Source organism: Neopsephotus bourkii, unplaced genomic scaffold, assembly GCF_033783945.1.
Source record: "Neopsephotus bourkii isolate Nb327-2 ecotype Australia unplaced genomic scaffold, CSIRO-AGI_Nbou_v1 NB_107, whole genome shotgun sequence".
Lineage (NCBI taxonomy): Eukaryota > Metazoa > Chordata > Aves > Psittaciformes > Psittacidae > Neopsephotus > Neopsephotus bourkii.
The window spans coordinates 8,205,294-8,411,523 of record NW_026900624.1 but is presented as its reverse complement, the minus strand read 5'-3'; the positions used below and the strand labels follow the sequence as shown (position 1 = coordinate 8,411,523).

The 206,230-nt window shown below is 43.7% G+C and overlaps 6 protein-coding genes across 26 annotated transcripts; 3 read left to right on the top strand and 3 right to left on the bottom strand.

Moving 5' to 3' along the window:
* The first annotated feature begins 21,616 nt into the window (after positions 1-21,616).
* Positions 21,617-134,728, top strand: PPFIBP1 (PPFIA binding protein 1). 19 transcript variants are annotated; one of them, XM_061359546.1, is made up of 33 exons: positions 28,360-28,406; positions 30,194-30,369; positions 54,098-54,173; positions 83,054-83,215; positions 85,200-85,405; positions 95,933-96,019; positions 96,852-96,965; positions 97,522-97,653; positions 103,672-103,764; positions 104,267-104,359; positions 106,126-106,240; positions 107,500-107,532; positions 108,850-108,911; positions 109,628-109,712; positions 111,383-111,540; positions 112,490-112,620; positions 114,263-114,316; positions 115,459-115,519; positions 116,568-116,597; positions 117,694-117,865; positions 119,309-119,341; positions 121,585-121,726; positions 121,983-122,111; positions 122,922-123,072; positions 124,251-124,362; positions 124,477-124,565; positions 127,071-127,193; positions 128,015-128,140; positions 129,003-129,191; positions 129,746-129,925; positions 130,283-130,348; positions 131,088-133,471; positions 134,452-134,728. In XM_061359546.1, exons 4-32 carry the CDS (start codon positions 83,152-83,154, stop codon positions 131,172-131,174), a joined length of 3,117 nt encoding a protein of 1,038 aa, XP_061215530.1. In that variant the 5' UTR covers positions 28,360-28,406; positions 30,194-30,369; positions 54,098-54,173; positions 83,054-83,151; the 3' UTR covers positions 131,175-133,471; positions 134,452-134,728. The 19 variants fall into 19 exon arrangements, with proteins under 19 accessions (XP_061215553.1, XP_061215560.1, XP_061215510.1 ...); XM_061359569.1 differs by lacking the exons at positions 28,360-28,406; positions 30,194-30,369 and adding an exon at positions 21,617-21,682 and having other exon boundaries at positions 109,628-109,703; XM_061359576.1 differs by lacking the exons at positions 28,360-28,406; positions 30,194-30,369 and adding an exon at positions 21,617-21,682 and having other exon boundaries at positions 115,459-115,507.
* A 242-nt stretch (positions 134,729-134,970) lies between these two features.
* On the top strand, positions 134,971-137,029 carry REP15 (RAB15 effector protein). The gene is given in 5 exon segments (XM_061364760.1): positions 134,971-134,975; positions 136,165-136,272; positions 136,274-136,321; positions 136,323-136,547; positions 136,549-137,029. Coding segments are annotated over 5 exon segments (867 nt in total).
* A 4,990-nt stretch (positions 137,030-142,019) lies between these two features.
* LOC133215614 (NADH-cytochrome b5 reductase 3) lies at positions 142,020-160,476 on the bottom strand. Its single transcript, XM_061359715.1, has 9 exons — positions 160,385-160,476; positions 155,014-155,145; positions 152,358-152,430; positions 149,756-149,862; positions 148,336-148,465; positions 146,592-146,675; positions 146,377-146,462; positions 144,105-144,204; positions 142,020-142,506 (listed from the first exon to the last, which is right to left on the bottom strand). The coding sequence occupies exons 1-9, from the start codon at positions 160,403-160,405 to the stop codon at positions 142,334-142,336; spliced, it is 906 nt and encodes a 301-aa protein (XP_061215699.1). The 5' UTR covers positions 160,406-160,476; the 3' UTR covers positions 142,020-142,333.
* A 6,793-nt stretch (positions 160,477-167,269) lies between these two features.
* On the top strand, positions 167,270-177,765 carry LOC133215462 (poly(U)-specific endoribonuclease-like). 2 transcript variants are annotated; one of them, XM_061359513.1, is made up of 7 exons: positions 167,270-168,435; positions 173,911-174,010; positions 174,504-174,600; positions 175,780-175,901; positions 175,988-176,100; positions 176,707-176,860; positions 177,279-177,764. In XM_061359513.1, exons 1-7 carry the CDS (start codon positions 168,425-168,427, stop codon positions 177,534-177,536), a joined length of 855 nt encoding a protein of 284 aa, XP_061215497.1. In that variant the 5' UTR covers positions 167,270-168,424; the 3' UTR covers positions 177,537-177,764. The 2 variants fall into 2 exon arrangements, with proteins under 2 accessions (XP_061215497.1, XP_061215488.1); XM_061359504.1 differs by lacking the exon at positions 167,270-168,435 and adding an exon at positions 171,343-173,073 and having other exon boundaries at positions 173,795-174,010; positions 177,279-177,765.
* Positions 177,766-178,554: 789 nt separating this feature from the next.
* On the bottom strand, positions 178,555-205,909 carry LOC133215448 (lactosylceramide 4-alpha-galactosyltransferase-like). 2 transcript variants are annotated; one of them, XM_061359492.1, is made up of 2 exons: positions 205,504-205,909; positions 178,555-180,302 (listed from the first exon to the last, which is right to left on the bottom strand). In XM_061359492.1, the coding sequence occupies exon 2, from the start codon at positions 180,249-180,251 to the stop codon at positions 179,196-179,198; it is 1,056 nt and encodes a 351-aa protein (XP_061215476.1). In that variant the 5' UTR covers positions 180,252-180,302; positions 205,504-205,909; the 3' UTR covers positions 178,555-179,195. The 2 variants fall into 2 exon arrangements, with proteins under 2 accessions (XP_061215476.1, XP_061215467.1); XM_061359483.1 differs by lacking the exon at positions 205,504-205,909 and adding an exon at positions 182,582-183,595.
* On the bottom strand, positions 190,998-194,121 carry A4GALT (alpha 1,4-galactosyltransferase (P1PK blood group)). Its single transcript, XM_061359471.1, is given in 1 exon segment — positions 190,998-194,121. A coding segment is annotated over 1 exon segment (1,080 nt). The 5' UTR covers positions 193,973-194,121; the 3' UTR covers positions 190,998-192,892.
* Positions 205,910-206,230: the final 321 nt, after the last annotated feature.

The window sequence follows — 206,230 nt, the reverse complement described above, 5'->3', positions numbered from 1 at the left end:
CTGGTGTTGCAGCTTCACTGGAACACATTTGGAAATGAGTGCCTGTAGGCTCTGCCTGAAAGATGCTGTTTAAACAGAATGCATGCATTCTTCCAGAGTCTTGTTTTGGGTAGGAATGCTAAGTGATAAAGCAGGTGTCAATAGGCTCTTAAAAGCCTTATTAGTTATCAGTGTTGTACCTGGAGATGGGTCAACTAATTTGTTACTGAGGGCACATACAGAATTAAAGATAAGAAAATCTTGATGGGAGAGGAGTTCAAATGTAAGCATCAGCTTATTTGGGAAACTAGTTCCTGTGTTGACAGGAAAACATGAGAGAATTCTTCTCAGAATTAGGAGCTGGGAGTGAGAATGTGGTAGAGACAAATACCATCTGGGTATCGTTGGAATGAGCAAGGGGTCTGGCTGGGCAGAGGGTAATAGTTGGCTGTCAGCAGCCTGAGTTGGATCAGAGGCAGACTGCAGAAAGGCCTGGACTGCCATGTGGCACACAGGATTAAAAGGGCTTTGGAATAACTTATGTCTTACAGTGATGAATCTCATTAAACCTTAATTTTTTGCATTTCCTGTAACAGTATTTGACAGTTGGTGGTGTGGGGGCAGAGGGATCCTTTCTGAGCTCTCCTGGATGCAGCTCCTTTCTGGGATTTCCTTGTAGTATTTAGCCAAGTGCTGTGCTCTTGAACAGTTTAAAGCAGAGCTTCAGTCCATGTTTCTTTTCTGTGGTGTGTTGTAGTTCTGGACTTTTCTGTGGATCTTTGTGGATCTTCTGTGGCTTTTTTAAGAGTATTGGAAAATTTGGTTTACTCATAAGCACAGAAGGCTAAAGTTAGTTATTTTAGTGGTTGCTCACAGCAGTGTGTTCTTGTTCATGATCCAAACTGAAATGAAGCATTTATTCTTGCATAAGTGATGTTGATTCCCTCCAGACCCTGACTTCTGGCCTTTCCCACTTAGTCTTTTACTTCTGTTCTGTGGGCTGTCATCAATCATGTAAATTCATAAAATGTCTTGGAATTCCAGGAAGTAATTATCAGCTGGAAAGCTTTGTGCCACTTAGGACTTCTCTGAAGATGGTAATTTTATTGCCTATCCCTGATGAGAATGATTTTTGTTCTGTGCAAATGCAGAGGTCAAGAAGATGCTTGTGGTGATAGGTTCCTGCAGCTTAAAAGATACAGAACCACGTTTCAGAGCAGCAGAATTAAAGGATGCATGAAAAAAGGCAGGTGGAGGGTGAATGAGCTGATGAACTGTGGCTGCAGCACATTCTGGGTGCACCTCATTTCTAGAAGGTTGATCCGGATAGCTCTCTTTCACTGTGACAGATGGCTGTCATAACCAAATTTACTGGCTTGTTCCTGGCTTAATTGTTCTCAGAAGCTTCTTACCTTCCTGGTGAGGAAAAGGCAGACTTCCTGAGGCATGTCAAAAGTTTTCCTGGTAACTTTTTCCTCTTTGTTTGTTTTCATGTCAGATTCTCCAGAAATAAAGACACAATCCTTGGAATTCATAAACAGTTTTGTGGGAAAGGTCTTCCTTGGTTGCTGCTCTCACAGTGCTGCCCCTGTCTGGGTGGTAAGTTTTCTTCCCTGGTATTTGCAGGACTCAAAGATTCATGACTTGACATCAGTGATCTGTCAAAAACTCAGGAATCTTTGGGACGACTAGAGAAAGGAACACAATTAGTGGTCTCTTTTGTAACAATGAAGTGTATCAGTGTGTTCCTAGAGGAGAGTGGAAAGCGAGCAGCAGAACTTGGAACTATGCAGTATCTTGCGTAATATGCGACACTTTTAAACAACAAATCTGACTTCAAAGATTACTTCTTTCATAGTCTTATAGATAGGTCTGTATCACAGAGAAGACAATCCTACTGGGGCTGTAGTGTTTAGACAGTCATTTAAGATGAGTTGATAAAAATTATTTGACAGGAGCGGTTCCCTCCTTAGTCTTCATCTTGTCAAAATAGGTTAAGCAAGTTGGTTTCTTAATCCCTCATACTTTATATACATCCAATTTGCCAGGTCTTTAAGAACACTTCTTTTCCCCTGCAGATATAGTTGCAGTATCAGATAATGTTTTTGTTATCACTGAAGAGATGATAAATCTCTTTAAAAAGATCAACCAAAACCAAACAACCAAACCAGACTAAAAAAAACCCAACAGGCAGATGAATTTAGTGTTGTATCAGCAAGATAAAATCAGCTGCTAAAGACTTGTTTTGCAGCACTCTAGGCTGGTTTCACTTCACTCTGCATGGAACAGAAGAGCAGCCATGGTGTTTAAGACTATCCATCCTGCTGTGGGCAGCAATGGACTGAAGCTGACTCCTAAAAGAAGAGTTAAGAATAGAATAAGCACAGCAGCTGCTTCGGCTGCTTTCAGCTCCGGGGATTTCCTGAACTCAATTTGGTTTGCCCATTTGGTAAGTCCTTAAGGATGTTGATTCCAAGCTTTTCTGTTTGACCACCCGTCCACTGAGCCCATGGAAACTACTTGTATCTGCAGATTCTAACGGGAAGTGCCACAGGTCTCCTCCCTGTGGCAGGAAGAGCCACTTCCCTCTGGTCTGACTCTGCTAGCTTTGTTGCAGCTACTGCTTCATTTGTGGATGGCTGCTTCTAGTACTGGAAGAGACAGCAACAGTTGGTTCTTACCTTTCTGTCTCTATGGTACTCATGACTAGTCAGGTTTTTATGACAGTCCCCCTTTATGGACCCCCAGCTCTAAAGCTTTTAAAATCCTCCAGAGCTGTCTTGCTTGTGGTTTATTACAGTAACTTACAGTCTGCCTCTAGATTGTCTTAGGAAAAAAGAAAAGAATATACCAAACACCCGTGTATTTCGCTTCCTGTGGTATTTTGTAACTCTTGGGGGCATTTTGTGTCCAAGTTTTGTAAGGAACTTGGACTTTCCAGGCTAAAAACATGTGTTGTGTATCTCAGAAATCAGAGGTCATTATTCCAGCATCCTTACAGTTCCTTTGGTAGAAAGCCATGGGAAGTGCTCCAGTGTTGTGGGAGTTTGCAGATAAACAGAAAGATCAAATGGAATGAAACTCCAGATACACTTGTGGGAAAAATACACATGTTTTTTCATCACACCCGCCCTCCCTTCCACCCCAAGAAAACCAAAACAGTCAGGATAGCTACTTATAAAAATAATCTAAAATGCAATTCTAGACCATGCTGCAAGCACGATGCTTGTATGTGTGGGGCTGAGGCAGGGTGCTCCATCCATTCCTTTGTGATAAAGGGGGCTGGATTGTTTGTTCTTCTCTATCTCCATCTTTGTTGTGTTTAAACCCGGTATTTACTGATTTTGGTCAGCTTTCTTATCACAGCCACTTCAGTGGTTTCAGGTTTGGTGATAAGCATAAGGGTCAGTAACTTTAGAAATGGGGAAGAGGATTATCGAGAGCAGCCTGTGGGGAAAATGTTTTCAAGTGGATTATTTTCCTGCTTAGGCTAGTATGCAACTGCTCCCTTTCCAGGCAGTCACTGAATAATCCAACCCATTCCAAAACTGTTGAGGTTGGGTTTCTATGGATTATCTAAAGAAAATTTGAAACTTCACCTTCTCAGTCTGGAAGGGTTTGGGTACAGTGCTGAGTGGAACTTGCACTGCTGAAACTACTTGTTTGCTTTAGTAAACACGATCCCTTTTAGGAGGACTGCAAGTTACCATTTCTAACTCCTCATCTTGCTGCTGTCAGCCTAGGGAATAAGGATTTCAAAATTCAAAGTTGTGCTCTTGAGGACTCAGATAGAGAGTCAAAGCTGCTCAGGTATTTTTTGGAACAAGGAATTTGGGGCATGTAATTTAGAGCCCAGTAATTTACATTTTTATGTTATGTTGGGAAGCTTTTCACAGGGCAGAACTTCTGTCCTGTGGTTTCGGTAGTCCTAATTCAGTTCATTGTATGTCAATGTTACTGATGTGGGAATTAAGCATATAACGTATGGGATGATCAGATTGTGTTTTCCTTCAAAGTGATCAGACTTTCGTAGGTATTTTCATTTGGTCACTGATGTGCAAGGAAATTTACAAGCACTTCCCTTTGTAATTCAGTCAAATGCCCAGCGTAATCTTGTGTATGCCAATGGATGACTGAGCCCTTCCTTGCCATTAAGTGGCTTGGGAAAGAAACTTCTTCCAAGCCTTCAAATAGCTGTAATAGAGAATGAGCTTTTAGCTCTTTGCAATTTTGGCTCTTTTGGAAGTTGAGTTTTACTGAGAATGCAGACCAGAGTTTACAGGATTTTTAATAAGTCACAAGTGGACTTTAACTTTGTAATTGATTTATACTACAAAAACTGAGTGCAAACTTGACTCCATAACAATCGGTAGAACTCTGCCTCTGACTTCATTGTGGCCAAGATCAATATTTAGAATTATTGCAAGGTGACTGTTGAAACTGAAGTGCAAAGTAGTAAGATGGGCTGGGTATAAATCCTCTCTCCAGACAGCCTGTATTTTTCCTGTTTTTTTTCCCTGAAGTTAACACTGGGTAGACATATGGGCATTTAGATAGATAAATCAATATCAAATTCACAGAGGCTGCTGATGAGATCATTATAGCAGAACTTGTCACTTGCAGATATAGTAATGCATCTTTTAGTAAGACTAAGCTTTGTAAAGCTTTTCAGGAAATGATAAATTTAAGTAATGTACAGCTGGTAATAGCTAAGGAGCAAAAGAAAAAGAAAGCAATACTCACATACTGCACTCAAGGTTAGTGCCACAGTTAATCATATGGAAAACAAGTTATACTCAAAACAGCATTTTGTCAAGATGTTTGTGTCAAAGCAATAACCTTAGTTCACATTTCACATGATTTATTTCATAGAAAAAAAAAATAGCAGCAAAAAGGTTCTCCAGTGTTCCTACTAAGGATGCAGTGTGTTTCTGTGATCTCGGGGAGCTATGCCTTTGAATAGCTTTTAAATTGCCTTTCAGCATCTTGATCATGTTGTGGTTTAACCCCAGCCAGACACCTTGTGCACTCACTCCCAGTGAGTGGTGCTGGGCTGGAAGGCCCACGTCCGTCCCCCCACCAGGGGCTCCCCCCCTTCCCCGCTCCTGGAGGGATGGGGAGGAGAATCAAATGAATGCAACTCCCACGGGTTGAGATAAGAACAGTCCAGCAACCAATGTACAACACAAATCACCACCGCTACCACCAACGACAACAATGATAAGAGATAATAGCAAGCGAAAAGAGTACAATACCACCCGCCGAACAACGAGTCCGAACCAGCAGCCCCCCTGTCCTTCCGGGTAGCTCCCAGTTACCTCCTGGGCATGACGTGCTGTGGTATGGAATACCTCTTTGGTCAGTTTGGGTCAGGTGTCCTGTCTCTGCTTCCTCCCGGCTTCCCCTCCTCCCCGGCAGAGCATGAGACTCACAAAGTCCTTGGCCAAACCAAAACATCATTGGTATCAGCTCTGTTCCCAGCCTGAAAGTCAAAACACAGCCCTGCACCAGCTACCAAGAAAAGATGAAAAATGACTGCTACTGCTGAACCCAGGACAGATGGAAATACAAGTTGTATTCTAGCTAAGATATGCCACATTTTAAAATTAATAGAAAAGGTTTTGCAAAGGCATAAATTGTTGTAGGCTCTTCATGATATTTGTTATTGTTACTCCCTTTCCTGATGGCTAAATTTAATCACCAGTTAAAAACCTGCAGCCCTTGGTAGCTTTCAGGAGGAATTCTAGATCAGATGTTCATTTTATGAACTTCAGTTTTGAAATGGTGGCCTAATATTGATTGTATATGTGATTTTGAGCTGGAGATAGTATAACCAATAATAGGTGTTAAACAAGTGCTTTAAAGATATCTGCTGCATATGAAAGGACACTGTTGGGCTTTTTAAATGATGTAGCATTCTCTGCAGAAGGATCCCTGTTTTAGTGATACTACTAATGATGTGATAACACTGTGCAGTACTGCCTTGAGAAAGTCCAGGGTTAGTTGAGAGCAGGCTGCTTTGTATATGGCACAGTACAGCACCATTAGCACACCAGTGAAATCCTAGAAAGAATCCAATTATGATAGCAAAGCTTCTAGGCCTAACCTGATTGCCTTGTCTTCCACCAGCTTGGGTATCTCTACACAGCACTACTCAGGATGGTGTAAACATAGCCTAAAAACTTAATCTCCCAGATGTATGAATGTAAGTAGCTTTATTCACTTGACTAGCTCTGTTTAGAATTAGCTACATGTTTAAATAAATATTTGCACTTGGGGTGTACGAGGCAAAATTAAACTCCACAGTTAAATTGCTTCTTTGGTTGGTGGTGAAGTGAGAGCTCGTGGCAGCACAGTAATTCTGCACTGGAAGGAAAAAAGAGAAAACCAGGAAAACAGGTGGAGCCACAGGCAAAAAAGAAAAAATCACTTTATAGTAAAGGTTGCCAGCATCAAAATTATATTGAGATAGCTCCAAAATTGCAGTTAAATATTAAATAGGTGATCTGCACCTCAGCTTTAAACCTTGACTTGATCTCTAGCGTAATAATTTCAGTCAAAATGTTTCTCAAAGGATCATTAGCATTAGCAAAGGTATTAATAGGATTTTCTTCAGAATATAGTTCAATAAACACTAACAAATCACTGACTTCTTTCTGCATCAGACACACAAGTTCAAGGGCCTTTTGCTGACAAATGCTAACGATGAGCTGAGCTTCCACAGTGGAAATAGGAAACTTGGCAGAAGAGCAAAACCAGGATAAATATGTGAATTCAGCCATGGGTTGGCTTAAGCAAATCCACACATACAGAAATAGCTACACATTTTAGTAAGCAGATGTGACTTCCCTTTTGTAAGCTTGGGATAGCACTTCCAGATTTTTAACTTTGCCTATCGGTCCCCACTGTTATATAGCTGATATATATATATATAGTTACATATCTAGCTCTTCTTACAATTGCTGTGTATTCTTAGCAATTAACTTACTTTCCTAAAGCATATAAACTGTTTTCCAGTCCTTCCTGTTGAAGGTTATGCCACTGTACAGGAGTAAGGGAAAGATTCATGGGGCCAGAAGGAGACTGAGGAAGGGAACACACTTTGCTCACAAGAATGAATAAGTCTGTCCTGAAATGATCACTTTACTTGTACTCCAGCTCAAGACGAAAACTGGTCATTCACTGCTGAAGTCATGGGTTTCTTTCCAAATAGGTAAGATCTCCACACAGACCTGAATTGTAAGGAAAATTCAGACTAATTGGTGGTTGGGATTTGAGTCTCCCAGCTGGCTTCACTATGCACACTCCTCTCCTTAAGCCTTTCCGTGGAAGAGTGAGTTTAGTACTCTCATTTGGCTTGTATTTTCGCAGTGTGTAATGGAGCGAGGGATTGTCTCTGGCTGCACTTCCATGAGAAGTGAAGGCCTAACTCATGCTCCTTCAAAAATACCCACTGCTCACCAGTCTCCTGCACCTACCCGTGTTTTTCCATTTATAGAAAGTCTTGCTGTAAAGACAAGTGCAAATTAAAACAGAGACATACTCAACAGACTGACACATCCATGTGAGCAGTATGCGCTACCCCAACCTCACTGTATGTTGTAACTTGGAGCTGTGTCTCACCTCATCTGCCTTCTGAAGAAGGATTCAAATAGGTTTTTACCTCCTCTTCATAATGAGAAACCTGGAGTGAGACTAACTTAATCTACAAAATCTCATTATCGGGGGTTTCATTTGGGATTATTTGTCAATACTGTGGCAGAATTACATCACTTAAATGAGTTTAATGTTGATAAGAGGAATTAGACAATCAGATCTGAAGCGCTGCTAGGGGATCATGGGTGTTACTGCTGTTTGAAGCTCACCAAATCCTAATGTTGTGGGTCTTTTAACTGTAGTTTTGGAAGGTGAGGTCTTTTTTTCTTCATCTTTTACTAATGCTAAAATAACATGGATTAATAATGTCACCAATGAAGCTTCTCTACTTCAAGGACTGGTACAATGTAGACTAAAAATAATACTCAGCATAAGTATTTTTAGGTATATAGGTTTGTGTATGTTTAGAAATGGTGCGGCTTCAGTCGTTACCCCCTGAACCTACATGTTAGTCCTTCTGCAAAAGTAGAAACTTGGATACAGACATCAAATGCCTTTGTCCCAAGGCTGTGATAAAACATCCTATCTGTGGATTTTTTCATATGGACGATCTCTTGACACACCTCAACTTGGATGCAGAGATACTTCCTCAGCTTAAGAGGATACATCATATTCACCTTCAGTTTCTTTGGCTGCTTTGCCAAAATTGCAAACCCAGGTTATGGCGCAGCATGCGTTGTGGTTGTATTTGTTTTGTAGTATGCAAGTGCTTATGCCTCAGATACTGGGGTTTCCCTACTCACAGGCTCTGATTCTCATTAATTTAATAGGTTTGCAATCAAAGGATGGTATGTGAGTGACAGATGTTTGTAATTCCTGGTTCCTGGAGCCTCCAGGCAAAGGGTGATCCCTGCAACTGGGGCATATGAGAGCAGGCATGAAAAAGAAAATGCTGAGCTGAGACAAGCGAGCTAGGAAGGCTCTTGAGACCATGACTCCTCAGGTTTTTATTTCAAAATCAGTCAGGATCCTAGAGCCAAAGCAAAACAACTTACTTGCTATTTTCGTTGGCGTGATAAGGCTGAGACCATCATCCATACAAAACTCGCTCATAAAATCTCATGCATTTGGGTAAAGGGCACAAGTGAACCATCATGACTGCAGTAGCTTTGCCTCCTGGCAGTGGCTGGGCAGATGATGGCTTTAACATCAGTGCCTACAACTTCATTTGCCTTCAAGATGGCTACTGAGGGCTTTTCCTCAACCTCAATAGGAGCTCAGGCAGGCGCTTTAGATGCACTTTGTATTCAAAGATGTGTGTTGGTGCAGACATTTTTGTAAATACATAAAAGAGAAGGAAAATAGGAGGGGGGGCTCTTCCACTGCTATTTGTATTCTACCTTACATCACATACACAGGACTACTGCATTCAGCAATTGTGCATTTTAAACGACTAGCCTGATGCTTGGGATATCTGTGGCTATTTACTGCTTTGCTGCAGGCAACCTGTGTGACCTTTGGACTTCACTGAATACCATTGTCTCTGTTTCCCACCTGTGAAAACAAGGCTCAAAGTATTCCACACTTCAAAGGCCTTTTTATTTTTTGTATTTTTGTTGAGAATAATTGCTTTATTGTTACAATAAGAACAATCATAAAGTGCACAAGACAGAGGCACACCAGGCGTCAGTGATATTCTCCTACCTGAGAAGGCAGCACATATGGAGAGTTAATAATTGCCAAATGTAGTTACTGTCAAGCTAAGGCTGCTTTTCTGAACAATGGATAGAGTAGATAACTAATGCCATAGCAATATAAGGAAATCAGTGTTGTAGCTTGCGCTGTAGCTCAGGTATGGGATGGAAAGTTCTTTCCAATTTGTTAATGAATTAGTGTAGCATTATGTTAAAACCAAGAAAAGGAATATCAGAGAACACCGGAACGCCCAGGCTTCAAAACCTTGAGAAGTCTGTTGTCTGCTGCTGCTGTTGTCTTTGCCCGATAAGGAACGCTGCTGCATCCTTAAAGTCCTGATTTTGTTGGTAGCTCTTCTTGAAAAGCAGCACAAGCATAATGCAGCAAACTTAAGTTGTGTATGACAAGTTGTGCTTGCAAGCAGTGACACCATCCTTCAGCTTGATTAATTAGAATTTAATCAATAGCTGGGACACAGCTGTCAACTGGCAAACCAGCATATGGAGCTGATCTGTGATGGAAGAAAATAAGAACTGGTGTGCACATTAGCCCTATGCTTTTGTTACAGAAATCACTGTTTATGTTTGGAACTCACCAGATTGACAGTAAGTCTGAGTTCTTCCTGTGACTTCACTTTCTAAGGTTTTGGAGAAAATGGCATATGAAGATGAACTTTGTGCTAAAAGTAAACCCAGTGCTGTGCTGCTATCTATAGTATTTCCTGTCTCACAATAGCCCACCCAGCTGTCTTCTCTATAGCTGAATATTCAACCCTAAGTAATGATGCACTGAAGATGTAATTCTGCAATGCAGCACAGTGCCAGTGGCAGCTGTAGATTTGCTATCGCCATGTATTAATACAAACTGTGGAAGCTTTAGTGTCTCCTAAAAACCTATGTGGCCAAAACATGCTGCTTGGGAATTACCGATTTACCTGGGAGATTTCTGGGACTGTACTTGCAATTGTTCCCTTAGGAGATTTTAGCACTTGTTCCCTGAAGTATGCGGAGTGTAAAATTATGTTATTCCTTAAGACTGCGAGAAGTTTGAACTCTCTAAGAGAAGGCTGTGTGTAGAAGTACCTGAATCTACACACTTCTCTCTATGAGATGCAGCTAACCTCTATTGTACACCTGACCTTGATAAGTCATTCTTCATCATCAGATACTACAGCCAAGGCAGCTACTTTGACATATAGCTAGGTTAAGGAATTCTGTGAAAAAAATCCCACCTTTAGTTTAGTCACTGAGTCACCCAGAATATTCCCATCGGATGGGACAGCACTCATATTAGGCCAGAGAAAGCATTTAGATGTCTCTGAAATAGTGCAAGGTGATGGTCCTGATTACTAGAATGCAGATGGTGAAGGTTCACCATTTTGTGTGCACAGCAGAGGCCGGGAACGTGCAAGGAGCTCCAATGGCTTGAGGTGGCGGAATCCTCCTGGGTACCACGCCTGCTCCCCAGCTTGCACACCCACACAGAACCATGGCAGTAGCACTGTCTTTCTCAGCATCTGGCCTAATATGTCACCATGGGGAATCTCTGATTCAACTAACGGATACCGACAGCCACAGAGCCAGGCAAGTCCCCAGTGAGTGCACTGGTGCACGTGCAGCAGAGCCTTATTCCAAACAAAGTTTGTGTTAGCTTGGGCTCAGAAACTTCCCCTCCAGATCTGCCTGCCCTGGCAGGTAGTGCTTTGCTTTAAATATCATTCTATGCTGTTTTGACGTTTCCTCCCTCCTATAAGTTACAGAGCTTATCTAAAAAGCTGGAAGGGCTTTTTTTCATGAAGTGGAAGCATTGAAGCAGATTGGCAGATCTGCTGCAGGCACCAACAAATAAATGATATCAACCCTTGCTGAACATAGCGCAGATGTAAGTTTCAGCTGTCAAAGAGATGCATTTGCTCCTCCTGTGCCATCAGGGTATACACCTTATAAAGATGAAGGCACAGCTCGGCGGTGTCCTGCAGTTATATTATAGGTTCTTGCCTCCAGAAACTGCTTACGTAGTTTCAAACAGAAGCATCTACAACAGTTTACAGCAAGGGATGGAGGAGAAAAACAAGGGTAAGACGACTGGAGATTGCCATTGTGTCTCTTGGCAATCTCTTCTTGCAGAGATTCATTTCTGGTTCGTGTTCAGCATTACACAGTCCTTCCCTTGGTGTTTCCTCTTTAAACTTGCATGCTGTGAGGGACAGTGGGGCACACAGGCAAACTTCTCCCATGGTGTTAGAGTCACTATAAACAGTGCATGTTCATCTGAGGTGCATGTGAGCACATCTCTCATTTTGGAAGTGCGGTACACTTGTTCTCCCCATTCATTTCCTCCCAAGCTACCTCCTCTCATTCTCATCCTCCCCATAGCATTAGGCTGTGGAGTCTCATTCAGCCATCTTCACAATAATGCTTTATTTATGCTGGAAGTTCAAATTGTTATTTAAAGAGATTATTTTCCCCTTTGAAACTCCAGGAGCTACTGGCAGGCCTGAGCAACGCTTGAGATAGCTGCTTCCCCACCAAGAGCAGGCTCATATTTATTTTCATATATATCATTCTCCCTTAGACAAAGGCACTGTTACTAACACATGTATGAGCCCTGAGACTAAAAACAATCATGGGCTGTAGAAACCAAAGAGAAGCCAGCCTGCCCAGAGCAGCACACAGCAAATCGAGCTAAGCCTGGGCCAAAGGAGGCAAGGAAATTATGTACCCATCTCATGTAAGAATGAGCAAATGGAGGATTTACGTGGCAGGGGCCACTGTTTTACCCTGCAGTGACCACGTGCAGTGGTGAAAGCCCTCTGCTTCTAAGCAGCCTGGGTGGGTGCCTACACGTTCAGTGTCTGTTTCAGTTCTTGGCTCAGTTCTCAGCACACATGTGTTGTTCCAAAACCCCCTCTCCTTGGTGTCCATGTTTTTAGCTAAGCACACAGACTGTTACAAGCATGCTGTCTGCAGAAAGAACTATACAAGCCCTGGCATGGTATATTTTTCATTAAAACAGGATTTAGAAGGATAGTTTGCAGCTCGTGAGTCAAACCGCTTGCTGCTGATCAGTGTCCCTCCAAAGGTAAGCACGATGCTTTTGTTCCTCACTTTTATTCACAGCTTAGCGAGGAACACATGCTTTTTGATGTGTACTTCCCAGTTCGTTTCCCGGCTTTGAACTTATTGCTATTTCTGTTTCATATTATTCAACTTGCTCAGCTCCAATATTCTTTCTGCACATGCAGAAAAACCACTTTTATCAAAAGTTGGTTCAGTTCAGCCAATTCTTGTTCCAGATGTTCAGATGGTAATTCCATCAGTTCAGTGATTTTATGCTCCTTAAAACTTTAACAGCAAACGTTTACAGTTTACACCTTAAACTTATTTCATTCATTTTCAAAAAGTCTATTAAAACTGTGTTTTGATACACAGTATAAGGATTTAATGCTCTATTTTAAATAGGCTTATGTCTCAAGTCCACTATCGAATTATTAATGAATCCAGCTTAAGAGTTTACTTATGTGTCAGTGTATGCATACACTTTCAAAGAAAACAAGATTTTTAAATATCATGCAGTCTAAAGTCCTGATTTCCCAAGATTAAAGGGGAGACTGATGTTTGCAAAACACTTGCTGAAAGATAGTGGTTAATCCTGACTCCTGATTTATCTTAAATATGAAAATGTCATTCCTTGGATGCCTAAGAGGGATTGAAAACTTCTTTTCAATGTTCCTTGCATGTGTTTTGTATATGAATTAAAGGCCTCATGTCTGAACTTCCTGACATTTTTGTTTGAATTTTAAGGTGGTTTATGTGCAAATATAGGAGCTCTGTTGTAGTTATACAAGAAGCCATCTGAGTAACGGGAGCTGGAGAGTCAGTTACTTGGAAACGATGAAATAGTTCTTTGCAGAACCCAGGATTAGAAGAAATATCCACAGATGTTAAGAAGAAATGACATAACTTTGATCACTCACATTTGAAACTGCCTTTAAGAACCTTTTAAAGATAAAATGTTTATTTTAGGAAGAAAAAACATGTTTATAGAAGATGGACATAGCTGCTCTCACTGAAACAGATCTTCAGCTCTTGGAGGTCTTCATGAAACCTGCAGTGCATGGCCCACTGTTACTCGAATTAAAGGAGATCTGTCTCTTTAACGACGTTCTCAGAAGTTTTTGGCACAAAGACAAAACTGCCACAACAGGACTGCTGATGCAGGATCCCAGCCCTCATGCCTCTGCATTAGCAAATTGCTCGTTAATGAGCTGATAGGGCTAGTAAAACCGTTTTGCACAGTGGCATTTAGCCAACGAGATATGACAGCTGAAGGTATTTTCCTGAAGCCAAGCTGCCAGGGGAGGTGTGCCTTCCATCTTCAGCAAGATTAGACTCAAGAGTATAATTAATCTCATCTGAGATGCACATTCACTCATCCCCCCTCACATTGTTTTGTTAGGCTCATCTGCTTTCTATGCCTTGCTTTTTCTTTTGCATGTTTAACCTTTCATCTTTCACAAGCCCTCTCACTTCTGCGACCTGTGTTGCATCCAGCCTGTCTGTCTTGTCCCTGTGAAGGAGCTGCCGTGGCAGCAGGATACCTAAAATGAACACAGAAGGTACAGATCAACAAGACAGTGACCCCACAGCCTGGCAGTACTGTGTGCTATGTGGTTTTGCCACTGTACATCCATCCCAGCCTTCTGCTCGCTTGGTCAGCACTGTTTTGACAGGCTAAATGGTGAACAAACATTAGTGCATTCCTATGAAATATCTATATTCTTATTTTCATATTAGTTTGCTTATTGTGGAATATTTAATTTCATGAAAATCCTAAATATTAATCTCTTCATCCCAAACACACTGCTGTTTCTCTCAAAATGTCAAAATCAAGACTTTGGGATGGAAGTTAAAACATTTAACCAGCTTTAACAGACACATTGTTGAATAAACGCAACCTGGAAAAGCATTTTGATATCTAGTTTTAAACTGTGTAATAACTTCAGTAATATATTCAGAAACTTTTGCAATGGGAAGAGGCAACTATTTCTCCTGTTAACCAGCAGATAACTGAAATTCAGTTCATCCTGCACACTTCCCGACAAGGATGCAGAAATGTGATTTGAATTTTTTCTCCATTGTTTGTCTCAGGAATGGTCCTCAAATTATTTGGTAAATAGGTAAATAATGTAAATGTTTTTAATTCTATAGGCTTAGTGCAGTTCCATTTATAAACTGTTCATATCAGCCATACTGACTCAGACTTGACTTACTGCTCACTTAAACAAAATCCCCTTGTCTTCTCTTATCTTTAACACAAGAAGACAGGGCTCACAAGTGATGTGAAGAATAAAGATCATTGTGATTTTTTTCTAACCTAAAAAATACCTATCTTCCATCAATGAAAGCTTTATTCTCCTCACTCCTAAGGTATAAAATCTCTCTCTAAAGAGAGAGATGGTGACCAAGCTTGATAGCAGACAAACTGATGGTCGCAATCTCCTTGTGCTTCTTTGAGCTGTTTTCCATGTTTCTCTCTTCTTCCTTTCAGAATAAAATAATCCCTGTTTTATGGTTTCCTGCCGCTTGACTTGGAGCACGGCAGCTACCACACTGACTGCTACAGTAAGACAGCTTGGCGACTGTCCTCCTCTGCCCCTAAGATTTTGCTTATCTCCTTCTGGGTCAGAGCAGAAGATTTTAGTAATTTCGAGTGATTACCATGGGTGGTGCTTGTCACCTGCAAGCAGCCCCTCCTACCCTGTGTGACTCAGCCCCGGAGCCTGGCCTTGTTTCCCACCTCAGTGAGTCACCAGCAAGAGGCATTCTCAGAGAAGTCGGTCCAGGAACAAACACGGTGCACATATTTCGGGCTCTTGGAAATGGGAAGCAAAACCAGCTCCTGCTCTAGTCTAGGCAGGATGCTGTCACCTTCCCCCACGGCCCTCCCGGTCCCAGCATTTAAGGAATGCCTGAACCCACATTGTATTCCTCTCCTGAGGACCAGTTCAAGCCTGAGCCTGAAGGCCAGCTGGCTGAGCTAGCTTTGACACTGACTCATTGTGTGATCTGGAGTAAGTCACTACAGTTATGTGTACAGTGTGCCGGGCAGAGATATCTGCTGTTCTGGAAGTGGGGCTGGCACTGTACCACGGCTGTGTTTGCCAGCTGTGCGGCAGGCAGCAGGACTGGACAGTGGGAATGCAGCTATTCAGCTACTCCATGCCATGCAGATGTGCTGCCTCGCTCAGGAGATTCTGTACAGTGTTACACCATGAACTGAGGTACGTCCCTCTTCACCCATTGCTTTCTTCACTGGCACTGTGGAGAGAGTAGTATCCTTGTGATAGGATGCAGTATTTGAGATTCTCTTAACAAAGGCACTTTATTCCAGCACTAGGGCTTTACGTGCTGGAGAGCCCTGCTGAAGGCTTTTGGGTGTGCCTATAAGCCTGGTTTTAGAACTGAAGAAAGGCTGCATTCTGTAGCACTGGCAGTTTTTCATTACAGTGCAATCTAGAAGCTGATGTCAAAATCAAATTGAACCAAGAGATACCTGAGAAACTGAGGAAAAATATTAAGGAAAAAAGAATCACACATTTCACCAGGGAATGGGAATGTGAAAGTCATTATGAAAGGAACAAAAAGGTGATAATGCTATGTCTGTATGCATGCAGTGCTAGGCAAACCAGAGCAATATGAGTTCAGAATTAGTGGGAAATAAAAAGTGGGAGTTATCCTAGTGATTGGGGCACAGATACTAGACGCTTAGGTATGACACTTGTCATCACCAGCCAGGCACAGATGAAGGGTCGTGGTGAGGTCAGATGTGATTGATAGTGTGAGGTGTAGAAGGAATGAATCTGGCTGCATCTAGGAGAAAGGTCTCCTTCAGATTAGGCAGATGCTACAAACTGTGTTTCTGGCAGGGCTGTTATGTCCTGCTGCATCCACCATGCCTGCTGTCCTCTGATAACATTGTACGGTACTTCACAGACATGGGTATTAGCCTTGCTGGCTGCAAGCCGTGTGTGTGTATTTCAGTGGAGATGTGCTTATTTGGTACATTCCACAGCAAGTCTACCAGTCAAAGTTAGTGCCAGTACCTGTACAAGAGTTACTGACTGCTCTGACACCACTAGGTTGTTGAACACTTTTTCCTGTGTCTGAAGGTAAACACTTTAATTACCCAAAGGGCTTCTCTAGCTCTTGATCAAGCAGTCATCTTTACTGACTATTCCAGAAAGCAGCTCATGAGTGCAAGTGTAAGAATTAACCAATCATACAGAAATCAAGAGAGTGCTGTGAAAATTTCATGTGCATGAATCTATTCCAGCCCAGTTAAGGTATACACATACTTGCAGCTAAACTAGTGAGTGGGAGACCTCCAGGCAGAGAAGAATGATGTTTCATAGGCCTGCAGATATTTAAAAACTTAAAACTTTTGAACTGTAATCTCTGCTTTCCTGCTTTTAACGACAGCAATCATTCAAAATAATGGGAAGACAAAGTCCATCTGAAACATCCACCCCTTTCAACAGCTATGCTACTGCCATTGAATGTGTACAGATTCCTCCAGCTGAGCCTGTTGCGATTCCTGCTCATGCCAGGATGTTTTCTCTCGCTGACATTTTACATAAGACATGCAGCATCTTCTCCTTAGTAATACTACCTCCTGTGATTTGCAGATACACACTGACACATCTCCGAGGTTCATCTCAGTGCTCAGGCTGGAAAAGTTCCTGCAGCTAATGACTTTTTCACCATCATGGGTGTGTGAAGTTTCATGGGAAACTTTCTTGCCCATTTGAGAAAGAACTTGAGTTTGCTTCTTCTTGGTTTTCAGAGGCTGATTGCACAAGGTTCCAGGCAAAATACACAAAACTGGTCATCTTAATAGGCTGGTGATGGCCACATCAAGCACCTTACCAAGGACAGTAAGGACAACACAAGTGTGAAATACCATCTTCTTTCCAGCATTTTCTGGGAGACTCGGTTTAATCCAGCCTTCTGGAAGGCTCTTCACAGGTGGATTTCACTACTAACCCCTAGATCACAGATTCACAAATAGAAAGGTGAAGTACTTTGCCTCCTCCTGCTGCAATGTCACCCCATACAGCAGCTGCAGGCTCTCAGGCCTGTAGGTAACCCCACCTCAGAGGATTAGGGACACCTAAAACAATCCCATGCATGTTGGTCTTTTCTTAAACAGTCTTCATTTTTCTGGAGGGTGTAAACTAGAATTTCTTCACTATTTCTTTCTAGAGAGAAACTTTCTTTGCTGTGAGAATGGTGAGGCAAGAGGCTGCCCAGAGAAGCTGTGGATGCTCCATCCCTGGCAGCATTCAAGGCCAGGTTGGATGTGGCTTTGAGCAACCTGGTCTGGTGGAAGGTGTCCCTGCCTGTGCCAGGGGGTTGGAACTGGATGAGCTTTAAGGTCCCTTCCAACCCAAACCATCCTGTGATTCTATGAAACTGCTCATTTGGAGAACTTCAGTCCTAAGCAGGTCTGTCCAGTCAATGCAGCACAGCCGAGGCAGCATCCCTCCTGTCAGTTCAGCAGTAGGTTCAGTCTGTGGGCCTTTTCTTACCATGTTTTCAAAAGATTGTACATGGGAAGACTCAGGGATAGGACAACCGAGGTCAGAAGTTGGATCATTCTGGGGGTACGATTTTGGGGGCATTTTGTACTTCAGCTGCTGTGGATTAAGGCGATCTTTCAGGCACTGAATTTCTCCTCTCCACCTCTCCTTTTTAGGAAGGGATTGGAGGGGAATTCAAACATAGGGAGGAAAGTTACATTATTGATTTGACAGCTAGGAATTGCTTGTGCAGTGCTTTGTTCCAGGACTGAACATAGCATCGTACCAAAGCTCAAGGTTTTGGCTAAAACAGCTCTATTGAGCATTTAACAGTTGGATACTTGAGGTAGGTGATAGCCAGAACACCTTTGACAGCATAGCTACAATAGATGGGCAGAAGAGCAACCATTTCCAAGGTATATGCAGCTTCTAACAGTAAAACTATGCTTTTGCTGAGAGAGTGAATTCCAGCTTCGCGAAGCAAAATAAGCTACCAGGACAAAACCATCATTTTCTCTGCTTATACCTCCAACTGCAAAAGGTGCTTTTGCTGGCACAGCTCTGCCTTCAAAGGATCTTATCTCATCACAGCTCTGGCTGACACAACTGTGCCAGGAGGCTCTGTAGCAGAGACCTGACATGAAAACACCCTGGCTTAGCTTGGGGGTCAACACCTGGCTGGGAATAAAGAGAACGACTCACAGAACCCACTTTTGGAGCTGTCCAGAAATGAAAGCTGTGCGCAGCCTGAGTGTGAAATCATTGACCTTTGGGAAGGAGAACCCTTGGATCTTTCAGCTGCTGGATTTTGGGGAGTAGGTTTGGTCTAAAGGAAAACTTTTGGGGCCCAACAAGGTGCTAAATCTAAAAAAAAAATATAACGAAAACTGGCTGCAATGTACATGGATATTTCTTTATTTCAAAGCCCTGCCTGTGAGCTAGCACTGATACTGAGTCAGGGGGCTAATGACCATCGTGCTGCTCAAACCAAGAGGACTTCCAGAGGAAGAAGAAATCTGGATCACAAGAAGTCATTAACACTCCCAATGAACTCGGGTGAGTCACTTAAACTGTATAAGAAGAGATAGTAATGCTGCTGAGAATATAGTAAGGATAACTGCATTAAAAACTGCTTTGTGTATCACTCAGCAATGAGGCATAGGCAAAACCCCAGAACAGATGCACAGCAGATTTAATAAGAGTGCTCTTCATTGTTGGTTTGCAAGGGGCTTTCTCTGAGAGTCACTGCCAGCGGAAGGCATGGTCCTGCTTGTGCTTCCACACTGGACACCCAATTCCTGCTAGTGATCCTGGAGGCTTGGAGTGCCTGCCTACCCCACAGATGCAGCTGAAAGCTAACTGCACTGCAACACCGCATCCCTAGTTGTACCATGCTGTGAATGTGCTGAAGACTCAAAGTGTCACCTAAGAAGATCATGTAAAAGAGTGTACACTGTGCCTTCAAAATGCCTGACAGCTCTTGAAATACCAGGCTTAATGCCATTTATTGATCTGTAACCACGGAGACAGGACGTGCTCCCATTGCAAAGTGAGGGGAAAGCTCTTTCCCTTTCCTCCTCAAGCAGTGAAGAATGTTGAAAATACACTTACTTGTCATCATAACCTCCTGCGGCCTTCACAGGAGAGACGAGTGAAATAATTGACTTCTCCAGGGCTCCTGCGTTTTCACAGAGGTGGAGAAAATCAACCTTTCCTTGCAAACCAGCCTGGAGCAAAAATGGCTAAGCTATTTTGGGAGATGAGAGATAAGCAAGCCAGAAAGCCTTATCAGAGACTTGTCTTAACTTGCAAAGGTATCTTCTTTGATGAAAGAATTCAAACAGTTGTTTGAAACACTCTGTCAGTTCAGATTTGTTTTCAGAGAGATCTCAGTCACATCACACGCCATCCTGACAAATGAAGTCCTCCTGCATTATGTTCTTTAATAAGAATCATCACTTAAAACCACAGAATGGTTTGGGTTGGAAAGGACCTTAAAGACCACCTAGTTCCAACCCCCTGCCATGGGCAGGGACACTTTCTATTAGACCAGGTTGCTCCAAGCCCCATTCAACCTGGCCAGAAACACTACCAGGGATGAGGCAGCCACAGCTCCTCTGGGCAGTCTGTACCAGCGCCTCAGCACTCTCATAGTGAAGAATTTCTTCCTAATGCCTAATCTAAATCTCCCTTCTGTCAGCTTAAAGCCACTCTCCCTTGTCCTATCACTACATGCCCTTGTAAAGAGTCCCTCTCCAGATTTCTTGTATCCTCCTTTAGGCACTAGGAGGCTGCTCTAAGACCTCCCTGGAGCCTTCTCCAGGCTGACCAAGTCCAACTCTCTCACTCTGTGTCCATAGGAGAGGTGCTCCAGCCCTCTGATCATCTTTGTGGCCTCCTCTGGACTCCCTCCAACAGCTCCATGTCTCTCATGTGCTGGGGGCTGGATGCAGTACTCCAGGTGAGGTCTCACAAGAGCAGAGTAGAAGGGGAGAATCCCTCAGCCTGGTCTTGCTCCTTTTGCTGCAGCCCAGGACATGGTTGTCTTTCTGGGCTGCAAGCGCACACTGTCAGGTCACGTTGAGTTGTGCCACGTTAATTTTTTGAATTAAAAATCGATTACAGTGTAAGTGAAGGAATCAATGGAACAGTCAATTCAGAATGCAAAGGCTGAGAAATACTGGACCTCAGTGGAGATCTGTATTTGTCCCCAGTCTTTGTTACTGGGCAAGTCCAACTGCAGCCATTCCAGGAGGGACACAGCACTGGGTGCGGGAGCCCTGGGATTCAGCCTGGTGCTAGCACTTGGACATTGGCTGACCACAAACTGGCAGCACACACTGGAGAATCTATGGAGATTTGAGGAAAATGGGCAAAAAGACCAACTGTAGGATCTGACGCTACCACATCAAAACCAGTTAGCCACTGAAGTTCTGAAGGAGAAGCACTAGTACCAGAAGACACTAAAGAAAACCAGGTCTTTTAATTGGACGGATGCATGCATTTCTTTTCTTGTAGTTTAAAACTTGGTCCCCGTTTAACTGCAACTGTGGCCAATGCAACAGGCCGGTAACTTGCTAGAAAAAAGGCAAATTTTGAATTGATTCGTCCCCTTTGCAAACTGCTTAAACAGCGAACGGTACCTTCCCTGTTCTGTTGAGATTCCAGAGTGTTTGCGTCCAACATGCTTTTGAATGGAAACTTCCACTTTTTTAGAAGCTATGGTCAGAAACGAACTACAACCAAATCATTTTTTCCACACGCAAAAACATTACATGACGAGTTTTGTCTAACTCAGCCTTTGGAGAGAGGATGGGAGGAAGAGCTCTGAAATACAAAAGTTTTGGGTCGACTTAAAACAAAATGAAGTTAGTCGCCTGGACCTGGCTGCCAAGCCGAGCCCCCAAGTCCGCTAGTTGTACGGCTCCGCTCCCGAATGCACCGGGCGAGGAGACGGGCAGCTCAGCCCCTGCGCCGAGCCCTCCCTCCGGCGGCGCCGAGTGACTGCTGTCGGCCCCAATCAGAGCTCCGGCCCGGCCCGGGGCTGCCGCCCGCCCCGTCGGGAAAGCCCGGCCCCGGGGCGGGGATCCAGGCTGGCGCCCAGAGCTGCCCGACCCGGCCCGGCCCCGGGTCCGCTGGGTCCCGGCCGGCGTGTGCGAGGCGGGGCTGCGGGCGGTCCGGGGCGGGGCGCGGACGGGCGGGCGGGACCGGCCGGGACGGGGCGGGCGGCGGAGTGGCGCGGCGCGGTGCGGCCGGCGGTGGGGGCTACAGGGAACCGGCAGAGGCGGAGGCGCTGGCGCCCCGGGAGGGCCCGCCGGAGTTCGGGCGCAGGTAAGGGGCGCGCCGAGGAGCTGCCGGGGCCGGCCCCGCGGTCCGAAATCGCACCGCTTGCAGCAGTTCTGTGTCCCGGCGGGCCGTGCCCCTCCCCGCGAGTGTCTTGCGCGCACCGACGGCTCCCGCCGCGCCGTCGGGGCCGCAGTGGGGCTGGCTTTTCCCCACCGCCATGGGCCTGGGCCGCTTGCCCCGCCGGGGGACAGCGGGTGTGCCCCGGAGAACGGGCACCCGGAGGGGCGCACGCCGCGTGTCCGCCGGAGCGGGCAGCTTTCGGGGTGCGGCGAGGGGCTTCGCCGCCAGCCTTCCTCCCCCTGCCCAAACCCTTGTCTTTCTTCAGGCTGCGGTTAGGTATTCCCGTGCTGCTTGTGCTGCATCCTGGCTGGAAGGGGGAAGGAGAGCGGTTTCAGAGGGAGGGTGGGTAATGGGCTCCTGAACTCCTGTAGTTTACGTACGTGCTTTAAGGAACTTTTGGGAAGCGGTGGGCTGCGGTTTAATCTTTTAAGGTTTTAGCGGGACACTTGAGCCGCAAGCACTTAGGAACTTCAGTTGAGTTTTATCTGGAACTACCAAACGTGTTTTGATTTAAGGCCTGGGGTTCTTACATCCTGTAATTATTTCTCCTAAGTCTGTTTCTTTTAGGTCTGTGACTTCTAAAAGCTGGAATAGCGCTGCTAGCTCACATGCTGGCTGTAGCAGTAAAACAGTGCTTTACACCTATGTAGTTACGTCTGCGGGGGGGAAACTAAGCTCCGGCATCGGTATTAAACGCTTGGCTGTGGTACAACGACGTGTATGCTCTCTCGTGGAAGTGCAGCACTACTGATTTCGTTCAAAAACACAGATGGAGTGTTTAGGACTTGGGCTTGGCTGTGTCTGAGCCTTCAGAGACAGTGCTGGCTCTTCATTTGGCCCGAGTGCAGATACTACCAACAGCACAGTGTATAGCTGTGGTACGTAGCGCAATGGCAGCGTGATTGAGCAATACGAGTGTCTCTACATTCCAAAAAGTAAACAGCAAAAATGGGTCACAGAGTGAGAATATTCTCCGTGCTTACACGATCGAATAACTGAGAGGAAGATGTTTCAGTGTGCCAACTCCAGATTTATTGCTTCTATTAAAGGTAGCAGCTATAGCTTGAGGATTTACATTTGTGAAGGATAAAAGGGACTCGTGATTATAATAAAACCACGAGTAAGGGTTTCAGTAAAACCAGGGTGCTCAGTGAAGCAGCATGGCACGTTGGTTTGAGAGGCATCAGGGAAACCAGGAAAACTGAAATCTGCTTAAACTCTGTTCCCAATGCAGCAAGGATGCTGGCTTTCTAACTTCTTCACATCAGTAAGGAATTAAGGTTGAAATGCTCTCTAGTTGGCTTAATACCTGTCCCATGGGAGTTTTGACAGTAGGATTCAGCACAGTTTCTTGAAAAGCTGTATCAAATAGATCAGCTCCTAGAAGCAGAGGGAAGTGTTTGGTTTGTGCGTGAGTATGGCTGTCGGTGGCGTGCAGTGCTGCTCGTAAATTAAGGGCAGTGTTTGTGCAAGGAGCATGAAGTTGATGTTTCTCTCCTCCCTGAAGGCAGTGAGAGCTTCACCTGTTTGCTGGGCTGTGGAATGGGGCCCTTAGCAGGGAGTTCTCTCTTCAGCAGCATTGCTCCTGCTTTGAGGCATGGCACCTTTCAGCAAGGTGCTGTTAGGTATTAAGCAGCCACTCTGACCCTCTTAAATGAGATAAGGGCAAGAGCCTGAGCCCATACATATGGGTCCAGATTCAAGTGCTTCCTTGGCTTCAGTGAGTTTTGCCCTGGATTTTCATCCATTTGCCAGGTCAGTTCTGCTGAGGAATGTTTAAGTTGATGTGTCCTGTGAACATGTGTCTGCAGCAGATCCACGCTCTGGAAAATCTGGTGAGTAACATGTCTGCTTCTCCCTGGAACACAGGGTGGAGTGCCCTGAAATCAGGGATGTCACATGGGGCAGAAAGCTGTGGTGAATCTCATCTTTTTTCGTCCCAATTTAGAATCAAGTCCAGTTTCCATTTTGGGTTGCACTGTGCAGGGTAAAACACACTGCAGGAGGGAATGGGGTCCTGATGTAAACGTTTGTGGCAGTATATGGAGAGACTTCAACTTGTAACCCGTGTCAACATAAGGATAATTGTTAACATTCCTGAAATTACAGCCATTCCCAAGGGACTGAGGTTCCCAGGTGGTGCTGCTGGCCTGTCTGGTCCCATTGCTCACTGGTGATGAGGAGGACAAAGTCTGGTCCCGGCTCACTGGTCAGGTCTGGATGGCCTGAGGACAGGCAGGCAGTGCTGCGTGGTATGAGGTGTGCAGTACGGTGTCCTTCAGGAAGGAGGTTTTGTGTCTCGTGAGTCCATCCAAATGGGGTTTCTGTGATGTTTCAGTCTTTCACTGCTTCAAGGAGCAGTTTCAATGGAGTGAAAATCCTTCCCCTGGAGAGGTTTAAAACCAAAGAAGGTTTAGTCACTTTCTTAACAGTGGTGTGATTGCATCAAAATACACCTTTGGCTTACACTCAGGACAAGATGGTGTTGCTGTAAACTCATTTGAATGACTAATTTCCTTTGTTGTGCTTTGCATTATGTGTTTTCTGTGAAGGTGGGGGGAGTGCAGAGAGGTGGCCAGATCACAAGTCTGGTTCAGGTAGTCCAAACATGCTTCCCTGACTCCCAGAGGAGTGCAAGCAATAAATGCCTGTGACTTGATAGTCCACTGGTTTGTGGAAAGTAAGAGCCCAAATACTAGGCAGGATTTAGGGACGTATTGGAGTATCCTGGAAATTCCTGTGGTGTTAAAGGGGGTCTGTAAAGCGCCCCCCCCTCCCCCCCCAGCTGAATTTGCATACTGGTAACCTGTGTCTCTGCTTGTAAATGGTGATGTGCAAGTTAGGTTGGTATACCTGGGACGGCTTCTTCTCATGCTGTTGTTATTTTCAGGCTTCAAAGCAGAACTCAAGTTATGTTGCTTCCTTAAAGCTCCACAATTATGATCTGATCTATTTCTGTCTGGCCAAGCCACATCTGTGAATTTATTAATGTAAGGAACAGATTTGTGGAAGGGTCAGGTGTATTTATTTTGTTGTGTTCACTCCTGTTTGTGTGGAGCTTGTGCATACAGCTGTGCATTAAGGATACATAAAAACACTTAATACCTTCATACATAAAACCACTGAGTGCTTTCCTGTATTTAGGCTGAATAATGCCTCCTCCCCCCATTTGTAATTGTGATGTCCCATTGGTCATCCCATTAGTGGCTTTTCCCTTGGATCCAGCTCAGGAGAGGTAAACTACATTGCCTTGCCTTCTGTTTACTGCTGGTGTTTATATCGAGCCATTTATTTAGCATTTATTTAGCATCTAGTATAAATTCCTTCCTTGTCTTGCCATACTGGATATGTTTGCGTGTCCAGAGCCTAACTAGTGTATTGCGGTGTCTCCTTAGCAGATGTGCTGTGCCCAGGTTTCTCCCTTTGTCAGTCTTTGCATTTGTACTGATTTCTTTTCAGTTTGAGTAGGAATAGGGCCTCAGCCTTCCCCATGTCTTGGCTGGAAAATCTTAGTGATGGAAAGTTGACTGCTAAATAGGTGATGTGTGAATGGAGAAAAGGTGGCCATTTAATGGCAGCTTTAGCAATCAGTAAAGTTTACTATTCAAGTAGCTCTTTGAAGATCACAGGTTTACAAGCATTAATCTTTGTGTGATTATTCCTAAGAGATTAGATCCCTTGTCCAACATTGGGAAAAGTCAGCATCCAATCCAGGGTTAAAGCTTGTTTCTTCTTTTGGAGGACAGTATTTGTCTCGCCATGGGGTTGTTACCATAGGATGGTTTGGGTTGGAAGGGACCTTAAAGATCCTCCAGTTCCAGCCCCCCTGACACGGGCAGGGACACCTTCCACTAGACCAGGTTGCTCAAAGCCCCATCCAACCTGGCCTTGAACACTGCCAGGGATGGGGCAGCCACAGCTTCTCTGGGCAGCCTGTGCCAGGGCCTCAGAACCCTCACAGGGAAGAATTTTTTCTTAATGTCCAATCTAAATCTCCCCTCTGTCAGCTTAAAGCCATTATCTGCAGTTGTTGCATGTTTCCAACTTCAGGTAACAGATGGTCATGCTAAGACACAGGTAATGTGTCTTGGTGGGTTTCTGGTGGGATCTTTGCTTTGGATTTCTCCTTGCTGGGAGCACCCTAGCAGGGCTGCTCAGCTGTGAACGCACCTTGAGATGCAGGAAATCATGCATCCATGTCCCCCTCCCCCCCTTTTTTCCCAAATTGACTCGTGTGTTGGGTCAGCTCAGGTTGAGGATAGTGGCCTTTTGTTATTTTTCAAGTAGTATTTGCTGGCAAGATGGTACTTCATTTCTGCTTCAAGGTTGGAATTTTCCGTTAATGATTAAGTCATCACACTGGATTTGCAGTTGCTTGCCCATGATGTGTATTGCTCTTGCTATGGGCATTTATGATTTCCTGATATCCTTTAGCTTCCAGAGCACTTTGTTCCTCTGTGGCTTCTGCTGTACGTGAGGGAAGTGTGGTGGGATGAAAGTCTGTCCTTTTTCCAATGGCTCTTCTCATGTTTCTCTCTATAGGCCAAGATAAACCAATTATGTAAAGAGTGGATTTCTTTCTTCAGTGGAAATATATTTAGATACAGGTCTTGCAGCCAGTTGCAGCTAAAGCCTTGCTTCTCCTCACCCCTGCTTGGGCCATCTTCTTCATTAATGGGGGGAGGCAGGTGGAGAACTTGGGAGGGATTTCGGTTGTACAGTGCGGTCTTGCAAACCTGACATACCCCTGGGTGAGGGTCCTGTGGTCTGTTTCTGTTGAGTGCTTGATCCCTCCAGGCTGACAGAGCTAATGCTTCGTCAGAGCGCTCTTCATGAGGTGCTGCCTGCGGGGAATGCTGTTAAATCTCGCCCTCATGCCTTGCGTCTTCTGTCTTCTGCATGTCATCTCAGGACTGTGAGGAATGGCTCCTGGTGAAGACCAGAATCGTTCTCCTTTCTTTTTGGAAGCATGGTGCAAGTCTGAATCTTGCTAAAACCACCAGAGAATGCAAAAGTCTGATTTCTCTGTATTCTCTGTCTGTGTTAAGGTAAGGATGTTCGCTTTCCTGTTTTCTATTCCATGTCATTAAGCAGTGCAGGTTGTGTCAGAGAATCAGGACCAGAGGCCTTTTAAGTAGTTTCTGGCTTGTGGTGTTTGAGGTAAGATAAAAATAGCAAAAAGTGTGACTTTAAGCAGCCATTTGCATACATCTTGATGGTAATCGCACTTCCAGTAGGCAGTGTTGTAACTCTTGGATGTAGCTCTTGCGTGAATAAGATTCCATCAAATGCCACCAGTGAACAAAAGGCTCCAAGATCAAGTACACTGATCCAAAAGTGGATTTGTATTTGCATCTTTCTTTGTAGGCTTTTTCCTAAATGTTACTGGAAAACTTAAGGCTGAGACTTGAGCCGGCTGTTGCAGCATCTGAACTCTAAACTGGAGAATCTTTGTGCTGTCAAAGACAGCTGTCTTAATTATGTCTTGGACCAGAAAAATCTGATAACCACTAGTGTGAATCAGCACGTTTTAAGTCAAAGAATTCTCATGGCTCCATATGTGGCCGATTTGGGAGAATAACTTTATTTTCTTGTTCTGTAACAGATATGTCAAAATAAAAGGAAATTATAATGGTTTGCTCTTGCATGCCTTTTCTCGGACTAATCAATTCTAAACAAAAATCAAGGGAAAAGGTACAGGGTATGTTTTATATATGAATGTAGGATATAACCCAAATAGTTCATGGACACTGCAGTGGTGGTGAAGGGAGATACAATGTAAGCAGTTTTTAGTTGGTAACAGAAAAATAGCTGTAATACCGCAAAAACACACTGCCAAACAAACAACGCCCCAACCTCCTCTTTTTCAGCTCTTTCCCCTGGAGTGATCTTTTATAAGTGATAGAAACAAGAACAAGCATGTGATTACCAAACCAGCACCAGGATCTGTTTTTGGGGATGAGGAAGGGTGGTACTGTTCACTGATGCTGTGGCAGCACAGCAATGTGCTCTGTCAGCAGGCAGGGTCATGGGAGACTGGTTCTCACCCAGCTTCGTGGTTGGGTGTTCACAGGCTGAGGGGTTCAGCCTAGCGCAGCATGAGTCCTGAGGATTTCACACTAAGTTCTAAAATTCAGAAGGAAGGTCACTAATAATGGCAATGGCATTCCTTGCTGTAAAAGTGAGTGACTTGGAGGCTGTTCTGTTGGCCTTTGCCATTTGACATAGAATTCGGCAGAAATGGTTTCTCTGTCTGAAGGGGTAAGGTGTGGTTAAGGTTTATGGTCACATTTGTGCTTAAAGGAGTGACCAAGGCATGTATTGCAGACTGTGTGCTGTTCCCATTAGTTTTTGTGGCCTGTGCCTTACTGCTGGTTACCTGCTGTCCCAGGCACCTTGCAGGTAGAGGGCATGAGGAGTGTGGTTGCCACATGCACAGGACTCCATTGGAAGTGCTTGCAGTACACTGGATGCTTTGAAGACGTGCTGTGTTTGCCAAGTGTGCTTGGACTGCCTGTGGTGTGCTGCTGAGTGTCTTTCCACAGCAGAGGTCTTAATCAGAGTGAAAGTTAATTTCTGATTACTTCCAGAGTTCGGGGACCTTGTAGTCCATTCAAAGGATGGAGAATAATTCAGAAAGTCTAGGTAGGTGTTTTGTTGAAGTCCTGACTTGGTATTTTCTCCATGAAGTATGTGTACTCACTGCCTGTAACAATGTACGAAGTTTAGACAGAAACACAGCCCTTGCGAAACCTTGGAAACCTGTAAGTGTTGTCGAAGGAAATTGGCTCTTTAAACTAGCCCAGGTCACAGGGAGTGTACGGGATGTAGAGAAGAGCACACCAGCCCTTTGGAGGTTGGGATGCATGTTTCTGGATGTCATGAGATTGGCATGTGAGGGTGTCTGTAGGATCAAATTAAGGTTCGGCAGAGTGTTATGCTGATAATTGAAGTCTGCCTTGAAGAGCAGGTGAGGAAAAATATCTTCAAAATGTGCTGTGTTTCTGAAAACAGCGGCTGTAGTACAGTGGTCTGGGTTCTGTGCAGCTCAGCAAGGACACAGCTGGTGTGGGTTTGTAAAAATCACTCTTGCCATATGGAAACTGCCAGAATCTGTTTTCTCTTAGGCTTGGATCAGGTAGTCTACTCATATGGAAGAAGTCCTGTGGAGATAAGATGCTGGCAAGGAGAGGGACTGTATAGCCTGTTGGGACCTCCTTCTCTTGAGTGCAGATGGGTATCCATAGATGTCAGCTGTGTGATTGTGTTGTTTTGACTTGACTTGGGAGCTTTTCTTGTGCAGTCTAAGTGTCTCCTTTAGCACCCTGGCTTAGGTTTATAAACCTGTGCTGAAATGTAGCACGGGTCCATCCTTGTTGATCCCACAGGGGCACTGGGAGCAAGCCAGGTGGGGAGTGTGCTGCTTCCAAAAGCCACTGTGTGCAGGATACAGGAGGAGGCGAAGGCTGGGGTGTGGATGAGTCTGCTCAAGCAGGGAGTGTTCCTGGTGCTGGGAACTGCATTGATTTCCCTATCCAAAACACATGTTACCGTGGGAGGTGGTGGTCTGATGGCTGCACTCCTTGTGCTGCTCAGCTGAGGGCTTTATGTTCTCTCTGCTGCACTGGCAGCATCTCTCACAGATAGCTCTGCACCACAGCTGACAAGTCCTTTATGTACCCTACCTTCTGGGGGCCTTTGTGCTGCAAGGCGGGGAACCTTCACATTGCAGCTGGAGGCTGAAGTAGCTATCCTTAGTGGTTTCTTTCAAGGTCCAAGTTCAAATGGCTGTTCTTCTGAAGCATAATGTGTATTACAGACAATTTCAGCAGGTTAGTGGCTTCTGCAGAGGGAGGAGTATAAGGACATGTTGGAGCAGCCAAGGCACACTTAAGTGTTCCCAGTTCCTGCCCACAGCTGTGCGCACAGAGAAGTTCTTCAAGAGGTGGTGGGTGTGTTGAGCGACTAATCTCCAGGAAAAGCATAGGGTAGCTAGATGTCTCCTGGTGGGTTCAGGTGCTAGCTGCTTTGTAGCTGTCTGGCTTCTAAAGCAGGATTAAGCAATAAAGACTATTTCTTTACTCTTCATTTAAGTCTCTGGGAAGTTGGTTTTGGATCAGAACAGACCTGAAACAGCTTGTCAGTTGGATCACAGAGCCATCAGCATTTTTTTTCCCTCCTTCCATTTAACTGAAGCTCTTAACTTGTGACAGCACTTCTGATTTGTTATATTTGTAAAGGAAGCATCAGGGCAAGGTTCAGAAATGCATGTTTATGTTTCTTGGCTTAGCTTAATTTACCTCTAAGAACTTGTTTTTCTTATTTCCCTGTAGAAGAATGTCTTGTCTTAGGCTGGGATTTTTTTCTGTATTTTGTGGGGTTGGTTTGTTTGGTTTTCTGTTTTGCTGATTTATTTCTTTCTCCTCCTCCAAAAAGAGCATAGAGTGGCTTACCTTGGTCTACACCTTCCCATGGATATGAAACATGTAATTACCAGATCCTAACCAGAAAACATCCTGTTGGAGATTACCTCACTTATCCTGAAACTGGTATTGGACCTCCTTGCAGTGCTGGGCAGGACCACCACAACTTCTGATGGTGCTGGACAGAAGGTACCCTTGGGAAGTGCAGCAGTACTAGGAATTTGGACACTGGGTGGGGGAGTGTGCATCTCTTCTTGATGCCCTTGTTTTGGAAGGCTGTTTTGGTGCAGGATTCCAGGGAGGTGTGTGCAGTGTGGCTCTGCTCTCTGAGCAAGCAGGAGCACTGATGGTGGGTTGCGGTGTGGATGGGTGCCGTTCCACTCTGGTACCCCAGGAAGGGTCATGTAGCCATCTGCTAGCAGTGGCTGAGGCTGGGCTGTACTCCATGGCATGGGGATGCCACAGTCTTGCAGCATGCCTCTGGCACCAGGTGGGGTGTGCAACCAGATTCATGTGTTGTGAAACTGGGATGCTGCTGATGGTGTTGGGGTGGTATCTGAGAGCAATTGGCTGTGGGATGGACGAGCCCTGGGCTAGCCCCATGGCTGGCTTGCTTCACTTCCTGTGCAGCACTGCACTGGTGGGCACCAGGGCTGGGTGGCCTCACTGGTTGCCAGTTAGTAGTGCCAGCTGCAGAAGTATGTGGCAAAGCTGTGACCAGGACATTGTGAGCATAGGCTGATCTGACTGTCACTGAGGGTGGTGAAAGTGTCTGTGCTGTCTAGACCAAGTGCTTCCACCCACAGCAGCTGGTGGCACCCATATGCCCCGAAGGCAATAATGACACTCCTCACACCTCTTTTTGCGAGCTTAAAGGATGATTAATCCTTCCCCCTTTTCAAGCCTTCACAGGAATTAACAAAGCAGTATTGATGATGTTGTTGCATAGAAGGAGGGTTATATGAAAGGAGCAATAACAGGTCTGTGGTAGGTGCAAATGCTCCAGCAGTATATTGCTTGCTTTCCCTTCATTTGCAGTGTTGCTTAAGTGCGTCATTTTGGTCTTGAGACTTTAATTGTAGCGTGGAGATGAGAAGATTGACGTTTGTTTTCAGGGTGGTGCTGGTAAACTTCCTGCAGCTTGGTGTTAGAGATAATTCTGCAGGTTCTGCCTCCATTGTTGTGACTGGGTCTAAGGTGAATTCAAGAAAAATGTTTTGGTTGAACAGGCCTTCCTTTGTGTTTTATCCAAAGGGAAAAATCTGTTAGGAGCCTGATCTGTTGTTCTCATTACTAAGGGAGTTTCTGAATGGGACCTAAATCCATAATTATTTGCAGTCCTTATCTGTGCAACACAGTGTTTTCCAGGTCGGTATCTCTGGTCTCAGACTTGCCTATTGCAATGTGCAGTCTTAAATCCTCATATGCCAAAATGTTTGATCATAAAAGTGTCAATATAGTGAAAGGCACTTCTCTCGGATCATTTTGGGCATCATGATGGAATCGGCTGCTAAGGACTAGCATTTGCTCAGCTTACAGCAAGCTTTTGAGCTGTTGTTGAAAGGAGGGTGAGGTGCAGGATTGTTCAAGCACTTGTCTATGGCAAGGCTGGGGAGGGTGGAGAGGAGGCACTGATTGCCTGCAAGGTCTGCTGGGGATGAGGCTTCCACATAAATTGCTTGGAGGGAGAGGGGAACATCTTGTAGCCCAGCATGGTGGTTGTGAGGATGGAGACCCACCATGTTTCTGGAGAGCTTTTGTGTTGGAGCAAAACCACAGCACGCCCTTGGACAGTGCCTCTTTTTGTGCAGGGTGATAACAGTGATAGCTAGAAATGCTTTTCCTTTTGGACCTATCTGGGAGGCTATCCTTCTGTTATCTGCACACTGTAGTGTATGCTTACCTCCTTGCTTGCAGAAGTACTGAAGCAGGACCTGGAGTTCAAGGCTACCTCCTGTAAGGAGCCTCTGTGCTGCTGTCTCCATCTGAAATCTGTTATCTTTTTCTTCAACTTCTTACTCTCAGACCTTGTGATACTTAAAACTCCCCCTTCCTTCCCCACTCTTCCAAGGAATTTTACAAAGAAATCAACAGCTGTCTAGTTATGACAGCAAAATGAAGAAGGCTGTAACGTCTCCATAGCTACCTAAAGCGTACTTGTAAAATGTCGGTGGAAGAGAGTGCCCTACAATTATCCCATACGTTCCTTGCATGCCGATTGAAAGTCGTTTGCATTAGCTAAGTAATTGCTGCACACTCGTCCAGTGAGAAATGTTTGGTTACGGCAATAAACTTTTGTTTCTTTAACCCTGTGAAGCTGAAAAAAATTAACTTGTTTTATGCACAGACTAACTGACCTGAACTCGCGGTAGATGAACTGATTGTAAACTTACCAGCTTAATCCAGCTTGGGTTTTTTCTTGTGCTTCATGTAGCAGCTGAAAAGAGACAGCTTGTGGCAAATTAGCGGGGGTGAGCCTACAAAAAGATTGAATTATTCCTGTTTGAACAGTTCCCAGCATGCGAGCACTTGCTGCTTGGCTTGTACATCATCTGTATCTTGAGTTAGCTTGCCAGAGCTGCTGTAATTGAGGCAAAAGTAAATAACCTCCAACTGGAAAACTTGCCTTTGATGTAGATACTAATTTATTCATTCATCAGTGAACATATCACTGGGATATGATGAACAAAAATTGTGGTTGCCGTGTGTTGGAGTTCCTTGCAACAAAGGTCTCTCCCTGTTGTGTTTCTGTAAAGAGAAGCTGTTCGACACGCTGTCCTGCAAAGTCACTTTGCTCCTAGTGAAACCCAGTGCTGGTATGAAAATGCAGTCGTCAAAACATATGTGAGGTTGTGCTTGGTGCTCATCTGGGCCTTACGCTGCTCAATTCACTTTGGGGCATGGCACAAAAATAACAGGCTGCAGAGTTCGGGCTGCTGCATTTATGCAAGGCTGAGCTTACTGTCAGGCATGTGTAAATGCAGAAGCAGTCGAAACAAGACAATGTTTTTGTAGGGACTTGCCCTGATGTACTGATGTATCTCAGTACCTCTTTCAGATGGGAGGGAGCAAAGGGGGTAGGGAAGGTATAGCACATGTGGCAATAGTTTAGGATCGGTGACCCAGCTGTTTAGGACAGTGTATCCAGCTGGACGGCTGATGCTAAATGGGAATTTGGCTGTGATATTGGAGTTAATTACTTTTCTTACTAAATGTGCTAGATCATTTTTCTATGGCTGCAGTAATTAGCGCTCGGCTTTACTGTTGCATGTGATGAGGAGCAACACTTTCCTTCCTTAGATTCAGCTGTGTTCATGTAGCTTCTGCAGAGCCTGCGTTTAGGAGCAAAATGGGGAGGCTGCCTGTGTTTCTGTGTTAAAAGGAAGAACTGAGACCCCCAGCCTTTCCTCTGAACCTCATTAGGTTTACTGTCTCTTTTCCCCCTAAGACATTGGCTGTTTGTGGGTAAGATATTACTTGCTGGAAGCAGCACAAGAAATAGCAGTGCATGAGTTATCTGCTAGAGGCAATGAAAATACTGCTTTCTGCTTCTAGTGAGATCTCAGTTTTGCATTGTCTGACTTGCCATGTTTTTCTGGAGAGAGGTTGATGGGCATGCAGACCCAGTCATGGCCCAAATGGATATCATTTACTGTTGTCCTTTTTGCCTGGGTGAGTTAGGGAGATGCTTTCTGAAGAGAGGAGGGCTTCCTGGTCTGCCCCCTTTGCATGGAGGGAGCAGTGGGTCTCTGCTGCTGAAGTCTTTGGGTGTGGAAGTGAAGGGCAAGGAAACCAGGCCCCCAGAGATTGCAGGGGGGACTGCGCTGGGCTGGTGGGCTAGAGGTGGGCTTGTTGGGTGGTGAGAGCAGCTCCAGAGCCAGGTGCTGCAGCTGGTGAACCTGCTGGCTTGAAGAGTTAGAAATCACAGGGTCAAGGATAAAGCACAGTGCAAAATACTGTCTCTTGATATAAAGATAACAAAAAAATCCCCTTCCAGGCTGTGACATTTTGGATGGGATGTGCACAGCTAGCTGGCCATCACTGGTGTAGCAGCTGGCTGTCTTGCAAGCTTACATCGCTTTGCTGCTGTCTGGATGGAGGCAGCATCCCCTGTCCTGTTGGCCCTTCCTGAGAGCTGTGGAGAGTGGCATTGGCAGCTAAAGTGTGTGCTCCTCAGATACCTCCGTGCGTCCTGTTGGAGGACATGCTCCCTACTTGCACTGCCATCTGCCGTGGTGTCTGTCTTCTAAGCCCATGTCCCTGCCCTTTGTACCTGCAGTCTCCCACAGGCACACAAGGAAATTCAGAGTGCTGGAATTTATGCAGTGTCCTTTCTTTTATCCTTCTTGTCTAGCTTGTGCTGCAAAGCTTTGAAGCAGACGTTTTGTCCCGTGTCTAGAGCCTCATGCCTGGATGTTTAGACAGAAGCGTAGGACAGCCAGAGGTTCTCCAGGGTCTGATAGAAGCCATACATGAAATTAATCAAATTAAACCGTTACTTGTTCTGTGGTAAACAGGAGGTTACAGCAAGGACTCAATATGCTGCATAGCTTTGAGACTATGAAGAATGGGAAGTGAATGCTCGTCTCAAAGTTGGCTGTGCCTGTATGAGGCTGAGTGAAGTTTGAAACAAGCCAGGACGCCAAGCCCACTGCGTAGGAGTTTGCGAGAAATGAGGCAGATTTATGGGAGAGGACCGTGGGTACAGGGAAGCAGAAGGCTGCTGGAGATGAAGTAAAGTAGCTAAACAAAACGTGGGCCTGCTCAGGGTGAATCTGTGGTTGAGGAGGCATGGAGAAAGGAGAGGTCAGGTTGCTTGCCCTGCTAACATGGGCAAACTGGAGCTGCTTTGCTTATGTGACAGGATTTCGCAGGCTGTTCTAGTATACCTGCTTCCTCCTTGTGCTTTGCAGTGATGGAGTGTGTGGCAGGCATGTGGAAAGCAGGGGAAACTAATCTAGTTGGAGCAGCCTTGGAGTGGATGTGCAACAGCCCTGTTCTTGCTGCAGAGCCTCTTGTGGGGGTCAGGCAGTGATGGAGGTTGGTTGGTGGCCCAACTGTCAATGGGGAGCTTGGCTCTTCCCACAGTAGTTGGAAAACCTTGTACCTCTTTCCCAGTGTATTCCCAGTACTAGAATAAGGGTGTGGTGGACTTCCCAGCAGTGATGGCATTAAGGAAGCTATAGAGGCTGAGCTGATTTTCTCTGGATGCAGTCAGAGTCATCTCTCAGAGGCGTGGGCTTTGCTGGGTTGTGTCTTTGGAATGGGCACAGTTCTCCCAGTGAGTTTTTTAGGCCTCACAAAGAGCAAAAAGCATACAAGAGCATGCATGCTCTGGGAAGTGTGCCGGTGTCAAAGAGCAGTGGAGGCATGAGATGGACTCCTGTAATTTTACATTCCAGTTTACTCTGGGCTTGAACAGTCAGAGCAGCCTGATGCTCTGGAGGGTTTGTAATGCCACTTGCTTCTCACAGGGCTGGAAGTGGGGAGGGGTGGATGCTCCCTAGGAGTTTCAAACTGTGGGTCTGCACAGGACTGCAGCAGTGGTTCTTCACAGGAAAGCAGCATCTACATGGTCTGGCTGCCTCTCCTGCCTGCACAGAGATCATGTTGGATCTGGTGTATGTAAATAAACTTGCAGCCTTTCTGCAGAGCTCTGATGGCCAAAGAGAGGCAGTTTCCAAACAAAATGCTGATTCTTAGCTGCAGTGCTGTGTGCTAATAGTGCCTGTATTGGAGAAAAGGAGCAATTCCGTATCACAGTGTTTGAATTGCACATTGATTTTTTTCAAGCATGCTGCTTGGGAGTAAAGGATGGGGGAAGGAACTTTCTGACTTCTGGGTCCCTCCTTCCCATGGGCTGTATGCTCAGCAGTGGGACCGTATTAACTACTTGTGTTTGGATTTCCAGAGAAGAGGTTTTCTCTTGAGGTTTCCTATTGTAATTCACATCTGTGAAGCTGGATGCAGATGCTGCCTGTCAGGCTGCAAAGATTCATGTCCAGCTGTGTATTAAAGAGGGGGAGAGATGTTATTTTGGCATCTGCAAAGACAACTTACTAAAAATAGGCTAAAGCTTATGAACCCAGGAGCAAAAGTATTTGTCCCAAAAGTCTTAATTGAGGCATCTTTCTTTTTCTTTTTACCTCTTAAAGAATATTTGTTTGGTATATGCTCTGTGTCTTGGCATTTGCAGCAAAAGCTGGTTGTGTTCATGCTGGAGCTGCTGTTGGGTGGATGGAGCCAGACTGAGCTCCGTTTGTAGCGCTGCCACTTGTTCCCTCTGGGGCCTCCTGTGTTTTCACTGTTTTCCTACTATCCTGCTTTTTAACTGTCTTCCTAGTTTGGGATCTCAAGCACCTCCAAGACAGGGCTGCCTGAGTGTGTGGCATGCAGAGCCCTTGTGGTGTGCAGAACAGACAGTGCGGCTGAGTGGGAGTGACACTTTTTAGGGAGGCATAGTGATCAAGTAGCATGTGGAGACTTTGCTACATTGAAGCAAGAGCTTTCTTGTGGTTTGGGCTGCTGCCTCTGGCTATGGTCTTATGTATTCAGTAGGGGCAACTGCTCACATACATGTACAGCCTTTGTCCTGGGGCTTCTTTGTACCTCGATGCTGTCTTTCTTTCTCTGCATTTCTTCTGCTCATCCCTCTCCTGTGCATCCTCTGAGGTGACCTGTACAGGAGACTCCCTGCCAAGACCCCGTGCAGGTTTTGGAACTGCCAAGCTCCGTCCTTTGGAAGGTCTGGGGCCTCTGGCAATGGAGAGCTGGCTTCGTTTTAGGACAGCAGAATAAAGCAGATTAGTATTAACTTGCCTTCATGGAGCTCATCCTGGCTGCAGCTCAGTTTGATTACGTTAGTGGGTAGCCAGAGACTTCCAAATTTTAAGACTGAAACAACTTTGCCTGCAAACAGTTGCTTGGCTGTGCTCTCATAATTGTTTTCTGTTCATTGACTGCATCACTGGAATAGTATGAGGTGGTGTTAAGTTTCTGGACAAGGCTTTGAACAAGATCTTCCATCAAAGCGCTGGATAAACCACCTACTGTAGTGCAGAATGCTGGCCTGTGTTTTTGCAAATTGAATTGTTGGAGAGTTCTTACAATTATTAAAGATGCTTTGTGTTAATTTCCTGTAAAAGACACAAGCCGGATGGTTCAAAGAAACAATGCAAACACTTAATCTAGGTAAAAGCAAAATTTCCATATCCATACATATGCAATACTTAAGGGTTTCCAGTTGCATTATGCACAAGGGGAAAGTATTAAAATATGCATTGGAAGAAACCAGTTTAAAATCTGTCATTTTTTAAGAAAGTGTTTAATTGGTGAAGAACCAAGTAATGAGAAACAGGCAAAGCAAGAATGGAGAAAAACATTGACTTAATGACTTATTGGGGTGATGGAAGGCAGGATTTTTTTCCCCGTTGTATTTTGGATGAGTTTAAAACTGTGTTCCAGACAGCTCGTCAACAGTCAAGGTTCAGTGGTGGTTTGTGAGCAGAAAGGCTATTATTTGGGCTTTCTGGCTGGGTTCCAACTCAGGGGATTCTGATCCAGGATGAAATGCCCCCTTGCTCTAGGGAAGCCTTATCTCCACCTTATATTTCATAGGGCCAGGAACTTCACCTCTTTCTTTTTCCTGCAGATGTCTGTCAGAACTGAGTGAAGCTCGTAGCTCACACGCGCTAGGCTGGCTCCTGCTAGTAATGCAGGGCTTGTGTGCCTGAAGTACTGAATGGTGCTTTTCCCACCCCTGTCCTGGTGAGTGGTGAAGAGAAGAGCTTGTGGGAGAGGTGATCCGAGCTATATATCCCATTGGAGCTGTGCCCTCTGGAATGAGTTGGGCATTCTTTGAAGGAAGGATAGCAGTAGTTGTGCTTGCAGGATGCCAAGGTGTCTGAATGCTTTGCTGTATTTATATATAGCACTGCACTTTTAAAATAAATATGTACCTCTATATTATATGTAAATATATATTAAAAAGTTATGCTGCCTTCTGAATTTGTCCACAGGGTATCGCGGTATTGTAGCTGTGTGCATGGCCGGGGGAAAATAGCGGGGAAAACTTGTAGGACTTAGGGATCCCTGAGTGTTGCCTGCCTGCACTGGTGCTTAGATATTGCTTAAATGTGCTTCATCAAACTCTTGCCTGTGTCTCCCACCAACTCAAGTTAAAATTGAACTAAAGGTGTAAAAGGGAGGTCAGGTTAGGATCAGTGCTTGCGTTAATTTTTTCAGTGTAGCCAAACTCTCTGCTAATTAGTCTGTTAATCGAAGTCCTGCAGCAGTTTAGCATTCTTGTTCAGTCATTTTCCTTCCCTGTACCCTACCGTCCTGCTTCAATGCTGTTCAAAGGCCATCTTGCCTCAGAAGTGGCTTCCTATCAATAATACATCAAGTGACGTTCCTTGGGCTGTGTGGTCATTATGAAATGTGTGTGTAGCTGCTTGCATCATTTCCAAATGCTTTTAATAGCAAGAGCCATGCTAATACAGCGCAGTTCATCATGAACTAAATTTACAACTTGGTAACATCTCTCTTCCACATACCCAGCCTGCCTGAAGCTGGGAGTGAGGATGGTGTGTGTGTGTTATCTAGCTGGAGTTCTCTTAACTGTGTTGTTAAAGGGCTTTTCTGTCTCCCACCACTGCTGCACGCTCTGCTCCAGTGGAGTCCAGAGAGAAGCCTGCTGCTGTGTGTGAGCTTGAGCGAGTGCCCTTTGCTGCACTGCTCCACAGGTCAGCAGTCCTCCTCTCCTGCGCTCGCAGTAGCTCTCTGCCCCACTGCATTTCTGAATTGAGTGCTCTATGTGTGCAGCGTGGGTGTACCGAGCTGTTCCGAGGCGGTGACCTTCCTTGTGTTCCCAAACTGAATGCTGCAGGTCACAGGAAGTACAACTGCATCACTTGGAGTCTAAATTCTTTAAAAGGATCTCCTGGGAATAAAGGCTCTCATTGCTCTTTTTCTTAGATTTTTTTCTTTTTTTCCCTTCTGTCTGCTAATAATCATGGGTTCTTGTCCACTGTTTTCTCCCCTTTTAAAAAGGCTAGGGAAATAACAGTTTCTTTCTTTTTTCTTTCTGAGCTGAGTTTGCTACAGTAGCTGTAGGGCAAGTAAATCTCCTTTTTGCTTCTTCCTGGCATAAGAACACCTTTTATTTGAGAGAAACTATGGATCTAAAATAACAAAAAATTATAGTTTGACCTTTATTAGTTAGGAAAATAGTGATGTAATTAAATAGCTGCTGGAAGGACCAGTGAGACAGATCATATAGGCCTATCATTTTCCTGGCTCTACTTTCCAGAAAGCCCTGAACTTTGCTAAAATTAGTTCCTAGCCTCATGAGGCTTTAAGTTTGTGTTGAGGTAGGTGCTCACCAGGATGAACAATGCCATGAAATTTAGACTGAGCAAAGCTGGAGGGATGACTGGTGAGGGGCTGAGCAGAGTTCCCTGCTGCCCCATCCAGCCCAGAGCAATCTCTCCCTGCTGGAGCCAGGAACTGCTGGCCAGATGTACCTGCATGCCATGCAGCCTTTCTCCCTCCCTGGCCTGGCCTGCTGGAGCAGGAGAGCGATGGGACAGCCATGCAGCAGGGAGAGCCTCTCCCTCCAGCCCAGGTTAGAGGCAACCTGCTCGGGGAGCAGTCTCAGGCGGCCACGTGGCCCCTCTCTCTTCCTTCAACCTTCCTCCTTTTCCCCACCACACCCTGCCCCTTCAGACCATGCCGGGGGTAATTGCAGCTGCTTGGGGGCAGCAAATGGCTCCAGCTCTTGAATCAGTGGATATATGTACGTCTGGATCGTTCTCCCTCGGGGTTCATGACTAGACTGCGTCTTCACAACGCTGACTATAAAGGATTTGTGACTGACATGAAAGGACTCGGAAAACATTCAAAATTGGTTTAGCCCTACCCTGGCACCTTCTTCATCTGCTTTCATGGTGTGCAAGTGTGAGAGTCAGAACTCAGCTTTCTGGGACTCATCCAGCCTTGACTCAAGGAAATGGATATTTAGGCGGTGCTGCATTAAGTCAGTGCCGTAACCCTGTAAGAAATGCCCTTTGAATCAAAACAGCTCCTTTCTGTTAGAGAAAATGCTCAGCGTTAGTCTTTGTTAGGAGACTCTGCTGTTGATCTTGTTCAGTGCTCTCTTACTTGACTTTACGGTGCTGTTGGGTCATGCCTCATTTCAGCTCTTGGGTTTGCACTGCTGCCAAAATGGAAATCCCAGCTGTAATCCTCAATCTGTTGCAAATCTGATGGAAAACGTTGTTGTAAAGCACTGTACTTAAGCAAGGAGTTGAGGAGACTTTTAGTGGCTCATTGACCCTTTGAAAAGACACTGAGGATGGGTTATGTGAAGTTCAGCCTTCAAAACCATTTCCTGAACTCCTGCGTATTTGGTTTTGTCTGTACTAACAAAGCTTATTTTTAACTCTGTATCAGCGTCCTTATATAAAGGCTCAAAGATTACCTTTGTATTTATTAGAGCTGACTTCACAGTGTTGGATTGACGTAGTCTTAACAATGTTACCTGGTATAATTTTAATTAAAAGAAGTAGAGCCCTTGGATAGGAAGTCAAAACCTTGACTGTTAATACAGTACAATTAAGTTTCTCAGTATCTCGTTAGTAATCACACAAAACTCATTGCAATATGAAAAGACTGGAAACAGAAGTGTGGAAGTATGTAGAAGGTTTTTACAAGTACTGCCTGTCTGAATTGTTCTACTCTTAATAATTTTCTCCCTTTTGTCTTAAACTGCACTATTTTTGCTGTACCTAGTTTGTAATAACAGCCTGTTCTTTGCTTGGGGTGAATGGTTTTAAACAGCTAAAGCAATGATGTTTTGTATGTCATGAGATGCTGCAAGACAGTGATTGACTTTTCCCTTCCCTGGTGAGCATTGACAGAAATTCTGAGGGCTCAGCCAAAAGCACTTGAATTACAGGGAAGATGGGAGACACATCTGTACTCCCTATTTTTGACTCACTTGTAGGGAGTGGTAGTACAGGACAGTGCGTATTTCAGCTGTGACCTTTCGGGCATCCGGCGTATTTGTTGTCCAACCAAATCCTGAAAAAGCTGTAGTGACATTGGCCTTTACGGTTTGGATTGTGTGCAGAGGACTGTAGTTTTAGCATAGAGTAACAGCTCTGAGTTTAAGCTGTCTTTTCTTGCTTTCCCTGAGGGAAGCCTGAAACAATATGGTAAAGAGATGTGCTGGAGCCCCCGTATGAGTTGGCAGCAGAGCCTTGAATGTGTAGCCAGAAGCCTGTGTCATGCCAGACCACACTGCAGTGTAATTACCAGATAGCATTGCTGCGACTCCAGTGGTGAAAGGAGCCAGGGTAGACGGAGATCTGCATCACCCTCCTGCTGCTTGTGGTACAGGCATCTCTAGTGGTGTTCTTCCAGTGCTTGTTTTACACGAAGGCGACTCTTTCTGAGCATTGGATAAACTCCATTTACCCTGCTCTGAGTGGAGAGTTGAATTCTGCAGTGTTGTCTGGGTTTGTGGGTTTTTTGAAAGAAGGAAGTTCATGGATTTCTTTTGGCAAGAAATGTGAAGTAAGCTCAAAGATGTAAAGCTTCCTAAATTACCCATCCTTTCCCCATGACAGTTGATGAAATACTGGGTTACTCTGAGACTTTTTCTAATGACCAAATGTATCTGGCTTCATACAGAACATCTGAAAGAAACTTTTGGGAAGGAGAGCCATGGAATAAGCAGCAAATGAAATCACTTTACAGCTCTGTCTCATTTGTATTACCAGGGGAGGAGGAGAGCGATTACTTCTTGGCAAATTAGGCTACATAAAAGAATTTTATATAAAGATTGTAAGTGCTCTAATGAGTAAGAATCGGTGATGTAAGCAGGAAGGGGAAATGCATTATCACCAGCTGCATTGCTGCCACGTGTGTGAGGGTTACTGTGGTTTAATGAGCCTGGCAGCATCTGTGGTAAGCTGGTTTAGTAATTTCATCTTGCAGCAGGTGATTTCTCGGCCCATAGGTCCTCAGCTTGCATAAAGGAAAGGGAAAAAGATCCTGAATTAAGAGAGTGTGGTGGTGTACATTGGCAGCCCTGTACTTGAGGCACGTTTCTCTGCAGAAGAGAGCTTGCTGACTTCTCTGTGCAGCAAGCTGTTCAGCACTGCACGCACGGCTCATACAGATCTTCCCAATCTGTCCTTCTCTGCAGTTCATTTCTCATGCTTTCTGGTTTATCTAGACCACCCTCTGTAGAGCATTTATGTTGTCCTGTCTGATACTTGACTTGTGTCCTCTTAAATTCAGGGTTCTCTAAGTTTGACATCGCTACACCTTGTCTTTGCTGGGGTCAGAGATGTGCTTTATGCCTGAGGAGTGTACAAGATAGTAAATGAGTAATGAATGGGAAGTGAAAGTTGTGTTGGAGCTGAGTAGCTGGGTTTTTTTGGTGGGAATCAAAGTAAAAGGGCCTTTGCCTCTTTTTGGGGTGGTGCTCCTGTTCGTAATGAAAATCTTAACTACTGACTGCCTTCAATCATAAAAGCATTTAAGGCAGCCACTGGAAAGTCCTGGGGTACAAATTCAGAACAACTTACATGTATGCTTATGTCTTCCTTTGTACCATACTCCATAAACCCCAGTGTTTTAGCAAGTGATGACTTGCCCTGTAGATAAAGCAGGAGCTGTATTTTACTGTTTGGTCAAGTATAGAAGGCTCTTTGTTCCTCTCCACAAATTTATAGGATTCTGTTGGCATATTTGAGGATAAAAGAAACTGAGGCAGAAACATGCTGTCACCTGAAAGCATTTTCTCTATATGACACCATCACTGAAGGAATCTTTCATATTGCCTGTGGAGGGGGCTCTAGCAAGAGTAAATCATCATGCCCAGAAACAGGGGTGGCTTGGGTTGCAGAAGGTGAGAGGTAAGGTGGTGACTTTCTCTGAGAAGACTATGTCTGTTTCTCCCACCTCCATTGCTTCCACCATCCCCTCCATGGGAGAACCACATGTAGGTGTGGTTCAAGGGGATGGGCTCTGCAGTCTTCCAGTGAAAGGTTTAGGTTTCACCCAGTACTTCTGCGCAGGTGATGAGGTCTCCTTCTGCTCCACCACCCTGGTCCTGAAGATGGTCCTTTCCCCAGTTTACATGATGGAAAATAACCTGTTTAAGTGAAGTTGAAGTCTTTTATGCTATCACCCAAACTTTACACAGCAGTTAAAAATCTGTTCTGCTAAATTACTGGATTCTAGGAACATCTTTGTGTGGGATGTTTAATAGAGACATCCTTATGTAGGATGTATCTGGCTTCTAATATTAACTGTCCCCTGTGGGAAAGATGGTTATTAGGTGATTTCTAAATGAAGATGCAATGCAACACATACTTCATAGTGCACTTGTTTGCCCTCAGCATCTTGTAAGTAATTCATTCACATCTGACTTTCATTTGGAGTCTAAACAGAGTTTGCCTCTTTCCTTGAAAAAAAACAAACAACCATCCTTCTGTAAAACAAACCGACCAACCACTTAAATATGAAATATTTATTCATATTTCATGTGAAATACAAAACTAGCTTTCACTGAACTGGTTTCTGCTTGGCTGCTATGGTGGTTAGGGCTGCTTGTTCTTCTGTAAGAGTGAAAACTGGGTGGGTGAAGTAAGAGAGTTTAATAGGACTAATTTGAGGGGAAAGCTTTTAGGTGAAGATCCTGCTTTCTGGGTCAGATGTCCCCACACAGTTCACCAGGCTCTGCTATGATGCATTTGTGAGAGGTAATTCATTGCAATTCAAGGCTTATTATTTTTGTTGGATACCTTTAATTTAATTCTCAGGCTCTATTTTGCTTCCAGCCCCAGTGTTTCAAAGCTCTATTCCATAAACCTCTTCATTTTGCTTTTGACATGCTGCAGCGCTTGGCTTGGAGCCCTGGGCTGTAGATGCCAGTGTCCTGCTATTAATAAGGAGAGCCAGACTATCTCAGCTGGAGAGAGATCATCTCATCACAGGACAAATTCAGATCTAACAGGACCGGTGTCTTCACACTGCTGTCAGGACACATGTTGTTCTTGACCTGGCACTTTTGCTGCAGCGACGGAACTGTTTAGGCAGCTGTGGCCATCCAGCCCTGCTTCATGTGGAGCCTGTGAGCTGTAGTCATACAAGGCTTCAGTCCAAGGGCTGGGTAAAGTGCCCTGTGACAAGTGGATTGCTATTGCAGACATGATTTGTGTACCAGGACTGTGGAGAGCATAGGGGGAAGCTGATGCTGATGACTTTTTAAATCGTTGTGTAATGGTGTCTGGACTTGAAGTGATGGTCTAGAAGGGAAAAATGATTTTGCATCTTGTTTATCCGATGAATCTTCTGCTCTGCCTGCATCTTTTCTGTTTTGTACTACGTTCTTGATATTTTTGCTGGAGAGAAAAAATGCTTTTTTTCTGTTATCACAAGAGACTAAAAGCTAGTGAAGGTTTTCCTCTAAGGATAATGCCCTCTAATTGTCAGCGAAAGGGTATTTAATGCTGGAAGCAGCATCCTTACTCCTTAAATAAAGTGCTGTAATAGATTGGTTATAAAGAAGATTGAATAAAATCAAACTAAACCAGAAAGGCTTGTGGAGGCATGGGGATGAGATGTTTGCATTCTGCTTTAATGGTGCAGAAGTGTTCGGTTCTAAGAACGCAAACAAATAAAATCTGTTGTCTATCCGCTAGCTGCTAAGGGCAGAGAGGGAGTGGGGTGAGCCTCAGTTGCCACTGGTGGCTCTGGGACTTGTCCTCAAGTTGCTCAGCCCTGGCTGGGGTGGATGTACATCCTGGCTCTGCAGTGTGCTCCCCTTGCCCGCCCTGGCTGCTTGGCACCTCTCAGGGTAGTCACTGCTTGTTTCTGGCCCTCAGCCCTCCTGTTTTTCTGAAGCGGGGATAATTTGATTGTCCTTCTTATCCCAGAATAGCTGAAGTTTTTGGTATTGATTGCTCCTAGGGCAAAACCACCCCACATAGATTGCAAGTAATCTCGATTCGGCTTGTAAGCTTTTGTTCCCTCTGTAGTCCTTACAAACAGTATTGTTTGGTCGTCTTTCAGTAGTGCCTCTGGGTTGCTTCCGTTCCCTAGCTCTGTGGGATGCAGTGTGCCTTTCTTCTTTCCTGGGATGAAAAGGAAGGTGGCTGCAGTTTGTAGGTGACAGCTGTGGAGAGGGATCTTGCTTTCTGTTGCAGCTGTGACAGAGGTTGATTGAGGTGGGTCTAGTCTGCCTCTGCTCTTTCCCAGGTGTGAGCTCATCTGCTTTTGCACTGCTCCTGTCCCATCTGCCAGCTTGAAGGCATGGGCCATTTGTGGATCCGGTAGCACCCAGCAGCATCCAGCATTATTGCAGCCTTTCCAGGAAGTGGAAGGAGGGCAGGGAAAGGACCTTTATTGTGCTTGTAGGTATGGAGATGGCAAAGAGCTGCCAACTACCCCTCAGATAGCAGAGCTGACACGTGTTTCCCTGTGTGTGTTGACCTTCCGTCTACCATGACCTGTGATTGTTCTCTTTGGACCTCTTCATTTTCACTCCCTTATTTCCTGATTATTTTCTCCCTCCTTTTTGGCTTGGTCTGTGGTTTCTCTCCAATGTCTCTTATGTTGGCCACATAGGAACTGATATGTGCTCTGAGTGCCCATGTGCAGATGCTGACAGAGCATCTCCAGGGCCAAAGCAAGCAGGGGATTGTTGAGTTTTTGCAGCAGTTCAGCTCTGTGTGAGGTTAATTTGCGTGCGTCTCCTCTACATACATAATAATTTCTCCCCAAGATACAAGAATGTGACACCTATTCAGATCTCTTCGCCCTCTGCCAGATGTAGTGAAAATTGACTAGCGAGTTGAAAATTTAATAGGGCGAGGATTGACGAACAGCACTATCACATAAGCTTCATTTCCTTTAGAATCCAGGCCAAAAATGTGTTGGTGAGGGTTTTTTTTCTGCAATCATGTGCTTTCAAACTGTGTGGAACAACGTGATTAGTAGAAATGGTATTTTTGGGATTATTTGCAGTGCATATGAAAACACGACAGCTGAATCCTGTTGTGTGCATGTATATTAGCATATAAGCAACTTAGAAGAGTTGAAACAACTGAAGTGTCTGCTTCGAGAAATAGCAAAATAAATGTATAAAACTTGTGAAGTTGACAAAGCATGTGGTTATGTTGATCCTAATTTCTAGGGTTTTAACTCAAATCTTTTGGCTGCCTCTTCTTAACAACAACAGCAAGATGTTATTTTGTTTCTTTTCCTGGTAGTTGCTTTCGGGTTTTGCTGTTTGCATAGCTTCCGCCTCACTTCTCAGCTCTGGAAACACAGAATGTAGATGATGTGCCTCGCTGACACGATTCTGTAAGTTTGTGGTGTTGGAGCTATTTAAGTTCCTTCTAGGAATGGCAGGGTATTGTTCTGACTGAACTTCAAAGTGAAGGATGCCCATTACAATTCAGGGTAATTGAAGAGCAGGCATTTTCCTGGAAAATATTATGGCAAACCTTATGTGTGAGCCGGATCCATTTTTGTTGAGGAATGTCTCATGGTTTTTACTAGTAGAGTTGGGAAGGAAGACAGAAACCAGTACGTGTCAACGCCGGCCAAATTAAGAAGATGAACAACAGAGCAGCACCTTTTGGCACTTGGTGGACCATGCCAGGGTTGAAGGTGTTCCATAAACCTCCAAGAGGCACAAGGAGACTTTTCTTGGCTCTTTTGCATATGTAAAAGAATAAGACTGAACTGGTGCCTGTCAGAGAGAAAACATTTTCATAATCTTTTCATGTTAGTTTAGTGATAGCAGTGTTACAGCCAATTGTGATTGTCTCACCCTAAAAAGCAGTCACCTCTAATGAAACTCTTGGCTTCCAGAAAGAGGGCTGCTTGAGGCACAAGCTGGTTGATTGGTATTTGCATAAGGACAGAAGTGGTGCCTGAAGATAGCTGTCAACACTACATACACCAGGTTGCTGTGTGATGACCAGGATCAATGGCTTGAGTCACCTTGGTGTCAGCAAACTTGACACATCTATGAAGGAGGCAGAATACTGACAGAAGGCAGTTTTTGGTGGTATGAAATTCATACCATGGAAAATGTCTTTCGGGAGGTTGAGTTCTCTCATATCTGATTACATCTTACCACACTGTTTTCATAAAATGGGCACTGCATGTGAGATCTGCAATTAAGTTCATAAAATAATCTTCTGTATCTTCCAGTCACTTGTACATCTTCTCTCAACTGTTGTCTGCATTTTCACAGATGACAAAACCACATAACCTGTTGCTTTGGCTTGTAGAGTTAAAACCAAGCACTAGCTGACAGGAATTGCATGGAGTGGTGCTCAGATTTAGAGATGGACTTGGAGATTAGTCTAAAATTAGTCATAGATTAGTCATAAATTTTTTCCTTGTATAAATCATGTCTAGTTTCACTTAAAATCTGATAAGTTGGTGGTTTGAAAGCTTTTGTTTAAACCTTGTGCAGTTTGTTCTTGCTGCTGGTCTTGCAAGTCCTGCGTTACGTGGCCTGTCTGGTGTTATTTTCTGACTCAGTAGATTATTTATAGTATTTTATTATACTTCCAGAAAGTGTTTCTTTGCTGTGGTGATTGGCTTTGTTGTTTGTAGCCTCCAATGCTAGTATTTTGATTCAGTGACATTTGTGCTTGCACGTTGTTCAAATGTACTGTTTTGTGTAGAAAATACTGTATGAGATAGCAGCAGCTTGGGTCACTGGAGTTAATTATGTGGTTAGTTTTGTTAAGGTCCCTTTAGTTTTCACTTTGGTTTCTCTGTGTGCCAGACCCTCTGGTTTTGGACTGAAACCTGTTTTTTTAAGATCAAGACTGGCACGTTCAAGATGGACAAGTACCGTTTCAGGTTTCAGCTATGGCTGTAGTAATATATAAAGCCAGACTGGTTTGTTCATGTGGATGCTGTGTGGTTTTTGTCTGTGTCAAGAGGTATGCAGCCTCCTAGAAAAATGAATTTAAAGTCTACAGCATCTGTGGTTTATGTGTTTATCTAGGTGCAGCTACCCTGTCCCATCGTAAATAAGAGATCTGTTAGGTGTTTTGCAGCAGCTGAAAAATATATCCAGGGACAGAGTGATTTAAATGTAAGTGAGATTGTGTGTTGGTGGGTGATACTTGGTGTGGACAGATGATGTATACAAACATGAGGAAATTACTCACGCTGCAGCCCTGATTACTTCTGTTGAGGTTCAAACCAGCTTTTGCCTAAAGGCCTTTACAAAACATTGTACCATATAGTGTACCAAAATAAGACATGTATTGATGACTTTTCTCCATGGAAAACCATTAGCTCCTCAAATCATTCAGTCTATGAGTGTTTCTTCATTGCTTTGCTTCTTAGTGTTAAATCCTCCACCCACCTTTCGAAGGCAGGTTAACTGGACATGATAAGCTTACATCAGTGAATTCCTCAGAAATGCACACGTTATTAATCTTCCCTCATAAATCTTGAGTCAGGTTCTATCTGATAGCTATTGATTCATTCGGGGGGGGGGGGATGAGGAAAAATGGCCTATTAACACAGACTAAAGGCAGAGCTCATAAGCATCAAATACGCCTCTCAAGCAAGAATCTTCTCAATGTAAGCTTGATGCAGGTGCTTTGTAGTGCATGGGATGAGCTAGGTGTTCACAGAATCAGAGATTGCCAGGTTGGAAGGGACTTCAAGAATCATCTGGTCCAACCTTTCTTGGCAAAGGATGACCTAAACTGAATGGCCCAGCACCCTTAAAAGTATCCAACATGGGGAAATTCATCAACTATTATATTAGTATTATTAATATTAGTATAGTGTTACTCCAGTATCTATTCCTATTGGAAAGGCTAAAAATTCTGCAAAATTTCTAATTTATACAGGTCTGGGGGAAGCTGAATAATAGGATTGCAGAAATGCCTGTGCATGTCTTGACACGAAGGAGCCGTGTCTGTGTGGGGGCACCTGTGGAAGCCTGTGTGAAACCACGGCTCGGCCAAGCTGCTGCAGGTGTGTCTGGGCTTTTGGGAAGAGGTGTTTCGGCTGCAGGCGGAGGGTGCCTGGAAGAAGCTGAGCACTTGCTCATGTTGTGCATGTGTCAGACAAAGGGTAAGCAGAGGCTTCTTGTCACCTTTTCTCCTGGCAGTCAAGCTGCAGAAAGGGGTGGCTGTCAAATGAGATCCAAGCAATACTACACTGAGAAAATGGAGACTTTTGGTTCCCCACTGTGAAGGGCTAGGAGGTCAGGATGTGTGCAGAGCTGCTGACCAGTGGGTAAGCACTAACTTGTCAGATGTTTCCTGGAGAGGCAGCTGTGCTGGTTTTGAGTGGTCAGTGTTACACGCAGTGTCTGTTTCCATTGCAGGGCAGAGTGGCTTGTCTTGACCTTCACTATGAATTTCAAGAAACATTCCCGGTCTGGGAAACTGTGGCCGCCACCTTCTATGCTCTTTCCTGTGGCTGGCTGAGCTTTGATTGCTTGCTGATGCTGTCCTCAGCAGCCACAGCCCTTCTGCCCAGGTCCCTTGTTCCTATGTGATTTCCTGGTGCTGAAAGTCCAAAATCCATTGCCAAACGACTTGTCCTCGTCATGTAAATGGTCTGATTATAAAACGTGGTAACCAAGCAGTCAATCAAGCAGTTGATTCAGACATATGCATGTGTAGGAGGCTTAGCTCCTGGAGTGCTTTGGGATCAGAGGGGGTGGTGGAAGATACTTAAATACAAACTTTTGTGAGTCCTGTTGCCTGTGGAATTTTCTTTAAAATATGTAGGAAGAATGTCATAGTAGCTTTTTAATTGAAACACAGACAGGCAGACATGAAGCAGGTGTGTGGGAAGGAGGAGGAATTTGAATGGTGCTCTGGGTCCCATGTTACAGAGTCATTTTTTAGCTTTTAATAGAGAGGAGGGGCTCTTGTAACGTGAAGCTCTTCTTTTCTTCATCAGATATGATTAGGCAAGGCAGAACTTTTCCATTCTTCCAAAAATGTTCCCGAAACAAAGGTTCCAGCAGGAACAAAGCAAAGAAATACAGAAAAGAAAGAAAACACAGTGCAACATGTGCATTTTTCAGGTCTTTAGGCGCAGGATTGTATCCTGTTTAAATTCATACACCATGTAATTGCATGCAAGCTGCTTCTTGAACTGGAAAAAGAAATGGGTGGCTATTGTAGAAAATCCTTGACTGGCAAGGTAAAGTATCATTGCTGAACGTACAAAGTTGCAGGATTAGGATTTGTGTTTTCATCCTGGTTAAGAGGTTATTGTCTGGAAGGAACACCAAAGTTTATGTTGTACACCTCTCCTTCTTTTGTCTGTCTTTATGTTTATCTTGAACTACCTTTTATTCTTTTTCCCTGGGGATACTTGAAAGGTTCCTCTGAGGTCAGCTATGCTTCGCAGTGCTCTCTGTATGAAGGCAGAAACCACAATTAACTTTTATCTCACCTGGTTTGCCTGGCCTCGCACTTTTTAAATGATCATTCCAAAAATTGGGCTCTGAATCACGAGTGTGGTTTTCTGGGAGGTTGTTTTTTTGTTACTGAAATTGAACTTGGATTGAACTCAGCTGGAGAAGTCCTGTCCCCCAGAGGCCTGGCTGCCGCCTGCCCTCTGCTCAGGCTCTGTGGCACGTTTATCGGGTGTGATGTAAGAGCAGCTATTGCCCCGGTTGCCATTCATGGGTGATAATTTACCTTTCCAGCTAAACCCGAAAACCTCCACCCTTTCCCAGAAGTGCCAACAAGTCCCAGTTTTCACCCAGTATCCCTAAGCCTCCAGACTTCCCTCAGGGGCTGTCAGCCTTCCTGGCATCCTAATGCAGCTGGCAGGGTAAAGCACTTGGATCTCTGTGTCCTGTTCAGACAGGAGAAATACTGGGGTGAACGTCACAGCCAGCCCTATAGAAATTACTTATGAAAAGAGTCTTTATAGGTGAGGGTGTGCAAGCGAATTTTCCTTATCTCTAGGGTTAGAGAGAGTCTGAGATTTCTGGGGAAGTGGTGTGGTTGCCCAGCCAACACAGCTGTTTGCTCACTCCCATCTGTGGGATGGGGAAGGGAGTCAGAAGGCTAAAAGCGAGAAAACCTGCGGATTGAGATAAAGGCAGTTTAATAGGTAAAGCAAAAGCTGCTCACGCCAGCAAAGCAAAACAAGGAATTCATTCATTACTTCCCATGGACAGGCAGGTGTTCAGCCATCTCCAGGAAAGCAGGGCTCCATCACACATAATGGTTACTTTGGAAGACAAAACACCATCACTCCAAACATCCTCACTTTTCCTCCTCCTTCCCCCAGCTTTATATGCTGAAGTATGATGCCATATGGTATGGAATGTCCCTTTGGTCAATTGGGATCAGCTGTCCCAGCTGTGTTCCCTCCCGTGTTCTTGTGCACCCCAGCCCACTCACTGATGTGGTGAGGTGAGAAAAGGCCTTGACAGTGTAAGCACTGCTCAGCGGTAATAAAACATCCCAATGTTATCAACACTGTTTCCAGCACAAACCCAAAACACAGCTCTATACAAGCTACTATGGGGAAAATTAACTCTGTCCCAGCCAAAAACAGCACAGGAAGTTCCTTAGTAAAAACTGAGTTTGAGGAAGGAAGGAAGCAGGGGGGCAGGAAACGTAGACCACTTCCCTAGCAGCCTTTGAAACAAACTGAATCCTTGTGATGACAGCTCACAAGGTAGGGTCAAAGGCAGTTAGTTCACTTTTGAGGAATGCAAGTGTTCCCTTCCTCATTAGATAGTGAGTGGCCATACAGCTGGCCTGCGGTGTGGGCTGTGCATGTGTAACTCTGACTCTGGTGAGAAGGAAATGACTAAACTGTCTGTCAAACCACAGTAACAAGAACATCTTTGATATACCAAAATAGTCAGGGTGGAGAGGCTTGGGAATAGCTGTGGTGCTGCCGACATGCCAAGCTGGCAAGAACAAATCAATTGGCGATCAGTGCTCGTGGGGAGCATGACTCTCCTGTGCTTAAAGACAATGTCAATGAAGGGAGACAGGCACAGCAGTGTGGGGCAGGAGCTTCATTCTGAAAAGCTGCCAGGACTTTCCTGCGCTGGAGAAGATGGATGAGGAAAGTGGGGCAGGATTGTTGACCACCACTGAAGTGGGTGTCAAGAGGGACAGAGCAGCGATGACAGCAAGCTGGCCCCACACAGCAGGGCGCCGCGTCAAAATCCTGCAGCTGCTGTGCTCCACATCTCCTTCCCCTCTGCCTGACTGCTGCCTGTGGGCACTCTGGGCAGTGTGAATCCCAAAGATCCTGTCAGTTCGTGAGCCTCGCCTGGTTCAGCTGGAGTCAAATATTTGTAATGAAGGGAAGAAGCTCTATCTAATTATAGGTTTTCCATTTCAGTGCTTGGTTTTACTTTAAGCAGACTAAAATAACACTGTTAACTAACTTCTTTTCCCCTAGCGTTGTAGTTTAATACGTGACATTCTGCAGTACCCTTTATAGAAACCTCAAATATTGTTTTTTCCCTGCCCTACCACATTTTGTCTCTTTTTCCATCTGACAGATGTTTTTTTCCTGTGCTGCACAGGAACATAATTGTTCTGTTGCAATAGCCTGAAGCCCCAGTCCTGTGACAAAGAGTCTGCTTGCACAGGCTCATATGTCCTGGTCATTTGTGTTTGGTGTAGGGTTTTTCCCCTGGTGTTTTTGTTCAGTCTAGTCTAAAAACTGCTCTGAGAAGCAATGAACACCCAGTCATTTATGTGCCCTGAGACCATCTATTACAGCTCTTTCATATCTAGACCTGAAAATGACCCCTTTTTGTCTGTGTGTGTGTGCTTGTCTCCATCATGCACAGGCTGAATTCTCTCTGTTCTAGTTTACACCTTCCGGATATTTGCAGTTGGTCTTTGTTGCTCAAAGTCAACTTAATCTGTGTCTCTTTAGACCAGCATGTTTTGGGTTTTTTTTTTTGAGCTGCTCTGCTTTCTGATCATGTTGCTTGCTTGTCCTGAGCTTATATCAGTTTGTCAGTGTCTGTTCCTGCTCTTGGCATGATTTTTGTTGAGAGCAGCATCTCCGCATGCTGATGCAGTGTCCCAGGTGGGTTATACTGAAGCATTCCTGGTTGTTTCAATCCTTCTGCCAGCTGTATTTCACCGAGTAGTCACATATGACTTACTCTTAAGTCCCTTCTAATGGAAGTTCATGTAATTGCCTAGGTTTGGAGGTATTTTTGGTATTGGCCTGGGCTTTATTCCCCAAACTTCCCTTTTTCAGATTCAGAGTTTACCCAGAACCTTCTCCCGGAACACTTTTGTCTAGCTTCCCACACCAAATAGCTCTTATTTTGACCACAATCTGTAGATGGGAGTATCATGACTAAAACTTTCTGTCAAACCACAGTAACAAAGAACATCTTTGATTTACTAAAATAGTAAAGAGACTCAGAAGTAGCTGTTGGGAATGAGTTATAGGGTTGATTCAGCACTATGGGCTGCTCTGACTTGACTTTAAGCTCTGATCTCTAGACCTGCAACAACATGGGGTACTACTGGGTTTTTTGGAAGTCACAGTAGTGAGAAGGAAGCCTTGCAAAAGGCATCATTCACCATCTCCATGTTGTGTTATACGGATGTGATCAGCTGGTCACGTGGAGGGTAGGCACAGGCCCACCCAATACCAAGAAATAATGTTGCTGGGAATTGTTTGGAATAAACAAGCTCATTTCCTCATTGTACATCAGTTGTCATCCTTGAATCTCTTGGTATTGGCTTTTTTAATGCTGTTACGTATGTCATCGACTGTGCTTCCTGTATCTGGTGTCACTTGACAATAAACTTCTGTGAGATATCACTCTTAAGTCACCTTGAACTTTTTAGTGATTAATTACATTTCTTAATTTCTTTCTCTTCAGTGTCAGAAGTTTATATGGATCAGTGTTACTTGCTGAAGAGTGGCAGTGGAGGTCAGGATTAAGTCTGCTCCTCTGGGTGAGTAATCTAACCCACCACATCACTGGTATCTAGTCATCTGCTGGTTTGTTCGTTTTTTTTCTTGATACCTTACATAACAGCTCCTTTAGGCTTTTATTTCAAATGTCATTAAAATTATGCTATATGTGACTTCCAGCAGGAGTTGTAGAAGAGTGTCATGCTGCTTCTGCTTGTATAGCCATCCATTTACTTGGTATCTTAAAGGATAGCCATCACTTAACACACCTGAGCTGCTGGTTAGATTCAGGGAGGCTTTCCACATTTTAAAGGTGGTGGATTTGAAGTCCACATATGGACTGTGGCAGAGTAATGAAGTATATTTTGATTATCCAAGAGATAAAACTGAAATAACCACTGGAGCTGTTCTGTGGCATTTGGTGGGCTCAGTGAGTACCAGTGCTCCAGCACAAGGCCCACTGGACTTATCATTCCTGTGTGATGCAGCTGTGCTGTGCATGTGCAGTTCATCTGATTCAGTAGGTCTGTGTCAACATGCAGAGAAACTGCAAAGAGCTTTCAGATTACCAGGGCAAGTTCATGTGAAAACGCATTCAGCAAGATAGACTTATCAGTTACATTAGCCCTTGGAAATGATCTGGTTTAGGTGACTTCAAGGAGCAGTATTTTGCATTCAGTCTAGACTGATTTGATCCAAGTAGCCTAGTGCATGTAAGAGCTGGCAGTCTTGTTTTGGGACTGGTTATCTCTCACCTACTTTGGTTTGGATATTGCAATATGATACAGTATGCTTTAGCATCCTAAATTCCAGCTGGAGAGCTGTGTCAAATTGCTTCATCTGCACTTCAGCCACGCACCCCCCCCAAAGCTGGGACGTGCTCACCCTGTAACACCACCACTGAGGTCCCAGCTCCTTGCTTGGTCCCTGCTGACTCATGCTGCTGCACTCTTTCATACTCAGTACAGCCACTTGCTGTCTACTAGCATGCTGCATCCTTTGGTTCTCCTGGCTTTGGTCATTGCTGCTCCCTAGTGCTGTTCTGCATCCCTAGCCTCACTGCTGGCCCACAGTGTGCAAGGACTGGTGTGTCATTTGGAATATTATTTCCCTTCTTTTACTCCCTTTCCCTCTCCATAGCCTTTGAGATGCCTCTTCTTGGATTTCTGGCCCTTCCCACACTAAACTGCTGTGTGTGAGTCCTCCCTGGGATTCACAGACTGTCCAAGGTCTCTCACTGGACTTGGAAAGAAGTGGATGCTGCTCTTTGTCATGAATCCTAAACTCCAGTGCCAAATGCTTCTATTCCCCAGGTATTTAATCAGAGGTCTGGTGGATCCAGAAGTGGTTATCATCTACTGTCTCCCATCCCGGTCACATTTCTTCAGTTTTATTGCTGCTTATCACAGTTGCAGGGATTGGACTCCAGCTGGCCCTGCACTCCAGCTTGAATTGAGTCAATCATGGCTGTAAAAGCATCGTTAGAAGTTTGATGTTGGCTGGCCTCCATGCTCTGCTGGATGTGTTTGGAGGCTTTTGATCTGCTGGCATCATTGTGTAAATGTCTTGCCTTTGCTCAAATTCTCTACCTCTTTGGTCTCCAGATGCTGTGCTGGATCCCCTCCTCAGGAGCAGACGTTTTAGGACCTAAATCTGCTTTGTCTTCCCTGTCCCTTGAGCTATTGCTTCAGGGAAGGGGATGTGTGTCCATGTCCATCCTAGGCTGCTAGGAGCAGGTGCTCAGTTCTTCTTTCTCCGTTCCCGTAGCTCCAGTGGCAGCATGTTTCTGGTATTTGGAGGTATGCTGTCTGAGTCAGGCCTGTTGCCCTCAGCAACTGGTCTGGAAGGCTGGAGCTGATTTCTCTGGCTGCTGCTTGCTTTCTCTGTTAAACAAATAAGTAAGAGCCTCTCCTAACAGGATAGCAAGAAATTCCCGTGCCTGACCCAGCACTGACAGGAGCAATGGGCTGTGTTTCAGGCTGCTGTCTGCTTCTCTCAGCCAGGAACATGGGCTTTCTCGTTGGGTTGCCTCAAGTTCAGCCCAGATGTCTGAGCTTCAATCTCACCACACAGAATACACCAGTGTGTTTCCAGTAGAGTTTTTGTGCCTTTGCCTGCTGCCTCTGTTTAGCTGTAGAAGCACGGTTTCCCATCCCATTGTTCCCTCCCTAGCAAGCACTGTGTTAAAAACACATGGTGCTGTCAGTCCAGCCATGGACCACAGTAAGGCAGCGTTTATGAATAACCCAGAAGAGCTAAATAAGACTTTTAAAACAAGCCTTAGCAGAGAGAGATGCTTTAGTGTGGTGTCATGAAGACACAGAAACCTAACTATGTCCGTGTAGCCAGATTCAGTCATAACTGCCTGTGGCTGCTGCTTTCCTAGCGGATTTTTGGGTACATGGTCACCTTCTCCACCAGTTCTTGGGACTGCCTTGAGTTAAAGTCTGTGTTTGGTGGCAGCAGGTTGTCTGAGTGTCCTAAACTGAGACAAGGGTGTGCCCATGCAGCACTGAAATAGCACGTGTCCAGTCCACCCTGTTACAGTGCCTGTGTGCAAATAGCAAAGATTAGTATTTGGTGATGTTTTTTTTTTTTCTCAATGCCATGTTGAATATGGGAAGGAAAGAAGTATAAGGCTATTTCTGTGTACTCTATTACCTTTATTAGCAGTAGCTGACTTGTCCTGCAGAGTCCAGCCCACACACAGCTTTTCTTGGGCTTTTAATAGTTGTGCTAAACTCAAAACAGTGACAATTTAAAACATTTCCCCAGAGCCTGTGACTGCTCTGCATGTTTATGGGAGGTGTAATGCTGCCTGTGGCTGGGGCACAAGGATTCCGCAGGCCATCCCCAGCCCTGTTCCTGCCTGCTTGCTGGAGCAGAGGGGCTGTACTGTGTGTGCAAGGGCAGGCATGGGGCAGAGGAGCACTGGGAGCAGAGCATGGCAGTGGGACAGGCATGAGGCACAGCACAGGCTACACTGCCACAACTTCAGGGTGCGTAGGGCAGGGGTATTGCCTTCATGCTGACTTGTTACCCAAGGCTGCTGCACAGCAAATTGTCCAGTGCAAAGTAAAATTACTTATTTGTAAGAAATGTGATGCCTTCCCCTTGCCCAGACCTCCCTCTGCCATAGCCCAGTGTGTTGTTGGAACGATAAGAGGGCATTAAATGATACGGGGATGCTGGTCAAAGGTCAGTTTTGATCTGATTTGCTGCTGGGTTTGGTAAGAGTTAAAGCCACTGATCTACTTTTTGATTTCCGAGTTAACATTTCTCTTGTGTGAATGACACCCCGTGTCCCATATAAGCCTGTCAGCTGAGCAGCGATCCTGGACTGGAGGGGATGGGGAAGGAGAGTGCCACCCTGGTGGAGGTGGAAGGAGGCAGGATTTTTCGGGTTGCTTTTTCGTTCCCTCCTTCTGAGAGGCAGTATTGCTGCTTGCAGAAAGCTGGATGTTATTACACTTGTTGCATTTTATGTAACGTGGTTTGGGTAATGTAACTGAAATTACACTCACCCACAGTACTGATGGTGTCTCTAATATATGCAAATCTCTGCAGAGAGAAAGGGAGTTGTATTTAGAGGTAAACAGTTAGCATACTGCCCTGTTTATCTAGCATGTGACCTCTGTTGCACACTTTATTTCCCTGCCTCCCTCCCATCCGGTCCTTTTTATTTAATTGACTTTCCCAGTCCTGACAGTTGTTTTAGATCCAGAAAACATAAATTCATCCCACACAGAGCTTTCAAATCTCATTTCATTTCTTCCATTACTTCTTTGAGAAATTCTTTTTGCTCTCTTCCAAGACTGAGAATGTTCTGTTTCCCCCTGTTTATTTAAACAAGCTTATTTTGTCTGCAGAAACCTCGTCAAATGATACGTTTCTTTTCTACATTTATAATCCTGTGAGGTTTATGTATTGGGAATTATCTTTGTGAGCTGGAAGAAGATTGTCCAATCTTTTTTAAGATGTCCCACTTTCTGAGTATTGCATCTCATTAGGAATATAGTTGGCTGTTTGCACGGCTTCCTTTTTCCTCTATATAGCTTGGGGGAGAAAATGTATCATTTCATCCTCTAGTAATAATGCTTGGCACTTTGTTTGCATCTTCAAAGAACTATATGGCTATGAATTGAGTAATTTCTATAACATTGTGTAGTAGTTTCTCTTTGTTATTTTACAGATGGGGAAAGTGAAAGAGAAATCAAGTGACCTTAAGCCATGAAAGGGGAAAGAAAATCAACTTGAGTTCCCAGCTTCTTGACTTTTACTATTCTGTGACAGCACCACACATTTTTCCTGTTTAAACTAAAGAAGAGGAAAAGAAAAAAAAAAGATTAAAAAGAATGAGGAAGAGGAGAGCTGTTTATCTTTAATCATCTTGCCTAACCTTATGAACTATTTAGTTATATGTATTTGTTGGTGGGGGGGATTTGGTGTTTGTTTTTCAGTGTGTCGTCTAACTTCACTGATGTGATTGTCACTTCTTAGTGTGTGGTTGGAGGTATGCAGGAACTGTCTGGAGTTCATAAAGGCAAAACAGTGTGTGAATTCGGTTAGGGTTGGGGAGGTGAGAGTGTCACTTCTGCTCCTTCCGTCCTCTTCCCTCTTGAACCAGAAGCAGGGGAAGCCTTTTCTGTAGTATGTGAAATATTTTTTCCCCATCTTGTTTTCCATCTGAGACTGAGATGGGAAAATTGAGCCATCCTAAGTGGGGACTGTGTTAACACATGGCATATATAGAAACGAATCCTTCTCGTCACATCTACCGCATGCCATGCTAGGATTTATTTTTTTCCCCTTCATGGGCTGCAGTGGAAGCTGTTGGCTCAGGGTGGTGTCTGGGATTACTTCATTTACAGGAATAATGTTATACAACTGCTGTAGGCTGTAGGACTTGATTTGCAACTGCTTAGTTAGCTGAGAAGACCCCCAAATGTGTTGCATGCCATGTAGAAAAAATGAGTGCTGTAAGTAGTAAACTGGGATTATGATTTCTGTTACAGAGGAGGTCATGGTAACACTTTTGTTGACTGCTTATTTAAAGCTTGTTAAAACTTTGTTTTTTTCAGGACTTCTGTCTTTTTACAGCGGCGCTTTGGAGCACTGGGGGGTATTAGAATGGTTCAGTCCTCTTGGGGAGGGCAGATAACCTTCTTGGTGTGGAGTGGCTTGGTGCAGAGGAGCACAGAAATCACACACAGAATTTCTTCATCTTTCTTTGCAAAATCCCATGGCTGCTTCTCCGCAGGTTCTCAGCGGTTCCCTGGCCACCTTCTGGCTGGCTTCAGGTGCCTTGTTTGGTAAACCTTCTGGCTAATGTCTACATGATTTAACACAGCTTTATTCTAGGTATGCTCTGCTGGTGAAAGCAGTGGAGAGAGCAACTGTCTTCAGCCATGCTCTCTATCTGGGGATGTGAAACTTTGCTGAGCCTTTTTTAGAGGGTCATGATTTGATTCCAAGATTATATTTAGTTTTCTGTTTCTGATGGTTGGGACAGATATCCTGAGGCCTTAGATGAGACCTTCAGTGATGGGCAGCAGCACCAAGGCATCACAGCCAGTATTTTTTCTTTATCTTCGAGTCCCTGTGTAGCTGATACTTCATTTGTGTGTGCTCCTTTCCAGTGTTGAGCAGATCTATCCTGAGCCACAGCATGCTCACAGTGCTCTGATTTCATCCAGTGTTTCTCATGATACCCAAATTGCTGATTACTTGTCAGCTGACTTTCTGAGGAGCTGAATGTGGCTTTTCATCGGTCTGGATGGTCTTTCGTTTCTGGGCTTGAGGAACCCGCAGGGCTGGATTGAGACCTGGGCTTTACAGCAGTAGGTGCAGAGCAGTTGGTATGCAGGCTTTCATGCTTTATTTGCAGGGAGCAAGCACTTGTGGTGGGGTCTTTGTGTCTCTGTCATCTGACAACTTTTCTCACTAGGCTTTGATTTCATCGACGTAGAAGAAACCTCAGCAGCTCAGCATGTGATGACCTGCATGTTTGCCTTGGGCTGTTGTGGTGTTGGGTTTTTTTGTTTTTAATTTGGGTTTTGTAATATTTTTGAGGTCTTGTATCCAAAACTGGTGAGAGCTTCCAAGAATGTGTTCAGGGCAAATTGCTCAGATCACACTGATACCCTTACCAAGGAATTTTTTTGAGTTACTTCAGTATCTCTGCGTGTTACTTTGGTATTGGAAATTAATGAGAGGGAGGGAATGACCTGTCTATGTACTTCTTCCTTCTCCTTTCCCCCCCAAATTCACCAAAATTCAGGTAATTTCTCAGCTGTGAGAAGAATTGTGTGCTCTTCTGCTCAGCAGAGCCTTGAGAGTTGGATGCTGCATCTGGCCCCATATGGCAGCAACTCTACAGGGCACCATCACCCCGAAGCCCAACAGAATAATTGTGGGGCTGGAGAGGGCTTCTCCTGCTGTTGCCTTGCTGCAGCTGTGCCAAGCACAAGAGCTGGGGACAAAGTTGTTTGGGATTTGGTTGGTGGGTTGTTTCTTTTTCATGCTTCCTCCTAGTTGTTTGCAAGTAGCAAAGATAAGGGAGAAGCTGTCATGTATTACAGATGGATCGCGAACATCATGGGCACTCAGGAGACTGGGAGAGTATCAGGAGAAGGAAGAGAGTGGTAGGAGAAGGGACATTGGCTTGAATGGAAAGAAAGAAATAGGAGATGGCAGCGGGAAGCTGATCACAGCCAGAGTGGGGGGCAGGTACTGTGTTGGATACCTGAGCCAATGCAGTTCCCCATAGTGAACTTGATTACTGCCCTCTGCAGTTATACTGGTTTAACTAAGAAACTATTCTGAAATAACATGAGGGAATACAGAGCATTTTTTGACTTTTAAGATCTTAAATTTGCAACCTCCACTTTAAACCTGCCTGCCCAACTGCCCATGCCCCACGCCCTCATGTAAACCTTGCATGACACCTGGACTTCTTCTTTCCCCCTTTTCTATAGTTTTGCTTAGCATAGTATGTTTATGACATACATGACTCTGGGATTCGGGGTGGATTTGGGAAAATGCTAGGATTAGCAAGACAGGTGATAACCTTTGATTGCAAAATGAAGCAGTACGAGTTGACATTTAAGGGAAGCAACTGATGGTTCAGGAGGAAAATGCGTTGTGCCATGGGGTGCATAGGATGCCAGCAGGCACATGCCTTCCCTTGGGACTGGCTGGGGTATTCCTGGGCTTCGAAGTGATGGCCCAGGTGTGTGGATGTCTCTTGCCCAAGGGGGCATGGAACAGGCATTCTTTTTTTGCCTGGGGCATCAAACTGCTGTCAGAAAGTGCTGGGAACTTTTAAGGTCTTGAACAGAAAACCATCTTTCTAGCTGTCTTTGCAACAAATTGGCCTGTTCTTTACTTCTCTTGTTTTAGAAGGTCTGAGTTGATGCTCAAAAGGTTTGACAAGTGATAACCAGGGAGCCTGGCTGTTTTCTCTTTTGTGATTGAAGCTATAAGCTGGCTCTCTGAAGTTAACAGAGCAGGATCTTCCAGGTAAAAAGCAAGGACCACTCTTGGCAGCAGGACTGCTCCAGAAACCTGCTGGGAGCAGGGAGTGTGAATGCAGTGGTACTCCCTTGGCAGCGAGGGCAGTACAAATGGTGCTGGTTACAGCCAGGGATGGGCTGAAGCAGGAGCTCTGTGTTCAATCTTCCTGAGCCTTTCAGTTTGTCTGAGGCTGAGATCCATACTGCATAAAATTGATGTTTCTCTCAGCCTGCTTATCTGCTGGCCAGCCTATACACTCACTTCCACATGTGCTCTTATCTTGAAACCGGAGATGCACCTGAAATTGTCCTTTCAGGATTTGGAAGCTTTTTTTGATAAAGCTGTCTGTCTGCAAGTGTTTTCAAGGACTCATCACACTTTGAAATCGTGGTATTAAAATAATTGCCTTTGAAATGAAGGGAGAATCATGTGCCCTACATCAGAAATTCCTCTTAGTGCTTATTAAGCTGGTATATAAATGTCATGGCTTACATCCACGCGGTGTTTATACTGAATTTTTAGCTGTATCAGTATCTTACTCTCCAGAATAAATGCCATATAATCCTGTTATGAGCAATATTCTTAATTTAGATACCAAAAATAGGACATAGACAAATCTGAGTTACTGTAAGAAAGTAGGAAAGGAAATAGTCCTGCCTTATGAGGAAAGATCAAATTCAATTGAATCATCTAGTGTGTAATGTAATGGTGAGACTAGAGAGTTCAGGCTGTTTCATTAGGATAGCGCAATGATTGCTGTATTTTCTCCTGTCTTTGTTGGTTTGTTTGTTTCCTGAAGGCCTGATTCTCCTCTGATGTACCTCTGCTGAGGTGTGCAATGAGGTGGTAGGTTAGCAAACACCCTTCTTTCATTTTCCTCCGCCCTGAGCAGATCAGTGCACAGTGATTTGAGTAAGCAAAGCAGCAGGGACTTAGCTTATCCCCCAGTACTAAACCCCTGATTTGAGAGAGATGAAGTAGTTCCTCAGAGACCTACAGTGAGTAGCACTGGTGAGGACAAGATGTACATTTTGGGAGCAGAATCATCCTTTCTGTGGCACGTAAGTGTCATCCAAGAGCTCAGATATCTGAAACATCTTCCTTGTTTAACCAAGCCAACATCCTGGTGCCTGGAGGTTCCTTTTCTCATGCCCTTAGCATCTGTTCTTAAATAACCACAATGAAACTAGCAATCATATAGGCATCAATAGCTAATCAGTACCTGGTAAACTAAGGAAACTAATATTGCCTGCTGTGTGCCCTGCAGGTTGACGACTGAGTAGCCAGCATTTTGCTCCTTGCCATGAGTTGCAAAGGCTGTTAACTTTTGGCAAAGTTGCTGTCTGTGTGCTGGGGAGGTTGGTCAGCTTTCTCCCAGGCACCCAGGCACTTCAGTGGAAGCTTTGCCTGACTCATTCCCTTCTGCAGGCACAGCCTGAACTCTCACCATGTGAGCTCTCTCATATGATAGAGCAGCCTTTGTTTGCCCTGATTCATTTTTTGTTTTGTTTTCCGTATGGAGTCAAGTCAATTGGTCACAGTGGTTCTGTGTAACCTGAAGAAAATATTACCTAGAAATATCTTCATCAAGAAGTTGCTTTTCTTTGTGATGGCACTTCACATCACTGAACCAGAGTGATCTAGAGCAAGATCTATATTGGAAGAGAATGTGCCTTTGTTGCAGATTTGTACCTTTAGTTTTTCCTTTGGACCCAAACACCCTCTCACCTCACCACCATAGCTGTGTTCCAGTAATGCCCCTAAGTGGAGAAGGAAAGAAGGTTGAAGCCACAATGATCAGGATGTGTGTGGAGACTTGCTCATGTTCGGTTTGTGGCAGAGGTCATGTCTGGCAGCTGATGGACTGAAGTCAGTCAAGGTGAGGAGAGCTGCTATTTTACTGTGAACTTTATTACCACAGACCTGATACTACTGAAAGCACCTACAAGTTACACAAAGCTGGCAGGATCTGTATTTTGAGGTGCTGTTTTGATCACTTATGAATCAGGAAGCCAGTGTTCTACCCGTTGACTTCAGTGGCATTAAGGATCATGCTTGTCAAATGTGGGCTTACACAACTTGCTGATCTCAGGCTGGGTGGGTCTTGCTGAAAAGATCCTGTGCTGACATAGAGACTGCCTCTATTTCAGGCTGTGGTTCAGCTAGATTATTGATCCAGTTTAAGGGGACCAGATTATAAACACTGTGAGATGCTGAGCTGCTGTGAAGACATTTTGCTGATAAGGAGCTGTTCAGAACATTTGGAAAGTTCAACTCTGCTGTGGGACTGGGCAACCAGTCCTGACTATACTCACAAGGCTCAGTGTCAGGGGTGGTTTGCCTGGTTGGCTTGATGCCCATCAGTCAAGACTTGATGTGCCCTGTATGTCATTCTGCCTAAGCCCCACCAGGCAGTAAAGCAGCTGTGGTGGCTCTGCCATCTGGGCAGTGAACAGCCAGCTCTGTCTGTGTACAGACAGAAAATGGGATTGTACATCTTATCAGGTGCTGGGAAAACCAATACTGAGCTCTGCTCCCATTTGTATCTGCTGCCAGCTCCCAGCATGAGTTGAAAATCCAATAGGTGGGGGCTGCCACTCTGCCACATCTTTGCTATCTGCAGGAGACCCTTGTTGGCTGTCAGTGTTTCAGCCCCAAAATAGTCTGGCAAGGGAGGAAATGCAGTCTGCAATTGCCAGCTTGCAAGTGCTCACAGGGCTTTGTGGGTTTGGTGGTTTTCCATCCAAGACCTTGGCCCCAGTTTCCATTATTACTGCCTTCCCCTTCCTTTCCCCTCTGTTTTTGGTTGCTTGCTGTTCATTGCTTCCCTTGCAGTTTTGGACACTGTTTGACACCTTTGCATCCTGTGAGTATCTAGAGTAGCTAGCCTTACCTTCACTTGTGTGTTCCTGCTCCTTTATAGCTTATCTCATTGTTTCATTTAGGGCCTTCTTTGCAGCTGTGCTCCTGTTCAGGTGACCTCTGTCGTCTGTGCTGGAGTGCTCTGGGCAGAGGAGGAGTGGTGTGCACAGACCAGCAGGAATAGGGTATCATGTGCTGTGGATAGTTGCTGCAATCTCTCATTTGGATCGGATGTGTGGTGCCAGGGGCTTTCTTGGTGCCTGGGTGTGGTATTTAAGACATGCTTCCATGTTCAGCGGGGTGTTGTCAGCCAGTGATGATCCCCGGTCACTAAAGGTAGGGGCAGCAGTGCTTTGAGCAACTGAAATAACTGCATGCTGGGAGGATGGGAAGGAGAAGTGCAGCTAGATTGCTACATCAGAAGAAACTATTAGTGTAGTCAGTTATTATGGCAAGAAACCATGTATAAACACAACAAATAGTAGTAGTAACTATGTCTGTCTCCTTTAATTCTTCTACTATCTGATTAGTTGTCAACATCTGTTAATTTCTGCTACTGAAAAAGATGTAGACAGTTCTGAGGTTTGCATTCTTAAGGGTGTGTGTTGTGTATAATTTACAGTGTATTATGACAGCTGTAGTGAAAGCTGTGACCCACACCATGGAGCACTGAGATACGGCTGCGTTTCTATCTCCTGTATTATCTAGAAGCTTGGAGCCTTGCTGGCATTACAACAGGAGAGGAAACGTGTTTAGTCATGTTACCCTCATTAGGCATTTGCATATGGCTCTTTAGAGCACAGTACAGCACAGGGTTGCTGGCCTACAGCCACTTCAGCTTCTTGGGATCTTGTCAGGTCTTGCAAGCAAAGGAGCAACAGGCTGGGTCACAGATCTTGGGCAAGAGAACCTCCAAGGAACCCGCTGCTGTTACAGAGATACTGGAGACATCCTTGTGATGCCATGTGTGTTTTGGCATGTGTACAATGCTGGGGGGGGGTGTCTATTGTTAATTACTTGATACATTCTTTCTTTGGAAGAGCACTGTATTATTTTCCAGTGTTAGTGGGAAATAACACTTGATTCACGTCTTCCCCATACTTTGCCCAGTTCTAAATGGTTTGAAGGTGAATTGCTTGGGATCTGCAGACAGGTATAGCATTGATTATGTCTCATTATCATGAGATAATGATTGCTCAGTCATGGATTGCATATCCATCCGCACTTAAGTGTGGCCTTAGAGCAGTGTGGAGCTGTGCTTGAGATTCCTGGATGCTGTTTCCACTTGAAGTGCTGTCTTTCTCCCTACTTTCCCATGAGTAAGAAGTCTCCACTGGTGAGAATTTTGCACAGGGAAATGAACATGGGCTCTACTCAGGCAGGCCGTACATGTTAAAAATAGCCATGAAGACGAGAGTAACAGGAGTCTCAGCTCAGGTGAGCAACTGGTAACCTAAGCTCTTCAGAGCAACTGGTTTAGCTAAGCAGTTTCTTTTGATTTAATGCCCAGTTTACTTCATCTTTATGTCTTTCTTCAGTCAGGTTAGCTCTCTTGAGAGTGGCAGCTGGAATTAGGAAGATAATGTATTTTTCACAGCATAGACCTACCCTTATTGTTGGCAGACTGCTGTGTAGATGTTCAAGTTGCTCTCCCCACCTCAGCTGGAAGTTTCCTGCCTTGGGCCACACTACTGTAGTACCAGGAGAGTCTTGTGCCTGCAGGCTGCTGCAGTGTGAGGTGGCTTGTGAGTACAGAGCAGGTGGTCTCAGCAACCAGAAGCACTGCCAAGTACATCCTGAGGAGTGCTTCTGGTGTGGGAACTCACCTGCAGCCAGAAATGTTTCCTCCGGCTGGAAGGAGTATTGTGGCTGTCTGGCTGTGGCTTCTCATCATTGGTTTCAGGCCTGAAGAAGTTCTCTGTCCCAGGATCTGTTGGTTTCCCTCCTTCCTCCTGCAAGCCCCCAGAGCAGCCCTTGTAGCTGGAGCACTGCTTTCTGGGCACAAGCCCCTTTGCTGGTCACTCACTGTGGGGTCAGTGCTGAATGTCTCCTCCCAAGGCTCCCAGGCACATGGTCTGATCAGGTTGGCTTTCCTACCTGTTTACTCAGTGGGCTGCTCTTGAAGCACATGGTGTCGGGGATGACCTTATGTACCTTACCTAGACCTGCCTCTTACCTGCCAAGTACACACTCGTGCTGAATCCCTTCCCTCCATGGAAGGTCAATCTCTTCAATATTGACCTTATCCTTCCACTGATGGGTCCCCTATTTCAGACACCTGAATGTCCTCTGGCTCTTTTCCTCCTGGTTCAATAGTTGGGCAGTGTAAGCTACATAAGCAGTCTAGTCCTGCCCAATTCTAAGCTGCAAGGGAGCACAGACAGTCAGTCTTCATGAAGAAACCCCACCTCGGCCCCCCAAAAGCTGGTAGTATCTTTCCCAGTGAGACCACTGCCACAGCCAGCACCTCCTGCAGCATCAGCACAAGAGGCAGGATTTGGCCTGGGTTGTGCTGAGTTGGAAGAGGGTGTCCAGAAGTGGGAATGATCTTCAGCACTGAGGACAGAGCTGGTATTGCAGTATAGCAACAGCAAGTTAAGGTATCTTCTACTTAAACAAAAATTTTTCTATAAATCATAAGCAAATTTTGCCTGAGTAACATTAAAGTAGTCTTGCTCAAGCTTTGAAACGGACACAATAATGTCAGAAGTGTGACTGAACATCATCAATCATTTCATTGAAAGCTGAGGCTTGGATTAGAAAAATGGGATGCCATTTAAGTAGTTGTCTTGTTCCTGTTATTTTCCTAAGTCACTCAGTTTTAGACACAATAATGCAACATGGGGAATTAAATCCATACTTTTTTGAAGGTTTTTAATTAGCTGGCAGTACTGATTCAGGTCTTGCAGTCTGTAAAATACAGCACATCACACTACTTCATCTTGGATAGTGCTCCACTTTCTTTTTAAAGACAATTTAAATGGATTATTAGGGGAGGTAGGAAAAAAAACCTGCCCGTAAAGCCCCGCCAACAAAACCAGAGCTCAGAAATGGCAATTTTGTATTCTTGACATTTCTCAGAAAGCTGCTTAAGATTATCTCCTTAAAATGGCAGATTTTGCCTGCAAGTCAAGTAGAGGAGCGGGAACTGGTATTTCATTAAAATACTGTGAGAAGCCTGAATGCATTTCTGATATTTGAGACATTTGCAGGGAAAAAAGAGCTTGCTATTTGGAACTGTCAGAAGTTTTAATGAAAGATAGAAAACAAATCCCGAAGGCCAGTTGTGTGTCTCGGATACCTCCACTGCCACGTATCTGCTTCTTACCACACAGAGATACCTGGTTCTGGCTGCTTCTTTTTTTTTTTTCTCTCTTCTTTTTCTGAATGTACATGTGAAACCTTTTATTTTAATCGTGTCAGGCTGTGAAAGCTGGGGCTGTTCAGCCTGGAGAAGAGAAGGCTGCATGGAGACCTCATAGCAGCCTTCCAGTATCTGAAGGGGGCCTATAGGGATGCTGGCGGAGGGACTCTTCATTAGGGACTGTAGTGATAGAACAAGGGGTAACGGGTTCAAACTTAAACAGGGGAAGTTTAGGTTGGATATAAGGAAGAAGTTCTTTACTGTTAGGGTGCTGAGGCACTGGCACAGGTTGGCCAGAGAAACTGTGGCTGCCCCATCCCTGGCAGTGTTCAAGGCCAGGTTGGACAGGGCTTTGAGCAACCTGGTCTAGTGGAAGGTGTCCCTGCCCATGGCAGGGGGTTGGTTCTGGATGAGCTTAAGATCTTTTTCAACCCAAACCATTCTATAATTCTAATGTTGGATGTTCAATCAGGATTTAGATAAACTGGAGTGATGATTGCTCTTAAACATTATAAAATGTATAAGATGGACTTTCTTCTAAAACTTTATTAAGAAAAATGAGGAGACAGTGACTTTCTCAGGGATCTGCCATGTGGACAATGCTTTTTAAATTTTTGGGGTGTTGTTTGTTTTTGTTTATTTGTTCATTTTTGTTTGAGTTGTTTTGTTTTTCATAGAAATGAGGTTTATTCTGAGTGTTCTGCTCTACTCTCACCTCACAAGATTAAGGAGCTGGGCTTCTGTCAAAGATTTTTTTACTTCAGCTTGAAAAACAGAGTTGGAAAAGTTGGGAGATCAAAACATAAACTGCAGAATAAGGCCTCTAACAGCAGGAGGTGTGTAGGGAATGTTATTTTGGAAAGCACTACTTCAGCATTTCTCATAAACTCGTATTAAAGGCAACAAGTTTAATATTATTTTCCACTCAGATTGTATTGCAATATACCTTAAACTCAGAAAATAAGTAAATTTCTTTCCTTCAGTCACTTTTGAAGCTAAGGCATTTTCCAGTTGGGAAGATCATTGTTAATGAAATACAGTGTATTGGCAACATACTGTTGTAAGGCTTTAACAGCACTAATCTTGCCCCTAGTTTCATGCTCTGTGTACTTATTTCCACAAGTTTCCACAGGGCTTCCTGTTGGACTTACAGCTTATTTGCACACAGCATTTATCTTCAGTGATCAAGTAAGGCTGTTTCCCTGGGTAAAGTAGTTGAAGCGTGTAATGAATTGCAGGAGCACCCAACTTAGCAAACTTTAGGCATAGTTGCAGTGGCTGGTTCTGAAAGTTTGTCCTAGAGAAGTCCCTGTGTTATAGCATGTAAGCAGTTAGAGCTTTCTTGTAGTCTTGCTTTTTGGACTAGAAAACCCTTTAATAGCAGTGTTACTTCAGTAACACAGTATTTGCAAAGTATTTCAGCACTTGCAAAATTTCAATATATGGAGAGGGATCACGCTCATGTTGACTGCATAGAACAGTGTTACTTGGTGTAGATGAATCCATTGATGCAAGTGGCAGAGTTCCATGCTGTAAGGAGGGTGATTACTGTAGTGCTACTGGGCGGGGGGGACTTGGTGCACAGTGGACCTTTCTGTGAGCATTCAGCACGCTTGTGATCTAGAGCTGCTCCTGTTTCTGTCCAGTGACTGACAAGCTGCTTAAATGACTCTGCTGCAGGCTGTTACTGCCAGTAGTAAATTATAATCTGTTCCTGAGAGAAAGCATACTGTGATGGGACTCCAGCATGAAGGTGTATGATGGTTTACGTTCTGAAGTAAGTAATGTTTCTTTTCCTAAACAGGGATGAAGCTGTAAGTCTATTGTATACGTAAAGTAAACATTCTTGCCAGTGTTGGATTTACTCTTCTGTTTTTAAGCAGCAGGATCATTGTAATCAGGGCCTTGGAATCACCAGTTTCTTCTGCAAGCCCAGACTAGGCTTTCTGAGTGCTTGCTTCCCATTCAGTAGAGCAAGATCTTCCTCTAAGGGAGGATCCCATCCTAACTTTAGCCAGGGAAACAAAATCTGCAGTGCTTCAGAGCTAAATATAGCCTGAATCAGAAACAGTCCCTCCAGTGATGGCTCAATAAACACATGAAAAATAATCAGCCTTAACAAATGGGAATGAATATAGGGGCAATAGTTTTAAAGTAGTTCTTTTCATAGATCTATTATATATGAAGCAATAATCAACCTTTAAAAACTTCTCTAGTGCTTGAGAACAATCAAGACTTCTCTCCAGGTAACTCCTGAGCCTCCGTGTGTGCCACGAAGGATTTGGCACCAGGTGTTCGCACAGTTGCTGAGGAAGCTCGTTCACTATTGTTTATTGAAGGTGAACTTTTGTGACTTGGTTTTGGGTGAGGTGTTTTTTTTTTTTTTGGCATGGTAACAGAGGACAACTTCTACGTCCTTTGTTTTTTTCCAGCTGGTTCAGTGAGGTCCTTGGTTGAGGCACAGAGACCTGGTACATCTTGCCAGCCGCCCCCTTTCCCTTTCACTGGCAACTATCACAGTGTTTTAGGAGTCCTGTTGAGTTCTCCCCCTTGCCTCTGAAAAAATACATTGAAGATTATCAGCTCATCCCTATTAAACTTCATAAAGGTTTTGACAGTGCATGTGGATATTTGTTTTTCCCACATGCAGCCTCCTCGCTCCTGTGGCCTTCATGGACTGGGCACTTCTAGTGATCACAAGTTCCCTTTTGGTTTCAGCAAGACTGTTCGCATCCTACAGCTTAAACCTGTGTTGTTCACTGGGACCAGGATCTTCAGGCGCTGGGGCTGTCCCCTGTTTTTATTTACCTTTGGTACATGAGAAATGGTGAAAATTGGCACATGGTTAATATATACCTTTCTACAAGACTGAGTCTTACCCCCCACAAAAGTCTGGGAAAATGAAACATTTTTAATGTCTGCTTCTTTTAGCATTAGATGTCTTAACTTGATTTGTATGTAAGTAGGGAAACTTTGAAGTGTTGCTGAAATACAAAGGGAAAATACTTCAAAGAAGCGTAGCATTAAAAGTGTATCTGATCCCTTGAGATTTTTGAAGTTTTATCTTGAGATTATATATTCAGAGGAACATTTGTATGGAAATACTAAAGATCATTAATTCATCCAAAACACTGTTGAGTGTTGCCTGTCAGAATGCATTGAACTATTTTGTACTAGTTTTGAATTCACATCATGGCAGATGATGGGAAATCAAAATTAGTACAAAATCGAAACTTCACCCTTCTATGTTGCCAATGTCCATGACGCAGTAAGAAGTTAACATGGTCTCTGGCAGGGAAGCCAAAGTACAGAGCTGCCTACAGCGTGAGTCCATGTCCAGCACAGATCCCTGGGTAAGGCCAGATAAAACCAGTCTGTTAAGCTCCCAAAATTTCTGATCTACACTGGTTTACCTACTGGAGTGGGGCCATGGTGGTCTTTGGGAGGCAATAGGCTGTTGGATTACAGACTGCTCTCAAATATCTCAAATTTTGAGAGCGTTTCAGATCTTGGATCTGAACTTTTTTACAGTTGAGCATCCACTCCTGTAAAAACATGCCCTGCTGTGCAGGCGGAGGGGTTGTTTTTCCTTTTGGCAAACAAGGATTCTGGCATCAAAGTTTTTAATTGCAGGAATTACATTAGCAAGTCCCAAGAGCTCCAGGGTGACTGTGTACAGGAGGAGCTAATTAGATGTGTGTAAATCATGGCCTAGGCAGACCTTAAATCCTCACTGTCTTCTGTTACAGTGGGGCTTAGGAAAGTTAGAAAACTATGAAGTTACACAAGAACTACTTTTTCCCAATACAAATACAAAACAGCAATGAGGGTACTTTTGGTCTTTTTATGTTATAAAAGCAACTTTTAATTAAAATACTGTTAAATGACTTGGTTTTGAACCTTTATTTTAACTATATCTGTAAGTTGAGGGAAGGGAAACAGTTAAGCAGCCTAAGATGGTGGGGTTTTTTTTCTCTATTGCAGACTTAGAAAAAAGAGTCAGGTGATCCTGCTTCCCCCAGTCACATCCCTTCTATGTCTTACTATATTACATGTCAAATAAGGGACTTCCTGTGTTCAAATTTCTAGGATATTCTCAGATCACATCAAACTTCCTTCAGCAACTATGTGATTGTATAGTATTTTTTCTTTCTTAATGAAAATTGTAATCCAAGTGTAATTACCTCCCTGTAAAATCTTGAGTTTTGGGAGAAATCTGATCTTGCAAGGTTTCTGGTGTGTAAAAGTGGGTTTCCAACACAGTCTGTAAATCTCACTGGCATATCAGAATTGTAGATTGGCTTAAACACATTGCAGATACTTAATAATGGAGATGGGCAATTCAACTCTTGCCCAGGTCAGTATTTCTGCATTATCCTTGTTGTATGATTAGTCACACCTAAGTTTGCTTCAGATTCCTTGACTTGGATCATGGCACCACTGGGCTGGGCAGTACAGAATGGTGTGTGCTACCCCATCCACTGCTTATCCTGGTGCCTGAGAAAGCTTTGCAGCCTCTTGTTTTGATTAGACTGCACTGGATACCCAAACCAGGTGGTATATAGGTGCATTAGCACTGTGCTATTGCAACTGGATTATAAAACTTCATGCACCTCACTTAAAAGTTATCTTACTCTCTATTTTAGTGCATTATAGTCCTGTCTTCTACTGGCAGCCTACTGTTTGTAAGCTTAGTAATAAACCACAACATATTGCTATATCTAATGAAACAGACATTTGGCATTGTTCTATGTAATTAAAACAAAATGTTTCACATTTAGCAGATCATCTGTAGCAAGTAACCTTAGTCTCAGTAACCTTGTTACACCACAGAAATCTAAGTAGGCTTGTAGCAGCTGCAGTTCTGTCCCCTGTTGGCATCAAACATGCATTGATGCAAGCATGCGTTAAGTTTATGACTGCTAAGATTTTTCTTCATTTCATAAGCTGCATCTTCCTCTGTTGTAAAGCTGGCACTTTCTGTTCATCTTGCTAATCGGGCCATGGGCGATGGGGTGGATATTTCCCTATCCCACATATGCATGGAGACTTGGCCAAAGAATGGAGAGTGGCTGCTCCCTTCCATCTCTAGGTCTCTCTTACTGAAGAAGAAGCAGAAAGAAGTCTCATTTCCCCCTGCCATCATCTCTCTTCCCAGCTTTCTTCCTTTTCCTGTGGCAGAAGAAAGTGAAGACGATAGGTAACCTGTTGCCTCCCTGCATCTTGCTGGTGAAAGTCCTCTTACCTTCCTGTATTACTTGTACCCCATAACCATTCAGCCCATCCTAGCATTGTTTCCTTTCCCCTAGCATTGATATCTCCTTCTTGTGAGCTCTTCCGAGCCCCAGCCACAGCTCAGCCAAGACCTCACTGAGTTTTTCTGCCTTGGGTGATGCTGGAGGACAAAGGGCTCCAGGGTATGAAAACATCTTTCTGCAAGGGATGGCGAGGAAGTGTCAGTCTGACAAGGAGAGGCTGAGACAGGATGGAGATGTCTCTATCTCAGAGCCAGAAGAACTGACTGCAGGCTTTCATGAAGGAGTGGGCAGCAAGAGAGCTGGTTTCTGTGTCCTAGCTGCAAAATTGCCTTTGCACTGAGAAGCAAGGCTGGCCCAAGGGTAAGCATGACACAGCTCCCCCAGCCAAGTAATGCTGTGTGTTAGGCAGCAGTGCAGACAGCGTTTGGCTCCTTAAACTTGTACTGTAGTAGTAGTTTTTTGGTGGGATTTGTTTGCTTGCTACTCATCAATTCAGCATTCGGAAGAATCATAGAATGGCTTGGGTTGGAAGGGACCTTAAGAATCATCCAGTTCCAACCCCCTGCCATGGGCAGGGACACCTTCCACTAGACCAGGTCGCTCAAAGCCCCATCCTGTCTGACCTTAAACACACCCAGGGATGGAACATTCACAGCTTCCTTGGGCAGCTTGTGCTAGTGTCTCACCACTCTTACAGTAAAGAATTTTTTACTGATATCTAATCTAGATCTCCCCTCTGTCAGTTAAAAGCCATTCCCCCCTGTCCTGTCACTACATGCACTTGTAAAAAGTCCCTCTCTAGATTTCTTGTAGGGTTTCCTTTAGGTACTGGGAGACTGTTACAAGTTCTCCTTAGAGCCTTCTCTTCTCCAGGCTCAAAAAGCCCACCTCTCTCAACTCTCTCAGCCTATCTTCAGAAAGAGAAGGACCCTTTCCTCATGCTGAGGGCACTTGGCGTTTGTCCTTCATTGCTTGGCACTGAAATGTTGGTGTTGAAAAAGCAAGACAAAATCAACAGCACTCCACCCCCTGGCTGAAAAAGAGTAAGAAAGCTTTGCTTACTCCAGTGTTACTGAAATCCCTAGTTATCCGACTCTGGGACTCTGGGCTGTGTTGTAGGAACTGGAGGTTGTATCCTGGGAAGAGATGTGGGGGACAGAAGCAGGTCAAGAGAAAGTGTGGGAAGGGCAGTACTGGGGAAGGGCCATGTCTGTGAGTGCCTCTTCACCATGGCCTTGAGAGGGGGGCTCCAGAGCTAGGCATCAAACTCAGGCTGTTCCTGAGGAAAGAGATGGGGGAGAGCATCCTGTCAGTGCTGCATTTCTGGCCAAGAGGCAGCTGAGCAGTGTGCCGCTCTGCAGGGTCTTCATCTGCGGCTGCTCTGGCTGGCAATGGGTTAACACGCAGCTGTCAAAACATAGAGGTGACAGCATTTGCCTTTGCTGTCTCATTGTTGACATCAAACCTGCATGTTTCAGAATGTGTCTTGCACGTGAACTGTTTAGGCCTTTTCAAAGCTGAGGACTAATTCAGAATTTGAAGTCTGTGTTCTGAAGTGCACATCTGCTATTTCAGGAATCTCAAAGGTCCATTTTTAATAGTGATTAAAGTCACATGCTGCCTAAAGCAGGTTGTCTTGATGTAGACTTTCTCAGATCCCCAGGGGTACTACCAACACTACCAAGTATTGGCAAAGAGCTTTAGGAGAAAGGAAGATAAGAGGCTCACATGTTTTTGAGGTAAGCAAGAGAAAAAAGAGACAAAATTGGCCTCCAATTTATTATTTTTCATGTTTCCTCCCTGTATTTTTCTCTTCAAAAAGCAGCCCTATTCTAGGATATGGGGAGGAGAGGAAGTCCTCAACCATGTTGAATTTTACCCTGCTTTATTTTTAAAGAAGGTAAAGATGGCAAATTGTGCTCTGTCAGGGGATTGTTGGTGAATCAGTGATGGTACTGCCAACCTCAAGTTCTCCAATATCGTGGTTTTTAAAAACCAGAAGTATCCTCATACGCAAAGTATGTACTTCAGATATCATACGCTGCTTTTACGTATTTCTCCAGAAATGTAAATCTTAAGGTAGCAAAATCAGAGGCAGATAGAAGGGGAAGGATGCAATGCTGGGACTTTATATGCAAATTTTCTCCATGTAACAGTTGATGCTGTGGAATTACAAGGTATTGGGTTTTCTCTTGTGTTTTACAGGCACATATGAAAATACTATTCAAGCTAAATATATTTTATTTGCTTTCTGGGCTTTTCATGGTGGGTGCTCTCTACTTTCGCTTTGTGCTGTGTCAACCCTGAAATTGTGGATCTGTAAACTCATAGACATGGAGGTCCAAAATGTAAAGGCCAAACCTTTTCAAATCTGGAAGCTTGTGAATTTGATCTGGATCCAGCCCATTAAAACGAAGTGGCGTGAGCTATGAAATCAGATCTAAATGTGGGTCTGTGCTCAGGATTTGGTGGGTTTGAGGTATTTTTGAAGAACTACCTTTAGGACTCTTACCCAACAGTGCCTCTTTTGTTTCATAGCCTGTGTGGCCACAGCGTGTCAATAACATGCTGCTGGGGAATGTGTGGCATTTCCTTGCTTGCATTAGCAGTCTTGGGGTGAGGAATGAATATCTCAATTGTTTTTCTAATCAACAGACCCAAGGAAAACGTGAGAAAATAGCGCATTAATTTCTTGACTCTCCAAAGTGAGTAGTTAGTTGGAGGCATTTACTAAGGTTATCCAGTAAAACGTCAGCAGCCTAAAGGCAAGTGTATCTGTGAGGTTTTTTGTGTAAAGGGTGAAAGTGAGTCGGAGGAGTGTTTGCAGACAGGTATTTGGATTACACAGCTGCTTTGCAGGTAAGGTACTGCTGCTCCAGCTGCCTCTGTGTCTTCTGCTGGTCACAGAGCTCACTTGTGCATCACACAACAACATGACCTGTCACCTGCTCTATTTTTTAAACTCCTTTCGTTTACAACAGAAAAAGAGCTGCTGGAGAACAGGGTAACAGAGATAAGCAGCCAGAATGATATCAATACTGCAGACCAAAATAAATGGTTTGTTTTGTAATTGGATATGAATCTAAGCCATGAACCTTGACTCAGAGACTTTGGGTGTTTATATAAGCTGTTTACTGTGTATACATCTCTGTCAAAGTATCTGAAGGGTGCTTATCTTGTTGAGGCTTAGCTTTTGCATCACAACTAATGTGTTTAACAAATTTCAAGGCAAAGTACAGAACACGTCTAAGCTGGCCGGTAATAAAAGTTGTTGTGTGATTTGAGGTAAGTTTTTTTCCCAGGTATAAACAGTTATATCTTGGAAGGACTTCTGTGCTTTATGTTCTTAAAATGCTTTTAAGTCTTTTCTATGGCTTGATACCTTTTATCTCAAGATAATGTACTATGGGATGGGCTTTCAGCCTCAGTGTGCTTCCATTCATTTTTATCAGTTAAAGGAAATAACGTTTATTGTATAATAAAGAAATACTGAAATTCAGGGAACAAAGAAAGGATCTAGAGTTAGGGAACAAAGGGACATTTGTTGCTTTTTTTGTAGTCCTGGATAATACAAGAACAGTTTTGCTTTGATGTAATTGACTGGAGTTCAGCGACTTCAAGAATAAATTTGTATATATATAACTAGACATTATCAGTTGAAGTAAGCCTCTGCCAATGTTTGGGTTGGGTTGAATTCATAATAATGTTTATCTTTTTTGCATGGTTGAGTATCGGGCTCTTGGAGGGTGCTGAGCCTGCAGGTTGGTGAGGCCAAGGCCGCTTCAGGGCCGGGGCTACTCATAGCCATCCTTCCGGAATGGAGGACTTGTACATGGAAGGACCAGCCAAGAGGACGTTCTTGCTCTCACTAGGCCTCCTTGCTTGTGTAATAGCTGTTCAGCCATACTGGGGCAGGGGCTGCTAGGGAGGTGTTCATGTAAGCTGTTTGCTGTGTATACCTCCCCATGCACAGAAACCTGCCTCCATGTCATGGCCAGGGTCTCCCCTTGGGGAAGGGGGTAAATGCCTGAATTAGGCGGCTCAAAGCATGGCTGGGACACAACTAGTTTCCTGTCCCTGCCTCATGCTAACATACTTCTCTACATTAGTCTCTTAACATATTTCCAGCATTTCTAATTTTACTTTTTAGATTAGTTTTTCTCTTGCAAAACACCAGAGCAGTATATTCAGCAGGATCCATTTTCTTTTTTAGTTTCTTCTTTCAGGCCTGGAAGATAGGAAATGGAGTAATTTTTTGTGTTAAAATAAATGTTAATGACTTCTAGTGTAAACTAGCTGAATATATTCATTACTAAGTGTTAAACGCTACTGACTGGTGACATTATAGTTGAGCATCTTCCAAACGTCCCATGAGAAATTGTGCCAGGGATTTAGAGTGAAGTCCCTTGAAGCTGTTTTTGTTTGTGATTGAAATGTGTTTTGCAAATAAGTCTCTGCATGTTTGTATTTATCTTCTGGCCTGCCAGAAAAAAAGAATAAATAGATGTGATTATGTGTCTGAAATTTGTCTTCATAGACTAGACCTTTATCTTATAAAAATTGATTAATTGCTAAGGATGTGTTGTTTTACTGTTGAGGGGCAAGAGAGATGCTTCAGACTTCTCATGCAGTCATCTCATATAGGACTGAGAGTGGAGGAGGGACATTAATTTTGACAGCAAGGTGAAATTTGAGGTCTGTCTTTGCTGTAGAACAGGTCTCTCCCACCATCCTCCCTGTAAAAGATGACTGAATTTGCTAGCTTTTTGTCATTGTATTTTTGTGGTAGACTGCTTTGGGGTAACAGCCTTTTCTTGTGGGTCCTTTTTTTACTTTCTACAGCTCTCAGAAACAACCCCTAATCAAAATTTTCAATTTCTGTGTACCAAAAATCCCCTGGTTTAAGGAGTGTTCTGTAGGAATGGAAGAGTTCGGAAACTCAGTTTGCTCATCTTACTGCATCATATCATAAAAATAATATGTAGCTGGTGCTTTTTTCCCAAATGCTGAGCATTGGCAAAGCAGGCAGGGGGGTTGGAACTAGGTGATCCGTAAAGTCCCTTCCAGCCTGAACCACTCTGTAATTCTATGTGTGGGAAGAGGAAGGTGAGCGGGAGAAAAGGCCAGCCCCTGCCCTTTCCTGGAGAGGCTGCATGCAGGGCATAGTGTCTGCTTTTTGCTTTCAGACCTGCTAGCAGGCAGCTGATCCTGCTCAGCTCTGCAAACCTCTGAGTTTTCAAGTGTAGTGTCATTTGCAGGTGGACATCAGAGTGAGACTACCCCAAAATTAAAACAAACAAAAAAATAGGCTTGAAGATGTTGCCCCAAGATACCTCTGTGTGTGGTGTTTGATCTAGGAAAGAGGCAGCCTCTGGGTAGGGAAAACTGTGATTTCCTACGTATGTAACATGTTTAAGCACTTTTTTTACTTTTTTTTTTTAAAGTCTTCCATTTTAATTAAAAATCTGATTTTGAAATCTGTATTCAAGCAGCTTTCCTGTTTGCATTCAGCAGACTGCAGTTCCTATTCTCAAAGCCCCTTGTTTTTTTTCTGGCTTTCCTTGGGTTTATTTGCAGGGCAGTGTTTTGTTTTCTCTGTAAGTCATTCGCAGTACATCTTCACGAGCACTGTAGCTGGAGGCTTTATATGTCATTCAAAAATAAAAATAAAAAATCTCCACCTACTGAAAAGTGAACAGCATAGCCCTAGCAACCGGCTCGTGTGCTCAAACCAGAGGAAGGGACATTAAACAAGACCAAATAACATCATCTCTGTAACAGCCAGGGATATGGTAGAAATGCCAGCTAGTGACAAGATTAATCAGAACTGATAGTGGAGGTAGCTGCATTTGTGGTTTATTGTTATTTTTAATGGTGGATTGTAAGTACAGCCTCAATGAAGAGATGCTTGTTCTTGTGGGCATGAACAAGGTATTCAGCTGGGAGCAATAAGAGGGGGATCTGCCTCTGTAAAAACAACCCTCCTGCCCCATCTTGCACTGATTGTGCACCCAGGAAGGTAAGTGTCATCATTTTCTTGGAAAGCAAGGGAAAACTTATTTTCAATGGTCTGTCAGACAGGGTACAGTCAGTACTTTCCTCTCAGACACAGTCTCAATGGCATTATGCCAGGGGTGGATTCTGTGTGTCTGCCTCTCTGTCTCCTGTGTGCACCTTGTTTTCTCATTCATCTGCTGTGTTATCCATCTGTATTAAGATGATTATTTTCCTTTTTTTTTTTTTTGTACTTTTGTGGATGCAAGGAATTTAAACTGCTTGACATCATCTGAAATATTATCTATTCATCATTTTCCAAAGGAATTCCATTGTGCTTCTCCAAGATAGATTTTCATTTGTGTTACCTGATTGCGTAGATTTCCTTAATCACTGATAGCAAAAAGACCCAAAGCCTTATGTTTTCTCTTAGGTTTTATTTCCATTAGACCAAAGCCGTAAAAAGGAAAGAGTAGGAAGGAACATACATTATTGAGAAAGCTCTGCTGTGTTAATTGGTCAGCCAAAGCTCCTCAAAAGTTTGCGAAGTCAGGTGATCTTTGTGCCTCTTCAGTAGGCATGGGGATTAATCCACTGGTATTTCAATATTGTCCTTTCTCCTGTAATCCACAAAGGGCTGATGATATGCGACTTCTGTGTAATAATTTTGTTTCTTTGACTCTGTCTTCACCCCCCCTTTTCCGCCCTCTTCCTCCTGCCATTTGTTGTCTTTTCATTTTCCATGCAGTTTGGTTCTTTGGTCTGTTGGTGTATAAGGTCTTTGATTTACCTCCTGCCCATCTGTTCCCCATGTGCTCGTGATGGTGTGCAAAGCATAAAAGCAATTCTACGCCCTTAGTGGGGAAGGATGCATCCAATATTATTTTTCTATTACAGCAGCTTTACTTCCTGACTGCTAGATGCAGTCCTAGAGTGCTAACACTCTGCTGGGAAGGTGGCCAGAGCAGGATGTGCTGTTCCAGGCTAGTTTTCAGTGACCATTTTTAGGACCAAATAACCATGAAAATGGGATTTTTGTTGTGTCAATCTCCAGCTGTTCGGCTGGGGGCTTTTTGTTCTTTTATTTCATCTTGCCAAGTTTCTCAGCTGTAGGCTTGGTCAGGCTGCTAGCAGATGTTCCGTGAGTGGTGGAAGGGGTTTTGGAGATCAATGTGTTTGCATGGTCTTGCTTCACTAAGTTTTATCTTAAAATATTTCACTGTTGCTCTCAGCAGTGTGGCTCCTTTTGCAGTAGCAGTGGACGAAGCACTGTGCAGACTGCCTGTCTTTCCTTGGAGGTAGGACAGGTAACAGAGGGGTAAATGCCGGTGGTCTCTTGGATGCTGTTGGTACCACTGCCTGACACTAGTGCTCTCACCAGTAGAGCTGCCTTAGGGATTTTTGACAACAGTGGTGAAAACCCTTGTTTAAGAAAAGCAAGGAGTGGGTTTTTTTTGGAAACGTGAGGGCTGGTTGTGCCTGGATGAAGCACAAGAATGGTATTTTTTCTGTGCCTATGAGCCATGGCTTTATTATGCAAGTGTAAATTATCAGTTCCTTGCCCCCAGTTAATGTCTTTCCTAACCAGAAGGTGAGAAACAAGGGGTGCACTGTGAACAAACGTGATTAGGAAGCACTCTGTTCCTTAGGGCATTTTTAGCCTGCAATGAGCTTTTCCTAAGCAGCCTGCTCAGTACTGTATTTAATGCTTGATTGTGGGCTGCACTGAGCTCACTGATGGCTGAGATGGGAGGGCACTACTGGCAGTCTCATCCTTGCTCAAAGCAGGGATGGGTGCCCAGGGCAGACTGCACCATGCAGGGTCCAGTTGGGCTGTGAGTTACTCTAAGGGTGGGGACCCCCAAAAGGGCAACTCTTTTCAGCTGTCCTTGAAGTAATAAAGTTTTTAAATTTTATTTTTTTTTATTTAAGGTGGATTTTTTTGATGGTTTTGTTTGGTTTTGTTGGTGGTGTTTTTTTTTCCCTCTTTAATGCTTAAGTGGAATTCCCTGTGTTTTAATGTGTACCTATTGCCTCTTGTCATGCCACTAGGCGCCAGTAAGAAGAGTCTGGCTCCGTGTACTTTACTCCCCCATGAGGTGTTTATGCACATCAGGGAATATCATAGGCACTTCTGATTCCCAAACAGTATTTGGATGTTGTGGGTTTATGGCTGCTTTGCATCATTGGTCCTTTGTGATATAGAGCTGTGAGGACAGCTGCTTGGGCCAGCAGCAGCCCTGGACGTTCTCCGTGTGCTCTTTGCCTTCAGAGGGAAATCTACCGTGGTTGTTCACACCCTGCCTGTGTTCATAGGCACCCATGTTTGAGCAGGACCTGATTATCGGAACCAAGATACCCTAAAGGAGAAAAACCAAGACTCTCTTCAGTATTGCCCAAGTGAATGAGTTTGCAAAAGGTGTGTTTTCTGCTCATATTTATTAGGCGTAGAGACACTGGACCTAATGTCTTGCAGGATCTGCATATTATGGCAGGTATTGTACTCTTTGAATTTTAGTATTTACATTGTGCTTAAAGTTGGGGGCTTCCTTTTTGAAGGTTGGAAGTCTTCAGTTACTATGCTAATGCATTTTTTAAGTTTTCAGCACCTTAACTTACAGGTGTTTTGATGTTTTAAAGTTCTCTTGGCTTTTCTTACTCTATTACCTAAATAATATAGCAAGGCACTAGCTGAAAGCATGGTAGTCTGTGTTCAAAAGTTACCTTAGGGTTTGAACCTACTTCGTGTAATCAAAGTTTGTTATGGAGGATGAAATGTTGGCATTTTAAGGATAGCATTTCAGCAGAGCTAACTGGCTACTTCAGCTGGGTGAAACCAATGAGGTGACTCGTAGGAAGGAAAAACTGAATGAATTTGTGTTTTGGTTTGGTTTTTAGCAGGCTCTTTTCCAGGACTTATGCCAGAGGTACTGTGAACAACTTTCTTAATTGCTTATGTTGGGGCAAATGTCAGCAGTAGTGCGGCCTAATACAAAAAACAAATGGCAGGGTATGCAAAAGGTTAAAGCGAGTTTTCCTTCCTGGTGTTTGTTTAGCTTTGTTCCCTAACTGTATTTATAGCAGAAGTAGTCTCATGTGTCCTAGATTAAAGCCGTGGCAATCTGGGCTATTTCTGTGGCTTGTGTGTCCATTGTACTGGGGTGGAGGTCCACCTCTGACCTCTGCAGCTCCACTCCAGCAAAGTACCTAAGTATGTGCTGAACTTGTAGCCCATGGGGATTTAAGGCCTACAAGTTCACCTGCCTAGGCAGCAGGTCAGGTAGGTTTGCTTTTCCAGACTCTGCTGGAAATACTCTCCTGGGGACCAATTCTGGCTTTCAGAAGTTTGAGGGTAAAATCAGATTGCACCAGTAAGGCGTGAATCTCTGCTAAACTCAGAGCAGCATCTTTGGAGAGGTAGTCTCTGAATGCTCAGTGAGTCATGGGCATTTGAGATATCCTGCCTGTAGGCAAACAGTTGCATTCCTGGTACTTCTGGGTTGTTAGACATCCAGAAATCTTGGGCAAATGGTCAGACTTCTCTTTTTTTTATACCAGCAAATTCTTGGGGAGAAAAAAAATATATCAGATAGACACATGGTTTACTGCTGAATTGCAGCTTCCTTTTAGTGATCAAAGGACTGTGTCTTCTACGCAAGCTTCCGTGAAGTGCCGTGTGGTATTCTGAGGTGCTCTGTGGTATGTCCCTTCAGTGCTATGGACCTGTAGGCAAAGCAGGCCACAGGTTGACCAACATAGGAAGTGGATTATTGGGTTGGTGGTTTGGTTCTTTGATGCCAGTTCATGCCTGGTGATGGAACACCTCCAGGTCTTGTGGTCAGCAAACAGCCCCAGTCTTCCTGCTGCTCTGGTGACAGTGGTGTCTGAATTCAGAGAACATGCAGTGAAATTAAATTCTCTTTTGCAGATTAAATTGCAGACTTGAGGCTCTGGATCCCACTGGCGCTATTGGTGTTTGATTGCTCCTTATGGTGTAACTGGTGATCGTTCCTGAGAGGAGAAAAGATGATGAGTGATGCAAGTGACATGCTCGCTGCGGCTCTGGAGCAGATGGATGGCATTATAGCAGGTAAACACTTGGGGCCACTTGTTCATTTAGCTGTTCCAGTCCTCCTTTCTTGGAGGGCAGAGTTTCAGGGTGAGAAAGGAATGTGCTGGTAATAGTGTTTGGTGTCTTCCATTATAGTTTAGAGATTACAGGTAAATACAGTGGAGGGATTGCACAGACTCACACACAGACACAGCTAAATGGACTGTAATTTTTCATCTGCCATCTATCAAAATGCTGCTTAAAGTGATTGAGTGCACACAGCGCCATGAAAGCCAAGGACAAGGCACGCCTCAAACCAGGATGCATGTGTTTAAAGAGCTGCTGCAAGGCAGAAGGAGTAAGTTGGTTGAACTACTCTGAACTTCTCTCAGTTAAAGAGAGTTAAAACATGAATTTTCCTTTTTTCAAAATTGGAATGCTTTGGGCCCAGACATTTGATTTGGTGCTGCCTTGAACATCCAAGTTTTTTATAAGTACCTGTAAATTGTAAGTGGACCAAGGAGAGGTATTGCAAAGTATACAGCCTCTGCTTTGAAGGTGGGTCTGGTGCTTTAGAAAATAAGTACAAAACACAGAGGAGCAAAGCAGCAAGAAGTTAATAGTTTTATTCCAGCAGAGTTATACAAACAGCCACCTAAACTGAAAAAAAAAAATAGTCTGCAGGAATAGCAACATGGTTATAAAGTCTTTAATAGTTCCACTTGATTTCCCTTTGGGGAAAAAATAACCATACAGTGCGTGCTTTGTTTGATAATGACTTTTCTCTGCAGTTTTCTGAAAGATATTAAGGACACATAGCAGGAACACATGTAAAGTGGATTCAGTTGGATCGTAATGATCTCTAAAAATACATGTAAGCTGTGACTTTAGTAATTTCCATAAGTAGATACTGGTATTTGGATCTGATCATGTATCCGTGTGTCCAAGAGCTTCAGTTGGTTATGGCAGGATGAGGTTTAATATAAAAATAAAATGCGATGTTGGGATGTGTAAGTCACCATAGACTTCATTTATCCATATGTCTGTACAGACCTATAAAGTAGTGTAACAAAGGGAGGGAGATAAACTCCTATGCTGTTCTGGGGATTTTTTCATCTTCATTTCTTTCAAAGGGAATTTGCAGAATACTTGAATTTTGTGACTTGCAAGATGAGGTGAATGAAAGTTCATGGAAGTGCATATATGGCATATCGCTGTAGTTTCAAAAAGTTGACAGTACAAAGGATGCTCTGTCACGAAAATACCTCATTGTACCAAGGCATTACAGTATTAAGGTCACAAATCAATGTGCTGAAACTATAGTTGGAATTATCTGAGTTAATTTAAATCAACCTTAATTCTAAATTCATAATTTCCTTCCTTACTTAATATATAGCAACTTTTAATGTAGGTCAAATATATATACTGTGAGTTTATGCAAATAAGAGATTTTTCTCTTTATTAACATGCAAATGTGAGTGCTGCCATGTCAAACTGTTGGGTTTAAAATCTACTCCTGTAGAAGTGATTTGGTCTTTTTATTTATCTTCATAATTTTCTTTATTCTTTTAGAAACTTTCCAGGGCGTTGGAGCAGTATGACATATTCCTACATAAAAAAATGCAGAGCATAGTTTCCACTGGACACTATCACTGTCTGACTTAGGTCAGCCAGCCCCTACAGGGTGACTCAAAGCATTAGCGGAGCCTGTTCCCCCCAAGTACTTTATGTCTTTGCTACATCCTGAGGAGCAGGAGCCCAGCCTGTGCCTTGAACCTAAGGGCACAGTTATGGCATACATGTCCTCTGTCAGATCAGTCCACCTCCTTCCTGCTGGAGCTTCCCAGCAGGGAATGCCAGCAAGGGCTTGCTGTTTTCCGAATTGCTGCATGGTGCAAGCAGAATTGGGTACCAGCACTGAGTCTGCTTGCTGGGAACAAATGCTGCGTAGCATTTCTCAGCCTTGCTGTGTGTCTGACCTGCTTGCCTTGTGCCTGACCCCATGTGATTTTTGTCTCTCCAGGTTCAAAGGCACTGGAGTACTCCAATGGCATCTTTGACTGCCAGTCCCCCACCTCCCCCTTCATGGGGAGCCTGCGGGCGCTGCACCTGGTGGAGGACTTAAGGGGCTTGCTGGAGATGATGGAAGCGGATGAGAGGGAGGGGCTACGCTGCCAGGTCCCGGACTCAACGGCAATGGCTCTGATTGAATGGCTCCAAAGTCAAATGGTAAGGTATTGCCTTATTTCACCTGTGTCTTAACTAGACTGTCTCGGGCAGCAGGCCCTGAGTTGTTTTTTATGCAGGTGTTTAAAGTTTTAGAGTAGGTTTCAAAGAACCAAAGGGAACAAATTTTGTTTTGGAGATGCTGTTGTGGGGCCTTGGAAAAGCTGTTGTTGAGATACCTCCTGCAGTGGATTGACCTGTGCTTTCTCTGATGTACCACTATGACTCAATCTAGGGAGCAAAAAATGTCTGGTTACTCATCTCAGAGAAAGCCATATGAATTGAATGCTTAAATGGGCGAAAAGAAGTTGTTCTCAGTATGAACTTCTCACTAAAAAAGCATTTTTAGCAGCATATTTTCTACAGGGACCAGTGTTGTTACTGAGCTTCCTTACTGGGTTTATAACAGAAGTTAGTGGTATAAACTCAGTATCCCTTTAATCTGGATACCAAACCAAATTTTTATTTTCTGTGTTTGTGAATTTGCCAGCTTTTGTCACCTTGATTTAAAAATACACCAGAATATACCTGTCAAATACACAAGAATATACCTGATCTTTCCCCAAGGCTTGGTTTTCCTGAAAATCAAATATTATTTGAGTGAAGGCTGCCTGAAGGCTACCACAGGAAATAAAATGTGCTTGTCAGAAGGTCAGTTACGTGGCATGATTTTTGAAGGACTCACTGCTTTTACTTCCATGTGCCCCGTGACTGATGACTTCCTAGCAGGGCCAAAGACAAGTCCTTGTACTCATGGTCTGTGGCAGGGTTTGTGTTCTGGTGGTCTGGGTGTGGGGGTTTGGGGGAAGCTCCAGCAGTGGAAATCAAGACTTCTAAGGGCCATGCTTTAGATTGTAAGTCAGCCTGCAGGTGTTAGGACGACAGTGGTGGCTGTGCACTTCTGTGTATTTTGCCGAGTTTGTCTCACAGCAGCGTCTGGGTCTTGCTGTCTCGCACACTTGGTGTTGGATAAGGTAACACCATGCTGCCAAAATGGGGATGCCAGATCTGATGAAGGCTGGCTCTGTGTTGCACCCTGTGCATTGCTGCTGTTGGGATAGGTGGCCATCATTGCCTGGTCCCTTCCTAGGATGGGCATCACACGCCCTTAGAAAGTCACCCTCAAGCCACAGCTGAACTTGCTAAATGTGCTTTTATCTTGATATACAGATTTAGTTCAGTGCTTGGTTGCAGCCCAGAGTATGTGATGCAGGACTGTGCTTGCCAAACCTGCAGCTGGGGAGCTGTGGCTGGTGCTGGGTGACCTGTTGTGCCATCTAGCAGCACACGGGCTGACTGAGCATGCAGGAAGAGATGGGCACCCAGGCTAGCATAGCTGAGATCACTTCTCTAGCTCTTGCAAAAAGGTTTGAGGGGAGAGCTTTTTGCTTTTTCCTCTTTTGCTTTGAACCACTCATTTGAAAATGCCTGAAACTTAATGAAGCACGTGGGAGCTTTCCCACTGCTTTCAGTGGGATTTGGATCTCACCCCTGCTGTCAAAGCATGGCAGCCAACTCTGAGATCAGGAGGAGGAGATGGGAGTGACATTCAAGTCAGATCTTTAAAACATGCAGAGTTCCTGCTAACATCAGCGTTTCCTTCCTGCGTAATGTACAGCAGTGAACATCGCTGTAACTAGTCTCTGCTCTGCATGGAGCAGAAAACGAGGGACATAACAGGTTTCATGCAAGTATGGCCTTTATAAATAAAAAAAGTTCATATGCCAAATAAACAGCCTTGGAAAATTAAATGCTCCCTGTGATGTGCATAGACATCAGTAGTCCATGCTTAGTGATGCTGATCTGCCATATGTTATTCTGGAGTAAAGGAGCCCAGCAGCGTGGCTGGAGGCTTGCAGTGCCTGATGAGGTTAATGAGGTAAAGGCCATTCATTGCCTTCTGTGATGGCAAATGTGTGATTTAGGGATGTCGGGCTGTTAGTATCTGGAATTAGGTCCTTCAAACCCATGTGATCACTGTTGGCAGCGAGACAGTAATGGTTTTCAGTGCAGCTGTGGGCTAAATCTGGGAGAAGAAGGGCTCTGTTGTGCCATTCAGCTTAGTGCCTCCTGAGCACTGGAAAGGATGTGCAGGGCTTGTGTGTACAAAAGATTGAATAAAATAGCTATTCCATCTATGCTTTTCCCCAGTCCACTTCAACGGAATCCTCAAAGCTCCTAGTGGGAAAGACTGAGCATTACACTTCGTAGTGTGCTACAAGCATGGGATTTGCAGGTGTCACCAGTCTCGCCTGCCTTTCTGCAGCTATGTCCCTCCGTACCGAGGAAGGGCAGACACCTTAGTTTGAGATTGGTTTAATCCTCCACACATGAAGTATCCAACTGGGCTATTCCAAGCTGCTGGAACTGGTACATGTCATCCCATCCGAAGCTGTAAGCAAGTCTCTCGTGTCTCAGAGGAAAACAAAAATAGTGTTTGCTTCTGCCAAATAGTGTGTCACAAGAGAAAAATCCTCTTCTAGCCCTGGCAGGGAAACCGCTGATGGCCTATTTGGGGAAAGGGTCTGACAGCAGCCTCCCAGACTTGCTCGCTTCTGTAAGATGGGGCACGGTGTTCAGTTTTGCCATGCCAGAATTGGCTGCCCCATGTCCCTGTACCATGTCTTAGTGACCAGTTCCTTTCTGCTCCTCTTGGTGTGTTCAAGAAGCCTATGCAAGCACTCAAAAAGGGCCAACAAGTTAAAATTCCTCATGCTGTTTTTAACTAGTGGATGCCAGATGGCCACGTGACACCAGAGTGTGCGTACAGTGCCCGGACATCTGGCAGAGCTCTGCCATGAGAATCCATCGGATGGTTCCCAGGGGAAGCTCAGAGGAGTTGCACATGCAGCTTTCTGCTGCACAAACAAGCCAGTGTAACTGTAACACATCATTTCTAGCTGTCTGTCTGCAGCTCAGAACTGACCTCTCTGTTGCTGAAACCCTGCTCACGTCTCCATATGCAAATGGAGGGCAGGTGAATGTCATGGTTAAAATTACAAATGAGCCCGTTTGTTCAAAGTCTGGAAAGAGACTGAGACCTTTTCTAAGCTCAGACATGTTAGAGCTGTGTGCTTTCGCTGGATTCCAGACCTGAAATCCATAACCAGACTGTAACTATTCCAAAATTTTGGAGGTTTTTTTTCAGATTTTTCCTGGTCAACAGGAATGTTTAATGTATTCTGTTGTGCTGTATTCTGTGCAAATGGAGCGGCTTGCTTGAATATAGACAGCGTGTGAGTAATATGTAACATCACCAGGAGCAAGACCATTTTAAATTAAACTCTGCCTTTTGCAAGAGCAAGGCAGCCTTGTTGTGTCCAGCTGGAAGCTGATGGATCCATCTCTTGAAAAATAATTCTCAGAAGCCTTGCTCCCAGTCATGAGTGTTGTTTAGTTTTTTTCAGTTGAAACAAACAAGAGACGGTTTTCTTTCTGGTTATTATTTTCTTGACAGTGGGGATTTTTGTGGTTTTGTTGGTGTTGATTTTTGGTTTGGTTTTGGTTTGTTGTTTTTAAATACACTTTATGCAACAACCTTCTCAGAAAGAAGAAACCAACTGTGTCTTGTTAAAAAGGAGAGTGAAATGTAGAGGTGGGTGGACAGTCTCTTCCCACACCTCAGAGCCAGCTTCCCTAAGCTTCTGATCGGAACTTGAGTATCTGTGTCCCTTTGCATGCCTTCTCCTCTTTAGAGTATGTGCTCCTGGAATGAAGGAGCCACAATAATACTTTTTCTTTAAAGTCCACAGCAAGTACAAGTGTGGCTCTAGCTTCAGAAGTGTCTTTCTGAATTTGAATATCTATATATATGTGTGGTTTTTTTCACTCCAGAAGTGAATTTCTGATAACTGTAAGATCATTAAAGCAAAACAAATGGCCTCCAAAGGTTTCTTAAAGAACATTTTCAGCTCATCCAGAGATCACAATAGGTGGATAATTTGAGCTGTGGTACCAACAGTGGCTTGTGCAAGCCAGAGTGTTGCTGCTGTGAACGGCAGATCTGTTGTCTCACAGGCAGGCCTCAGATTTTGACACTTCTTCAACAAGTTGATTCTTCCAGAGAGTGGCTGGCAGTATTGAGAGTTAATATAAGGATATTACATTTCAGAGAGAAATTTTCCTGGCTGGATAAACATAGCTTGTAATCTTACAGAGATATGTTGGCCTATTTGGACAACAGGGTGATTCCCAAGTGGAGGAAGCAGTTTGGCTAGCCAGAAACCATCTCATATTTCTTATTAATGGAAAAATCTTGTCTTCAAACCAAAGTTCATTTGATTGTCTCAACGTGGGTGTACAATGCATTCATGTGGCTCAGCCTTTGCTTATGTTGAGTTAAGCTAACGAAAAGTCCTATGGTAATGTGTGGCACATAGGCATTTACCACTAAACACCCGTTTGAGGTCCCTCCTCAAGTTGCAATATGGAAGGAGCCTTGTGACAACGTTTCAGTCTGTCATCATAAACTGCCTCACGGACTTTTTGTCCATGGGAAATCTACCTCTCAGAGTTCTTGAAACACAGGACCCTGCTTCTTGCTAAAGGTGATCATCCAGACTGGTGTGTTTTTAACACTGGAAGATAATATGGGCTCATTTATAGCATGTCCTGGTGTGGCATCTTCATGCATCATGGATGAGTTAAGCGGCAGTAAGAACAGCCATGCTGTCCTGCACTAGAGGATAGGGCAGCCTGATGGTAGAGCCATTGAAAATCACCATTCCCAATCCAAAATACATCAGCCTCGCTTAAAAAAAAAAACACAGCTTCTGCTCTGCCATTTTGTTCTGATTTATTCAGTGTTCATGTTTTTGAGATTTTTATCCATCAACTGTAGTTCTCAATATTTCTTTCTGATGATAAAAGCTGTGGGTTTTCAGATGATCACAGGACTCCCAGAGCTAGGCTCTATGGTCAGAAATGCTAAAGATCTGTTACGCTACTGCAGTTACTGGGTAACCTGGAAGTTAAAAGTGAGGACAGAGATTGGTTGTTACTGTTGCATTTTATGTCATTTGTATGTATGACATAAACTTGAGACAAGCCACTCGTGAGACCTGGGACAGTTGAGTCAACCTTTTTTGTTCCTCTTTTTCTTGGCACATACAAGGAAATTACATGTGTTCTTTTTGGCTTTTACAATTAAAAGCCCATCAAGAAAAGAAAATTCCCTCCCTGTTTACTGTGTATCAGGCAAAGGGATCAGAATCACTCTTTCCTCATGTGTGTTTGAGTTGGATGATTTCCACAGGACCAGGAGGGTGCATAGGAGGGGGTTGTGCTGTTCAGTGAGGAGCAAGGGTGGATGTGGCCATCTGCCACCTGCATGGGGCTCTCTTTGCTCCCAGCCAGGTTTGCACAGCCCTGTGCCCCACTGCCTGCATCTTCCTCTGCCTTGCTGCCTGGCCTTTGTGAGCTGGGATCCCGGCAGCAGGCTAAGGTTGGAAAAAGGGTTGGTCTTCCTGGGCTTTGATGTGTTAATTCCCCAGAGGAGCTGCTTGCTCCTCCTTCACTGCTCTGCTTCCCACATCTCCCGCTCTGCTGCACTGTTTGCCTCCATCCTTGGTTAGGCGAGGAAACCTGCCTCACTTAACCCCTCTGTCTTGGTTCAGAGGAGCCCTGACAGTGCCACTCAGCTCAGCAGGCGCCTGCGGTGCTGGTGCTGCAGCTTTCAGCCTCGGCTGCCTGCTACAGTCACTTGCGTCCTTGAATGCATGAAGATAGTCATGACCAGCATGGAGTATAGCTGGGACATTCACGGGCACTGTGTCTGGCTAAATAAGGTAAGGCTATCTGTGTTTGTTCTGGCTCTTGCATTTCTCCGAGTGACAAGCCACAGCTGAGCAATGCTGGTAGGGGATAAGCATTTCATCCTTTTTCTTGCATTGGATACCAGCTGAGCTGCTGTTGAAGAAACTGAATGTTTTAAAACGTTTACATCTTCCCTATGCAACAGCTGTGTTAGTTATAATTAGAGAATGTTTCAGGTAAATTGTTCACAGTGAAGGTCTGTCTTAGGCTGGTTTTCTTTCAGAATTCACTTTTACTGTAGTGAAGCCTTAAAAATATACTGCGTGGGTTCGTGTTGGTTCTTTGTTGTGTTGTTGTTTTTCCTTGCTCATTCTCTAAGGAGGAACTAATCTGTAAACTTCAGGGAAAGCTTATCAGCATGTTTGCCTGCCTGCTGCTGGAGCATGTGAAGCAGGATGCAGATATTCAGTACGATGAGTAGGGAGGCATGAAATGCAGGAGATGCTGGTTTGGGAGGGCAGCAGTAGGCTCCCACACTGGTATGGATTGTCTTCAGACAGATTTGACCAGTATGAATTTGGGATGAAATCAATACTTACAGAGGGTAAAGCTGTCAGGGTCCTGTATCACAGGGGAAACAGTGGTAAATACTTCGTTAGGAAACCCTGGAGGGTCTGATCTGCTTGTGGCACACCAGGTGATGCTGAGGTAGCTGAGGGTGGAGGGAGTTCCTCTGCAAGGGACTCCAAAACTGAATGAACAAGTAGAACAGCGGTAGCTGTGCTTAACTAAGCGTAGGTAATGTGTATTATAATGATCTGAACAGCATAAGCATGTTGATGAGCTCTAAATTAACTCCAGATGGTCAGGAAAGATGTCAGGGACAGCTCGCTTGCCCAACTGTTGACTGGACTGTGGTGGTTGAAACAGTAAGGGCAATCTGCCATGCAAGAAAATCATGCTGTGGAGTGGCAGCTCCTTCTATGCGAATCAGATTGCTTCTACGGCAAAAACTATGTGATTTGTGCTGCTTATTTTGTCTGGAAAGCAGAAGAGAAAATGAAGGGAAATGAGGGTATCAGCTGCAGAAGGCTAAAAATGAGTCTTATGTTTGAAGGAGAATTCAGCAACTGAGAGGAAGCAGATTTTATTACTAATATCAGGATGTTTAAAACTACAGCTATTAGAAAATTTATTGCGGTTTGGAATGCTAACTCACTTCCAGGGAAGAGGGATTAAAGACTGAGGGCAGGCAAGCTGTGAAAGTTTGGTGATGCGTCCACTTATTACAGGAATAATTCCCTCCAGAGCAGTGTGGCTTTTTACACTTACATGGTTCAGACAGAGCTTACACACGTGTTTAACAGATTAGCTATGGATTGATCTTGCAGCATTTTTAAGTGCACTTGGTCTGATCTTATAAGGCATTTTAAGTAAATGCTTAACCTCAAACTTTTGTGAAGCCTCTGTGGCATCGTGACAGCTGTTCTTTTGTTTTTAGGATTAAGATTGGTATTGCTAAATCTGCACTTTCTTCCCATACGGTGTTTTGCAATTAATCCCTAAATTGAAAACATGCAAAATCTGACCACTTAATTGAAGATAGATTTTAAGTTGCTGATGAAAAAGAGCCTTCTTTGGAAAATAACAAAGCTTGTCTTGCACACCTAGTAATCCGTATTAATCCTGTATTGACTTTGATGATACAAATTTGGTCCAGAACTACGAAGTGCTGCAAATGTGCTTGCAGTTGTTGTTGAATCAAATATTTACTTTCTTTTTTTTTTTTCCTCTTTTTTTCCTTTCTTTTTCTTTCTTTTGTCAAAGCTTTGCAGGGTAAGTAGTCACCAGACGTACTCCCAGGGGAGGCTGGAGGTCCCCAGGTGGGGAGAAACTCTTCCTGAAGGACACACCAAATATTGCTCACACAGCTTTTCCACAAAAAAAAAGCTTTCCCATATCTCCTGGCATCTTTCAAACCCGCCTGCAGCCCGTTCTTCCCCACTGGACCTCCATCCACTCCCTTTCTTTCTGCACTACTTTCCCATATCTGGTGCCCATATCTTGGGCACTTCCATCTCCATTTCTCTTCAGTCCTGCCCCTGTTTCTTCTCCTCTCTTCCTTCATCATCTGTCTGGGAAGAAATTCTTGCCAGGCATCAACTTTTTACCTTTGAAGACAGTGCAGAGAAGAGATGCAGGAAGGCATAGTATGGCCATTGCCTGCAGGTCTCTGGTGTCTACACCACCATAGGAGGTGCTGGGGCAGCTGCTCTTTGAAAGAGCTGCCATGGCTTTTCAGTGTTTTCCTTTCTCCAGCTCTTAATCTTCTTCCCCGCTGAAACCAAAGTTGGTGACTTTCTTGCCTTTTCGTACCTAAAATGAAGAGTTAGTCCCAGGTATTATACAGAAGTTACAGTATTTCAGACAAAAAAAGCAAACTGCTGTTGTGTTGTACGCAAAGTTTTCCGGTTTTGGTGTATTACAGGAGGTCTGGTTTTATGCAGATTTTACAACATATTTCTGTCAACAGCCAGCAAAGACATCTTTCTATTTGGTCTTGTGGAAGATAACTCTTACTCCAGTCCTGTTTGGGGTTCCCATTACCTCCGCCCTCTTTCTTATGACATTGTACAGCTGCAGCCTGAACTCACACTCTCTAAAGCCAAGTATGATGTGCTTGAGCAAAACAGGATTTTTTTGAGAAATGTGAACAGAGTTTAACAACAAAGGTGTCTGGCAAGATGCTATGCACAGTGACTAACATTCTGCTTTAACACCTCGTTGGCTTTCACAGCATCATAAAGACGTGTTCATCGTAGTGTGAAACCAATACTTACTTCCCCATATTTTCTTCATGCAGTATTTGGTTTTAGTTAATTTGTGTCTAGTCACGCTGACTAGAGGTATCAGGAGGTCCAGTGGTTAGGCTGCTGCTGTGGTGGTTGGGAGGCAGGGAATTGGGTCTGTTTTGATAAGGACTTTTGTGTTAGCCCTGGCAGGATAGAGGGTTGTCTTTGCACCTCGGCTTGCAATGAGGGATGAATATCACTTTCCTCATCAGACACACCCACACTCCATTGATAACTGTGTTGTATATTGCAAAATACCGACACTTGTCCTCATGGAGATTGAGTAGTGCCTGAGATGTACTGAAGGGTTGTAAGTGAGAAGGGAGCTACGGAATAGTGAAGTATGCAAAAGTTTTGGATTTGTGTTTCACATAAAAGTCAAGTTACAAAATGTCAAGCATAATCTGCTAGTTGAGCAGCTAACCGGTTTATTTTGGAAGCTCTTTGGATTCTTTCACCTAAATTAAGGTGTTAGATCTCGCTAGTCTTGAATGGAAATTCTATGGCATGAGGTAAATTCTTTTAGATGCCAGGGGAAAAGGCACATTCAGAAATTTAGAGTATTTGTGCCTTGGTGCTTAGTGTCTGGATGGTCAGAAGGCCTAGTAATTTACTGCTAAAGAAGTCAGATACAGGATATCATTATGATATAAGGTATCGGTACAAATCACTGGAGGGCAGCCTTCCACGGTCTGCTGTAGCTCTATGAATTTTAGGTCACTTTTACAACGTTACACATGTATGCTTTGGGGAGACATTTGTTCCTGCATAGTGATTTAAAAGCTCCCAGGACAAAGCTCAGTTTCTTGAGAGCGCTGAGGCCAAATACATTGTATCTGCTTGTTTGCTCCATGTCTACTTTTTGAGTGGTGCTGATGGGAATTTTATTCTTTCAACTTCAAATGAGGCAGTTTCTCCCACCCCTCAAGGTCAGACATGTAACTTAGAAACACAGTTTTAGCTGTCAGGTTTCCTGAGGCACCCTCTGCGACCAGGGGAAATGAACTGCTTGAAAGAGGGATTCAAAGCAGGAGCCCAAGGCTTACAGCTCCTAAGTGGTGGTGGCCTCTTAAGGCAGGGCACAAGGATCAGTCACATGATTTCTTTTTATCATATATTCAGAAGGAAATCAAGGCCCCTCAACGTCAATGGGAGTCTCTGCTGAGCACACTGGATTTCAGAGCAGCTTCTCAGACTCCTCTAAGCAATTTATGCAATGATGGGAACAAGAATTTCTTTTCTGAGCAGAGATCTGATTGTGGCGTCCATCACGAAGTGCTTTGAAGACAGCTTTGAATATGGATAGAGTGAAAATCCTTCTTGCTTCTCAGCAGCATTGAAGTTATTATGAAGAAAGTTGCTGATTCCTCTGAATTCTCTGATAGCATTAACATGTATTCTTGTTTCTCTTTAGCCTCAGGCGGCTTTACAAAGAGATGTGTTTAGAGTACAGACATTCACCCATACCCAGTAAAATGTGCCTGATGTAAAATGATGTCTCTTACTGTGTGTTTGACTCACAGAAAGCGTAATGCACGTTTTGTAAAGCGTACTTTGATTTTTTTTCACTTGCTGAACGTCTCAGGGTATTTGTCTCTCTGTAAGTCTGCCTTAGCATGGTACGTCATTGAGCACAAATTTTGTTAACAAAATGCTGAATGCACGGTAAGTAAAATTTGCAGAACTGGGTCACCAGAAGGTTCTTTCTTTCTCATCTTTAAGGCTTGAACAATTCTTGTCCTGGATGGTGGTCATCTATCCTTTGTTGACAGTTTACTTGATTTGTAACCCTGTGGGGCCCTGAGAATGGTTTAAATCTGTTCCTGAACCCTACAGACTGAAAATACTCCTGAAGTCTGTTGAAAGCACTGAATAACACTTCTGGCGTGATAGCTGACTACACAATATTTGCTGCCTTTTTCAGACTAATGGACACATATCTGGGAATGGAGATGTATATCAAGAAAGGCTGGCTCGTCTGGAAAATGATAAGGAATCTCTTGTTCTGCAAGTGAGTAGTCACTTAGATTATTTTTTTCTGCTCTTGCATTCATTAGACTTTTTAATAGTATGTGATAAAACCTCTGAGGACTTATTGGCAGTTGTGTTGTCTTGGGCAGTGTCCAGAAAGCTTGCGGATACCTGAGAGTTAGCCCTGATTAGGAACAGGTGTGAATTTAGATTGCATGAAAAAAATTAAGGCCTTTTTTTATGTGTATCTGAATTCTTTTTGAATCTTGTCAGCCGAGCAGGTCTGCAGAGCAAACGCCTTCTTTATGTTCATGTGGCAAAATGGGAATTGGTCTGCAGTCTCCAAGGTGTTGTCTTGGTCTTCCCTGGGCTCATTCCATGTGTTTTAACCTCTTTTGTTTTTATTGTTCAGAAGAGGTGAAGCTGTATGCTACGGTACACTGTGTGCAATCACTTGGAAAGGAGAATAAATTACATGCAGTGAGGTTTAGCTATTTGGTTATTAACGTATGAGCTAGTGGGTTTTCAGCTAATGTATTGTCACAGCAAAGGCATAATTGTTGGCTGTGGGATGCAGCAGCCATCCCTTGTGAAAACTTCCAGGACAAGTCGGGAGGGGGTATACAGAATTCTAATGTGCCTGCCAAAACTGTGTTTGAAATACCAGTAAGCATGAGGGGAGAGCTTTCCCTCCTTTCGTGTCACCTTCGCCATGCGTTGTCTCTACTGGACAGCTGTGCTGCTACTCTTCCTCCCCCATGGTCCCACTTAATCTTTGGCCCAACTAGCACTGCTACTCACATACAATTCATGTGACACGTACGGCATGAGCCAAAGTGCTAAACACACGTGCCTTTTTGTCCACTATGCAGGTAAGTGTGCTTACAGACCAGGTGGAGGCCCAAGGAGAAAAGATTCGGGATCTGGAGTTCTGTCTGGAGGAGCACAGGGAAAAACTGAATGCTACAGAAGAGATGCTGCAACAGGTATTTCACAGCCCCATGTCTGTCTTGCTGTCTGTCTTCATTCTGTCTTAATGAACTGCATTTTGCTTCAGTGAGAGCAGTGCACTTCAAGGTGTTGTACTCCTTGATGTCTCCTAACTAAGTGGTAATTTTCTACCCTATTTGTTTTACAGTCTTTGTACATGGTAATGTCAGTGCTGCTTTATACTGTAAGAATCCGGTTCTGCTCTTCTTTGAGCCTTTCCTCACTGAACTTCAAAGAGACTTGGATTAAACCCTCTGGCAGGATGGGTGACTTCCCCTCGAAGCTCCTTGCTGCTCAGAGCAACTGTGATGACAGACAAGTTTTTTTCTCATCCTGGCAGCCAACCCATGGTAGTGCCCCTGTAATTCAGATGTGTTCTGGGTGCCTGCAGTCCACCAGATGGATAATAGCTGTGTTCCAGGGCTTCAGATAAGCGCAAGGAAGAGGGTGATGCTTTTCCCCATGAAAGAGGCCTTCAGCTGCAGAAATAAATTCCTGATTTCTTCCCCTTGGGTATATAATTCTGTTCTCTTCCTCTTTATCTTGAATCAGGAGCTTTTAAGCAGAACATCCCTTGAAACTCAGAAGCTGGATCTTATGGCAGAGATTTCCACTCTGAAGTTAAAGCTTACATCTGTAGAGAAGGATAGATTAGACTATGAAGACAGATTCAGGGACACAGAGGTGAGTAAAACCCAAATGAATAAAATTTCCTGGGATTTTTTTTTTTTTCCTGCCAGGCAGGAGGGGAACTCATCCTTAAGGTTAAAACACGTATCTCTTCAAATAAAAAAGTGTCCTCTTTGCTAAACTCTGGTTTTACAAAGAAAGATTTCCCAAAACAGTTTTTGATTCTTGCCACCAGATCTTAGGAGGGATGGCATTTAGGATGGATTTAAATAAAATCATGAACATACTGCGGTCTCCTGTCACAACTTGAAACTGTCATCTTCTTAGTAAAGCATGTTTGAGGCAAATGCTTAAACCCATTGCAAGTACAGAAGGCATGCACAGGCACAGCACCCTAAACGACAAAACTTTTGATTTTGATAACAGAATGGGGTGATTTAGCGTTAGGTAATTTTGAAGCCTCACTTCAAACTCCAGCCTTACAGAAGCCCACAGCCAAGAGTCCAGCAGTGTACAGTGCCAGATGGAGCTACTATCCCTGGCAGCATTTGCCTTGAGGCATTTGCACTTTGTGCACTGCAGCTCTGTGTAGCTGAACCTAGCTTGTGTTTGAAGCCAGAAAGCCTCAAAGCAGGTGGGCAAACCCAGTTTTTCCAGGAAGCATTTAAGAATCAGGCTGAACTTTGCTACCAGGGTGACTTACCCAATATCAGAAACCCTTGGTGTCTGCCTAGGAAGCAGAGCAAAATCTCCAATTCTGGGTTCATAAATCAGCTGAAATGCCTGATGTTCATATTGTAGATATTCCAGATGTCATTCATTTCTAGAAAGAAAGAAGCCGTAATGTCATTACAGGAGACAAAAATTGCCCTTACCACTACAGTCAGTAGTTTACCAACTCCATTCCAGTTTCCTACATATTTCCCAGTGAAGTGTCACTCCTCACTTGTATTGCAAGCACAAGAGCAAAAATTAGGCTTGCTCTTGAGTTGCTTTCTTTGGACCTGTCTGAAGTAATCTGCAGACTCATAGAAGTGTACAGGTTAAAAGCTAATGTTCAGATTTGAAAGGTGGTGATCATTTAGGTAGTGATGGCAGTGTCCGTTCCTGCAGTCACTCATCTGGGTATGCACTGGATCCATATTGCCTCCCATTAGCCTCCCTCTAGTTTGATACCAGTTGTGTCAAGGATCACAGCATTGCCTTAAAAGCAGCTGATTTGCAGTCCAGGTGAGTACTTTGCATGGCAATACTGGAGAAATTGGCAGGGGGTGGCGTGGACGCAGCTATTGAAGGCCCTTTGCATCCACAGGAGGTGTGTTTAAGAGCTGGCTGCTTTCACAACTCCTGTGAGGTCTCTCTGCCCCCACAGTGCTCTTCAGCTCTTTCATGAGTAACAACAAATACCTCTTTACCTGTATACTGACACCTATCATAAGTAGCCCAAATGATAGATAAATGAGTTGACATCAGCAGTAAATGGTTTTAGGAGGTGATGTTTGGTCTGAATGACTGCAGTGAGCAGGTGTATTCAGAATAGGATTCTACTGCATCTCCATTTGTAAACATCCTGTGGTTGTGCTTTCCAAAACAGGTAATAAAAGTGATAGGGCTTTGAGTGATTTTCTCTCTCTCATTCTGTCCTTATTTTTATTGAATATGATCAGTTGCTGGGCCTTCCCTTCCTTCTTTGTGCCCCAGACAGCATTCTCTCCATGATTTAATAGCACAGCTCAGCATACCAAGAAGTCAAACATGGAGCTACGTCTGTTCCCAGAAAAGTGGTTACAGTGTGGGGACCACAACACGCTCGGCAACTCTGTAGGCTCTGTGCAGGCTTACCTGCATGGCAGCTGTGAAGATCTTTCTCTTTGAAATACCTTGAAATGAGCTTAATGACTCTGATAAAGTAAGATAACCTAAATTATGTTTTAAAAGTAATTACTATGATTAAGGGCTATATATATTTCTCTCCTGGGTATTTATGCCAGAACTAATGAACTAGTACTAAAATGTTGCTCCCTCTCTTTGGAAACCAGAACAATTATAGTTTAGTGTGATAGAAATTGCTGTGTCGTTTCTTCTTTGTTTCAACACTTCATAGCTGTAAAAAGGCTTAGGCTTTGACACTATTAAAGGGATAATATATCTTAATTTCCATTTTTTTAAGTGGAAAAACGAATGGCCAATCAGTTGTATGGGTCTCAGCCATGCAAAATCTCTGTCAGGTATTTTGGAGACACTGCTTATTCTCTGTTCACAGTATTTTATTTAGCATTGATCTAATTACATTCCTGTTTGAAGTAGTAGATGATCAATTATTTCAGCAGAGCTAAGTATTTGAATGAATATTTAAAATACTCTACAGTAAAACACATGATGGCATTTACATGCTGTGTTCAAAATGGAAGAAATTTTGTGTCCAAAACGGGAAAGAAACACTATGAATATTGCTTCTGGTTTTATTTAGGGAAAAGGAAGTGAAAATAAAAAAAACCCACATTGACATCTTACAGCAACTTCTGTGTAGCTCCTGTCTCCTGCAGAATTACCATTTGGATCAAATCCTTCTTATTATCTAGGTTTTACTTATGTCTGTCATTGCAGCTTCCCATTCCAGCTTGGTAGGCTTCTCTTATTCACCATTGTTTCTCTAAACAGATGCTTTATTAGATGTGCATGCTTTTTTTTCCTTTGTGCTCAAGGACTTTACTGCCTAGAAGTTCACAAATACCCAGCTTTTCAAGGCTAATTGTGTACTTAATAGAGATTTATAATTGTTCTGTCCTTCAAATCATTCCAGTCTTTCCACTTTCTCAGCAGACACCAGTATTATTTTCCTAAAGGAGCACGGGTGGTCTGAGTGGGGCTGAGTTTATGTAAGAAAATATCGTACAAGGGAGTTTATTTAGGGAGGAGTCCATAACCAGACATGATCTTTGAAGCGGGAGCCAGACGGTAAACTGGCTTGCTCATGGGGAATTCTTCATAATTTAAACACCACCAGTCTCCTTTGTGCCAATGAATTTCTGTGTGGAGCAAAATGACGGATGTGGTTTGGATTTCTAGTGTCTATAAGGAAGCCTCTGACCCTTGAAGCTTAAAGTTATCATTAGTTTTTTGTGCCTTTCTTGGCCTGCTATGAAAAGCACAAGTAACATGAGCAGGGAAGGAGAAGGCTCTTGGAAACAGGCATCTCTATGTCCCACCCATAAGCTCCATTCATGGATCCATGCAAGGAACAGCTGTGGGGTGTTTGCATGGAGAGACCTGACTGGATCAGAAAAGAACCGCTTCATGGCTCTTTCCTATTTTGGAGGGGTTTAAGACAGGAACATGAGTTATCCTCAGGGCAGGTACTTTAACCCATTTGTGTGTGCCTGAAGGAGATGTACTAGATGCAAGCAAAGCAGCTGCCATACAAGCAAAGTGGCCACAATGTGGGTGACTTATACTGCTGATTCATCCACATCAGCCAGGGAACTCAGTGGATTTTTGGTCTGGTCTCAGATTCTAATGAACATGTATAACACCCGGAGTGACCTGGGGACGTACCCATCTCAAACATCACACTGGTCCCTAAAGCTCTTCAGGTCATAGCAGTTACAATGGTTGGCATCTTCAGGTTTCAAACAGTGCTGTGATCTCCTTGATGGGGCTTTGCAAAAGGGGGCAAGATGAAGTCTTTGCTGTGAAAGGTTTGTAGTCAAAATCAGTTGAACAGAGAATAGTGGAAGAAAAGGATAAATGTGTCAGGGCAGCAAGCAGGAAAATGGAATACACTGGAGGGTTAGGATTTCTTGGGGAACCTCAGTGCCATTGACAATCTCTACCTCTGGTAGCTTGCCCAAAGCTAAATACTTAATGTAAGGTGGCATGGGGGTTGGAACTTAGTGCTTATGGCATGGGGGTTGGAACTAGATGGTCTTAAGGTCCTTTCCAAACCTAAGTATTTTATGATTCTATGATTAATTCAGGGGAGACAGCCCTGTTTGGGTCTTGTCTTTTTCCCCTGCTCATTTATGCAAGGCTTGACCACCTCTTTTATATTAATGAGGGTCTGTATGCAGAACCTGGTAAATCTTTAATGTACTCCTCTGCCTCAGAAAGATGAGAATGAATGTAATTTACAGTTACTGTGCTGTAGATAACTTAAAGCATGAGTTAATGTTGCACTTGCAAGAGAGTAGCAGAAAATATTTTTAGGGCAAAGCATGCTGTAAGGGCTGGCCTTTAGTTCTGTTTAACCTGTGGGAAACAGTACAGTATTTTGCCAAAAGCAAAAATGATGGCTTGAGGAGAGAAAAGCCCCAGACAGATCAATTGGCATAGTGTCAAAGGTAACCATCAGACCTGGGAACATAGTTTTGCTAAAGATCTCAAACACTTGATGTTTATAAGAAACGGCTCAATTAATCTAGTCATGCAGACTGACAACCATGTACGTTTATGCTTAGAAGAGTGATGAGATTTACAAAGGTCACACATTGTAGAATCAGTGAGGAATTGCAGGTGTGTTCAAATCAAAGTCATACATTAGCAGTAGTAATTACTAACAGGATCAGAATGTTCTGTATTTTAATTTTCCTTGGACTTCTGCTAATGGAGCTTGTGTTTTGATAAAGAAATACAGACGTTGCTCTGTTGGTGTCAGATTCAGTAAACTTAAATTAATAACCAGAGGCTTGTAAGCTCAGAAAATGTGTCATAGGGCTGGAAGGTTGGTATTACTAGGGACCTGTGAACACCCCCCAAAATGTCAGCTCCTGGCTTGTTAATTTATAAATTAGCAATCTCAATTATACAATTAGCTCTGAAAAAAATGTGGTTATAGTTGTTAGCTCAATGTACAGTATTGTGTGACACAGATAGGATTTGCCTTACCATGTAGCAAACCTAAGTACCATACTATCTTCTTGATAGTTTAACAGATGTTATACTGGAGTTCAGGTCCTCCTACATTTTCTGAGGTGCATGAAGAGCTCTCCTTTGAAGAGTTTCCTGGTGATGATAGTGCATTACAGTACCTGCTGAGAAACTGTTGGGGTTTTTTAAACTAGAGGTCAGTGAGGTATACATGAGGCAGAAGCTTGCTGGACAGCTCTTGGGTTGTGCAAAAGCCGCAACGTTCTGTTAATGTGCTTCCCTGCTGAGCAGGAAGAACATTTTCCCAGTAAGTTGTGGTTTGTTGTTTCTTATGGAGGGACACTCTGTCCTGGCTGTCCCTCAGGCTTCCTGCAGGTCTGCAGCTGGCCACTTAAGATCCCATTTCCCCATCTAGAGGACAGGGAGGTTTGAAGGACAAGTGCTTTGCACCCTGGTAGGCATTCAAACTCAAGTGTTCATTTGACCATGGCAGGAAGGGAGCTGTAGAACTGGTGGCACTCGGGGCTGACTCCAGACCTGGTAAGTCTCCCCAGGAGGATGACCAGGAGGTCAAGGCATTCTGAAGAGCTCAGATGTGAGTTAGTGGTGGCTCCAAGTGTCTTCCAAACCATGTTGAATTTGCAAAGCTCAGATGTAGTGGCACCACTGATGCTTAAAAACATGCCATTTTGCTTGTAGACACCAGTGATGGCTCTTCCACTCAGCCCTCATTAGAAGGGCTCATATGTGTGGCAGAAACATGGATTTACACTGTAATCACTTCATATTTTGGAAAGGTGGGTGATAGCTGGCAAGTCTGGAGAAGGGGGGATGTGGCTGCTGTGTTTTAGGGACAGCTACCGAGCTTTTCTGTTGCCTACTTAGCAGTAGACATCCAAGCAGTTGACCAGTGAGAGAGGCTGTAGACCTTTCTTGGTCCTCAGCAGAGGGAACACAACTTCAATTTATGTCTCCCTTTGTTCTCTGCCCTCTTCTTCAGTAATGCAGAAACTGAGAAATACAGTTCCTGGATATCTAGAAGCTCTGAATTGCTTGACTTAGCTATGAATTTGGGTGGTGTGTCTGTGTACAGAGTGCCTTCTATTGCTGCTTTGTTTTTATGGTCCCGCCAATGGGTAGCTATTGTTCTGTTTTGTTTACTGAATTACTTTGTTGTTTCTGGTCTTGTTTTTTCCCCTCACTCAGGATTTGATCCAGGAAATAAATGAATTGCGATTGAGAGTGGGAGAAATGGACAATGAAAGACTGCAATATGAGAAAAAACTGAAAACGACCAAAGTAAGTGAGGCTGAAGGGAAGAAGCAGTGATGGGTGTAAGTCAGGCTTTAGAAGTTTACTCTCTTCTCCCCAGTCCTTGCCTGCACCTTGCAAAATCCTGAGCACACTCAGGCCCAGGGGTTTCATGGTACTCATTTAAGCAACAGTAGTTATTTTCAAATTTCATTCTATGATTTTCAGTTCTGGGCATTGTTTTTATGAAGAATAACTTACCATGCAACTGATTGTTGAAGAGTTAAACTTATTACCTGTTTAGACCCTTATTTAATATATGTCAACAGTCACCAGTTGCAGTCCGTTAAGGTGTGTGCCACAGGTGGGGCCAAATATGAGCATTTATTTTCTCCTAAGTGTGTTAAAAATCAGGGATTTCTGAAGAGAAAGCATTCACCTAAGTAATTCTAGCGGTCTATTTCTGTAAGTTGTCTAACTTCTCTTTGCTATTTAGCTTTGTCTCTTTTCTATCTTTAGTTTTCTCTCACTCCTCTGTCTCTGTTACCAGTCTTTAATGGCCAAACTTTCTAGTATGAAAATCAAAGTGGGTCAGATGCAGTATGAAAAGCAGCGGATGGAGCAAAAAAGCCAGATGCTAAAGGTGTAGTAATTACTGGGTAACATTGGGCCTGTTTTGAATCTTTCATGTTCCACCGTTTTAAGGTCCTGTCTTGCATCATGCTGTCATGCCCTGTTTCCATTAATTGCTGTGTGTTGGTATGCAGTGTTCACTTTCCAATTAGATCTGGAAAGCTCTGTAGCTATTCCCTGTAAACAGTGAGAGGATTTTAGTGTTGTGAACTTTGCATAGGTTACACATAATGGAATTAGACTGGGTTAAAATCATTCCTCTTCCAAGGGAAAATTGCCTCTTCTGTAGCTTATGTCCGTTATTCAAACAGAACTTCTCGTCACCTTTTTAGAGAGAATTTTTTTCATGAAAACTGGCAAAAAGTAGTGATTCTTTTATACAGTCCCCTCTCCCACATGTACATTTCCATATTCTGTTTTTAATTCAGAGGAAGAAATACCCACCAACAACCACATGCAACTTTAGTTGCCTACGGATATAACAGCAGCTTCTCAAGTGACCATGAGATGGTCTTGTTTCGGAGAAGCATGAGTCCTACACCACCAGAAATCCCATCAAAATCAGTACCAAGCGGGAACACTGGAGGATTGTATTGCCCAACCACTGTTCTGGAAGAAGCTTTGATTTCTTGACAATTTTTTTATTGATATTCTTTTTTATTATTGATGCTTTAGAGCAAACAGGAAACAATTTAAGGGAATTCTGTAGTGTGGCCCATAGTTTGGGATGCAGACATCACTATATATTTGCAAGCAACCTTTTGAGGGAAGCTCGGGGATGTACCCAAGCCGCACTCTTCTAGTTTGGTTTATCTCATTAAGGATATAAAAGGTCAGCTAGAAGCTCTAGATGCCAGAATTATGAGTCTTGCCTTGTTTTGCTTTGTTTACAAACTGAACAAATTAAATTTTCAGTGTTGGGTACATTTGCACTGAGGGCCCTGTCTTGATGATGCAGTTGCACAAGATATCCTCGGACATCAAAGAAACATGTTACTAAACTGGGTAGGATTTGACTTGAATTTTAAAAAGTTAAATGCATGGATCTGTGCCAGTCACTTGCTAGTGCAGATGGTTAGATCTAAGTTAAAATTTGACAGCATTTATCTAATACACCCCAACTCCCCCAAACACCATCTGTCTTATTCCCATGAATCTCAATTCCAAGTTTCCTTTCCTAATGCTTGATCAGCAAACCCTAACTGTGGCAAAGGTACCACATTTTCGTCTGAACTGCTTTCCAGTATGTGTTTACGTGCTTGATGGTGTCGTGATTGATTTTTCTTTCATAGAAGCAGTGGTTATTTCTGAAACTCTCCTCAGCCTGGTGTAAGCACAGTTCTATAATTGTCCAGCTTTGACCATGCGAAATGTCCTATAAGTACCAAAAATAAGTGTTTGTAAATTCAGCCTCATCACCTGCGCTTTTTTTTGCCTCTGCAAGGTTAAATAAATATGAAAACTGGTTTTGGTTTTTGTTTTTTCTTTAGTCCGTCTTTCTTAAATTTAGATGCAAAAATCTTTTTTCAATTATCCATGAGACCGACACTTTTTGGATCATGGTCTCCCTAATTTTGCCATCTTACAGACTCAGCGGTCTGGAGTGATGTTCAGAGTCAGCTTTGTGGGTATACCCTCAGCCAGTGTAAATGTCCGGGGGCCCTTGGTCTTTTTCACCAACTGAGGACCTATCCACTGTGCTTCATAGGAGGGAAATTTGGAAATGTCTCAGATGCTTGTGGAAGCTGTCACTGAGAGATTCTGTGTCTGTTACAGGATGAGCTACTAGCTTTGAAAGACAAACTAGAGCAGAAGGAAGCTGAGGTGAAAAGGTTGCAAGAAAAATTGGTTTGCAAACTGAAAGGAGAAGGAATTGAAATACTGGACAGAGGTAAGAAGGAGGGAGCATCTGTCACCATGTCCTCTTCAGTCACCTCAACTGAGGTCGTGTTTCCGTGAATGGTTATACAGGAAATAACAGATAAAAACATCAGGTTTTTATATAATTTCTGTCCTTGTTTACTTCTTTTAATATATTTAGTGGGTGTTCACAATGCAACTGTTCAACCTATTGTCAATTTCTTGATCAACTTTAAACTAGCCTAAGTAATCCCTAGTTAGCTCTTTACATGGCTTGCATAGTGCCTCAAAAGTAGCAGTTTATAGTCGCAAAGTTTCCCAAAAAGATTACACTGAGAAGGAAACTTTGTGGGTATCTGTGCTGGGCTTTGCTTGTACACCCCTTACCAGTAAGGAAGGGGAAAAGCCGTACTACAGACTGAAGTATGATGTGTTCCAGTGAATCTTAAGTGTGGACCTAGCCATAAGAAGGTGAAATTGAGGACTGGTTCTAGATTTGTACACTGATTAAGCCTATTTATTGCTGATTTGAAAATGGTGCTTTTAAAGTACATTTTTTTAGAAGAATAAAGCCACAAGAGATTAGACTCCTCCCCTGACCTGAGGAAGAAATGCAGTGTGTAGGTTGTCACATTTCATTTAATAAAATGATCTGGTTTCAGTGTACTTTTTTTTAAGAACACTTAAATATGAACAAGGTCTGACTTTATTGCATTTATGACTACTTAAATGGGGCTTTTCTTCCTTGGGGCTGCTGTGGACACTGAACTCCCATTACCCTTTGGTTCTCAGCTTTAGTTCTCAATATAGCTCAGCAGAGATCTTCTGCCATGATGGGCCATCTCTTTTCTGCCTTGGACCAATATTAAATAATGCCATTTGCAGGTAACACCAGTTATCTGCTTCATTAGCTGAATTGTGCTTTCTGAACAAAATGCATACTTTATCACTTAGCTGGCTTTTGCCAATAGTTTAAGACTAATCTATCTCTTTTGCCAAGTGTTAGTTTAAGAGTAATCTGTCTGCATACATCTTTTCTGGGGCCTTAGAAGTGAAAACATACAGTTGCAAAATATATCCTTGAGACAAGTAATTGTGCATGAGAGCAGTGGGACTGTTTTGTGTCATTAGGAATGTTAGCACCAGGGGAGTGCAGGTTGAAATTGAACTGCTTGCTTTTGCACTAATACATGATGGATAGTGAACTCCTAAGTATCAATATTGTCTTAAAAATGATTTAATGTCATAATTTTCATGCTAATTTCAAATCCAATGGATTTTCCTGCACAGATGAAAATTGTAAAAAGAAGCTGAAAGATAAAAGTAAGGTTTCTGGTGTCTTTCCACAAGCATTTGCATTTCAGAAGTGCTTTCCAGAATAGCTTTCTGCATGTGTTTGCAAAACTGCTTTAATGAACATTGTTAGGTTAAATCATCTATAACCCTTAGTTACACTTCCAGTAAAATTTCAGAATAAGGATGAATATATCAGACTTGAAATAGAAACTTTTATCAAGCAAAGCTGATAAAGATTTGCTCTCATGGAGACTCACAAAACAGTTGCCTCGATGAAATGCAGTTGCTATCCAATAAACCAGATTTTCATTTAGCATAACTGAGTGAAACTGGATCAGTTGCTGGTTTAGCCCAATATGTCTAAATGCCTTTCATCTAGAAAGCCAGCCAGGCAGCTCATTTTCTTCTTGCATTTTGTTAAGGAGGAAAATGTTCTTCCCACTCTGTTTGTTTTCCAAGAAATTTTAGGAAGTTAAAACAAGGTAAAATGCTTTCTTGCCTGTGGATTTGGCCGGCTGCCTATGCTCGTAACAAAATTTAAAGTTTACTTCATTTATGCAAGGCAGATTTTTAGCAAAAATGGAGATTCTTTCCATTCTGTCCGAATTTCCAGTCCAGAACACCTCCAAAATCTAACCTTGCTTGAATGTACATGTTTCCATGTATTTATACTTCTTGTGAATAAGGATTATAGATGAAGCACAGAACACTGTCATCTGTATTAGGGACCTTTTCCAAGTCTGAACCACAATGTATATTCTAGCATGACTGCTCATCACAGCAAATACTTGTATCATTCCATTGTGCTGTCCTCATTTCTACATTCATACTGAATTAAGACTAAGCATCGCTGCACAATGCTTTCTTCATCATATCCATTAATCTTACTGCTTTGTATAGTGGGGTTTTGAGATGCTGTTTGGGGTGTTTGTTGATTGCTGTAATGATGATGTGTTTTACTGCACTCCAAATGTTGTATTTTGGATTTTTTGTTTTGCAGTTATTTCTTTATTTGAAAGGTGGACATAATGAAAATCAAGCAGTAGTTTAGTTCTTGACCTTTCCATTTTCCTAAAGCTTGGAGGGTGGCCAAGGAAGTCTCCTGAATTTTATCATTGCCTTGATAAAAATATCAGAAAAAAAAAGGTTTTGAAGAAAAGGGTTTTCTTCTGTATATTTTTATCCAAAACAGAATTTAAGTGGCTTATGTTTTGTCTTTTAGTTTGTAAATTTACTTTCAGCTATTACTGAGTTGCTTTTTGTTTTGGTTTATTTATTTATTTTCCTTATTTTCTTACACTGTCTTAATTTAAATTGACTTAGAGAACTGTATTGTGCTTTTAGATATAGAGGTGCAGAAAATGAAGAAGGCAGTAGAATCTCTAATGGCCGCAAATGAAGAGAAGGTATCAAAGTCATTATTTTTTCAGATTGAGCTCAATCTCTAGGAAAATCTAAGAGAAATCTCTCAAGAAAATCTTCACATATGAACTTGTCACAATCCAATTAAAAAATCAGATTTCTAAGAATCAGTGATTCACTCTATTCAGAAGCACAACAGTGCCTTTAAAATAGGGCACTTATGACCTGTTTTGCATGTGCACAGAGTGCGTACGCTGTTGTGTCATTCAGTTCAGTGTGACAGCAATTTATACCATGTTCTGAAAATGTGAAGAGCTCCATACAAGTCCCTTGGGCTATCACAGGCTATGTTTCCAAAAGAGCTTTCTGTGAAGTATGAACTATTTTCATGTATCATTTTGCACATTCATATGCATGTGCCTTTTGTAGGATGTTTTCTTTTGATCACCAAAGCCCTAAATCCTTTGATTACTGCTTTCATTGTACATGGCAGATTCATTATATTCCACCTTTGACTTAATAAGGGAGCTGAAATCCACTTTCAAGGCTGGGACAATTCTGGTGATTAAGCAGATTAAGTGTTTACTAAATGCAAGTTTTGATATTTCATAGCCTCTCAGGGTTCTGGGTCCTGTCCCATCCACACTTCCTATTTCTTTTTGTATCACAACCAATTGAACTGAAGAATGTCTAGAATTTCTAGTTCTTATTTTTGGTTTGCTGAAGGAAGAAGCACAGTCACAGCTTTCCTTCATTTTAGGATCGGAAGATAGAAGAGCTTCGGCAATCTCTGAATAGGTACAAGAAAGTTCAAGACATGGTGATACTGGCTCAAGGTAAAAAAGGTATTGTACAATCAAAAGATATTAAACTCTGCTCTCATTTAAATTCTAGGTGCATTGTGGTAGTGTTAGACTCTTAGACTTCCTATCTTTGGAGGCATCTCTTAGGCAGAGAAAAGCCAATTCTTCAACTGTGAACTGGTAAATTGCATTTTTTGTCCAGGCAGCTGTTCGATCTACTAGCTGGTGGTAGTAACTATTATTGTCACATTGCTTATTTTCCCCTTGTAAAATGAGTCTTAGTGTGATAAACTGTCAGGCCCTTTCCATAGCCTTCTGAAATGCCTTTCAGGGCTGGCCACTACGCAAACTGCTAAAAATTGCTGTTCCCCTCTTGCATGTGTTCCTGGGGAGGGGTTGGTAGCTGAACGGAGCAATGCCTGAGCATTCACATTCTTACAAGCCAAGCCAGCACTACCCCAGTGGCTGCTCACCCTGGAATAGCAGTGCCCAAGAGCTACAGAAACGTCTGTAGCAAAGTGGATGTGCTGCCAGGACTGTGTTGTGGTGGCACACCACATCTTTGGCATGTACTGAAGCCTTCACACACCATCAGATGGAGCAGCTGTGGAATAGTTGTCCCCTACTGCAGTGGGGATGAAACTGGCTTTTCCTACCTTTTTTTTTTTTTTCCCCACACACACCCAAAAAACCCCTTCTCTGCCATCAGATAATGAGCTTAACTGAGGGGCTGAAATGGTCACTGTAATATGTCATGTAAAATGGTCCATTCCATATGTTTTGACTGATGGAGGTTTCCAGATCCAGGAGTTTCTGATCCTCAAGGGTGATATACATTGAGGTGGTCATCAGTTTGATGGAAGGTTGGGAAAGTCCATTATCACTGAGGAAAGAGGAAGGGTGGAGATGAAGGCAAAACACCCTGCTTGAGCATTGAAGAATTTGAATAGGAATTACTCTCTCATGCAGTGCTATGCTTTCAAAGACAGGAGGATGTTAAAAAAGACATCAGAACTTTTTTCTTGTCAGTGTCAGCACTCTGATATTGATGACAAGTGTGGAAATCCAAGCCTTTTGGTGGTACTGAAGCAGTTCTAGAGCAGCAAGTTGCTCATTGTGAGAAGAGAATGCCAGATGCTGATGCAGGCTACAGCATTTAACTGAGACTCTCAGTTTGTGGCAGTCTGCAAACAGTGTAGTCACCTAAAATCTGGTGTTGGACTCTTGTGCAGTAGGCTACATTTTTCATGTGGGTAACTTGAAGAAACCATAGAGATGTCTGAAGTTTCAGGCAGACTTTGACCCTTGGTGTTTCCCTAGTGAATAAGGGAAAAGAAGTATTTAATATGAAATTACAGAACATAGCACAGGAAATAACTGCTCCAATTCATTAACTTCAATTCAGTAACTGCTCCAATTTATTCAGTGTGTTGAAACAGATCTCACTAAATGCCCTAAGGGCATTTGCTGGGATTTTTGCTGTCAGATGTATGTCCTCCCTCTGCTCTAACCCTGCTGTGCTGTGGTAGTTGAATTGGGAAGCGAGATTCAGCAATGACTTCCTTTTACCTGTTGTAGTCTGTCCTAAGAAAGAAATGAAGAATCCTTAGCCTCTTCCCTTTTTGGCCCATAAGTGAGCATGCTGGCTGTACCATGCATGGGAGCGAGGGTCATCATGTAACTGGAAGTAAAGCCTGTTTCTCTTCCTTCAGGCAAGGAAAGTGATGGTGAAGACTTCTTGAATTCAGGGTCTGTTTCCACATCTTTATTGGAAACACCAAGTCTGACTGACCCAGAGAAAAGCCCATCTCCGACCCCAGTCACAGCATCTCCAGTCCATGATGAATTTAATGTGAATATTCATGAAGAGGTATCCTTTTTTCCTCCTCATTTAATGCCATCACTCCTTAAAAACATTGTTTGTGCTGGATTCCTTTTGCAGATGTCAAAACTCCAGTTCCTGAAAAGATACTTTTGGGGTTGCACAGTTTTCAGTAATGTCCCATATCCTTTTGGAGAATTTAGTTTTCTTGTGAAAGCTGCTCAAGAGTTTCATTTAAGTTCAGTTAGATTTATTTTTCTTAATCATCAGATGTGATCAGGAGACAGCAAATAGGTGTATTTGTCAGGAGAATGGGCCCAAACTACTTTTCCTATAGAACACAGGAATAACTTTTCATACCAGTATTTTAGGAGCTGCGTTTAATTTTTCAGGAACTCCAAGTAAACATGTTGGGACTTAATATATCTTGTCATATTTAAAAGGATGCAATCACCATTGCACCCTTTCAGTTAAATGATAAGTAGATTGTGGTCCAATCTCTAATTTTTCCAGTCGTGTTTTCCAGTAATAAAACCATAAATCTCTTAAAGCTCTGAGTCAGTGCAGGGACTTGACTTAATTAAACAGTAGAAATACAACATGAAGAAAACTAAATTAAGTGTTTGGAAGCTTTCTGGTATTCTCTGTGCAGCTGAGGACAGGCGTAAACATGCAAAGAGAGCTACGCTTCGTGGGGTCTGTGGTAGAGAGAGATATAGCAGGCAGTTTTGCAAGACTTGTGAGATTTTTGTCTGTGCTGTACCGTATCTGTGCAGTCATTCATGTTTCATCTTCAGTGCCATCTTCCAAGTTACTACTTGGAAGTAATCACTGTATTACAATAAAAATCATTGTATTATAATAAAAAGAAAGTAATTGCTTTTAAAAATCTTATTTCAGATCCTTCTTTTCATAGTTTGTCTGTTACTCTTTTTTAATTTATGACTGCTTCATTTCAGCTCAAACCAGTGTAACATGTATTCTTCATTCTTTCTAGAATTCCTTACAGATCCACACCAGTATTTTACAGATTTCAATCCCTTCTTTTTCATCAACATCCAAGAGCTCAGAAACTGTTGCAGAGAAACTGAAAACACAGCCTAGGCCAGATCCTGCAAGTGAAATGAGGTATTGTTGTTTCCATGTATTTTTCAATTGTAAATCCAATATTCTGGGGCATTTATTGAGAGTAAAATTCTGTCAGTTATTATGCTGACAAGTCATTAAGTCAGTTAAGCAAGGCTAGCATTCACTGGACTAGCTATAGCTATTAGCTTATGTTCGTGAAGTGCTTTGATTAAATCTTTTTCAGTAAGCAAGTATTAGTTTGGTTGCTGTTGCTTGTAGCAGCACTCCAACTCTATACCAGCTGCTTTGCAAGAAATGAACAGAAGGAGAGAAAAACTGATACCATATAACGAAGGGCACAGAATCATTATTTTTATCTAGGTTTACATCATCTAGGTCTGGCTGAGATAGTGTTGGCTGTGCTAGCACAGGTTCATTCCCAATGATTTGCATTCATGCATTTTCTACAATTGCTAAAGACTGATGTAAGGCACTGCCAAAACTGCAACAAGAGGACTGTCCATCTCTAACCTTGAGCTGTTACTGGAGCCCCAGGAGGAAACCCAAGTGGCACTTCAGAAGATCAGAGAAAGATCTATTGTTGCTGCTGTCCTTGGCATGGTGAAATGCAGAGATATTTCTTTACTTGCTCATGAGAGCCCTGCCTGCAATTTTGAAAGCCAGATGAAATGTGTAACCAGAGAGTGCCAGGGAGCTCAGGGTGGGGATGCATGGCTGCACCTGATCTGTGGCACCTGTGCCTAAGGCCCCCCTGATTGAACCCTGTGGCTTCCTCCTGGGTGAGAAGTGGCCTTCAGCTTCCTCCAGTGTTTCTAAGCCTGCACCCTCCTCGCCCAGGTAAGGAAACCTGGTCTCTGCAGATGTGGACTGGCACTGCAAGGAGTACCAAAAAGTGCACTGGGCTCACAGCTAGACAAAGGCTGTGCTAGGGTTTTTAATTCTGGGTCCAAATCTTGGCTTTATCTAATTGAGTATCAAATACTATGAAGGCAAGGGAATCTTTCTGGTTTAAAACCATCATCAATCTCATCGTAAAAAAATAAGTGCAAGCACAAGTTGATGTGTGATTTTTCCAGCTCCAGTCAAGGAAAGCCTACTAGGCAGTAGACCAGCTTTTCTTGGTTTCTGCTGTGCTGTGCCTCATGCAGCTCTAGCCATCCCCAACAGGGATTTCATCTGTGTCCCATCTTGGGAAAAAACAAACAAAGCACTAACCAGCAGCAAAATTCCCCAACTGGGGTGACTGAGAGGGAGGCAGGGACCTCCACTACTTGGTGCTGCTGCAGACCCTGCACAGGCTGTAACCTCAGTATTTATTTAAGCTAAATAGTGCAGTGTTGTCATCAACTTGCAATGCAGGTTGTCTTTTCTGGGACTCTTGAGCTCACCTTTGTTCTTTATCTTGGGTGACATGATTTAGTGCAAGGTGTCCCTGCCCATGGCAGCCAGGGTCGAACTAGATGATGTTAAGGTCCTTTCCAATCCAAACCATTCTATGATTCTATAGTCTTTTACAAGACTTGCCACCATGGAGGAGAAGATTTGCAATGTGTCAGTACCATAACAGCTGAAGTGAAAACAGGATTAAAGCAGGCTGGGAAGATAGGTTTTCTATGTCAGCAAGGTATTTGGATGGGATCCCCAAATGCCTTGCTTTTTTAATACCTTTTTTTGTTTGCAGTGAAGGAAGATCAATAGGCTCTTCCCCAGAAACTCAGCTGTGTGATAGTCCAATGTAAGTATCATAATCAAAAATGTTTAGGGAACATATTTATATGTGATTGTCAACTTGAACCTCCCTATCCCCACCCATTTTACATACGCATGTAAATATAGCAACTAATTGTAGCCAAGGTGGTATTTATTTAGAGGTGGTAGCTTTCTGCTCATGCCATGTCCTGTGTTTTCATGATCATTATTTTTCAAGACTTCATTTGTGCGTGTGTGCAGTTAATTACTTTCACATTGTGAAGCATCTCTAATTTGTTTGTACACAGTATTACTTGGAAATTTACATTTTCTGTAGTATATGTGCATGTGATTTGCTTTTTTCTTTTGATAGTTTGGAAAGGAGATGGCTGACTACAATGAGAAAATAGTTTTAGTTTCTGCCACATAACCATGTTCCCTAGGGAAATCAGTGGGAGTGTATGAACTCGGAGTTGAGTCAAAGTGGTTTGTTAGTAAGGTGCCTAAGTCAACAGGGTTAGTCTGGTACACAGTGTGAGGCTCTGCAGCTGGTTTTATTTTGAGTGACTTAGTACCACAACAGTATTCCCAGAGCCAAATTCTACTCTCGCTATGCTGGTATAAATATGAGTAACTTTGTATAAAATGCAGTGGAATTACTCTTAATTTATACCTGTTTGTGGGAAAAACTTCAGTGGTAATTTTCTTTTTAATCAGACTTAGATGTTTTAGACTACCGGAAGATGAAGGCTATATGGTCCAAAATGGAAAATGGAACCAAAGATAACATGCTTGACTTAATATACTTGACTTCTTTAAGGATTAAATTAGTCAGAAGCCTATTGCTAAAAATATTGTTTTTCATAGCTTTTGTTTGTATCGCTTGCTTTGCCTGTGTAACTTTTGCTTGTGCTTCTGGAAATACAGTGTTAAAGAAGATGCCAAAAATATCCAAAGGTAGGCATCACGTCACTGAAGCATTAGCAGCACTAATTGCGATGTGGAGGTTCTTACAGTATCTCATCATATTGTGTGGGCTCTGATTAGTGCACTGATTGCCTTAATTCAATTTTTATTTTAGTATATCTCATCATGTATTATAATGCTTTCTTTAAAGCTGATTCCTGAAAGTGTGTTTATGTTTGCAAATTCAATTCCAGTAACTTGGTTTTTATGTTGTTGTTTCAGAACTTCTTCACTGCAGAAGTCCAGCAGTCTGAGCAGTTTGAGAAAAGAGATATCTGAAGCGGTTGGTTGGTCTCTTACTTCCTCCCATCCCCTTAGAAATAGGAGTGACATCTCTTGTGAAGTGACCCTGTGGACACTCTGTTGCCACCTTCTGAGAAATTCTGAGTCAGAGTAGGACTCCTCGTGTCCGTGTTAGCAATGATCTCATACACGTGACATTGTCCAGATTTTATTAAAGGAGGAAATCTGTTTGTGGAAACACAGGAGCTTTTTTGATTTTTACTTGAGACATTTACTGAAGACTCTCATATTGTGTTTTTCCTCAGATAATGAGGTTGGGGTTTTTTAGTTGATAGGCTTTTATGATTTTATACAGGAACAAAGTAAGTCCCACTACCACTTCCTACCTCTGTTTAAAGCAAACAGTTTTGGAAGGCTGTGTAAATTAATGCATGTACAGTCTGGGATGATTACATTTTAAGTGATCAGGAACAAAAGAATACTGAGCCTTTGTCTGATGATAGCTTCAGTTTAGGTCTCTTGAAGAGATCAAAATCAGCTAGCCTCTAACTGTGTTACTAAATGAGGGCAATCCTGTACTCATTTTTGACAGCCTGAATTTTTTAAAGCTCCCGAGTTCCCTGATACCCAAACCACTGAGCTGTGCCTTACAGCTCAGGAGGGATGTTGACAGGACTGAAATTGTAACCAGAACTGATGATGACAGCTGGAGTTCATGGGCTAGGGTTTTTTTGTTCATTTGGACAGCCAGGGAGTGGAGGCTGTGGATGTTTTATCTGCTTGGCTTCTGCCCTGTCTGATTCCAGCTGTTTCCACTAGTGCCTTAACAGACTGCATGTCGCTAATTAAGTACACAGCTAATCTTTTACGAAGTAAAGCAAGGCAACCATATTTTCATGTCAGCTCACTGACCTCAAAGAAAGCAAGAATTAATCTGTGTGAAATACAGCTCTGAAGAGATTTATTTTGGATGGGGAAAAATAGGCAAGGAAGGGTATTACAGTCAGAATTTAACTCAGGGTAATGAATTAAATGCTGGTTATAAACCATGACTTATTTAAATGGTTTTATTAATCTTTTCCAAACAGGACAGAGACTCTGCACAGAAGCCAACAGAGGTAATGTGTGCGCATGTACACGGAGAAGCAAGCAGTGAGCAAGCGTTGAAAAGCTCAGTTTGTGAATTGTGCAGTTCCAGAGGGGGAATAGCAGACCTGCAGACAAGATAGTGAGGAGTATATGATGGTTGTCACCATCCCTTCAGCGTCAGGCATATAGTGTCTCACACATTCTTGTCTTCTCACACATGGATTATCTTTCAGTCTGGTTGAGCATAAGGTTGCCATCTAAGCTAACGTTTCCCCCACATATTCTACCACTAGATAACTAGCAAAGTTAAGTATTTTACTGAGCCTGTAATTACCTTTGATTAGTGTCTCTTTAAAAAACTTTGGCTTTACAGATTGTTTTCTGTGACTAGCAACTGTGGCCTGAAAAAGACTGTCATTGCAGAACGGTTACCCTGCAGTTACCACATGAACATAGTTTGCGTGCAACAATTATTACCTATAAAAAGACCCAAGCAGTAATGACATACCTCTTGTAGAGTCAATGCTGTATCGATTCAGCAAGAGCTAAAGGATAATATTTGGATTGTGAATGGGTTTGCTTCCTCCTTCTTTTAAAGAGACAGTCGAAGTGTGTCTGATGTCCGTCCTGGTATTTATACTGCCTGCCTGGACATAGTCAATCAATCCATTAATTCTGGAATTGCAGAGCAGTGATAGACAAAAAGAGTTGTCTGGCACTTGGCAGAAAACCAGTATACTGTAGGGGTCTCCTCTCTTTCTTTTGTTTCCCACTGCTCTTACATCTAGCAGTGAAGGAGACAGAAACCCTAGAAAGCTGAAAAAGTTCAAAGCCTTCCAGGACTGTATTTTTACCTTGTCCATACTTGTAAGCCAGCCTTGCAGAAACTGAGAGACATCTTAAAAAAGGCATGTTACTCTTAGTAGAGATAATAATCTTGGCTCCTGAACATATTGAAATGAAGATCTTGTTTATGTTTTCCTTTATGGCTTTTACATTCTGTTTTCTTGTAATAAGAAATGAGGGGGACTCTCCTGAATATCTGTAGGCAGTCAGTTCACAGTCTTTCTCAAAAGATCTTTAGCAATTTCCTGATACTGAATCTTTTTTCCCTAACTTGAGCAGGTTAAACCTCCTGTGGAAGGTAATAACTTTGCAACCCTCCCTCCAAAGTCTCCTTCTCATGGTGGCACAGGCGACGAGGATAGTTTTGGTACCCGTAAAGCCAGATCTTCGTTTGGACGAGGCTTTTTCAAGATAAAAAACAACAAGAGGACTGCAAGTGCCCCCAATCTGGGTAGGTATCATGCACCTACATGCAAATTCTGTGTATTTTGAATGATCTTAATAACTGCTGTAACTGTAAGAAGCCTTAGTCTCACTGTGACTTGGTGGCACTTTTCTCAGTAGAAGATTTGGAAAGCATCAAACAGCAATAAAAAAAACCCTCACTGATGTAATGAAGTATTTGATCTGTTTCAGCCTTGCTGTGGTATCTCTTCTGGGACCTTGTAGTAGATTGATGCTGTTTTGAAATGCTAGCTGTCTGGCAGTAGTTCATACATGGGATTTGTGGTCTTTTTCTTCTCCTGGCTACATCCTCAGTTTATCTTTCATTAGATTTTCAGATGTACAGAAATGAGGCAGCAGCCTCAGTTTTCCTCTTTATGTGTATTTAACTAGCCTTGCAAAAGTGATGGCAAAAACAGGAACAGGATTGACAAGTTGTTCAAGCTCACCTGGAACGGAGGGGAGGTTGTTTTGATGTTGTCATTTGATGATGTTTACACTTAACCAAGAAATAAACAAAAATGTTCTGCTTAATGCTGAAATCATTGTTGCCACCAAATGAAAACCTACATGAATTCACTGCACTGCTGTAGTAGTCTTTCCACTGTTCGAGTTCAAGCATCAAGTGAGTTGGTGCATCAGATCTACTGCCGTTCATGTAAAGTTTTTGGCTTACTCTTGCACAAGATACAGGAATTTATCGCTATGTTTCAGAAACCCAAAGGGGTATAGCTTCTGCTTTGTTGAGTAGAAAAGTATCTTGTTCTTACCTACTCAAAGAAAATTTTAGACTTTTGTTGGAAAGAAATAACATACCTACACATTTATTATATGTTACCCGTGTTTGCCTGTGGCATAGCATGGAAAGTTGCTAGCTTACTTGGAATAGATGTACAGTCTATTCTGAGGGTTAGGCTCTTAGCTTTGGTTTATTTCATGTGTGCATTTGTGTAATTGTTTGTTTCATCCTGAAATTGTCTAACAAAGTGGAGTATTGTGACTGTCATAAAGTATTGGAAGATGGGCCGTCTAGATCAGGGTCCTGTAAATCTGAGTAAGTTATGTATGTTATCCACATTTCAGTGCTTCTGAAATCTGTAAAGCTGGTGTCCCGATACTTGCCGTGTCATGAGAGCCCGTGTGAGTCACATGCCCCATGTGTCATGGAGCAAGTGACCTTCCTGCAGCAAAGTGACTGCGGTGCTCTTACCCTTCCACCGTAGAGAGCTCCACTGCATTTCTTGTTTTTAAAAGGGGATTAACAGTGAATTGGTAATCCTAACCTCTGTGTGAATTCAGCATTGTGTGTGGCGCATGTGTCTCATGTACTCCCCTCCTTTTGTCTTGTATTTTGCTGATGTAAGTTTTGAACTGTGTTTTACCTTGTCCCTCTGCGTGTTCTCTCCCGTTGTGCTGCGTGTGGTTATGTGCGTTGTTTGGATATCTGAAGATCGCAGTCGAAGTGCAAGTGCACCTACTTTAGGTATAGTAGTCCTGCATGTCTGCCTGTACCAGCGCTGTGTTGTGACTGCTGCTAACAGCTGGTTATGGCCACACACTTTTCAAACAAGAACTAGACACCAGAGCTCTGCATTGGAATTTTTGTCCATCGCTAAAAGGAGTTTTCATGTAACATCTGCCCTCTGCTAAAAGTCAGCTGTGCCATTTCGCAGTAACTGCTACTAATGAGAGATTGCGGGTTAATTTGCAGAAACCTTTGCTGTAACTTTGAGCACAAAGTTACCCACAGACAAAGTAGTAGGTGAGAATCAGTGATGTTTAAGTACTAGAGGCACCTCTGTGCTCTCATCTGTCCTGGAGAGAGCTTAAAGGGTTGCGAAGAAGGGAATGAGGTATATTTCCCAGGTGTTCACTGTGAGAGTAGGATACATAAGTCTTCTTCTAAGATGCAGTTATTTACTATATAACAAACAAATGAGAAATAATTAGGGCAAACGGGGATGGAGCGATTCATATAGGAAAAACCAGTCCAGGGGTGTGAGTGTTCCCTGGGTGGTTATGGCAAAGGCAGGTAAGACTTGCAGGGTGCCTCCTTAGCAAGCAGAGCTGTGTCAGTCAGGGTTGTCATACAGCCACACTGTGTGCCCCTTGCTGAGGAAGAGACCAAGTGCTCTGGGCCTTTTTGGTTTCCCATGGGGCCTCTTAAATGTTGAGTGTTCTGTGGGGTTGTGTCAGTGTGTGGAAGGGAGTCAGGTACAAGGAGCAAATATTGCAATACCCGCAAATCTCTGCTACTAATGCACCCAACCTTATCCTAGTATTCTCTCTCTAGAAAGCTGTTCAATTGTACTTTTTCTAAGCTAGCACTTTTTCTTCTACAAGTAAAGCAAAAACCACATATGCGAAAGCCTGGTTTGACGTTAGCACTGTCCCTCACTGGCAAGTATTCAACAGTGATCAAACCAGAGTGCCCATAAATAATCTTCTGTGCAACCTTGTTGCCTCACTGCACAGTTTAACATCTAAAGCATTAATGGAAAATGGGACATGTTCAAATGTATTCTGACTGAATCATCTAAACTTTGCCCAGCTAGCAAAGCCTGCAGTTTATTGCCATTTGTGGCAGGTTGTGGCCACCTCAGTGGTAGTTCTGTGGCTTGAGACCACGTGTCCCAGCAATATACGCTCTACCTTGATTCACATAACTCGTTTGTTTTAATCCTGGAAGCCTAAGAGTCCATTCCAAATAATGGTCATCTAATTAAACAGCATGTGTTAAAACATGGTAAAAATGGTTACAGGTCTGACTGTCAGCCTGCTGCAGGCTGCCTTGCCATAGCTGCTTCATCTGAACAGGCTCATGCTATCACTGTTTCTCAGCAAGTAAATGGCATAAACTCCACATGGTAGTTTAATTCAGCTATTTGGCAGTTGCTGGCACATCTCTGCTTATGTAGCCTAGTAGGTACTGCAGTTATTTTAAATGATCTTAAAATAATTTTCTTCTTTGTAAGTTTGGCTTTTGCGACAACTTCCCTTTTGGGGACAGGAGCCCTCAAGTTTGTTGTCATAGAAAACAACAGCTACAGACCAAAGACCTAATGTTTTTAGAGTGGGTGGTAATGTATAGGGTCTCTAATCAGAGAGGCTTTGTGCATCACTCAGAAGATCAAGTTCAAAAAGATCCTAAATTCTGTGGTGTTTCTCTGCAGAGGAACAAAATATTCCACAATTTTCAGAAACGAGAGGAAAAGGGCCCTCCTGCTCCTGGGACAGGAGTTGTTTGTTGCCGGAATTTCCTTGATGGGGAACTTACGGAATACTGCAGGTTATTAGGAAAGATGCCTGCAGGAAAATTATTTATTTTTCTGTGCTTTGGGGACTCCTGGTTTGGTTCCCTGCCATGGCACTGAATTATTTCTGGACATCCATGTGCCTTGGCTCTTCCTGTGAAAGGACCGTAGGAGCACTCCCCGAGAAGAGTAAACTCGGGACTTAATTCACTGATTGATTCACAAGGTGTGTTTTTGCCCATCTTGGATGCAAGGCACTTAACTGGTGCAGAGCCTTGCCTTGGAGTGTTCCCAGTCAGGCCCATAAAGGAGGAACACATGTTGATTCTCCTGGATTTTCCCATCCCTCTCTGGCCTATTTCCTTAACATGGTGGCTCTCCATAACTTTAGCAAGAGCTGTTCCTGAGTTCAAGAGTGTGTCTGTACAGTGCTTCTTGAGTGGGTCTTCATGGGGCTATTGTTTTCTGACAGCTGAAACGGAGAAGGGATCTGCAGATAACTTGGATCTGGCTGGCTTGCCTCCTTGCGCAAAAGAAGCGGATAGTCTACAGATGACACCATCTTCTCCAGATTCCAGGAAAAAGGCCAGGGGAATTAAGAGGTTATTTGGAAAGTAAGTAAAAGATGAGAAACTACTGTTCTCCAGAGACGGGGTTTGCACAGGGGTTTGCTGGGAACACATCTTCCCTTTTTCCCCTCTCCAGTGCATGGCTTCATGGTTTACTGTCTCAAGTGCAGGAGCCAGTATGGCATTTGATGGCACGTAGAAGAAGAGCTACAAACCCTGATCTTGACTACATTGGTTGCAGCAGTAGCAGCATGCCTTTTCCTTAGCCAAATGTGAATACACTTCCTTCCATTTAAACTAGGCTCAAAAGAAGCCAGTCCACCACCTTCAACCCAGATGACATGTCTGAGACGGAGTTCAAAAGAGGAGGGACAAGAGCAACTGCAGGACCACGACTGGGCTGGTCTCGAGACCTGGGGCAGTCACACAAGTAAGACAAGCAGTGCAAAGCATGCTGGTGCTTGCCTTCCCAGCAGCTCAGGTCAAGCATGTGACTTAAAGGAGAAGTGCAGTGATGAAATGAAATGTCTCCTCTCATGACAGACAGAAACGGGCATATCTAGGCTGTGTCCTCCTTTCAGAGATGATCTTTGTAGGCTTGAGTTTGTTTTCTGTGTGGTGGGGTCCTGCTGCAGAGTGGAGCCTTCCTTGCTCATGTCTTCAAGAGTAGTACAGTTGTGAGCCCATCTGAAGCAGGGCATAAGCCCTCACATGGCAATGATAGATACTCCTCTGGTATGTTTTCTGGTGCATTTTGGGGTGTTAAAGGCTAATGTGAAAATCATGATCTCAATTCAGAGTTTTAGTTGCACAAAGCAGCAAAGTGGTTGTTTTCAGTAGTATATATAGACTGTGTGTATTGTGATAATGGCAGGAGATCAGCAACAATCAGCACTTCATGGTGCTAACAGTTCAGAATCAGAATAGAATAGTAGAATAGTTTGTGTTGGAAGGGATCTTAAAGATCACCTAGTTCCAACCGCCTGCTGCAGACAAGGACACCTTCCACTAGACCAGGTTGCTCAAAGCCCCATCCAGGCTGTCCTTGAATAGAGACACCCTCTTCTTTGTGAGACTCACAAAGAATGTGACCATGATGCATGTTCTTCCCCAGAGATTGTCCCAGTTCCCACAAATACTAATATGTTAGGCTCAGGTTTGGGGTTTATCATTATGTATGAGAATAGGAGATTTGAGGAATGGGATTAATTAGTCTTTTTTTTGGTAAAATCTTCTGTAGTGAGCTGGACATGCCATTCGCAAAGTGGACAAAGGAGCAGGTTTGCAACTGGCTCCAGGACCAAGGGCTAGGCTCTTACATAAGTAATGGCAGACACTGGATACTGTCGGGGCAAACACTTCTGCAAGCTTCTCAGCAGGATCTGGAAAAGGTGAGACATGTCAGAATCACAAAACCATTGATGTTTCTGTGCATGTAAATCATGTTTGTAAGGTGCGCCCAGGAAAAATAAAAATAAAACAAGATGAGGTTTTAAAATATTGTCATCTGCAGTGATGCCAGATACGTCTCTTTTTAGTTGAATTGCAATTCTCTGCAATTAAACTAATAATTAAATGTGATTTAACTTCATTAAGCATGGACATACCAGTTGGCTATGCCACCTTCTAAAAATATGCACATGAGAGTGCTTCATTATCATATGGGCTTGTAGCCTTGATTCATTAGCAGTCATGTATGGTGCAGTTATTTTATGCCTGTGTGAGAAGGGTGTAAAAAGCTGCTGGTTTGGTCTGGTTGTATTTTCTGCCCATTTTACCCAGAGGAATAAAGATTTGTTACACACAAGGTGGTCAGTCTCTTTGTCTTAAATCATTACAAAGCTGTCTTTTTCTATAATTAGAAACAGGAGAAAAAAATTGGTCAGTTTATACTTTGAATTCACAGTACTCGCTAACGTGTGAGTTTTCAGCTTTTAAAAAAGTCACTCACCAAATAGCCTGTTTTCTTAGTCAGGCAGTGGGATAATTCAGAGTTGTAGTTACAATACAGCTGGAGTAAGAAAAGTGTGATATGCACGTAGTGACACGTAATGGTGTTATCAGAGATAGCACTGGCGGAAGTGTATATGGGATTGAAGAGGTCCTAGAATGGCTGCACTTGCAACTAAACCGAAGAAGGTGTTATGCATTTGGAAGCATTACTTTTAGTAATTTGTGGGACTTTCATGTGCTCTTAACAAAATAAATCTCTTAGCCTTACCTGCCTAAGTGGGGGGGAAGGAAGTAGTCCCATCAAGCATTTTTCTGAATGCTAACATGGTCTATACTGTGGGATTCTTTTTAACCTGGTATGAGAATATTATGGCCAATATTTTTGTGCAGTTTGGAATCCACCCTATTTTGAAACCAGCCCACCACAGTGAGCGGGCCTTTCCCTAGTGCTGAACATGTGCTAAATGATGCTGATACTCAGCAAATAGGAAATACACCTGCCAAGTCACCAGCAAGTGCTGTGTGCAGTGTGACTCTGAAATCATTTATAGTTAAGCAGAGGGAGAAATAAAATACAGTATTGTTTCTAGATTTGTTGTTTTCCTTCCATTCAAAGGAGCTTGGGATAAAGCACCCATTGCATCGGAAGAAGCTTCAGCTTGCTCTGCAGGCACTTGGATCTGAAGAGGAAAACAATCATGGAAAATTGGATTACCACTGGGTTACCAGTAAGATTTTATTACATGCTGAAGCAGCAACTTAGGGGTTCCTAATTGTAGCTAACTTGGGGCCCAAAAGATGAGAACTTGGATACCCCACTAATGTGTCTGTCTCTGCCTTAGGGTGGCTGGATGACATTGGCCTCCCCCAGTATAAGACCCAGTTTGATGAAGGAAAGGTGGATGGCCGAATGCTCCATTACATGAGTGTGGTAAGTACATTGCTTTTCTTTATTCTGACATCTTATTCATGTTCTTAGTTTCACTCTGCTTTTATGCACATGGGTGTACCTCCAGATAGCTCACTAAAGGTCAGGTGAGACTAGAGAAACCCTGTTGTCACTGAGCTTATTGTTGCAACTGCAGAGATACTAAATTCATGTAACACCCTCCAACCTCTCCATCCCAACCTTCATGTTCCTCCTGGACTGGACACTGGAACAGATTGCCCAAGGAAGGTGTAGATGCCCCATCCCTGGCAGTGTTCAAGGCCAAGTTGGATGGGGCTTTGAGCAACCTGGTCTTGTGGAAGCTTGGGGGTCTGGGGGGCATTGGAACTAGATGATCTTTTAAGGTCCCTTCCAACCCAAACCAGTCTGTGATTCTGTGAATGATTCATAAATCAGGTCTTCAAATTTTATGGATGATTGCAGGGAGAAAGCTGAGGAAGGTCATAGTGTCAAAGGCATTGCTACTGCTACAAGGATAAGCCAGAATGCCATACTTGTCTGTGTGCTTCACTGCAGTGTTTAAAGGACCCCTTGAAACTGTAGTGGGTGTCATGTGTTAAGTTAATGCTAATATCTGTAACCTATGGAAAACAGAAGGCCTGATATTGCTGCTCACCTGCAGGTATTTCCTATATTGTTTCCAGCTTCAAAGATACTATCTTACAATGGAAAAGCAAGCATAGTAAGCAAGAGCCCAGACCCACACATGAGAAATGGGTGATCTTGTGCTGAACATTTATGTGTGACACTGATGTGCTCAGGCGGTGTTAGTAAGTACGCAGAAGTGCAAATTCTGTGGTCACAGTTCATGCAGCTGGGCCTTTGCTGTTCAGGTTGGTATTAATTAGTAGCAGCAGGTGGAATTTTTTCTTCAGTGAGCAAACATTCAGCCTACTTACCTATTCATGTGGGTGCTTAAGTGAAAAAAACCCAAGCCATTTCCTTTGAAGAAGACTCTAGTTTTAAGAGTCAACTTGTTTGAAAACAAGCTACATTTAATAGCTTTTACATTATGTATTTCAAAATGCTTAGCACCAGCATCAACATCCCACTTTACTGCCGGTCAGGTAAAGCCAACCCAGCAGGTTTCCTTTGTGTAAGGTCTCAGGTAAGATGAGATAAGACCTTTGTTCTTCTCTGGAGACAGAAATGCAAACTGAGCATCGCTAATACTAATTCCTTCTGTATGACAAAGAAGAAATCAGTCGCACTCTTGTTCTTTCATAAGCCATGCCATGGACAGAGTAAAAGTTACCTTTTTATGCAGTATTTGCATGTGTTTTATGTAGGCTTTGCAATTGCACTGGGAGAAAGCTTAAGGTTGATCAATGTCATTCTCCTCCTGTAAGACAAGCACAGCGCTGCTGAGGAACTGCAGCCACTGCCCAGGACTGACCTGCCTCACCTGCCTGGCATGACTATGCTGTTGAGTCCATTTTGATCAAATGTTACTCACTACTTATGTAGTGTGGGGTTTGGGGTTTGTACATTAGTATAAAATAGTAGAGCTTGGTCTTGTGTTAGGAGGCATTACTACTACTGTATTAGCTGAATGAGAATGAATGTGGGTTAAGATGCAGCATAGGCTGTAATGGAAGGGAACTTTTAGTATTCAACAGTCAGTCTTTCTTGTGTTAAAAAAGGAAAGAAAAGTAATAGGTTAACAGCGAAGGCACATAGCGTACATATTCTGACCAAATAGAGTCCAGTATTCATAGCACATAAGTAGCACTAAAACATACTAAGTAAGCCAGGTTAGCCCTGACACAAGGACGTATAAATGTATCAAAGTCAGCCAACTTGTATCGGTGGAGAATTGGACTTCTGAGACGTTTCATGTGTGTGCAGCAGTGCCTGCGCAAGGTAGGACCTACCATGACAGTGAGCTGGGGCAAAGGAGACTTAAACTGAGTTTCTCTGCAGCCTGGGTATGGTCACCCTTTCCATCGTTCCATCATTTGTGACAAGCATTTATGAAAGATTTAGCATTTGCAGTTGTGGGAGACCAACCTGGCACACCTTCTCTGTTTTCATTCTAAACATACAGAACGCCTCACTTTTCAGTGTAATTTATTGTTTTCAGTTAAACTTTTAGCTGGGCATTTGTGGTATTAATACTTTTGTCAGGAATAAATGCAGATGCCAGGTGAGTCTGATGCACTGTGTTTGGAAAGCTGCCCTGGTTCTAAATGGATGGCTGAGGGTATGTCATCTTATCCTCTATCCCCCTTGTTACCCCAGTTTCCCCACAGAGCTCCATACCCTACTGGGAAAACATCACCCAGCAGCTAGTACAGTGCAACATAGGAAGCTTTTCTTTTGGGACTGATGGTTTGACATTAATCTCATGTCTCATATATTAAAATCTTAATCCAGAATGTATCAATCAGATGTGTCTTTTAAAGCCAGGGTCTGAAGCACTCTCCTCCAATTGGGTGCTCTTCCACCAGTAAGTGTTTATGTTTGATTCTCCTTCCTCTTTGACAGGATGACTTGCTGTCCTTAAAAGTTGTCAGTGTCCTCCACCACCTCAGCATCAAGAGAGCCATTCAGGTTTTGAGAATAAATAACTTTGAGCCCAACTGCCTGCGTAGGAGGCCGTCTGATGAGGTACTGCCATAAAATGAAGCTGTGAAGAGGAATCCTCTAGGTTTTTATCCCCTGGTGTTTCTAATTATTCCTGCTCTGCTCTCTCATTCTGTTGCCTCCTTCCTATTTCATTCTATTTCATTTTTGCTTTCCTTTTTCTTATCTTATTCTTCCAGCCTCATGCTCTGCCACTACTACCTGCAATACCACTTACTTTCCTCCACCTGCCGTGGTCCCAGACTCATGCTCCCCTTGCCAAATCTCCCTCTTCTCTTCTTAAGCAACAGCTGGCTGTTTTGGCTTAGTCTCTGATGTCTGGAACATAAATCATTGTGAACTCAGCGCACTGTTCCCATAAGTCTTGTGTAACTCTCTAGAATATTGAAGGTTGTGTCAAAATGTTCCGTGTAAAAGGGGGAGTTTGGCCCTCTTACCAGACAGGAGACTGCCATCAGTTTGTTTTGGAAGCTGGATAGAGCAATGGATGATGAAGCAACCCAGACTTTTGGATTTAGATTTGTGATGTGTATCTGCAAGAAAAGCACAGCAGCTCATGGAGCTAGCTAAATTTTCAGTTCTATTGGTAGAAATTGCATGTAGTCCTAGTGCACAACAGGTGATCAAATGGTGTGAAGCATAATACAGACCTGTCCACTGTCCAGACCCATGGCCACATTGGTATTGCTTCAAGACAGCAATCCAGAAAGAGCTGTCTGTTTTTTTGTCAAGTGCAAAGTGGGCTTGAATTCATTAAGTGCAGGAGAGGTTTGTTTCAGTGAAGACTGGGGTTGGGACAGCTGAGATGGGAAGTCTCCTTAACTGCCTGCTCCTCCTGTTCACAGAATAATGTCACACCTTCCGAGGTCACCCAATGGACCAACCATCGCGTGATGGAGTGGTTACGCTCCGTTGATCTGGCAGAGTATGCACCTAACCTGCGGGGGAGCGGTGTGCATGGGGGATTGATGGTAAGGTTCTTGGCTTGCTTGTTCCATCTTATTTAAAAAAACCACATGGCTGAGAATTGCAAGAGCAAAGTTCTGAAGTTATCTGTGCTGCACACTCTTCATCTTCTTATCCTGCTTAGTGAGAAGTCGCTATCAAGGTGTAGTACCTTTTTTCTTAACGGACATGACTGTCTTGGGCAGAATTAGGATGGGCAGCAATGGGTTTGATTATGTGTATTCTCCTCACAATTTAATTTGTGTATGGTATTCTCCACCCTCTGTCCTACAGTGCTGTACACTGCTATCTTGCTGTTAAACAGCCGCCGTCTTCCTTCTTAGATCTGGTCCTAGACCTGGATATGTTCTTATTTTGTGAGGAAGGCTTGTTACTTCTGTAAAATTTGCCATTTCAGTGTCAAACCAGGATTGGCTTTAATTACCATCACAAACTCCAGACACGACTTACACTTGCAGAAGTTTGTTGTGGTGATTGAGAGGAATATCCCTGCTCCAAACATTTTACATCTGTTTATTTTCCATGATTCCTCTAGCTATTTTTCCTGAATTAAAGAGGACTATAGGTAAACATTTTGTGGCAGCTTCACGCGTTATGTGAGCTAAGGGTGGATTTATCTGTTCCTTTCTTCTTACCTGCCATTTTTTCTCTATTTATAACTCAAGAAGGAAAGCCCGGAGGTAGCATTTTATCAGTCCTTTAGTTAACTCTCTTTTCTCGCTCTTTGTTGTGTCTTTCCTCTAATATACAAACAAAAACCACAAAGCAATCTTAGGAAGTGACCAAGATAGGCATATCTGTTGGTGTACGTGAGACCTCATCACACAGTGCTGGCTTCAGCTGGATTCTCTGTGATTTGATTAATAGGTTTTGGAGCCTCGATTCAATGTAGAAACCATGGCACAGTTGCTGAACATCCCACCAAACAAAACACTGCTGAGACGGCACTTGGCGACTCATTTCAACCTCCTTATTGGCCAGGAGGCCCAGCAGCAGAAACGTGAAGCCATGGAGTCCCCAGACTACGTCCTCTTAACAGCCACTGCCAAAGTAAAGGTAAGTCAGTTGTTCTGGGTTGGTGCACGAGCTTCCAGGCAAGCATTTAGATCTCCATTATGCTGGTTTTATCTGTGTTTGGAGGGCAGTTCAGTAAAATCTGAGAAAAGGGTCTGGCTGCTAATGAAAGATGCATGAAAGCAAAACTCAGCAGATCTGGATCTGGCACTTGTTTGACATTCATGTTTGACACATGAATGCACCATACCTCATCCTCTCACATGCACAGACAAGAGGTAGAACTCTTGTAGTTGTCCTTCTGTCTGTCCTGTAAGATGTCTTAGAAGGGAGACTGTCTCTTACTATTTATATGCTCATGGTTTAATGCAGTGGGATTCTGATCTCATTTGAGATCCTTAAATGGTGTTGTCTGAACAATTGTAGAATGAGGGGACACATCTTGTTCTTTTAGATGCATTTAGCATGAAATACAGCTATTTAGAAGATCTTTATTTATTAGAGTAGTGGGGTTTTAACCATTATTGAAACACCAGTGCAGCAGTAAGAGATCTGTTAATTCTTTGCTGATTGTCAATTTTCTCTTCACTTGTAAGCCAAAGAAACTTGCCTTCAGCAGTTTTGGAAGCCTGAGGAAGAAGAAGCAAGATGATGTGGAAGAGTATGTATGTCCTATGGAGCTGGGACGGGCATCTGGAAGTGGGTCAAAGAAGGGTTTTAAGCCTGGCCTGGATATCCGAGTATATGATGATGATGATTTGGACAGGCTGGAGCAGGTAAGCCAGTTCTAGCAGTCTGGAGTCCTTGACTGTGCAGTCAGGTTTGGTGGAAAACCTTGCTTTTGCCAGGGAGGCCTTCCTTTTGCTTTGGTCTCTGAAGATCCTGACTTCTTGCAGTCACACAGCATTACCAACAAAGTGTCTCTCAGCCCGGGGAGGTTCAAGCTGTGAATGCAGTGACTTTAGGACCTACTCTGGCATAACTGTTCTCTCCTGGTGGTGCACACTCCTCCTTTGCTCTGACCATTATTGCTGTAATCAAGCAGTTACATTATGTGCTGCACTTAACTGCCACTCTGTCATGGCAAACAATGAATTTATTATTGATTCAGTATTCACTGTTTTTTTTTGTAGATGGAAGATTCAGAGGGAACAGTGAGGCAAATAGGAGTGTTTTCTGAAGGCATCAACAACTTGACAGTAAGGCTTAAAAGTGGGGTCTGTGGAATAAGATCTCTGTTACTCTAAGATGGGTATAAACCCCTTGGCAGTCACTAGTATTAAATAGTGATGCTGTTTAATACAAATACACTAAGTACAACTTCTCTTTGCTGTTAGTGGCTCTGTCAAGCAGCTGAGTTTTGTAGTTTGGGGGCAGGTGCTTTGATCAATCTCAGCTTGTGGCAGGCCTTAGTCTTTGGCTAGCCTACTGGTCTCGGAGGGCTAAAATATATACAGTGTAAATTATGGATATAGTGAAGCCTTATCAGACTTGGGGTTAGTTGAGGTTCTCTGGGTTTTGTGTATGGATGGAGGGAAAAAGAAAACTTGGTGCTATAAGAAGATACTTGCCCACTGTGGCAGCAGGTTCTGCTGGCTGGTAGCCCATGGTTGCCAGAATCGCCACCCTCTGGCGAGGGCAGAGGCCAGTGCTTTGCCCTTGGGTGGTGAGTTGCCACATTAGGATCACAGCACATCTTCTGGGTGGAAGCCCAGCTCCAGTCTATGCTTCCCGAGCCATTTGGGCCAGCAGGCAGCAGTGAGCTAGCTGGCTTTTCAGCAGCGTGGGTGGTGAGCTAGCTGGCTTTTCAGCAGAGCAAAGCAGTGGCTGTCAGGGTGATGGTGGTGTTTGCTGCCAGGCACATGACTGGAGCATCCCACGTGCCTGATTTCAGTTGTAAGGGCCTGAAACTTGACTTTTCCCTCCTTTCCCTTCTAGCACATGCTGAAGGAAGATGAAATGTTTAAAGACTTTGCAACTCGCTCTCCTAGCACCAGTATAACGGATGAGGACTCCAACGTGTGACAGTAACCACCAGGCACTGGCAAAGGCTCACTTTCGTATGTGCAAGAAACGTCATCATTATACATGACGGGCAGCAGATCATGTACATCACATTGCTCTTGCTTCTGTTTCTTAGAAGTAACACTGGGGGCTGGAGAATTTAGGAAAACAAAAAGGTGCCTACTCTAAAGTTGCCATAAGAAACACCCTGACACTGGTGAATGGTAATTGTTTTTACTATATTTAATGTACAAACTGGTGATTACGTTTCAGAGTGTTGCATTTAATTTTATGTGGTATAATAGTGCTCCTTTTGCTTATTCATGGCCTCAGATAATACCTTATATTGTTTCAAAATAACAGAAGTTGTTAGGTAGAAGTCTGTAGATATCATGCACAAGCTTTTTCTAGGCTCTCAGCTGAAAATAGCTGTTCCTGCTCTTCTTCAAGTTCGTTTGTTCAGCACAAATGCCAGTTCTGCCCTTCCTACAGTATCCAATGTAGAATTTTAATCATCCATGCCCTGCATAAACCCCCCGGTAGCTCTTGACTGTTGCTCTTATTTTTATACAGTTTTATAAAAAAAGAAAAAGGAAAAAAGAAATATATGAAGTACATATAAAAGCAGAAATTTAGATTTTGTGAGAGAGAGTGATGGAAAGTTCGAGGTGTGGGGGAAGGGGAGAGGCTTGTAAAAAAAAAATTATGCCAGTTTGCATACCAGCTGGTTACTGGAAAAGGCAGGCTGACCTTTGGAACTGTTTTCTTTCATTGCTTTTTACTTACGTGCACAGTTCAATGATCTTCCATTTGGGATGGTGAAACAAGTACAAAGCAGGTTTCTTCTAGCCATGACTCTGCAGGAGCTGCACATCTTAAAACATCTTCTTTCTTGTTCCCAGCAGCAGTAGTTAGAGCATCCAAACAAGGTGATTAACACTTCTGTGCCATAAAAATTTCCTCTGAGTTGAGAGTACTCCCTGCATATGGAAGAGATATTTCTGTGCTGTGACTAATGTAAAGATGGTGTAGTTGCAAGAAAGTATAATGTTATATAGAGAAATGTATAGGAAATATATTATTTCAGAATATTAAACCTAAGGTGGGACTTTTTCTCCAAAATTCAGTTATGAAAATCATTTTACCTTCTCAAAGCACAGCTCCTCTGCTTTTGAAGATCATCAGATTTTAATAACTAAGCCAATGCAAATCTTTTGTCAGACTTTGGTATTGCAAGGTGTCCTAGCCAAAAGCAAATGGCAAAAATGTAACTCTGTTTATTACAGTGGTCATTAGTACGGTGTTGAACGTTGCATGTATTTTAGCACAATGGCATGAAGCTTCTTTGCTTTGTAAGGGCAAAAAAAGTACATCTGGAATTGTTCCCCGTGGTGGTGTGTTGCTGTACCAAGCGTTTGTGGCTTGTTTTATTGCTCTCCTTGCTGGAAGTGAGACTGTTCCCAACACATTGCTGACATGGTGCAAGGGGTGTCAGATTGTGCTGACCTTGTGGGTGTTTATGAAACACTATTACCAAAGCTAGGAGAAGAAAGGTTCTTACAGGGTTCAGGGTTCAAGGGCTTCCAGGGAGCTCAAGTCATAGATTGGAGACACACTCTAGCATTGTATTATTGTAATTTGATAAGCTGTTGCCAGCCTGGTTCCTTGAAGGATGTGCAGCATAGACTATTATTTATGTAGCAAGATGAAAGACTTGATGTGGACCAGTTGTGTTACACATAATATCAAGTGCTGCCATTTTCTCTTTAGTTACTGGAGCCAGGCAAACAATCCATAATGTATACATAAAATAGTTTGTGCTGCTTAACAGTTATCTACAAACAGATCCCAACTGAAGCTTTATTCAGTATTCCTGATGAATTCCTGTCTGTAAATAATTTGCTGACTGTTGTTTATTCCTCTGCAGTCTTGAGGGTGTTTGAGCCATTTTATTCAGGCAGAAATACCCCATTGTGGAACGCCTGCTCTCAGCTTTAGGGTGCAGATGCTTGGGATGGGAATTCAGGGCTCGCTTTCTGTGAATACTCTGTAATATGGTTATTACTCACATGTAAGTTGAGTTTAAGACCCTGTTCTCCCAAATGCTGCAGAAGCACTGGGAAGACATGGTGCAGGCCTCTGAGCTAAAGTATTCCTCCAGATTTGATCTCACTAGTGAATATGACTGGATATTCACAGGAAAAAATAAGGGGACCCAGTAACACAATATTATGTGCTGAAAGAGGCACAAATAGTCTCTGATTTCTCTTCAATCCAGTGCTAGCCTATCAACAAAGGCAGATGATCACAGTATCACAGTATGTTAGAGATTGGAAGGGACCTCAAAAGATCATCTAGTCCAATCCCCCTGCCGGAGCAGGAACACCTAGATAAGGTTACACAGGAACGTGTCCAGGCGGGTTTTGAATGTCTCCAGAGAAGGAGACTCCACAACCTCCCTGGGCAGCCTGTTCCAGTGTTCCGTCACCCTCACTGAGAAGAAGTTTCTTCTCAAGTTTAAGTGGAACCTCTTGTGTTCCAGTTTGTACCCATTACCCCTTGTCCTATCATTGTTTGCCACTGAGAAGAGCCTGGCTCCATCCTCGTGACACTCCCCCTTTATATATTTATATACACTAATAAGGTCACCCCTCAGTCTCCTCTTCTCCAAACTATAGAGACCCAGCTCCCTCAGTCTTTCCTCATAAGGGAGATGCTCCACTCCCTTAATCATCTTAGTTGCCCTGCGCTGGACTCTCTCCAGCAGGTCCCTGTCCTTCTTAAACTGAGGGGCCCAGAACTGGACACAATATTCCAGATGAGGTCTCACCAGGGCAGAGTAGAGGGGAAGGAGGACCTCTCTCGACCTACTAACCACCCCCCTTCTAATACACCCCAGGATGCCATTGGCCTTCTTGGCCACAAGGGCACAGTGTCGGCTCATGGTCACCCTGTCGTCCACCAGGACCCCCAGGTCCCTCTCCCCTACACTGCTCTCTAACAGGTCGTTCCCCAACCTATACTGGAACCTGGGGTTGTTCCTGCCCAGATGCAGGACTCTACACTTTCCCTTGTTATATTTCATCAAGTTATTCCCCGCCCAACTCTCCAGCCTGTCCAGGTCTCTCTGGATGGCAGCACAGCCTTCTGGCGTGTCGGCCACCCCTCCCAGCTTAGTGTCATCAGCAAACTTGCTGATAGTACACTCAATTCCCTCATCTAAATCATTGATGAATATATTAAATAATACTGGTCCCAGTACCGACCCTTGAGGCACTAATGGTGATGATGGTTTAAGCAAGTCCCGTGTAAGTAGCATTCTGCTCCCAACAACCCCATTCCTGCATTCACCAGCTGGAAGTAAGGTCATCGCTTCAAAGGTGCCTGTCCCTGAACCTTGGTTATTTTATGGGGCTGGAATATGAAAGCAAGTGATCAAGTCAGGAAGTTTATATGATGTGCATGTGCACACAATGATACTGTTGGGGTATTTAAATTTGTGTGTGTTTGAAGAGGGCAACATAACTATTGTGTATTGCCACGTAAAATCCAATAAAGTCTGTGGAAAATGCCAAGTGTTTCTGAACGCTGGTTCCTTTCTAATATAATATCCTTGTTTCCCATGTTACTTTCATAGAAAACTTATTTTGTTCAATTTAAAAGACACAGGAGGGAAGAGGGGCAAACTCGCACATTTTTTGTGGATTCAGTTTGATTGTCAATAGTGTCTGCAGAAGGATTCAGCTAGGAAATCAACTACCCTCAGTCTTTTTATTTATTTCTGGAATCAGATTTGAGTCATCTCGGGTTGTTTGCTATGGCGTAATGAGGAAGTGCTTTCTTGTTGCTCGGTGTGTACTCCTCAGGGAGTCCTCACAGGGTGCCAAAGGAAAGACCAGCTCTGGCCCTTCTACCTGTACAGAGCTACTGTCTCTCTGGTCCCAGGTGTTGTTCCTGTCCCTGTGCCCTCACAGCCCTCATCAGTCATGGGAGCTCCAGCTACTGCATTGTGTTGCTGGGATGAAGGTATGAATGATGATCAAGGTTTTACCCAGCATAGCCGAGATAACAGACCAGAAAATGCAGGATCCCTATCTTGTGACCTTGATTTCTGTGCTTTTGTTAATCAGCAGATGAACATTTCAGTGGGAACACCGAGGATAAACACTTTGAAACCTAGACTATAATAAACTGTTGTTGTCTGTTTTTTTACAGTAATGAGGAAAAGATAGATGTGTATCCATCAAGAGCCTATGAAAATTAAACCCATCTTTTTTTACTGTTTGCTTAAATTACATGCGTGCCTCCCAACCTGAGGACTTCTACAGGGCAGTCTGTTCCAGTGCTCTGCCACCCTCAGCATAAAGTTTTTCCTCATGCTGAGGTGAAACCTCTCGTGTTTCAGTTTATGGCCATTGCTCCATGTGCACTGCCAGGGCACAACTATAGCAGCAGTTAATACTGGGATACAGGCAACAGCTCATCAGAAAAGACCACTGGCTCATTTCAAGTGCCCTGTGGAAGTCCTCAGGTTTGGATTCATGCGTTTCTTGGGGTGATTAAAAGAAAAAGGTTGTTTCATGTCCAGGAAACACCCAGTGCCAATGAAAATGACTTCTCTGTAGTAGTCCTAGAAAGAGATCAAAGGTGATCAGTCTGGAATGAGATAGCATCAGCTAAAGGAATGGTGCCAGAGTTAACAACAAGGAAACAAGCAAAGATGAATTCAGTAGGTGTGAAAGCCACTGGGCCTGTCAGGCTGGTTGCTGTTCAGTCACCTGCAGAGAAACACACACAAGGAAGCCTGCCTGCCCTGCCGAACAGCAGCGGGTTCACAGGGCTCAGCTCTGCCACTGCCATGACCTTCAGCTGGAGGGTGGCAGGTTAGCCATATGCATGCTCAATAGGTCTGGCTGAACCCAGTGCCTACATAGCCTTTGATGGAATAAGAAGGGACTTCCCTGAGGTGGTCTGCCTGTGGAAGTGACCTCCTGCATGGAAAATGGGCCAGAAGTTCTCAAAAGAGGACAACCAGCAGAACAAGGCTGAAACTCATCATCTGTGAAGTCTTCAGCTGAGGTGTGGTCCATGTATCCCAAAGGCTGAAGAGCTACCTTGGAACCCCAGAGCAAATTCCAGCCAGCCACAAACACGCTGAGTGAAACTTTTGGTCAACTTCATCATCTTCTGCCTGAAAAAGGGGGTGGAGGCACGCATCACAACTAGCACAATGACCAAGCAGCAGTCTTCACTGTTTGGGGTGGGCTGGATCTGGACCCTGTCTGGAGCCGACAAGCAAATCAAATTTCAACTTGCCATACAGGCTTTACAGCTGGCTGATCTTTTCCATAGCTGAGGTGGTGGAGCATTGCTGCCAAAAAGCTGCACTGGCAGATGAGCATTTCCAGAACAGGAGCAGGTTTGAGAAGCTGGTGGAGTTCTGCCACCTGGTGGGACAGGACTGCCTGGGCTTGTTCATCATAGTCGGTGTGCCAGGGAAGCCCAAGGACATCCGAGGAGTCATGCTAGACAGCGTTGCCAAGGAGGAGCAAAACTACCGCCTGTCGGGCAGGGATGCGCTATGGCAATTTGGCACCAGTTCTGACAGCTTCCTGCCCATGAAAGACATGTTGGAAAACTGCCTTGGCACAAAAACTGGACTGAAGGAGGTGGGCAGCATTGTACATAAGCTTCCTGTAAACCACTGGGTACAGCAGTGGCACTCTGCACCCTGGCTGCGTGGGGCTCAGTGCTGCCTCCGGCTTTTCTTCTCACACAACGTTCCCTCCACCCCCTTAATTCCCACCTTCCCCTCCAACCATCACATTCCCTTGGCTCCTGCAGGAGCCAAGCTGAGTCAGTCTCTCCAGGTTTGAAACAACAGGACTCACCTGCCAGAAAAATGTGTTTATAGAAGACACGTCATTTTTCCAGGACATTTTGTTCACCAGACATCAAGTGTTGGCTGGAGCCAGTGAAAGCTTTATCACCCTAAAAGCCTTTGGGCAGTCATGGTAGAGCTGACTCACAGCCTTTAGTGCCTCTGTGGCAAGTGTTGAGTCTGTAATAAAATGGAATGGTCAAGATTTGCACCTAGGTTGAAGGACAGTATCAGAGCTCAGAAATGCTGGTTTGGAGGCGTGAGCTGGTTCCCAACTAAGAGGTAAAAACCCTTCCTCTTAGAAATGGCTAGAAATGGACTGTATGAGAAACCTATTACCTGCCCCCTAATAGTAGATCAGTGCCAGGCTCTGGAGGGCTTCAGCACTGTGACTGAAAGGCAGGGGCAGGGTCGGTCCCAGCTGCAAGGCCTGTTCCTGCCAAGCACTGTGTGAGGGCAAGGAGCGGCTGAAGGCAGTGGCAGGTGCTACAGAAAACTTGGTTAAAAATCAGTGAGTATGGACAAAACCTGGCCCTGGGGATGCTGGTGGGAGTTTTCACTTCTCATGGCAGCAGTGGCAACTGCTCACCACGTGTGGCAGAGAGCAGAAGTCTGGAGGAGGCAAAACTTTGAATTTGGTTTGAGTAGCTCAGTGGCTGGTTGCATTTAGCGACTGATTTATTCCATTTCCCTCTGCTTTTAGTGGATAGAGTAAGACTTTGGGACTGCACCATTGTAATTACTTTCTTTCAGCCACTGTTAGCAAGGGAAGGAAGACCTGCTAAGTTGTCAAATTGGAAAACTCAACTTTGTAGTGGTCTGAATAGTTTGGTCACTGCAAAGCTCCTCTGCCTGTAGTTTTCTTGTAAGTTTAGTCCTTTTATTTAATAGGAAAAAAAAGTAATTTCAAAAGCTTATTCACATTTTATCCTCCCAGGGTGTGGGAGGTGGAAGAGACAGCAGGGGTGCATTGGTGATTGATCACCCAAGGCGGAAGGAAGGCTGGGAGAAGGGTCTCTGTGTGGCTGAGGGCTAGGATGGGGAAACTGCAGCAGCTGAGAAATAAAGGCTGTTACTTAGACAGTTTTCCATAGCATAGGTGTGGAGGCTGAGAGGTGAACTGAAATAAAACAAGCACACGTAGAACTGTGAAATTTGTAGCTGGGTATGGAGAAGGGAGGCCTTTTGGGTTTAAAACAGTTCATTGCAAGACAGTTTGTTTTTAAAGAGCTGCCATCACTGTGGTTTCTTTGTTTGTAGCAGGGGTTTGGTGGGGCAAAGGGGAAAGTTCTGGTGTTTTACATAGAAAACATGCATAGTTTTATATAGATGACAGATAGTGGGAATATGTGCCATTAATCAGGAGAGTTGTGTTGGTTTGGGATTTGGGTTTTTTTTTGCCCATTTAAATAACCACTGCTGCAGCAGGAGTGCTTGGTTTATAAAGGACCAGCAAAAGAGCTTTAAGTTTGCATTAAATTGGTATCTTACTTGCAACTAGGATATGTCTCTTAAGCTATTCAGTTCTTCAGGAATGTTTCTCTGAAAACTGGTTGGGCATTTTCCTTTGGATGTTTTGCATGGTTTTTTGGTGTTGGAAGAAGAAAATCAAAGTGTCTGGACTATGTAGAGTTCAAACTATGGCAGTTACACCCTGGGGCAGGTGCCAATGTGATTCATGTCCTTCGAAGTGTCCCTGGTACCTCAGACATGTCATGCAGGCTTGGCGTTTCTTCTGGGAGCCAGGGTACATTGCCCAGGCAGCACTACACTCTTCACCTTGTGGGTTTTGGTTCAGGAGCCCAGGCCCTCAGCAGTGATGGAAACCAGCCCAGGCTCTGTATCATGGCTGATAATGGTGAAGATGATACACAACCAAGTATTTAACGACATAAACTTGAGAATGTTCATTTATTCAGCCAAGCTGGAGCCTCAGCTCAGGTGAGTCACAGCCATACCATGTGCTTCTGTAACCAGACACACTGATTTACCAGGCAAGGTGCTGACCTCAGGCAGTTTAATCCCATCATAATTTGTATAATAAGGTTGGTTACTAAAACCAAAGTGAAGGGGTTGGGTCATGTTGTTGTTTTTCCTTTAGGCATCATTTGCTAATGTATAGTTTAGTATAATGTATAGTTTACATAGTTTAGACTGTAGGTGAGCTCAAGAGCTCATGGAAGCATAACTGAAGTGAAGAAAGGCTACCAAAAGAAGAGACTTGCAGCGCTGCTGCTGTTGGCTGGTGAGCTTAGCCAGGTAGGTCTTCATAATAAGAAAAACACAGTAGAACACCTCACCCCATCCTTCTTAAAGAAACTTTAAGAACCATGATTAGCTTATCACAGGATGCAGATATCCACCCCAACCTGGGTCCACCAGGAGTTTCCGACTCAAGCAGAGAAGATCTGGGCCCCTGGTGCCAGGGTTCTATTACTCCAGACGGTGGCTGGCACAAACCTCCCTTCCCTTCCCCTGTGGCAAAAGAAGCAGCATGGTCTGCGTACCCCAAGCTGTGTGAACACTGCCTGACAGAGGCCTTCATCTATAGCCATCCTAGCCCTCAGCCACACAGAGACCCTTCTCCCAGCCTTCTGCCTTGGATGATCCATCACCAGTGCACTTCTGCTGTCTCTTCCATCTCCCATACCCTGGGAGGATAAAACCTCCATTCCCTGCTGCCCAGATACTTCCCTTCTGCTGCTGCAAGGACTCTAGTTTCTGTGGTTAGCTCAGAAAGCTGAAGTAAGCTCCATAAGCCATTAAGTGAAGGGGACCCACCTCTGGTGAAGCCAAAGCAGCAGCAGCCCTTTTAATCCTGTTTCTCTCAGGAAACCTTCCACAAAGTGCCTCTCACATGGAAGGTTTGTGTTTCCCCAGCTGCTTTGTAACATGCACTTTAGTGATACTCAGCACGTCCTGTCAGAAAACTGGAAGAACACTCGTCTTTTCTGTAAGAGATGAACTGGCTCGAAGAAAGTAACTAAGTATTTTTACCACTGACTTGTTTAGATGCTCTAGTGCAGGACCATAAGCAAAAGGTGTGACACAGTTTTGTTTCAGCAGATTATATAAAATCCCTCTTTTTATTTATTAAAAGAGCCTCATGTTCACAAGGAAGACGTACAAAACAAAGGTCAAAAGAGGATATTGGAGTGATAGCAAAGAAAACAGAGACAACTTACTCTCCTTGATTTGCCATCCAAATACAGCTGCTTCCATCACACTCAGAGAGAGAAGCGCTTGAGTAAACAAATCAAATGGGCTTTCTGTTTCCTTTTGTTGAACCTTCCCTTTCTAGTGTTTTACAATTATAGTTGTTCTCTCACAGGGTTAAAGACGATGTGCTCAGTAACACACAGGTGACTACCTGCAAGATACTTTACTTCTTACACAGATGTGAAAGAAAAGGCAGTATTTGAATAAGCAGAGTAAGTAATACAAAATAGTTGATGTGTGAGATCAGTTACCGTTATTTTTTCATGAGAAAACTGCATTGAATACACTGATGAGAAAAATCTGTGTGTATCCCACAAGGATGTAAATCAGCAGCAAGATAATTTCTTTTGTATTTCTGCTTTTTGCCTCCTAAGAAGGGACTGAAACTTACTTGAGTATGAACTTTGGAACACACTATTTATTAAAGAACAAGTTTCAGAAGTACACATCAAAACTTCAAGACTTCAGAGGCAAGCGTCTAATTAATAAAACTAATAACAGTATTATCCATTTGAGGTTCCTTAAATTAACTGTAGTATCTTTTTCTCTTCTTAATTCATGCCTAAAATTAACCTTATAACTGCACAGTACCCATCTGTCATACAGGCACAAAAGAAAACCTCCAAGCTAGAACCTCAAATACCTACAGGAATCCTTAACAAAATGGTATTACACACCAACACTTAGCAGCTAACTAGCACCCACATGACTTCATATCTGACTAAACATCCTTTCAATCACTCTGATTTCATCACAAGAATACGGTTTTTAGTTTCATAGGTTCCTTCCTTGCAGGACAGCTCTAATCTCAGCAGCATCTCCATTACTTAGAAGCGGAAGGTTCCGCACACAAGATGCCTGAAGTTTCCTAAAGACTAGGGGAAAGGCTGCTGTAAAAGAAGTATATTAAAATAAAAAATCAGAGCTATAGTAAACAGCATGTAAGAAACAGGTTTAGGTTCAGTGAGACATTTGACTTTGCTGTCAGTTTGGTGACTTAAGGCTGTTCCCATGCATCCTTACCAAGCAAAACCCTTTGGAGCTCTGCCTGAGCAAACCACGCAGGTGAGTCCCCCAGCTATATACATATGTCATCTGAAGCTGCCCCACTTGCTGAAACCCACCCTGGCAGTGAAACCTGAGCTCCCGTCCTTCCACATCCACCTCTGGGAAACAAGAAACTAGAAATAAATCCAGTTCTCACCCAGCTTTTTTTTCACTGCATAGGACACGCAGAACTACTTTGTACTCCTATGGCATCATCCGCTATTTAAAAGTAAACACAAACATTAGTATCCTTTTTCCAGTATTCCACACACATATAAGCCAAAAGATTCCAGCTATTTGTGGAACACTACAGAAAGCCATCTGCTTTCTCTAGTTTCTTTCATTGCCCAGGGATGAGAACTGTGACCAGCTGGGAAAGTGTCTGCAATTCGAGAGGTTATTCCAAAATACGAAGGAAACAAGTTTTGTATTGCTGCCTACCTCTCTGTTTTAAACAAGGCAGTTTGAGCAACTGCAATAAATGGTTAATAATCCTTCAACAGAACAAGTATTCTTAGGCTCCTGATGTTGCAAAGATTATGCATCAAGGCAAACGCTCCTGGCCCTCATACTGTGAAATCTCTGTAAGGATTAAAATTTGGCTTAAGCAAAGAGAATGAATAATCCAGTACATTCTATATATATTCATACTCCACCCCAAATACAATACTGGGTGTGCACAGTGTTAGGAAGGAGGGTATTACTGCCATTTTTTAAGAAATAAGAGTAAATGAGTATTTACTACCCTAAGCAGCTATGCTGTCCTCCCTTGAGATGGAGTTCACACTGCAAACCCAGCACTGGGCACCAACTACCTTTCCACGACACAGTTGTTTCTGTGCAGCACCCAGTAGGTTTTGGTAGAGTTGAGCTTAAGTGTCTTAGTTGCCAGAGATTCAGAAAAAATGAAGCATCTTTAATGTAAATGTAGCTTCCCAGCACTGTGCATCAGCAATCTCTGTAACTCTGCCCTGTTCCCCACTAAATGTTTTTTCTTCCCGTCTACACAAGACCAGTGAATTATCAGCCTTCTTTAGAAGGAGAACCTCATGTCCTTAGTGTAGCCCAGTTTGTCCAGGTTGGGAATGCAAGCATACTGGATCATTGGAGGAGGTCCACACATGAGGATCAGAACATCATTCTGAGGTGGGGGCAGGTGTTCTCTGATCATGTCTTGGTTCACAAATCCTTGGCTGTACTCCCAGTCTGTGAAGAAAATTAAAGAGGGGGAAGGGGAATGAGGGAAAAAGGAAGCAATTATAGATATGTCACTTTAGGATGAAATGTGGGGGCTTGGGGTTTTTTTTAGTAACATTCTGGACTGTAGCATTTATACACTCCACTGGCACAAGTGTCCTCAAGTTATGCTACATAGGAAATCTGCCACCTCCACTTTTAAGACACAAAACTGATGTATGGAGAAAACAAGAGCTAGCTTCTAATAAAACCTGCTAAAAGCCCCAGGGAAATCTCAAGCAGAGCTGTTGAACAGAATGTGAATCTTTTTAGCTTCAGCACTATGAAGTAACATCCACCCTCTTCACCCGACTGTTTACTAGTCCACTAGGGAAAATCTAGCTGATGAAGTTGTTCCCAGTTGGAACACTCACAGTGCCATCGGTTAATACTAGGATTCAAGCTTACTCTTTGTACCCCCAGCTCTGGATACAAAAAGCTGCCGACCCAAACCTTTGGACACAGTAGGACTGACATATTTTTCTCCCACAGGTTATAAAAAGATTTCCAGCTTTGGTCCATTTCCACATATGGCAGTGAAAGTCTGCACAACAATGTTGGGGCAGGGGGGTCTAAGGAGAAAGTTTTATTGCAACTGCTAAGATCAGTTCACACTTATCAAAGAAAAGGAACGATAATTAGAAATTCCAGGATTCTCCAGTAATTGCAGAAGATGACATGACAGCAACAGACTGTAGGGAAGGCAAGACCTTTCTCCCAACCCCACTGTAGGCGTATGCTTGGTCACAACGTAAGAGAAGGCATATGGTTTCTGCTTGTTTGTCCCAAGCTACCACTGAATAGGAATGTGAATCTATCCTGATGTGGGTGAGCATGATGAGAAGCAGTAAGATAGGAAAATGACAAGGAATTACATGGAAACTATTAGGCCTTTTCACAATGGCAGTAAGTATTTAGCCTTTTCTTCCTCAAACTTGCACAGCTGAGGGAAGCACACTCATCCTCTTACCTAGACCAGCCAACTGTATCTCATTATCTCTGAAACTGAACTGAACCAAGCTGGAACAGTATTTTCAGTGAAAAGCACTGTTAATACAAAGGCAATTCCGTTGCCTAGGAAGATCACCTACAATGAACTGCCTGTCGCACAATGACAGCTAGGTAGGAGTCTGCACTTGGCCACATCTCTGTGAGACACAGTGTGTTTGACACTCCCACTGCAGCTGTCTTAATGCATGCTCTAAACATGAATGAGACAGTAAGATAACATGTTGTATTTATGTCTGTGGGAAAAGAGAAAGGAAGGTCAAAGGAAGGTCACCTTCCAGAGTAAATAATGGTAAATACTCAGGTGTAGTCATGGGAGGAACACTGCACTACCAGTACCTGAGGTGAGCCTTATAGCTTTGGAAAGGCTGCCTGATTACACCTGAGAGTTTCTGTGCATCACTGTGTGAAGAATGATGCTACTGGATGCATTCAGACATGACACATTAAGCAAGAAAGGAGCTCAGAAATATGCACACAATATAGGATGTCTCCTGGCAAACACATACTTTAGTAACTCGTAAGTTAAGCTTCAGTGGAAGTAGCATATTAGCTCTTACTTTCAGGTGCTCTGTCCAGTGTGTACCAACACTTAAAGCGACCAGGATTCTGAACCTGGATCTCCTCTAGCTCGGAACGTAACAGGATATCCTTCTCAGTCTGCAGGATAAGGAAAACAATGATTATGCTCTGCATTTAAGTGCAATCCTCAGATGACCACAGAGCATTAGCTTTTCTACAGCCCTGTAAGATGGAACGCATTATTCAACTCTGTTTCACAGGCTGAAGAGAGCAAACACAAGTTATTTCCATGACTATCCTGTGGCAGAGCTAATAAAAAGGATTATAACATTCCCAAACCCTGATCACGCAATGCATTTCCCCTAAAAAATAAAGCAAAGGAAAACCTCAAACAGAACACAGAGTCTTGTTCAGGGAATTAGTGGTAACATAAGAAGAGTAAAGCCCTCTTTTAGCACTCCCATTACAAACGCAACTTTAATCACAAAACTAACCATGACTGTTCACAAGTATCTCCCTAGCCCTCCATACCGTGCCATCCAGTCAGGAAACTGCCAGGTTCTTCACCTCTGCCACTTCAAGGTTCATCAGCACTGACATTTGTGGGTTGCTTGTTTTTTTAAACAGGACGTGGAACAAATGACTAGAAGGGTATTGAGCTCTGACTGGAACAATAAAGGCTACCCAGGGTACCAAGTTCTGTTCCTCCATGATGCAACATCACTGAAGGACAAAAGAAACCCTTATTCCCTTAACAGCAGCTGCCATTTGTGAAGGAGGAAAAAGGGTAGAGACTAAAGTGGCACTATCCTCTGCAGCCTTAGTAATTTGGCACTGAGGACACCACCACGTCTGTAACTGTAGGAGTAAGGAGGAATGTGCCAGCCACTATTGCTGAGAAGGTGCTTATTTCTGGTTCTGCAGTTGCACATGTTCCAGAAAAGCTACTACAGGGTCTGACCAATTCAGAGCATGCTGGTCAAAAGCACTGTATGAGCCCATGTACACTGCCATCTGTAATCCAACACAGTTCTTTCAGGAGGGCCAAAATAAATTGTGTTTTGACAACCTTAAAAAAAACCCAACCCAAAACCAGCCATATTTTAAACTATTAAAATATTAAAACCATCTAGTCTGTAGGCTTTCCTGACTGACCATTTGTCATGAGGCTGCTTTATATTAGGGTAGTTACTGGGTACAAGGACTCTTTAAAGCCAAGGACCGATGTTTACACAAGCTGTTGCTAATACCCAGCCAACTATTCCCCAAGTCCTCCCTGCAAGAAGCAACAGGTTTTCTATGTCACTGAAGCAGCTCTAGCCCCGTGTTAGTCATTCTGAATTACTCATGGCAAATCCTGGTCTTCTTGCCCTGACACTAACTGCACTTTATTCCAACTCCTACGGCTCAGCAGACCAGCTGCTGCAGCAGCACCAGCCAGCACCAGAGGGCACCGGCATAACGCTTAGGGAGCTGCTTTACTGCAGTAAAACATCAGAACAGGGCACCTGTTTGCACCTGCATCATAGCTTCTGGGTAGAAAAATCGTGGGTTTATAGTTCAGATGTGGTACAAAGGAAATGAGGAATGACAGAGGAGAACCTAAAGAAGATAATAAACTAAGGGCAGGCAGTAAGGTTCACTACAAAAAATGGCTCATACTCCAAAACCGAATATTCATTATTATGGAGAAATTTAAAAGCAAAGGATTAACAGCAGAAAAATATCAGGGAAAGAGGTGTTGTAGTTCAGCAGCACACCACCATTTGGGCTGCCTGGTCACTGAAGCACAGCAGTATGATAAACCTCAAAGAACAATAGAAACACATGAAGAACTGACAAAAGTGATGGAAATTAAAGGCAACAGCCGTGCAGAATCACAGCACCCATAGCTGAGGGAGCCAACTGTTAACTTCAACCCTGCTGCAAAGCTGGGGAGTTACAATTGCTGAAGGAGACACATGTCCACCTCTTTCATGTTTCCACTCACAAAGACAGCCCTGAAAGCCTGCCCAAAATATTAACAACTTGCACAAGGAATGCAGAGTTTTGAAACATTTATAAACTGAATTAGAAACAATGAGAGACAGGAAAGCCAGCATTAGCTGGGAGGAAAGTGACATTTCTTAGTAACACTAAACCCACAATTCATTACAGTCCTTTCATATGGGAAGTTTCCGACATTTCAGTTCACTTCTCCCCTCAGGGTTTGTATTCCTGCACCAGGCTTTCTCAGCAAGAATTTCATTTGCTGGGTGGAGTTCCATTAGTTAATTAAAACTTTATAAGCAGAACAAAGGACAGAATTACCTGGTTAGCAAACAGCAGCTGACAAATGGTAGGGTCATCTTTGTCTTTCATGATTGCTCGAATGATCTGCAGCATAGGTGTTATCCCTGAAAGAGCAAGGCAGGCCAATGATGTGAAAGCGCAAAGGAGCAAACAGTGAGCAAGTGAGCATGTGAGAGAAAATAGGTACAAATACATCTACCAGCTGCCAGAAACCATGGATGAATCTTACGTACCAGTCCCACCTGCAATCATCCCCACATATTTCACTGTCTTTGTAACTGGTTCAGCTTTCTTTTCAGGCCGAATAGCAAACGTGCCTGCAGAGAGAAGATGGAAAACATTAAAACAAGCAGGACACAGTGCCTGTGATCCTTTCCCAGCATGTTCAGATAATTGACTCTCTTTCAGCCCTGTCACCCTGCTTTCCCTCCATAAAGCAAGAGCAGGAAACAGACAAAGGCAAAGATGTCACAAATTAAAACAAATCCTGAAAGATAATCAGTGCCTGCAAGACACGATGATGACATCAGACACTAACACAGATTATTACTTATTCCTGCCTATAGCATCAAGCCATCACTACCTGTATTTCTATTTGTTCATGTCCCAAACCACCAGTGATACTCAGAAGTCCAGATTCTGCAAACAGTTCTACACAAAGGAATCAATCTGCTCAGAGAGTTTATCTGCCCCATGCATATTATTTCAAGGGAAAACCAAAATATGCAGGGTGTATTTTTTGTATATTTATATCCTCTTTTTGAGCTTATGTGCCAGTTTCAGCCAAATATGACAGTCTGAAATTTCCCAAAATATTGTATTTGTTGTATTCACACCTCTCTTCATCCAGGATAATATGAACACAACACACAAACTCTGGAAAAACACTTGTCTGAGTTCTGCTGCTCACAAAGCTGCCAGAAGGTTTTTGTGACACATTTGTGGCTGCACTATGCTGAAGTGAGATATTTTATATTGACATAAAAATACTTTCTACTAATAAAGCTAATTTTCATTTGAGACATTAGCATTGGACAGCACAAATATAAAATGTTTTTATCAGCGTATAAACTATGTCCATATAAGCAGAGTATGCCCTTCTTTGAGAACAGCATGATTAACAAGCACTTCCATAGTTATGTAACAACCCCCCTCAAGATGGCTTTTGACTTAATTAAGGTATGAGCAATTTCTTTTATGCAGAGATGCTAACAACAGCAAAGAATACCCACGTCTAGTGGGAGAGGGCAAGTATACTGAGAGTACCAGCCCAAATAATAGTGGCAGCCAACATTCAGTTCATGTACCAGCTGTAATTAAAATGTAGCCAACAGAGATTCTGCTCCTCTGCTCTCATGAGACCCCACCTGGAGTACCTCAACCAGCTCTGGAGATCTCAGCACAGGAAAGACATGGACCTGTTCCAGTGAATCCAGAGGAGGGCCATAAAAATGATGAGAGGAATGGAACATCTCTCCCGTGAGGAAAGGCTGAAAAAGTTGGGATTGGAGAAGAGAAGGCTCCAGGGAGACCTTACTGCTGCATTTCAGTAGTTAAAAGGGCATATAAGAAAGATGGGGACAGGCTTTTTTAGCAGGACCTGTTGTGACAGGACAAGGGGTAATGATTTTAAACTAAAAGAGGATAGATTTAGACTAGACACAAGGAAGATATTTTTGTTACAGTGTGATGAAACACTGGCACAGGTTGCCCAGAGAGGTGGTAGATGCCCCATCCCTGGAAACACTAAAGGTCAGGTCCAACAGAGCTCTGAGAAATCTGATATATTGCAGAGCGATTGGACTAGATGATCCTCAAAGGTCCCTGTCAACCCAAACCATTCCATGATTCTGTGATGCTATATAGACTTGAATCCACCTGAAAAAAAATGTGATCAGTATTACTATTGCTTTATAATGATTTTTTTTTTCTGCATGGTTTCGTCTGGATTAATTATATCTTCCAAGTCAGCCTTACCTTTTCCTTTGTAGACAAGTAGGCCACTTGGTCCTCTGAAGTCAATAGTATCCCCTATTTTCAGGCTGTCTAAGTATTGAGACATCTTCCCTCCATCAGGAAACTTCGGATGGACACCCCTAAAGTAGACCTGTTAAAAATAACAACAAAGCAATTTATCTCACAGCTCAAATACGAGCATTTCCCTTCAAATATTTAAGTACCCATATTCCTCGTGCAAAGAACACAATTACTACATAAAGGAATACTTGCAGAATTGACTGACAATAAAAGAGAAGCACTGAGTTTTCTGAAAAGCATTAAAATGCCCCTCTTGCCCCAGTTTTGATCAGATTGGACACAGACTGGCAATTTTTCCATTGTATTTCTGTAACATAGAACATATCTCTAAACAATCAAACTAACTTCTGAGAAAGATCCCTGACAGCTCAGCTGCAAAGGGATGTATCCAAATGTCGCTCTTGCAATGCCAACTGTTTGCATCTCGAAGTTAGAGTAACAAAAAAAGTGCATACCAACTAAATGAATATTCAACCATTGACCAACAGGTATCAGTGGGTGTAGTTACACTGCTGGAACTCTGCTGGGGTTTTTGTTTTAAATCCCATGGATGTGAAAGGGTTCAAGCTGAGACTAGCTACACTTTCACAAGAGCAGCATCATTTGCATGCATGAAGAGCCACACTGGGAAGAAGGAGTCTTGTGAAATGTTTCTCTTTAGGTCAGAGATTTACATTTTTCCCTTGTCATGTCTTCAACACCATGCTCATGAAGATAAGTAGGCAGTAAAAGACAAATTCATGTCCAGTTTCACAATAAATGAATAAATTGTTATTAGTTGTAAAGAAGAAGAAAACCACTTGAGTAAAATACTAAGAAAATCCAGTGCAGATATTCAGGTTTTAAACTTCTGTCAGCTTTAAATATATCTGCTTAGTCCAGCTAGCAAGAGACAAAACCCAAGTACATTATCACAAGACTCAAAACCACATTCTTGCCAATTAAATCAGTCATTTACTCTTGTCTGGATCAGTAACAATAATGATCACCACACTTACATGATTATAGTGACCATGTTACCTTCACTTCAGAAGAAACTGGCAGTTCAGGCCAGGTTAATTCCTTATTTCAGAAGGATTAAAAAGGTGTGTACACATCTGCAGGTCTACACAGATTTTGGAAAACAGCAATATGCAAATACAGAAAATTATGCAGCATCTCATGAGACACACTCACTGCAGAAGTGCTTGCAAAATGCCGTATGGGTTGTAGGTAACTCCAGATCACCCATTAAAACAGTGGAAGTCTGCAGTGGCACGCACCTGAACAGAAGCCAGCACATCAGACTTCATATAGCACTGCAAGTGTAAAGGTGGGGTCAGAAGCTGCCTAGCCTGGTAAAAGAGTGTGACATTCTCACCTTGACAACAAGATCCACAAAGCCCTTGTCGTCATCACTGGAAACTGGAGTGTAAGGTCTCACAACCAGAGCTCCATCAATCCGGGCAGACAGGTGGATATGCTGTCCTGTGTGGAGGGAAGAGAAAAAGCAGTTTGCTTTCAAAAGATTTTTCTTTTGGTGGATGTACTGATTTGGTACAGACTGCAAACTCCGTGTCAAAGTTGACCTAACAACCTTGCTTTGGGGAGCCACTTTTCCCTCTCTCATGCTCCTAGAATGTAGCACCTTGCATATTCAACCATACACAGATTCTATCTGGAAGGGCAGACAACGCTGCTGCTGATTTTATGTGTCGATCATATCTGTTCTAACGGCTTTTACAATTCCCAAAGCTCTAACTGTATGTGAGATCTTGCAAAAGATGTGGCATGTCTGTCCCATGCCGGCAAGTAAAAAGAACTCCGGAGGGGAAAACTGTCAAGTTCTGTTCACACTTCTTTATTAACATGTTAGTTATAAACTCTTAAAAGTTTTGTTACAACTGAGTTTATAACTGTACTTACTTTGATCACAAATGGCTCGTGTCTATCAGGAGGTCTTCTAGCCGCCATTGCTCAGGCTGCCTAGACATAAAGCACTTTTCTAACTCTGCTGTTTCTCCAGCTTAGGATCTGAATGCAGTGATCCCATTTCAATCTGTCACACATTCACTGAACTCTCTACAAACAGTTTCATTTCTCAATGTCCATGCTTTTGATGAAAAAAACCCACCTAGAATTAACTCTTTTGAAAGGGTTTCCTATAAAATTCCAACATACTGAAGAGACCCAAGTGAAGAGTACCTAAGGGAGGATTTGGTCTTTGTTATTTTGTCACCACTATGTCAACAGAACAAACTACCTCTTAGGATAGAATGCAGCTCTCCAAAGACGGTGCAGTTCATCTGCCTGCTATGGGAACACAAACTGGGGATTTTACCAGTCTGCCAACCCACAGGACCAGTAAGGCAAAGCAGTGGGTGAATGAACATGTGCTACCTGGTGACTTGGGAAATGAGCAACCATAACTCACTTGAAGACATCATATAAAGGTGATTCAAATAACCCTCTCAGCAAAACCTACACAGATCTGGTATGACTCATATTTCCTGCTATGGAAGACCTGAAGGCAGCTGCAGCAATCTCCCATTCCTCTTTCAGGCTAGGGGCAACCTCACCACCCCCTCCTCCAAGAAGAGCCCCCTGTTGACCACTGCAGACAGTAAACCCAGGCACACAGGACCACTTCTGGGGCATGTCTCACAATTGGTGCAAATCCCCAAAAGGTGCTCCTTCCAAAGGGAAAACACACCTTAGGCTCTTACTTGTTATAGCTCTACCCCACCCTGACAGGACAGCAGCAGGCAGCCTCCCCCTGGAGCCACACACAATCCCACTCTTAGTGAGTCACTTCTTTTCCTGTTAACACCCCAGCTAGCAGTAGAAACGAAATGCTGGTGCTGGACTAAAGACGCAGAGTGCACACCAGTATCTGTCCCATGGCTGCCACGCCTGCTGCTCCCAGCTGCTTTCACCACCCTCACCAGCTTTCAGTTCTCCTTGCTTCCCAAGTCTCACCCAGTAAACCACTCACTCAGTCACCCGCAGATTAGACCGTGCAGAGGACCCTGGGGAGCATGACTGTGCTGTTCCTGGGACTGTGCAGGGCCAGGGACATGCCTTCTCGAGCTATGCTGAAGTAACTGGCTGATCTGCCCTGATCTTACTAAAACTGGAGGAAGCCATGGCATGCAGCAGGCCAAATTCACCCCAGATGGCTTCTTTTCTGTTAGCCTGCAGGACAAGAGCAACTAGAGAGGTGAGACAGCTCACTCCTCAATGTTCATCAGGGGGCAAGGGCAGGAAACCAGCTTTGCCCTCACGGCTACTGAGCAGGATCAAGAAAATAACACATCCCAAACAACAGGGAACCTAAACACTATGGACTGTAATGCTGGAAAGATGCTGCAGGACTACCGTGAAACACCTGATTTACAGATCATTGCAACAGGTTGCTAAAGCAGAAGTCCCTATTAAACACAAGTGATAATTAAATGTTCTTTACATAAGCAGTAGGAAACAACAGCACTAAGCTATTAAGGAAGGCAACATACCACATGGCAAGGCCTAAGGAAACATCTACTACATGGTGATTAAGATGTTCCATAAGACTGGCTGCAAATTCAGAAGTGACTAGATCATCTGGTAAACCACATGTGTTAGAGGAGAATTTGCAGAGAACATGGCTTCAAGGGATGGAAAGGGACCACTGAGGCCAAGCACAATGGAAATAACACACACTGGAATGTTGAGACTGAAAAAATAAGTAAAGACCAGTGTTTGTTTCTACCGTCTTCACAGAAACAAGCTGGATGTACACCCTCTGTAAGTATACAAGAGTTCAGGCCCTGCAGATGACTCACAGCATGAGGATAATCTTGCAAAGCTCTAAATACTAGCTCAAACTATGTGGACAATATTCAAAATTCAACAGTTCAAAACATAGGAAAAAAATCCCTCCAAAACCTTTCATAATATAATTAACCACATGTGGATTCTCAGGAAGGACAGACAACACGTACCTAGAGGAAGGCCCAGAACATGATCTATAGAAGGGAGAGCAAATCGGAATCTTCTTGTGTCATGACTAACTTCCTGAAAGAGGAAAATTAATAAAGCAGTCAGCTATGGCATTGCAATTTAATTCTTGTGATTTCACTTGTAAAACCACTGCACTCCTCTGGCTTCCTGAATACCTGGGGGAGTGCAGCATCCTGACTTAAATGTGGCAATCCTGCAGAGGTCAACTCTTCATTCAAACTCCCTGAAAACTTAACTTTATCTCAAGATATTTTAGGAGCAATACAGAAATAAAAATAGAAATAAAGCAGACAAATGCAAATACTGTTTTGTATGTTTACATGTGAATAGCAAAACTTAGTAACATATGCAGACTGAGACTGAACTATAACCTTCTACACAGTATGAACATTTACACTGCCTTCTGTAAGAAGGCCACTAGACAGAAGTTAGTCAGTTCTTCAGTTCTCATTTAAGTTTAAATATACGTCAGTTCAAGGCCAAAAAAAATCATTTTGATGTATTAAAATCAGATGAATTAACTATATCAGAAAACTAGTGGCTGCCAAGATGATTATGAAGTAGCAACCTGGTCCGCTATGCTAAGAGCCTTAAAAATATCTGCCCCATAAAAATGGAATTAATACTCAGTTAAAATGTAAAAGAGCCCTCTATTTAGATAAGTACTTCATTACAAAATTATGACAGTTCTTTTACCAGGAATGTTGTAACTTAAATAAAAGCTTGGTAATGAGTAAATAAAATGTTATTTCTTATCCTGTGTAAGTTTTATCTCTTAAAAATCAGGTGACATTCATGGGATTGAAAAAGTCAGAAAAAAAGAGAGACAACATACAGCCTAATTCCTCATCCAATTTCTTTCTTTAAAGCCGAATGGGAAATAATAACCCTTCTAAAGTAAATTTCATAAACATCCTCGAAAATACTGTAGCCCTTTTTTAAAGGAAATGCTAAACAAAGAAGGGAACTGAGTGGCAGTCTAAAAGGAGTTTCTCTGTACTTGTGTCTATTCAGGAACATTAACTGCCATTGAATAATCCACTAGACAGCTAAGGTGGACTTAACACTGCTGCTCTCACACTGACCACTGCTGTTTCTGTATGAAGATTTCAGCACCAGCTAGGCCACTTCAAAGCTGGATTTTGCCAATAAATCCTTCATCTTAAGATGCTGTCTTTGCTCAAAGCCCTGTCCAACCTGGCCTGGAATCAGAAGTTTTGAAGATCAGAGTGTTTGCACCAGATTTTTGGCAAGATATTAGAAGATATTAGCACTTATTGTACGAGGTTGTTATTTTTCAGAACTAACTTCTGTTTCCAGGACACATTTTCCATTCAGGAAAAAATTTATAAACACTCATGAGTCAAATATTCCCAGCTGATCAAGGTACCACAAGCAGCAGCATCTGACCTGGCTATGTAAGAGCTGTTCCCAAGATTTGAAAAAGGCATATCAAAATAACAACAGGGTGAGAAAAATATCAGTCATTTATTAAAAAATAAAAAATAAAAATCAAGTGAACTGTGAATTCTCTTCTGTTATAAACTGCTACAGCAGAAACCTGCAAGTAGCTTGACTCTCAGAGGCATGTACAGTGCCTCAAGTTTCCCTCACCTCCTGCAGGTCAGACAGACTGTACCTGCAACCAGGTGCTACAGCTCTCATGAAAAAGTGGGGAGTATATAATAATACTATTGTTGCAGCACAGATGGGAAATAAATTCAATAATGGCACGCAGCCCAAACCACAGGGAAGCTTTCAATTCCCACAAAACCCAGGATTCAGAATGACAGTAATCCTTTTCTTTGACAAACAGAACAAATGAAAGCCAAACTATCAGCACACTCCCTGTACATCAAACAAAGCTCTGCTCCAGTCCTTTTCCAGTAAATTTCTGACTAGATCATTTATTTGAAAAGTCAACACTACAAATATCTTCAGGTGTGATTTCACACCAGAAAAGCCAAGACTTCTACCTCATGCTTTTGACGGTGAGTTTATCCAAGGGAAATCTGGACTTTTCACCTTTTATGGCTTTGGCCTCCTTCCCTCAAGTTGAGTGTACCCCTGAAAGCATCATGACTTCCATCTAGAAACCTAGTGGAGGAGCCTGGGAGATACAGAATGGCTTCTACTTTTATCAGAGAGAAAAAGAAGCTGAAACAGCTCAGGTACTGTCAGGACTACAACTTTTAAACATCTTTTTTCCTGTAACATATTAGAATACACAAATCCAGTAACAGGAATCAGTATCAACATAGGTATGACAACTACTATGCTGAACACTACTTAGCATGAAAAATCTGCCTGCTCTGCCTGACAGCATAACTCTGCCTTACAGAGAACCCAGCAGTACAGAGTGTAGGAATTTCTGCTGATATACCACATGACATGAGACACGTGACAGAAACTCCAAGACTGGTCATTTCTAAAACAGAATTCTCCACTTTATCTTGCTTGGAAAAAAGCTGCTTGCAGAAGTGCAGATCTTGGTTATATCACACAATGAGCATTTATAAACAATTTACTTAAAATGCAAGTATTCACCCTGCTGCAACATCACCCAAGATTTAAGAAGCTACAAGCATTTCACAGTACCCACGGAGAGGGCATGCTCAGCACTGTACATGCACTTACCTCCTTGTCAATCAGCCTTAATGCGTATTTCACCTCAGGATCCTGCAGAGTAATTGCAGGACGGGGATTCCTGAAAAACTTCTGGAAGATGGTGTAGATGAGCTTTAATGGGTATGTCACAACCCATCCCAACTGCAGCGATAGAGAAAGAGTGTTAGACACATGTGCATAACAAAAGAAAGTTTTTATTTTGGTGAGAAAGAATCCAGTAGATTGACATAACAATCTAAGCCCCAGAAGAAAACATGTTTCTTTGTACTAATATGAGAAGGAAGAGGAGGCATTTAAAAATACACCAGCTACTTTAATAGTTTCCTTTATAAATACCTAGTGTTATTACTCCTACGTTGAAGCACTTGTCATACCAGGAGGGACCTGGAAGCTTGACAGAAGCGAGGCTGTCACAGCTCCATGTCCTTGCTAACAGTTGGTCCCCAGATCCAGCTGTTAGCAAGGCTGAGTATGCATGCCCAGCATGCACAGGCACACATACAGAACACGTGCCCAAATATACATGTGGCTGGCCACACTGATCAACGCAGAGAGGCTCACACAAACAGCACTAATGGCTGTCATCCTGATCCCCTCCCTGACTGATCAGGGATAAAAGACATCCCACAGGCATGTGTACACAGAAATGTACACCAGTAGCTGGCTTAGACCCCAGAGCAGCTGTCCCCAGACTACAGTCCCCCAGTTGCTCACATCTGGGCATGAGCTGCTCTCGCACAGACCCCTTCACACAGGACCACATGCACTGCAGTATCACCCTTCAAGATACACACATGCCTGGCTCCCAGGCCATCTCACCCAGTTACTGGTTAGTCCAGCTTGATCTTTGCTAGCCATCACACACTCATGCTGGGTGCTGGCACCACGGACACACAAGCCCTCTGGCCCACGGTCTGGCTCCAGGCACCGGCACTTATTCTCCCACAAAGATCCATGCATGCAAAGAAGTATCCCTTCCCCAGAAAAGCAGCTATGGAGTTTAATGAGGACAGGGTAGACTATGCTGACAGGTTGCAGGACACAGCCAAGCAAGCCGGTTTACAGAGCAGGCCTGTTTATACAGGGTCAGCCCTTTTTGTTCCTTTATCCTTTTATTTTCCTCAAAATTGTTCTTCTCCAAAGGCCTCAATCACTGCCTTTGGTTCCTCCCCTAAACGTCCCACAATCCTCAAACACTCACCCCCTAAATCCCATGCTACCCCAGCCTTCAAGGGGAGCCAGCCTCCCACTGGTGCCTGCCTCACCCCTGACCCAGGGGGCAAAACAGCTCTAGGAAGGTCCTCAGCCTGCCAGTGTTTCTTTGTGTGCACCTGTATGGAGGTAAACCTTCCTGAGTTGGCTGCTCTCTTGTGATGGACCTAAGAGTAGCTGGGTGAGGGTATTACCCAGGCTCCTCCCACACTCATGCCTCTTCGCTCCTTGGTGCATGGATGTGCTGACAGGCTTCCCAACCACATCACTCAACACATGCCACTGCTTTGGGCCTTTTATATCACAGCACCTGGAGGCAACAAGACAGAGCCTTGGGCAACAAGGTCTAGTCTTAGGTGTCCATGCCCATGGCAGGGATTTTGAACTAGATGATCTTAATGTCCTTTCTAATTCAAAGAAATCACAGCACAGACCTTTATTGGCGCCAGGAGCATGTGGGGGTTCAAACCTCCATACATGTCTCCAAAGCACAGTAAATTTCAGAGTTTTTATACTTTACATTCTCATCTTGATATAATTTTATCTAAAGCATCCTCACATACAATTTGGTAACTTATAGAATTGTAGTCCTCTTATCCTACTGCACATTTCAGTTAGGGCTACAGTGACAGTCTACTGATCACCTTTTAGTTTTCAACTGCTAATACCTGGAGCTACGTGCTTAATTCTTTGCTCAAGTTGTTATTGTATCTTACCATTAGGGATGCCCCCGCTTAGAAGCAATTTACAGAACCAGATGCAAGCCATCTACAGGCCCAAATTCTAATGTATTATTTATCATGCCTCACCAGAAGGGCAGATTCCCACCCTCAGAGGGGCCCTCTGTTGAGCAAGCATTCACGTTTAGGTGCTAAGTCATGCTCATGATGAAAAGTAAAGTTTTTTCAGCTAAGGCCTAATATTTTGGTCTCATTTCCAACCAGAGCCATTCTATGATTCTGTGATTGCATAGCCTGCTGCAGGGATGAACTTCACCCTGGGGGCTGAAGCCCCACAAGATGGGAATAGGTTATGCCATCACACCACCATCTCCATGCCCAACACCATGCACAGGTTGCCTAGTTGGGAGAGACTGAGTGACCACACCAGCCCAGGAAAGCACAGAAGAGACCACAACACTGCAACTACAGCTTTGTGGACAAGATGGAAGGAAAATGTCACCTTCCCACCCAATTCCAGACACTTCAGTCACTTGGTGGGTCTACAGGGCTAAAAATGAGTCACCCACAGGCTACAAGCCTGTGCATTTGTTTCGGTTTCCAGTGCCTGTTCCCAGGGACATGTGCTGCCAGATTAGATAAGCACTGTAGCAACCTACAAAATCACCCGTGTAGGTAGATGTGGTCCTAACTTAGGACTAGAGAATAAACTGATCATCTACTTACAAAACTCCTCACCAATTCTCTAATTTAGTATTCAATACTTTAACAGAAGACAGGGGAAAGCATGACCACGGGAAGCAAGGCGAGGAGCAAAGTACTTAGGCTGTATACAGTGCACATCTTTGTCCTGCCTGGTTAACTTTCATTTCTGTTTTCAAGTGATCTGACCAGTGTTTTAGAACCTCATCTCTGTGAGTGTGACACTTCTCAGGAGGCTATAAACACTACAACATTATTATTACTAAACTGTGGCAAATGTAAAATTAAAAAAGGGACATAACATAAGCTTTCTCTTCCTAAAATGCTGCTGTACAGGTTTAAAATGTATCAACATTTGGTATAGCTTGAAGACACACCATGCCGTGCACACACTGCCTTTTTCACTTTTATTTGAAAACACTGAAACAGCTCCACACAGGCTGTTCCTGAAGAAGCTGGAGTTTACAGGAATGTTATTCCTTAATTATACAGATCCACCTGATTACTTTAGCTCCAGAAAGAACTTTTGAATCACAAAAAAAGGGGGGAAGTTAAGAAAATGACAGAGCAGCAGATAAACTCCCTGATAAGAACTGCAACAGATGCATGAGACCTGTTGGAGATAGCAAGCTAAATCCACAGCAAATGATGCTTCAAAATAAAGCATTAATGTTAAAATAAACTAGCTTCATGTACAGATGCAGGCATCTAAAACAGACCAAAGAAGCACAGCTGTGGTCTAGCAAAATTGACAGTCACTGAATTAAAAAGCTTAGGCTTGCTCCCAACTCCAACACTAATGTATGCCAGGAACAGCTGATCAGGAAGACAGGAGAAGAGCAGGTTCAAGATATTACCTCTACGTCAGCTTCTTCACCTGTGTGTGCAGAGATAAGTGCTTTCCCCATCTTTGCAAACAGTTCTGGGTCATCAGCTGTTAAGTGGAAGCTACCACAGCTGTTCAGTAAATGACATAAACACTCTTCCCCCACATGAGCATCATCATCACTTTCTGAAGCAATGCACTGTGTCTGAGTCTACTGGTACAGAATGAAGTTTAATTTTGACAAATACTTTTAGCACAGTGTCAGCCCTGTAGAAGGCATTTGTTATTTACTGTCAATTAATGCAAAAGCCTAATGGGGTTTAGCCTATACAGAAACAACAAACCTGTTAATTCAGGTAGCTATTTTAGTTCCTTACTTAGGAAGTATGAACTGATGGGCAGAAAAAAGGGGAAGAACTGAAGGCTGAATGATTACAAAAAGTTACCCATGTCAAGAAATACATTCTTGGGGTTAAAACTGATCTATATACTCTTATCACAGAGTGTATCAAGACATTTATGATGATAACCGCACTGCAATCATGGCAGCTGCATCAGAACTGGAGCAGCAGCACGAACGACTGGCTGACCACAAGGCCAGCAATCACTAAATGAAGAACTGGTGACTCACAGTTTCCAGCTGCACAAATCTCTGCTAACAGAGATCACAAAACCAGTAATACAGCAGGAATTTTTATTAATGGAAACAGACCTTTGCAGTATTAACAAAAAAGGCCTTGAGAAAAAAGCCACAGCACTGAGATTGCCAGACCCTTCCACTAAGGCATTGTGAGCAAGACAGGGTTAAACAGGTAAGCTTATGGCAGGATACTCCATCACCCAACTGCCCTACAAACACACAAACCTAACGCTGCTTTGGCACGCCTACTCTTGTGCCCTCAGCTCCACTTCTTCATTTAGACCCTACTTTTAAGTGATTTTCACAGAATCATTAGGGTTGGAAGTGACCTTTGGAGATCATCCAGTCCAACCCCCGCAGCCAAGGAAGGGCCACAGAGAGCAGTTTATTTAGTTCTAGTATTTTAAACATTCTTCTCATCTGCTTTAGAAAATGATGAAAGGATTAATGGACAAGTATTTCTTCTGCAGCTTTAGCATCTGCCTCATCCTCTTCTGTTCACATAACCTAGTAATCAACTGTACCCAAACTAGCACATGTGTCCAGCTCAGTCCTGCTCCTCTCACAAACCCAGAGCCAGAAACGTTTGAGCAAACGCATCAGAGGAAAGACCAGACATAATCAGGCTGCATCAGGAAGAAGGTAATGCCCTTAGTGACGTTTTCACGGTAGACTTGGCAGTCCTGGGGTAACGGTTGGCCATGATACCCTTAAAGGTCGTTTCCAACCTAGTTGATTTTATGATGCATGCTACAGTTAACAGCACCGCAAATCCACCGTTCGGCAGACATGATCCCCAAAGAGCTCTCCGCTACAGCAGCAACAGCTAGGCTTATGGCTTTAAAACCATCAGCACAAGTGCTGAAAAATGATTCGGAGAACGGAACGGAGAGTAGCCGCACACACCGCAGCACACAGCACCCTCACTATCACAGCTCGCACGCACAAAGGGTGCACATACGGGAACACGGGCCCCAGCCCACGCCAGCCTTGAAGAGGTCCCAGGGCCACCACATCGCGGCTGGGCACACGGCAGCGGAGGCAGCAAAGGCCTGGGGTACCCTGTCACACCGCCCAGCGGCCCCCGCTCTGCTCCGGCACCAACACAGCCCGCCCCGGCGCCGTGCAGGACTAGCGGTGAGGCCGCGCCTCTCCTCTTCCCAGCAGGCAGGCCTCGGGGCCTGAACACAGCTCGCTCCGGACCTCGGCGGGCGGAGCGGGGCAGGAGGCAGAGCCACGTAGCCGCCAACCCCCGCCCGCAATCCGCAGCCACAGGTCTCGCCGCCCGACACCGCGCCAGCCCGCACAAGGATCACTCACCGTGCTGAGCGGCGCCCCCATCACTGCCCCCGGCTACCCGCGACAGCACCGCCCAGCGCACCTCGCCCCGCGGCGGCGCGCGGAGTCCCACCAATCAGTGCCGTCACCATACCGCCCCCTGCTGGCCGCCGCCGGAGCCGAGCTGTGCTGCCGCCAGGGGGAAGCCGCTCCACGGGGAGGCGCCAGGGTCTCCGGGACCTAGCGGAGGGGCAGCTTCCTGTTGCGGAGGTCGGGGGAGGTACGGAGCGGCGTCGTAGGGGGCGTTGTCCCCGTTGTTCCTGTTAGTGCTCCTCTGGCCGGTCGCTGTGGGCGGAGCTGCGGGCTCCGGTCCCCGGCCCTTGCGGCGGCGCTGCGGGTGGCAAGGACGCGGAACGTGGAAACCGGTAGTCTCTGTTTCCCATGCTGTGCGAGCATGCACACGCGCGGTGTTCATCAGTGCCACCTGAGCCAACTGTGTTACCACTGGTCGTGCATAACGCCCTTTTGCCTTTTATTAACTGCATAAATAATGATGGGGAAACCAAGGGTAATAAAATTACAGTACCTTTTCTAACCAGCAGTCAAAGCCCTCACTATTTTGTTAGGTAAAAAAAGAGGGTAACATAAATCATAGAATCATAGAATAGTTAGGGTTGGAAAGGACCTTAAGATCATCAAGTTCCAACCCCCCTGCCATGGGCAGGGACACCTCGCCCTAAACCATATTACCCAAGGCCTCGTCCAACCTAGCCTTGAACACTGCCAGGGATGGAGCATTCACAACCTCCTTGGGCAACCCATTCCAGTGCCTCACCACCCTAACAGGAAAGAATTTCCTCCTTATATCCAATCTAAACTTCCCCTGTTTAAGTTTTAACTCATTACCCCTTGTCCTTCACTACAGTCCCTAATGAAGAGTCCATCCCCAGCATCCCTATATGCCCCCTTCAGATACTGGAAGGCTGCTATGAGGTCTCCACGCAGCCTTCTCTTCTCCAGGCTGAACAGCCCCAACTTTCTCAGCCGATCTTCATATACATCAGCACCACAATTCATTATTATATCAAATAAATTTCTCAAGCCTTAAGTTCCCGCACTTATACTGCTTCAGAGCCTGCACCTGCATACAACATAGAGTTGTAGGAGAAAGGTGCCCTGGGTGCCATGATGCCCTGCACTGGCAATGGCAATTCCAAATCCTTCTGCAAATCTACTCCATCTCATCTAGGCCAGTGACAGCCAACAGCCTGATTCATTAATTGCCCTTGCAGCCAGGAGAGACAATAGCATCCTGGGCTGTACTGGGAGGAGTGTGGCAGTAGGTCGAGGGAGCTGATCCTCCCTCTCTACTCGACCCTGGTGATGACACATCTGGAGTGCTGTGTCCAGTGCTGGGCTCCTCAGTACAAGAAAGACAAGGAGCTACTGAAGAGGGTCCAGTGGAGGACCACAGGGATGATCAGGGGTCTGGAGCATCTCTTATGAGGAGAGATTGAGGGAGCTGGGCCTGTTTAGTCTAGAGAAGAGCAGACTGAGAGGGGATCTCATTAGTGCAGATCAATATCTCAAAGGAGATGGTGCCAGACTCTCTTCAGTGATCCCGAGCAACAGGATGAGGAGCTATAGCCATAAACAAAAACACAAGAAGTTTCACCTCAACGTGAGGAAGAACTTTCCTGCACTGCGGGTGGCAGAGCACTGAACAGGCTGACCAGGGAGTTGTAGAGTTCCCCTCTCTGGAGACACTCAAAACCTGCCTGTGTGTGTGTTGGAATGTATCAAAACTGTCAGATACCATAGGAAGGAAGAACCACAGCAGGCAATTAAGAGTGACCCGTCCCTGACTGGTACTTAGAAGATGTTGGAACTGGCAAGGAACAAGGACATCGGAACTGGGAAGAGGATGTCAGTAAGAAAATCTGATAGACCTTTCACCTGATGTAACTGCAAGGCAAACACAGATGTGCTTGGCTAATTGCTTGGAAGCATATAAATATTGTGTAATCTTTGTAATAAATGATCCAGCTTGCACTCTACCTCTGGGTCCGTGCCTCCATCCTCACAAATGGCACCCCAACGTGGAGCAAGACAGAGAGCCGTGACTCGGCAACCAGTGAGGATGCCCAGCCAAACTCCGAAAGCCTGCAGCAATTAACCGGTACCTCTGAGGTAAGTGGCTGGGAACGGGAACATGGGAAACTCAGTATTCCCCGAGCACAAATCAGTGTACAGAGCACTAGTAAAATTCCTAGCGAAGAAGGGGATTACTGTAAATGAAGATAAACTGACAGACTTACTAATATGGGCCTCTCGGCCCATGCCTCAGAGGCAACATCAACTAGTATTTATCAGAAGGGAGTGTGGGACAAGATTGGGGTCTACCTTTGGGACGCAGCCACAAGGGATGATGTGGCAGCACCCAAATTGCTGGGGGTATGGCGCTCAGTCTATGAAGCACTTGACAGGGCAGTACAGCAAGGGTCGGCACCGTCAACCCCTTCTGTCCCAACAGACAACACCCCTTCTCTTCTTGCAAACAACACTCCGGATCCTCTCGACCTGGGGCCGATAGACCCAGAAAGTGAGCCAGATCTATTCTCGCCTGATCCTGGCATTGGCTGCAGCAGCAGGCTCCGGCAGGCTCCCCCCATTGTCTGCCCGCGGGCAGAGGGCTGTGATACTCGCCCGCCCCTCACCTTTGTGTGCTCCCGCAGGCCCAGGTACGCGCTGCGCCCGCCAAGATGCGCTCTGCGGGGCGGAGCGGGGTCCACTCCTCCCGGTCAGAGGCAGGAAGAAACCCAGCCTGTGCTCCGGAGGTTTTTCACCCACAGCAATGGTCTGTTAACAGATAACGATTCAGTCAGACATGCTACCCTTCAAAATAGAGCTGCCATAGATTTTTTGCTGTTAGCTCAAGGACACGGTTGTAAAGACTTTGATAGAATGTGTTACATGAACCTGTCTAATCATTCTGAGTTTGTCCATGAGGCAGTTCAAAACCTAAAGGAGTTCAGATGTTGTGGGTGGAGAGTAGCTGGAATTGGCTAAGAAGTTTGCTGTCAGAGTAGGGCATCAGTGCATGCTTGAAAGACATTATTAAAATCGCAGTAGCCTGTGTAAAAATCTTTTTATATGTTTTAATCACAGTTCCTTGTTTAATTGCTTGTATAAATCGTTTGATTGCTAAGTCATTGCTAACAATGTTTTGTTAGCTTATAAAGAAGGGGGAGATGTGGGGAATGCTGCACAAGAAGCTGCGCAAGTAGGCCTGGACGAGAGCCCGGACATCTGGACTCTGATCAGCCACAAACCTTGGGAGAAGTGAACGGGACAAGTGGAGAAGAAACAGAGAAAGAACTGGAGAAAGAACATCGGGTGGAACCGAAGAAAGAGCATCAAGATAATTTCTAAGGACTGTAAATTTGGAAACAGGAGGATGCTTAAGACAAGATAAAGAATGTGTAGTCAAGGGGAAGTGGAAGTGACAATGTAACGAGTAGTGATAGCAAAGAACTATGTTTAGAAATAATTATTCAAGCAAAGGCGAGTGGACAGTAATCTGATTGGCTGAAAGAGTAAGTGATCAATAAGATTGTTTTGTGATGGAAAAGTACCAAAGGAACTAACTGCTACTAACTGCTAAGCAGAATACTATAAAAACCTGTAAGCTCACTCAATAAGGGATTTTGTTTGTAGCCAGAAACAGAGTCCATGCCTCAGTTGCCACAAGATCGGGCTTGGCAAGGGGTACCATCCCATATAAAAGGCAGCCCATGTGCAGTAGGGACCCTAGGCATGTTCAGCCCCAATAACACCATGATAATGAATAAACGAGGATCGCGTTCTCGAAGGTCAACGGAGGCTTTTCAACTGAGCTGCGATGGCAAGGTAAATTTTTGGAACCCAGGTGAAATAATAGCTGCTTCATTTTTAGCTCCTGGAGTAGCTAGCTCCCAAGCTTTAGCAACATTGAATAAGTTAGGATGTTGGCTTCCTAAGCAAGCTAATGCTACAGCATCCGCTCTCTCTGCATTGCTCACTGATGTTGATTCTATAAGACATGCAACTTTACAGAATAGAGCAGCGATCGATTTTCTCTTCTTAGCACATGGACATGGGTGTGAAATTTTGGAAGGAATGTGTTACATGAATTTGTCAGACCATTCAGAATCCATACATGACAGTATCCGTAAATTAAAAGCCAGTGTAATGAAGTTAAGGGAAGATGATAAAGATTGGGTATCATCACTTTTCTCTAATTGGGTTATAACTGGGTGGCTGTTGACTTTGGTTAAGGCAGGATTGATCTTTCTGCTTGCTCTCTTCACCATCATATGTGTTGTACCTTGCTTATTACAATGTATGCAGCGAATGTTATCCCAAGCTTTGAAAGACGTGTATACTGCATTGCAAAAACAAGAAGGGGGAACTGTGGGGTTAGAATGTATCAAAACTGTCAGAGACCATAGGAAGGAAGAACCACAGCAGGCAATTAAGAGTGACCCGTCCCTGACTGGTACTTGGAAGATGTTGGAACTGACAAGGAACAAGGACGTCAGAACTGGGAAGAGGATGTCGGTAAGAAAATCTGATAGACCTTTCACCTGATGTAACCGCAAGGCAAACACAGATGTGCTTGGCTAATTGCTTGGAAGCATATAAATATTGTGTAATCTTTGCAATAAATGATCCAGCTTGCACTCTACCTCTGGGTCCATGCCTCCATCCTCACATGCCTGGACACATTCCTGTGTAACCTGCTTGGGGTGGCCCTGCCTTGACAGGGGGTTGGACTGGATGATCTCCAGAGGTCACTTCACCCTAATGACTCGCGATTTTGTGATTAATGGTGATGTTTATTGAAAAACACAAGAACTGAGCTGTGCAAAAAGACAGGATGTTTCAGCCAGACCACCTAAAATTCTGGTTTACATCGATGTATACAAAATTATTATTAATAAGCAAACATGCTAAATGTGAAATGCTTCAAAACTCTGTAATTAAGATGTCTTTACTTGCAGTAGACAGGCCGCGGTGATTCCTAAGCGCAATTCCTGCTTACAAAATCAAGGAAGGTACATGCTTCACAATCCTAACATTAAGATTAAAAAAAAAAATAAAATCCTGCCTTAGCCCCTCTGCTCACACAGGGGTAATGAGCCACCTGCACTTGCTTTCTCCTAGCCTATGGGTTTGCTGACTGTGCAGGCAGCTTGTCCAGCTGTGGGAACACTCGTAAGTCAGCCATGGCTTACCTATTAAACCTTGGAATTAGCACTGGCAAGTTAACAGACTAATCGAAAGGTAAGCAAGTCAAATCACTGCACAGTCTAGCTGAAGACATTTAGCTGCAGGAATATGATAGAAACATGCCTGGCTACGTAATCATCTTAGTTTTCGCTTTGAAGACCCCTGCTGCACCAGAAACTCAGTAAACGAAGGGATTATAACACCACTGTCACTTAGGGAAGGGTGGAGTCCTCATGTTCCCCGGTTCCTGCTTGGAGTGAGCTCTGACCTGGCGTGGTTCCCACTAACCAGCCCAGGCCCATGTCTGCACTGCTTTTCAGTATTGGTCAGTTTAAGGAGACTCAGAGGCAATAGCTAAAGCTCCCATAGGAATGTCTAGCAAACTCAAGTGTCTCACAAACTTTCCTTTTCCCTATATCTACATGTAAAACATGACCCAAAGGCCTGTTCAGGCTTCTCTGGGGAAAGGACTGAGCCTGCTATAAATCTGCACTGTATTTGTTCTAGCTGCCAGCTTTTACTCAGTCTTCCTGAGTGAGCCTCTCCAGCCCCTTGTGCATGTGTGAGCCCTCTTGGCTGCTTTGGTCTGGAAGAATGCAAAGCACAGTGTTCTCACTCACCCTCTCTAGATCCACCAAAGATGTCTAAATTAATGCTGAATGAGCCTCTTGCCTCTTCAGGGAAGTTTAGGCACCTGACCAGAGGTGGAAAAAACCAGCACCTATCCACTGGCTACCTTGGTTGGAAAAGTGCAATACTTAGGCCAGAAACCCACATAGATGCCTACATGCTTTAGAAACAGGTCTTATTCACAGGGTTTCCTTGATCATTGACCTTAGTATAGGTCAGCATCTGATGCTTGAGGTGGCAGTTTTGTCAGGCAAAGCATCTTCCACAAGTCTATTGCCCTATTTCTTTGGAAATGCTGTTCACATGTGAGTGAGACAGTGCTAAATACTCTCCCCTTTCCCTTGTGCCAGACAGGAAGAACAGAGAGCAGGCAAAACCTGACCTCAGCTCCTGCACAGCAAACGAACAGTGCCCCCAGTTTGACAAAGCACTGCTTGATCTCAGTAGAGAAAGCCAACCTGTGGTGTTACCAAGGTTGCTCTATGGACACTCAGGTTTTCTTACTGCCTGTGTAAGAGCCGGGAATAACCCAGATTCTGAACCAATCTCATTTGCCTTTGATCAGCGCTTCATTTCTGTTGGCAGTGTTTACACCATTTTACACTCTTTGGGATCCTTAAGTTTTTCTTAGCTCAACATCTAAATCATAGGATAGAAGTTTTACAAGAGATTTAAGTACATGGTTATGAAATTACTAGTGATGCTACTGATCAGACCTGTAATTTTATCAAAGATTAACTGAAAATTGCTGACTCCAGTGATGCTGCCGCTTGTAAATGGAAATTCCCTGGGCTCCCATCAGGGCTCCTTCTGCTAGTGTGAATAAAGGAGTTGAAACTTTCTTACAGATAGACTATGCCCACTGGCTTTTGTATTTTAAATTAAAGCCTAGATAAATAACTCCTGCATTCAGAAACTGTATTTTTTGTCCTTGCTTACCCAGAACTGCAATAAATAGTAAAAAAAATTTCAGTTAAAATTAAGGATATTCAGTTTTGAGATACGTAAGTATCCCCTACTAATGTAAGAAGGAATCTTCACTTTTAAGTGTTTTAAGTGAGCTAGCTGTGTGTTTTGTCCCCTGTACATTTCCATGTGTCAGGTATCTCCACTACTGGGAGCTTTGTTTGGCTCTAATATAATTGTTTGAAGGCTATGTGGACCAGAAGTACACAACCATTTCTATAACTGGTGGCCTAATGTCAAACCATTTTGGCTTCTGTATACGCATATATACAGTTTAAATCTAAAGCTATGGTTTTCTGAAATTAATAGCTATGAAGAACAGAATTTGAAAATTATAAAACAAAAATAAGCATTCAACCACCTGAAGGTTAGTTTAGCCACATGATGAATGCATGCATCCCAGGACAGGTACTGGAGTGGGTACCTCCACTTGCCAGCACCTGCTACCATTTGCTTCCAGTGGTATATGCAAAGTGTTGCCTTTATACAATATTTCCTGATTATAATACCTCCTAATATTTACAAGGTTGTAACTAGCAATTTAAGCTGTAAATAAACAAGCATAAATTGTTTATTTTTTCTTCCCCACCTGTAATTTTTTTGACCTCTGTTTATTATCATCTTCCTTTTTATTGTCAAATAATAACTGTATATAGAACAGCAAGTCGAGAATGTCCTTGTCCATTTCAGTCAAGGCTTTCAGACTTGCAGTGTTTATTTCAGGGCCAAAATTCTTCTAGCCATCTAAAAATCTGCTAACAAATAATCCAGGCACAATGCTGTGACTCATGTCTGAAGTTCATACAAGGATCTCAAAACCGTATCTGAAAACCCAGGTGGAGAAGGTGGTGGTCACCATGTGTCTCTCTGCCATCACCTTCTGTTTTCCTTACCATACTGATTGCCTGCAACGATAAAATGAAGCAGGAGCCTGGTAGTGGTGGCTCTGACTTCCTGGTTTGAGCATGCCTGCACCAGGAGAGGCATGAGATGTCATTTTGTCCTTACACTCTATGCCTTATTGTGGGGTTTGGCACCTCCTGCCTCTCCCTTGCATTCCTGAGCTGCCTGTCAGTCTGAGTGACAGTCCTCAGCTAGCAGACGGAGTATAAAAGGGAGACAGCTCTATGCTTTGGACTACCAGGAGGATTTCTGAGCTTCCAGTTGCCGTATCCCTTTTCAGTGTATTTGCTGAGAGAACAACTCATTCCTGTCATGGCTGATGGGTAAGAGAAAATCATACTAATGCTTCTTTAATGCGAAGGGCAGTGGGGATGGGATATATTGTTCTGGTAGACGCATAAAAGGGAGTTATGTGAAATGCAGCACAGCAATAACCCCACTTCCTGTTTCCATTCTATTTTACTAACTCAGATTAAGAAATGGGAGAGACAAGTGAAACATAAGCTGCTTTAGCTAAAATAAGTTCATGCTGAGACCAGATTTTACTTAAACATAGCTGATAACATAGAATTGGTTCTTCAAACATTATCGTGCCTTCCCAGGACTCTGACAAAGTGCACAGTAACTGCCTACCCTTATTTTGTCCACAGACAACATTTTTCTTCCCACCTACAAAATCTGTCTTATTTGTCCTTTGCTATTTCATCTACCAGCTTTAAACTAAGAAAACTATCACTAGACTCAAGTAAAAATACATATACACTGGCATAAGAGGAAAATCAAGATAATCGTTTGTATCTGCTATTAACCATATAAGCTGCCGCATGTATTTCACAACATTTGAACCGTATTTTTAAATGGTTGGGAACTTCTTGTAAATGGTTGCTCACCAGGCTTTCCAAATGCTTTTCTTCTCTATGCCACGATTAAAGGCTTTTTAAAATTGGATGATGTTCAAAGGATTGAAGGTAAATTTACTTTAGAGATGTTAAATCAAACCTTCTTTGCAGGGCTTCATCTGACCCATTTGCAAGACATGTTTTTCTTGCTTTGACACTTTTGACTTGCTCACATGGTTTGCCACTGACCTTTTCATTCTCTTCATGTCTTGAGTCATTTCTGATTTATAGCAATGAAAGACTTATTGGGGCATTGTTTTGCGTAGAATGAAGGTTTCATAGAAGAAAATAACTTGGACAAAACAGACACACCATGTGAATGTTTCACGTAAAAGCTGCAACAAAATGGAGATGTTAGATTCTTTTGCTCTAGCCACATTGCTGGTGCATTGGAGTTACTATTGCAAAGAGCCTCCCCAGAAAGTTTTCTCATCTCTTACAAGTGCAGGCTTAGTGTTCTTGTTGTTGGGTGGTTTGTGCACGTAAGCACATCTAAGCAGGACTTCAACTGGATAAAATCCAATTGGACAGACTTCTTGCAAAGAAATAATTTATCCCCTGTGAAAGCATAGATCTAACAACTGAGAGATTTCAACACAGGGAGAGGATTGAGCATTAATGATAAAAATCTCTGGTTTGAGTCATACATGTAATCATATGGAAAAGCAGAGAGTAAATATGCAATACTCTTTTCCCAAGAATCTTACATAAATGCTGTGCGTCATGGATTTGCATAAAGGTGTTGGGCTTCTTCTATTTGAAGTTGTTTCACCTCTTACATGAAAGCTAAGTTTATGGACATTTTTTAAAGAAGTACTGTCCAGAAAGAGTTTTTACAAGATGACTATATAAGCCACTGAATAAGTTCTTTGCTTTGGCAGGGATATAGTTTTCTTTATTTCAGTCTGAAGTTACAATGTGTACAGGACCTCTGTGCCTCTGGGAACTAAAGGGGCAACAAAAAGGAGAGGAAAAGTTCATGATGACAGTGTGATAGCACCCTTCAGAGAAGAAGGAGAGAAAAGGCTTTTAATTTATAATATTAAATGACTATAGAGGTTTGGGACACATCTTCTGAATGCAGGAATACATTTAGTAGAAGTATCTTTATTAAACAAATATGAGGCTTGAAATCTGTAGGTATGCTTTCGCTATAACCCTCTCCTGAGTAGACACCCTGAGCTTCCCTCCATAAGCTCATGCAATATTCCATAACATTTCTAGAGGAGGAAAGATCAAACAGAGCCTTGTAGGCTTTATAAAAATAGGACAAATCTGCCAAGAGCAATGAATGAGCAGTAGGTGTTGAAAGAATGACAGGTTTCCTGTATAGGTAACTTTAACCAAAATACATACATACTAAAATATATGTACATAAAATACTACGTATTTTGAACAAAATATATATATTAAAAAAAACCCCATCAAACAACAACAACAAAAAGAAAACCCACCCCAAAACAAACAACTGACATTGCCCCTAATATTTCACATACCTTGGATGTTCATCAGACAGCAGACTCCTATCCGCCACTGGTAGTTACTTCCAAAGTAAAAACTGTATCAAATACAATATGGCGGCACTCCAACAGATGGGATAAGCCTGATGCAGAGGAATAGATAGCAGGAGGGTCCAGAGCACAGGAGAAAAGTGATCCAATAAAATTAGGTCAGTCCAAGGTAACATGAATGTAGGCTTGAAGTTTGAAAAATGTCTCTGGTCCTATTCTGTGAATTTGCTGATCCTGTTCATGGGACTTCAGCTGAGCTGGTGAAATGTGTGGATTTGTAAGCTCTTTTGAGAACGAATGGCTCTTCTCAAGACTTTGGAAAGAATGAATGGCTGAAAATAAACAAAAATGCTGCTGTTGGTGGCTTCTGTGCTACAGCTTGAGGCTGACTCCGCATGAAGTTGAGCAGGTGTCCCGTTTGGGCTGCATAGCCAGTATTGATAATGTGATGCCACAAGCCACACTTCTGCAGTATAAGCAGAACCTCAGGTTCGGGCAAGGGCTGAATATGGTTCCTCTGTGACAGCCTCCTTCTGCTCCACTGTAAGATCCATGCAAATACTTGTTCCAAACCAAAATCTTCCTTCATATTTGGGTTTAACCCTAACAACAAACATATCCTTTGGCTCCCATATACTAGAATTTTTAGTCCTTTTCCTTTTTTCAGGTATTGACACCTATTGAAGCCCAGTTCGAAATTCAAGTGAACCTTGTAGATTTCCCATCAACAACGATCTCAAAGTATCGCAGAACCTGAGCAAAACCAGCCTGTCAGTGCCTCCAGCATAGCTGAGGTACATGACGGCTCACACTGCAGTGCAGGCAGGCTGAGTTGTGGCAGATGAAGTAGTTATGGTTGTCTGCCCCACCCTTCTGTAGGAGGTTTCTTTCCCCGCTCTAATACTGCATATAATATAAAATCACATATGTTCATATGCTCCTCAGCTGCTGCAGCTTATCCTCTGGTGCATTAATGTCAGCTGGCTGCTTTTGACTTTTATCTCAGGGATATGAATTTCTGTAGGCAACAAGCTCTCAAATAGTTAAGCGCAGATTGCTTATGCTTTTCAGGAGCTTCTAACCTTAGGCTGTATGAGTTCCATCCCGCAGTCACACAGACAATTCCAGGGAAAAAATCTGTTCAATAATGGAAGGAGAAGAGGAGAGGAAGTCTCAGTTCTACAGGCACAGTTCTGTTACTTTCTGGTTCTGTTTCTTTCAATATACAGCTTAGACCAGCAGTTTCTGAGCCAGTCATGAAGCGCAGTCCGGGACAAGAGAATTCTCATGAAATCTTTCTGTACTGCTCCCCCCCCCCCCCTTGATTAATGCCCTCTTTTCTGCTCTGACTTCTGCTTCCTCCCTGGCAATAATGGGCAGGTGCCCACCTAGATGGCTTTTTGCTCTTCCTGGCTCTCAAGCTCCTTGCATCAAGCTGGCACATCAGAAGACTCTCAGCTTACCACAATATTTGTTTGCTCTTTCTGCTGAAAAGCATGGAATTTGCCACTGGCAGGTGGATGCAGCAAGCCTCTCCATCCTGGCCAGAAGGAGAAGATGTAAGAGTAATCAGTTAGGAAGTTCAGAGTTGGGCTTGAAAGTGCCTTGGTTCAGTCTGGGAGAATCAGTTAAAATCATGGCAAGTTGCCCAAATGACTATTTGAAAGAAATGCCCATTGTTGACAAATGTTGGCACATTTTTTTCTTTACTTGGCCTCTACTTTGGAGGAGAAATTCAGAATCATCAAGCAGTCCTTCTCTGGGTATCAGTGCATGTGCTGGTTTGTAATGGATTAATTGAACTGTGAGTCATTTGAAGATTAATCTACTTCTCTTTCTTCTTCACTCTGTTCTTTGTCTTGGTCTTATGTATTAGTTTAGACTTAATGCCCTTGAAACTGGAGGTGCTTTTGGGCGGTTCATCACAATAATAACCCTTCCTAATCTTATTGATGGATGGCTGGATAGACTTCTGAAAACTATAAGCTATTATGCAGGATAAAATTCTATTAAAATGAGGAAAGGACCAGCCTGGGTAGGTTTGTATGTGCATCAGAGATCAGTGCATGAGAGAATTTTGTTGTATGCAGACCCTGTGTTTAAAATGAGTCTTGGTCAGCCTTCATCACTAACTTTTTGCTGGGATAACCACATATGGGGGAAGAAAAGTGACTCTAGCATGGGGTCTTGCAGGAAGGTAGGAAGGGTGTATAAAAGATTGCTGCTAGAGAACATAGAGAGAATGCTTTGCTTCCTGTGCTTCCTGTTCTGTTGTGTAGTGTTGCTACACGCTGATAACAATCTCCTGCTTGCTTTACACTGCTTGTTTGTACGTAGAATGCTCCTGAATGGAACACCACCACCATCCTCATGTTTATTTCAGTGCATGGAAAACTGCAGGAAGGCTTATTAGCAAAAATTTTGTTAAAAGGGACTCTAACCTGAGGGAAGGCTCGTTTTATTACAGGTTACCTGCATTCTTTAGATAGGAACATGAACCGTGAGCTCTATGTTTTTTAGAGCAACACTGACAGGAAGGTGAGGGTGTGAGGTATATAGGAATGATTCGTGTCAGAAACTTAGGAGTCCTTGTCATCATTGCACTTTGGGAGGAATGGGAAATCATGTGTAGAATGTATAGGAATGATCAGATTAAGATGGGAGTTCCTGTAAATACAATGATGAAAGAAAAGAAGGAACAAAGGAATAATCCTTCCTAATCAAAGTCTTTGTTACTTTAAGGGGTACTTTGTTTAACTACTTGAATGTCTCAGATGCTTTGCTAACTACAGAGGGTGTTTTGTTTAACTGCTTGAATACCTTAAGGGGGTTAGGTAATCAAGGGATACATTCTGTTACGGGATGAGGTGAAACTTGTGTATTCGATATGTAACTATATAAGAAATGGAATTGAGGGGGCTAAGATAGTGGTTAAGCTTGTGACAGACATTCCCTGTTAATGTATTGCCAAGGAATTCAATGACTTTTTAAGAAGTTTCATCACCCAAAGATAAGATCCCAGCAACAGGAGGAGAACAATAAAAAAGAATCACGTCGGTATTTGGGTGAAGGAGACGACAGGATTGGCTGAAACCCAAGACCGAGGAGTATAAGAGACTGTACCCCAGAACTCTCGGCGTGCGTTGCTGGTGGAGTGAAGGCTCCCCTGCGCACCCAGCGCTGCTTGCTTATTGCTTCTCAATAAATTGTAAATAAATTAAATTTGGACCAAAACCCTGTCTATGCTAAATTTTTATAAACAAGGGGAGAAGAGAAAGCTCTCCTGATGTCAAGCTGAAATTCAGAACATAGAGTGACATCAGAAGATGCTAGAAGTGATTTGCAGAAATAATAGCACGCCATCTTTTTTCACTGTATTTCTTGACAGGGAAGCCCTAAATCATGAACTTTCTACAATTTTCAATGAGATGTGGGATATGGATGTTAACCGCCTTATGCCTGGGAAAGACTACACAATTGATTTGCAGGTAACCAATTGCTAAGTCACATAAGGATTAAGGGCAATATCGTACTGTAGGAAAAGGTGTTGGCAAAACATCATTTTGCCCATGCTTTATCATTTCCATTAAATGCATAAGCAGGATTTCCTAATAATGGGAGAGGGAACAGTACAGAAAACACATTAATGATCCACGCTACCTGGGCATTGGTTCCAAGTGGAAAAGTCTTTCAGTTGTCTGTATTGGGTCCTATAATATATATTTATATATTATAAATATTTTTTTTAACTTGGGTCCTATTTAATATCTCTATCAGTGGCCTGGAGGAGAAGACGGAGTGCAACCTTTCCAATTATGCAGATGATGACAAACTGTGATGTTGTAGTTTCATAGGAAGACAATTCCTAACAAAGAATCCCAAAAGCATTATGGGGTTTTTTTTGATTATTATAAAGGCAGGCACTGTCTCCTCTAAGGACATCTTACTTCTTTCATTGTTTTACTCTAATGTTTCTCCTAGGGAAAAGCAGGTGATGCAGAGCAAGGTGACAGCGCAGCCAGACGTCTGTTTCACAATGTAAATGAAAAACGACTGAAGAGCATAAAAACTTTTGCAAGTGAGACACATTCTTTTGTTAATGATGGAAATGACATGAAGAATCTGTGTTGGGTTTTAAGTGTTTGCTAATATGTAACATCCTATTTAATTTAGATTGTGATGAGGATCACGCCTCGTGTAATTTGAAAGTACTTCCCACAACATTTGCATGGATATTACCTATAGCCTCAGACAGAACATCCTTTTGTCCTTAGCCAGATCTAAATTTCTCTGTGGTTCTTCCAGTACAAGGTGAAATGGAAGAGACTCTTACCATTGCTTTGATGTTATTCTGGGTATTGAAAAAAGATGTCAGTCATCTTTTCTCCTTTGCTCACAGCTTCTAGCCCTTTCAGATAACACGAAGTCCACAGCTACTGCTTACATCAATGTGGAAGGCTATACTTTAAGCATGTGTACGAATGCATGTTTCCTTCCCTGATTTTCTTTTCTCCAGATAGAGTTACATTAAGCTAATCAAACAGCCACTGTAATGGGAAGCACTGGTTTTCTCTGTTTCCCCCACTCCTCTCTGAGCCACACAATCCTGTCCTTAAGTGAGGGCAGCTCTGGTACTCAGCAAACCCTACACCAAGTCCCTTCAGCTCACTAACCTGGCAGGGAATTACTTAGGTTTTTGACCTCATGTACTTTTCTATCAGTCTGGTGCGATGAGCATGAGTAGATGAAGTGATGGCAGGGATCAGGAAGCAAAAGGGGTGAAAAGGAGAAAATTAACCCATTCACTCCGTGCCCACATGCCCAAGCTCAAGCCATCTCATGTAGGTTTATGCTGTGTTATTCCTCTCCTGAAGTTAATGCCCACAAAGCCTCCTGCCAGGTTAGCTCAAGTTTGTAAGCCTATGTCTGTAATTTTGGTGACCAAATATAATCTGTTTTGGTAGAAGGTCATTACTGCTTCAGCACTTGGTTCCATAAAGAAGATCAATAGTGAGCTGTGTATCTTAAAAAGAAGTCCAGCAGTGTTCTAGCCTGTAGTCACCCCCAGACTTACACCTAACAAACAAAGTAGCCAAGAATGAAACTTAACAAATAAAGGAGCATTGTTCTCTAAGGCCTGTCAAGGCATATTATGTGGCATCTTTCCATTATGGCACTCTCCAATGCCTGGATCACAGGTACAATTAAGCCTTCGTTCATCAGAATGAGCATGCTGAAAGTTTCTCTTTTTCTGCAGCCTTTATTTCCTTATTGGACAACTATGAGACATCAACTGGTGTAGCAGAAGTAGTGACTCCAGAAGAAATAGCTGAAAACAATCGTTTTCTTGATGCTATCTTAGCGACAAAAGTAATGAAAGTGAGTAACACAGGTATTTTTTAGTCACTGAAAACACTGAATTAAAAGCTAAACTGTTGCATGTATCCTGGTATTCTATCCTTCAGCTAGCTCATGAATATCTGCTTAAAAGAAACCTAGCAAAGCCAAACGTTGACGATTTCAAACATCAGCTCTATGACATCTGGTTCCAGCTCTATCCCAGGAAAGGAGGAGACAGGTATGTTGGATGGATATGGCCCCTACTAATCTCTCTTCTGACTTAGGTAAATATAAGCCAAACTGCTGCCTGTTACACAAAGGGCTGGAAGACAGCCTCAGGTGTTCATTGCTCCCACAGAGACTGTGTTTAAAGACTTACTGATACTAGCAGTACTGACCCTTGGGGTACATAACTGGTGAATTGCCTCCAGCTGCACTTTATGTCCATAATCACAGGCCTTCAAGCACAGACATACATTCATTCATCCACCTTTCAGCCTACCACATCATCTACTTTTCTAATCTGTACTTTATCAGTTTGTCTATGAATCTGTTATGGGAGACAGTGCCAGAAGCCCTGTTAAAATCTGGATAAGCAGCAGTGATGCATCTGTGGCACTTACTAGCAACCTTCATGATCAAATTTAGATGCTGTGGCTAGATCTTATTGCAACTTTTGTGCAAAGTAAGAAAAAAACCCTAACAAAACCAGACAGATAAAAAAACTACTCATAAATCAGCCTAACCAAGCTTGTACATCTTACCTTTCACCTATGCCCATCTGAATTATTTAAATGTTTAAACAGTGTGAGAGACCTATATATTATTCTTTGGTTTATTACAGCCCTGATTCTTGTGGTTTTGAACATGTTTTTGTTGGAGAAACAAGGCGTGGTAAACAGATACTAGGTCTGCACAACTGGGTTCAATTTTACCTTCAGGAAAAGCGCAACCAAATTGATTACAAGGGATATGTCACTCAGAAGAACAAAACCAGGGTAAGAATAAGCAGAGTGCCTTTGCAAGTAAGACAAATGGATATGGAGATAAAAGCTGTGGCAATGAATCAAGGCACAACGATGCCATCATAGGCTCAAGTGTTTTGAACCTGATTTGCCCAGGTGTAAGAAGAAATATGAGCATGTCCTCAGGTCTAGCTTCTTTTTTGTTTTGTAAACCCTATTTTAAAAAGTAGTAATGGTGGTTACAGAATCAGAACACTGCTGAAGCTTAACTGAGATAAATGATCACACATGCTCCAGAAGACAGGGAAAAGGCTGTGCTCCAGCTATAGCACTCTGGCAAAGCAAGGATGACTGAATCTCACAATGCTCTCAAAAATCTTGAGACAGAAATTCTATCTGCCTGGCTGCAGCTGTTTTGAAAATTATTCTGTTGTTCTGTTTACGCTTTCAGCCTGACAAAGATGACCAAGTTTTGAACATCCAGTTCAGCTGGAAGGGCTCAGTCAAGCCAATTGGAAGCACCTTTATTGGTGTCAGCCCGGAGTTTGAATTTGCCCTTTACACCATCATTTTCCTGCTGTCTGAAGGAAAAGTCACACGTGAAACAGTGACGATAGAGGAATACAAGCTACAGATAGTTGTTTGCCGCCATGGTCACCACATTGGAACAGCATATCCAGTACTCCTCAACACCGGTAGTGAAGACTAGTACCTAGAGTGATCAGGCAACTTTTTTGGGGGGTGAGGGGAAGGGAAAGGAATAGGGAACAAATAGCAGAGTAAGCTGAGGTGTTGCTTTATACAACTGATTTTGAGTAAAAATTGATGACTCATTTGCTTTTGGTCTGCAATGGAGTGTTTAATCAACAGTGTGCCATGGCTCAGTGTCTGACAAGTCTTGAGACATATTTCTGCTCATACTGTTGCATCAAACTTACATCAGCCTTCCTTTATGTATGATAACCCTATACTTTTAAACAGATAATGGAATTTAGGGAAAGGTCATATTAAAATTGATACACATATTTCTCTTATTTGTTAGCTACTGCATATCTGAAAAAGAAATAATCACACATTGCTTACATGTTGCCTTCTGACAGGAACTTTGATTTGGCATAAACAGAACCAGGTGTTCTTTTCTTCTCATTTAATACAACATTAATTTCAAATGCATTTTTACAATTACAGTGCCTTGGACACAGAGGAAATGCTTTCAGCTGTGAGAATGGTCATCAGATCCATCAGATCAACAGCAGGTCTATCACTTCATCAGCTTTGCCCAGGTTTTGTAGAAACCACAGACAGCTTTATCTCACCTAACTTTAAAAGTCCATGGTACAGGCACTTGTGTTCCCATTACAGGCAGCAATGCCTGAAGTCACTTACCTGCTTGTGTAACCTGCATAAGCATTAGATGAATGTCCATACATAGTCCATTTACTAGATCCCCAGTGACAGTAATGAGATCACTGAGGACACCTGGTCCTAGTCCTGGACCTGGTCACTGGTCCTTCTGCTTATGTGGACATGCCTGCCTCTGTTCTTCCACAATGTGTTCAATATTCAAGTGAAAAGGAACGTAATGCTTTTCCTTCTTATAGCAATGCAGAAAAAGGCATATACTGACACCCTCAGTGTGTCAAGGACTGGTTAGATATGCACATCCCACAAGATTTTTTTCAACAAAGCAAGGATCTTTAGTCACACTGGTAAAAACTGCTTTTGTCTGTTTTCCTGAAGAGGACCAGAAAAATTGGCCTATTGCTGTGGAATGTAAAACAGCAGAAAAAATCATTTGAAATAAAGTACCTTTGGAAAACAGAAAAGACTTTACACAGACCCATGCAGGGATTTAAAATGTTTTCCCTTTCTTTAAGAATTTTTCATATACTCCCCATATACTTCATCAGCCATAGGAGTCTTTACCACTCATGGAATTTGGTCCTAAGCTCCAGTATACTGTGTCCTATAGCACAGCCTGGCATTAATTACATACTTAGAAACATTACAGAGAGTAAGCCAAGGGTTCCTACAGCTGTTGAAACTACAGAGAGGCTTTTGAGGTATAATACACAAGAGGAACAATGAGATAACAGCAATAGAGCAGCAACTGATAGGCACTGATGAACAAGTTCACCTTTCTCTGCAGCACCAGGAGCTACTGAAGTACAAAAGAGTCCAAAATAAGGTTCTGGTTCATTTGAAGCACGTAGGGTCTGAGGCAGTTATTGGAAATGGTACAGAATCACTGAGCTGTCACACAGAATACCTGCTCTGTGGCAGGTGAAAGGCACTGAGTGTCCTTCAGGTTGGAGAACTTCCCTGCAGCCAAAGGTCCACAGGTCATACCGCAGGCCCTGGCTGCTCTTCAAGAGTCCTTCAACTTTGCATATGTGGCAGGGCAGAACTGAGAATACAGTTGAGCCAGGAAAGCCTGGGATGTGATCTCTAACCTTGTCCCATGGCTCAGTTTATTCCATACATGCACTGCATAGGTGTTTTCAAGGAGCTTGTGAAGCACTGAGGGGCTGATGGCTTCAAATAACTTCTTCCAGTCCTGCCAGGGAATGGGATAAAAGGCTTCTGGGGGAAGAGCACTTACACCTTTACAGCTCATAGTGCTCTGGATATTACTGATGGAGCACCACTTCTTAAACACACGTGTTAGGAGAGCCGGCCCCTGGTGCGCCCAAATCCAGCCGTTGTAATTATCCACAAAGTCCTGCATGCAAAGCTCTATGTACTCATGCTTGGGTTTAAAGGACAGAAAAGCCCCATTCAGCACATCTGGAGACTGAATACCAAGGGCATTGGTGAGGTTCTTCAAGTTCTTAAGCACAATGAAGTCCGTGTCCAGGTAGATGCCACCAAATTTCCACATGATGGCAATCCTGCAGGCATCGGACAGGACAGGTAAGAAATAAGGCTCCCAGCGCTGCTGAGCCTGCAAATACCACTTTGCCAGAGGTGTTCCAGAGAAAAGCTCTGTCAAGTCCAGGGGCCGGATTTCCACATTGGGGAAGCAGCTCAGCAACGAGAAGCCCCAGTGTTTGGGTAATGAGGCGTTCCTGCTTGCCAAGCCCTTCATGAGCACCACGACCCTTGTCCCAGGGTGCGTCCTTGCTGCTGACTCCACAGAGCACATGAACAGGTAACTTGGGTCAGTTTGCTCCGATGTCTCCACAAAAAACACATTCCCTGGGGAAGGAGGGGGCCCACTGGCAGTAGGTTGGGGAAGGGAAGGTAAAACCAGTTCACACCTGCTTTGTGTAGGCAAGCTGTAGAGCTGGCTCTCAGCGTCCTCTCCAGTTCTCCAGTAGAACATGACAGAAGCAAAGAACACAAAGGAAACAGTGAGGATAGACAGAGCCCCGAGCCTGTGGCTCAGCAGCACTGTGGTCAGTTTTGGCAGGCAGTTGGACATGCTGGACAGTCTTGCTCCAGCCAGAGCCTGCTCTCCCAAGACAGTCGTGATCTGAAGAGGAGAAAAGAAGAAAAAGGCACTGACCGAAAAGGCAGCAGACGACGAACCTCTGAACAGCACCACAGCACAGCAGAACTCTCCTTTTGCCACCTCAGGGCAGCATGCCTAAATTATGCCTTTTGGTCATCCTGAAACAGTCTCCTGGCTTCTCCATATTGTCACAGGGCCTTCAGATCTCACATCAGAAACTACTGCCCATCTTTCCATCCCCGTGTTTCAAACATAAAATAAACACAAGTCTCTCTTTCTTGTGTACCACAAACCCAGACTGATCCCCCATTCTGTCCATGTATGTTACCCATGTAAGTTGTGCTTGCTGCTTGGAAGGACCTATGGCAATTGATGCACAAATGGCATGCCTTCATGTTGGTGCGCAACAAACTGGGAGCACCATCACAGGCTTTACCTATCATCTAGAATTTCAGGTTATTCTGTACATGAGACAAATCTGCAAAAAACCCTAGGACAAGGAAATAGGAATGAACTCGATGAATATTCCTGGAGCTCTGCCAACAGCTACTGTGTGGAACTGCTGCCCTGATGAAAACTTCTCATGGTATATTTCTCCTGATACACAATCTGCCTGTTCCACAGCCAAACAAAAATACCAAGCCCCCAGTTCTGTCAGTTCCTATCAAGAGCCCTTAGCTTCCCAGGCTGTGGATCCAGCAGTTGCTGCCTTTCAAAAACAACTGCCTGCCCCTACACAGAGCCTGGCCCATTTTTCATGGCACTGTAGCATAGCAAAATGCATGCATAATGGGAGGGGAATTGATACAAAGCAGCAGCAGCAGCTTTGAAGGCAGTTGCAGACAGAAAGGATAAGAACTGACTAGGTAAAGAGAGTTTCTAGGCTGCTTCCCAACCCTACTCCCCTGCCAAGTCCTCATTCCTACCTCCTCTGATAGGTAGTGCTGTCTAACCAAATGGTCACCAACCCAGGATGGAAAGGTCATGCTGACTGTGACCTGCTCTGCCCTGCTGGTGGAATTGCCAGGTGATGGATATGCAATCTCGCCTCCACCCTATGCTTACTTTCTCTCTTTGACAGCAACAACAACAAAAAAAGAAGTCATTCTATCTACATTCTCAGCATTAGCATCAGTATTTCGTCCCTTGCCTTCCCTTAAAGTGAAGAACAACAGAACCAGCACCTCCTGGGTGCACCACTGGGGCCCCAAAGATCAGTTCACAAAAGCACATGAAGAAGCAGCGAGGCATTTAGGATGAGATGAAACAGCTTCAATTGGTACCAGAGGAGGGTTAGACTGGTTTTCAGGAAATATTTATTCACTTAAAGGATTGTCAAGCATTGGAACAGGCTGCCCAGGAAAGTAGTTAAGTCTCTATGCCGGAAGACATGTAGAGGTGGCATTTAGGGACGTGGTTTTGTGATGTACTTGGCAGTGCTAGGTTTACAGTTGGACCTGATGATCTTAAATGTCCTTTCCAACCTAAATAATTCTATGATTTCTCCTGCCTCCCTCTGATCCAGCTCCGGATCCCCATAATCCAGAACAGAGAGCTTCAGGCTACAGCAAAAGCTTTAATCAAACAACTGTAACCAAACAGACAGGAAAGAGAACCAAGCTGGCACAATTCCATTTGTCATTCATCCCTAGGTACTGCGGCTGGGTGACACACTGAACAATTCATGTAGCCAGAAAATGCCTTGTCAGCCACACTGGGAGGTTTCCAGTGCAACAGCACACAGCCACCACTCTCCCTTCACAAGGCAATGGGGCCTGGGGGACAGAGAAGAGGCAGCCAGTACACAAATCATCAGGTCTGGATTTGCGGAACACTTTTTTCTCCTAAAAAAAAAACCACCAGCATGTGCTGTGTTACAGGCAGGAAAAAAAAAAAAAAAAGCATAAAGAAGAGAAAACACACTGGTTTCTACATACCCATTTCTCCCTCCACACCACAACTGGTTGAATCATGTAAATCATTTTTAGCTTGATAAGCTGTAGAAGAGAAGGGAGGTACAGGCTGGAGGGGACAGAGTCTCTGCTGTAGAGGAAGCAGGAAAGAGCGGCGCTAACAGTGATCAAGCTTCAAGGTTACATGCATATTTTTAGTAAGAGCAAGAACGTCTACTACGATACACTCAGAAATCCTCTTACCCGCTTTTGCAGTGGATAAGAGGACATTCTAGACGCTGCATTAGCCAGTCCATCTATTTCACAAAACAAACACAGGAAATGTGGCTCTCTACCTTCCTCTGAAATTACAAGTCCCATTGCACAGAAACTGCAAATACTACTCACCTGTTCCTGCTTTCAAGACACCACAGAAGTGACTGCTCAGCTGGACCAGGTTTTCAAGAGGTTAGTGTCTCTGAGAGCACCTAGAACTCCATGCTCTTGCACTTCCTTTTTCTGAAAAGAAATAGAGTCTGAACACATGGAGACAGCAAACAGATCGGGGAGGATGTGACATCATATACTCAGCTATTACAGTGCTGATACAAAGGTCAGGCAGCTGTGCTGTGAATAACCCATCTAGTTTGAAATTGATGAGGAGAAAAAGCCCCAACACTCAAAGAGGAAGAGGGAATTGAAACCGATTATCACTACACATTAAGCTTTCTACTGCAACAGGAAAACGGTTAGTTTTGTTTTCTCCTCCCTTGCTTAGAATTCCCAGTGCTCATGCTGTTTGGGTAGCTGCCATGATAACTGAGCTGAGTTTCACAGGGCTGCCTCCTCCCACTCCAAGACTTCAGTTCTGAATGCTCCTTTGAACACACACTCTTTAGACCAATTAATTTACTCATTCATTAGGGAATAATCCCTCTTACATCAGATACTTCATTGAATGACTTTGCCAAATTCAGGTGTCCCTCTTTTCTTGACAGGTTCCCCTTGTCCCTGTACTCAATGGTGGCTGACTGTCCCTTACAGAAGACATATTCATGCATTTACAAAATGTCACCTTTATCCATTCAGCCACTAAGTGTAGTGTTTACTGCAGTTTCTATCAAGTTGGCTGCAACAAATGTCAGGCCTATGTAGTCCTGACCACTCTCCCCTCCCTACGTCCTTCCAAGCACTGCAGCACCCTGAATAGACTCATAAGATGACAATACTAGGGAAGATCTTTGGAAGGCACCTTAAGTTATTCCCAGCCCTTTCATCAATGTATCTCTCCAGGCCTCAGGTCTCATCTAGCCACAGAATCACAGAATAGCTGGGGTGGTAAGGCACCTCTGGAGACCATTTGTCTAACTCCCCTGCTCAAAGCACCATCACCTAGAGCAGGTTGCTCAGGACCACATCCTCTTGGCTTTCAACCTTGTCCAAGGACAGACTCTGCAACCTCTCTATGCAACCTGTTCCGGTGGCTCACCGCCATTCCTTTCATTCTAATTCCTTGTGTTTCAGTTTGTATCCACCACGTCTTATCCTATCACTGGATTCCGCAGTGAAGAGCCTGGCCTGTCTTCTTTGCCCCAGCCACCTTCAATCAGGTATTTACACACTTTGACAAGACCCCTCCCAAACCTGCTCTTTTTAAAGAGAAATGATCAAGAGCTCTCTCACTCGTCACACAGCGCATGCTCCATTCCCTTTCTCATCTTAGTGGCCCTTCACTGGATAATCTCCAGTATATCCGTGTCTCGCTTTTACTGGGAAGCCCAGAACCTGACACGGTGCTCCCAATGTGTCTCACCAGTGCCAAGCAGTTGGGAAGAATTGATTCCTTTGGCCTTGCTGGTATTGCTCTACAGAATGCAGGCCAGCAGGCTGCTGGCTGCCTTTCCCACAAGGGCACCCTGCTGGCTCCTGGTCAGCTTGTTGCCTACAGAACCAACCAGGTCCTTTTCTGCAAAGATGCTTTCTAGCTGATCAGCCAATGTACTTCTCAGGTCTATCACTGCATCAGCTTTGCCCAGGTTTTGTAGAAGCCACAGACAGCTTTATCTCACCTAACTTTAAAAGTCCATGGTACAGGCACTTGTGTTCCCATTACAGGCAGCAATGCCTGAAGTCACTTACCTGCTTGTGCAACCTGCATGAATGACCCTGCATAATCCATTTACTAGACCCCACTGACATCTTATTATAGTCACTGAGGACACCAGGCCCAGTCCTGGACCTGGTCACTAGTCCTTCTGCTGATGGGGGCATGCCTGCCTCTGTTTTTCCACAGTGTGTTCAATACTCCAGTGAAAGGAATGTAATGCTCTTTCTTCTCATAACAGTGCAGAAACAGGCAAATACCGAGGTCCTCTGAGAGTGTGACAAGGCTTGTTATATACTCACATGCCACAAGAATTTCTTCCACAGGGCAAGAAACCTGCTAATGCATGTTTTCTGACAATACATGATTTGCAAACTATTGTATATGATTTTCACAAGCTTGCTTGCTAAATTTAAAAGCCTAGCTAACCAATGCAGTGCTGGAACCAGGAAAACAAACCCCAACAAAACAAAAAACCCCAAACAACCAAACCCACCCAAACAAAAATTGTAAAATGTAGTGAGACATCTTACTGCATAAGGTAAAGGCTGGCATTTAAATGGTTTCCCTTATTTCAAGGACAAAAAGGATTAAATGCAGTATGAAAAGGAACAGACACAGGGCTGTTACCATAGAAGATCTTGTAACTCCACCATGCAACCGATCTGATGCTGCTTGATCAGCACATGCTCATTACTCTTGGTGCCCCTAAGGAATACTGGAGCACCCTACACTGAGCAAAGGAGTTTCCTGCCCTGCATGACTGCAAATGTGCTTCACTGATATTTTCCATGGTAACAAAACCACAAACAGCAAAAAATGGAAACAGCCAAAACTGGATGATAATTAGATGATGGTACAACTTGAATTGTACATGAAGGCAACTTACACAAAGCCAAACAAGCATCCCAACTTCCTGCAATTCTCTGCTTTTCAAACTGTAACAACAGAGTCTCAGAAGACCCTGAAATCTGGCAAATAATTCCTAATGGGAAAAAATGTATACTGTTGAGAGATATTGTTATAAAACACATATAACTTTGTGGTAGTTCAAGTAGTGAGAATAAATAGCAAGAAATAAGCTGTACAAATTCTTTCATGTCCCCCAGAACATGTTTAAATGTGGATTTACAAGAAAGACTGGTTAGAGATGGTTTTGTATCTTAAGCTGAGCAAGATGCTTTGGACTGTCCCTTCCACAGCCAACATTTTAAAGCAACAGCTGTGCCCTCTTACGGCCAATTTAACTGTCACTCCTGCAGAGTGCTATACCCTCCCTTCATTCTTTGTCTTATCATTGCTTGTCTTTGTCATGTAATTTTAATGCAACTTCAACTACCTTATTCTAAAGCTACATTTAAGGTACATCAAGTAGAAAGACAGCAGCATAGCTCTCATAAGCCTTGGAAGAAGTGATTGCACCAGTCCCAGTTGTCTTTGGGAAAATAAACCAGGTACTTTTGAGGTTAGTGATGTCCCTTCAAGTAAGCATATGGTCATATGAACAGAAAAGCACTGGGAGGGGGTATGGAAATTTGCTATGAATTCAGAACAAAAACAGAGAAAGAAAAAGGACCAGCAAAGTGCTGCTGCATACCAAGATAGCTGCTAAGGGTCCTGAACAATATCACTGATTACAAGCCGCCTGGTAGGAGTATTTTGGGGACCTGTCAGAAAACAGCTGAAGACCTACATTTTCCTCAGAGGTACATTACCAAAAAGAGTAGAAGAGGTAAGATTTGACAATACCCACATTCAGTGGGTGACTCCGCAGTCTTTTAGACATGGAAGAGCAGCACGATGCCAAACAGGGATGAGTCCACCATCCAATTCCCATAGTGTTTAGTTGATAGTATATATATTTATATATAGTGTTTAGGGCAATTAGTTGATGGATTCATCTCTGTCACCATGCTGTTTGGCACCACTCTGCTCTACTAACTCCCCTCGTATTCAGCATTTAAGCAACAGCTCCTCCTTCTGACCCTAGAAAGAATGGCAGACAAAGCACGTGTGAATGAGGTGAAATGAGAGTATCCTAATCGTAATGGGTACATAAGATTGAGCCATGAGATACTGCAGCTATAGGCCGAGGATGCTTAAGATACCTGTCTCTTAACTACATCTTTTGTACTTAATCACAGATTCACCTTTCCAGAGTGAACTCTGCAATATCCAATTTCATTTGCACGGTTTTTAGAACTGAATTTTCCCCTGAAATAAAAGAAAAAAACATTGAAAATATCCACTCATAGAGCTGTAATGCAGTGCTGGACAGACACTCCATGAGGTGAGAAGAATTAAAAGCAAGCCACAGCAAAGAGTTGGAGGATGATAATAGCATGTTTCTGCAAAAAAAAATAACAGATTGTGGGAAGAGATGACACTGCAGGCTTCTTATAGCTGCTGATTCCCAGATCACTGTACAGAAAGTGGCCATAGCTTGATGGCATCTCAGTGAAGTTACCCAGAAAAAAATGTATGGCCTCTGTGTATTGTTTGGAACAGAGAGGACCAGTTAAGTAATGGCCACAAACAGAAAAATCACAGTCAGTCACGGCAGCATCATTTAAGTTTTTCAGTTCTGCTTCAATTTTCCTAAATACAATAAGCAGCAATCTAAGATGAGTGAAAAATGCTCACTAATGCCATTACACTTAGAGCAGGAAATCTGCTAAATGAATTAAGATAGAGATGTAACAGCTTCCAAAAAAACCCAGGCATATTCAATTTCAGGTAAGTGATCTTGCCAGTAGTTCATCAATTGTGAAAAAACACTAGGAAGACATAGTGCAGTGCTACACCAACCCCTGAGCCAACTGGGGAGCCCAGAACCAGACACAGCATTGCAGGTATGCCTCAACAGTGCTGAGTAGTGGGAAGGACTGCTCCCCCTGACCTTACAAGTGATGCTCTTTTTATCACAGCCCAAGCAGGGTGTTGGCCATCTTTGCCACAGGGACACACTGCTGGCTCCTGGTTAACTTCTTGTCCACAGGTGCATGGAGTTATTCCCCACCAGCTGAGATTCTCCCTGTTGAACTCAGTGAGATTCCTCTTGGCTCATTTCTCCAGCTTGCTGAGGTCACGCACAGAGGCAGCTTGACCACCCTGTGGATCAGCCACTCCTCGCAGTTTTGCATCATCTTCAAACTTGTCGAGGTTGCGCTCCATCCCATCGTCATAAAGGTCATTAATAAAGACATTAAATAGTACTGGCCCCAGCACAGGTCCTTGGAGTATATCACTAGTTACCGCTCTCAACCTGGCCTTCGTGTCATTCATCAAAATCCTTCAAGTCCAGAAGTACAGACAGTTTTTGATCCACCTCACTGTGTTTATGTAGTCCACACTTCATCAGTATGTCTATGAGGCTGTTGTAGAGACCATGTCAAAATTTTACTAAAGTCACAATAAACAATTCCCCTATCCACTGAGCTGGACATTTCATCATAGAAATCTACCAGTTTTGCCAGGCATAATTTCCCTTTTATAAATCCATGCTGGCTACTCCTAATCACCTTCTTGTTCTCAATATATTTGTTGATGACTTCCAGGAGGATAACCTTCCCAGGGTTCAAAGTGACACTGACTGGCGTGTAGTTCTCTGGATTCTCTTCCTTGCACATCTTGAAGACAAGCAAGATAGGAGTGACTGTTGTTTCCTTCCACTTCCCCCAATATCTAAGACCTTACAAGCATCACATCACATATGTCATTATGAGACAATGAGAGCAACCAGCTCCCGCAGCACTCATGGATGCATCCCATCAGCTCCTGTCGTAGAATCACAGAATGGTTTGGGTTGGAAGGGATCTGAAAGACCACCTGGTTCCATCCCCCTGCCACAGCCATGGACACCTTCCAGTAGACCAGGTTGTTTCAAGCCACATCCAACCTGGCCTTGAACACTGCCAGGGATGGGGCAGCCACAGCTTCTCTGGGCAGCCTGTGTCAGTGCCTCACCACCTTCACAGCAAGGAATTTCTTCCTAATGTCTAAGCTAAATCTATCTGATCATCAATCTGTTCATTCAGTCCTGACATGCCATGAGCAAGAGACTGGCATGCACCCCCCACAAGGAGAAATTACAATGTAGTGAATCATCTCCACGTTTCTCTTACCTGTAGAAATGAGTTTTGATTTGCTTCAAACCAGTCTCTAAACTCCCTTTCAGTCTCTCACCTCCTACTGACCTTCTGCCTCTCTAGGAGGCTTCCTGCTCTTTGGAAAAAAAATAACAATAGATGGAAAAAAAACAAATAACAACATTGGTAGCTTCAATATCTTTTGAAAATTGTTTTCCAAACAGTGTTTTCTATAGCCTTATAGTGTTTTCACATGTAACTTGCCAGACTTTTCTCCTATATATATATTCCAGCTTGTGAAACTTCTTACTTGTCATACCTCTACCAACATACTGCAGAGCCATGGCAAGCTGCTAGTTGGCTCCATCATTATACACAAATTTAAAGGCCAAGATCGCAGACTGAGCTGTAATGGCATGGTGCAGATGAAGTGACGTCCTTCTGTAGTTTTCTCTTCTGGGCTATGCCTATTCATCTGAGTTCCAGGCATGGCTGCAAGAAGATAACAGAGACCACAAGCCACCTGCATAGAGGGAATGCTCTCAGATACTTGAGAGAGATGAACCTGGAAGACCAGAGTGCTGGTGTTCATAAATGGCATATCCAAACAGAGGATGTGGACAGCTTTGTTTTAACTCCACATTCCTGCTAAGGACAAAACAGCCCCATGCAGACCACAGCTCCCAACATATAAGATTAAGGCAAGTAGCTGCACTCGCTCACAAGAAGGGCTTTTAAGCTACCAGAGCCTCCCTGGACTACATATTTTGGGAGAAGGGAGAAGAAAGAGGGAGGAGGATAATGGGGTGGTAGGGGAAGAGTCCTACAGAGCATTACAACTTACTGCACATCCTAGATCCCCACAATACAGGAGCTCCTGATATAGGAGAGCTCCCAGCCAGCACAGGGGAAATAATAATCTTTCAGTCCTTTCCCAGGATACCAGGTCCAGGATTACCCTCCTGATCCTTCCTTACTCCCCTTCTGTTGCACTGTCCAATTCTGCATCTTCAACCCCCACCCCTGGCTTCTCTCCTTCATGTACTGCACACATGTGTACCTGCTAACCTTCATGAGCTCAAGGCCAATGAAACGGGAAGAGTGAACTCATGCCTTCTCACCACTGCCCATCATCCTTCACTGTATATCAGCCACGAAGGAAACACAGGCAACTCTGACATCTCAAGGGAAAACTGTTTCCCTGGCTCTTGACTCAAGGGAAACAAGAGCCAGGGAACAGGAATAAAACTCCTCTGCACATCAGATCATACCAGTCCTTTCACAGCCTCTCAGAATGCTCACCTGGACTCCAGGGTCTTTAGATCAGGCTCAGAAAAGGCAGGTGGGAAAATGTACAGATGCAGCACAAGTTTCCCCCCTTAGATCTACAAGAGCACAGACACTGTCACTGCTAAGAAAGGCTGTAGCCCATCATGCAGGGAAAAAGGCAACACAATTTCTCATGAACTTGCCTATTCCATAACATCCAGAACTTCAGAGCAAGACTAAAGTCCTTTGCTTGAGATAGATTGCAGGTTATGAATGATGGGATGATACCTGGTTGAATTAGGAATCAGTTCCACAAACTGCACTCTGTTCCCTCCACTCAAGTGCCAAAAATGGCATATAGTCATGGTCACAGAGCCTCCTTTCCACATGTGCTTATGCTCAGCTTGTTTCATGTTCATTCCACACTCCTAATTTCAGTGAGTTATTTCAGGACACGATTTCAAAATGCTTTTCTGCATAATAACTAACAGATTGCTCAGATTTAACCACCAATGCCTCACAAAACAAAATGGAACATCTTGGTAGACAGAAAAAATAGTAAAAGCTGTATTTATTTTTCTTTCACAAGACAGAGCAGAAAAGGCCAGAGGCTGCTTTGGTTTGATTCTCTCCTTATCAAACCTCAGAACATTGACTCTACAGGGGAAAACAAACAAACAAAAACAAACCAGTCCATTTATCCAAAAAGGCACTTTCCTAGAATAAGCAGTGCTACATCAAGCCAGATATTCATTGCAGTGGAGCCCCAAATACTCCCATATTCAGTTCAAGGTATTGCCACAGTATAGTCCCATGTTACACCTTCATGGTTATCAAGCACCATTATACCATCTGTGCTAGGGGTTCATAGCTCACTAAGATTGCTGTTGTTTAGCCCATAGAACCCAAAATAGACGGAGCTACAGAAGGAGAAACCACACCTTACTGATCACACACTAAACAGGGCTGTAAACTTTGCAACTGCTTTCTAAAGAAAGCAGTAAAAAAACACCCCAGAGAGTAGTGACAGGGAGTAGAGAGTGAAAACAGCATCCACTTATACCATTTAGTGCGTTGAAGAATGCTTATATAGTCAGTAAGATCTCCTGGTTCCCCACAGTCTTTGTTCTTAAAGATATTCAGTGCTGGGAGAGCTGCAGACATTCAAAATCCTGAATGCCTCCAGGATATACCATAAAACTGGGCAGAACGAAAGGGCAGCACTACATACACACACACACACACACATGATGCCAGCCACTGGAGGGGTGTTTATAGCACCTCTCTCACTCCAGAGTAGCTACATGTGCACTGGCCTCACACCCTGCCAGACTCATAGGCAGGCATTCAGTCAAAGCAGCTCAGCATTTGACAAGTAGTGCACATCCTCCTTAAGCTCCCATGGCCATATTCTTTGAGGGGCAGGGAGCTGTTTCGTAAAAGTTATGGGTAATTTGTCTTTCTCATCTTTATAAGAATGTCTCTTTCTCATCAAAGAAGAGACAAACCTGAGAAAAACCAGAGAAATGTTGCATGCACAATCCTTTCCATTTCTGACCACTGCTTTGGCTGAACTGAGCAAACCTCACATTGCTTTTGGTTAACCTGGGAAACAGAAGAGTCCTCAGACAACTGCAGCCCTAGAAATCATCTGGATCACACTCAGAGGGCTTGCAGGAAACACCATGTGAAAGAGCTCTCACTTTGAGGCCAGCTGACATTGATGATCTGACTGACTTGTGCTCATCAAAGGGGCCATTGGACCACCCCACTGCTGTTACAAAGCATAAGAATATGAGACACACTGGAGGCAGAAAGTATTTTACAGTACAAGAGGAAATGGCCAATGCTTTGCCCATCTGCATTAAGCCTATCATAGTGCCAAGCTCATGTGCCTTACCAATCCCCTTTAGAGTGTGGTGGGGACCAGATGTAACGATGCTGATGGTCTTGGTCATATTCTTGTTTCTCACTGCTGTTTCCCCATTATTTTCTGACAAGAACAGTAAGAACATCAGTAAATCCTTTTGGCCATAAAGGGGCAGATGTTCTCCCACGGTTTGTCCAAGCTTGCCTCTGTGGGGGGAACCCTCAAAGGCACAACAGCACCTTGTGAAAGATATGTTAATTTTCCCCACTACAATTCAGGAAGATGCTCAGGGAGAAAAGTAAAACTTCTCACTGTCTTACACAAGACGTCCTAGAAGAGATTTGTGCTGCTGGACAGTGAAGTGCAGGAGTACTCCAGGCTACTTGAAGAGGTCCACCATAAATAACTCATAAACAAATTCAGACAGTACAGGTTCCCTGTCTGTCCTCTCTGTAACCTTGGAAATATTTGGAAACAGAATGCATTTCTTTTAGGATCCATCCAAGTGCTGAAAGGTCTGGTGCTTCTTAGACGCAGTTACAGACATTTGGTCACAAAGACAAACTCAGTGTAAAAGTTCAGCTTTTCCTGTGTCAGGTACAATTTAAGGTGTGATTTAGGTGAGCTCTCGTGTTCATCGCAGGGTGTTAATTTGCCACTACTACAAAATCAGTCATTGCTTTGCAAAAGCTCCTTCTAAACAATGAGCTGGACTGAGATCCTCATGCTCTGATTTGCACCAGATTTTTACATCTTTAGACCTAGGACCTCAAACAGAGATTGCAGCATCCTGCTGCCTGCTCAAACCAGACATGAGAAAGTCTCCTCCACCAAAGACCAGAAGAGAAAGGAAAGGAAATAAAAGGAAAAGAAGCTGCCTTAGCTCTTTCTTGTCTGTTTTCTTCTACATTTTTCTCAGGGCACCTTCTCTAGCACATCCTTAACTTGCTCCTAAGTTCCTGTTCTTTGCTCTTCTGCACTTTCATTGCTCTGAGGACTCTGCTTTAGAAGTCCTAAGAATCAGTCAGTGAGATACGCATTTCTACAAGGGACTTTTGCAGGTTTACAGCCACAGAAAGGGGCCTTATTCCTCTGAAAGGCTGATGTAGGCTGCCACAAGTGGACTGGTACTTGCTCTTCTCCTGAGATTTCTTTGCCTGACCAAAGCAGAAGAAAGGTCCTTCAGAGAAACAGGTGTTACTGGTAGGCAGTTATAGTCAAGACAAAGAGCTGCATAGACACTGGCTGAAGCTTCAGGCTCTACCTACACCCCACAAATGGCTTTTATCCTCAACTCTCACCTTCTCACTTCAAAAGGAAGTTCATTTGTGATGGAACACCTGGAGAGTTGTGAGCTCTCAGGCAACATCTCTTAGCTGACCATTGAGTCACTGCCGTACGGAGTCCTTCTTCATGATATCGTACGTGGCAGGACAGAAGTGAGAATGCAGTTGAGCCAGCAAAGCCTGGGATGTGATCTCTAATCTTGTCCCGTGGCTCTTCTTGTTCCATACATGCACTGCATAGGTGTTATTAAAGAGGTGGTGAAGCTCCGAGGAGCTGACCACTTCAAAGTATTTCTTCCAGTCCTGCCACCGAATGGGATAAAAAGCCTCACGGGGCAGAGCACTCACTCCTTTGCAGCTTGTACTGCTCCGAAGGCTCCTGATGGAGCACCACTTCTTAAACACACGTGTTAGGAGCTGTGGGCCCTGGTGTCCCCAGATCCAGCTGTTGTAGTTCTCCACAAAGTCCTGCATGCAAAGTTCCATGAACTTGTGTTTGGGCTTAAAGGACAGAAAGGCCCCATTCAGTACATACTTGGACTGGATACCAAGGGCATTGGTGAGGTTCTTCAAGTTCTTAAGCACAATGAAGTCCGTGTCCAGGTAGATGCCACCAAATTTCCACATGATGGCAATCCTTCAGGCATCGGACAGGACGGGTAAGAAATAAGGCTCCCAGCGCTGCTGAGCCTGCAAATACCACTTTGCCAGAGGTGTTCCAGAGAAAAGCTCTGTCAAGTCCAGGGGCCGGATTTCCACATTGGGGAAGCAGCTCAGCAACGAGAAGCCCCAGTGTTTGGGTAATGAGGCGTTCCTGTTTGCCAAGCCCTTCATGAGCACCACGACCCTTGTCCCAGGGTGCATCCTTGCTGCTGACTCCACAGAGCACATGAACAGGTAACTTGGGTCAGTTCGCTCCGATGTCTCCACAAAAAACACATTCCCTGGGGAAGGAGGGGGCCCACCAGCAATGGTGCGTGGAGAAGGCACAGAGTGAGCACAGTGTATTTCAAGAGGCAAGCTGTAGAGCTGGCCTCTGCCCTTAGAGTCATCTACCATTCTCCAGTACAACATGATGGAGGCAAAGGACATGAACTTAAAGGCAAGGATAAACAGAGCCCTGAGCTTGTGGCTCAGCACCACCCTGGTCAGTTTTAGGAGGCAGCTGGGCATCCTGAGCATTCTTGCTCCCGTCAGAGCCTGCTCTCCCAAGACAGCCGTGATCTGGAGGGGAGGAAAGAAGAAAAATATATTGACAGGGAAGGCAACAGACCTCGAGCCTTGAGACAGCGCTATGGCAGAGCTGCATGCTGAACTCTCTCCTTCATGCAAGTGTGCTTCAACTACGCCATTAAGTCACTTTTAAAAAAGCATCCTGGCTTCTTCATGCTGCCACCATGCCCACAGCGCTCCGTTAGAAACAACAGCCCATGTTCAGGCTGCGAGGTTATGTGACAAAGCTCATCTGCACACACACAAAATGCATAAAGGGACAGTGACAGGAGGGGGAGCCCGAAGAAACCCTGCCAGGTCTATCACAGGGGCCATCATCAAAATCCCACCTGCTGAAGCCTAGGGGAGCACAGTGGCAGGCAGGATCCCACATTAAGGACCCTAGAGGAACCAGCACCATGTCTAGGCCTGTCCCAGGGCTGTCCAGGCATGAAACCCATCACCAGAAGCAGCTCTATAGATCACCCTTTGGAGTAAGGGGGTTACAGCTTAGGGGTGGGACATATTATGGGCTGCAGGGGAAGAACAGTTTGGAATTACACAGGACTTACTATATTTAGGAACCAAAGGCTGGGCAAGGCCTTAACTCGATTTTGGGAGGAACAAGAGTGGCAAAATAGAGATGTAAGCAGATTACAAGGGCCGGATGCAGGTGAATAGCTTGCTGGTCAGTACACTTGTCTGGTAATGTCCTGTGCCTGATCAGGCTGTCTTGTCTTCTTATTAAATTCCTTTCTGACTCTTTCCTGGATGAGAGCTTTCAAATCTGTGTGCACTTGTGCATATTGGGGTGTCAACAACTGGGGTTTAATCCCAGCTGATGGGAGGAAACACCTATGTATATTCTCACTTGTGGACCTCCATCCTGTACAGCCATAGAGGGGAGAAGGATGAGGCTGTCAGTGCTGCCTATGTTCATGTGGGTGCTCTGAGTGTCTGCCTGGGAGTTGTGTGGCCAGCCATGCATAGGTACATACATATACAGTGTATGCATGTGCTTTATATGTGCGTGCCTGGTGAATACATCTTCAGCCTCACTACTGTCTGGACACAGAGCAGCAGCAGTCTCACCTCTCTTGGGCTGTTGGATCTGGTATGATACACTGTCCTCTAGCAAAGATGACTCTCCTTCAAAAAAATAAAACACAGTCAAACCTCTTCCTTTGTTTATCACAAACCAAGACTGACCCTTAGTTCCCTGGGTACATACTGTATTTGCTACTTACAAGGAAATACAGCACTTGGTCCATTTTATCTTCATCAGTCTATATTTTCACATCAGTCCATTATTTGCAAACCAGACCTGTACACAGAGAATCTCAGATAGTGTAATTTTAGATTCTCTTCTGTCCTCCAGTTTGCTGCCGTACTACTGAATCTAGCGCCTGACAGTGAGTGGGACAGCTGCTTCCGAGTTTTTTCATTTCCCAAGAGGAGAAGCCAGCCTTCCCAAAACTGAGAACTCACATAAAAACCCAGTGCTATCATCTGTTCCTGCCAAATGGTCTCATCTCCCATAATCACAGAATGGTACTTGTTTCCCTTCCATTTATTCCCCAATAACCACCCTGTGTCCCATATTTGCTACAAAGCTCCACAACATGGTAGTGTTCATTATGTTCCTTCACACAGCACCTCCATTCCTGACCATGCTATTAATTTTATATTCAAGACTTTAGGTTTAGAGAACTTAACACTTCCTTTCACTGGAAAACAAAAACAAAACCAAAAACCAAACATCTTTTTCTCTTCTTTCACCCTTTAAAAACCCTTTCACACTTTGTGAAAGAGAACTGAACATTATGACTGGTGAGCCTTCAGTACAGCAATCATCTTCAAAAGACACATTCTTCTCTTTTTCCAACTATTCTACTCACAGTGCCAGACCCAAGTGTAGGGTGACACCTATATAGGTACCCTCCTGTCAGGCAGCTAAGTTGGGATACACAGTGCTATTTCTGCTTTTACAAGCCTAGTGTGACTGTCCTGGCCAGGCCTCAAGTCTACATCTCTGAAGTCCACACACAGATTTAACCATAAAGAGTTCATTTCCCAGAAATAGTCTTTAACAGTCTGAAATAAGGTGTGTCAAGGCACAGCCTAATGGAAGGCCGCTGTCGTCAATGGGCCGATGCCTCCCTCAAAGCCTCCATCGTCAAAGTGGTGCCAGGCTCTTAATGAATCAAAACCAGTAAAGTTTCACAAGGAATATGTTCTTTAAAGAAAATAAAGTAATTTAAAAAAAAAGTCCAAAAGATGAAAAACATTTTAGTGTCTTTTCTGCTTTAACCTCTGTTGCCCTTTTGGTAAAAGTTTACATAATTTAAAAGGAATAAAACCAATACAGTCCAACAGTGAAACCAGAAGTTTTGTGAGACAAACCAAAAATGCGCAGAATATAGGAGAGAACTCCATTATGCCTGCTACAGATAGCTGTGGGTTAGCTTAATAACAGAACAGAATTTTCCATTTCTATTAATCATTCTTCAGTTGGGAAAAAAAGAAAATGAAAAAAAAAAAAGAAAAAGAAAAATCTCCACTGATCTTTTTTTCTCTCTCAGTTTTTTTCTTCTTTGTCATCCTATCAGTCTTCAACATACCTGCAGTCTCTCAGAGAGACTGTGTTAGAGGGTAGACAATGACACATCATCCAGCTGGTAGCACCGGGCACTTGTGTGCCTGGGAACAGCTACATCACAGTGAGCTGCCATTCTTTTCCATACCCTCTACTTTCCTTGAGACTCTAGGAGGGTAGCACACATATTCTTTCCTTATAGTTACAAGAAATAGCAAGACCCTGCTACCTCCCCTCCATCAACGGCAGGTGTCTGCTCCAGCTCTGCCCCACAATGAGTCTTTTACAGCCAGAAGATAATGCTTTGGAAATAAAACTGCATCTATTCTATGGCTTTTGCCAACTTGTTCAAAGATCACCACCTGTGAATGCCTGCAAATGGCTGGCACTGGCCCTCCTCTAGAAAGCTCTACTTGGGAAAATACCAAAGCACTGACACAGCAATACAGGGGCAACACCAGTCTCACACAGGGAGAGGGAAAACTTTGCACAGATTACGTCCACAGGGGGTTTGTACTGTTTGGCCATGCCACTGCTGAACATTACATCCCAGCATATTTAATAGACTGCAATAGGCAAAACATTCTTGACTTGGAGAATTTAACTTAATTTATTACAAATTATCATAAACTTTAAATTACCAATTCAGATACTGGGGGGAGGGGGGGAGTGGATGGGGACACAGCAACCAAAAGTTAAACAACACTTTGGGAAACACCTTTCCTCCTCTCTCCACAGGCTCACCTTCAGCACAACACCTCTCCTCACCTCTATCCTGTTTCAACTTCCCTTTGTTTTCACTGTGGGTTACACTCAGTCTGTCCCAATTCCTTTAGTGAGGTAACAGGCACAGGAGACCATGGGGCAGTGCATGACAGTTTCGTTTGGCTACTTTTTGCATCTCACATTTCCTCCGCTGCTCCTTGCTTCTTACTGCTCCTCTGCTCCAGCATAGGTCACCCACAACCTGCAGCTCCTCCATGTGTGCCTCCCTTGGCACAGGTTCTCCATGGATCACAGTCCCTCAGGGTGTCCCTGCCCCAGCATGGATTGCAGTCCCTCAAGGGTATCTCCTCCAGCACAGAGTGCTTCCTTCCAAGAGAGCATCTCCCTCCATGAACCCAACAGCATCCCCTTCTGCATGTCTTCTCCACTTCATCCACCCTTTACTCCAGACATGTCTCCTATCATGACTCCAGACATGACTCTTACCTCTTTTTGCCTGTTTCCTTGTATCTCCTCTCACATCTCCTCCTGTCTCCTTTGCTTTAGTGTTTCCTTTTTTGTCCTCACACATGTCCTTTTGCACCTACTCCCCCATGTCACTTTTTCATATTCTTTTTTATGACCCCTCATGTCTCTGTTCTTTCATCTTCACATTTGTCCTCCCTTATTTGTCCTCACGTGTGCCCTTCTGTATTTCCTCATGTGCCTCCTCCCATGTCTCCTTTCTGTGACTCCTGTCCCTAACAGCTTTCTTCAATACATTTGAACAGAAGCACTGTGTGCTGCTCTGACCAGTTGCAGTTCTGATATGCAATGGTCCGTTTTTGTCTGGTTGGAGTTGGCTGGAACCAGCTGGAACTTGCACAGGGCCCCTATCCACACAGGTTACCCCTGCAACTTCTTGCTGCCCACACCCTGCCAGCTACAGCTAATACAGGGTACCTTGCCATGTTTAAATACAGGGAAGTCCCTAAATTGTTGGGGGTTTTTCCCTGTGAGGATGAAATCTCGATTTGAATGTCGGATTACCAACTGGTGAATAGTCCTTCGCTACACAGTGCAAACAAAACTGGTTATAGAACACTGTAGTGGGCAAGGTTACTGACTTCCTGAATGACTCATGTATTTATTTCCCTGTGTGGTAACATCTGCTTCCAAAAGTTCCCTGAACAATGATTTAGAAATTGCTTAAACAAGGAAAGAAAAAAAGAGTTACTGTGTCATGTCCCCATTTACCTACTTGCAGTGCAGAGGGCTCCCAAGCAATGCACTGATGGCTTCACCTTCCAGAGAACTCGTTTTGTAACTTGCTCAAGCCTGTCTACAGCTTACACTAAACATCTGCTTAGAACATGAAAGGGATCTACCCGTTAAGCAGGAAGATAAGGACAAGGATGCCCCAGCACTGCCACCTACCCGTACATTCTTCAGAAAGCAAGGTTTTGTGTTGCAGGTAAGCCAACCTAAGGAAAAGTTCCCAATGAAACAGGGATTCCTCCAAGAATCAGAGGCAGAAAATTTCACCTACAAGAGAAATACGAAGCTTTTCTGGTGGTTTAGTTTACACAGAACAGCTCAACTGAAGCACAAATCTGAGGCTGAGTACTTAAGAGAGCACTAGAGCTCCCTCAGCACTTCTCCCCGATGAACAGTGAGGAAATAACGTCACAGTTTGATTTATTTTAAACATACTCACCAACTGAACAAGAAAGAGATATCTCAAGCAGTAAATAAGTGCAACACGTTACAACAGCTGCTTTTTCAGCAAGAACAGCAAAACCACCAGGGAAACCATAGGCTCCTCCAGGGCAGTGAAAGCACCTCTAGAGCTAAAGCAAAAGCTCCATTTCTTCTATCATGTCTCCTATTATGTCATCTTCCTATCACCTTACCTGAATCTACAAGATAGCTGATGGTAATACATCACTGAAGTCCCATCTAGTGATTTTGATTGATGAGACAAAGGAAGAGGAATGACCACAACCACAGAAATGACTGCCACACCAGTGCAAACATGCAGCTGCGTTTGTTTAAAATTCACTCGTGTTTTTACTTTAGAGATGCTTTGTGTCTGAAAAGCAAAACAAACATGAGTGAGCTCTGAGCAAGGAGTTTCCTGGCCCTGTCAGGAAGACTTCTTGTCACTTCAAGACTGCTGGGACAACACAGAGATGATTTAGCAACAAAAAGGTATGACAGCAATGAGAGTCAAGAGCCACGTCCTCCCTCATGGGAACCAGACTGCACTGTTCCAGGGGGCAGGGGCCAGATCTGTTGAGCTCATTTACTGTGGTGCACACACCATGGAAAAAACTTGTTATTTTCAAGTACCTTTAGTATAGTACTTTCTGTGCAGGACAGTGTGTCACACCCCAGCGTCAACCACAACATCTATCCCAGAAAGTGACCTTCACATGCTGACAGATACCACCTCCTACTTCAGCCCCAACAGTTAGTTAACCATGGCTGAAGCAATACGCTGTTGGCTCAGCAAGGCACAGAGCATGCCATTGAAGAGGTGCCATACAGCAGATAGAGCTGCAGTTCACTGAAGGTGGTATAGCAGAAGTTTAGAGCATTTCTACACAGGCCAGGTTAAGTGCTGGTTTTAAATGCTTTGTTAAATATGCTCCCTAATATCAAGTTTTCCCAGATTAGCATTAGAAAAGATTCAGAGTCTTTCTACTGCTGCTTCATGAAGAATGTCAAAGCCATAATTCCACTATTCTCTGCTGACACGTTTTAGCCCTTGCTTTTGTTTATCTCAGAAAGCCATGGCAAGGTTTTTTTGGGGGGATGCACCTATAGCTTTTCCTCTAAAAGCACTGGAAACAAAAGTCACAAGAAAATACATGCAATCTTTAAAGTCTCAAACTAATGTCAAAAGGTAGAGTTTTAAATAACGTTTGCTGCACCAAATTAAATATATTAAGTTTGAATCTAGAGCTACAGGAATTTAGAATAACCAGTGGGTTATTCCCACCAAATACATTTGGTGTTAAGGCACCCTTAAATATAACCAAAAAACCTGAAAATGGCTGCTGAAAAGTTTACATAAATCCCAGTTGCCAGTTACTGTGTTTCACGGCAGCTACAGGTATGCATCTCCTTCCTTTCAAGCACAGTGGAAAACAGAAGCTTGCAAAGCTTTCACCAGGAACAAAGTAGGAAAAAAACAGAGCTACATATTACACAAATTGTCAAAGCAAAGTGTGCATCATCTCTCGGTGCAAAGACCATACACAACACTGCTCTGCACTGTCCCTCCACTTCTATCCCTTTGCTCTTTCACGTTTCCACATTTGCCAAGAAAAGTAAGTAGGAAGTGATGCTCTGAATTGTTACTATGTGCTGTGGAGAGTTATGGTCAAGGCTGGTCTTTAGAAATACTTGGAATAAGACAGCCTACAGCAGAGTGGTGGACAAAGGACTCATGTTTGGTGCCATACTTTTTGGTTCTCCTCCCATGATACAGATTATATGGAAGCAGATGGAAGTCAGTCTGTATGAAGCCATTCATAGAATCATAGAATAATTAGGGTTGGAAAGGAACTTTAGATCATCTAGTTTCAATCCCATGGGCAGGGACACCTCACACTAAACCATGTCACCCAAGGCTCTGTCCAACCTGGCCTTGAACACTGCCAGGGATGGAGCATTCACAACTCCCTTGGGCAACCTGTTCCATGGTCATAGCCTAACAAGGAAACATGGTGGCCTTTCCAAAGGGTACATCACGTCCCAGTGGGAGAACAAAGCAATGTGATGAGTGCAGTGGACCGAGGAAAGATGCCAGGGTCACTGTGTGGCACAAAGGAGAGGAGGAGCATTTATGGACAAACCTGGGTATGGAAAGCCTGGCAACATCAGGAACCCAGCTAGAGTGCATAGTCAGACTGATCTTCTTTTTATCCAAAATAGTACAGGACCATCTTATTCAGCACCCTTTCAAGAAGTTTCCCAATGCTTTCTTTATAGAGCTTAGTGTTTAGGTCTTCTTTAACTGAAAGGAGCAGGTTTTGTATCTCACAGCTTTTTGCTTTCAAGATACAGACCATATAACCCCCTCATCAATACTTAAAATAAATAGAAGGCAGGATTTGGTTGGAAAATAGAAACAAAAGCAACAGATGCTAGCAGTAGATCAGCTAGCAAACTGATACAGCCTTTTGCCACCAGCAGCTTTCAAATAGTAGTTTCCTATTACTGTATTTGTAGAAAGCCATGCACACTCATTGTATAATAGGACTGAAAGCTATGTATGAAATCTAAGTCTAAACAATATTTTAACCCTCACCACTCAATAAAACACTGGCACGTGGCTAGAAAAGGAGCAGCTTTTTGAAATGATGTGCACATACAAGGAGACTGTGGGAATATGGAAGTCAGAACTATGCCTGGTCATCAAGTGTGCAAATCTCATTAATCACCAGTATTACTGGTGCCTAGAAGCTTATGCAGGGCTTCATAGCGGATCTTGCAAACATGCTGAAGATGCTGTCCTCTTCTACAGGGTAGTCAGTTGTTAATGCTGCTGGATGCCTTAGTTGCATCCAAGTGAAGAGATGCAGTGTATCAGATCATACTAATGATTAAACACTTCAAGCCTAATAGATCGATATATAGTGGTTTTTCCTTCTTCTGATCTGTACTGCACTTTCAGTTTTTAAAATCCAGGGACACACTGGAGGGGAAAGATGGCCCAACAGTAGACTACACATGGATTCGGGGGATTTCTATTTATTTTAATGATCTAGAACAGCCTTCTCACAGGCCAAGGAACAGGTCCCTTAAAACCCAAACACAAAATCTCACCTCCTACTTGAAACCATAAGGAAATAGATGTCTAAATTTCTTCAATGATCTCAGGGGTTGTTTTTCTGTCTCTAACACAACCTTCCTCCCTTGAATATGGAAGAAGTGCTTTCCTATCTGACAGAGCCACTGGAAGGCTGAACATATTAAAGACTGGGAGATATTAACTCATATATCTTGCACAGATAGGAGATTTTGTGCAGTTATACAAAAATAAAGAATGTGAACACTATGTGAACATTTTCCTTTTTATTAGAAAAAAATCTAAATACTAACATGTTTATGCTTAATCCTTTGCTTGCAGGGGAGTGGTTGGGTCACAGTGCCATAATCTGAAGTTCCACCAGACCTCATCTAAGCAGAGTTCTCAGCCCCAGTTTAAGGTAATTGTAAAAACCAGAGGAGACAAGCGAAGAAGTGAGTTGCAAGCAAAGAAGGGGGTTGGTAACGAACCACTTGTTTCCCAGCAAAAGCACTGCACAAAATAAACTTTGTGAATCTGTTCTGGAATCTGAACAGCCCAGCAACATAAGGAGTTTGAGTGTTTGTTTGGTCAGGAGTGCCTGTGAGAAAAAACGAACCCCAGATGAGAGCAGGGAAATGGAACTCAAAGCCAGACAACACAGTAAAAGCTTTTAACAGTATGGAAATTGCAGCACTTAGGGAGCTAAATGATAGTACAGCCAGGCTAATTTACCGAGGGCCTGCCAGAACAGACAACAGGGGTGTCCCCAGCCTCTCCTGCCGTCACATAATGAGCCACAACAGTGCTGATAATGAGGCTTATCCAGCCCTATACACTTTTTCTCTGGTCTCCCCTCTATGTATGGAGTAGGCACGGTTTTATATGATAACTATAACTGGCACACAGCTGCTTCTCTCTATACTGATGACCAAACAACTGCAGCAAAAGTAAGATGGAAGTAGAATTACTCATAAGCACCTCAAGCCAAAGCATCTGCTGCTGATGCAACAAAACCAGGGCAGTGAGTAACCGATTGGGTAACTAATACTGGGCTACCTCCTCAGGCTTTTCCTTGATGCTCCTCTGACCCTGCTATGACTGGCCCTGAAAGCTAAAGCACCAAAAAGTCGATTCTGATGCAGAACTTGGTTTTCTTACTTCTTTAGCTCCCAGAACTGGTTTTGCTCCACCGCAGGGTGAGACAGGCACAAATACTGGCACAGGGAGATGGATGCAAGAACAGGCAGCCAGGGGCCTGCATCCTTCTAAGAACTGAAACTTAGTTGTGTGGTAACACCAAATTGCACACTGAGGCCTTGACAATCCACAGCTACTGAACTTGGCCCCCGGATACCTCTGTGAAGATAGAACTTAATTAGAGCCACTGTCAGATGGAGACACGACAGTGCCTTGAGAGCCAGTAGAAATCCTGTGGGAAGGAGAACTTGGGGCATGGGTACCAGAACTACACACTAAAACTAATTCATGTCAGGCAGACTGCTCTTCACCCAACATTACATTCTCAGGCCCTCAAGGATGACTGCCATTTCTGCGTTGTCAAGTGCACATGAACAAGAGAATGGCTTTCACATACGACTCCCTAGTCAGTGCTCCCTCCTACAGAGACTTGAGATGCTGCTGAATTGCTACAAGAACCAAAAAAGAGGAATTAGAGTTTTATAGGATCTCTGTCTTCCATGAAACAAACCCCGTGAACAATAAATAGTGCAAAACCATCAGAGCTCAGCAGAAGCTAGAGAGGGTTTCTTCAGGGTTAAGCAATATCCAGTCTATTCTGAGCAACTTCTCTCATGTTAGGAAACAACATGTTATTTTCACTGGGATAGTTCACTCTTAGCCAAAGTTTCTGAATTCACTTTCTTTCCACAGCTGTAGTTTTAGTAGTCTTACTACTGTGAGACTTACTATTGTAGTCTTACTACTGTAGGAGTTACATATTTTCTTACACCTCTTCGGTTGGGGCTTTCTTCCCCTTCTTGCCACAGGAAGAGTTTCTACAGTTCTATTGCAAGTCTTGATCTTTCTTCCTCAGACCTTACCCCTGCTCAGACTGACGTTTTTCAGGGCACGTCTGCCTAGGAACATGCCGGCCAACTGCATCCTCCTCTGCCACCACTTCTGCTGTTTTTCCACCCTCTCACCCAAGCCAGCCTGTCACTGCTGTCTGAGAGGAATTCCACATTTCTCCATCCCATCCAACTCTTTTCTCCTTCTATTGTGCTGCTGCTATCCCACGGACTCACAGCATCAGCGTTTGACTGAGCCCTTCTCAAGTGGGATGCTCCCATTCTCAGGTGGGATGGAGCACTTTCAGCGGCTGGCACTGTACAAGCAGCTCCCTTTCCCCAGGGCTGCTATATTCAACCGCACCTTCGCCAGCACCCCGCGACAGCGGTGCCTGCGCACAGAAACCCTCACAGAGCTGTGCAGGGATCTATGAGAATCTCCCCTTTACAAGCCTCAGCCGGAATGCCTCATTACCACTGGGAAAACCTCCCCGCCTGCCGGGACCGCGGTCACTGCTGTCTGCAGAGCTCCCACCGGGCACGGCAGCCGCACGGAGCAGCTCAGAGCTGCCCGGGGGTCCCGGCTGAGGGCAGCACGGCTGCTAGTCCGTCCGTCCGTCCGTCCGTCTCCAGCCTGGCAGCCCTTCCAGACGCTGCTCCTGAGGAGGCGAGCAGAGCAGTTTTGGGACAAGACCGCGGGCAGGTGGGCTCCAACCCGCACGTAAGGGCTGCTGCCCACCACCGCCGTGCACTGGTCATGGAAAAGTTCCCCGTGGAAAAATACACTTTTTCCTAAGCGGCGAGGGGGGACGAAGCCACACAGCCTGGGCTCACGGGCAATCCGAGACCCGCTTCCTCGTCGCGGGGCTGCGCAGCCCTTCCCGTTGCCCCGGCGGTTGCCCCCGGTCCCCCCATCCTTGCTCACCTCCGGGGCCGCCGCTCCTCGTCCGCAGAGCACTGCGGCTCCCTCCCGCAGCACAGAGCATCAGCAGCGGCTCCGGCCCGCCCGCCCCCCCCCCTCGCCGGTCCCGCCTCCGGCCTAGCCCAGGCCACCTCCTTCCAGGGCAGTCCCGTCGGGGAACCGAGCCCGTTACTCACCGGAGAAGCGGGGCCCGGCCCGTGTCCTGGAGGGAGCGGCATCGCCCCTCCCGACGGCAAAGAGAAAAGGCCCCTCCCCGGGCACAGCCACTGCTGCCCTGGTGGAGGTGGCTTGGGGGTTAATTCATAATGTGCCGCTTCAGACTGATGTAGGGGTTTTTGTTTCTTTTTTCTTTTTATCTCGCTCTCTCTTCCCCGCCTCCGGGAATTACTCCTCTACCCACGGCTGGTCCGGAGCTGTCAATCCGATCCACGCTCTCCATCCCAGCTTTACCTCTTGTCACGCTGCGATATACCAAGCGGAGCTCAAGTCACGATGCGTGTGGGTGCTTGGCAGGGGATTGATTAAAACGACCCTGGTCAGAGACCTCACGGCTTGAAGGGCCCGTAAGCCTCGGGGAGGAGGAGCAGGGGTGGGCTGGGAGCTTCCCCCATCGTTAGGGAGAGGATTAGGAAGCTAACAAGAGTGAACCAAAGATGTGAAACTCAAAATTTCAGTTAAAACCCAAATAAAAAGCAACCCGCAGATCAGCTGCTTCCATGTTGCAAAGCAAGTTTCATACCTACCCTCAGGCAGGAGGAAGTTTTACCTAAATTATTCCTGGCAAATGATTGCTTAACAAGTTCTTAATGAGCGTGAATAAAGAAGAGAAATTGGGGCTTTTGTTTAGAAAAGCACTTTTGACTGCAGGGTGGAGCAAATTGTATGGGAAGATCACCAGAGATTTTGGGAGGTAGGTTAAGTGATGGTTTAGGAGGTAATCCTTCCTGGAGCAGGGGTTGGACACAAGCTCTTTCCAAATGCCTTCCAGCCCTGTTTTTTTTACAGTTCCCATGATAGAGTATCTTACTTACGTGTTAGAAAACAATGTACCTATGACATACTATTTCCTTGAAATGTTCACATTGTTTTAAATGAAAAACGTGTTTTCCTTGCAATGAAGTAGTCTGAAACTACCCCTTTCCCCAATAATATTAAAATATTTCTAAGAATAAATCTT

What these genes read in the sequence shown, in the direction of transcription:
- LOC133215614 (XM_061359715.1), bottom strand. Translation starts at nt 160,405, where the DNA reads ATGGGGGCGCCGCTCAGCACG. An exon ending in TGTTCTGGGCCTTCCTCTAG is followed by an intron (nt 149,863 to 152,357) that starts GTACGTGTTGTC and finishes CCCTCCACACAG; the next exon opens with GACAGCATATCCACCTGTCT. An exon ending in ACTGGACAGAGCACCTGAAA is followed by an intron (nt 142,507 to 144,104) that starts GTAAGAGCTAAT and finishes TTTTCTTCACAG; the next exon opens with ACTGGGAGTACAGCCAAGGA.
- LOC133215462 (XM_061359504.1), top strand. Translation starts at nt 173,849, where the DNA reads ATGCTAGAAGTGATTTGCAGAAATAATAGCACGCCATCTTTTTTCACT. An exon ending in TAGCGACAAAAGTAATGAAA is followed by an intron (nt 175,902 to 175,987) that starts GTGAGTAACACA and finishes TCTATCCTTCAG; the next exon opens with CTAGCTCATGAATATCTGCT. An exon ending in CTCAGAAGAACAAAACCAGG is followed by an intron (nt 176,861 to 177,278) that starts GTAAGAATAAGC and finishes TTACGCTTTCAG; the next exon opens with CCTGACAAAGATGACCAAGT.
- PPFIBP1 (XM_061359526.1), top strand. Translation starts at nt 83,152, where the DNA reads ATGATGAGTGATGCAAGTGACATGCTCGCTGCGGCTCTGGAGCAGATG. An exon ending in AAAGAAGCTGAAAGATAAAA is followed by an intron (nt 107,533 to 108,849) that starts GTAAGGTTTCTG and finishes TTGTGCTTTTAG; the next exon opens with ATATAGAGGTGCAGAAAATG. An exon ending in GTAGGAGGCCGTCTGATGAG is followed by an intron (nt 127,194 to 128,014) that starts GTACTGCCATAA and finishes TCCTGTTCACAG; the next exon opens with AATAATGTCACACCTTCCGA.
- LOC133215448 (XM_061359492.1), bottom strand. Translation starts at nt 180,251, where the DNA reads ATGTCCAACTGCCTGCCAAAACTGACCACAGTGCTGCTGAGCCACAGG.